The sequence below is a fragment of the Cydia pomonella genome, chromosome 14, assembly GCF_033807575.1.
Source record: "Cydia pomonella isolate Wapato2018A chromosome 14, ilCydPomo1, whole genome shotgun sequence".
NCBI lineage: Eukaryota > Metazoa > Arthropoda > Insecta > Lepidoptera > Tortricidae > Cydia > Cydia pomonella.
In genome coordinates this window covers 15,159,774-15,391,602 of record NC_084716.1, presented here as the reverse complement: position 1 = coordinate 15,391,602, position 231,829 = coordinate 15,159,774, and the positions used below count along the sequence as shown (strand labels likewise).

Genomic DNA, 231,829 nt, shown 5'->3' with positions numbered 1-231,829 from the left:
GATACAGAAGACGTAACGCCGTTTGGCGTCCACTATATTTTTAACTTCCATTATTTTTGTATTTATAACAGAAGATCGAGAAGAAGAGAGTTAATCTCAAAACCTTGTTCTGGTTAAGCCAGAAATCGGTAAGCCGATTATGTTCATGGCTACTTGTACTTTGGAATCCTCATACACACCTATCTGGCCTAGTGGGTAGTGACCCTGCCTATGAAGCAGATGGTCCCGGGTTCAAAGCTAGACGTGTAGGTACTTTTTGTTGCAGGATTTGTCGAATAATTTTCCTGTATCTTAAGAGGGAAGTATACCACGGGAAAACGTCTTTCCACTTTTAAATATTTTCCATTCTCGATGATTTCTTAGTATGTTATTGACACAATGAAAAACTAGGTTTATAGGTTTTACTTTATTAACTTGCAATTAATTAATGCAGGTAATTTGTAAAACAAAAAATAAAAATTAAACGAAACTATATTATGCTGAAGCAATCTACATCAAAATCAAATTTATTTGTTAAGAAATATAAAAAATATGTAGAAATATGTTGTTATGTTGGGTGTGTATGTTGTATATGTTTGTTGTGGATTTTTTTTCTCCCGAAATAGAATTTCTTAGAAAAAAATACCGTGAATTCCCTAGGATCGCAAAGCTATTCTTCCCTCTTAAGGCATTCACTGCCAGGGGGCGTGGCCTAGGAACAAACTTGTATGACGGTGAACGCATATATGCGTCGGTGGCAGTGAATGCGTTAACAAACACAAGAGTATCAACAATGTCTAACAGATACCCTACAAAATGTAGTGCCAATATCACAATTCACTGATATCTTTGTAATTTTTTGTACTTATTTCGTTTATAGCGATTCCAAATCCAAAGATAATTTTAACAGATTTTTTGGTGTAACATAATTTTCTCAATTTTAAAACTACTGTGTGCCTGGAAGCTGTCAAGTTTCCATTTTATCTTGTATTCACACTTATACGTGCCTAATTGCCTATCAAAGATATATTGATTAAGATGCGTTAAATGTAAGACAATTCGTGCTTCGAATTTGACGGGTAAACTAGATGGCGCTGTATAGCTCCATACATTTTGTGGTAACTCTGATAGTTTGACAATTCAGTGACCGCAAAACATGGCGCAGTACAGCGCCATCTGTTTTGGATGTCAAACTACGGGGCACGTTTTTTCTTAGACTTTCCATCTCTATTACAATCAATTCTCTTTGGTGCCTATTTACGCATTGATTAGTGTTAAATGCCAGTTCATACATTTACTACTTAGGTCATTGGGAGAAAGTGGAGCGTTCGGGCACTCGGATCAGTTCGGCTCGACATTGCTTCGAGCAATTATTAGGGTTGGTAAAACTTGACGTCCCTTTACGTGCACAACCACAGATAAGATAATTACTTGAATTTTGAGAACCCTAAAGTGGAACCATACATTAGAAAGGAACAACATGATTCGTCCCTGAGTCGCTGTCAAACTTAGGTTTTGTATGAAGTTTTCTTTCTGTACGGTAGTACTATTCTTTATTTTGTTCTTACGTTTAGTGTCAAATGTATGAACCTGCACTTAACAGTAATGAACGTGTAAACAGGCCTTAAAATCGTATGTTTCGAACGGGATATAGGATCAAATGAAAACGTCGCCTTTTCAGTTGTATTGCTTAATCATTTGTATGTATGTAAATATGACTTTTTATATATCTAGAACCGAGTATAAATTTATTGTAGTGTTTTATATTGCAATTAAACGAGTACAAAATATAAAATGCACCAAAATTATTGTTTTATTTCTATAATGAAACGTTAATCAGTTTCAAAAAAGTTTATTATAAATTGTTAAGAAACTTACTTTATAATAATGAAGGTTCAGGTAGATTAGTGATTTGATATTCAATTGGCCTCACAGGTGTCATCTATACTTATTTAATTAAATTAATTAATATCTAAATTACTGATTACTATGTACCTTAATGTTTAACAGTTTAGTTGTAATAAGAGTATAAAGTGTACATTCAAAATAACTTTCAATATATCAACATAATTCAAAATATTAACACAATAATAGCTATGACCTTCATAATATCAAGTTAACAAACACAATGATGAGCATTAACATCACAAAGATTTTTTTCGTAAAATATGCTTTAATTCGCTACAAATTGATAATGACCGTGTTCTTTAATAGTACATTACGATACAAGTGCGAAAAATAGGAAATTCGAAACGAGTGGCGATAAATTAAAACACGACCGAAGGGAGTGTTTTAAATCGACACGAGTTGTGAATTACCTATTCGCACATGTATCGTACAAAGTTTTACAGTACATATGGCCCTTTAAATGTTCGACATAGTAACGCAATATGCTAATTATCACACTAGTGCGCTAAAGTAGCACCATATGTACTGTAAATTATATTTCTTACTTAGACTAACATTCGGCCACTATAAAAAACTTAAATATTACTTGTATACTAAAAGTAACAAGCATACAGGTATATTTAACTGATTTTAAAACTATTTACCATTGCATTTCATGTTAATTTAAACTATTTATTTTACAATGATTTCAATACTCAAAAAAAACTTAATATGGTTAAGAGACTTACAAACTTTATTCTTACAGATTTTTATATCCTTCAGCGGTTTTGATCGCCCAGCCTGTGCAAGTGTTCAGTAAACGTCATAATTTCATAGAAGTGACGTTTAAAATAACACTTATCTTGTTAAATTTTGTCCCTCTCTAACAAACAGGAATGTCAAAATGACGGATAGGGACAAACGATTATCAACCATTTGTTATATTTGACAGACTTTTATGACGAGACAAAGGGCAAAAGGCAGTGCTTATCTTTTTTCGGCACGTTTCGTCGTATTTTCGAACCCTCGATAGTTTCGGTTTGAATATGTAACTTTAACTAATAAATAAAACAAGAAGACTGACAATGTCAATACAAATTGCATTCCTTCAATTATGGAAGGTAGAGGTAAGGAATGAAATCTATAGGCAGAACTGTAGCAAAAGTATGGAGTGTGGATTAAGAGGAGTGGCATCTCTTATGGTAGAACTATTGCAAAAGTGTCCAGCTGTCAGCTATAAATAATAGTTCCAAATCTCTCCCGAGTAGCTAAGAACCTAGGCGTTATTGACGGAGTGAAGTGCGCTGTCTATGATTTGAGTTTTTTGTTCAAGTACTCTAGGTATTCTAGGGCCACCTATTTAAAGTTTTTTCATGACAGTTTTTGATATATGGAGATTTCGTTCCTTATCTCCACATTCCGTAAGCAAAAGTGTACAGCTATCACATATAAATAATAGTTCCAAAACTCTCCAGAGTAGCAAAGAACGTAGGGGTTATTGACGGAGTGATTTTTTTTTTCAAATATTCTAGGTATTGTAGCGCCTCCTATTTAAGGTTTTTCGACGGACACTTTTTGGTACATGGAGATTTCATTCCTTACCTTTACCTTCCATACCTTCAATATTTAGTTATTGTCAGAATGGCGTCACTAACGCAAAATACCTCTGGTCAAAGTTATAAACTCTCGTTCACGAGATGGCGCTGAACATAGGAGAAACGCAATTTTGTGTAGACATTATCAGCATTATCTTGTATTATTCGTCCATGCTATAGAATCTCCAATAACAATTCAGTCAGGTTTGTGCTGGTCTCGCACGCGTTGTATTTCCGTCTTGATGGCGGATATGAGCGGCAGCGCGGGGTCGGCGGCGGGCAGGCGCGGCCGCGCCAGCACCAGCGCCGGGCTCACTGCGGGCGCCGGCGGAAGGCGGGTTAAGGACTGTAACATGAAATAACCATAAACATGGAAAGAGCGTATTCCCATCTTAAGTGGCTGTCAACACCCAATGTCCTTGAAATTGATGTTACTTAAACAGTTTTTTTAAGAAAGACTATTTGTTTTAGTCAAGTAAGAAAAATATATGTTCATATTAATTATATTTCAAAGACCGTGGTTGTACTCGATACATGATTTAACGAAATCGGCTCGATAGAAAATAATTGCAAAGATTGGTCTTAAAATCACAATTAAACGGTTCTATGTCTTTATTGTTTTGACTTATGGGTCTGCAATTAAAATCACAATTTCAAAACATTTATATCTAAACCGCTGTTGAGTAAAATATTACACTAATAATCCACTTTTTTTATTTAAATATTTTTCTTATAATTCCCTTGCCCAGGCCCAGTAAAATGCGACAGTGCTATCTCATTTACTCCGATACAAATAGACAGTGTGCGCGCTTTAGGTATTGACAGCCTCTTAACACATTCACTGCCGGGAATCCACCTGGTGGGCGCTCGTGAACTTTGGCAACGCATTTACAACCCCTCTGGTGTAGCAGGGCGGCGGTGGTCGCTTACCATCAGGTGATCCATCTGGTCGTTTGCCTCCTCTATCATAAAAAATATATATGGCAGCGATATCTGCCATCTCATAAACAACTGTTTAACATTGCATATGAAAATATTTTAACCCTTGAACGCCACGCCTATTATTATATAACATTATCGGAATGCACGAAAGTTAATATTACACTGTTACCGTACCCGTCTGTGGACGTCTTTGGCGGTCAAAGGGTTGACGGACTATGTTGACAGACGGTTTGGGTTCAACCGGCCCCACGGATGTACAGTAAGTAGGTAGGTACCCCAACTTAACTAACCAACGTCATTAAATGACATTTTCTGTGTCGATAACTAATCATAATCAAAGTAGGTTTTTGTGCAAGAGATCATTAAATATTAAACATTAAAGCCGTTGTGTGATGTTTATTATAATTTTAATAAAACTATCACACACTTGTCATAATGCCATTTGATATATCATATATTACTATATTATAATGTAATTTTCATTATACGTGGCTTTTGTTACCTATATTTTGATTTAATCTAATCTTTTAGCAATTTTTAGGGTTCCGTAGCCAAATGGCAAAAAACGGAACCCTTATAGATTCGTCATGTCCGTCTGTCTGTCCGATTCTGTCACAGCCACTTTTTTCCGAAACTATAAAAGCTATACTGTTCAAACTTGGTAAGTAGATGTATTCTATGAACCGCATTATGATGTTTACACAAAGATAGAAAAAAAAACAATAAATTTTGGGGGTTCCCCATACTTAGAACTGAAACTCAAAAAATCTTTTTTCATCAAACCCATACGTGTGGGGTATCTATGGATAGGTCTTTAAAAATGATATTGAGGTTTCTAATATCATTTTTTTCTAAACTGAATAGTTTGCGCGAGAGACACTTCCAAAGTGGTAAAAAGTGTGTCCCCCCCCCGTAACTTCTAAAATAACAGAATGAAAAATCTAAAAAAAATATATGATATACATTGCCATGCAAACTTCCACCGAAAATTGGTTCGAACGAGATCTAGTAAGTAGTTTTTTTTTAATACGTCATAAAAATTAAAAAAAAAATTTTTTTTTCATCAAACCCATACGTGTGGGATTATTTAAGGATAGGTCTTCAAAAATGATATTTAGGTTTCTAATATCATTTTTTTCTAAACTGAATAGTTTGCGCGAGAGACACTTCCAAAGTGAAAAAAAGTGTGTCCCCCCCTGTAACTTCTAAAATAACGGAATGAAAAATCTAAGAAAATTATATGATATACATTACCATGCAAACTTCCAACGAAAATTGGTTTGAACCAGATCTAGTAAGTAGTTTTTTTAATACGGCATAAATGGTACGGAACCCTTCATGGGCGAGTCCGACTCGCACTTGGCCGCTTTTTTTTTATCTAAATCTAATTTGAACTATCATGATGACACAGTTACTGTACATACTATTTTTTTTATGCGGGGTCGCAGTTTTAACCTAATCTAACCTAACCCACCTCTCTAGAATCCTTTATTTTTATTAAGGCCAAAAATAATGATGTCAAGTCACTAGTTAGAGCAACATGTTTTAGTTAGAGTATGTAATAATCAATGGTAGTGTAAATTACGACGAAATGTAAGTATTTATAACAAAAATAACATTACAGATATCAAGTAATATAGAAGTATGCCTTTTATTACATTATTTTAAATAATATGAAAAGTAATTATAAAAAATGTAGTGCACCCCGTTAAAGCACTAACGGACTGACGTATCGGACCACGACCTGGGCCAGTTCGATCGAGTGGAAGGTGATTTGCCGTACGTACATTAACGCGTCTATGAGTGAAAGCGAGATATAAGCTGACCGGACCAAGGTCGCGGTCCGGTACGGCCGTCTGTTAGACGTTTACATGTGGCGGAGTAGGCCCCCACGCCCGCGCCGGAGCCCTGCGCTCGGCGGCGCGCACCAGCGATGTCCGCGGCCGCGCCTCGTGCGCTTCTATGGTCGCCGCTGTGCTGCCGCGGCTGGAACTCAAACATTTGGCTACAGTTAATATTCAACAAGTTTCCGAAGGAATATAAACAGTAAACACACATCTAAATTAACACCAAAAATCACAATTGCGAGCGAGCAGCAGGTACGAGGCTGTATGGAACTTACCTAGCACCAGCAGAACGGCCCCGCACGGTGTCTAAGGCTGTGTATGGAGAACCAGGTAGGCGAACGTTGTCGTTTCGCGCCTGAGCGATATCTCCTTCTGAAAACCGAAATGCACACTTTTAGTACAATTCAAAGTCTATACTTCGTGCCTTCGTACATTTTGTGCGAACGTAACATATATATTTCTCGCAGAACCGACGGCCACTGACTGAAAGACGTTCGCGAACGGGAGAACCTCTAGCAACATGGACTAATGATCGATTAAAAAACGCAGGGTTCTGTTACATTTTGCCCACCATACGATCAGAGATTGTGTAGATCCTTGGCCTCTTTGAAATTATGTCCGTCAGCGTTAACGCCTTTCAGCTAATACTTTATCTTTCTTCTCGACAATAGGTTTCGAGGGTGTTTGTTTATTAGCTCGTTAGATCTCTGTCGCATTCGAGAATCTGCGTAGCGAGGCGGCCTTGGCTGGACGAAGATCTTACCTTTCTTCTTCTCGACAATATAGGTTTCCTGGGAGTTGGATGAGCCCGCACTGCCGAAGAGTGTGAAGGCATCATCCATAAGCTCATTGAATCTCTGTCGCATGCGAGAATCTTTCCGGGGAGTGGCAGACTTAGCTGGGCTTGGCGGTTTCGATGCTGTGAAAAGTAAAACCTGTCAGATGATTCCTTATAGCTAAAAATAGGCATAATCTTCGATACAGTTGATTGACCACCTATGAAATTAGCTGCTAGTATTTCCATTTAATTTGAAATATTTAGGCAAAGAAGTAGAGATCTATTAGGTCAGACCCAGGTGATTTTTGACGGTTAACAACCACGACCCGAAAGCTCACAAGTAATCGTTATGAAGATGCGTGGGAGATTGTATGGCAGCTGAAATTATTATTTTTTCATACCATCTTTAATCCTCTGGCAGTGAAGGTCCCACACCAAAGGCCCAATAACTCCTGGGTCCTTGTCTATGCTCCCCAGCCGGACCAACTGCGATGCCATCTGGCGGCGAGGCACAGCATCGGCAGCTCTCTTTGGGCTAGTTATTGGTGAGTCGATGTCGAGGTGACGGACTGATACTGGCTCGAGTATACGAGAGAGGGGTTCCACTACGTTTCCTCTGGAAAAGATTTTAGGTTGTTAATATATATTTAAAAAAACAAGAATGCCCCGGTGCCGGATTAAAAGCAAAGTAAGCAGGTGTTTACTTTGCTTTTTTAGCAAACTATCTGTAATCCCAACTCTCTCATGTGGCATCTGTCTGTCTATTAACATCGAATCCGATACTCCTAAAAGCAGTGTGTAATTTTTGTGTATTTTCTTCGTGCATTTCCTATTCATTGCTGCATTTTGGAACGACTTAACTGAAAGTATCGACAAATAGGGCGTCGGCGTCTGTGGAGCTGAAGTTGCGTTTCGCACTATCTGAACTGGGCAAGCCGGCCGCTTCTAGTAAACTGTCCGTAGTTCCATCTCGTTTCTCTTGTGGTATCCTCAAAGCGTGGGGTTTCAGCCTCAGCCTCCAACACCTACAGCCACCAACTAACCTAACCTAACACCGGATTTGATATTCCTAAAACAGGTGAGGAGGCCTGAACAATGCTAGAGGCACTTACCTAGGGAAGGAGTTTACTGAAGGCATCGACAGATAGGACGTCGGTGTCTGTGGAGCTGAGGGTTGCCCACTATCTGAACTGTCCAAGCCGGCCGCTTCTAGCAAACTATCTGTAGTCCCAACTCGTTTCTTCTGCGGCATTCTCAACGCATGAGGCTTCTTTTGTCTACGACGTACGGTTGCTACGTCTTCGGATATTCCGGAAGATGTCGTTGATGAACTGTTGGAAATTAAAATGATTAGCGATTGACCAGTAAATGCGACGTTTCCTTTCAAAAATGTTACAGGAACAAACTCTGACCGTCGATTTTGATCTTATCCAGGATTACCAAATGATCTGGCTTCTGTGCATGAATCAGATAACCTAACATAGAAGTACCTATGAATCAAAGCCAAAGGCAAGTCTATACAAAAAAAAATGTGAAATTTGGTTGGTAGAATATCTAAGTAAATAAACAGAAACTCACCTCGAAGCACTTGCCGCTCTGTAAATGGGTAGCAACGTGCTACTAGGTCTTGTTCTGCTAGGAGAGACTACGCTTATCAACTGAAAAATATAAAAAAGTGATAGATCAAAAAGATTACATAACTACTTTCCTCTCAGAAGTTTGAATTAGCTGACGATAGTGATGCTTACCTTGCCATCTTTTTCTTCATGAATCTGCTTCAACTGATTCCTTTCCGCCTCCCTTAACATCTCATTTCTGTATGCTCGGAGGGAGGCTGCCGATTTTATTGCTTTTCGCCTAAAAAATAAACAATGAATATATATAAATCAAGAAAATACCTATCCAATATGCATTTCTTCTGATACAAATATTCTCAGGTGATACGAACAATAAATATAAATAGTTTTGTCAGGCTTGTATGACATGATGCACCTACCTACTAACAAGTAACATCTACTTAGCTTAACCTACGATAAGGTCACGGTATAGCGAGGTGGACAGAAGTGGTCGAATTATAGGTGTATAAAATAGTACATTACGATACAAGTGCGAAAAATAGGAAATTCGAAACGAGTGGCGATAAATTAAAACACGACCGAAGGGAGTGTTTTAAATCGACACGAGTTGCGAATTACCTATTCGCACATGTATCGTACAACGTTTTACAGTACATATGGCCCTTTAAATGTTCGACACAGTAACATAATATGCTACTTCTCGCACTAGTGCTATAAAGTAGCCCCATATGTACTGTAATAAGTCTTTTGGGTTTGCCACGATAGGTATTTAGTATCTAAATAAACAGGAAATCTCACCTCTGAGCCAAACACAGCAGCACAAACAGCACCAACAATAGCAGAATTGCTATAGTGGCTCCCACGGCCAGTGCCCAAAGCTCCGTCCCGTGGATACCGCTGACTGCTGCTTCGCCTTCCAGACCCTCGGCCGCCTTCAGGTACGCTGCTGAAATGGCTTGAGTTGTAGTTTACGTAAGTTTTACTAAACTACGGAATGCACAGGTATAATACATAGGTGCTGTACATACGTATATTTAGATTAGCCAAAAAATTCAGGACCAAAGTCACCGACGTTTTTGTTCTACCAAGGATCGGCAACATTTTGAAGACAAGAACCAAAGACAGTAGAACTACTACTTTTAGGAAAATCAAAGAGCTATATAAGTTGATTTGGCTGATCAAGGTCCTAAAAGTGTTAATTTGCTTTATGTGTCCAAAGAAATCCATATCTAAAAGGACTTAAAAAAGGTTGGAAATCATGGAAATTACGTTCGAATTCAGTGTGTACTGATTCAAATGACGAGAGAATTAAATTTTTCAGTATTCAAGTTGATAACTAACGAATAAACAGTGTTTTAGTTGATCTATACTCACGCTCAGCTTTAGTAGTGACGACCGCTCCCAGCTCTCTGGCCACCTCTGCATCTCGTACGAGCCTCATGTCTCTAGCAGCTACTGCTGCTGGCACTGCCCTGCCGCCCACAAGCACCACATAAACGATTTGCACGCTGCCGGTTTCTGTGAACTGAAAATTCAAAGATAAGGAGCGGAGATGGAAAATTTATCTCCGTCTAATTGACTACTTTCAGAGATTTTGGGAGAATTTCCATTCTGCCCAAGTAGATCAAGATTTTTTTCTCAAAATTTGCTGTCTATCTTATCATTAATTTCATCAAAATGACAAAAATAATTTTACCTCAGTTATATTCTGGATGTGGACTTGCACGGGTGGTTGCTGTTCCGGTTTTATAATCTCTCTTTTGAACAACATCGTCTCATTGCTATTGTCTTCTTCTAAAGGGATATCTATCAATTCTCCCTTTTCACTTTCTCCTTCTTCTTGGTCTGACACTTCTCTCTTCCTTACTACTACTGTAGGAGGAACGAAGATCCATGATTCAACGTCGGCAAGCCTGGTTACTTTTATATCCTCTTTTAAGTTAAGGTTTTCTTTTTCAATAGGGATGTCTATTTTAGAATAATCTATTATTTTTGTTGGCTGCACAATTTCAGTCATGGAAGGAACTATCATAGAACTATCGAGGTATCTTAGGGGGGTGTTGGAAGCAGCGATTTGATGATTTTCGTCTTTGTTAACTACAAATGAATGCACTTCGTGTTTCTTTCTCGTTTGCGGAGCGTCTAAAGACTTGATGATTCCTAGATGGCGTTCTTGTTGTCTGAAATATTTCAAAGATACATATACTTAGTTTCGTCATTTTATTTACTAAATTACAACCGCGTGGCTACGCAGGCAGGCAGGTTTGATATGTTTTTTTTCGTTTTAACTAACTCCAAATAAAATCCGATAGCCCGGCAGGGTCGTCATGCGTTGTTAGAAAAAAGGGAAATCAAATAAATTTTAAGATGAGGTCTGTTACAACACTTAAAACTCGAGAACGGCTGGACCGATTTTCATGGTTTTCGATTTGTTGGATTTGTCTCCGCCTCTAATAGCAAAATAACTGTTAAACACATAAAGATCGAGGGAAACAAATTATGACTGAAAAATCATTTTGCCATACATGGCCGAGCCGAGCCGAACAGCCGAGCGAGATGAGTTGAGATATTATTCGTGACAGTCACAAACATGTTACGAAGCTACATAAACTAACCAAATTACTAATTCCACGCAGACGGAGTCGCAGGCAAAAGTTAGTATTCAATAGATTGAAAGAGGTACTAATAAATACTACGCTTAAAATACTTCTTCTGAATTATCCAAAGGCACTTCTACATATATTGTATAAGCGTGAATTTCTAAAAATATACGCGAAAAACACGTTAAGGTTGTTTTAATTAAATGAACATTATATTTACCTACCTTAGAAAGGCCTTTTGATATAGCCTAGCCAGCCTCAACTGCAGACTGTCAGGGGTGGATCCTTGTATGACAGTCAACAGCCAATAGCGTCGATCCTCTGGTATCTCTGGCTCCAAACTGCCTGGAGGAACTGGCTCTCCGCAATTAAGAACACATTCTCCTGTTGTTTTGTCGGTTACCGCCTGTATTTTAAATTGTATTTAACCATGCATATTATATGCTCAGAACTAGTTTTTTTTTTGTCTAAAATCCTTGAGGCTCTATCTCCTATGAATTTTAATGTGTAAGAGTGAGTTTTATCCAATGGACATGGGCAATACAGGATGGGCACTAAGAACAGTGGGAAATGCTTTAATAGGGTTGTTTCCAATTTTTTGAAACGCTTGTATTACGTTCTATATTAACTAAAAGTTGCCCTAAAATTCAACTTTTATACTAAAAACGGCTTTAAATATATTAAATTAACAAAATATATTTTGACAGATGCTTTGGCGCCCAAAACGCTCTTTGAAAATTGTGTGACGTCACAGTTTACGGTTTGACACATAACTACATACACACGTAGAAGATACGAACTGTTAACTGACATTTGTCATTTGTTGTTTATCGCCTAACTGTCAACAGTGTCAATCCGAGAGTTGTGACGTCATCAGAATCTTCAATGACGTTTCTAGTTTGGTCACGCGACGTGTGCCAAAAGATATTTTAAATTCAATATTTACAAAAATATGGTCATTACAGGTCCCCTAAAAGTAATTTAACATGTTCATAAAATCCAAAAGAATTTATTGGGTAACAATTCTGCCCTAAGATTTGTAGATGGAAACAACCCTATTGCCTAAAAGTGCATTTGGGAAAGTCTAAATACTTACACATAGTGGACAATATTACCCATATTGCACTCCAATCAGAGCCAAAGAACTAATTGCACTTACATTAATATTTCTCTCATGTTTACTTGAAAACTAGAAGCACTTACTCCTCGGAGGTGTGTGTTCATTACTTAAAAAATTGTGAATCAAAGTGACTTCTGTCGCTAAGTATGTTGTGCAGCTCTAAATCTGGGGGAGGACGGGATGTGGAATAGGAGACGAGAGAAGCGCGCGAGTTCCGAGAAAACCAAACATTTGACCTACAGAAAAAAGAAAATAATCTACTGTTTTTTCTTTGCCCCTCACGCAATCCACTTCCTCAGCTTCCGAATCTATCGAACCTCACGACTGAAAAACTTTAAGTAGGGAGACAAAATACCTGTGGTGGAAACGAATCCAGGTACACAGTGGCAAGAACTGTAGTTGTGTGCACAATTGGTGTGGGCTGTGAAGGCTCCGGTAGGGGAGAGTCCGGAGGAGGCGGCCCATCTCCTGACCCTGTCCAGAAGAAATCTTCGAGGCGCGGCGTGCGCTCGTGCTGATCCGGGGATACCAGGAGATACACTGGTAATAGGAAAAGCGAAAGTAAATATTCTTTATTGCACCAACAATTATACATTTTACATACATGTAAAACTACAAATAAATTTTAAAGGAAAATAGAACCAGGTAACAACAGGCGGTCTTATCGCTGAAAAGCGATCTCTTCCAGACAACCTTTAGGTAGCAGGAAATTTAGAACTCATACAAAGTAGTTAGTAGTAGTTTCATTAATTGATAAGAAAATGTGCAAATACATACCCAGGTATGAGCACTTGAGCAACGCGCTAACGCAGACGCGCGTTTCGGATTTTATCCACGATGGTGTATCTAGACAGGCGGCAGCGTGTCAAGCCAAGTTCAATATGTATACACTCACTCACTCCGTGTGCTCAAGTCGGCGAAGGGCCTAAAGCGTCATGTTTGTGAACTTTTTATAGTGACGATTTAATTAGCCTTGTACACCGCTATCACATATTAGAATTCTGCCCATATACTTACTATGAAACGGTTTGCAGAGCAATCGTGGCCCATTTACAATAATGCAGTATTTTAGCTCGCCTATTGTAAATTGTGAGGGCCACAGAGCGATCAACATAACTCAGTAAAGAACTATTACTATTATTCGTATTATTTTCCCTTACAACAAAATTGTTAATAAATTTTGTTACAGTTCCACACAGTTTAGTACAAGCAGCCAATCCATAAAGTATCAACCAACTTGAATAAGGAAAGTTATGTACGGTCGAGTTCACAAACATCTTAACAAGCCATCGTTCCAAAAATCTAGCCACACAACCTTATTGTCTTTATAGGCTTGTAAACTGAACTGTACCTACTTGGTATTCTGTTCTAGTTTGTAGTCGTGTTCTAGGGCTGGCTAATCGCAGTTAGGTTCTACAGCGATTGGTATAATAACTTAATCCTCATTACTCAATATCATAACAAGCGAACGTCGATGACAGGCTAACCGCATGAATGCATCGCGTGACGTACTGTAGGCTTTATTGACTGAAATAACTTCGGCTGAGCAGGATACTGTGTGGTGCAAGCCGATGGATATAGCGGGTTGTTGATTTAAAATATTCTTGTTGCGTAACTCCTGTGAATAATAGGGATCCTGACCAAATGTTTTTTTTAAAGAACCATCTTTTCTGTTATGCTGTATACCGCACAACTGCACAAAGCCCTCGCCGCCCCTCGGGTGTTGCAGGTGTCCGTGGGCGGCGGTAATCACTTACCATCAGGTCACCCGTTTGCTCGTTTGCCTCCTCATAATTTTTTTTCCGCACCAAAAACCCCGACGTATACTTATTGATCAAATACATATGCAAGGTACCTACGTAGTTTTGTTTATTATCCGATATATTACATAATTAGGTAGATATACTTACGTAAGTACAAGTGTATAAGCTGCCATGTAATCATGTTGCATCTGGGATAGATACAGACGACCGATTGTTTCAGCATTTACAGCTCTAATTTGAGAATTTAAATAGGTGTTGTGAAAAATACTATTCTCTTTTAAGATTAGATTACCTATAAGGGACGGAATACGCGCTCTTTTGTCTGACATAGTTATTGAAAATTGGACGATACTGAAGAGCCCGCGGTTTTTCTATCCCTTGAGCCAAGCTGCCAGGAAAATACTTTTGCACCAGTCCGTGACATCCCCCGCTTTATATAGAAAAGAAACGCATTTCCTCGACGATGCCACGATATTGATACCGAATATAAATTCCATTGCTGTTTTAGCAGGTAAACGTAGAGTTTGGAGGCCATTTTTGGACCAAAGAAAGCCTAAGGAAGGCCTTTTGATGAATCTTACCAAGAAACATAGATAAGCTCTATCTAAGTACTTAAATCCTCAGTAAATACGTATAAGAAAGTATACGAGTATACTATAATAATATACTGGAAACAGAACGCACCCACAACCAGTTTCTAGATTGCTTTCTTGTACCTAAATAGGTACATCTAAATCCGGAGATATTTGAAAGTCTTTACTTAGTTGACACAAGGGTTTAGGATTTTTGAATAGAGCTATTGTCTCTAGGTAACTCTTGTCGTAAGTACCTAGAGTACAAATTATATTACCTATTGTACTAGTAGGTATGTATTGTGAATTGATATGCTTTGGGCTGCATCTAAATACGTACAAGCGGGAAGCAGGGCGAATGGGGGTTACTCTACAAGAGCTGTGGGCTTTTAATATATGATAACGATAATAACGGAGTATATCTACATACCTACATTTAAAATGATATAATAATTTGACAAACTAATATGAGTTTAGCTTTTTAGAATAAATTTAAAAGTGGAAAAATTACTGCCTTGGATGGAGCATCGATCCAGAGGTCTTGAGTTCAGGTCTCACTTAAGGTAGTAATTTTTTCACTTTTAAATTTATTCTAAAAAGCTTAATAGCATCGTTCGCAGGCGTTTCTGCTTGTTAAAAAATAATTTAACGTGAGTTATGTATTTATAGGGAACGTGGCAATGCGCCAGAACATCTTTCCTTCCTGCCCCAAACACATTGGCGTTACTATAAAAAAAAATTACATTTCTGCGAATTGCACCTAGACCCCTCGTACATTTCTCACAATCTATTCTGAACTTTTAGTGTGTAACTTAAGGGTTCCAAAATCAAAAACAAAACAATTGTATCTGGGTCTTAGGAAGCCAGAATACTACGAGCACATGAGAATTCCTTAGTACATTTCTTCGCTCTTCTGCCTTACAACATAATTTTTAGTGAAAATGGGTACAAGTATCGCGCAGCTTAGGTATAAAATAAGGGTAAGGGCATAAGTTTTACGTGGAACTTACACCCTTTCCTTTTACACCTGCGCTGCCCAAGACTTAGGTACTCTTATTCACTAGCACCAGAGAATTAGGTTCTTTTTGCCAGAATGAAGCGTGATCGACAGAAATTGGGATAAAACCAAAATGCGATACTTAACCCTGGTAACTGATAAATTTATTATGCTGAAGACTTATCATTGGACTGGACAATGTAAAGAAAACTATTGAAGACATGCTTATTGGATTTGACTTAGCTATGGATAAAAGAAGAAAAACTTTTTAATTGTTAAGGATTTATGAAATTTTATCTTACCGAAGAAGGCAGTATGGCATATGGTCTTAGCCTGTCCAAAAGGACTAATAAAAACAGAAAGGTTCGGTAAAGATGCGGACAGATATTAGAATTTCGATGTTCGCCGTAACCCCCCCTGTCTAAACTGGGGCAAGATTATGAGCGAAGCGCAGGAGGCATCGTTTTATAGCAGTGGTCACGAATCTGTTGCGGTTCTAATTTTAAAATTAGTATATCGTATTGACTTTCTGGCTTTGTATGAAAGTATTACATGCATTCAATCGCATTTAAATCGGTCTATGGTCGATATCACTGGTATAATTACAAACAGGTACCTACCGGTAATAGACACTGCATGAAATTTATTTAATTTATGTGATAACGATAACGGTAACTCGCTACGCTCGCTCGTGGTACAATTATGGGATCTTTCGCTTGCTCGTGCTTATTCGTGCTCTTATTCGTGCTTATTGGCGCAGTCGGTAAACCTCTAAGGGTCAACAAACATAACCACGATACGACGTCGTCTCACGTTGCGGCGTCGTGCAACGTTACGGCTTCGTATGGCGGAGCCAACACACATACCCACGTTACGACGTCGTATTGTGGGTATGTGTGTTGGCCCTAAGGCAGGTCGCACACGGCGACATTTTTGCAGCGATTCTTTCAATCAATCAATCATTTATTTATTTGCAAAAATACAGTAACATAAGGTGTTAGGACTATTCAGGTACAATGTGTATTTTGCTTGCAAGCAAGCGTGCAAATATAATGTGTCAAATCTAAGCATTGAAAAATAACAAAATTGAAATTAAGACATTAGCATAAATAGTTAGAGAATTAGAAAAATTAGGAAAAAAGTAGGAAAAAAGTCAGTCAGTCGCCATAGAATAATAAAAATAATCATTAAAAATCAAGAGAAAATATATATACATATAATATATATATATATATATATATATATATATATATATATATATGAATTTGAAAATAATTAGAAAAATTTGCATAGTTGAAAACAATTATTATGTCAATATTATTGATACATACTACGGAATTTGTCGTTACTCATTAAATTCTAAATATTTTTTAATGCTATAAAAACATTTGTCAAGCAGCCAGTTTGTTAATTTACGACTAAACTCATTATCTTGCAACAGCTTTAAATGCTCTGGGAAATGGTTAAAATCTTTATGCACATGTTGTATACGTTTCTTTCGTACATGGCCTTATTAGAAACTGGTTTATGCATACGAGACATAGTTTTTTGACGGGTCTGCCTTTGAGTGATCTCGTTTCTCTGTATGAAAAAATATTGGTGGGTTTTCACGAATATGCAAAAAAATTTAATGTACAAACATGGCATTGGGAGTATGTGCAATTTTTTAAATAGCGGAACACAACTATCATCATGTTTACGCTTACAAATGACTGAAATGACCCTCATGCACTTTTTTTGTATCTTAAAGATTCGTTCTATGTCTACAGCATTTCCCCAAATAATTAAACCATACCTTATTACCGATGATACATAGTCATGGTAGGCCGCAAGTGCTGCTTCTACAGAGACTGTATCTCTCAACCTTTTTAAAGCAAATATAAATCTGTTTAGTTTAGTACATATTTGTTCAATATGTTCTTTCCAGTTCAGATGTTTGTCGAGTACTATACCAAGGAACTTAACCGAATCAACCTCTTCAACGTCTTAGTGATGCAATCGCCTTCAACACTTTAGTGATGCAATCGCAAAAAGGCCATGATCACGATACAGTCGTGATGTTGTCGCCGGTTATATACCCTCGCACACGTAAACACGACTAAACATCGCTACTTTCGTGATACAGTCAGATCGACTGTTGTGTATTTTGTGGTTCTCAGTCAGGTTGTATGTAAGTACCATTTCTGGTGTCCGAGGAACGCCAAGACAGCGTGATTTTATGATATTTCTACTTAAAGAACTTTACAGAGGCCGATATTTATTTTGGGTTTCAACTCGTGTTGACCGGAAGTCCTGATAGTTTACTTGTATAAAGCCAGCACAGGCATACAAGTTTTTTTCTGGGATTGCTTTTAGTAAGTGCTGGTTCTCGATTACAGTTAATGACTAATGACCTATACTAATACTTGCACGGGGTAAGTGGTGCTCACGGCTTTACGAACTCCCCTCAAAGGGATCTGTTGAGATCTGGTCTGCAGCTCCATTTCCATGTAGGGTCAAGCCGGGGGGGCTGCATACCGCTCATTATCAGAATAACAGAGACGTACCATACCGACTCAGTTCACCTTACTTCACCCTACCGGCCTACCTCTCCATGGAAATGATAAAATAATTAAATGAGGAAATAAGTCTAAAGTAAAAAAAAAAGTTTTAAATAACATCCTTAAAATACAATCTAAATCTCAGATAGCTTTAGTAGCTTTACTCCGGGGCAAAGACTGCTGCTATATAAATTGCAAGTCAGACCCCATATGGAGTATTGTTGTCACCTTTGGGCAAGAGCACCTGCATGCCTGCTTGGACCCTTCGACTTAGTCCAAAGGCGCGCTGTACGAATCGTTGACGATCCCACACTCACAAGCGGTATTGAACATTTCTAAGGAGAGGTTTTGCTTCCTTGTGTGTGTTCTATCGCTTGTAGAATGGGTTGTGCTCTAAGGAATTGTTTGACATGATGCCAACGGCCACTTTCTATCACCGCACCGCTCGCCGTCGGCAGGGTGTTCATCCTCGCACCTTAGAACCTAAATGGTCGCGTACTGTGCGGTTCAAGAGGAATTTCTTCCCGCGGACGCTCCGGCTGTGCAATGAGCTCCCTTCCGAGGTTTTCCCGAGGGCCTACAGTATGGGTTTCTTCAAAAAAGGAGTGTACTTACAGGTTTTTAAAGTGTCGGCAATGCGCATGTAACACCTCTGGAGTTGCAGGCGTCCATAGGCTGTGCTGACAGCTTACCATCAGGCGGGCCGTATGCTTGTTTGCTACCGTCGTGGTATATAAAAAAAATTGTACTGGTAGGGTCATCGTCTTGAACACTAATGGTTGCGTCGTGGTGTAAGTAGGACCAACCAAACCATTACAGACTTCATAGATGGACAACCAGTAATATAAGAGCACGTATCCTGTCAGTAACCAGGTTTTATAACGCCACACAATCGCATTAAAAAGGCATATAATGGCTGCATAAATGGCAGTGGTTTTACGCGGTCGTCCGCGCGTCCTTTGTGTGGACAGCGGATGTGGACATACTAGAACCAGCCGACCGTATAGAGATGACCCTTGCCTTTGATCGATTAAAAAAATGTTTCCCGCGTAATGAGGACACTAGCGACAGTTGCTTAAACTGTTGACAGACTAAAGAATCGTGATTGAAATAATTTGGTCGGTCAAGTGTAGCCTCGGAATGATTAATTGATCATGTTATAGATGTAGGTATCTATAACATGATTTAATCTACACAAAATTTTGGCATTATGTATACATAATTCATAAAGCATGGCGCTACCTATTTATTTTTTATAGTTGACTTGGTTAATGTAATAAGTAATGATCATGCTTCCATGTGTTCGAACACGGAAATAAAACGATAGTAGTCGATGAAAAATAGGTGTACAAAGCAATAAAAAATGTATGTGCCCAAGGGCTACAAGGGTGCGTTCTAATAATAGAGCCCTCTATGAGGTTATATTTATTACTTATAAGTACGTAAATAATGTTGGCAGATATGCTCTTGACCACTCTAAGTTATTAGATTTTAATCGACACAATTCTATAATTAAGACATTTACATCGGGTACTTACTTCTATCATCATTCTCGTATTCTTCGGCCAAAACATAGAACACAAAACAACTAAATATTGAAACTAACAAGTTAACTACGAACATGTTTTAACTCTCACGACACTGTTATTTGATTTGTCGCGTCCGAAAATAACACATTAGCCACATAATGAGTATCACAGAAAATTAGTATCAAATTGCGGCCGCTGCTGAGTAAAATATAAATAAGTATTATTATACAAATCTAGGCCTAAATATACGTGTGTGATAAATGTTTTGTAAAATTATATCAAAGATCAAATCCGACCAACCACCAAAAAAGCTCGAAAACTACTGTGCGAGTTGGATTGTTATCGCGTTGCCAAGCAACGAGTTTATCAAATTGAATATCGCGCGCGTAGTGCACAGGAACAATTAAATTGTCTATGGTTATGTGAAGGAAGCACCAAATGTTTAGAATACAATAGTGAAACTTTAATTCACAGGTTTTTAAATTATCTTTTTCTTGCTAAAATGTTTGCTTAAAAGATTTGTATTAATATTTTCATTTTTCAAAAACTAAAATGTCACTTTCTCTATATAATGTCTATGGTGTGACAGTTATAAAATGTGGTCACGTAATATTTTTTCTACTATTTCATAAATAATAATATCGTAGTCAAACCTATAACTTATGAAAAGTATTTCACCATGGGTTTATTCAGGTTTTTCATAATCAAAAATATATTTTATGTGCTCTTAAAGGACAAGTTTTTAAGTTAATTAGACTATTTTATAGTTTCTTTAATGCATTTGCTGTAGTTACCACTTATTTTCTGCATAAACTATAAGAAAATTTACTATATATTGAAGTCCTAATGAGAATGTAACGATTTGTGAGGAAAATACAGTTTTTATGACAGTCTGTATTACTGCTGCCGGTTATTTTGGTAGAATTCGTAACTTTATGCTGACAACACTCATAGAGTGCCATCGCACCACCACTCGCAGCTCTATTCGTGTGAGTTCGTCGCTTCCGCTCGGCGGACCTTGCGCGACGTAAGCGGGTGTGTGCGAAAGTATGAAGTGAAATCGTACCCAGTGTGTGAAATGTTTAGTGGTAGTTTTTACTGTGTTAAATTTGTGCGAACAAAATGAGTGCAAACGGATAGTCGACTTTCTTATTTCCCGGATTTATAAACATTGGACGGTAGTGTAACACGTAACATTTTGTAGAAACGGATTCAAAATGGCTGTGTTTTGATGGACCCTTTGTCCGATTCGTGTGTTTCTTTCAGCATGGTAGTGGGATCCTACAGTCAGAAATTTGACTTAAAGAGGTGAGAAAGAGGCTTGTTATATAGTAGTGGTTTCCGGGTATAGAAACTCGAGTGTAAAATACTGGTTCCCGCCGAAGTGAGGTGTCCGTGCGGTGCTTTCTACATGAGCGAGCGATATAAAACGCTTTCTGATGTGTGAGTTTCTCTCAACCTTTTGGTTTTCCGTTTATGTTGCTTATAAAACAGTCTTGTAGTCTTTTACGGCATGAACGTGCTGTCATATAAATAACTTGGGTGTACTTTTGCACATTTAGGAGGCCAACTGTCAACCATGTAAACATATGACTGCTTTTTTTAGATGTTTTTAACTATTCTTATTGGAATTTTCAACGTGGCAAGCTGATAACGCCTTGGTTTGTATTGGGAAATTTCCACTTATAAACAACCGAACAATAGTCATATTATTAGGTATTAATAAGCTGATAATATGAAAAAAACAACTGTAAAATAAAAGTGGCTGACAAAGATGCATGAATTAAATTGGTATCTAGATTCAAGTACTCAAATCGACTTAAGTTGCATTCAATTATTGCAGTAATAATTAATAAATAACTAATGCTCTACTTTTGTCTACCTTTTGGCTTATGGCCAAATGACCATTTGGTTTATTTTGGCTCAGAGCTGACAGGTACTCTTAAATCATAATCATAACTAAAACTCATTCACCCAATTTTAATTGCTATTAAAACTGGCCAGAGACTCGTGTCGGGTAAGAAGGCAGAAAATATTGACCTCTAAGCACCTAGACGCCTATAAAAAGGTCTTCCATTCCATTCTATTTTAAATCTTTATTTTGACTATTCAGAATTGTATTTGTCTTTGAAAGTATTGATGTCAGGGGCAGATAGAGGTAAACTTCTAGCTGCTCAGAGGCCTATAAAAAGGAAGGCTTTTTCCCTCAGGCCACATAAAATTTTAAACTCTCAACAAATGGCCTTCCATTCCACTGTACTATAACCACATGCCACTGACCTTACAAAATTATTGCTACAGAAGATTGAATTTAGTTTTATTTTAAATTACGTTAAATTTCATTTGTTTTAAAATTGTATGCAACAAAAGAAAGTTGAAGTTACATTGTATTCTTTTTTTTATGCCATATTGACAAACCAATATGGTATAAAGAAATATGAATAAAACCTAACCTGAGGGTCGGGGTCTATGCTGAAAAACTACAAGAACTATTGTATAACAGAAAAGTAATAAACAGTGAATAAATCTCCATGTGACGGTAGCGAAACAGCCACACCACATTTGTATTTTGCATATTCATCTTGTGCGGTTACCAGTTACCACCCATTGTGTACTCACAATTTCATTATCTGCCTCTCTATCACTTTTGCATATTTGAGCGATAGACGTGAGAGGATTTAGATGCCATATTGATAGAAAATAAAAAGAGGCAGATAACGAAATTTCGTTTTTTGGGGTGGACCCAAATGTCAGGTTAGGTTCTATTCCTACTAATAGAAAATTCAGACAGTATACAAAATGGTGATGATATAGGAATATGTTCACATAGTGTCAACAAATAACTTTATAATTCTTGAACCATTTTGGGTAGCTTCGTTTGAAAATTAATATCCAACCAAAATGATATTCTTCTAAAATGTTGCCAAGATGAGACCGTAATAGTTATTAGATTTCATGTAGAGTCAAGTTTCTAACTCTACAAGCCATAACTTCACTAACTCTACACCTTAGTTAAATTACGAGGCTTGGCCATTTCGTTACTACAAGAACTATTGTATAACAGAAAAGTAATAAACAGTGAATAAATCTCCATGTGACGGTAGCGAAACAGCCACACCACATTTGTATTTTGCATATTCATCTTGTGCGGTTACCAGTTACCACTCATTGTGTACTCACAATTTCATTATCTTTGCCGCCCTTGTGGATGAAATGCATTTTTGAAGAATAAAGAGAGCTATTACGAGCTGAAAATGCATGTTATAACTACTCTGTTACATTATTGGTATACTTAAAGTCTGTCCGTTAGCCATAGTAAATGTATTTCGAACTTGATCTTAGACATCAGACAAGCTATACAATTTAAAAAATATAGTACTTATGTATCTGAACGCTAAATTAAATTCAAATTGTAAGATTTATATTTGACCATACCTACACATGCAGATAGGTACCAACTCCATATTTTTATGAATGCAGAAAGCAATCAAATTCACAAAGTCAAGGTATAACAAACATTGAAAAAGAAAATGAAGTCGCTGGAAAAAACAGACACATGATATTAAAACTACTTTGGTTCCTAATAATTTTAATTATGTCAGAACTCTGTTAAATATGTATGTGAAGATAAGGTAATGTAAGCATTCTTTAAAAAAATTGTAACATTTGCTTTTGAAAATTGCATATAAGTGTAACAAAAAGAAATAAAAGGCGCTGATTATCAGGGCTACAGGGTTTTATGGGTATAAAACCTATAAGTTGTCAGAAATAACCAATATAGAGAGGATACAGTATCAGCCCAAAGTGTCAATGAGTTTAAGAATAAATTAGATAAGCACAATGCAAATTCTACTTAACACTGAACCCTTTAATGATGACTCTGGATACAGGCATTATCAGTTTTTTCAACTGCCTGCCTGCTTTACAAATAATAATAATTATAAAATAATCCTAAGGAGTTTTTTTTGGAAATAAAAGTAATAGTTGTGTAGAAAATGTTTTGTGTTGAGAATATATAGGCACCTAGCAATAAAGGTCGGTGCGAGAGAGCGCGGCGAACGTGAAATGTCGCCGGGACCGTTACTAATACAGTTAGCAACTAAGTGCGCCTAAACTTTGGCATTGCATGCCGCAAACCTGCCTAGACGATTGTACACCGTATGACAGAGGGTTCTGCACAGAGGAATCGAACGAACTCAGTATTAAAGCAGTCTTATGCAGATTTTAAGTAATTAGTCAGCTTATTTACTGTCGCCGGTTGTAGTCTTATTATCTGATCACGCCATCACACCGTGACTAAAATATATTTAGGATATTTTGGTCACGGTGATAATGACAGGAACGCAACCATCAAATGCCCTATGGGCGCTTAGCCTTAGCTTATTCTAAAATGTTCTTAGGGTTTACTCTAATACTGCTCTGTTGTTTTAACGTAAGTGATACTTTAGTATCACAGTATTAGATTATGCTACGAGCTTTAATATTGAAGACATGGGTAAGATGTTACCTACCTATCTACTTCAGTAAACTTTCTTCTTATAACCTTCAACACGTAATGAGTACCATATCATTTCTCATTATAACATTTACTTTAGAAACTGCTTGGCGTCCGTAGAGTTAAGTTTTAAAAAAAGCAAACGTCTCTTTACATCCACGTTAACTGCACCGGCTGTACACTTTTGTATTTTCTTATTAGCCATCCTTTTCCTCGAATAAATAGGTTTTTTTTGCAAAGTAGACTGTTATCTTCATTTTCCTCATTATTTTCATTCGCGTACCGCATCGTTACTTCCACATGTGGAGTTTTCCCGGGATAACTAACGTACTTATTTCCTCGTGGAATATTGTTCTGGGAAAGGAAAATAAACAAATAAACAGACTTCTGCTTGTTGACAAAGTTTGTCAACAAGCAGAATCTAATTAATACTTTTTGTTTCCAGGTACTTGTAGAAAATGATGATGTGCGTGTGGTAAAACGATACCTAGGCAAAAAATATATATGTATTTCTTTGACTAGGTTCGTAGGTACCTAGTTGTTTACAGAAATGGAAGTTACATAAAAATTCAAGCATGAAATCATTTCTTGTGTAGAAATGTTAGCATCTACGGATTTAAAATAAAATGTAGCTCGCTACTGACATTTTGCGTTCTAACTAACAATTTCCTGTTATTTTCGGGTCCTAAAGCGATCCTCGCTGGGCTCTCGCTACTTTCACCTTGTTACTTCCATCTTTAGGCTTTTACGTCAACCGATTTAATTTATTCTTAAAAGCACTTTATTCGTAAATGTTTCTTTTGTGAATATTTGTCTTAAAAAGTTATGCTGCCCTAAATAGGTTTTGGCTCAGTTACAAAACACTGTAGCGCTTTGTGCAGTAATAAGCAAGATTAATCTTTTGAACGTAAAAGGTACGTTGGCATAATACTTTACTCCTTCGGTACTCCGTCTTGCGATGCCAAAAAAAGAAAGCATTGTTGTATACGATAATAACGTGTGATTAGTCTCTGTCAGACAAATGCTGTTGTCACGTTTTCGACATAACGCGTACGGTTACGACATGTCTTAGGTATAATTATTGAGGCCTACTTTAATTCGCGAGCAGGCAATTTGATGTTCAGACCGATACCTAAGTTGGTTTAAAATTGCCACACGATGTTGTTGTTGATGTTGTTCACCCAAATTTAACTGACCTGACTGTTCGCTCTGGACGGCTGTTTTGTTTGTATAATATCTATTATCCAAACCACAATATCCATATTAGGCTTAAGTTTGATCAAATTCGATCGCTTTCTTATCTTTTAAATTGTTTCCAAGTAGTGAATGCCCAGGCTTCATATCTCGGTTTCTATTTCAATCTTAATTTTGTTAGCTAATTCGTTTTTATAGGATGCAAAATCGTTGTTCAAAATTAGCTGGTAAACAGAAGCAAGGTGGGCAGCACCTACTTTACAAGGACATGCTTAAGCGCCACCTGAAAAATGGGAGGAGTATGCTTCGCAGCAGCCAGAATGGCGTTCTCGTGTTAAGGTGAGCGTAAGGAACTTTGAAGACGCCTGTCTCATTGACCTTGATGCGAAACGTCACATACGTGAATCCCAGCGGAAAGCCTCCTATAATTTTACTTACAATAGTTCTGGTCAACTATTCTGCCCTCCTGCGATAGAATTTTTAAAAGTAAGTTCGGCTTTGCAAGCCATATCAATTCTCACGCTCGTAATTAGTCAGGGTCGCCGTTGCCGATTACGGCATGGATGGCTATATATAATGCAGCAAAACTCCAGCTTCTAGCACACGCCTGTAACGTTTGGAATTATGTATCAGAGGGCCTTCCGCGAAATTTGCCTCACTATCCCACTTACATATTCGCGTGATAGAGAGGCAGATAACGAAATTTAGATTTTATTGTTTCGCGGTAGGCGCTCAGTTCTCACATTGAGTTGTGGGCCCGTGCTACTTCTGGCGTACGGCCTTTACTACCATAGATTACCAAGAGTATATGTGCCATGTAACGCGAGTAAAAGTGTATACCCATTTTATGAATGGAAAACGTTTATAAAGTGGGTGTGCACTTTTGCAGCTGGGTGCACCTTCAACCAAACCAAACCAAATTCAACTGCACGTAGCCGTAATGTCCGGCGTCGCCCACGCTCCGTTTAGAAAGTCGATGGCTGCGATAGTCGAGGCTTTGTTCTCACCACAATAGGATCATAGGATATCATTCCGAGAGTCGCACTGGCTTCCGTCAGTTATGGCGTATCGTTGATAATACATTAATTATATAAACAGCTGAGTGGAGGATAATTTTTCTTGGTCACTTTAACAGCTAGCCTAGATATATAGACTACATTGACAACCTTTATAAGTTTAACATTGTTGAGTAGTTGACGAAGTCCTTCGCGTGTTATTGAAAGCTAGAAAACCCTTTGGAAAGGGCGACCTATCGACTATGTCTTATCAGAGTTATTTTATTCAGTAAATCATCAAAATCATTATGTTTAAGGTAGGTACCAATATAGCCCAGTATCAAAAGTAGCTGATCACTATCAGACTACGCGTCGAAACAAAAGTATCTTCAGTTCTCTAATAACTTATCAAAAAGAGATATTCTCTATATATAGAACAATTTAGACTGTGACAGATACTTTTGAACGTGAACTGTGGAGATTAGAAATATATCCCTATTTGGAAAAGTATTCCAGGGTTGCAGATAGCATTGGCGCGTTATTTCATCCGCTAATATTTATGCTGACTGTACCTGCCTCAAGAAACGAATTAAAATGCAATAAAACCGGCTTCATTACCACCACGTAATAAGGAAAACATAAATGATTGTCATATTACTTATTTCCTTCCCTCGCCTTATTTCTTAGTAAGCCGAAGTAGTTCCTTATTTTGACAATCGATTTAAATCGGTTTCCAATTACGTTTAAATTCACACCTATTCGAACAGGCTGGTGCAGGGCAATGTGCGCGATTTCGAGGAGCAACGTAAAGCTGACCTCGACGCTAAACGCGACGAGCTGAAAACGCGCCAGCCTGCGTCCATTCACTACCACTACCTAGCTGGTGTCCTCACGTGCCCTCAATGTGCGCGGGGGTTCACCTCAAAGATCGGCTATGTCAGCCATCTTCGGGCGCATGAGCGCCGAGCTAACTAGGAGTCGAAGTGGTCGCCATGGTCGAAATCGGCCGGAAAGATCACAATATAATTGAATAGGTATCTTGGTATAGTACTACTACTACTTCACTGGCTCAGTGACCTAAACAGGATCTTGGCCTCTGACACAAGAGAGCGCCACTCTGCCCTATCCTGCGCCACTTCGCGCCAGTTGGGATCTTGGTATAAAACAGACAAACATTTTTATGTATTGATTTAGAACTAAATCGTTGAACTATATTAATAATCTTTGAATTTTACAAGTATTGATCGATTCCACGCGTTTTATTAAGCAAGACTTTCGTAAATATTATATTGAGACATCTCGGTACGGTTTGTTGTATCAAATGTCCAAGGCTTAAAACAGAGCTAAGCGCATGAAACCTTGCAAACGGCTGGTCCGATTTTATTATAATAAGCGGCTTTAACTGTTCCATCGGGGCTACGCAATTCTTTGTCTTGCACTCAAGGAGAATCAAGTTTCATTGTAAATCTAGATTGTTTTGATCCGCTCATATTTCCTTGGACCGTGTCTGTTTAATATTCTGTTAGAGCGGCGGTCGTAACTTTATAACATTCAGTTTGGTGCACTTTGAAGCGGATTTGACCTTACATTAGTGATTGCCTTATTTTTAGGTTTCAGCTGTCATAATTTCTTAAAGATCACACCACAGTGCTCAAAACTCTTCTTTTGGTGCTACAGAAAAATACAGAATAAAATAAAAAATTAAACTTCCTAATTGTTCCTCATCTCCATGTGTTACATGTGTATAACTTTTAATATTTTGCAATTGTATATACTTAATATGTATTCTTATTTCATAAATTTACCTCTTCCCGACTGCCTTTGGTATGCCAATTATTTGCCCGAAAGTCTGTGGTGTACAACAATTTAAAATTTGTCTTTAGGCGCTCGGCAGTTTGCCAAGAATGGCAAGGATCTTTATATTTTTCAATTTCTCATTATAACCTGCCGTTGTTCAGTAAGCCCACTAAGTTACTGCCAGTTTAGAAAGGCAGTATGAACCAGAGTTTCAATTCCGCTTAGGTGGTTATATAATTATGCATCCGTGCTTTTACAGGTTGAAGTCACGTTACAGAGACATGCCTCATTGTGATGGCGGCTCTTAGCAAATGAGAACTCGATTTTACGACGCAATCCGCAATATTACTTCGCCACGAAAGCCGAAAATATTAAAATTGGCCCGTTCGACGGTCATCGGTTCGCAAGATTCGCCATTCTTGTTATGAAAATGTTCGTCCGTTAAAATTATTATAAACAGCCAAATTGCCTTTTACGGACAAGTTGAAATTACCTTTAGTAATTAATGTTTTGAAACTCATTCCTTCGCAATTTTCTGGAATGCTGTTTAAATCTGTAATTCGAGTTTGCAATTCTGAAAATTTTGTACGGAGTATCAAACAGTTATAATAAGACGAGGATGATACAAACATTTTTATGAAACTTTAACTCTTTTCTTAATCTGCGTCATCAACAGTCTTCTCAAAAACATCGCACGTTTGACAAAATCATCACGTGTTAAAATATTACCATTGTCTCAGAATGATGAACTTTTATATGTAAAAAATATCAGACTTGAGTCAATTCACTTGACAAACACAACTGTTGTATACGTGTCGGTTTTCGCACGATATTATAATTTATATACATAGATATCTCAGACCAGAATATCAAAATACTACATGTAAAGTTGTGTATGTAGATTTAAAGTGTTTTACAAACATTAGGATTTTTTCAAGTTTTTTTTCTTTTATTTCCGTCATATTTAGAACAATGGAAAACAAACTAAATAAAAATTTAAAAACAATATACAATACAATTCAAATACCTACTCTTTATTGCACACCTTAACAGAAGAAAATAATATAGAAAATACAGCCACATAGTAGAGGTAAACAACAGGGCGTCTTATCGCTAAAAATGTCTCAATTAGGTACTACGAGTACTTCAACTTTTAATTAGATGTGAAGTTTCGTGTTAATTCTTTACACTGTACTACCTAAGTACCTACTGTGTCCTATTTGATATTCTATTTCAATTTTCAATGTTAACAACATATCGATATACTATCGAACCTTAGTACGAGTACCTACTTAATTTTTAGACGCAGAATAGTGAGTAGATTTTTTATACTCCAACATAACTTCAGATAATTCCAGGAATATATCATAAAGATGGGTTTAGATTCTGCGATTTGATAATGCACTATCGAATTTGTCTTGAAATACACTTTGTATTAGTAACGTATAGTAATCCGATACTGTTGCTACTACAACAGCGATTTTTTTGTTTTATACGTTTCGGCGTCGATGCTAAATCTTGAAAAAACTCCATATCATGAGATCCAAAATCCATTATTTATATTTTCCATAGTCTGTCATTGTCAAGTTCCTAGTACTATTTTTTTTTCAGGGAATGCATGTCATGTACCCGGAGCCGACGCACTATCGCAATCAGCCAGCCAGCCAGCCCTCGTACCAGCCGGCCGTGTCGCCGGCCCGCCACCAGCCTAAGAAGCGCCGCGCGCTGAGCCCCGTCTCGCGACACGCGGGTCCCGATAACACTGGCTACAAGGTGAGTCGGCGTGTGGAATTGCACTAATATCGTAAGACGCCGGGACTGGTTGTAGTAACAGTGTGTAAACTGCCTTAGTATAGAGCACATTATATGTATATCACACACGTAATGCCGTATGACGTGGCAGGTGTGGTTTCAACTCAAATACTGCTTTAATAGACGGAGCGGGCAAAGTGTTAAAAATGATCTCGATCATGGAACTCGATTCCCACTGCCTTGCTATACTCGGGGTCTCAATAACACTCGTTATCAGGTGAGTCGGCATCGGCATGTGGATAGCCCTAATATCGTAAGACGCCGGGACTGGTTGTAATAACAGTGTGTAAACTGCTTTAGTATATGGCACATTATATGTATATCACACGCGTAATGCTGTATGACGTGTCAGGTGTGGTTTCAACTCAAATACTGCTTTGATAGACGGTGCGGGCAAGGTGTTACAAAACGATCTCAGATCATGGAACTCGATTCTCACTGGCTTGCCTCAAATAATTAACTGTAGAAAAAACTAAAATTTCGCTTATTTATGAGTGTAGTAATTAAACGTTCTTCGTGCTTAATGATAGCGAAATTTATGGACCGAACAAGGAGGTTACAATAACATCACATTTGCGATTTCATATCAACTAAAGTATAATAACATTTTTTAACGTCGCTAATATTATTGATAGTTTCAAACACAAGCATTAACTTGCGCATCGTGTTTTACGAAGTTAAGTAAAGCAAGTAAGTACATTTTGTTTTATAGAACTATTTAATCCTGAAGCGATAGAGTTCGAACTAGCACAAAACACTTTTTATGTTATCTAGGAACGAAGCCAGTATCTTTAAAGTAATCAAAGAATTGATAAGACGTTCGTTTAGCATGAACCATTCTGAATATATTAACTTTTATATAGTTTATGGTATCATTTTCTGCAATAAAAAACGCAAACTCGTAACGAAACTGCATTTAAAACTAGTCTCCGTGACGGAATCGGGACGACGAATTCGTAACCTTTCTTTAATGTCACTACACAGCGATTGCTTATATACTGCGATATAATGCACAGTTTATTTCGAAGGGTTAAGAGTTTATTTTGATTGCCATGTACACCATTGCATACTATACTGCAGTATTGTCTCTGTATACGATTAGACGATGAACGCAGCGGCGTCAACAGGGAATCAAGACTTCCCACTGGCTCCTGAAGTCTTGCGTCAGGGTGGGTAGACTCCGTATTGATTCAGGAACATGTTTTGAAGACGCTCTTTCCTCTCATCTTAGCGTTTTGTCCAGGTTGCTTCCTCGTTAAAGTGGAATTCAATAGAATGGCAAATAATGTAAACTATGTTAGATTTTGTTAGCATATAACCTAAAAGTTTTACGATAGTTGTTTTCATTCATATATTAATAATTAACATATATTTTAACTAATAATTGGTATAAATAAAAGATTTAGGTATAAAAAACTGTTGATAAAATCATGGTTGTCCACAAAAAGTGCAAGATTACGAAGAAATTAAGGTTTGTTTACATTACTTGTCATTTCTATTGATCTCCATTAAAGGTACTGCTTTGAACCCAGGCTCCGCTATTCGACTTTTTCTCGTCCATGCGGTGAGCCCGGTGGCAATTGTTGATGCAAATTGCAAGCAAATCAGTTAATCAATCACCTATTTACCATACAAAACTAATAATTTACGATATCGACTAGTAATTACACTGAATGACTTTAAAATGAACGCCTGTCCTAACGAAGCAAGCATATTTCAAACTAATTAAATTGGACGTCGCGCGAGCGTGTGATAGTAGCTATGGTGTTACTCCAATTGCAACTGGCACAGTCGAGTCAATCCAGCGATCGAGTGTAAGCTTTTCGATTACCTATTGTTGTTCCGGACCATGTCATTAGTTACCTAGTTCACTTTACCATTCGACTCACTTACGATTGCTCGGCAATGTAAATACATGAGCTGATGAATATTGAATCTATTTACCACATTACCGCTGGCCTGTCGCCTCCTATAACAGGGCGCGGTTCTGAACTCGACGGAGCGTAAAATTTCCATGGAAAATGTTTAGTCCTTGTACTATTTTCCGTTTTGAGTTGACTGGAGTTCAATCCGGAACAGTCCAGACGTGATATTTTTAGACACAATCCACTGAAATATCTTGAAAATGTTTATCTAAGACAGACGTGTTATTTAACTGATAGAAAAGTCTGCGGGGCGACGTCTATTTGTGGATTTACATTTCGTATTTTCTTATTTATGTGTTGAAATAACGCAGTAATCACAATCGGCCTTATTGTCTAGACTTTCAACTTGTTTTATACTGGATCAAAATAAACGCAATCATTTTATAGAAACACTTAAATGTAACGTGTTATGATGAAATGACGCGTTTCGGTGGCGCAAACTAGTCGTGTGTCCATTTTTAGCGATCAGAGGACAGTCGATTGTAACTAATAACCAGTGTAGTTTTTATTTCGATTCGTAACAACAATGGCTAACGAGAGAGAACATGTATTCAGGTTTCTTCGAGCGTTCGGGTTTCCACTTTCGGAACAACAACTAATGTTTGTTTGTCGATCGAAACTCGATCTATTCGTCGGTTTGTTTTATCGGAGTTTGGTGCCACCTGCGAAAACAGCGAAACCATCTTAATAATAACATCTCAACACGATCTCGTAGTTCCTCTGTTGACGGGAAACGGGGTTTATATTTGAAATCTGTATCTCGCAGTGCATCAAACAAAATATAATAATAAAAGCGCATTATAACAAATGTAATACAGAAGCAGCTGCAGAAAACCAATGGCTGCTGAGTGGAGACCATTACGTTTACTTTCTAATGTTTGTTTTTTATCTTTCTTAAAAAAAAAAAAACTCAGAACAGATACTCATGAAGTCGGGTGTAACAGCGCTCGGGAAAGCTGAAAGAAAATAGGCGCTTCTATCCAACCACAGATCAATCATCATCGCCCTGTCTTACATGATTGATCTATGTTCTATGCTGCAGCGTTGCATACAGATAGCCGTTTTAATTTAAAATCTTCCTTCAATCTATGACTTTAATCATGGTGTAAACTGGTATTTTATATATTTTTTTATGTAGCTTTTCATAACGTACTGTCACAATATGGTTAGAATTATACGAGTATGTACTTAAACTGCATTGTTTATCAGAAGTCATCCGCTGTCGGACCAATAGCCTTCTTGAAGGATTTTTCATTAAGCTGGTCGTGCGCTGCTCTCATTCATCTATTAGTTCCCTACGATCGTGGTAGATTATCAAAAAGATGGACCGATTTTATTTTAAAACTATGTCGGTAGCTAACAAGCATACGGCCCGCCTGATGGTAAGTAGTCACCGTTCCCTATAGATGCCTGCAACTCCAGATGTGTTACATGCGCGTTGCCGACCCTAACACACCGCACCATCGTTGAGCTCTGGCTACATTACACAGCGTCAGGAATACGACACTATGAGTAGGGTCCAGTATTATTTGGCTGCGGTTTTCTGTAAGGTACTTCCCCAGTTGGGCTCTGCTCTGACATGACATTCGCAGTGCCATACCTCTCTTTTGGACGTAGTTAAAGGACCTCGGTCCGATCCATCTCTTTGACAAAGCTATTACAATTGAACCTATCTGACCTCAGTGTATGCCTACAGTATATAAAATTTATAACTGTTTTATCTAGTAATCAAAATGAAACAATCGTATTAGTTAAAGTGGATAGAATTGAATTGCAATTTAAAACACGGCACAGCAAGTTGAAAACTGCGTTGCGCTGTTTGTGAAATAAAAATTGCAGGTTTAATTTTAAAGCGGGTCGCAGATTTATTTTTAAATGGAACGCTTTCGTCGGATACATTATCACCTCTTTGCATGCGACTCATGTAGGAATGTATAGTTGTATGTCGGCATCACTATGATCTCGGATACAATAGAGAAGAGTACGTAAAAATACCGGTCTCTATACAAGTTGCACTCTTAAAAACATTTAGCTGAAAACATTCTGGCACCTCTTCGATAGCAGATCTCAGCAGTGAACAGTACGCCCGCCATTTAAAGAGACACTGTCATCATGCTGTTACGAAGAAAATTTCGGCCCTTATGTTCGTACTATAGATATTTTGTGCAAGTTTTTCATTTTCTGAATAAAAATAAATAAATCATTTATACTTCGTTTGATCCGGTGAGCAGGATTCAGCCACCGAAATACGATACCCTTCGGCCATAAGTCGGCGCACGCGATGGTATCCTGCAGCAATTTAAAACCCTTTCGTTTCAATATTGGTATGGAAATTAACAATCCTCCCGTCTGCAATATGCATTCGTACATCTGTCGCGGATGGTCTCTTTACCGTTAGCCAGCATCTGGGGCAGCGTCGAAAGCAGAGATGGGCATTTCGTAATTGATTCCTGATTTCATGATTACTTGAAATTACTTTTGGAATCTGATTACCGGTTCCCAGATTACTTTGTAATCTGACTAGCTGATTACTAAGTACAATTACATTTGAGGAATCTGGAATCATTTGTTGGAATATTAAAATTACTAGTAATTGGGAACCAGTGTAGATTCCTTATTACATGAATGGATTACTTGATTCCTTTCAGATTACTTCAAAATATATTTTGTTATACATAAAACTATATTTCTGACTACAGACGTAAAGTATATTTCGATTTACTATATAGATGCATCTTATTTGTATCCGGTGTGCAGATTTCGAAAATTATGCCCATTTGAAATCCAAAATGGCCATCATTTTCGAAATCTGTATTCCCTAAAACCTATAAAACGACATCCATGACGATTTTTATGGCATACTGCATGGCCGCCATCTTGGATTCCAAAATGGGCATCATTTTTCGAAATCTCCACTCCCTAAAACCTACAAAACGACTTCCATGTCGACTTTTATGAGATACTGCATGGGCGCCATCTTGGATTACAAAATGGTCATCATTTTCGAAATGTGCACTCCTGAAAACCTATAAAACGACATCCATGACGATTTTTATCACGTAGTGCACGGCCGCCATCTTGGATTCCAAAATAATCATTATTTTACAGTAATTATAGAGTTTCACACATAAAATGTATTTGTCTTCTGGGATAAAAACGAAGGAAATTATTTTGACATTAAGTAATTGTAATTTAGTCTGGATAATATTACGTAATCAGATTACTCGAGTAATTGATTACCGAGGAATCACGATTACACTTGTAGTTAGATATATTCAATTCCGAAGGAATCAATTACGCAAGTAATCGGCGGGATTGACTACAGTAATTTAGATTACCAAAGGAATCGATCACTAAGGAATCATGATTACTGTAATGTAATATGTAATTTAATTCCAAAAGTAATTGATTATGCCCAACTCTGGTCGAAAGTATCCGCCTCGACGCCTTGCTTGCTTTGCGACGACGCGCCGAAATCTTGTTACGGTCCTTTATTGTGTTCGGAGCCTACTTTTACCGGAATATCGGTGTTCCTTTCCAAAATTGCGGTGCTGAATCGTGGCGCTTCTGTGCGTGACTTTTTTTTAATGCAAACGATACGACAGCTATCTCTGTGTAATTTATAACGTTGAAAAGTTAAAATTGTAGAAGAACTTCAAACACGTCTTACAGGGCAATACAGAGGGCCTACCGCGAAATCCGGAATTCGCAAATTGCGGGGATCATTCTCTTTTACCTCAATTAGTTTTTCTTCCGAATTGGTATTTTCAGGCCTCGAGGCCACATTGACCAACGCCAAATAAATAGAAAAAATTTATCGGGAAAGCATACGCTACGAAAAGGCACGTAATTGATCTACTGTTTCCATACATTATTTAAGTTTAGATTGGCATTTCCCATCTACGATTGTCTAAGGCTAGGCCCCCTGTAAGGACGGACGTGATGCTTCATCGTTCCAAAGAGCAAGCCGGTAATAATCGATTTTTATGGATGTCTCGACAGCTTACTACAAATAAATAACCTGCATTACATAAAACATATATTTAAAAATACCCTATAATCTAACTATATATTCATAATTTTTTCCACGCTCTGTAGAGTAAGCAGTTTTTCAGCATACTCGTACGTTGAATACATTATGTTATGACATCGATGCGTATTGGTGTAGTGTACTCGTTTCCTACAGGTATACACGTGCGGGACAGATAAAGTTAAATTATTCCACGATACCTACTTGATGTTTCATATCACGCTTAAAACTTTGCTCTAATTTTATTTTCATGTTTGCCACTTTCTTTCACGTGAACGGCTGGCTGACACGTTACACAAAAAGTAACATCGCAAAACGCCACGGGGACTGTTTATAGACGAAATTTGCGTTACGCCATGCCCGTGTATTGTATTTTGCAAACCACAGGCTAGCAATAACCTCAGTCAAACCAATATAACTGTAGCTTTGTCTATAACGACTCCGAGAGTGAACTGGTATCGGTTTTGCTGAAAATTGACCTCGCGCAGGTTCGAACGATTGGAATACCAAGCTCCAGCCACGTGCCCACAAGGCAAGCCCCGTGACCCGACAACGTGATGCTACCAAATACATTATTCTGTTAAATCCAAGGGACTTTACTGTTTGGTCCTACCTGAGCCTGTATTACCTTTTGGAATACAACCGATATCCAGACGTTGCTGAAGCATTGTTTTGATACATGGAAAGATTTGAGACCGCATTCATGAATGAGATTGACTCTAAATGGTATTATTTCATAACAATTTTTTTTATTGCAATCAATGAGGTTACATGCAAGTACACGATTATTTATGCCGTGCCTTCATTGCTAAATGGACTTGACCCCTTTTAAAAGCTTACAAATGAATATTTATATTTTGTTCCAATGCGATAATGGTTAAGCATTCTAACAAACAGGATACAAAACGAAGTATATTTTAATGGTCTTGCGAATTAATCCCCTACTATAAAGTCCGGTGTTTCGCTAAATTAAATGCCTACAAATTACTCGCAAAGCGAAAATTTCGTGAATAACAATGTAATCAACACGTCGTACATTAGATTTAGTGTTTTATCTCTCGATGTTAAAGTACGTTTTGGTTTGGCGCGCGGTGTGACGCAATAGTTTGTTTACACGAGTGGAGTGGCTGCATGTATGCGGGCCTCTCGACGTTGCCAAGTCGTGCGTTTATTCCTGATATGACCCCAAATTCGCGAATAATTTTCAGGATTCTTGAATAAATGTTATTGTTTGAATAAGTACTTGATGCGATTGTAAAATCTCGTTCAAAAATGCGAATATAGAGTTGCTAGTTTCAGTGAAGTTTCTGGTCTCATTTTGACCACGAACATTCAAAACGAGATGAAAATAATTACAACGGAGCTTGTCAAATTTGCCTTAGAAAAATTGCGTGCGCGACCATGCGGCCGGACCGCTTTTGTCAGTAATGAGCACGCCGAAGTATCACGCAAAAACATCGTATAAACTGGAATAACCAACGTTTATAGGACGTTATGGATCTAATAAGTCTCGACCTTGTTTGCGATGCGATAACCGCCCGTCCGGCTAGTTCCCCAAATTACCTTAACTTGCTTTCCACCTGGATAATATTCGGTATACGGGTACCCGATTACAATTTTAACTTCGAAGGGCCAATCAGATCCCAGACCAACTATTTTCATTAATGTAACGTCACTATTTTACGAAACTTTCATATCAAAACAACATCAGTACATTTACACTAATATACCTAAACCAAAAAAAGAACACCTACTTGTTTTTATCAGTTTTCAAATTATCAAAAACGCATTGCGAATTGTCGACTGCCAGTGCATTTCGGATCGGCTTGACTCCTTGACGCTGCGTAGAGATGTGGCCTCGCTCTGCATTTTCTATCGCATGTACAACGGGGAGTGCTCCGAGGAATTGTTCGGATTAATCCCTGCCGCTTCTTTTCGCCATCGCCCTACGCGACAACATTTCCATCCTCACCACTTAGATGGTTGGCAGTCCTCAACTGTGCGTTTTTCCAGGAACTTTCTGCCTCGCACAGCTAAACTGTGGAATGAACTGTCGCCTGCGGTATTTCCGGACCGATACGACCTTCAAACCTTCAAGAAAAGAGCGTATTCCCATCTTAAAGGCCGGCAACGCACTTACAACCCCTCTGGTGTTGCAGGTGTCCATGGGCGGCGGTGATCGCTTGCCATCAGGTGATCCGTCTGCTCGTTTGCCTCCTCTACCATAAAAAAAAAAAACCTTACATTATCAAATCGCGATTTCAGTACCTTTATCTTCCAAATTTCATTTTAATAGTAGATCTGTTGACTATACCAAATAAAACAAGACCTCTTGAGCAAATATCTTGTTTATACACTTTGATGCAGCCTTATTTACTCCCACTTTAGAGAACTGTTGGTAGAACCTAGCGGCTATTTTTTACCAGCGATTTCGCCCGAACATTTCGCAACGTGATCAATTTTCAAAGTCACGTTTGTTTCATTGTTGCGACGTTGCCACTCGTCCGAAATTTCTTACGCCGTGCTGATTTCGCGGACCGTTGCTCAATCGCGAAAAAAACTCGCTGCGAACCGCTTAAAAACGCTGGAAAAACGCTCCCGGATGTCGCGTCTGACGCTTGTAATTTGCCCGCGACATTTCGTAGTCTTCCTGCTCTGATTAAGTTGGATCCAAGGTGTTTCCTGCGGCCGCCATATTGCTGTTATAATAATTGTATACCCATGTTGCTTTGCGCTTTTTTTTCTTTTTAACAGCCCGCGTCCGGGTTGCGGTTCTTTAACACCGTCAAAGGATGTGGCCTTAGTAACATCTGCTAAATGCTTTCGAAAGGCAATGGGTATTCGCTTAAGCATTTTCTTTAAACGTATCTTGCCGAATACGCAGCTTTATTTTTAGGACTTGAGAACAACCTTCACGTTTTCGCGGTTGCACGTACCATACTGAAACTATCTCGGCAACACGTTTAACAGTCCCATCTCGGTTAGCTTTGCATCGTTTGTTGCAATGATTTCGTGATGTCGTGTGATGGGCGAATTGGCACCGGCGGACCATACAGGTCAGTAACCCGGCGTCCCGCGCCCCTCCGTTACGTAAGCGCTTGCCACATTGAATGCGACATTGCCAAAGCCGACACGCTCGTGCCTGGTATCTCTCCTTATCACCTTACCTATACCGAGGACCTTATCATTGTTCAATGTTACATCATGTCCATTTTAGCATCGAACGATAATGATAGCTAAAAAATGTAGTTACATGCAGTTGGCCTCCAAATTCGATAAATTTGCACCTTGTCGATAAATTAGGACGATACCCTTTACGAAACGTCAAAACTATTTGTTTTGTACTATTAAATATACTATAAAGTTAGTAAACATAAATCATTGAAAGCCCAGTTAGGTAAACTTGCTCTTTATTTTTCCGCATATTTTTATAATTTTGTTTTCGTGATTGCCTGCTACCAATTTAATTTATACATGAAAACTATCTTAGTCTCTCGCGTGTGTGAGTTGAATGTGTGTATTGTTTTTTAAGTAAATACCAAGATATAATAATAATGTATCGTTCATATCACCAGTAAATTAATCATACCGCGATAATGCCACTTTAATTATTATGCACATATTATAAGACATTTCATAAGCCTCGCCTGATAACCACAACCATCTGGCCCGCAATCTATGTCGTGCAACGCACAAACTGACAGACATGACATTTTGGATGCGTGATGAAACCATTGTGATATATCTTCTATTGTTGGATTTTGAGGCTATTGCGATATTTGCGTCTAACATCTCCACAGCAATTTAAGAAAATTGCTGTTATGTGTTATATAAATACTGTATGGGTATTACAGAAATATTTTACCAACTTGACAACTGTCGTCTGACACAGCGTATTGTCAGTGTCAGGTGGCAATTGTCATCATAAACTCGGTAACATACCTGCTTCAAGAAATAAATATCCACCGTGCGCTGCCTTCATCCGCGGTCGCCACCTTAAAGAACGTTATTTTGCCAAAGGCATGCGGTTATAAAAAAATACGTTCAATGTGTTTGGGTTGGCGTTGTTCATGACTATTCCAAATTTTAAATCGATAGCTTAAGTAGTTCTCGATATTTAGCGCTGTGACAGACGGACGGACAGACAAACAGACAAGAGTATAAGGGTTCCTTTTGTACCTTTTTGGTACGGAACCCTAACAAAAGACTGACATGAACTAATGATGTTGCGAGTATCTTTGTGACGTAAGAACCTCTAGTCAATCTGCGGCCTTAATTACTTCCTTAGAATCATTTTAAAAGTGGAAAAAATACTGTCTTGGGTGAGACTTGAACTCACGGCCTCTAGATCGATACTCCAGCGCTCTGCCATCTGAGCCACCAAGACCTCATCCATAGGCAGCAAATTTTTCACCATATGGATCTAGGGGACCCTAGCGACATCTACCGTAACAACGTTACACTTCTTAGACGGCTACCGGAGTTCCAAGTCATATTGGAAATTCACCTCATCACCTTCACTCACATCATTCACCTTCTTGGTGGCTCAGATGGCAGATCGCTGGAGTATCGATCCAGATGCCGTGAGTTCAAGTCTCACCCAAGACAGTAATTTTTCCACTTTTAAATTTATTCTAAGCTTAATGGCATCGTTCGCAGACGTTTCTGATTTTTAAAAATTAATTTTTACTGAGTTGTCAACATTTTCATAGGGCATAGGGCTTCCTGCGCTATCTCTTGTGACAGTAACAGCTGTCGACATTCACAAAATTATGGCTACTGTTTTGAGTGCCTAGGTCCGTTTAATTACCTCTTACCTAAACGAGTTTGAAGTGCTTATTTTATTTTCGTAACATAAGTCTAAACTAAATCAATTACCTGTCTTTTAATTTATTACACATGTCTCTTAAACTGCTTGTCTGCCGAGTAGGACGTAGAATAACTCTTCAGTTTTATAGAGGTGTTTGTGTCACACAAATCGCTCAGAACTCTTGATTCCAATAGGCTACCGATTGCCGGTCAGCATTATGGCGATCCAGTATAATGTGATGGTACGGAATTTAAAGTTACATGGCCTGAGTTTTTTGCAGTTTCTTGGCTAAGATAGGATTACCAAATTGACGATAAAACTGTCAATATAGTTCGTGTCATCCACGATGACGCGCAGATTTATCAAATCTAACCTTTAATAACATGACAATACTAGTCAAGGCACGCGTCGTCGTGAATGACACAATCTATATCATGTCTATTAGGTAAGCTTCAATCAATCTCACTAGAGTACAAACTATTATAGATTATTTTGATGTGTATAAGAAGGTTTCCTTTGTATTTACAAATGTTCTCGAGACTATTATCTTGTCTTGTCAATCGCTTTACCGCCCTGTATTGATGTGATGATCAAACGACCCTAGGCTCCGCATCAGCTGCTAAAATTACAGAGAAAGCCAAAGACAGATATTGGTGCGTCTGAGCCAATCGCTCGCCTGCGCTCGGTGAGTGGCAATACAGGGCGAAACGTGAGTGTTCTCTCTTGGCAACGGCACCGTAAACTTTCCTCGTGTTTAGCCAAAACGTGCAAAAAGCACCGCTCTGACACGGCCGATTAGTCTATGTCACAAACTTTCACCTCTCTAGGCACATCTAAGTGAGCAGAACTGTTCAATTGTCAAACGCTGCGCCACATTATGTTGCATTAGGTCTGGTTAGAATGGAGACCGCGTGACTAGTGTTATGGCGTAATTACATTGGTCTATTAGTCTCCTAATCCGGTTGACTTGTATAATACAATTGATTTTAATCCGTATCAGAGTACTAAGCTCGAGTAGTATAGAATTTACTAGACTGGAGACTCTGTCCTTATCAAGGCAGAGCCGATTTAACGACGACATGTATTCTAGGTATATTCAATGAGTAACTTATTTACTTCCAATTATCATTTTTGAATTAACAGCTGGGATAAGGGTTAACTTATTAAGTAAATGCGTCTGATACGAGTAAAATTAAAGAAGACGTATTTATTAGTCCATTTGTAAACCGTACAATAACTTAAATGTCTTAAACATTCAATGAAATCAAATTTTGACTCAGTTTTTACTTTTTTACTTTAATAGTCTTTATGAGTGGCTGAACAAGTTTATCTCGGGCCTTATTAGCAACATCTAAAGGTTATACAAGCAAGAAGTGCACGTTTCTGTTTCTAGTCCATCAGTATTGAGATTGGTTTCTCAAGGTGCCGCGGCTCCGTTTCCAGTCGGCCGATCCGTTGCAATACAACCGTGTCGCCGGCCCCGTGCCCTAGCTGCCTGTGCATTATGTACACCTGATTGACCCTAACATATGTACGATATCGCAACATACTAACTACTGGTAATTAGCAATAGAATCCCATGGAGTAATTTTTGAAACGTTATTTGCGTTAAATATGCAAGTATCAGCGCCGAGAAGTCCTTAGAATCCGATTGGGTAGCTATAAATTCCGATCTCGATTGCCCGAGTGCTGATTTGGAACCATGAGCCCTGGAAAGGGGGCTTTCTTAAATTATTTCTTAAACATTAACATTGCACGGTCTTCAGTACTCTTAACCATTTTCTGTGGTGTACAATCGGGATAGAATTAGAATTAGCAAGCATGTCCACCCTGGCGACGTCAAATCATCTTTTATACTGTACTTGTACTTGGGTACCTATAGAAGGGGACAAACCCAACAAACATTTATTTCTCACGTAATTTACACGAATACCAAAGACACAAATGCCAATCTAGGCTACCTCACTCCCCTTAAGACCTTGTTTTTTACTTTATCAAAAAGCTAGCGTACGAAATTAGCCCTCATTATAATCTCGTTAGCTTTGTTCCTCATGCGAAAAATCTCAAGGAAAGTTGTTGTAAACACGCTCTTTTATCATTATAATAAAGTTTTATTTTGAATGCAAATACTGTTTACTGCAGGCGACAATACTCCCACGAGAAGCTTGAAAATAAATAGAAAATGAAGTGAAACTATGTCGCAAGTGTTTGAAGGAGTTATCATTACCATTTCCTGCTGTTGGTATAAATATAATAGCCGTCTGTTTCTCGCACATCTTTGTTTTATAAACGCACCTAACGTTATTTATACGATTTCTTTGTTTGAAAAGAAAAATATCTCTTCTTATTTTCAAAAGTTATTCTTGTATTCATAAATCAAATGTTTATTAAGATATTGGTATAATACAGGCATAAAATCCCGGGTTCGAGCTTTGTTTATGCAATCAGTTTCGTTTTGGCGCTGGTTCCAAACAATTCCTCCATAGATCTTATCAACATCCACGAAATAGTGGTACAGCTAAATCTAGCGCCAATCATAGTTAATTTAGGACCCACGGTAGAAGTGGTTGGTATTAATGTCGGGTTTGACATTCTTATTTGACTTTTATAGCGCTATTCCTGCATGAACGTTGAATATAGGTTTTCAATTTCCCATCTGGGCAAGCTCTAGACTCTCTCTATATGAATCTTACTTTATTTCTTTTAATTTAACTGAACAATGAGGCTTAGTTTTCTCACTGGGTTCGAAAATCGCAATGATTCAGTAAAAACTAGGTGCACCAATTCTTAGGAATTTAGGTTTCGAGCGGTGCCTATATAAGTACGAGTATACTTGAGGTGAGCGTGGCAAAACACTGACACACTGCTATGAAGATTACGACTTCTTTTAATATCATGAATGATGTTTATTGTTTACGGTGTTTATGTACCTGTAACATGGAAGCTGCATCATCACCACGTTAATCATTGAGACAAAGTTTTAATTAATCATTCAGTTTCACGCGCTTAAGTTAATTTTCTTTTAGTTATAAGCAAAGTTATATAATCTGACGCTTCAGGACTCTGAGCTAACTTCACGGGGAGAGTTACCAGTTTCACCGCCGTCCCACCCTTATCTTATTTAACTTCGTTATAACGCAAGGGTAGTTGCCTGCTTTTTTTTACAATATGGCATGGTAACATATACCACCTCACCAATCTTTAAAAAGGATAGGAAGAAAAATGAAGTATTTTCGATGCCAAAGAAAGGCAAAGTAATTAATTAATACTAGCCATTACATAACCGATCATGTCAACACTTTTTTCAGTAAATTGCTATTGATGCAACTCACCTTTAATTATTTCACGAACGGAAAATTGGATAAAACAAATAATAAAAACTACCAGCAATTAAAGGAATCGTAATCGGGTCGAATCCGATTGAATTGAAATGTTTTCGATACTAGTACTTTTCCATCGGCCCAAGGTGGCTAAAGTAGGCGATTCGAGAGGTCAATCACGTACCGCGTTATTTACTACCTACTCCACTTCAAGCAACCAGACCAGTGTAAATCGGATCGTCGATTGTACGTTGTTGTGTGGTATCTAGAGACCAGGTTTAGTAAGAGCTAGCTAAGGGTGTTGTGACTAGCCATATGCCTATTTCGTAATATTGGCCTTGGTTTTATATTAAAACACATAGAAAATAATTATAAACTACAGTACTCTTCGTTTGCATCTTTCATTCATGATTTCACTCCGTATTCTAACAATTACAACTTGAAGGACACGTTTCCGTATTTTACCACTTGTGATTTCGATTAAATACATAACACTCAGTAAATTTTCATTTTTTTATTATTTTAAAATGCTGCGAAGAATGATAATAATCAATTGAAGTTAACCTAGAATAAATGCATAATTATTGGTTTAATAAAGAACATTGAGTTACTAACATAATAATAAACGTAAAATATTACAATACAGACGTTATTTTCAGAAAACAAAACTATAATACCTGAAGTTAAATAATAATGTTAGCATATTCATGCTTGATAGGTTTTGAAACGTTTCATTTTATCATTTTTTTGGTCTACTTAAACTGACTACTAAGCGAATACTGTCGTTGTGTGCGTAAAAAACATTATGTCGCCGTTGTGTCGCTACTATGTCGCCGTTATGTCGCCGTTATGTCGCTACTATGTCGCCGTTATGTCGCTACTATGTCGCCGTTGTGTCGCTACTATGTCGCCGTTGTGTCGCTACTATGTCGCCGTTGTGTCGCTACTATGTCGCCGTTATGTCGCTACTATGTCGCCGTTATGTCGCTACTATGTCGCCGTTATGTCGCTACTATGTCGCCGTTATGTCGCTACTATGTCGCCGTTATGTCGCTACTATGTCGCCGTTATGTCGCTACTATGTCGCCGTTATGTCGCTACTATGTCGCCGTTATGTCGCTACTATGTCGCCGTTATGTCGCTATTATGTCGCCGTTATGTCGCCGTTATGTCGCTATTATGTCGCCGTTGTGTCGCTACTATGTCGCCGTTGTGTCGCTACTATGTCGCCGTTATGTCGCTACTATGTCGCCGTTATGTCGCTACTATGTCGCCATTATGTCGCCGTTGTGTCGCTACTATGTCGCTATTATGTCGCCGTTATGTCGCTACTATGTCGCCGTTGTGTCGCTACTATGTCGCCGTTATGTCGCTACTATGTCGCCGTTATGTCGCCATTATGTCGCTACTATGTCGCCATTATGTCGCCATTATGTCGCCGTTGTGTCGCTACTATGTCGCCGTTATGTCGCTATTATGTCGCCGTTATGTCGCTATTATGTCGCCGTTATGTCGCTATTATGTCGCCGTTATGTCGCTATTATGTCGCCAATATGTCGCTATTATGTCGCTAGTCGCCAATATGTCGCTATTATGTCGCTAGTCGCCGTTATGTCGCCGTTATGTCGCTGTTATGTCGCTACTAAAGTATATAAAAGGGCCGGAAAGTACGGAGGGAGGATTATTCATTCTTTAACCATCGGACTGGCGGTATCTCTGGCTTTGGGTAAGTAAAGTTTCTCTACTATTCCTTCTATTTGTTTGTGTTTGCTGGGAATTATCCTGGTAAATTTAAACTTGTAAATTGTGTCTATGTTTGGCATTGCGGAGACAATGTTGTCGTAATGCTAAGCTTAGGCTATGGTGGAGATTCTTTGCTTCCTTATCTGTGTTACTATATTGTGAGTTTTGTTAGTAAAATCTAATTTTGTTATTTTATTACCTTTCTATGAGGTTAGTTTGTTATTTTATAAAGCCAGATCACTGTTTGGACTAACAGTTTGTCCATCTAATCAGCTGCTCCCTAACGGTGTCAAATTGCAGCTGTTTAGAAGTCTTTTGCTCCAAGTTGAGAGGACTTGGCGTCTCTTCTTTACCAACATAAGAGGCGAGCATACTCTCCTTAGTCTCAAGGTCCAGCTGTTAGATGAATGTGAGGGCATCACGTGCGTGCCATTGAGAGTAATCTCAGCTCACTGAAGTCTGCAGTAATTGAGGCTAGGTCTCGTATTAAATATATTTATATATTTCGGTGCTCTGGCTCATGCTAGTGCTGGTCACGGGAGGGCTTCTGTCATGATTGGTAACAAACACAGATAAAGTTTTAGTCATGGCAGGGTATCCCATGTGACTGGTACGGGTGTGTGTGCTAGTGCGCTGATTACCTATAGACATGCTAGGGCGGTCTATTCTCATCCACCGTGCCCGCGTGGCGATGAGGAGGGGGCCAATCACACAGACACTAGGGTTTGCTATACCTCGGTTTTGTCGGCCGAATGCTTACAGCTTAGACTTAGGGATACACTTGTGTATGTTCCAAATCACTAGATCAATGGTAAGTACGATCTGTGTTCTGGACATACTAGATTAGGGTCTAAGGGTAGGAATAGGGTAGAGTCACACACACTGTTATAGGGTCTCTCTCTTAGGTTTGATCTAGAAATTCGATTGGTTGGTGTATATATATATCTTTCAAAAGGTTCTAATGACGTGAAGCTATGTTTTATAACGTGTACTAATGATAATATTAGTGAAATACCGGTAATGGGTTTTAATTACCTAAATCTTCCAGACTGTTACTCTGAGTGGAAAGTTGAGGGTTATCTGTAACATCTTATATCTATTTATTTTCTTTTCTGGGTTTTTGGTGTAGAGACGAAGTACTGAGTATTACGATCAGGTCCTAAGGTATTTATATATTCAATCCTTAAATATCAAGTTGGGTTTAGGAACACAGACTATTCTGGGATTAAAGAATGGTTTGTTTTAGAGACCCTTTGGCAGGCGAGCGCAGTCCATTGGAATCTTTGAGTGGAATAATACTCACCTTGATAGTTCGATCTCATAAAGTACAGTAATGAGTTAAACTTGTACTTCGTTTATACATTTAAAAGGCCTAGGAATTCAGCCTACTTTTAGCTATGGGGACTGGGATAATGGCTTAGTAGCCTTAGCTTTTGGATATAAAAAGATAAGTAAATGGTGTCTGACGAATACTTATCGCTTCTCTTCGTCAGCCCCTAGGTTTGCATAGGGTTGCGAAGCGTTGGTCATAGCCCGTCTGACTAATAAGATAGGATTAGGTGGCCCGATTGATATTGCTGATCGGAGTAAGAGTCTTCAGACCTGCATCTAACATTAGAGGCAGCACGTGTGATCCATTCACACCTCGTTTAGAAGATGATAGGATTGATAAGTAATAATATTTTATCTTATTATAAGTGTGTAAATGGGCTTAACCCAGGAGTGCTGCTTCAATGTTACCCCGAAGACTTAATAGGAGTAGCAGGATTTTAACAAATATATTTTTATATTTATATAATCATATATGCTGCAATACCTAAATATCTTTCTAATGAATTAATAAAAATATATTTTACATTACATCAAAAATCATTAATAATTTCTGTAACTTAAGGCTACTCCCGTCGTCTACGACCTTGCGCGTGTGGGCGGAGCCTATATCCTTTACCACGACACCGCTCATACCTTGTCAATTGTTATATATTTTCATTCTACTTATAAGGTGTCATATTTAATATGGAAAAGGGTTTGGAATAACTTAGTCTTACGGTATTTTGCTGAAGGTTGAATCTTAACATAATATCCTATCGATTGTTTCCTATCATCATAATAAATTATTTAGTATAGTAAATTCCCGAGTCTTAACATCTAGGTAAAACTTAATCAGGTAGAATCAGAGTCCAAGATTTAGTTGTTACTCATTAAAGAATCTAGGGTACCGCGGTTCGCTTCGAGGGGTCCTAACCTGTAACTAGACGATCACTTGGCCAAATTATTGTTAAGGTAAAATTATTGTTGGGGTAAATTTTAGGGGTAATTTTAAAGGTGGGATTGTTAACGATTAGGTTCAGTATTTTATTAGGTCCGGGGTTGAATAGATGGGGTAGATTTGGGGTGTAGGTAGGGGAAGTTACAGTGTGATCGTGATTTGTGAGCAAGGTGTGAGCGCAGACTTACTAATGTACCCGTGAATATAATAATCCGCTGTCAAAGTGTACGTCCTGTTGGAAATTGAAATTTTTGCGACCTCCAGATGTCAGATCAGTCAGAGATTTGGGTTGTAAAATATCAAATACATAAGAAAGCAATATTGAATCACAATGAAGTGTTAGATGTGTACAAAACACTCAAAAGCAATGTTCATTTCAGAATGTAAATATCCGTCTTGCATTGTTTCAACATTTTTCTGATTCAAAATCAGTCTTGTCACAATTAGATTAAAATTAACATATGTGACCGCGGCTGGAACAACGTCCCACTTTGTCGCTTGCCATAAGGACGCCGTGTTAGGTTATTCATATAAAGATACAAGCAAATGTCGTCCTTATGGCAAGCGACAAAGTGGAACGTTTTGCCGGCCGAGGTCACATATTATGCAGCTAATTGTTTTAGTACCTATATCATTCCAGATCTTCCAGATACATCTACCTGTAACAGTGCACCACATATATTTTTCTAACTTACAAACATGAAAATCGTCTTGTAGTACAAATAATAGGATCAAGGTTGGCCACATCTAGTTTTCAGATGGTCGGCCATGTTTTAGGCTGTGTGAATCACGTTGTGGTTTGGTACGTCAATCCTTATCGCCTCAGATATAGCGCTTATTCCGACTCAATAAAAGGATCATAAACACGACCATAAAACACCTTCTAATACATCTTAGAAGTTATGAACAATCGTTTGTTATCTACGCGACGACGAATAGACAAGCATTCGCCTCCTAGGGAGCAACGCACTCGCTCAATGCAGTCGCGATGGCCTCGGCCGCACGCGTCATACGTTCTGTGTCATGTCTACGAGACCTTATTAGAAAACTAATAGGGTTTTGCTGAGAAATAGCTGCTTATGTGCAAAGCGATCTCAAAGACGTATCTTTTCAGGTTTATATTTACGTTAGTTTCATCACGGGCAATCACAATTCGTCCTTGTTTAGCGATGCTTTGACAGCGAATGTAATATTGGGTGCTGAATTTACACTTACAGTACTTACACTTCTAAATATTGGAAGTAGGTAAGTTATACACGGTGTTTAACGAGGAACCCGAAAGATTTTAATTCTGTATTCCTGATCTATTTAAATACTAAATAAACTTTTTTGAATTTTGCCTAGTTTCAGAGTTAATGCAAATGAAAAAAAATAATATTTTTATTGTTACCAAGTGCTAAACCTCTTTTTGATGGCGTGCTGCTAATATGGGGCGTAATCTAAATATCCACATAGATCGATGTAAAGAAACGTACAAATAACACTTTGCAAAAAACTAGGTTTTAACGAAAAAAATTAAACTAGTAACTTAGGATTTTTCTGTACAAATACATAAAAAAAACCTTTTTTAACACCGTAAATAGTAAAAAGAAAAATTTTGGAATTGTGCGTACACTCATGGGCGTCAGCGCAAAGTACTTTTCACTTTATTGCCGTGAAATCATTAAAAATCTATATCTTTATACCATATATGACCTTATCCGTAGGCCTGCTTATTTGTATGAGTAAATATGTAGGAGTATTTGGAAGAAACAATTACTATGTAACGCAGTCTTAGTTATGTTTTGAGTATTATTTTCAAAAAATAATATTAAACGGGGCCTCGATAGTTCAAATTGACAAGTAATCAAACTCTTTGAATGCTAATTTCTGGCGCCGCATCGTAAATTTGTCTACATCAAAACACACCCACGCAACTATCGTCCAATTTACTAAAGCTTTCTCCAAAGTAATAAACGTGACAACCATGCATTTAACTACAGTTACATACGTAAGTAAGTACGTATTAACATTACAGGCCTCAATTCAACACAATAGATATGGCCCGCGTACCCGCAGCATACATCAGCTTGTCTATTGACAAGGCTTTTTGTTGTCAAGTTACCTACTATAACTTGACTTCTAGATTAATGACAACTTCGTGTAATTAAATATCATACTTATACTGGCTGGTTTGCTTACAGTAGTTGCCCTAAGTATCGTGAACACGAGCCCAGGACAAACGGTTCTATGTAATGCTATCTATATGCCAAGAGACGAGCGACACACTTCGATACAATGCTCTGATGGCTGTCAGTGGAAAATATCGCAGAACAAAAGATAACGAGTAGATACCTATGCCAAGGCGGCAGTAAAAACATTCATGTGAAAACAATTTTCACGTCACGCGAGTTTACAGTTTTATGAATGTTATGGAATTAATATTTACTATCAAGCCTGGACTATCGATCGTTAAGAATTTCATATAGCTATCGATGCTTAGATGTGTAGAAATTGAATATGTACTCATATATTGAACACGAACAATAAGCGTCTCAAGCCGAACAGCGTAAAGAACGCAAAATAACAAAATATTAGGTTATCAATTTAGTATCGCTTCGATTTTTATTCAATAGACGGATGTCCTTCATTGGTAATATTTGTATATCTTGCCATGTTCTAAGTTAGCAATACAAAGAATTAAGTTGTATTGCAAGACATACACAATACATTATAGTATCGCTCACAAAGTAGCGACGAATATTTTTTCGGAAATCCTTCAAATAAGTTCTAACAATCATTTGTTGCAGACTTGCGGGTCACACCATCAGGTGACAGGTTTCTTGTAGCAAATGAAATCTAAGTCTTAAAACTACTTATTTACCAAATACGTTAATCGAATCAATACTACAGGGTAGTAACTTCATAATATGGAAGTACAAAATCTAATCTAATCGTTGTTAAAGTAATGTCTAGTTGGCCAGAAACCAATAGCGGTCGGGCAAGTGTCGATGACACTGTCATCGTGTTGCTTGCTTAGAAACATGTACCTCTCACCGGAGTCACCGGTAAGAATGGATGTTTGATGGTTGCGACGGAGAGACAACCTACAAAATAAGTAACTTTTAGGTAGATAGAATAGAACCGAATGTCACCTTTAAAATATTTGCGATTTTTATTATATAAAATAAAAGATACATACCGTTAATCGAAATTGATTTGATTGGTTTGGGATTGGTTTGCCCCTCACTGCCCTCGCTGTATTTATGTTACAAAAATATATCGGGATAACTTCGTCAGAAAAATACCCCGAATGATCCCACACTGTCGCACAACTCATTATTTTTCTTGTACGCCAGCTTCTTACTACATTAGAAGATCTGAGTTGGAATGGAAGGCCACTAAGGAGAGTTATTTTTGGCTATAGATAGTAGTACCTATGTTAAACCAAGAGGTTTTCCATCACAATCCCTGTGGCTTAAAGATGCACTCAAGAAAGCGTTATTACCTAGGAGGATAAGACATGTTGAAATGAATTTCAGATTTTCTTTGGCACTGGAAAAGGTTTCGATGCAAAACTGAATGATACGCTGCACACTTCGCAATATAAGAATCTATATTATGCTGCCCACGTACACTTACATCTTCCAAATTAATTTCCGCACCTTATTCCAAAGAAATAAGGTTGCAAATACATACATGTCTTTGGCGTCGACCCTACAATGGACTTGTTATAGATAGTATCTAGTCGATGGCACGGCGGGATATACACATGTCAGTACACAGCGGGAAACGTTCGACAGAACGTTCGTGACTGATTCATAGCTTGAGACTGAGAACTTTGGTGTAGAAAACATACTAGCAACCTACACGATGATGTGGGAGATAATTAAACACACTTCTTCAGGTCTTCTTATATTTTTTATAACATCATTCGCTACGAACAATATTCGTCGTCTTAATGACTGACTCTTCTGGAATGCCCGTTCCATATGACAGCGAGATACGGTTCTACATTCAAATATGTAACTGTTGCCAGCCACCAATCAAATGGCTGTAAACCTTTACAATACGCAATATTGGGACCGTGCGAAGTGCATGGTGGGGGTAAGTAAAGCGATCCCAGCGCATAAGGTGGTAAAAATTTGAACTAACTGCGGATAGCGTCTTTAACATTTCGTACAATTATATGGCTCGAAATGAAACTTTGATTTACGATTACTCCTGAAATATTCATTTAAATTGTATGGTGTAAGGGACCAATGTAATCTGTATGAAATGCTTAATATAACTAACGTATTTATTTCGATAATTGTTAATAATGTATCCATGTAAATAGCTTTGCAAATGCCACATATTACGTGATCTTTTTCTAGAAGTTACGAATATGTATAGTAAGTTATCCTTAAAAGATAGACATTTAACATCGCGGACTTTTTTGTAGACCTATGAATGAGAAACAACCCCACCATACATTGTGTTGTTATAGCTCAAACGGATTAGGCAGCATTTTCGATTAAAGCTCCTAGCCAGCGTGATTTTTTCCGACAACATCGTTATATTTCAAACAATGTACACAAAACCTTAACAAGTTATATACTTAAGTCTTCCTCAAGAATCACTCTATTGATAGATGAAAGTCGTATGAAAATCCGTTCAGTAGTTTTTAGTTTTGGAGTAGTTTTATAAGATGTAGTGAATTGACGTTTTCCCCTAGACTTGCGGACACTAGGTTGCGTGGCAGTCGTGCACGCTCCCAATACACATAGAAGATATATTAAAAGGGGTTTCATCGCCTTCTCTCAATCCTTCCCACAATCTCACGGAAGAAGAAAACATTCATAAAGCAGAAAGGATTTATCTCGTTGTATTCACAATTTTCAATACGCTGCTAATAACTATTATAATGGAATGTTCAACGAATAATTGCTCAACTCCATACCTGCAATTTTCCAGATTGTCCTAGATTATGCAAGGCTATTTAGGCGTGCTTTTGCGAATCCCATTTTCCCTTTAAAAGAAATATCGCGTGCTGGCCGCATATAGCGCAAACCTATGGGAATTTTCCGCGAACTGCCCATTATTATGCATTGGCTGAACTTTGCTAAGGTAACACGTTCGATCATCGCCTATGTTCGCTTGTCGACTATTCAAACAGTAGCATCTGATTCACGCCTATCATCTAAACTTTTACCGTTACGCTGATAATATGCGACAAATACTTCGAAATTGCAAATAGAAAGTGCTTTGTTATGTTATTTTATACGGAACGATTTAACAAGGCAATTAACAAAGTGTATCTGCGATACTGCTTGCAGACAAAACATATTGGCATTCGAAAGTAATAAGTATGTACGAGAATAGTTGATGGAAAGCGCGACACAAAAACACGAATAATAACAATTGAACCTAAATTTTTCCCATTTAGGCAATGGCTTCTATTATACTATATAGCTACCATCGTTTATTACGTAAGCGTCAACAGATTTTCACTTATACAACATTACAACCTATTGGAATGAACAGATGGGTACATAAGCGACACAGATAAGATCCAAGCTCCAGCTATTTAAGCCTTGAATTCATTTAGAAGGGATACGATACGTCGGACTGTAACTAGATCAGTCCTAACCCCGTTTCGCGTAATTCCTGTAATTTTCTCTCTAATAAAGGACTGCGAATCGCTGAATATTGCATTTACGCTCCGAAAAGTTAAATCTAATAAGCGAAGGTACATTTTCGTTTAACGTTGTATAGAATTCGCAACGTCCCAATGATTATCCCGAAAAGTTTAAATTGAATTAAAATTACGTCCAACGCTAAAGTGAAATGTCTAGAATTTACTAACGTAATTTATTACGTAGTAAGTAGTCGGATAATTTAATTTATTTAAGTTGTTTACTTACCTTAAGTTTTTCCATGGTTTCAGGTAAACAAAGCTGTATGAGGAGCGTGATATGGAAGGGCGTGAAGGTCAGTAAACACCGGTAAACAGCGAACCGAAATTGCTAAATATTTATTGGTTCGTGGAAATTTTGCGTAGTCTATCACACTGAAACTTGGGTCGTTATGGGTGCCGCTTAATACAGAGTGAAATCGGGTAGGTAATCATTGGCAAATTTAATGGCTTGGCAATAAAATTAATATTAGATTGATTTAAACTGGTGCAATGTTCACTAATTATTTAAACAGAAACGGGACTTAATTGCATACACTCAATTTTATTTATTGTCCTGTGACGTTTCGAACGTTTCTTGGTCGCAGGCAGACTGTAGAGAGAAGAATTAATACAGAAATATTTACTATCTGCGCGTGCTTTGTGGACTACCCGCTCTGGGTTATTGAAAAAATATAAAGAGATGTATCAAATAATCATGGTCACTAACTTTTGACACATACTGACTTACATCATGAGAAGTGACATCATAACGTCGCGCTTTGAATGAAATAATTCACAATAGATTTGATTATCAGAGCTATTCTAATTAATGATACAAGCTTCGTTAAACCCTTTCAATTCTTAATCATTCATGCCGTATATTCGTGGGTACACGTGTCGCGTACATACGTTGCGTATAAGTAGATAAGTACACGAGAGTATATTACTAAGGTTTGTTCGTTAATGGGTTCTACCATTTTGCGCCGCCTACGCCCGCCGAGATTCTGAAATTTACCATTAAAATTAACCTTGAGACGTGTTTTGAAATATTCTCCACTAGATAGACAAGGACATTTTATCTCCTATATGCACAGTATGTGTATTATGTAAATTATGTTAAATACAGTCAAGTGTAAAAATATGGGTCTACGCAACTTACTCACCCATTGCTCTAAGAGAAAAGGGGACGGCTGCTTCTCCATACAAACGTAGTCCCCATTTACCTCTCTGGATTAATGTCAATACATTATGGAACATTTTTTTTACATAATTTGATGTATATTAACAATAGCTATGCCTCTACGTTTGACTTTTTTCGATATTTTGAATATTGTAAAAATTAGGAGCGAAAAACGGTTTTCATAAAAAAAATTTAATGCTCCTTACTCTTGTAATAATAAAAAAATCGAATAAAAGCAAACGTAGGGGCATAGCTGTGGTCTCTACGTACAACAAATAATGTCAAAATATTTTCAATAATGTTAACATCCAGAGAGGAAAATGAGGACTACGTTTGTATGAAAAGGCGATTACGCGCGGGTCCTCCACTTTCGTCTTAATTCACCGACATAAGAGCCATGGGGCATATTTTTGAGCAACTTGTGTGCACCCATATTTTTACACTTGACTGTACATGTCTATTAAATATTCTTTTCTGTTTCCGCGATATTAATGAACCAGAGTACATACTTTCTTTGTTTGACAGGCTATGTGAAACTGATAATTTGTTAGTCCGCCATACCTGACGTATCAGCTGGCGTGAAAATTTCGCGTGGTCGGATTGTAAGTCTTATTGAAAAAACTAATTAGTCCTGTTAATAACTCATTTACAATTTTAATAATTGACTCATTTGCACATACTGATGTAATTAAGTAATTATCTAGCATTAAAAAATGTCTTATTTGTCTGTAATTTTGACGTCATTTCCTAACCATAAAAATGTCCAATTAAAAATTATGAATCTGTGTGAACACGAATAGCCGGTATATTAGCAATAAAAATGTATACTCAATAGAATAATTTTTTTATGATATATAGGAGGCAAACGAGCAGACGAAGAAAACGATAAGGACAAAATAAACTTAATTTCAACTATAAACGAATGGCTCCAATAAGCTAAAACAATTTACTATTTTATAATCATGATTATATTTCGTTTTTTGTGAATATTTATGAAATTGTAAATCTTTATTGAGGATATTTTAGTATTTCATTTTCCATACTCCATGCTTAAGTTCGTTGCCATCTGATCTCTCTCTCGTCTTATTCTCAGATGAAAGTCAGCACTAAATCTATTGAAACATTGCTATCATCTCGTTAATTAGCTGAGATACACCTACCAAATTATCCGCTTTATGAATCGGGGAATTATAGACTTTCTGTCTATCCAGTAAGAGCCATCGACATACCCGAGCATAAAAAGGTCTCAACTATTCCGATGACTGCAATTTGACACCGTGCGTTGTCCGATTTCATAGAGTTGAAATTCCTTCGAAAATTACTAGGATTAAAGCTGGTTCACTAAAGTGCACGATATTCTTTATATCAGATATGTTTACTGCGCCTCTATTACCATCGCCTGTACAACGATATTATCTCCAAATGAACCAAACCAGTAAAATAATGACCGTGAGATTCGCAACATGTATGTGTAACCATGGATCACACTTGGACTGGATACCCCTTATTAGGCTAGCTAGGCAAGGAATGAGAATTAGCTGGCCCGTACTCTTGGCATGACGTCGTTTCGCAGCACTCATTGTGAGCCGTGGGACCGAAGCACATGTGCTAGAAATATGCTTGGCTTCTTATTATCCAAAGAAACCATTTTTTAACATCCGTATGAATGCAATTGCGTGCATGTCTAGATTGAAACGTGACTTGTTTTCGATGAAAATCCTACTCGATATCGATTCATTACGAATTAGAACGCTCTTTGCGGTTTTTCTGTGTTCATCTGGAAACGTTATTCCCCGACATGTCCTGAAATTTTTACTTTTTACTGGTTACTTTGACCTGAAACTTGCATGATCACCAAGTGGCCACTCTAGGATTACGAGTAGGTAGGTATTATAGTATTTTAGGTCTCTGATCAAATTACCGTTCTTGCCGCATGCCATAGTCGATACATGTGTGTAGGTGCAAGTCCTCGGAAGTGAACTTGTTTCGATGGCCATTTTCTAACCTAAATCACCAGCGGGTCTGTTACCGTGATATGAAGCAGATTCGTGTTTTGTTGCGACTTTTCTGTATGTAACTGCTGAGAAAGCGTCAGTATATTCAGTTTGATAACGACAAGTCCTGATTGCTCTGTTTTATTTAAGTTTCTTTTGTCTTTATCTCCGTTGTTCTAACAACTCTTACAACTAACTTGTCGTGTGTGCTCTGAAGATTTCTAATGTAGACTCACTTAGAAACTTCTTTCCACAAAAGCATTTGAGGAGAAGCCGTATTCAATAATGCTCTGCGGCTGAAGCAATTTATTTAATTTCGTATTGTGTCTGACGCCCATGCTACCGACGGAATAATGAAACGTTTTTCTGACTAGGTTTGTAAATTTATTTTTGTTTTGGTCGTTTTCTCTAAACTTGCCTTGAAGTTATTGACTTTGAGACGTTCTTTTGCTTATCGTTGTTGATTCTCTAACGGGGACACAATGATTTGCCCCGCCCGCTTCAATGCCAAATATCTCAATGACAATCACCTGCGTAACTAGCCCAATATTTAGCTCTGGAAGGTTTTCACCTCAAATTGACCTCCACAGCAAATTAATTACAACAAATAAAATAACGAAGCCAATTAAAGTTCCAATTCAAATTTCTCGCAGAAACAGCCGTACACATGTTTCGTCTTCGTCGATTTCGCCTTCATTCGCAAGTGCCCCCTTTGGGGTGGCGCGTGACGTTACGCCCGCCCCCGCGGGTCCCCCGGCCCCTAAAAATAGACGGCTGAGCCCGGGAGCGCTCAATGGAGGCTCCGAGTGCCCCCTGCCCCGGGCACCAGACGAATGAGGGCCATTATGTTCCGAGCATGCATTCACAGGCCGACGTATAGCATATCAACCCCGTGTTTTTGTTTTTATAAACAAACGACGTTGCGCTTGTGCAACTACCGCGAAAATCATCTTAAGCTGTTTCGCAATGTTATGATATTTTGCGCTTTGAACCTCATTTGAATATTCAACGCTGCCGAACTCATATGACATTGACTCGAACACGACTCGGTCGGAATTCGATCCATCCGACAATTGAACTTCAGACGTATTAATAAGCAATAAGCCGCGGGATATTTGACGGGGCGGCGATAAAAGTATGATTGCCGAATTCCAGACCGTAAGGGCTTGCAGCTTGCCGGGGTATCAAACGTTTTATGGCGTATGCGGGCATAAAAATAGACCCGCCAGACTTAGTGACTCTGAATGGCGAGCCCCCTCGAAGAGGGTGGACTCGCCCGCATCGTTTAAACAATGTACACATTTCGATTAACGACGCCAACAATACCGACGTATAGTTATCAAGGGCCTTGGTTCCTGAACACACCTGGATGTGTGAGTACGTCAATAAACACATACGTGTATAAGAGTAATAAACAGTATTTTCGTGGAACGTTACACGTGGCGCAAGGTTACCGAGTTACGTCGCAACGTTGAATTATGTACGTAGTCTTTACATATGAGGTACTGTAGTAAGTTTCCGGAGACTAAAAGTATGCCTTTTACGTTTAGAACAAGCAAACGTTTCTATAGCGTTTAGCAGCCTAGAAACACTCAAGTGTCACAAGACTTCCGTACACCTAGTGTAAATAAATTCGATTTTGAAACGTGACGTACGCGTTTGCGTTTAGTCTCATTTTGTATTGGATTTAGAAAGAGCGCGCCAAGCGGGACGTTTTGGAAACTCAAAATCCTATACAAAATGAGACTTAACGTAAACGCGTTCGTCACGTTATGATGTCGATAAAATTTACACTAGGGGTACAGAAGAGCCTCAACAAATATTACTTTCTTTAATGTCATTACGAGAAGTTCTGTATCATTTGACATTCGCCAGCGCCATATTTAACTTAAAACGTTTTATTACATTACAGCCGAACGAAACTTCTTATTAATGTATTAAACTGTGTTTTACTTGACAATACTGTGTCACACATAATTACTGAAAAAAAAAAACACAAAAGAATTGTCTCTTAAACTAACAAAAACGAGTAATCGCACGTGAAACTGTAAACAAACGGCAATAGAGAGTTTAAAGCCTTTGAAAATGAAGGGGACAATGCGGCCTAAAACGTGTTTAAATATGTAACCGGGCATTAGTGTCGCGCTGGCCTCATCTATTAGGCAGGGGTATGCTATCGATTGGGTTCCCATAATCTACTTTACACCGATGCCCTTTAGAGCAGTAGAAAGGTTACATAATGTAATATATATGTATTGTGCGCTTCGCTATGGATTTATTTGTTTTGCGAATATTAACGAAAGTTGCGGCCTATCTATTTATTTATTTAAACTTTATTGCACACATAAAGAAAAATGTACAAATGGCGAACTTAATGCCAAAAGGCATTCTCTACCAGTCAACCGTTGGCAGGTCGGCAAACCGCGGCACGCGAGCCGCATGCGACTGCGGCTTGCGATTGCGGCTCGTCAAGACAATCAAACAATAAATACTTAGTGGACCTAGACCAGTCTTATAGTGCTATTGTGGCTTTAAAATTTGTAAATATGATGATTTCTATTGTAGTTGGCTCATCTCTACAAAAGTTTGCCAACCCCTAGCCTAGAGTGTTAATTTATTATCGCGCTAACCTCAATTACGTGGCAGTAGTATGCTACGGATTCGCTTCCTATAATGAAGAGTACGAATATCCCGTATCATGATATTATATTGTCTTCTGAAATAAAATTGCGATCTCTGCATCTAAAGAGCAAAGTACCGACCAGGCAGAGGTGAAACGCACGGCCTCTAGATGAGTTGGGTAACAATTCGTGCTTCCGTTTCCAATGCGCGGTTACCTTCGGCTTTGAGGACAATGCGCATTGAGACTGGCCGTTTTATTAGCCAGTGGCGCATGCGAAATAGCAAATGGTTGATAAAAAAATATTGATTTAATAGTTATGAAAAGCAACAAACCGAATAAATTAAATAACCAATTTTAATGGAATTTGCGCGCTTGCACGTACTCGTGCGTGTTTTCTTTGATTGAGCAGGTAATATGTGCTTAAGATGCGGTCAAGGAATTTGATTCATGTGCCTCTTCATAGGTACCCTATCACATTGACAATAATATGAGAATCTCTAGCGGTATTAAATTCCTTGACAGTACCGTTGTGCAATTAAATGTTTATATCGCGAAACGTAAAACGTGCTTGAAGGTACCATTTGTCTAATATATACACAATTTCTTCTATGATATACCTACTAAGCTAGAACTGCGTTTCTCTTTTCAACCTTCATTTTCACCTAAGCATATCTGTAACATGTCTGTGTTATTTCAATATGTTATCGTAACAGTAAGTACTTATTTCTATTCTGCTTTTATCTCCGATCACCGTACAGTACACAAACAGTGTTATCTACTTATCTGTGCCGATATGTAGGTATGTATGCATAACGATACCCACCTTGTTCACGAGGGCCTGAACAAACGGTACCAATATAATATTTCACACCCTACATGAATTCATAGAAGGCTTATAGCTAAACTTTTAATTACGTTGCAAGCATGGAAGGAATTGATACGTTTCACCCCCGATGGTACATGATGGTATGGCGGTATGAGACTCGTTTAGGCCGAAAGGCTGTGTTTGTTTTTATGTTACGCACGAAGTAATATTTTTCCATTTATTTCATTATGCATAACTGATTTGGTTGCATTTTTCAGTAAATGGTTACGTGATACATCAGCAATGGTTTTTTAAACTTTTAGTTCTCGGCGGTTCGTCTGAGCACAGTTAAATGTATAACTTATAATATAAGATCACAATATTCACAATTTCCAATATTGAGGTTGAACTTTAAAACAAAGCATAGAACCTCTTCAGAACAGAAAAACAAGGCAGATAATAAATTAACAATAGGTATCTAGACTGAATAGGTATTTTCACTAAGATTTCGACATTTTATTTTATTTTAATACAAGGAGATTTTCGGAACTGTACGAAATATGATTTGATATTTACCAGCTTTTCGGTGAAGGAAAACATCGTGAGGAAACCGGACTAATCCCAACAAGGCCTAGTTTTACCCTCTGGGTTGGAAGGTCAGTCAGATGGCAGTCGCTTTCGTAAAAACTAGTGCCTACGCCAAATCTTGGGATTAGTTGTCAAATGTCAAGCTGACCCCAGGCTCCCATGAGCCGTGGCAATATGCCGCCGGGACAACGCTAGGAAGAAGAAGACAAGGAGATAAAACAGAAGCATACAAGTGAAGAACAAAATCCTTGGGAATACAATGGTATTGGGTCTTGAATGGACGTTAATGTATTATGGGATTACACTTTATATATTATTGTATTTGTAGTTATAACACAAGTCTTGTTATACGACGGAATTTACGACTGTAATTATATTCTGATAATCGATGAAAAATGAGTTCTAATCGGTTTTTAATCATGGCAAAAATTTCCAATATTGATATATTATATTGAATGATAGTGAAGAAAGTTTGATTATTGATTTACTATCACATTCACAGTTTCAGATCTGACACTGACGTCATGACTAAAACTATTTATTATTTAACGATCCCTTTATTCCCTTTACACGAAGAAGAAGAAGACCAATAGAATCACTTCATTTCCTCGCTCAGCGTGCGCTGATTCTATTGGTTCTTAAAAACACCCCTCGCTACGCATCCTCGCACAACTCTGGTGGAAAGGCAGCCTTAGGTCCGTTTTGGAAATATTTTGATTGAAGTTTGAAAGGGGAAGACAATCGCTCGTAATTGTTTAATGGTGCCTTTATACGTCTAAAATAACTATTTAATTTTTTAGGTTGTTTTGGCCCTCGAATTTATAATGAAAATTCTTGTGAAATAAATAATAATTTCTTTAGCAATCTCTTGACACAAACACTGTGTACCTATTTTAAAAGATATGCTTACCTTTTTTATTTTACATTTATTTAGTAAATTTATCAGGTCACAAGGACACTAAACCTCTTTGTCATTTCAATTACTGATCTAGTCGCCCATAACTCTCGATTCTTGCTTCCTTGCGTACTTTGTGACAACTGACAATTGAGAACCTTACCCGAAAAACAAGCCATATAAGCCCCCGATAACCAAACGCGAATGCGTTATATTATATCCCTCCACTGATGATACTGTATACGTATGTATAGAACGCAGTAAACGTGATTCTGATCAGTATTCACGTATAGCCGGCACAAAAGTATAGGCGACTGTGTGCGTGTCTCATTGAGCTGGCTCGTATCGAGCCCGGCCGAGGGGAGGCGACCTTGACCGTGACTCCCGGCCTAGGTTCTAACGCCCCGGGATAGGGCTGCCGTTCACAGAAATTCACAGCTCCATTGTTGTTTCAAACGAAAGTTAGATTAGGTTCCCTGATAGAACGGTGTTTACTTAATGTTTCAATCATCTGATATGCTATCATTAGCAATTTTGTTTACAGATATCTTAATTTTCTAAAGCTCCTTGATATAGAAAAAGGATGCGGATTATTGATGAAATCTTAATTTGTCTTTGACAACCCTATTCAATTTGCGTTGTACGAAAACAAATTTTCTTCACATTAATACGCTTATTATGAGAGGAAATCGGAAATGTATGCACACATTCACGTCGTACCACTTATTTTATTATGCCGCACGTGTAAATAAAGTGATCATTTTTCATCCGTGAGCGCGTTCAATCTATCAACTGCCGAGTGCCTGTCGTGTCTGCTTACGTTAACCGGAATTTTCGTGCGTGTACCCAAATAATTCTAATAAAACTGTATCGAAGGTTCTGGGGTACTGTGGATAACGAAACCGGGTTCCTCTAAACTTGGGAATGGATGTTATTAGGACGGAACGTGCTTCCACTTCCCTAGGATTATGTATGATATTAACATGTAAAGTGTCGTAGCTGCAAGTTGTAGGAGTGGGAGTCACATTATGTACCCAGTTGTTTTAGTTCCGTGTTTAAAAGTTGAAACCTCTTATCAGCTTGCTTGAACGGGTAACGGGTATGTTTGCCGCCTCACCACTGGCAGTTATGAATTGTATTCTATATAATTATAGGAACCGTATATATGAGTAATATATGTTTTCATTAAGTTAAAAGTTGCAGCATTTGTCCGGGGTCCGGGGTTTCCTCTTGTCGTTTTACTATCAAGTGAATGCTATAGGCGTCATAATAAATGTTTTCCGCGAAACAGCGGTTGTTAAGTACATGCGTCATCGTCACACATAACATAGCAATTGATAGGAACAATATTGGATGAATACTAGATTATCAGTAAACAAATGTGTACGCTATAAAAGTAGAACTTATTAAAAATAGTAGAAAAAAAGCCGTTAGCAGTGCTTGTAACTTCTTGGCAAAAATTGATGACTTTTTGACAAAGTACCAGCATGAAAAATTGTCTTTCATATTTATGTACGTTTTGAAACTTAAGCAAATACATGAAATCGCTTTCTGCATATAATCTAGTCCATTTCACTAGGACGGTACTGTTGGACTTTCTACTTCTCGCACAAGACACTATCAAATGCCATCTAAAGACCATACAGCGTGTATAGAAATCTTGGAACTGATGTTATCGTTTCTATTGTGTATTGTATATTCTTGCGTGTATTTATTTCGATACGCATCAACATTCTGACACCACTCTTATAGGGAACGTATGCGCCATTTGGATTATAATTCTAATACAGAATACAGATACATTCCTTTTCGTGTTAGACAGAAAGATGACCGCTTGAGCTAGGCATAAGTCGTAAACAGCTCGACACCTAGCGAGATCATTGCAGTCAATCTTTTATTTAATGCTATATCTATTTTTACACATAGATAAAAATGGTTATTTATTCAAAATTAATCTTGACGTATAATTGTACATTCCTGTTTTGATCCATGCAAATCTCATTTCGTCATATGCAAATGTATTTATATTTTCCGATGAAACGCGCCACGAGAGAGAGAGTAGGTATTTTTTTCATGTGACAGCCGGGGGCTAAATATGAAAATTCCAGCCATTTCGTGTGACATTGCTATACATTTTCAGAAAGCTAAAAGCGTGTGCTTGTAGACAAAGATAGGTTTGCGTTTCTGAATTTTCAATTGGTAATTTGCAAATAAACAACAAATGTATAGTCCAGAATTATACTCTTATGATTGTCTAGAAAATAAGGCGAGGGTGGAAGGAAATAATAGATTACAGTACCTACGGACGTACAGTCAGCATCAACTGTATCGGATGAAACAACCCACCAAAAGTATCTCCCACCCTGGAATACTTTACCAAAGCGAGATAAAACTGTACAGTTCGCGGTCTAAAGTAGTCTATATATCGCAGTTTAATAGTTCTACATACTGGGGCTTATCTTTTTGTTAAGTTATTAGAGAATGGTAGACACTTTGATGCGTATTCGAATCCGTGACTTTGAATGCTGACTGTACGCCCTGGCAATATACGTCTGTTAGTTAACACCCTGGATTTGCCGCTTTCAAGACAACGTACTTTTCAACTGCTACAGATTTCTCCGTTTCCTCGCTATTCCTCTGTTTCATACAAACAAGCGAATGTGTGAATTGTGTATGATTGTAATCATCAATTGTACGTGAACTTATGGTCTCCATCAGATACATCTGAAAAACATACGCGTGGCTTTAATACTGAAATATTGCTTAAATTCGTTTTAAATACGTAGTTGTAGTATAGAAACTAATATTCGTGTCGGTGTTTGATCAATTTTGTTCAGCATTCTATATGTAATTAAACAACATACTTGAATTGTTAATGTCGTAGTAAAATAACACTAGGCGGATTTTAATTGCAATTATAATCAAAAAGCAATATTCCGCATTTTCTTTTACTTTGCTATTTGCGTTAGTTTGCTTGTTCAAAACTGATAGTTAATGAAAAGTTGTTTGTCCTTCCTTCTTCACATTTCACATTTTTTGTGTATTTAACTCTTAAGGGGCTCCCCGCGGTTTTCATCAATTTTTGACTAGTTTTGAGTCGTTAAATAAATATTAAAAAATAAGTGTTCATTTCTTTCAAAATCCGGCAGACCAGAATGGATATAAAAAATTGACGAACCGATAGCTGTTTGTCTTATAATTCTATCTAAAGTGCAAATGAAGGAGATTTGCACTTTAGATAGAATTATAAGACAAACAGCTATCGGTTCGTCAATTTTTTATATCCATTCTGGTCTGCCGGATTTTGAAAGAAATGAACACTTATTTTTTAATATTTTTTTAAACATTGTCTAAAAAACCACGGTTTTCGTTACTAGATTGCTGTGAAGGATTATACATGTACGAAATCTACACATTTGGGTACGTCTTTGACGTCTCTAAAACTGGTCAGAGATTTTTATTTTAAACTACGAGTATAATTAACACAAAAGTTATGGCCATTTAACCAGGTTTTTGGCCTAAAATTGTTCAACTTTGATGCCAAATATCCAGGGACCGGACCCGCTTACCCTAACCCGTTCAAAAACCCGGGTTATTGTAAAGCTGTGTTCCAAAAACCGCTTCATTTCGGTAAGCTTTTGATTAGCTTACCGGTTAAGAAACTAATCCTTTTATTTGAATTAATTCAGGTTAGCGCTTACCGATATTAAAAACCCGGGAAAGGGTTACCGCTTCAAGCGCTGATTAAATACGAACAAGCTGTTTTAACTTTTACGTGAACTGCATATGGTCTATTAACGTAGCGCCCGACGCGAAACACGGCGGTTCCATTCCCTACGTGCACGTGCGAGTGCGCGGCGCGGCGCGGCGGCAGTCGGTATTTGTCAAAGGCTTTGTAATTTGCCGACCTAATAATGCTAATTCAAACAAAAGTGTACGTTAAGTCAAGTAGCGCACAACGTAGATTTCAAAACACATGCTAAAGTTTAAGGCAAATTACCTAATATGGTAAGGCGTTGCATTGATTTTGGTATATTTTTGTTTAGTACCTATTACTACTATTATAGTCACTTTCTTTATCGTTAGCTGTCTGTGCACATCTCCTGTATCAGTGGAACTCATCAATGGCTTCTAATAATTTTATCGAGTTCGGGCTCATTTTAAAGGTCTTGACGAGTTCTTTACGATACACATGGTGGAGAGGGTCTGATGGTGGAATCGGAAGGTGTCGATGGAACTCATCGATAACTACTAATAATGCTATCGAGTTAGGGCTCATTTTAAAGGTCTTGACGAGTTCTTTACGATACACACGGGGGAGAGGGTCTGATGGTGGAATCGGAAGGTGTAGATGGAACTCATCGATAACTACTAGTAATGCTATCGAGTTTGGGCTCATTTTAAATATCTTGACGAGTTCTTTACGATACACATGGTGGCGAGGGTCTGATGGTGGAATCGGAAGGTGTCAGTGGAACTCATCGATAACTACTAGTAATGCTATCGAGTTTGGGCTCATTTTAAAGGTCTTGACGAGTTCTTTACGATACACATGGTGGCGAGGGTCTGATGGTGGAATCGGAAGGTGTTGATGGAACTCATCGATAACTACTAGTAATGCTATCGAGTATGGGCTCATTTTAAATATCTTGACGAGTTCTTTACGATACACATGGTGGCGAGGGTCTGATGGTGGAATCGAAAGGTGTCAGTAGAACTCATCGATAACTACTAGTAATGCTATCGAGTTTGGGCTCATTTTAAAGGTCTTGACGAGTTATTTACGATACACATGGTGGCGAGGGTCTGATGGTGGAATCGGAAGGTGTTGATGGAACTCATCGATAACTACTAGTAATGCTATCGAGTTTGGGCTCATTTTAAATATCTTGACGAGTTCTTTACGATACACATGGTGGCGAGGGTCTGATGGTGGAATCGGAAGGTGTCAGTGGAACTCATCGATAACTACTAGTAATGCTATCGAGTTTGGGCTCATTTTAAAGGTCTTGACGAGTTATTTACGATACACATGGTGGCGAGGGTCTGATGGTGGAATCGGAAGGTGTTGATGGAACTCATCGATAACTACTAGTAATGCTATCGAGTTTGGGCTCATTTTAAATATCTTGACGAGTTCTTTACTATACACATGGTGGCGAGGGTCTGATGGTGGAATCGGAAGGTGTTAATGGAACTCCTCGATAGCTACAAGTAATGCTATCGAGTTTGGGCTCATTTTAAAGATCTTCACGAGTTCTTTACGATACACATGGTGGCGAGGGTCTGATGGTGGAATCGGAAGGTGTTGATGGAACTCATCGATAACTACTAGTAATGCTATTGAGTTTGGGCTCATTTAAAATGTCTTGAAGAGTTCTTTACGATACACATGGTGACGAAGGTCTGATAGTGAAATCGGAAGTTGTCAATGGAACTCATCGATGACTTCCCATAATGCTATCGAGTTTAAGCTAATTTTCAATGACATGACGAGTTCTTTACGATACACATGGTTGAGGTTCATCATTTTTGAAAACCACATTCCCTAAAACCTATAAAACGACATCCATGACAATTTTTATGACAAGTTGCATGGCCGCCATCTTGGATTCCAAAATAGTCATGACTTTCGAAATCCGCACTCCCTAAAACCTATAAAACGACATCCATGACGACTTTTATGACAAATTGCATAGTCGCCATCTTGGATTCCAAAATAGTCATGATTTTCGAAATCCGCACTCCCTAAAACCTATAAAACGACATCCATGACGACTTTTATGACAAATTGCATGGTCGCCATCTTGGATTCCAAAATAGTCATGATTTTCGAAATCCGCACTCCTTAAAACCTATACAACGACATCCATGACTATTTTTTTGACATATTTCATGGTCGGCATCATGATCATCTTTTTCGAAATCCGCACTCTCTAAAACCTATAAAACGACATCCATGATGACTTTTATTAAATAGTACGTGGCCGTCATCTTGGAATTCCAAAATAGTCATCATTTTCAAAACCCGCACTCCCTAAAACCTATAAAACGATATCCATGACGACTATTATGACAAAAAACAAGGCCGCCATCTCGGATTCCAAAATAGTCATGATTTTCGAAATCCGCACTCCCTAAAACCTAAAAAATGACTTCCATGATGACTTTTATGACAAAATGTGTGGCCGCCACCTTTGATTTCAAAATGGTCATTATTTTCGAAATCTGCACTCCCTAAAACCTATATAATGACATCCATGACGATTTTTATGACATTGTACATGGTCACCATCTTGGACTCCAAAATGGTAATCTTTTTCGAAATCTGCACTTCCTAAAACCTATAAAACGACATCCATGACGACTTTTATGACAAATTGCATGGCCGCCATCTTGGATTCCAAAATAGTCATGATTTTCGAAATCCGCATTCCCTTAAACCTATAAAACGACATCCATGACGATTTTTATGACGTAGTACATGGTCACCATCTTGGACTCCATCCATGACGACTTTTATGACAAATTGCATGGCCGCCATCTTGGATTCCAAAATAGTCATGATTTTCGAAATCCGCATTCCCTAAAACCTATAAAACGACATCCATGACAATTTTTATGACAAGTTGCATGGCCGCCATCTTGGATTCCAAAATAGTCATGACTTTCGAAATCCGCACTCCCTAAAACCTATAAAACGACATCCATGACGACTTTTATGACAAATTGCATGGCCGCCATCTTGGATTCCAAAATAGTCATGGTTTTCGAAATCCGCACTCCCTAAAACCTATAAAACGACATCCATGACGATTTTTATGACATAGTACATGGTCACCATCTTGGACTCCATCCATGACGACTTTTATAACAAATTGCATGGCCGCCATCTTGGATTCCAAAATAGTCATGATTTTCGAAATCCGCATTCCCTAAAACCTATAAAACGACATCCATGACAATTTTTATGACAAGTTGCATGGCCGCCATCTTGGATTCCAAAATAGTCATGACTTTCGAAATCCGCACTCCCTAAAACCTATAAAACGACATCCATGACGACTTTTATGACAAATTGCATGGCCGCCATCTTGGATTCCAAAATAGTCATGATTTTCGAAATCCGCACTCCCTAAAACCTATAAAACGACATCCATGACGACTTTTATGACAAATTGCATGGCCGCCATCTTGGATTCCAAAATAGTCATGATTTTCGAAATCCGCACTCCCTAAAACCTATAAAACGACATCCATGACGATTTTTATGACATAGTACATGGTCACATTCTTGGACTCCATCCATGACGACTTTTATGACAAATTGCATGGCCGCCATCTTGGATTCCAAAATAGTCATGATTTTCAAAATCTGCACTCCCTAAAACTTATATAACGACATCCATGACGATTTTTATGACATTGTACATGGTCACCATCTTGGACTCCAAAATGGTCATCGTTTTCGGAATCTACACTCCCTAAAACGTATGAAACGACATCCATGACGACTTTTATGACAAATTGCATGGCCACCATCTTGGATTCTAAAATAGTCATGATTTTCGAAATCCGCACTCCCTAAAACCTATAAAACGACATCCATGACGACTTTTATGACAAATTGCATGGTCGCCATCTTGGATTCCAAAATAGTCATGATTTTCGAAATCCGCACTCCCTAAAACCTATAAAACGACATCCATGACGATTTTTATGACGTAGTACATGGTCACCATCTTGGACTCCATCCATGACGACTTTTATGACAAATTGCATGGCCGCCATCTTGGATTCCAAAATAGTCATGATTTTCAAAATCTGCACTCCCTAAAACGTATGAAACGACATCCATGACGACTTTTATGACAAATTGCATGGCCACCATCTTGGATTCCAAAATAGTCATGATTTTCGAAATCCGCACCCCCTAAAACCTATAAAACGACATCCATGAAGACTTTTATGACAAATTGCATGGCCGCCATCTTGGATTCCAAAATCGTCATCATTTTCGAAATCGCCTCCCTAAAACCTAAAAATGATTTTTATGACAAAGTGTGTGGCCGCCATCTTACTAAAACCGGATACAAATAAGCATCTATATAGTAAGTCAACATTAATGAAAAGTACTTTTACGTCGGTAGTTACAATATAACTATCGAATCAATTACGTAATGCCCATCTCTGCCGCGGTGCCGCAGCGGTGGGGGAAAGGCGCGGGAGAGGGGTAAGGCTTACCCTAAACCGAAAGGTTACCGGTTAGTACACGCAAAACACAAACCGAATCAGCTCCTGTAAGCGGTAACCACTTGTTACGATTGGGTTAATCTGAATAATACGGGTTAATCATTATTGTTGGGTAACCGGTTGAACGGGTTACCCAAACGATTAGCTTATCATATGAAGGGGTTACCCATTCGAACGGGTAAGCCAAATGAACGGGTTTTCCGGTCCCTGCAAATATCTCGAAGACAGTGAACTTTGAAGTAAATATGGTATACTATATTGCTTAAAGCCGTTTCTGGTAAGCAACAAAAAAACATTTGATAAGCAACAAAAAAACATTAGAAAACTAAGGGATTCAGATCGAAGGTCATTGGCGTTCCCCCCTTAAAAAAATACATGGGTTAAGATTAGGTACAGAATGAATAATTAGACAAAGACAGGCAGCATTAATGAACCTTGTACTTTCGTGTCTTGCATTTGCTAAAGTCCAATACATTATTATAATTTTTGAATTTTAATTGCAAATACAACCAAACTTCCAGGCCGCAATTATCCAGCGGTCGTCAACCTAATCCTCATTGAAAAACAAAGCCATTCTAATCTGTTCGTAATAAGTTATGACGTGACGCACGAACACGCGAGCTGTCCAAGCTGAACTAGAGCCGTGTCTTGGTTGGAGGCCGCTGAAAATACTCGCGCCTCTAATTATAGTGCGCCCTCTATGTGCTTTTTAGAATAGGTTATCTAGTAGTGGTGGGATCTTTTTGGCTATTTATAATAGGTTAAATATTGTATTTAACTAAGAATACTTCGTACTCTAAAGAGTTTTACAGATTTGTAATCTTGGCCGATGTTTCAAGTCTTATCTATTAGGGTGTCTTATCTAGTATTGATCATATTTTTTAAAACGTTATGTGTGTTGTATTTTTTTTTATCAATATTGATATTATCCGAGACATGTACCACAATTCGGAATCCATAGTAAGGACCGCCGTTGGCGATACTCACCCATTCCCTATCACAGTTGGCGTTCACCAAGGCTCAGCTCTGAGTCCTTTTCTGTTCAGCGTAGTGCTAGACATTGTTTCGGCAAAAGTCCATGAACCATCTCCGTGGCTGATGATGTACGCTGATGACATTGCACTGACAGATAAGGACAAACAGAAACTGGAGCATAAAATGAACAAATGGAAGGGTGCGCTAGAGAATGGCGGTCTGAAACTAAATGTTGCGAAGACCGAGTACTTGGCATGTGGCGGCACGGACCCCGACCCCATAAAGGTAGGAGACGAATTTGTCGTGAAAACGAATAAATTCAAATACCTTGGTTCCGTGCTGCACGAATCTGGTGAAATCGATCACGACGTCCAAGCCCGAATAAGTGCTGCTTGGGCAAAATGGCGAGAAGTAACCGGTGTCATCTGCGACCCTAGGATACCGGTGAAGCTAAAGGGCCTTGTGTACAAGAGCATCATCCGACCAGTCCTACTATATGGTAGCGAGACCTGGCCTGTCCTCGGAAGACATGTCCAGAAGCTTCACGTCACCGAAATGAAGATGTTGCGATGGATGTGTGGCGTTACGCGATTAGATCGCATACGTAACGAACACATTCGTGGCAGCCTTGGAATTCGTGACGTAGCAGATAAGCTGCAGGAAAGTCGCCTCCGATGGTATGGCCATATAAGCCGCAGACCAGTAGACTACGTCGGAAATAGATGCCTCAACCTCACTGTCCAAGGCCCTAGATCACGCGGCCGCGGTAGGCCTAAGAAGCGCTGGCTGGAGGTCGTGAGAGCGGACATGGTGGAGAGCAATCTCACATCTGAGGATGCCGAAGATCGGGCAAAGTGGAGAAGATTAAGTAGGAGAGCGGACCCTGGCGCTAGGCCGGGAAAACGCTAGGTTGAAGAAGAAGAGCATACAAACTATAAGCAAAAAAACAATTATAATTTCATTCCAATTTTATTAACTGCATTCCAACATGCGTCAGCCCAAGGTGCGGGAAATTAATTGATTATAAAACTGAGAATTTAACAACATTCGACAAATTTACTTACGTATCGTCACATCTCATTTTAACATATATTCCAAAAAGACCTTTATTTCATGCTAATACAGTTTAGATTTCAGCCTGCTCGAATATGTAATGCGATCTGAATGTTAACAATCGATATTAATAACTGTCAGCATACCTGTACGATCATACACGTGCATGCCTTCACGTCAAACATCTCGTTCTATATTAAAAAGGCGTTATGACAGCCTATTAAATTTCGCGTATATGCGGTATTATAGAACGCGAGTCTATATTGAGACCTACGAATGTCGACACCTGACAGGAAATCGAATATTATAAATAGATACGTACAAGGTTTAAGATGTAACCGATGTTATAATTATTACGATAAGTACGAATATGCAATACAGCATGAACGGAACGCAGTAGGATTTACTGGAGCTCTGATAACTTATTTTGCACAAAAAATAATGTCCTACAGTTTGGTTGAATTCATGTTGGAATTCAACGAGGGTAACCTAACGTAACCATTTGCCAAAAATTTTATTGAGGCATTCAAAGTGCATTGATAATTATGGAAGTGAGGGTAACAGTCGTGAGTGGATATTGAATGGGATTTCTACTTAAGTCTTTTGGGTGAGTTTGTTTAAATTATCTGTAGACTAGCGCACGGGTCACACAAAACCTTAACATATTATACACTTAAACCTTCTTCAAGAATCACTCTATTGGCATTTGAAAACCGCATGAAAATCCGTCCAGCATTGAGTTAATCGTGAGCATACAGACAGACAGACGCGCCTGGGGACGTTTTATGAGGTGTAGAGATTTGAAAAGGTAACAAACAACGCGATGATAAATATATATCTGTATGCTTCTGCTTCACTTGTAGGTTCATAATTATTCTTTCTAAACGTTCACAAATCAAACAACAAAAAAGGTTATGTAGTGGCGCTTTTTGTTGTCAAGTATTTGACTTGATATGAATATTCGATGAACAATATCGGGCGATTCAAAGGTTCCGCAGCTCGTGCGCGGACCTCGGTCGTTAACAACTTTGAAACACAACAGTAAAACAAAAGTCCAATCCACTTTAACGACTCACTAGTAATTTACTTAGCTTCGATACAACGTACGAACTTTGAAATTGCTTTCTCTGTGTTTTAAACTTTTTAATTCCTTCAATGTGTCCGTTAAATTTTATCTCAGCCTTGCGCAGCCGGACCGTGGAACCGGTTGGCCGAGGTAGGCGTTTACCGTTGTACTTAGACCCCCACGCCCCCCCTCGTGCTACACTTCTTTAGCCCTGGAGGGGAAATGCGTATGCGTTTCCAGGTCTTGTCTCACTGGTGGTGTTTTGACGTTTCGGGCCGATCTGTGGCCACGCACTTGCGTGAGCGGCGTTCGGTGTTTGAAGATCATGGTGTGTTTCATTTAACTGTGTTACTGTTACGGTTACTCTTTAAACGATTTACTCCTCTACTAATGGAGCGTTGCTTGTTTGCGTGGTTTATTGTTTCGTTTACATGTTGCGGGTACAATCACAGTTCCAACACTCAAATTGTCCATACAATCATATTTTGACGAACGTATCTAAGTACAGATTTCTCTGACGGATTTCTTAACCATAATATTTAGACGGACCGGTTCATTAAATATAGTGACCCAGATAGGATGATTGATATAATCAGGGTTTTAAATATGTGGTGATCTTGACGAATGATCGAATATAGACCACTTATAAATAGCTTATCATAAACTGATGGGTACTATTCGCGAACCTTTGAGCCGGAGCAGCTACCGTCCGCATTGCTCGGCCTTCGTTCTTGACGCCAGCCGGCGGCATGCTGCCAAACTGACGATGACACGTCTTTGATAAAACTGAGATCGCGCTATCAGGGTAAAAACGTGCTGGTTCCAAAGTGCATGCAGATTGCCAACTACTGACCAATATAGTGTAACCTTATGTCCGAAAGATACAAACGCATGATAAAAGCCTTTCAAACCTCGGCTCGTATCAATTAGTTAGGTATGCACCAAATATCATTTGACGTTTACTTCGTTTACCAGTCCCAGCACTATAGAAAAAAAGTGCATGAAATAACCAAATAATTAATTTTCGTGATTTTGGAATTGGTTTTAGTCCCGCTCCATATACGTTTTTTTTTTTACATATTCAACTCTGGTATAAAGGCAGGGTGTTTTTCGAACGTAAACGTAAAATTTAATATATCAGGTCTACGCGTTTTGTCCAAAGAACGCACTGACGTATTTACTACTGAATCACGATTGAAACCGAATGGACCTTTGGCACAGTGTACTGCACAGTCGCCGTCCACATTTAACATACTTACAATCTACATAATGCAATTAAAACGTAAATGCTACATTGTTAGTACTAGGTAACGGATGTAGGACTTACAAATCGAAGAGTAAACACGTTTTTATCGCTAATCGCTAAGAAGTTGTGTGACTTTGTTGTCGATAATCGATATCATCTGCAATGTCAATTGCTAAGGAAAAATTCCATTATAATGTTGCCATTTTCTTAAGCAGACCACATTGAGCTAGCTAGGTAGCTCAAATACTTACGAATACTTATATAAATTATATAAAAAATAGGTAATTCAGGCAAACATTGAGTGTCAGTAAGGTCGACATGTTATATAGAATTGGTAGTATTTCATGTAATCGGACGTAAATAAAGTGAAGTTGAACCTATACAAATCAACGAACATAAAATAGACAAGCCGGTGGGAATAGAGTTCTAGGCCTCGCACTGTACCTACTCAAAAATGTCACGTTTTTTTATGTCGGTTTTTATAAGGTCGGCGATTCGCCGTACATAATAAAAAAATACAGTTTCGATTAATATTTATACACTTATTGTCTTATTGACGGATAAATTTATGACGTATAGTATTATGTTGTCCACGGCAAGTTGAGAACTTGTGGTATGCAAGCATGGGACGATGTCATGCAGCTGTCTATGGAAATGTTTAGTCTAAACATAGCGATCGTTTATAAATGGATTTATTGTTATCTCACTACAGGTTGTACAATGTCGCACTCACTTGCACTTTAGTTAGATTTTTTATGGCAAAAATCAACCACCAACTTCACCTTATAACATCAACTTTTAGTATTTTTTTCTCGTGTAGAATTTTTAGGACATTAAGGAGGCGGATTGATGTATTTTTTTAAATGTTCACCGTTAAAGGGACCTGTTTGTTTTAATCTCATGATTTTCTTATCCTAATTATAGTTCTAAGCAATCACAGTTCAGTAAAAAAATACTAGGAGGGCATAGCAAGATACATACGAACAAACACTCCACAGAGTTCGCAATACATTGTAGCATGTGAATGCCATACCCACAACGAAGGTATCACAGCACGATAGTCTGCATTCTAGTGGCCGGTTTTAGTCGCTTATTTGGCTTCCCGGTCTATTTTCGATAGGTCGTCGTGTCACTCGGCGTTCATAGCGCCGAGTATTCTAATTGGTTGCGAGCGAAGGCGAGTAGGTGTTAACTGACCTTGAGATCCATAACAACTGTCTGTAATGAGAGAGAACTTGCACTGGTTTGTCTGAGCCTCGAACTTGCTAAACGATCGCAATCAATCGTTTTATGGTGCACGAGAAACATGATATTAGTGTTTATTATAAATAAGGCGGCGGTCTATTAAAAACTCTTGTCTATTACCGGAGGGAGACTTTGAAGTCCATTTCTGGCGTTCGTTCTTGTCATGCTTTGAAAATTAACTGTAAATAGCTGCTTGCACCTTATTAGTTACACGTTCTAGTAATAGATGGGGGCTGTTTAGAAGTGATAGAAACAAGGGTTTAAGTTTAACATTAACATTAGTATTTCTGTATTAAGTTAACCTTTCTGTGTCGAAATAATTTTGGGTATGTTTGTAAGGGAACCATTGCGATGTCTATAAGCGAAGTATCGGCTAGAGTTCAACTTTTGTAAGACTTCTTCAGTTTCCGTGTTAATAAATAGCTGCAAAATAAACAACTCCTACCACAAATTGAGGGTTTTATCCCGTATTTGGAGACATAACAAGAACAGAACAGTTATGTGGCTTCAGTTGATTGGCAGGTTTCAATATACTTGTTTCCTTGCCACTACGAGTTATAATTGTTATTTTGAAACTTACTTTAATAAGAAAAAGTTTTAACGAACGTTTGAAAGTTCAAATAACTTTTTTTTTAGGTCTATTATATTTGCCATAGCAGCCGTTGACAGGCAATAGTCGTAAATAAAATTTGAACGACACTGGTTCTTTTTGCGTTGCAAGTTGCAATGTACTACGTAAATAAAATAAAGCTTGTATCAGAGTATCCGTTTAGTAACGAAATTCGAGGTTTTTAACAGCATCTACGATATCCCCATTAATCCACATCAAATTAATGGCTTAGGGATTTTGTTGAATACATATTTTTCATATTGTTATAAATATTTCCAATTTCGTACCTTGTCATAGTCACAATAATAAATGAATGAATAAATAATGATCATTATTGCTCTCTTGTGGAAAGCGGAAGCAGGGGGGCCAATATCTGCGACATAAAGACGTTCTCAAACGCCACCTAGGAGGACATTGCATTGCAAAGATCGGAATGGCGTTCTAGTGTTCACAAGAAAGTAGCTCAATTTGAGCAGCAGCGAAGGAAGGAAGGAAGACATCTAGGTCTGGAAGACCTAGATGCTAAGCGTCATATCCGCAAGACGCAACTCGACTGGACAACTCCATTGTGCATCGTGTGACCGCATCTTCAAAACAAAGTTCGGTTTTGCGAGCCACATAAGGGCATTTCATAATCCGGATAAGAATTGTTGATGGAGTCGCCATTGCCGGATACGGCAAGGAAGGAGTACATAGTGACAATAATATGATATCCCTAGCAGCTTTTATTTTGATTATCACTGTGACAAGGCCCGAAATGAAATAAAAAATCAATTCCTTGACTGGTCATTACATTGATAGTCGGTACTTTTTAAAGCAAGCATTATAATGTAATAATGACAAACTTGCCACTTAATCAATTTTCATTGTTTTGCATTAACAATGAAACAACATAATCATACTCGACCGTGATTATATTGATGGTTATTATTCATAATTCCACGTACTTAAGGTAAAAATAAATAAATTATACTTGCTAGATATCAAAAGTATCAAATACAAGCTCTGCCCGCGACTTCATCAGTGTTGGATGATGATGATGATTGATAAAATCTATCCTATTTACTTCCTCAGGCTTCTTACTACATACTTAGTTTCATTTAAATCGGTTCAGCGGTTTAATCGTCAAGAGATAACAGATAGACCGACAGATAGTTTCTTTCGCATTTATAATATTAGTATGAATAATAAAAAGCAACTTCTCTTCGTCTTACCATGCTTGTAATTGTAACGAATCTAGATGATTAAATGTTATATTTTTCTTGTGACGAATTACTCGAATTAGTCTCTAATTTTGTTTATTTTTGCCAACATTAAATTATTATTAAACAAGCCTGCTCATTATACATTTCCTCCTATCTTCATTGATCGAATTGGATTTTACTTTTGTATTCTCATTCTACAGCACAATGCTAACGATCTTTATTATCAACCTTTTATTTTCCATTTTCCCCGAACTTCTCATTATTCAATCGTCCCGGCTCGAGCCGGGTATGATTTAGTATTATTTGTTGTTCCTTCTGGGTTTCGTGTAATTTTAGCCTCAAACATCGCCCGGACAATTTACGACGTAATTTGCGAGATCACTTTCCCAACCGCGTTTCTATATTCAACGGCATATCAAAAGCAACCTTGCTTTACAGAAATCAGCGTTCATATTTCTAAGACGCTAAGGAGAGATAAGAGATTGCTAAAGTAGTAGCCGTTTGCGACGACTTAAATTTGGTCAAGTCGAAGCAACCTTCGAAGTCCGGGCTCTCAAAGAAATTGCGGCTTTAGGGCGGAGAAATTATGATGAAATATTACATTTACTGCCTTGGATTTGCAATTTCTAGGAGGAAACCGTTTTGATTATACTTTACGATATATTTCTATCGTCGGGTGGGTCATATTTGGTCTATGTATATAAAAATATGCCCTAGTTGTTGTTTTTAGTTTTTCTTCTATTCTCAAAACAAAACAGTAGAAAATTAAATATTTGAGTTATGCAACATTTACTGGCAACTCTTGATACCGCAAACTTCCTTTAGACGTAACAGATTTGATCGATAGTTCCGACAAAGTAAAAAATCTATAAATTCTATACATTCTAATTTTATTATATACTAGTTTACTACGCCCTTGAGCACGGGAATTCTTATTCATAAACATCTTAAACCCCTTGTACTTCTAACTAACCACAGCAAGTATAACTGTGAACTCCGCATGAGTATGGTTGTTACGGATCTTTAGGTCAATTTACACCAGAAACAAGTTATGATTATGACTGAATATGAATGACTGGAGTAATATGATAAGGTCAAGGTCTAGCCTGACAAAGCCCTTGATACCTATGTCCAATACGCCTACGCGTTGTTTATTTTTTATGGGAAACACACAAGTCATGGCCTACGAAAAAAAGGTACAATTGCCACTCTCTTTTCGTATACATTATTATTTATTCATTACAATATTTGGAGTTAAAAGGAGCCTACGCAAGATTGCCGTTTTTATATTTATTTTTTCATGTTTTAATTCAAGGGCAAATCTATGAAAAAATTCACACTGAAACAAGACTATATTTACAAGGGTATACAGACTCCAACTAAAACTTTAAAAGGTTAAAGTTGGTTCGGTAGAAAAAAAAAACTGCACTCTGGGTACAAAATAGCTAAGACATAACCGATGGATCGGACGAGTAAGATTTTAAACTTATAGAAGTATACTTTAATATTTTCCCCCTCTCCTTTTGATTTCCATGACTCCCTACGTAGGGCCTCTTCCGGGCAGTTGTGGAAGGTGTCTAGATCGTAATGCCATCTCCGTTTGTGCCTAATACCGCGTCGGCACCTATATTCTGCCAGAGTAGGCGACTAACTGCGAGTTCTTGTGCGATTTACATATATATTATGTTTTCCAACACAAGGTAACTTGGTTATCAGTTATGAATACACTCGATTTCATAAATATGTATACATTTCTTCACCTTTAATCCTTTGTGATAAGGTGAAAAAAATTATACATATATATATGAACTCGACTGTACCTAAGCCGTTACTGCTATAATGGTGACATACGAAATGGTCCTTATCAGTTGAGAAATCTCCCTCAATATAATTGTCTAGCTAACTAAAAAAAATCTACAGTCGGTTACCTTAGTTTAGAGCGATTTCAGACTAGCGTATAAATCTGCGCGTATACGGTCGTTACGGCGTTACGAGCTTTCACGTGCGTTACATTTCCCTACATTTGTTTTTTACGCGCTTACACACGCGTTACTTTTCCCTACATTTTGTAAATGCTAGTCTGAAACCGTCCTTAAACATCATTTTATATGTAACGAAATATTACGTAAGCCCACGGAATCACCGCCTTGCGTCCTGCGTCACACCGTTCCCGAAATAAACGAAGAAACCTCACTCTAGCGAACCCCTTGTCAACTAAGAAATTACGTAAAGACTTAACCAAAGCTTGCTGTTCATACGCTGATGAGGTATTTTTATAAACTATACGCCGACCGAAGTCAGAATATGTAACCATTCATGTTATTATGTAATCGGTATGCGGTTGTAATGATTTATTATTAGTGCGGCAGAACCCCAGTTAGAATGGCATGCCTTTAGCTGTAGCATCGATTGAAGCATTAAAAAGACGTATGGAATTTATAAATAAAATATATCAGGCTCATTTGTGCCAAATACTGTCAAAATGTTAAATAAAATTGATTAAGAGGTCCTATTGGTGGAAGTCGAGGTCTTCACGTTTTTATATCTTTAGCATATATGAAAATTCGTACATTTGCTGTATGAACTTGTACTAAAGACTAATCAATGTGTAAACAGGCCTTATCTTGCTAAGCACACTTCCATTTATGTCGTGAAACATTGACGTCAAAGTACGATTCATTTCTCAAAGACACTATAAATTATATTAAAGCAGCCTGTTGCAGTCGCAACGATATAGTTTCCTCTGCGAGGCCACCTGGCTAGATGACCGACGTGGTTGTTATTTATGCAGTAGCTCATTTGACTACACTACAGGTCAGTTCCGCAGTACGAGTAATAACATACGTAGAAAATCTAGAAATGCTTTGCTCTCTAAATAATTGTGTTAGTTCTCTGCAACGATGCATGAACGCGAAGGAGGCGTGCAAGGTGAACAAGACTCGCTAAGTAATTTTCGTTCGCGTCTCGTATATTTTTTGTGAATCATGTTAATAAGAATACTATAAAAGTAAATGCTATTTGCTATGTCCCCCTAGTTAAATGAGTCGCTTAGCTCAAATTTGTAATCTACTAGTTACACTAAACAGATTTTTGCAGAGTTTAAACGTTTTATGATGATTGTAATTCTAATTACATGTCAATCAGATGGCCAAACATGTTACGTGAGTTATAAGCTTACATTTCTTAAAGGCGTGTTAAATTACTATTATATTTAAAGTCTAAGTAAAGAGTCAGCACGTTGCTCTGTCTTTTTCCTTTTTGATACCAAACAATGAAGGTTTCCCCAGTTTTTATATCGAGCGTATCCGGAATAATCCGGATGTTCAAAAATGTTTCTACGCCTTCTCTTGTTTTGGTAACAACACAAAATATACGAGTTTTTACAGGACTGTTTCCCGTCCCCTTCCATTTTTGTTAGACTTTTCTAGCCCCTTTTATTACAACTACGATAACGCAAGTTATACATAGTGTATTCCTCATTTGGCACTCCCCCGCGTAGGCGGCGTGCCAACTATACCTATCGCGGTACTTACCTTTTTTGTAACTAAATGTAGTCATCACGAAAGGGGTCATTACCATTCACGTATGTTTTTTTGAGTAATTTGAGTTGCTAAAGTTATGCCGTTTTTTGTGGTGTGCGCTTGTTTCGTGTTTTGTAAGCAGTGAAGTTATTTCGGAGTTCGATGCGTGTGGTTAGTTTCAGGTTATATTCTTATTTTCATTCCAAAACTTAGTATTCCATGTGATCCATGTCCAAATGAACTTTTAAAAAACGATTTTTTATCGGCATTAGCGTTAAATGCAGATATCTTTTTCAAACGTATTTTTACGAGCTTAACCTGCATATATGTACATACATATTACTAAACTTTGTAGACATTTCAGGACTTAGTCTAATTAGATAAAATATTTTTTGATCGCGTTAGACCTAAAACGGGCATCCGAGCATTTTTACTTGAGTGCTCAAAAATGTGATGAGCCTCCCAAGTCCCTATAGTCCTAACTGGCTGTGAAAGATATATTTATATTTCATTCATATTGCCTAACTTTCCCAGAGAATCCTGTTTGTAAATGTTTACACGGTAATTATAATGTGCCCTTTGAGACCTCAGTAATAAGCTCTCGCTGTTGACTTCTTGGCCTTAATGAAATTCTAGTGCGCTATAAGTTATAACGTTAAATTCAATAAACTGTGCATATTCTGCTGCCCTAACGATACGAGTGTCAATACGAATATACAAGTGTTTAGAGCAGAGATTTACATTAAGGTAAATATATTTTCCAATTTTTTTGCCTCAGCCGGTACCACAAACTTGTACCATAATTCTAGCAATGACACCATTAGAAGCAATGCCATCGTTCCACAAACATTTGAAACCCGCTCAAAGAACCCCTGCAACCTCTATACAAACTTTACCGTCGTGTCATATACCTCATATACCGTAAACCAGCCGAGCGAGCTGCCAACATTGTAACATAACACGCCTTACAAAGTCGACGCATGGAGACGCAATCACCTTAAGTAACAGAGAGGATTTTTACTCCGTGTTGGAGTATGTTTAGTAGTAGAGTTGGTCCAGAAAGTTACACGGCTAAAAGTCCATGTATGAAGTAAAGAGTTTTCGGTAAAAATGCAGGCTGTCAGAGTAAATTATTCCGTCAGTCAAAACGCTTCCTAATTAGGTTTTAGAATGCTCACTTCCTGAATTATATTATACATTATTAAATTAATTGACTGCACCATTTAGATTTAAATAGTAAATGAATGAGAAAGTTTCATTTGAAGTGTGTATCCGTTTGAAGTTGGCATGCAAGGCGCATTGGGTCAGAAACTCGGTAGTTCTTCTAATATTGTATGGTACTGAAGTACGTGGTTTAACAACGTTGTCTTACATTATACTCGTACTATATAGAAAATAATTATGTGTAATAACTATTTGTCACATGCTCCGTTACAATAGACATCATAATAGCAACATTGCTTCTGTTAAAGAAGTAAACCTATATGGAATACACTTAATGGATTACTTTACTACTCACCATCTAATGGTCTCATTGTATTGTCACGATGACCTTTTCGAAGTATAAAATAAATAGCATATTGTTCTTCTTGTCAATACTTGACCTGGACGTTGAACAAAAGGACAGGTCGCCTACGGCTGACAAAGAAATGCGTCTAATGCATCCAATATGACTCTTCAATGTATTAAAAATAGAGCGACGTGTCAGCCGTGTGGGAGTCATGTGTTAGATTAGATTAATTTAGTTAGAAAGAAAATCTGAATCATTTTACTTAGATAAGGGATATTACTTGAAATAGATGACCACGTTTACGTAAGTATCGTGGTCCATTTTTTCATAATTATTTCCAATTCTACATAGTACTTAGAGACGAAGAAATTCTAGCAACACAACTATGAAAGTTCGATGTCATAATTATTGTGTCATTCATAAATATGATGGTTCATGAATCATGTTATGGTGAAAAGGTGCAGATCAGAGTCTTACAATGTTTTTGTTGATTTGATTTTGTATAGTAACTATATGTAATAATGCAGCTTTTAGTATTGTTACTACTTTAAATTCTTAATTACATTGTCATCAAATTCACTTTTAGAAAAGTTTTAATCATACTAAAACCTACAATAGAGTATTTGACTACTAGTCAAATCAGTTTCTTTTTTCGAACTGCCAAAATGATTCGCTACTATGGAATTAATATCAAACATTAGCAAATGACGTCAAGTTATCTACTCTTTATAGTTCAATACTAATTATTAAATTTGTAAAAATAGTGTCTAAACATAACCGCTGTTTACGTTTCTTTATTAATGTTGTGGTGCTTTTTTCGTGCATGGTGTGAAAATTTATTTTAAATACAGTCAAATACCCTATAATATAACTGAACTAACTAGTGGCCACAGCTCAAGGGGCCACTAGACCTCACAAGCATAACTTAAAATTAATCTGCAAAAAAAATTAACCTGCTCACAAACGTGTAGAGGAGAAGATCCGGACATACGAAGCATTTTTGTCCAAGGTGAAACGAAGATCGTCGCTAAAACTTAGTCAAAAAGTACTAATAACTAAAACGTGCAATTACGGCTTTTCAAGAATCAACATTCCTAAAACTGACGATTCTATTATGGTTGGCTCTTCACTTTAAATTCTTCAAAAGAGTACTTGCCCCTGCTGCCCTTGCCAAGTTGGTTTAGGACTCAGCTCCGATAGGCCATCGGTCCAGGTGTCAGGCTACCACCATTAATCCGAACCAGATTAAACAGCCTCCGCGATAATTAATTATTGGCGTAATATAACACGACCGGGGATTAATCGAATACTTGGTAATTCGATCATAGCGGTAATTGTGTAGTATATCCAGCCACAGATGTACATACGGACGCACTACATATTATATAACACCTTATGTAAAACATGAGCTCCTCTGGTCTCACCTTACTTCGGATACAAATATAAAAAAAAATAGTTCTACGTAGACCTTTCCACACAGTGATTGTTTTTAATTGTTCTGAGTGTAATACTGTTTACAGCGCTCAATCGCTCATGTTAGAAAACATACTACAACTCTAGACTACTCTACTTAATTATATAATATAATATTCATTACTTTCGACGTAACTCATAAACATTAGAGAGACATTCTATATCAATTTGAACGTGGTAAGTTTTTTAACTGAAGGCGAAAAAATTTATAAATTACTTTTGAAGTGTCATAACATAATAAGTACATATATCATTCATATCTCGTCATATCATAAGCCGTCGCAATGATACAGAAATTAATTTATTTTCGTCATTTGCTAGTAAAAAAGTCAGCTTAATACTTTAGCAGTAAAGTTTAAAATGTTATCAGTTAACGTATTAGCGAGTATATTGTACCTAAGTTCAAAATATATATTTTTTGTTAATTATGTTTAACCTTGTACAGTCAGCATCAAAAGTAGCGGATCTAACAACGCTTCAAAAGTACCTACCATTCTGTAAAAGCAACAGCTTAAACTGACGGATCTTTATGTAGACTAAGTAAGATATACTTTTGAACGCGAATTTTGGAGATTTAATTATCTATATTTGGAAAAGTTATCCGGGATGGTAGATACTTTTGGCGCGTTGTTTCATCCGCTACTATTGATGCTGACTGTACCTATCCATGTTCCGCTTTATTGAACGAAAGGTAATTCAATTAAACTGTATTGTATCAAGAATGTTTGTGTTAATTGTAGCTCCCTACGGGATTAATATATGTTGGAGTTATAAGTTTATTATTCTAATGAAGGAACCAATTAAAATTCTTATCACAAATCAGTACATAATATGTATATACTTATACCTACACGCACATATTCCTATGAAAGGTCCCTATACATACGCCGTGTTTTTTTTTTCAAACTTCGTTAACTTTGGGATATGGCTAAGTACATATATTTAAGGAAACTAAATGGGATAGTTAACCTTCAATTTATTTTCATAAAAAATAGTTAAATACTTCATATATCATTGGTGTAACACAGGTATTATATTTAACTCAACCAAACAATTGAAAATTTGGATTTACCAACATCATTTCGTTTGTAGCAAAAATATTAACTCAAACTAAAAACTAATAAATATGTAAACAGGCCCTAAGGCAAGTGTACACCAAGTGTACACGTTCGAAGTAGTAAAAAAACACAGTGTATATAACCAGCCAAGGGGTCAATACTAACTGATCAGTTAATAGCCTCCAGCCGGCTTGGTTGTTCGGACCTGCGGGCCTACCGCGAACCACGTTCGACGGGTTGCCTCCCCGTCACACTTACGTACGAATTTACAAGTGCGACAGAGAGGCAACACGTCGAACGTGGTTCGCGGTAGGCCCTCTGGCTCTACAAATACATTGCACATACCTTTATTGAAAACACAATACATGCCTCATTAGCAGATGTTTTGTTTTTATTGCACTACACATTGAATAGAATCAGGCTTTTGCATGTTGTTTTTGATTCAATATCCAATCATTTGCCCTTTTGACTACGCAGTGTAGTTTCTAACAAAAGTCCTGTTACCTATTGTCTCTGCTTTTCAATTTATGACTAGATGTAAAAAAAAAAACTAGTTGAATAAATAGAAAAATCCAACAGTTTATATTATAACAAATTATTATAACAATCTAGCTTTCTAACTTTATCGTTTTAGATCTTTATTAAATGTATTTTTATTTTTTCCAGGTATGAAGACTGTTCAGCGCGTAGATTGAAACGATCTCGGATTTTTATGAAAGGTAATATCGTTGGACGACTACTGCTTTTTGCTTGCCCCGTCTCATGGGCACCATCAGCACCTGAACTAACAACTCGCAGAAAAATCGCATTTTAACATCATATGTTCTAAATTGCACTATGTGTACACATGAGTACCTATATCACTTATCTCTAGTATCTAATCTTTTGCTAGAATTTGCTCGGAATTTGAGCTGTCTTTTTTCGAAATGCCTCGGCAGAGAAAAGTCTATCCTCCTGGATCTCAGAAGCGATGTTTTGTTTTTGGATTTGGAACCATGGTCTTGTTTAGTGAAAGTTTGGAATTAGTCCTTCATAGAGGCCTCTGGGACTCGGGAGGCTATAGTTGCCTAGCATAGGGCGGCATAACTATTTTGTTTTGTAGCTACATGATTATTTATTTCTTTAAACTTTATTGCACAGTTAATATTGTACAAAAGACGAACTTAATGCCAGAAGGCAACAGTAACCCACGGGCCAAACAGAGATCAAACAGTGATAGGTGCAAGAAATATTGTATTATTCATATTATCTTTTTGATTATACGTTACAAAAACTCTTACATTCAGTTATAAATTTACCCAAATCAACTTTCCACTTAAATTTTCCCAAGGGAAATGGTGGCTCTCACCAAAATAAACTTTGGAGCGCGACGCTGATGGAATTGGCTGAGCAATACCGGCCGGCAGCTTAGCCCGGATCAGTCCAATGACGGCTTTTCCTTTCATTCTCATCTTGTCCTTTCCCAGAAGTAAGTAAGTCTCCCTTGGGCTGTATAGTTTTTTTTATTAATATTGCCATTTGTAGAGTTTCTTGACTTTCTTGATAGAATTTAATTTATGATATTTTCCGTTATATAGGCTCTAGGTACTTCCGCGGACTATGGGGCTCAGCTAGCATAGTTTTTAGCACTGTATGGAATACCGATATTCCCAAAGAATGAAACTTCATCAGATCCATTTCGCCTGTCGTAGACCTTTATAAGTTTTGTACTTGAAGTTCATCAATCATTATGAGAATGCGGTACACCGTTTTAGTGAAGTAACGCGAAAAAATTGTTCAAAGGAGAAAAGTTTTGGTATCTACATAAAATTTATATTAGTTTAAAATCCATGAATAGTAATTCTTAACTATTTTCTTGTAAAGAATAGCTCAATATAATATTTTCCCGCTTGCTACATGATCCTTTTTGTCGCATATCGCTTTGTCTACTAGACAATCGCAAGGGCCCGGCAAGCCTTGCAAACTTCTCACGGGCATTACTGCTCTAAACGGTTTCCTAACCGACCATTGTAGTTCTTGTACACAAAATGTTTTGAGAAAATGCACGCATGTCGCACTGTTGCGTCAGTTGCGCCAGTCATTGTCTGGTATAAAAAAAATAGTTGTAACCACGACGAACTTAAAAATAAAAGAAAAAAAAAAACAAGGGACAGTAGGTATTAACAGTACATAATTATGGTCCTTTTTTTTACGATTAGTAATTTTATAACCGCAATAGTGGTAACTTTTTTCCTTCACAATTAAATCTGAGTAAATATGCACGAATTAGGGTCGTTTACATATTATTGTACCGGAATATTAGATATCATAGGAATCCTTGACCCACCACCAACCCATTTCGGAAGAAAAAGTTAATAACCACTACTTTAATGTTAGAAAAAATCTAGTCTTAAAAAAAAAGGTATAGTATTACCAATACTTGCCAAGCAACCGAAAACAACATGTATCTAATATATCTCCTTTGCATATTTTATGGAATCATAATCTAGTATTTTTAAAGGAAAAAACATGAGCGCATACCTACAAGTAAGTCTCACACCTTATTGAACAAGTGTTTCATAAACAATAGCACTGTTGCCTTTTTCACATCCTTACGCGCTATTGTATAGCGTTTCGTACCAATTTAGTATATTTAACGCACCAACTATAAAATAAAAGAATACACATTATTAAAAAAAATGCCCAGAAATGCCAGTTAGTATGTACAAAAAAATCTTCATCGTGCTGATACCTACTGGCGTAGAAGAAACGCTCGAACAATTAGGGTATAATAAAATTATGGAGAGTTTAAACTATGATTTAATAGAAATGGCAAATGATGTAAACAAATAGGCCTATGACAGTATTTGTTAGCATTTGACATATAACCAATTTTTTTTTACAAAGTGCTTTCCACTGAAATATTAATAATTAACACACATTCCAAATAGAAATAACTATAAATAAAATATTTAACTGAATAAACTCTTGACATGTTCAAGATTGTTCTTAAAATTTGCAAGATTACCAAGTTATGAAGCTAAGTTGGTTTGTTTCCATTATTTGCATTTTCTAATGAACTCCACATTACACTAATGGGTAATTTGTCGCCTGCAACCATCAGTAGCCGTGCTCTGAGTCCTCGTTAATTACATAATTATGTCTTGAAATACTAATTTGCTGCCTTCGTGGCTTTCGAGGCGTGATAAACACCAAACGTGCGAAATTGCCATTTTTGCATTTTGCAAGTAATAATTAATTTGCTAAAGTGTAACAATTCTAGCTTGTCGCGTTATTTTGAAATGGATTAAATACCCGTTGTTGCGTTTGTCTGCGAATAGGCCTCAGGGAGGCCTTTAACTAATTTTTTTTCTTTACTTCTAATTGCCAGAATATTATTATTTTTTCTGCACGATTGCAAATCTATAACAATAATTCGTTTAAAACATTTAATTGGATTAATCATTCAAGTGCCTCAGCTTCAGAAAACGATTTCCGTTTGCTCATTTGTTACGATACGTTATTGTTTCCCTTCATTAAAGATAAATTATTTAATTCTGCACAATGCACTCTATGTTTAAGAGAATAGGTTTTCGAATCGTCTGCAGGCTCGTACAAAGGTCGATGAAACAATGAAAGCGCTTGATTATTTCAATGTAGATATTATTCATATTTGTATGTGTTGTACTCGGCATTATAGCGAGCCCTTGTGTGCGACGTAAATACTGTATGAATACATGCTAAATCCCTCTAAAGACATAAGATTATTTCACTTTACCATCCTACTTTCTACTTTTAGGTTTAATAAAACAAAATCTAACTCAGACTGGCTCTATTGTACCTTACAAAGGCATAGAAAACACGATAAATATTATCAAAGTTTCATACTTGCAATACTTTCTTATTTATGAGTCCTGAACTCTATACATCGCGCTCTCTTGGATTGCAAGGTAGACTTAACCCTCGTAATATACAGTGTATCTTTATGCTTTGTTTGGGAAAGTTTTCATTGTGTTCTTACACCCCTTTGTCTTATTAATTTTCGGGTAGATTCTGATTATCCTGGCAAAAGTTATAAAACTACCACTACCTTGATTATTTTCGTGGAATAGTTTTTCAAATATTTTAATTTATACCGATGTACAACTTTTGTCAGCAACTTTATACGTGTGTCGTGTGATAAAATAACATATTATTTTGACGCGCTGTTCAAGTTTATTATTTTAATTTATTGAATATGATTGCCTTGCCTGAATTTGAAGTAGAGTTTGAAGGCATAAAAGGTTTTAAACCAACTAAAATTAAATACTGCTAAAATCACAACATAACAGTTTTCTTTACTGTGATTCATAAGTGAGAAGAATTAACTAATGAGCAGTGATCCTCCCTAATTAAGCAATGACCCGAGTATTTACGCCAATTACATTCACAAGAGCTTTCACTGAAGGGACCTGACAAATTGCGACTCACTGGCTGATGATCGAGATGAAATATGAGGGCCATTGAAACCGCGGCGCTATCGGCCACAATCAATAACTCATATAACCTAAATGTACCTACCTTTAAAAGTACACCAAAACCACCAATTTCGTCCTTTCCACAATTAAACTTTGCATATCTTCATTGTATTCGAAACATGATAGTATCGTCGTTATTTTTTAAGTAAGGTTTCAGTACCCCTAGTGTAAATTTTATCGACATCATAACGTGACGAACGCGTTTGCGTTAAGTCTCATTTTGTATAGGATTTTGAGTTTCCAAAACGTCCCGCTTGGCGCGCTCTTTCTAAATCCAATACAAAATGAGACTAAACGCAAACGCGTACGTCACGTTTCAAAATCGAATTTATTTACACTATGGGTACTGATCCTAGTATGTTTGCAATCCATCAAATTGTTCGAGTTGCCTAACTCATCACCTATACGCATGGCAATGCTATTCACAACTGCCTCAACGATGCTTTCCGTGCGTAACGTATGGCAAAGTAGTGTGATCTCCGAAAATGTATAACAATTATGGATATGCAGTTTTAGTTATACGGGTTTGTAGTTCTAGTTAAACAATGGTTTGGGACTTAAGCGGGTGTTGTTAGGTAGGCGTTATTATGGTAACTGAAGTATAGGTACATACTTGGTTCACTCACGCATGTTTAGATAGGTGCGATAAGCGCTTGCGTCAAGGCTAGGTTTCGTGCAAATGTGGTAAAAAAGTAGGTTCACTCACCGTACCGGGTACACCTTCGGCTACGTTTTTAAGCACTTATAAAACTCTCTAAAGTTATACACCTTATAATATTCGAGCGGTCAGTCATTTGTGTTGTTTCTTCGACTGGTTTTATAACAATGGTTATTTTAGATATTTGATGGTTGTTCGTACACATATAATGTTGAGCATCACGTTGGTAATCAATGTACTTAATCATAAATAGGTAGGTGAAATATGTTAATTTAGAATGGTTAACGAATTTTTACAGCACCGCCGTATAAAATGACAATTTTAAAACTAGTTACAGCTAGTTAGATATCGTGTTTGAAAACTACATAGTTTGTCGGATGTGACTATCATTTAGAAGATACGTAATATTCTACTAAACTGAAATATGGTGTGTCTGTGATTTTTTGAGGGTTTCCATGAATTAACAAATATCTATAAACCAATACCAACTTATTTTTTATTTGATTTGCTTTTGCTGTTGTAATTGTTGCAGCGCTCACAATCTCTCTCTGCTTAGCCTTAAGGTTGACTGGTAGAGAATACCTAATGGCATTAAGTCCGCCTTTTGTACTGTAAGGTTTTTTCTTATGTGCAATAAAGGTTATAATAAATAATACAGTAGCAAATATATTGATTTACCTACACAATGTCCGTTTCACCCGATCTCAGTTCATAGACAAGGTCTTATCAGAAAAAACTAGCAACTACTTTTGTACATTATGAAACCAGTTTCCCAACCGTTTGCCCAACTAGTTGAGGTCACCAATTAATCAGAACTACTAATGACATGTACAGAATTGTCTAATCGAATGACACGTAGGCGTAAGTCACCTGGAAAATGCCGGTTGACGTCCTCTGTTAGTTTTAACATGCACGGCTGCGATAAGTTATGACGAAATTGATTTTCTATGAGTAAAGTGGGTGTCCATGCCGTGAAAAAATACATAAATAAATCAATCGGCGGTGGCAGCATGGTTCCATTTTTATGACTTGTCACTATGCCCGTCACTTTCGCGCTTACATACTTGTTAGAACGTGACAGGCATGGTAACAAATGATAAAGAGCCGACCATCTTAGCCCTACAGAAATTAAGTTAGTTCAGACATTCTTACACAAATTAACTAAGTCCCACGATAAGCCAAGAAGGCTTGTGTTGTGGGTACTCAGACAAATACTTAAATACATAGAAAACATGACTGAGGAACAAATCTGTGCTCATCACACAAGTAAATGCCCTTACCGGCATTCGAACCCAGGACCATCGGCTTCATAGGCAGGGTCACTACCCACTAGGCCAGGACCGGTCGTCGGCATTTATAATACTTGTAGGGATAGTAGGGAAAGGGATGTTGTTACATTCGAAAACTCTTATTGGCTTTTTAAAGTCACATACTGATGTTATACGTGGTGGGGCAGATTAGCAATCTAGATAATAAATGGCGTGGCTTTAATTAATTATATTTTTCAAAGGCGACTGTTATAATTAGCAATTTGTCTCTGTAATCTGTGGCTTATCTCAGACCATATCATATTATTTGTTTACTTTATGCAAAGCGTAATCAATTTGTAAGCAAATTCGACCTCTGACTTTGAATCTTAAATAGCAATTGTGAAAGTTATATAAATGTTTGTTTTTATTATCATGCCTTGACGTAAATGCTTTTGATAATGAGACCACCCTAGATCGTTTACGATTATATTGGCTATATTCAGCATACCTTCTACTTTGCGTTGATTGTTATTGTTACATGTATATTTCAAATAAAAAAATATTTTTATATAGTGCAGATTACATTATTTAATTGTCTCTCTTCCTTGTACTTAACGCAATAGACATTCGTAACGACAATAGGTATTCGTATATTAACTTCAACCCGTAGTTTTAGCGGTATCCAATTGATTATTAGTAACATTCACACCTTAAAAGACAAGGCGTGTTTTTACGATAGGAATCTAGCTATTAACTCTTTCACTCGTTCGGTTATACAACATTTATCACACTATCTAGTAGGTTGCTAAGTCATCCTGTCAAGACAAAGTTTAACATTTCTCCCAGGGCCCGCGGTGCAATCGTTTCCTCTAACCCCCCCATGAGGGTTACAATGAAATACCTCTCTTGAAAACGAATTAGACACCAGACCTTAACCTATTGGACAGTCTGCTGTACTGTACTGTAAACATATTAGTTTCCCATAATAACGTCAAATGATACCTCGGCTTTGATCGAAAACAATGGCGGCCAAGTGGAAGAACAAACAAAGTGTATCGAGCCGTATTACTTATCGTAGCCCCGCACGCGGCGCGGGCAACTATGAACCCTTATCACGACCCCTATTCGATATGTGTGGAGCCATGTGACACTGACAGCGATACTGCTTGTAGCTCCTGTTATACTAAAGAAGCAACTACGTGTCGATAAAGCTGTGTGTCTACCTATTGCTAGCCAGAACTTTATTATTGCTTACCAAAGCACCTCGAGATCCGAGTAAACTTTATACGTAATCGGAGAGCCTTTCGAGGAGAGATTTCGTCTGAATGCTTGACTCCCTCTGATCAAGCCAGTCTAATTCCTAGCCAAGGTGACAATCGCACATCGATAAGTTCGATTCGATTGGTGTTTCCTATCAACGATTGACATCTTGGCTAGGCCCCTGTGTTCTTGTTTGGACCGTCTTAGGCAGTACGTAGGAACTGTAGGAAGTTAGGTTGAGGTGCCGCTGGTGAGGTTGTTCCACTTTATCTGATTGATTGACATGTTACTTCAATTTCCATATAAATAAAAGCGTTATTTTTAGATGTTCCACCAGTGCTACCCGGTTTGCCGTCAAACAGTTTCTTCGGAACTTCCAAATAATGATCGATCGTTATTTGGGGCTGATTGATGCGAATTGCGAACGTGTTTCTGGTAAACTAGTTGATTGTTGATATTAATCGTTTGTTAAATTCCTTTAATCTCATTTAGGGTCGGTTACACCAAACCGTCTGCCACCGTTAAAGCGTTCGCAATTTTTATTGTAACGGGAAGTTTCATAGATCTCTGCTGCGTGACGTTGATCAGTCTGTTAACTGTGGTTGATGCAACTAGCACTTAGATTTATTGACCAAGTAAAGTACAATTTAGTAAGTTTAAGTTTTACAACGGCCAAAGTAATAACCTACCTGACTGTTTCTAAGTTACAAATTTTGTTACAAGTTTTGTTGACTTCTGCAAGATTGCTTGATATTCAATATCCAATTTATAGCATTTCACTAATAAATTTTAACGATATATTAAACGCCCACATAAATTTTTTTACTTGTAAATAAATACAGAGTAACTGCCGTTAAAGAAATTAATGGCCAACAATTGTCGAGGGTGGATCAGCTGTCGAACATCTGCGTAAAGTATCCCTTTACGAGTGCTACCAATAACACTTGAGTACATTCGAGGGGTTGTTTAGCCTTCAGTTAATATTGAATGTGTTCTTGAAGTCATGGGATTCGATACAATACTAAAGACAAAAAGAGTCAGAACAGTGGTTTCTGAGGTTTTCAATTATTGTTATCTTTGTAACCTATTAGGAACGGAGGTTCCTAAGGTTTTCAATTAATGTTATCTTTGTAACCTATTAGGAACGGAGGTTCCTAAGGTTTTCAATTATTGTTATCTTTGTAACCTATTAGGAACCGAGGTTCCTAAGGTTTTCAATTATTGTTATCTTTGTAACCTATTAGGAACGCGTATCTGACAATATGCCATAATACAAAAATAACGGTGTACGTACTTGATCTGTTATCCCTTTGGGAACCTAGACAATTTATAGCATTTTCTTCAGAATTAGTTGATTAAATGTGATCTTACCCCATTATATACTAGCGGTGCCATATAGTACCATATTTTGTATGAAAAAATTATAAAGCTTTAAATAATCTAAATAAAACAATATAATAGAAAAATTTCGAATCCTGAGGGCTACAAAAAATCAGTCTATGGGTTAATATTCTGATTATCCTTAATCTACATTTTGCAACCCCATTGGTGTTTCGTTTAATATCGATTGGGGCTTCGTTTTGTTTCATTTGTGCTGTCTGTATTGCTTTGGGCGGACCCCTAATTAAGTGGAGGTCAAAGCTAAATAGATGCACCCCTTTGCAATTTATTTTTAATTGTTATTAGCGTACGCAGTACCAATAATAAAAGGCGTAACAGCCCTAGGATTTCTGTTATTTTCCTTCCTAGTACATATACTGTTTTGACATACTGTTCCACCAGTTTCCTTACATTGCTCTGTATTTTATTTATGACTGTACTCAGAAGTTTTACGCTCCGTAAGTTTTAAGTGGTAGTTCAAGAGACAGGTGTATTGAAATATGGGTCTTTTATAACTAACTGAAACCTTCCCTTTACGATAGCATATTAGCATATATCATTCAACAGGTTAATGTATTTTAAAACATTACATGTTACAGTAAAACTTAAAGGAAAGGTGTCTCACTGGAGCTTAATTTTTAGTTTAAATTAGAGCTTTATAATTTAGTTTAGAGCTTAAACGAATTGGTGAATGAATTCATTCATTATGTGTCCATGCAATTTTGCAGCTCGCTGTGCGTGGCCTGAACCGCCTCGATGTAGTTTTGCGCTGTACTATATAGAGGGGCTGTCTTTCACAAATTTACTGAATTTACGGAACTGAAAATTACTGATATATTACAAACAGCATATGACGTAATACGTAGGAAATAATACGATATTATCAATATTCAAATGATTACAAAGAAATACAATTATGATATAAAATAATTATTAGAATTAATAATAAAAACTATAAAATGAAAATTTAAATTAGAAACTTAATTGATATAGATTGTTAAATAACATTTGGACATGTATATATGATCCATGTATTGTTTTATATTGGGTATCATAGACAAAAACAAATTCTCAGCAATCGCCAACCATTGATATTAGGCTTAAACATCTTTGCTTAGTTGTCTGTATGAGCTAGATATTGCTCGGAGATTTGTTTCTGTAACGGTCCCCTGTTGGCGTAAACTAGAAAACAATAAACGAATAAACGGTATCTCTGCCTGTACTTAAGCTAGCGGGTTTCGTCAAATCCTCTTCGTAGACAAACAATGGATGTTTCGAGCACGCATGTGCGAATTAAGACCTGCTCGAAATTATGGCTGGTGGAGAGGCGAAGTCTTAATTAAGGCTTTTTCCACATTGAATGCGAATTCGCACGTTCGCTCCGGAGTGCGATATCCTATATTCTCTGTCACGCTCATACACGGAGCGCTGCGCTGTGAGAATTCGCATCAGTGCTATAGGCTGGTATTAAACAAAAAGATTTGCTGTAAGTTTTAACATGATTGTCCAGAACTTTTTTCATGTAACTCGAGGAAAGAGTAGTTGGTACTTGTTTCTCGTGTCTGAAGAGAAAATTCTGTAAAAAGTTCATTACCCCTTAGAAGAAGTTAAGTTTTAACCTGTATGCAATATTCTTACCTACCTACATAGCGTTAGGCATGCAATCAAGTTGCTATAATTAAGCAATTATGATTCATTTGCATGCATAGTTATTAGACGCATTTTATGTCAGCAAGCAGCATTGTATGTTTGTTGAACAGTAACTATCGTTTACTTAAATGGCTGACAATTCCTAAACCTTAATGTAACGATTTAAGGTCTACATTTACGTATATTATTGTTAGAACATTTCAAAAGCTGTCACGCGGAACGAGACGTTTCAACCCGCCAATTTTTTCTTCTAACAATGGATTTATTATTCATCGGAATTTTTGAGACCAGCGGCCTCTGTCGTGAAATTGAAATATGCTAATTACGAGTATTTAACTGTTAATTAATATCCATGCTGAAAGAAATATATATTTACAAAAATCATACCACTTTGTAGAAATTTTTATCGTTCACATGCTCTTAATTTTGACAAGCGATTTTACTCAGGACTCCGTGATTCTGTGCTGTTTTCTATCCACCTGAGTCCCTAAAACTAGTGGCATAACGTTTCGTGTAGTTCAGTGGTGGGCAAACTTTCCTCATGGGGGGCCAGAAAATTTTAAAAAATCCGAGGAGGGCCTGAACTGCAGAATAAGTGCATTTTGATTTGAAAAAGATATGTCTCGAGCCATATACTAATTATTTCGAAGGACGGGCGGCGGGCCAGATGAAACCGTTGCGCGGGCCGTACTTTGCCCACCTCTGGTTTAGTTAGATAATCAATAAGGTTAAGATAAGGTTAGGATAAGGTTGTCTGGAAGAGATCGCTCTGTAGCGATAAGGCCGCCTGTTGTTTACCTCTATCTTCATGTATTATATGTTATATGTGTTCCCGTGTACATTTATTCTGAGGTTGTGCAATAAAGAGGATTTGGACAGTTGCCATCAGATATATTGGGGCTGCCAAGGTGCTCAAAAATATCTGAACAAGCACTTTAACGCCTTGACAATAGAGGCGTGCTCAGATATTTGTGAGGGCCTTGGCTGCTCCGATATATCTGATGGCGACTGTATTTGTATAATAAAGTTATACCTATTATGGTAGTGTTATTTACTAATAGATACACCATACGTCACTTTCTAACACTGCGCGTTAGTAAAAGACGAACACAACCTATTATCGTGGGCGCTCATATGACATATCAATACTTTTATTTAGTACCAGTGTTGGTTTCATCATTCACACGTGCCCCGTTTGAGCGAATCGCAATCCACGCCCGGAGTGCTTGCACGTTCTCCTATTCACAGAAGGTTCATCCCCACGCGTAGGTTGAGCAGTACAGTACAACAATATATCTATGCCACTAACGCGTTTCAAATGTCTTGAACTTAGAAATGTAGAAAGAAGATTGATGTAGCAGTGCAGAATCGAGTCGAGTGGAAGAGAAATTATATTCAAGAACTCTGATAAGGGATCATAGGAAATGTCACTGTCATCTCTCTTTATTGACACTTCAAATCATGTCAAAAAAATAGTTTGAGTCTGTAATAGGTAGTTGTGTAAGCAGTTGATCTTGGGTAATTGATTTTCGAGTTTAACAAATTGGCTAAGTTTATTCAGACAATCATTGTATAAATTCGTTGTATTACAATGATACATTTCATATAACATTTAATATTCCCAAACGAAATGAATACGAATGGTGTTATTAATTCATAAACTCGCTAAAAGCCTCAATTAGCTATCAATCGTTTGTTTTACTCTGTCATTTTGACTTGTGTATTTGTAAGAAAGGGATATGAATAAAGGGGTAAGTAGGTTACTTTATCTTTTATAGGGGCATAGGTGGATGTAAAGAGGTGGTTATTTTCTTTATGCTGTGATAGTACCTCATCGGCTCCAAGTCCAAACGTTTATATTTTTCTCCCAAAGGTCGTAGCAATAAAGGTCGCGATACGTTATCGACCGGCGTCATGTTTTTAACGTTCTCATTGTCTCTCTACAGCCGTTACACGTTCATTTTTAGTCGGAACTATGGAGACCTTGGCTTTCTTAATTTGGTGCCGTGGCCTAAGTTACCTGACTTGGCATTTGATAACCTGATGCAACACCGGAATCATAGTTTATTCTGCGAAGATCATTATAAATATACGATAAGACTTTATTCAGTCCGATTCGATCCCACCAAAATGTGTCTGCGCGTTTACCGGTAAAAAAACCCTTTCACCGTGGTCCCACAGTTACAAATAGCAAGGCCATAATCGGACTGTACTTTATTAGGATCCACCACGTCTACAATGTCTAAATTTTCAACGACTTTTAAAGTTATCCAGAAAACATGGAGAAGGTCGTGTAATCTTAAAATCTTGGGTATGGTAAGATATACGATCTGTGACAAACTGGTTGTTGATCAATAGATATTGTCTTTATTCATCACGTCACTCAAATAAAATACAATCATTGCGGTCGTACTTACACAAAATTTAGAAATGTATTTCCAAGACCACACATATGACACATACTATTGCTTATAATGCGTTCTAATTCAAAGTCCAGCATGATTCCGCCTGTATGTATAATCTACCAATCATGTGGCACTGGTCACGCGCACTCACTTAATGTATCGTTCCAATATAACAGGACCACACCGACTAAGCGACAAATATTATTGTTTAGTAACAGACACAGACAGACTATGATTAAGGAGACCGCAAGTCTGCGTATTCATTACAATTCGGAGGAGATTTCATTACAATGAAGATATAGTCTATTGGGTTAAATGCAACAGGCAGCTGGGACTCTTTTACGACGTACGAGGGTCATGCCAAAAGAAATTAGATACTCAAAAGTTACCGACTTTATTCTTTATTACAGCTATCTATTTTTTCGAAGTAGTCACCGTGAACACGTATACACTTTTCCATCCGTCTAAACCACTTAGAAAATACCGATGACCACTCTTCTTTAGATACCTCAGAAATTTCATAATTATACGCAGCCAGGGCATCTTCTTTGTTCTCAAATCGCCTTCCTTTTAATTTTTCTTTAATTTTGGGAAATAAGTAAAAATCGCAAGGGGCTAGGTCGGGGGAATATGGCGGGTGGGGCAAGATAGTCACGTTTTTTGAGCTGAAATAGTCAAGTGTTCTAGCAGAAGTGTGAGGGGCAGCGTTGTCATGGTGCCAGAGCAGGTGCTGAGTTCCCGATTTCGGCCGCTTGTCACACCAAGCTGACAGTACTCTGGGGGCACAAACTGTCACATACCATTCAGAGTTGACTGTCCTTTGATCTTCTAGCACTATCGTAGCAATATGTCCCGTCTTGCAGAAAAATGAGGCAATCATTTGTTTTTGTGTACTTCGGGTTCGGCGACATTTTGTTGGCGTCGGCTCATCTTCAAAACACCATACTGTGGACTGCCGCTTTGTTTCGGGGTCGTAGTTATATAGCCATGTTTCGTCACCTGTAAGTATATCATATACATTTTTTTTCTCGCCAGCGTCGAATTTATCTATCATAAATTTGCACCAATCTACGCGGCGGTCTTTTTGCAAATCGGTGAGTTTGTGCGGCACCCATCTTGAACAACGCTTATGAAGGGCCAGATGATAATGAATTATAGTTTGCAATGCTGCTGATCCAATACCCAGCTCACGCTCGAGCTCTGCATATGTAATTCGTCGGTTCGCACGAACATTTTTTTTCCACAGCCTGTACGTTTTCTTGAGTGACTGCGGTTGGCGGCCGTCCGGTCTTCGCCTCATCTTCAAAGGTCTCTCGTCCCCTTTTAAATTCAGCAAACCAATTAAAAACAGTTGCACGTGAACAAGCAGACTCGCCAAAAGTTGAAACTAAAAGTTCAAAACACTCTTGAGGTTTTAAACCTTTTTTAAAATCATAATAAATCATAACACGAAAATCACGTCGAGTGAGCTCCATTGTTGCGAAAATTTCCCTCCAAAATTACCCAGAAAAAAAATAATTAAAAAAGGAATCCTAACATTTTCCGAGTGTTCCATATTTGAATTTATTAGCAAATAACCTACCTTTACAATGGTGTATAACTGGCCAGTATCGATCAAATGACCATAGAGTATCTAACTTCTTTTGGCATGACCCTCGTATGTTTCTTACTATGTAACGAAGTAATCCTTTAAGTTACCTTTATCTCGATTTTAACATACGAATACCTGTAGATTCCAGTAATATTTTTAGCAACATAAACTCCAGAAGTAGAATGGATACGCTCGTAAACCGTTTCCGTTCGGATTCAGAACGTTTATATTATATTTTGTAGGCTTGAGTGAATTTAATCGCGTTGTAATTGAGTATTCATTCGTTTTAGTAAATTCATGGAAAATAGTTTTCGAGATGGGTCCCGAGTCCCAATTTACATGCGCATTATTTTAACTTCATTTCACGACCTTTTAAAACCTTGAAGATACTACTACTAAAGTTGTTACTGAAATTGGTTAATACACGATTGTAATTACCATATTTAGAACTCGTTTCGTATATTTCGATTTAAATGTAGAGCATTTAATCAACTTCCTCTAAGCATGTTTAATAGGTAAGCGACGCCGGAATAAGTACGCCTTATTATGTTAAACGTCCATCTTAGTTTTGTTATTAACCCTAGCCCTGCCCCGGCTTCGCACGAGTTACACAAAACCTTAACAAATTATACACCTAAACCTTTCTCAAGAAACACTGTATTGATAGGTGAAAACAGCATGAAAATTCATTCAGAAGTTTTTTAATCGATTGCGATCATACAGACGGTCACCCGTCGGGGTAGTTTTTTTATCGACGATGCTAAATATTCTTATCTACTTAATTATGGTAAGAACATAAAGAAACCGCACCGTATCAAACCCGCGAGAATAATTCTCGTCAACTTTTCATTGCCCCGAAAACGCGTAAAAGTCATTTTAAAATTTTAGTGTAAAGCAATTTCGTTGGCTCATTTTTGCCGGCGGCCCCAGGTTTGTTTTGATATTTAAATGCTCGGAAGCTGGAGCCTCCCATTTAAAAACAAGCTTTATTTTGGACAAACATACCTTTGAAAGCCTTTGAACCTCTTGTAAACGGAAAATTAATGACAGTCTCCAGTTATACGCGTGGTGAAATAAAAAGGCAAGCCACTTTGAAAAGGGAACGAAACATAATAAAGATTGTTAATTCTGATTTACTGATGACGTTGTGTAAATGTCGTTTCGGCGAAAAGCTTGTGCGTATGGTATGGATAGAGTAATTCGTGGAATTACTCGCCTAATGGTATTTCACAAGTGTATCGTACTTTATATCGTCGCTACTTTGAAAAAAATAAACTCGGATGTTGGTCTGTTAATTAAGAGAAAAATGTAGTAATTATGTATGGGATGCATACAGATTTACTGCGTTTAACTTTGGGTACCAGTGTGAGATACGAGATTTTTTTCAAAATAGTGACGATATGTTACTTTGTTCAGTGTAGGGTCGGAACCCTCGGAACTAAGCATTCAAAGTCATCTGCACATGTTGGAAACCTCGTTTGCTTACCTACTATTGCTGATTATATTATACTTGATATGTTATTGATTAATAATGCATAATGATGCATTATGCCGTTTACTTAATGTTTATAACATTATATACAATAAATACTCTAAATACATTTATCATGAGCATCATAACTCATCAAAATTCAGTTACTGAAATTAACTAGAGATGGCAAATGCATCCAATTCTCATATAAGAGCCATTTAATCACTTTCGATCAGTTGCACTAATGACCAGAGGCGTGTGCGATAGAGCGAGCTATATGCGTCTCCTCTCATGCATAATAAGGAGGGGCAGAGGAGCGTTAAACTTGGAATGAGGTATAACAACCCCCTAGAATCACGGTTCGGGTCACCTAGCGTAGCCATTATCCTGGAGGAGGAGCGGGTTTACACTTGAATGAATGCCCTGTACGGATAGGATGGTTGCAGTTATCGTCTATCGTGTCATGCGTTACTCTCGCACTTAGGTACTTCGATTGATAGTGTCTTGATAACAGACAATAAAAGCGTGACTTGGAGTTGTTGCCGTGACATTTAAATTCAATTTAAAGGTAAGGTAGGGTAAGGCGACGTAAGCCCAGGCCGATTTGATTTTCTATCAAGCGGAGTTTGTGTAAGTATCCAATTGTTATTGTCACTAGTTGTGGTTTGAATGGCTTGATCGATTTACATTAGTTTTCGTTTCATACATGAAGCAGTTTAGCAATTATTTTAAACGGGTTATTCACGTATTATTAAGTCGAATTAACGATCGACATTTTTAGATACTGAGGATCTTTCCCAGGGGCACCGACCGAGCGTGCGTGAGCTTTATACATAGTTGAAGTTTAGTTGTGTGTTATTCAGTAAACTAACTATAAGCCAAAGTAATATGAAACTGCTACACAGTACACGTAAGTGCATACCTACCTATTTTCGCTTGCTGTATAATGTACAACCACCACCTGACATATTTTTACCTCAATCGACTTTACTCGACCTCACTAACAAATGTGTATGTCAATTGACAGTACTGTACACGTAGTTTTTGCACACGTATACATAAACACATGTTTGTGTGCTTCCGTTACTCAAATACAACTTTATCTATACACAGCTCCCTGTTATCGAGATGATCCAAAGGTTGATCTTCTCAGATAGTTTGTGTACGCAAATCGCGTTGTTTAGTAAACTTAACAAATATATCTACAAGCCAACGTCCAAAAATATATGTACACGCATCTAAGACACAGAAAATAAGGTCGTTGAAATATATATATACTTTTCGAACTTTGGTTTGTAAAGATGTTTATGAACTCAACTGTTCCATTAATGTCTGATATATTTGCAACTTTGTACCTTAAATTTTTGCAAGAAGGCGAAAAATGGATACACTTATTTAACGTCGAATTCCACTTGATTGAGAAATGTAATCTAGAATTGTTATTCATTAATGCATTCAAGTCCTTTGTAGTATAAGTTAATGTAAAGTTGATAGGAAATCAAGAATAAATATCAACTTGTAGCAATAGTAACTGGATTACGTTAGTAAATATTGTTTATTGACTGACTAGTGACCGCATTGTGTTATTTACTCGAGATTAGTCCATTCAAATTTTATCGTAATTAATATTTCAAGGAGCCAGCGTGACTCTTTTGGTTCTCCATACCGTCTATCGTCTATGTTTATAATTAACGATTTAAAAGTATTTAAAAGTGGTTGGCATGAGCGAGATGTGAGTGGCAGAAGGTAGTGCTCAACGGCGTAAAATGAGAGAAGTCCATGTCAACGAATGGACTATAAAATGGAATGATGGTGACGTCCACCGTACTTCATTAAACAAAACAAGATCTGCAGCTTACACTAGCAGTTTGAATGCCGTACTCCGAACTCACGGTAGCCAAACCGGAACAGGGTAGTAACAGCTCAATACAGGGCTGCATATTACGTGCGCGCAGCAGAATCCATCAGCATCGCTGGTTCCGGCGCGGCGGCGGCGGCAGCTAACTCGATTGGCAGGCAATCTCGCGGCGCCGTCCGGCGGATTACCGGCCGTGCGTACGGTAAAAATGACGGATGGAATAGGAAATGAGGGGCAAATACGGTAGGAACGTCGTTGATTGTATCTAATAATTGGATTGAAAATAAAAAATCACTCTGAAGTTGTCAACCTCTGGTCCTGTTCGTCGGTTGAAGGCGGTTCGGATGTTACTAGCGTACTAGGTTTTTTGTCTATCATAATATGAAGAAATTAAAAGATCAAAATTACCGTAAATAAACTAGACCAGAAGCGGCTGCAGTATTTATTTGGGAATCGTAGGTACAAGTTTGAGGTCGAAGTAAAATCTAACTACTAAATTACTTTTCAAGTCTGCAATATTGCTCCGGCTATCGAATTGAAACAACAGTGTCAGGAGTTTTGCTCGGCACAGATAGAATCTCCAAGATATTGCCGATTCGTCGTTTCGAAATGGTGCCGCATCGTTTTGCCCCTATCAGCATAGACTGTGAATCTCCATCTAAATGTAGCATTTCGCTTGCTCCGCTTACAACTTCCACGATTGAAATCGTACCGAATACCGTTCAAATTACACGCTTCGTGTGGCGTGTACCGAGTATCAATCTGGTTCGTCGCCACGCAAACCACGTTAAGATTCAATTTCAACGCGTTAATGCGATGTTGGTCTCTTTGCTCTGACGTCACTGCTCGCAAAAACTCCATCGTGATTCGGCATTTCATAAGCAACAGACGGAGTTAAGCGAACAACGCAAGTGTCTCGGGTCATTTGAAAGTGTTATTTATTGTAAAACGACAAACAAGACGGCTTACAGTGAGCTCTGAATACATTTTGCATAAGGTAGAACTCTAGGCGTTTATTTTTAATACAAATTACGAATAATTTCGATATATTTTTAAAACGTTTGGAATTTCACAGCTCAACATTAGCGTCTTTAACAGAATACATAGTTACGTTGGGTTAAGTTTAGCCTGTGTTGCCCAATGCTGAATGTTTAATAGGAAAAAACCGACTTGACAAAACAGTTTGAAATGCCATTAAATTTTTTTAGGACCTATAATTCACCTCATTACAATTACAATTAGCCTCAACACGTAAAATACCTACTTGTAGTGAAAGAGTTAATAAAAAAGCTTAAGTATGATGATCGCTTAAGTGTGTTGTTTTATTTCCGCTACTCAAAGGTTATCTGGAAGAGATCGCTCTTCAGCGATAAGACTGTTGTCTACCTCTATCTTTAATCAATTGTTTTCGGTAAGCTGTATCTTTTACTGAGGTGTGCCAATAAAGAGTATTCTATCTTTATCTATCTATGCTTATAAAATTTGAGGAGTTCTCTCAATTCCTCAAAAAGAATTGTATATACCTAGATGTATTCAAGTCTAATCTCGTCAGTGTCCTAAAATCGGCATAAATATAGATAAATTCATACGACATGGCAACACAGATTTCAGTCCACTCGTAGATATGTGGGCCATTTCGAAAGTGCGCACGCGCTGCCAAACTTTGATGCGCTCTGCCAACATTGTTTCGATCGCGACCGCGAGACTTTCACAACACTAAACACTATGCAAACACCCGTCTCCAAGAATCGCAGTTCACTTCAAGTCGTTATTCGTTTAATGAGTGTGTTTATGCAATTTAAATGCAATTGACGCTGCGTTGAGAGGTTCGAGTGCGAGATTCGCAGACTGTAAAATGTGTGTTGCTTGACAGTTATGGTAATTGGAACGATAGCGAGAATATAACGACAACGTGGCTTGTAAACGATTCCCTTTTGCTGTTAATGCGAAAAGAGTTTATTCCAAGTACATAAAACTTGTAGAATATATTCTTAGTATTAGTTGTAATAGTTTTGTTGAATCGTTTACCTTTTATGGTATATCAAAAAACCTTCTTTGCGATAATATTTTCACTGTTAACTGAAAACATATATCTAGGAAGACCTATTTCGACAAAATCACCATGTCTGACATCGAACAAGTGACACTTTCTTGTAGAATATGGACTTCCGGCGTTCCCGCACGATCGATGACCGTTTTATCCCCAGGACATCGTGATCCGCGCTTGACCCTGCTTCCTTGATCTAATGGCGGCGTCAGTCTGCGGTCCGACACCGCGGTCACGACTCGCTTCACGCCAATCAAGAACCCTCGGAGCCAAACTATGCCACATACCGCTGGACAGCGCTGTTACCGATCACAAGCGAGTGATCACTTGTGAACCATTTATAACAGACCTAGATATATGTTACATTTGTACGCAATCTAAGACGAACGTTTGCTGGCGATCGATAGACGATGGAAAGACAGACCCAGGATGCGTAGCCAAGTTTATAATCGTTCGTTACTCTCTCTTTCACTCTTCCATATTAGTGCGGCAGAGACAGGCATTTCGTTCGCTACGGAGCTTAAGCGATTGGCATCTTGGTTAAGCATCCAGGAGTCACATCGCCAACGAGTTGGAATACAACGCGAGGGGACAGGTCATACTTGCTCGAATACGATTTGAAACTTGATTCAACCTGAGTACACCTTTATAAGACGAGTTATCCTCAACAGCAAAAATAAACTGACGGTTGCGTTTCTCGCAATGACGTTTACCTTGTTCCAGTTACCAAATCGCAGGCCTTCGGACATTAAAAGAAAAAACAATTATATTTAGCTTCTGCTACTTTCACCATAACAAGAGCTGAAAGTTTTCAACTTCAACAGAAAATTGTACCCTACGAATGGTACATAAATCTGATGAATAATTATAGAACCAGGGTGCAAAAGAAAAACAGACGCGAGATCTAAGGCGTCATAGAATAGAACATAATAGTTTATTGCATAACACATTACAAGCATGGATGGAATGGAACATATAGGTATAATGTGACACCCTGTAAGGGCACAGCAATATAAGAGGGCTACAAGTAGGTAATTAAATTACAATTATTTCGCACATTTCATTATTACACATACATTCACGCATGATCATTTGATTGTATTATTACATTATTTCCTTACATAAACAAAGCACGGTAATATTTTCATTTACTGACTATCAAAATCTTCATTAAAATTTTAATTTCGAAAAAGGCACTTTGTTATAAAACTTTTAGTTGATTAACGTTACAATTATTTCTTTTGATTTGAGTTGTATCATTGAATGCATATAGGTTTAAATGTTTCATGTTTACTAGAATTCTGATGCATTTTTTTGCAGAATACATATTTTTTCAATATCGCAGCTATTTCCCCAAAGGACCAGGCCATATGATATTCGCGAATACGCATATGCGTAATATGCCGCAAAGGATGTCTGTAGGTCTGTAGCTCGCTTTAGATGCTGAAGGGCGTATATAAAAGACGATAATTTTTTTGACAATTTTAGAATATGGTCTTTCCAGCTCATATTTGAGTCTAATTATATTCCCAATAGTGTGGCAGAGCTCACTTTATCTAATTTTGAATTATTATATTCAAAGTCTATTGACAATGATGATGTGGTTTAAATTTGATATTTTTTGTTTTATTTATGTTGAGCTGTAGGTTGTGGGTTTGCAACCAATCAGTAACTAATTTTATTTAAGGTTGATTGTAATTTATTCTGAGCTTCTACAGTAGTAGCGCATGGCAATAGTATAGAAATGTCAGCTGCAAAAAGCGTGCTATGCTCAAGTATACAGGTATGTCGGGAAGATCAGTTATGTAAATAATAAATAGAACACAGCCTAAGACGCTACCTTGAGGTATAGAGCCCTTTACGGGGACTCTATCAGATCTAATGTGCTGTATTATTGCTCTATCAAAGTCTCTATGCTCTATTTCTACATATTGGGAGATCACTCAAATAAGACTTAAACCACTCCAGCGCGTATTGCTCTAACACCTATTTTATATAGTTTGTCTAAAAGGATTTCGTAACGGACTCTATCGTAGGCCTTACTCATGTCGAGTAATAGACCCACAGCATATTTTTTGTTGTTAATAATATTGAATATCTCTAGGGCATAGTTATAGATTGCTAAGGTAGTTGAATGATTTTTTCCATTTTGATTTACACAAAAAATATTGAATTTTTCACAGAAACTATAAAGACGCTTTACCATCGCGGTTAAAAAAATTTTAGATGACGTGGGTAATAGAGAGATTGGTCGGTAGTTATTTATCTCTGAGGTATCTCCCTTTTTGTGAATGGGTTTTATTAATGAGATTTTCAATGCACCGGGAAAGATGCTTTGTGAAAAAGATTGGTTTATTAGTAGGGTGTAGGGGCCGCATAGAGATTCTGCGCAAGATTTTAATAGAGCTGGGGGAATTTCATTTATGCCAAAAGACGATTTATTTCTAAATTTTTTTAGAATTTCAAATAAATCTTTACGTTGCGTAGGCCAAAGGAAAAATGAGTTTTTATTGAATTTTTTAATCTCTAATCTAATCTTTTTAATCACTTTCGTGCAATGTAGAAACGCTTTAGCCTCCTGCGACCCAGAAGCAATTGTTTTGTTTTTGAATTTGGAACCCATAGTTACATAATAAAAGTTCAAAATAGACTGGAATATGTACAAAAATTTGTACTCAGGGTCTTAGGAGGATAAATCTAGAACTTTATGTTGTTCAAACTTTTTTTTTAAACGATACCTACGTGTATTGGTAATGGTCGGTGTTCCCACGTAAAAAGTGGACGGTGTCAAAGCCTCGGTCGAATACATATTGGAAACGAGCCTATGGCCTTCTTCACGGTAGTGAATCCTGTTTTTTCTGCAGTTTATTGGGCACGGATCTTGGCGAGCGGCCTTCGTTGATTATACTACATAGTAAGAAAAGTAAGACTTGTCTTGCGACATCAATGTATCCCTATAAAAAACCGCACATGTTGGCTCCGTTGCTTTTATATATATTTGATTGAAATAAGAGTTGTGCATTTTCACAAATGCAATGCACTATGTCTTTCCAGTTGAATTTTATGCTTTGTTTTCTCGGTGACCCTAGAAACGTTGTCGCTGTACATTGTCATCACCAATTTGGTTAACGTGTTGTCATACAACGTGTACGCCGTTCTAAACAAATGCACAATGCCCGCAAAACTAAGGCTTCGCTGCTCGCTTCTGCAGTCTTTGCAAACAGTCATGCAATTCCGCAGCAGCATTTCCTTGTGCAATTGCTATTAAATTAGAGAATTTGTAAGCAACCGCACTGTTCGTTGTTTACCTTTGTCGCGTTGGCGTTCGCGACTATGTAACGATTGCAAATTGAAGACAAAGGAAGATGCTTTTATTGTTGCGAAACGTTTATTAGCGAACTGTAGGCAATTTGCAAAGGAATTGATGGTACGAGCCGAGAAACTCGAGAGTTAGTCGAAAGACTAAGGATGTTGCTGTAGGTGTACATAATAAAGTGGGAAGAAAATTGGTGCTCGAGAATCTAATTTATATAAAGTGACTAAGTAAAATACAGTCGGGGCGCGTAGGTAGCGAACATTTCCAATTTTATTTGATTCTATACCTGCATTACGTACCTGGTGTTGATAGGTCATAGTCATATTACAATGGAAATGTTATTATTGCACAGTATTTCTTTATTTAATTGACACGAAAAGCCACTTATCATATCCATACAGGGCTTTGGCGTATCTTGTAGTACACAGTAACAAGTAGGTATAAGGTGAAAACAAGCTTTCACTCAAGATATAAAGTCGCTACTGAGTACTGTTCGTTTGACATTACTGATCTTTTGCATGGGAAAAGGCGGATAACGACTTGTCACGAACTTAGCTCTTCTGCACAGAGAAAACAAATGATACGTATACCTTACTTGAGGCAGTATCAGCCATCTTGACCAAAAATAACTATGAGCTAATTCTACCACTGCACAATTACATGTGAAGGTAAGGCTAGGGTAACAAGTACACGGTTTATATGTATAGTTATTTAAAACAATTATAGCTTAAATAATATGTTTGATTAGTGACGATTAGAACGAAATGTTCTTGAAATTAGATTCTTTGCTCTATTAGTCATTTCATTTCGTTTATTTCTTGCAACCGTGGTGTCCATGGTGTTTATAGGTGTGAGTGGTGTAGTCTCAAATTAAACCTGAGCACAACCTGAGATATAAAGTCGGTTGTTGTCCTTCTAAGTTATATGAGTATGTTTTTAAAATGTACAATTTTAGCAACTGTATATTTTATTATCCTGCACTGCTACAGGAACCAAATAATTATTGTTCCAATTTCCATACAAAAACAATCGGCATTGATTGCGTTGCACCAATATACGCCCTATTGTTTTGTTTACAATAAACATACGTACTGTATCTCTACGAACAAACAGCAACAGTAAAAGTAATATAATTTTAATGCACCTTCTAGACAAGTTATTAAGGTTGAAATTGGGATAAACTCGTCAAAGTTTGCTCCCTATAAAGTCCGCATACACGGGCGACATTATCAGCGAGAGCAGTAACAGGACTACTTAAAGCCATTCCCGGCGGCCCGAACTCGGCTCGCACTTAGCGATATTGGTCCGATCTGGTCACCCGCACCACTCAACTAAACAATTGATTCCAAGGCTGTACTGGTTTATATACAGATTTACACACCCATTTAAGTATTTACACTGGCTTAGGGGACGTATAGCGTCTAAAGAACAGGTCACAGCTAATTTATATTTTCTTTTGCAAGAAGTATTAAAAAAAAATTGCTGCCACCATTATGCCTCTATGCCCATGGGAAAAAAGAGGAAATTCCTGCGGTTTCGGGAAAAATATATATATGTACTTGAAGAACTCAACGAATCTAATGAATCTTAAGAAACAAATTTAATAACGGATCTAGTTATCAACGTGTGTCAACATATTTCACTAAGCGTTTTAAAAAGCTACACGTCATTTGACAAAGGAGAACACGTAAATAGTTTTATGCCTCGAATAAAAGTGATAAATCAGTTTACACGGGTGAAAGGAACATACACAAAACTTATATCACTTTTTGTACTCACAAAAACTTAACTACGTATCCCAGTTCAGCTCGCACGTATCAAATTTATTGCATCCGTCCCCCAACTTTTAACTAACTGGCTAATCCAATAACGGAGTTAACAACAAAACAAGCGAGTAAAGCTAATAGCCGAAAAAACAAGTCAGAGCTACCAACTCAATTTGGTGTTGTGCACGTCTGCATTATTATTATTATTTTTTTATTTATTTATTTAGGCAACAAACAGTCTTGTACAAAAAATAATGTAAACATAAGTAATGTGTTAATAGACCTTGAGTGCCCTACCTTAATAATAATAAGTAGCTAGTCTAGGAGCAGTAAGCGGAAAACAAAGTTATCAGTTAGTAACAATAAAGTTAGCAGTAACTTGAGTGAATCTGTATTCATTCATCCATGTATATGTATGCACGGGCAGGTTCGTTGATACTCGTACATACATCCACACGGGGTACACAAGAATATTATATACATAAGTTAATACCTACAATGTTACAATGTTATAAGTACTAATATGCAGAGGTTATTACAAAGGTGTAAGTATAACTACTTTTATTAATGTTACCTACTTAAAGAAACAGTTTGTTAATGTTTATAATTTCGATCTTAAGTGAGTAATAATTTGTTTTTTAAAACTTTCACAGGTTTTATACGAAAAAAGATCAATGTGGGATACATTTATATTGTAATAATTGAGACAACGGTTGAAGTAAGAATTTGAGCAATATTTTGTACGAGCGAAAGGGATAGCAAATAATTTCTTGTGGCGTGCAGTGCGTTGAGGTATTTTAAATAATAAGCTACCAAGAAGTGAGGGGGAGTCAATAAAGTTGTTAATGATTTTGTAAAGAAACATTATATCAAACTGTGCTCGGCGATCTTCAAGTGTCAGCAATCCATAGTGAGAAAGACTATTTTTATATGAATTTCGACTCCGTCCCATACGCAGCCATAGCTAAAAACCCATAACTTTATACGAGCTTTATACTCACATACGACCTTTTTTACATTATATTAGGCCTGGATCGTTGACTTGAGGAAGATTTTTGAGTGAGAGAATTTTTATTTGCAATTTTGGGATAAAAGTAGAGGTTTGAAATATTCTAATCAAAGTTAAAACCAAAGCAATTTTTCTGATACTAAATAAGGAATAAGATACTTTAATAATTTAGAAACGAATGCGGCAATTATCCGATCTGCTTCCAATGTGAAAGAAGACCGCCTAAAATTATGTATAATGTCGAGCTATTTCCCCCAAGACATGTTCACATTATTTTTATCCTAGTTGTAAACTGAACGACAACATCATCAGGATAGTTAAGATCCAATTCGTTCCAGTTACCAGAACGTTCAACTCACATGAGCACGGATAGCATACACAACGCATCAACCAAGAACATCACTTGCCATGCAATGATAGCCCCCATTTCAATGCAGTAAGGTCTTCCGCGTGCAGTTGTTTGTGGTTCTGGTGTAACGGCTATATTTGAGCACGCGATATGACGTCGGACCGCCGGGAATGCTGCCGGGTATTGCCGCGCCGGTGTGCTGGACATCTTCCTCACTGACATTTCATGTGTTTCTTAAGTCTCCAATACATACATTTCTGTAGAACCCCATTCCTTCGCAACTTATATATTACAAATTTATTTTTCTTTAAAGTTATTTAAAGAAACTGGTTTGAATACATTCTAGAGAGATTTTCCCTTCGAATTGATGGAATTTCAAGAACTTTAGTAATTTTAGACAAAGATGATATTGTAAGTACTGGTGCTTTTGAAGCGACCGTAATTATTTAAGGGCATTAAAAAAGGAACAATAATTTTCGTAGGCTACTGCTATCGCCATACTTTACAAAACTAGTTACTCTCGGTATCAAGATATTTTGACGTTGTAATTTCGATTGATATTAATTTTTGCAGCAGACTGTACAATCGGTACCATTTAGTAGATAAACTGCTAGTGGCATTAGTATATAATAATAATATATCTTAGAGAATATTGACAGAACTCTCGACGTGGGTGAAAATCCTTGAAGCATTAAATGAGCGCCTCTTGTTGCTTACTGTGTTCATATGGCTTATACTCTTCAATTTCCTGTCTGGTATCGGCTTTCATGTTTCATCTCGATACTATCTATACATAATACGAAGAATAATTGAGAGTGCCTTCTTCTATCACGTCTTGATAACTATATAACAGTGCCTAGTGCATTCATTACCATTAGTTTATTTGTCATTTAGAGACTTGAGATCTTAAGACTGTAACTCCGAAAATCAACAAAATTACGAGTCGAGGTTGAGTCATATACCATACAAATGTGTGGTTTTACTCACAACTTGACAACTATTTAACACGTCTTTATTTCAAACAAGCCCACTACGAGCTACGATTAGATAACATGACAAAACAATCCTCTTCAATCCGCGTGCCAGTTATTTTTATCTTGCACAAATAAAAAAACCAAAAATACTTTATGTAACTCGATTCCACAAATCCCGCTATATGTCGATTGTAGAGATAACGATTTAAATCGCATTGAACTAAAAAAATCGATACTATCAATCGACAATTTTAATCTTTGTTGCGTAAATTTAATTTGCTTACGTAAGTCGTTAGCTTACTGTGTATACCCATTTGTTACTGAAATCTAGCGAGTCGCGGCGCTAAGCACAACCAATGTACTCATAACTATCACATTGGAATGTGTAACAATTGAACCGCCCTTTTAAACTGGTCTCCTTGAGCGTTCGACTAGGTGAGACATTGGAACACCTCAGAAGTTGCCTAATGGTGACGTCATTAAGCCGGGCTTTCCTCGGGCTGATTCATCGGAGCTTATGCTACAGGATGACTCATACCCCAGTCCTTAACACATACCAATAAGAGGTAAATTCGGTTGAAACAATACAATTTTTTATGCGGTACAATGCTAGGGATGTACCGGTCTCCTGATTTGACGTAGGGTGAAAATTTCAGTACCAAAGCCATGTAACAATTTGATGGATCGTGAGTTCATATCGATGAGTGATGCAGCGTTTAAGTTCTTGAGATAGGACTGATGGTTATTTGATCGAGATTAACGTATCTTTTCATTAATTTATACCTACCTGTATAAATAAAATCGTTTAAGTTCTCTACAGACTACTAAGAATACTATAGAATATAGATTAAATATGAATTAGTTTGTCTTAAATGTAATGCCCTTTTGTTAATTTTAATCGTATGTGGTTTAAGTACTGAAAAGCTGTAACGCAATCATAACTTCTACTTTTACAACATCTAACGAAAAAGTGAGGGCAATGATTGTAAATAAATATATATTGAATTGCCATTTGTTTGTGCTATATTGATGTTTTTTCTTTTATTTGTTACAGGTAATTTATTCGTTTCGCTCGCTGCATTTCTGTAAAAAGTAAGTTTGACTTTGATGTGTGAAGATTATTGCTGTAACTGGTGTAGTGTTAAATAGAGCCAACCTGATATTAGTATATTTTATATCCGTCATATTAATATATTTTTATGTAAATATAAAGCTGTCCTTAAATTAACCAATTCCATCCTAATTATATCAAGTACATATACGTTTTAACGGCCCAAACGCCTTTTATATCCAAACCAAATGAGTCAAATTTAGATAGTGAAGCAGAGCACCGAACAGCCACTGTTTAAATATAACCGCCAGTTTGGACGGCTGCCCTTAAACGTCGACACTTATAGTGACTCACACACATCAGCCGCTCTCAAGTCTGATTGTAGTTCTATTTGTGTAAAAACGTCTGTGCTGTCAGATTTCCCTTACGTCACAAATATTTTCCAAAGACACAAGTATCGCTTTTGTTTGCATTAGGACGAGTCTAGAACGTTGGGAGTTGGGACGTGGACAAATTTGGCTTGCTTTGTTATCTATATGAATATCAAATGTCAAACTCGGTCGCTACGATGAAAATTCTAATACTTTACTCTTGATTTTTATTTCTTGTTTATTCATTATTTATGAAATTATGTCGCGTTAGACTCGTTTGTATCACTAAATACGATGAAAATAGGTACTAGCTTTATATTACAAAATCTTCACAATTGACCTGAGGAGTATTGATTTGAAATAGCTGTTTAAATACTAGTTTTAGTGAGCAATCGTTGTCGTTGTTTATTACGTTACGCATCTAGGTCACCGATAAATAATCGATCAAGTCATTCAATGCAGGTTAAACACAGTTATAGACATGATATTCAATTAGAAATATCTAATATTTCAGATCACCTTAGCGTGGAACCAAAGAAAAATGTGTACTTGCATTATAGTTCAATATCACTGTCTCAACATTAGTTGTGTGTTCTCAGTAATTTAGAATGAAATGTAATCAGGTGACATGGCCGCTATGACAATTGGCATATGTCAAACTAATTTTACAATGTGACGACGAAGAATGTTGCGATATTCCGAGAATGTAGGGAGAAATATTTTGGTTGATAATTGAGTTTCTAATTGATATTTGTAAAAATTTACTCAATTTAAACTTGACAGAGATCTCTAAAACTGTCACCTATTATGTGTCTACCCTTAATTTTTTACACGACCGCGGTAAAGCCAAAACAGGAGGTATTAAGAGTCCCTGTTAATGTAGGTATCTTGTTTTCATCATTGACATATATATCTAAGGACGGGCCTTACGGACAATAAGAATGGGGCCAGTACAGCGGTGTCACGCACACGAGCCTATAGTGCAGTCTAACGCCGCAACGCGATTGGTTGATGAGTTCGCATCACGCGTGCGATTGGTCGCAACTAGTTCCGTTAGACTGCACGATTGGCTCGAATTCGAGAGTGACACCACTGAACTAGCGCCATTCTTAGTGCCCGTAAGGCCCGTCCTTAGATATATATGTCAATGGTTTTCATAGTTTTTTCTGCTATAGGCTAGTGCATTATACTTCGTAAGTTTGTAATCTTCAGAACCACAGCATTCAAGCTCTAACATTAAGGTTGTCAAAAAAAGTTCCATGACATTTGCGACATGCTAATGATCGGCAATTTGTGAGTTTCGTGTTCTGATGTAACACGCGTTCGTAAATAACACTGATTAAATAAATAATGGCTGAATCATCCAATCCGTTTGAAGGTTAATCGTACCACGTGAAATTATATGTATTTTTGTTAATGGATACTTACTTGCGACCTTTTGTTAAGCTTTTAAAAATGTCGTTGTTAATTAAAGCGAATTCGAAGAAAAAACGGGACGGTGTAGAAACCAAGTTGTCACCGCCAATATCTTCGTTGAGTTTAGCCATAGGTTGCGCATGTACTTACTTGTTCTTGTGAAACAATTCCCTTCGAATTTTTCCTCTACGCGATACGATGAAATAGAACCAAGGGCAAAATTTAAGAGCTCTCTGACTGCTCGGATAAAAGTTAATTACAGACAAGGAATAAAGAAAAAACGAGTGGAACTTTTGATAAAATTTTACTTGACCTCAGGAGTATTTTTTGTTCTTATAAAAGGAGCGTTTACAAAGAAGACATAGCCCCTCAGTATTTAAAATGCCCGAATTCTCAACGATTAACGTCTCCATGAAGACAAATTTTGCTCTTTATTTCATGTCTAGCTTAGCAGCAACAAAGAGACGGATTTTTTTCGATACATTAGTTAGTTCCTTTGACTCTGAACACATGCATCGGCTGTAAAGACTACCCTGATCATGCGCCCATGCTGCGGACAGGTGTCCCCGGAGGCTGTCGCTGACAGGATAATGAGGCTTTGTCTCACTTACCTGCCATGACAGTGTTACTATTTTTACACAAGGGCTTGTTTGATAGAGTTAGTATTATGTTAGAAATACTACTCATTATCCGTTTCTAGTATCTGTAGATAAATGCAAGGGTCTCCCATACTATATACATTAGTTCCTTTGCCTTTGACAACACGATCCGCTTGTAAAGATAACCCCGATCATGCGGCGGCCGTGCCGCGGATAACTCCCCAGAGGCTGCCGTTGACAGGATAATGAGGCTTTGTCTCACTTACCTGCCATGACAATGTAGCTAATTTTACACATGGGCTTGTTTGACAGATATATGTTACGAATCGGTAATTTTATTATTTGTCTGGCTTGAGATGGACATTGTCGTTCGTGGTGATAATGTTAACAAGCCAATTACAGTTATATTTATTGGGAACTACGATACCAATCTAGCGGCCCTTAACTAGCACAAATGTCCCAGCTCCCAGTCCAGTCTTAATTTATTCCTATTCACCATTAATTTTTTGCTTCATGCAATGAATATGAATAATACAGTGAGTTGTTTATTTTCCAAGCGTACAATACGTATTAGTTAGTCCGAACGGTAGCACAACAAGGCTCAGCAAAGGGACACATTGTCTACTCCAATTAGACCACCGCCAACAACTCCCAATAATTGGTTGTTTCCTGAACTACATCTGAGCCGGCTTTTATTGCTCTCAATTTGTACAGCGAAGAAAATAGCACAAGGCAAACAACCTGTTGTGACCTTTTGGTATATTTTATAACACAATAATGTATTGTGAATTACTTTCGTCTACTGGGGCGACGAAATAGGATAGGTACTTAACAAAGCCGTAGAAATCAATATGTAATATGACATTTAGTGTAACTGCGACGTATTCATTTTTGTAAGAGTATTATACCCACCATCTACCATCCCCAATATCTAACTGACATCTTAAGCTTTAAGTAGACGAAGATGTTGCGTGTTGTTTATTGTTAACCGGACATTAATAGTAATAATATATTCACATCACACTATACTAGTAAATTAATTTCGTCATTTCAGCGTAAATTTAGCTATTGTTAAATCGGGATTTAATATGCGCTAACAATGACTTGTGGCATTTATCTAAATGAAATTTATAGACAGGGTTTATAAGGTCGATTTAACATATGAAATAGAATTGTGCAATTTTAATATCGAAAGAATACTGTATTTGTTTTACATATTTGGATTTTTTTAACAGTGTACTGACCGTCCGTTTGGTTTTAGATTTGAAATGTCAAATCTATTCGAATAACCAAAATCAGAAGTAATGGAATCTCAGCGCTAGTGTTTATAACTTTTGCAATTTTAATAAACATGCTGAAGTATGACTCAGACTGTGTCAACTGCAGTTATTGCAACACTTCCTCTCGTGAACACACTTGTATGATTAAGATTATAACGTTTCTTGAAATTCATTATTTCTTTAACCAAATGGAAAGTTGGCAAGCACTAGTCTAAAACAGCATTCGTTAACTCTCCACGTATCTCCGGTACGCGTCAAAAGCTCGCTCGGTCAGGAGGACTCCTTTAAAGTCGAGTCGAGGTGGATGGCTCTAGCGATCCTTGACATGGTTACTACGCGGCCGGGCCGTGTATTCCAAGTTTGAACGCAACCCAAGCGATCCGATTTCTCGGGTCAACCAATGCATAGAGAACTCAAAAGTAGTGGTAGCTTTACGTGAATGTGTAAGGTTTTTATACTGGTTTGACTCGCCCTGTCTCTGTAAGTAATTGGAATGTCAGATCAGGGGTTGCCAACTTGTCTTGTTAACCCAGGGCCAGAAGAGTAAACTCAAGTTTTGAGACTTAAAGATAGCCCAAACTGCGCGGGCTAGTTTTGCAGTTTCATTTGGAATTCTTTCAGTAAAAGTAGCATAGCTTGCAGCCTTAATTTCAACCCTCGTTCGCTGCGTACGCTTCTTTGCTAAGCCGTCTTTGAAAGGCAGCTTACTGTAAATGGGCTGGGTTCCGTCAGAATTCGGTCAACGCCCCATACTGTACTGGCGTGTAACTCGTACATGACATGGCACTTGTTCTGTCATATGTCTAATGTATGTCAATTTTGAAATATTGTTGTCATTTGGTGCATGTGATAATTTTAATGTTGCTGTATTTATAGGAGTACTTAAATTAATCTCTCTCGTCTTGGGTGGCTCCATGGTATTTTCTCTAAGTCTCAGTTTCCGTTTGATTATTTCTCATTTTGAAATTTTCAATGTTGGATTGCACTAAAGCATTAACATAAATAACTACTGTATCTTCGTGATTTCGTAAGTTTGATGTGCAGTTTAAAAGCACAATCGATCAAGACTTAGGGGAATTAATTTGTAATGTTCGTTATACAGGATTGCTTAAGCTCTCCTTGCCCTGTGAACTTTTTTACCTATATAAACCGTAAACCTTGGTCAGTTTTATCACCGAGCTTAACGTTGGCCTCGGTACGCTCTCGTTAAGACACTTTACGGCGCAGGACAAAGCTTTTTAATGCACACGCCTGTACAAGATAACTTAAACCAATTTCCTCTCGCACACTTCCACGGGCCTCATTCTGAATTTTCGTATCAAAATGATATCAAAAATGTATTGTCTGCGTGTGCTCGCTCGCTAGAAACCGCTACAACAATATGTGTGAACGCGAGACACTGATATTCAAATAGAATTGGAATCTCAGACTATCTCAGATTTATATGGAAACTAATATATTTCTGAATGAGTTCGGGACAGGATATTAACTGTCGGAATATATTTTCTTCTTATTTTTCACGTTTCCCGGTACAAAGAAGGCACTCTTGAGATGTCACTGTGAGTCAATGTTTTTACAATTTGATTTCTACTGAAGAACTGTCGGTTTCAAAGATGTATTTTGAAATGTCAGTGAATTTAATGAATAAATTTAGTGTGATAGGTTTTAATTATTAGAAGAAATACGTTTTCTTTACTTTATTCTGTGTCACTTTATAAATAGTATCAGATACTAGCCCTCTCAATTCTCTATTCGGTAACCATCTAAATTATCATACTTCAAACACATTTTTGCATAGCGCATTGATATTAGGATCAGCAACACAATTAAACTTTGGTAATGGTACTTTGCATTTCAAATAGAAAAAATACAGTTCGCCGATACATAACAACTTTTACAAAAGTGCCCCAGTGATGGCCTAGTGTCATAAAAAACGAGTCAAATTTGCCTCCATCAAGATAGACGTCAGTAACAAGAACTTTCAAAGTTGACTGACCCAAACAGCTTATTCAAGCGGAGCACATAGCTGCGTTCTACCAAAACTATCCGGGCCTTTTATTTTATTGCCTTTCTTCGTTTGCGCGAGCGCTTCCTATCCAGTATAACCTGACATTGAGACCAATAACACTAAAGAACGCAACTAAACTGGTCCATCAGTCTCTGACTAGGTAAGAGATCAGAATGACACTACGTGGGCCCGTGACGCCCGCCATGGCCGCTGACTGTCGTGGGTCGTGACTGCTCCGACTGCTGCGCACGCGCCACACAGTACTAGAACAGCTTATGTACGTTGTAATAAGGAAAGATGAAGACCTTTTAATAAGAGGTGTATCTTAAGACCGGGCGGATGCAACCCACGTTAGGTTTTGGTTTAGATCACGCTCGGCTTTCGAATAAATATACATTTGGTAATTACGGTTTAAGGCACGTGAATTGTCCCGGAATAAACTTCAGTCTGATTGGGCTGATATGACATTCATCTATTTGTTCAAACATGTTTAAAAGGTCTGGACTGGGACTGTCAAAATAAAAAAATAAATTCTACATGCCAAAATAAGAATTTTGGTTTGCAAAGTTAACTATACTTAATGTATTTAAATTTATCCTGTCGAAATGGTGTATATGTATATTTAATTTGAAACATCAAACTAGGTTTACGAGATTTAATACTGCATTCATATGGTATTTACACACGTGATCTTAGATTAAAATTAGTCAAAGTCAAAAGATTTGCACTATTTTATACTAATGATATCAAAAGATATCTAAATCGTATACTCCAAGTAAAAGTATATTTGGCGCCCTTTCATTCGGCCGTCCGTGTTAGCACATTCTTTCCCATTTTATTTGCCAAGCCATTTGTCGACAGGCAGTCTTGCGAAACGGGTTTTTTTCCCTTTCGCCCAACTTCCGACCGCCTTTACAACAGTTGCACAAATTTCTTTCCCAACTCGCTATTTTCGAATTTTGCAGCTTGTTACAAATTGTATCCTAGTTACTTGGGAAATAATAGTTCGCTGCCATAATATGACCGTATGCGGCCTTTACCACGAGTAATTGCGGATTATTACAATAGCAGCATAAATAAATTAGCGGATCTTAGACATTTCTGTCTGTATTATTCTGTCGCTGGCTCTGTCACATCCCACTAAGTAAAATACTAGCAATCACTTGTCTCACAAATATTAGTTAGGCATGTGTGTGATACATTTTTATAGTGTTTGCTTATGAGTGTTAGTAGACTGGTCAAGCAATCAATAATGTTTATTATGTCACGTATACAATTTTGCGAAGGTATAGCCTACGCACAAAATAATTTTATCCATTGAAAATTTCGAAAAGTGGAATATTGTCCAATCAGAGTTAAATTAGAGAAGAAAAAATTCTATTAACTATACTATTTAATCGATCATTTCCACTTTGTTTTGCCAACATCAAATCAACTTTTTTCAGTGACAAACGATTAAACATTCTGGTTTCCGACCTAAGTTCCGTAGTCTAGTTCCATGCGTCAAACTAGCTGTCCATAGCGCCTTTCGCAATGGGCAGATTCCTCCGACGCCAAACTAAAACTGAGAAGTAATAACATCGCATAGTTCTACTATGTGTTTATTGTTTTCAGGACATATGCATGGTTTTTATACATAGGTGTGTGTGTGTGTAGTTTGTCTGTTATTAGTAGACAAATAGTGTATGTTGAATATTACTTAAGAATTTTATTTTTTGTGTGGTTTGATGCATGGAACTGAGTTTGCTGTAGTATAGATGTTTTATTGCCTTAACAGTAGTATACAAGTAGATTATTTAGTTGAGCACATAACATATAATATTAGCACTTCCTCGGTCAATACAGGGTGTATCCGAGGGGTTAAAATCAATGGAGGCAATTATTTCTTACGATCCGTTTTTCAAACCGTCCACGACTAAGTTTTTGTCTGCACCAAAATTGTTTTGTTTCACCAATGTCGCCAACTTTCGGAAAAAGACAAGACAAAGACAAATTAGAACATCCTTAGAAACTGTCATCACTAATCTTGTTTTGTATATTATACATATATGACATGATTGATGGTTATATTTTCAGTGAAATTTTACTTTTTGCCGCTTCATTTTGAAAGTAATTTTAAATGCATTACTTTATGAAATATCCAAATGAGGGGCGTTACTGCAAATTTGTAAAACGCATACAATAACAGTAGTTTCCGATGGACATTATTATTGTTTTCCCGGTACGAGGAAAATGTTTATCGACATTAATTACGGCTCAAGGGCTAATTATTCGTTTCGTGTTGTTATTAATCATTTATTTATTTTGTATGCACGTTCTTAATAGCTATTGTAACAGAATATTTCCTTTGAAGGCAAATAAAAATGCACGCTTGCAAAGTTCGTTCGACAGAAAATGAGCCTACATTAAATGACAGGACTTTTTTAATACAATTTTATAGCTAACGATAAAATAGAGAACAATTGTATTCCAAAACGATAAATTCTCCTGCATAGGTACTTAAGTTTCAACGTTTGAGATCTGTAAATAGAAATACCATTGTGTAATTAAGGAAGAAACCCTAATATCTGTTGTTGTGAATTAGCATAAGCATTGCAAGTATGTAAAAGCTAGAACTTATTCTAAACTCGTGTCTCATTAATTAAAGATCAATGCTAATGACTCCAATGAGCCATTTTCTCTTAAATTGTTTATAAATATCAAATTTATAAAGTATAATGATACATTAAGCTCGTAAATAAAAAGTTTACTTTACATTGGACATTTCATACCGATAGTATTGGCAACCAAATTAGCTTGAACCTTCGATGGATCAATAAAATAAAGTCTGTGTCTGCTAGCGAACTTAGAATTATATAATTGAAAAAAAAAAAAAAATCACCGCATCGAGCAAGATTCGATTTTCCAGACACTGGCAATATATTTAAAAATCAGCGGAAATTTAATAATTACAGAGTTAGCTTAGACGTAATAATTACTTACTAACCTACTCTATACGACGGAAGGGACTTTGTGATTGTGGCTTCCGCCTCGTTTTCGACGCGTGTGCGCCGGTCACCGATGACCGCGGCAGCGACTTATCGACCGTAAATACCTCGATCGATTGTCGCTTCCCTATTAACCTGTGTTGGTCTAAGATTCCTCCATTTGTTTAACTACTCTTCTACTGAATACTAAATATGTTAAAGATTTATTTATTTTTGATGTCACTTTTTCTGTAGATGTCGATTAATTAGAATGATATGGCGTTGTTGGGTTCGTCATTCTTCTACTTATCTCGAGAACGAGTGATATTCGAATTTTATGATCCATCACCACTCTGTTTACTGAGAATTCGTCGCTAATTGCAAATACATTATAAAACATCGATAGTCAGTAAAGTTTTGCTGGAATATTGAATATGTTATATAGTACGGTCGCCAAATCTCAAAAGCCCTCTAGAAACACGATTTAATTGACTCGGCTCGGCCTTACCCACAACCGGTATCAATGTGTTCGGACAGTTCTCCTGATCACCGTACATGCGGTAGTAAAGCGGAAAAATGGTGGAGGGGATAGTAATGACGTCACAAAGATGGCGGCCGGACCTATTCTTTTTGGCGGTGTATCTCGAAAACCACTTAACCGATTTTAATCATCGAGGTGTCAAATAATAGCTTATATTATGGAGATTATTTCCTTTTCTACAAACATTTACGTGAAACCTATAGGAAAAATAATAATCACAAAAAACAGTTTTTTTTATAAAATTATTTTTTTTTATTTTGTAAAAATCTCCGTAAATATTAGCATTTCGCAAATTTTGTTTAATATAAAACATATTGCTTCATTATCAAGGAATATAATGAGCCTTAAAACATACAGATCGAGTAATAAACAATGAAGCTACACTCATTTATTTGCGCATGGGTAACGATAACTGGCTTTTACCGGTCGAAACTGTGGTGACTGTTACGATACGTATTGAATGGAATTTATAGAGTATCGGTTTTAATTACTGAAATTATAATGACAATTATAAAAACCAGACACAATAATGTTACCTTACTTCGACGTTTAGTCTCTTTTTTCGTCTTAATCATAGGTAGGTACATATTTCTTTTTACTTAAAAATTTTATACAGGGTGAACTTTTAACCACCAGTCATACTCTGCGCAGCGACTTTATAGGTCATACTGAACAACTTTTACTATTAGTAGTCCCCAAGCCGCTCCGAGGCCAGATTTAATTGACTCAGCTCGGCCTTACCCACAACCGGTATCAATGTGTTCGGGCGTTTCTCCTGATCACCGTACATGCGGTAGTAAAGCGGAAAAATGGTGGGAGGGGATAGTAATGACGTCACAAAGATGGCGTCCGGACCTATTCTTTTTGGCGGTGTATCTTAAAACCACTTAACCGATTGTATTCATCGAGGTGTCAACTAATAGCTTATATTATGGAGATTATTTCCTTTTTACAAACATTTACGTGAAACCTATAGGAAAATAATAATCACAAAAAACATTTTCTTTTATACATTTGGTTGGTAGGTTTGTCTTATGTTTTAAAGCAGTAAAATCTTTCAAGTCGAAACACAGTATAAATATACATTTTGTTGTCTAATCTAAAAGTATGATGTTCATTGTTTAAGACTGATTAGTGATTACTGAATTAAACAACATGCTATTTGTTATTTTTGTTTTATTTTTTAAATCAGGTATTAATTTATTCACTATGTATCACTATACAGGCAAAATGTGTATCATAGTTGGTCTGTAAGTACTTACTACTTGTGTCGAATATAGGTATAAGATGAAATTTTAACCACCAGCCATACTCTGCGCAGTGACTTTACAGGTCATACTGAACAACTTTTATTATGGGACCAATGCCGAATCACGCAAGAAAATTTGGATCTGGAATGACACCCACTGGCTGTGCCCTACCACACAAAGCGAGATGACATTCACAATGCCCATACCTCTCTTTTGGACGTAGTTTAAGGACGTACCCGGGTCCATGACGCATGCTCGCCACACCGCTGCTTATAATAAGCTGACGCACCGTAAATTGAACTGCGTAAAAATCGCAAAAAATATTACACGGAGATCTTATGGCAGACACCGTACCGGTGACGTAAAAGACGCAACTGTTTTGCGAACAAAAAAGATTCGCGTGAAGCACGTCACTGCGATTCCGTACCGTCACCGTTTTTTAAACAGCGGTGTGGGGAGCATGCGTCAAAAACGGTACGCATACGACGCGTCACTGCGATTCCGTATCGTGACCGTTTTTTAAGCTGCGGTCTGGTCGCACCTTGTATTGTATTGTATTGTATTGTATTCGGGCGATTTTTCCGCAACTCGACGACTTGCGCCTATTTTGCGTGATATGTTGGGGGTGGGCTAGTCCTGCCAGCCCAGCTCCTCGAGGAATCCTATCAAACCTTTGATGTTGAGTAGGACCTCGGGGAGGTCTCTCGGAGATCCGAGATGTTTAGCCCTGTATGGAGTCACTCCGCTGCATTCCAGCACCACGTGAGAGGCTGTTTCTTCTGTCTCCATGCAACCTCGGCACAGGGGACTGTCTGTGACACCTGTTGTGAAAAGATGTTTGTTAAATAGTCCATGACCTGTTATGACACTGGTTACCATACTCAGTCGGACCTTCCCTAGTTGCAGGAGCGCCCTTGTGAGTTTTCCGTTGATGCCAGGCATGGCTTCTTTTGCCTGTCTGCATCCAGTCTGGTTCAGCCAGTGTTCTGTGTGTAGTTTCCCTGTACGTGCCAGCAGCATTGAGCGTACCTTGCTAAATGGTATCGGAAGAATCGGTTCCGGACCAATCGCCCCCGCATTCGATCCTTGCCTGGCAAGCTCGTCCGCAGCATCGTTACCTCGGGATCCACTGTGTCCCTTGATCCATTGTAGGGTGATCTTGTTATTATGACATACCTCCATTAGTCGTTCGTGGCATTCGTGTATAAGTTTGGATGTAACTATATGGCTATTTAGAGCCATTAAGACTGCTCTACTGTCGGAGAGTATGCGGATGGAGGATCCTACTACCTTCCTTGCAGTGATGGTAGCCGCCGCGTTTATGATGCCCATGCACTCAGCTTGGAATACCGAGTTATGGGCTCCTAGCGGAGTGGTGATCGACATGTTCAGGTCTTCTGAGAAGGTTCCAGAGCCCGATCCGCTGTCTGTTTTGGACCCATCAGTGAAGATTCTCAGCTCCCAGGGATTGAGTCCTTCATGATTGTCGTCCTCATATAACTGTATTTTGTACCTTTTATCGAAGATAGCTTGTTTGTGAATCCGGTCCGTGCCTGACCTAAGCACTGGAAATTCGTCATACACCTTTTCCAGGCATTTTGTGTGAAGAGCTCCTGTGATGTTAGACCATATCTTGAGGGTTCGCAACCTTACCGCTGAGAGACTGGCCTCTTGCTGTATGTGTAGGTGCAGCGGTGGAAGGTTTAGCATGACCTCCATGGCTGCAGTCGGGGTAGACCTCGTGCAGCCAGTGGTGGCCGCGCATGCGAGCCTTTGAAGTCTTTGTAGTTTGTCTCGTACGTTGCCTAGGTTTGTTCTTGGCCACCAAACCAGAGCACCGTAACAGAGTAAGGGGCGGATTATCGTCTTATAGAGCCAGAGGGTAATTTTCGGGTTGAGTCCCCACCTCTTACCAATCATCCTTCTGCACTGCCAGAAGACAACTCCCGCCTTGTCTATCCGTTTGTTGATGTGGTTGTTCCAATTGAGTTTATTGTCGAGAGTTAGTCCTAAGTACTTAACTTCATCGGACAGCTGTAGCTCAGTTTGGAAAAGTTTTGGTCTGGTAAAGTTGGTCGCACCTTTATATGGGACAGTCAAATTTTTTTTCGCGATTTCGGAATTGGTCCCATAGTAAAAGTTGTTAAGTATGACCTATAAAGTCGCTGCGCAGAGTATGACTGGTGGTTAAAAGTTCACCCTGTATAAAATTTTTAAGTAAAAAGAAATATGTACCTACCTATGATTAAGACGAAAAAAGAGACTAAACGTCGAAGTAAGGTAACATTATTGTGTCTGGTTTTTATAATTTTAATTATAATTTCAGTAATTAAAACCGATACTCTATAAATTCCATTCAATACGTATCGTAACAGTCACCACAGTTTCGACCGGTAAAAGCCAGTTATCGTTACCCATGCGCAAATAAATGAGTGTAGCTTCATTGTTTATTACTCGATCTGTATGTTTTAAGGCTCATTATATTCCTTGATAATGAAGCAATATGTTTTATATTAAACAAAATTTGCGAAATGCTAATATTTACGGAGATTTTTACAAAATAAAAAATAATAATTTTATAAAAAAACTGTTTTTTGTGATTATTTTTTTCCCTATAGGTTTCACGTAAATGTTTGTAGAAAAGGAAATAATCTCCATAATATAAGCTATTATTTGACATCTTGATGATTAAAATCGGTTAAGTGGTTTTCGAGATACACCGCCAAAAAGAATAGGTCCGGCCGCCATCTTTGTGACGTCATTACTATCCCCTCCACCATTTTTCCGCTTTACTACCGCATGTACGGTGATCAGGAGAACTGTCCGAACACATTGATACCGGTTGTGGGTAAGGCCGAGCTGAGTCAATTAAATCTGGCCTCGGAGCGGCTTGGCGACCGTACTAATAGATATTTTTAATTACTGCTATACGAGTACACTATCCATAAATTGCTTCAAGTTAGGGATGTAGAGTAGTGGTTCCCTCTTGCCAGTCCTGCCTCCCATTCCGCAGTTTAGGAACCAAGGGCTACACGCCTTCTAATCTTTAGTCGTAGGCCCTACCAGGTCACACATCTTTGGCCCCCGCCAGTACCTACTGATGTCGATGCCACTGCTGTCTGACATCAGGGGAATGCTTATTGACTCGCCATGTCGCACAAACGGTTGACAGCTTTTGTCTTTGTTAAAAAAGGCAATGGAGATTGCTTCACCGACAAGGGCGCAGTTCTTAAATTTATGATGATGATGATGATGATATATAATGTATATATTATGTTTTTTAAAGTCAGCATGACGTCTTTTCCTTAGACAAGGCAATGTCTCCATTAATCAATCTGCCGTGCATTTCGACGACCTTTCTTCTAAGCGATAGTTTGCAGGTACGAGGTATTACGGGTTCTTCGCTTTAAGACAATTTATTTGTCTTTTACGTGCCGTTGTGACAAAACTAGGCCAATCTGTGCTTAACTCTTACATAACGACGTGTTCTCTTTGTAAAAATCGGTCTCGAATTCCCTCTGGAGCCGTTCTAGATATGAGTACGTTGCGGATCGATTAATAGATTACCCTCGTAATTTATCCTAGAAATAGTAAACATTGTATACCAGATCAGTTAAAGTGTCGTCAACTTATAAGTTTACTCTATTCAATATATATGCTCTGAAAACACACCATCATTCCTTTTTCTCACTGAAGTAATCGGCAGACAGCATTATGCTCCTAATCGTACGTTAAAACCAAAATTGATTCCTAATTTCCTACATAGAACAGTTTTTATCTAAATGTCGCTCGTGACTTTGATCTTCAGACTCCGACTCCGACAGACAAGATAAGAATACCTAAACTCGAGATGGCTCAAACGTCCCGCCATTGCCTACTTTCTATGAAAGGATCGTTTGCCTCAGGCCCTAAGTAGTCAGAGTAATGTATTCCATGTCCTTGTTTTTTGTTTATTTATTCTTTTAGTATAGTATTTGAATGAGCATAACGAAAAAGTTGTTTAGCAGGACTATAACATCTATTATACATCGTGTTTTTTTAAAAACTCCGTTGTGTATATTTAAAAAAAAATGTATTCACATACATAAACATACATAATGTAGTGTTGTTGTGTGGTTTTACATAATTCTAGAAGTTGCCTGAGAGCCTGGAACTGACTTTTATATCTTCGTTACGGGCAAACTTAGTTACATTTCGCGTTGGTGCATTTATAGGTACTTCAATTAGCCATACAAACATCACAATGTATTTTTTTATAGGACATTCTTGTCGCCCAGCTGACGGAATCAGTCAGCTGCAAATGTATACGGGATACTTTAAATGGTCTACAGACTACACTATCATCAAATAAATAAGGCGATTTCCGTTTCTAATGAGCTACTGGTAACTATTTATGCTCCTAAGGAGGTGTTACGTACATCGAATCGTTTCCACACAATGTTTAACGAGTATTTTACATATACTTAGGAGTATAGATTAGTAACTCCTTGGGCTGGGCCTCTGTCAAATAGAGATTTCCTTACCACTTAAAAAGTTCGTGACACTATGCTTTTATTTCTTAACCTCAATATGTGTATTTTCTATAAATACAACAGTTATTTTAGCTTTGTCATGCCATCGCTCACCGGTCTGTATTCGTATAAGAAAACAAACTAATAGAAGTGTTATTGACATCCAAAAGCGCTCAAGGTTGTTGTAATAGCAGGGGCAGTTAATATTTCTGTTAGACAGAAATAGAGTTTATCAAGTTTGTTGTATACGTGATCAATATAAGTAGTCGACATAATATATTTTGAAATATTCTCTTTAAGGTTAGGCGGGGTAAGAAGAACTCTTTCATAGGAAAAATAAACAGAGATACCGTAAAATGGGGTGAGTTGGGATTACGAGGGCAGTTGGGTTATGAATGGGGTGAGTTGGTTTTTACAGGCTACTGTTACGTAAATTATATATTCTAATAACAAATCAAGCTATTATAATGTTCACAATCCCAAAGTGTCCAACAATTTTCTCAACTCACCTCAGTAGGAAATCCCTCCTCACCCCTACTACGGGGTGGGCTGGGATTTCCTACTATTTTATCTTTAAAGTTAAGCAATGGAACTACACAAAATCATAAAAAAAACTAAAATTCAAACTACCGGAACATTTATTCATAAAACATAAAAATCAGTTTGCCAAATGTAAAAATAAAGTTTTATCGAAGTTTGAATATCAGTTTTGTCCTCACCCCATTTTACGGTACTTAAAGATATTAAAAACTAAATTAAACGATAATATTAAAAAAAAAACAAATGCATAAATAAAAGTAACTAAAAAATATTTATGTAGAAGAAGGACTTTCTCTTGCCCTGAGCAAAATAAACTGTTTCTCTTACCCCAGTTGACCTTATATGTTGTTCGAGAGATCTGTGCGAAACATATTTCTTCAAAAGAAAGGCAGTACCCTGTTTTAGTTTTACGATGTGAGATGCAATATCTATCGTAACATACTGTTGTTAGACGGGTTTAGAACCGGTCGTCTATCGCGCTACATGTGAGGTTCACTAGATACCGATACAAACACACCGACATACATTGTACAATCTGTACTATCGAGTACATAGGTTATTGTTCGACCCGGCATACAATCGCGTCCAACGGCTCTCGAAGACTGTTAGGTGTCACGAAAGGCTAGATATTGTCAGTGTTTGTCTTAGGTCGGTTACACACAGCGAAAATAGTTTTAGTCGCGGTACAATAAAAAGGTATGTCCACACCTCCGCCATGCCCATGCGCTTATCATCTTTGCGTCTTCAACTTTCAATTCGTCTTGTGTCAATAAGTGCAAAAGTGCGTGCCAGTTGATTGTGTTGTATGTAAATTTAGGACTGGCGCTATTATATTCCTTTTTAAGTACATACAGGTAGTTTTGGATAGATTCAAACACCCATCAATCGCTAGCGTCGCCATACAGACGGTCCTTACACTTTATACTTATAGGCACACTTGTTTCTTTGGACATTTTCATGTGACCTTCTATTTTTGGCCTTCATCATTACAAGAAGAAGAAATGTTGCAAAAAGACGCCGTATGCACCCCGCCTTATGCTTTTGCGTTTCCCATGTATTAACGCATATCTTTCATTAGTCTAACCATAGACGCATTGTTAATAAGTCGCACGTCTGTTTACTTATCATTCTTGTTAACGTTCAATGGAAGTACTGTTATGTGGTTATTAAACCGCTTTTAACGTCACAATGGCCTTGTCAATTAACTGTTTTGAGATTATATTGCGTAATTATACTGGGTAATTAGCCCTTTATTTATATCAAGCCTGATTAACAGTTAATTATTGTTAGAACAGAATTTTCTATTGAACAGAATCTTCCTAGAATTTTCATCATTTCAGTCGGAAGAATTAATACTCAATGTTCTAATTAGATTAAAACAGAGTACATTGTGCCTTAGGAGGTTAAAGTTACTAAAAATGTATTATTTTTAATGCTCTCAATTCAATTGTGGCTGTATTTTATTGGTTCCTACCTTTTTCCAGTTTACACAGTGGGAATTTCTTACTTTCTTACTTCCCGCTGTTACCAGTACGAGTATAGTATGATTGCAGTGTACAACTGGTTCTCCTAAGTTATAGTGTTACCGCGGCAGTTATTTTTGAACGTGTAATTTTTTTTCAGAGCAAGTGTTGGTCAGGCGTAGGGCCGGTCTGCTGCGCCGCGCCCGCCGCGCCGAGTCGCGCGTGCGATGCTGAGCGGTCCCCTCCGCCCGCGCTGCCGCCTGCTCCGCCCGTGCTCTGCGCACGACCGTGCTGTCGCGACGCGCCGTGAGTACACTCATTTTGCTGGTAATGTTGCTACACCCCCAAGTTTCGGTCGGTCATAAATTATCGAGATATTCTGTATGATTTTCTCCTTCACTCTGACAGCAGGAAAGCGGCCTGTCACATCGCGTTATACAATAAGCACGACATATTCAGATGCTCGATCCGAACTTAGTCCGCGCACAGCCTAATTATTTACTTACAACGCTTCAGACATAGATACTGTGAAGGTTTGGAACCTTCGAAGTCTTTTTGTAGATAACTGGCCTCAGTTATAGATTTGAATTCAGAATTATCGCCCTGCTAAATGAATAAAGATTTGGAGACGGCCATTCGGGGAGTGGCAGGCATTACGGGTAGTTGATTTATAATCTTTTAAAAAGAAGATAAAATATATATTATATCAGAAATCTACGTCTGCGTTTCCATTCCCCACCGCAGATATACCTACCGTATCCCTCGTTACAATACCTACCTAAGCAAAGACACATTTTTTCCCAAGAAGATTATTTGTCAATCCATTTTTGGTCGTTTGGGAAGAATTCATCGTGATACGGGTAACAGATTACGAACGAAAAAATTTCTGAGTAAAATCGAGCCGTCAGATGAGATTTTAATGACTTCTTTTAATGAACTGATTCTGCAATGAATCACCTTCCGGGAATATAATTGTCACTATTCATTTCGCCAAAGATCCCGGTTAGATATTATTCTTATTATAGCCAAAACTGCAATTAGCAAAAATTGGGGTAAGCGTGGCCACCCAATTGCGGTTAGTGGCAAATGTTTGAACTCGCCATAAACCATAATCAGTGTGTAAACAGGACCAATGTGAACGACAGCCAGACTTATCCCGTAAGAGGTACTTATCCGTATTGACCTTAATATGTATGTTTTCGGGTTAGTCTCTTATGAAAAAACTGCATGTTACACAGTGAACAGTGGTGTTCTTCGATCGGATACATTTGTACGTTTTACGCCTTTTTGTACACATAGCAGGCATTATTGTTAGTACCTGGGCGACCGAGCTTTGCTCGGTTATAACTATTTATTGTAATATGGTGGTGATAATCTTAACTACATTTTTTTACTAAATTAAACTTGTCTAAAACAATAAAAATTAAAAAATTATATATAAACTTGAACATATTAAAAAAAAAAACAAAATTAGTCACCGGGCGAGATTCGAACTCGGAACACTCGTTTAGCAGTCCGCGTCTTAACCCGCTGGACCAGACGGACAGTGGCCGGCAATACGAAATTAGCGAACATATTCTGCGTCGAAAGAAAAACGCATGAAAACTCGAAAACACGCGTTTTCCCAAACATAAGACTAATCTAGATAGATTGTATACCCCCAAAAACCCCCATATACCAAATTTCAGCGAAATCGTTAGAGACGTTTCCGAGATCACAGAAATATATATACATACATATATATATATATATATATATATATATATATATATATATATATATATATATATATACAAGAATTGCTCGTTTAAAGGTATAAGATACTAAGTACTTCTAGCTCATGACACACGGCAATGAATCGTGTCTGTTGAAACTAGGCCTTTAGGCCGCTCTATTAGATTCTATATAGCATTTTTGCAACATTGATCGTTGTCTATTAGTAAATAATCAACAGCGGTCAAATTCCAATTAACAAAAACAAGCAAACAACTCCACAACGACCTCTCTCATTGACTATAGTGGTTGTATTTCACAAACGTACATTGGTTTATTAAAGTTTTTTTTTAAACGTGTACCAAAATTACATTGAACTAGTAAAGACTAAAGTAAAAGTTGAATGGCGTGCACCAAAACTGCAATTGCGCGCATAACAGTTCCCCAAAACATTCCCTCGCACATAATAAAAAATATTCGCCTTCATGGAATTCGGGGTACTGCGACCCCAGCTACCTGGCGTCCCCTCCACGCCAGTCTGTTCCACCCCAACCCTCCGGGCTGCGCGTACGCAAGTACGCAGCGCGTCGGCCGAATGTTTTAACACAGAAAACGCTTGTGATATTCTAAGTTTGTGATGTTTCGTTTTAAATATTCCTTAAAAAGGTTGTGAATAGTGTATAAGTGTGGTGAAAATGGATTTGTCTCTACATAAGATCAAATATGAAACTTATGAATTTGATGATGAATTCGACTTGTTTGAACCGTAAGTGCTCTCTCTCGTTACGAATACGGGTTCATGTAACATTTATAGCTGTAAGATGTAAATAAAGTATGAATCTACGTTAGAAATACATAACCAAAAATACTCATTAAAGAATGATAAAACGTGATAATTTAAACACATTAGAATCTAAATGCCCATATTAACATTTACTGCTGATTATGATAATTGTTATGTAAAATGTATGTTCTGCTTTACCCAATAACGTTGTATTATTATTTATTAATCGTAGTAAACTCGTGGCAGGTGTGCACACGCGCACAAACCGTACACAAACCAACGCAAAAAATGCCGCAAGTGTAGGACATTGACAAGTGTATAATTTTTAGTTCAGAATACAATCAGAAGTTCTGTAGGGCTTCCTCGCAAATAAATACCATGCCTTGATACTGGTGATTGCTGATTACCTACTTTATAAAAGATTTAAAAATAAATTGCGGTGTCTGCTATCATTCATTGTTTACGGAATGCCAAGTTTTGGTTTATCTGAAGTTTTCTAAGTATTAGCGTACCGAGATCGACATTATCGATAGACGATACGTGGTCCCCATTAAAGTTTTTATCTATATAGATTGGCCATCGTTTTGATGATGATGTAACACTGCCCCTCATTAGGGACATAGGGCTCGCAGAAGCATTTTCCATTTTGCGCGAACCCATAGCGGCTACTTCCACGACCATCGTTTTACGAACATTAAATCAGTCAGTTGCCTTACATACATTTCATAGGGAGGTAGTGATCAATTGTGACAGCCTTTTGAAGTTCATTACTAATGCCCGTGGAATCCAGGAAATTCCAGATTATTTGGGCCGTAATGTTCTGTACCTCATATGGTTGCAATACGTGCCGCCCTAAGTGGGTACTTCTTTTTGACATTAGTGGTCCACAGGAACAGTCTCCTCTGACTCCTTGCAGAACCTGCATATCGCATCTTGTTTCTTTCCGATTTGAAACATGTGTTTGTTCAACATCGTCGATTACTAATGTAGGTATGTTATCTCGATTCCAGTGTCGGCGACACCAGCGACCAGCGTCGCGCCCCGCCGGCCGCCGGCGCGGCCGCTCGCCACAAGACGGCACCACAGGCAACGACGACGGCCCACAGCAAGACAGCGGCGGGCGGGGCCAACCACCCGCCCCAGCCGCAAGGTAACAAACGTAATGTCATTGTTACCTCCTTATTTAGTTTATTGCACGACACGACGGCTTTTAGAGGATACTTCCTTAAACTGAGACCCAGCCGATCTCATCCGTACAATTTTCCTTGGGTAGTGTTAACTTTTCGCCTGCTCGTGGTTATTGCTGTTTGGTATATTTCGGTATCAATTAGAAGTAAAGCTCAGTTGAAGAAGTAACGCTAAGAGTCAGAGTGATCCTAATTTTCAATTATGAGGTATAAAATGCGCCACTTTTATGTAGTGACCATTTTCTGTACACTCTTTTGTTGATTTGTTGGATTTTAAGGTAGTAGTCAAAATATGTGCATTTTTTACTTTTTAATTTATTTTTATACATATACACTTATGATATAAGATAAGGTACATGTCGAATATTTGCAAAACGAAGAAAAACAGATTGTCTTGCTTGGTTTTGAAAAGAAATCTCGCATTGAATCACATTGTTACCTTATTCAATTAAGTTACTTGTCAGGCTTAATTCTGTGGCCCTAGTGAAAAAGGGTACAAGTCTCTGGCAGTTTAGGTGTATAAGGGCATAAGTGTTACGTGGAACTTACACCCCTTTACACCTGCGCTGCCAGAGACTTGTACCCTTTTTCACTAGGGCCACAGAATTATACCTTGCGATATCGGGAAAACTCGTGTCGGGTCAACTTAGTCTGTTAACTAACAATTATCCAATCATGTTGCTAATACAACACTGGCAAGAAATCTGCCCTGAAAAAATATATGTCAATAACAAATTTTAGTACCTACACAATAACAAAACCGCCAAACTGATTGTGATAACTGACATTCTATCAATAACACAGGCTTTGATAGACCACAGTTTCGTGGTTGAGCTGTATACGGCGCACATATATGGACAATTTCTAAACACACGTATTAAATTTCAACCAATCTAACAGGAGGTAACAATCCTGGGCTACAGTTCACCAACAACCATCCAAACATGTTTGATTAAGTACCAACCTTTTCAAAACGTTTGGTCAAACCAGTACATTGGTGAACTTTGGCCCAGCGTGGGTGTCGGAACCTGTAGTTTGTTTGATCTTTCATGCACTATCCCTTAAGCGCACTGGTTATGGTATTATCAACCTTATTTCCAACTGCACTTTGCTTATTTTTAATCGTAGGATTTTTGTGTAGTTTCCCGTAGTACGATAGAAGTCATTACGCCTGTATCGTCCGTCATAATAAGTTAGTTTCACCCGCATTGCCTCGCTACATTGCAAGTAAGGGCACAGTAAATAGATCAGGCGATGCCAATAAGTTATTCATTTTAATGTAGTGTCCTTTCTCTCTAAAGGACGCGCATTAAATGAATTCAATCAGTCAGGCATATACAAAGTGAAAAAAACAGTCCACTTTGTGTTGATAAGCTCCGAAGCAAAGAGATATATAACTCCGTATAAGATAAATAAAGTCTATGAAAAACACGTGCCTCGAAAAATCAAGAAAAATTAATGCTCGAATAGATGGCGATATACCTTTACTAGACCTGTACTCGAGTAGAGGGCGACACCGTTTGATATTTAACACATATCAGTGAAAGAACATGGGTCAAATAGACAATGTCATTCCAAGAGTTTTCGTGCTGTGTCGAAAGATGACAGTAAATTTAGTTGACTACACAATTTACTTTGATAATACGCCTCTATACTCAATTCGCTTTGTCTGAACTCGAGAGTTTCAGGACATACGAAATAGAATCTCTAGTGAAGGATTTTGGCTATACATACAGAGATTCCACAGACGTTAATGATTGGCTAGTCTTAAAGTTTCTTTCATGCAGTGAACGCTGAAATTTGCTGCTTCTATAGTGGCTGGTACAGTAAAAAAATAAAAATAAAACATTTTTATGTCTCAATTTATTACACATAAATTACAAATTATTTAAGACTCAAGATTTTTTCTGACCAACTTAGCTTTGTCTTTGTACCAGTACCATTATAGGATGGTAAAATATAGATTACACTCATTGTCAGTAAAACCTTGAGTATGCTACTCTCGGTACTGATCCATTTATATTGCCCGATCTTCCAACGCCCTTATTTCATTCACATTGTTCGTCTCACATGATTTTCCCATTGCTATCTTATCTCTCACGTGTCGCTGCCGCAGCCACCCATAGATAGTGGTTATGGGGCCTTATCGTATTTCAACATTAATTGTCTGCTCACGTTCATATTGACCATTGCTGTTAATTGAAATGAAAATATTACTAGATAACTACATTTATAGATTGAACCAAGGCATCTATCATAATATATGTTCAGGGGAATGACATATATCTGGTATTTTTTGAACTTTGAAAGGCAGCTTTTGCTTAAGTGATTTATTTCTATAGGTATTAATAAGTATCCAAATCGTCTGGACAGCTATTCCAGTCAGATAAAAGATTACTTATACTATTTCTTGAGTTCGACAGTATTAGCCTGTTAGTCTCACTCAACCCAGCAACCCTCCAAGCGGTATGGGTGTCTGAATGTCGATAAGAATATCGACATTCAGACACCCATACCGCTTGGAGGGCGTTTCACCTAATTTCTTTAGACAATTTTTTGTCGAAGTGTGTCCTACGTTTTAATGATATTTCTGGTGTGGTTGTAGTAGTCATCTATCAGATAAGCAAAGGTGTCATAAAAATGACAAAAAACTCCGTCATAAATATTTACAAATAATTAAGGGGGACAAAAACGATTTGATGTGACGCCTGAACGGTCCCATCTCCGTTATAAATAGTCTGGCGCTGATTATTTTTGAATTAAAGATGTTGATTAAATATCGAACCGCATAACTAACATGTAATTCGTTTTTGTCCACATGCCGGCCGCTGCGCGCCCCGCCGTTGCACCCGACGTTACGTTTGGATACAATAGGCTCTGGCTGTGGCGGCGATGGCGACTACCAGCTGGTGCAGCATGAGGTGCTCTACTCCTCGTCCAATAGGTGAGTCAATCGAGTTACTGATCGGCTGATAATAGCCGGTAATTTGAATAACACTAATCTCTATGTTGGCTCGTTTTCGGACAATGAAATGAAGCAATATTGTAGCTGGGAAATATTTGAAACTATTGTGATAAGTATTTTTTTACATGTTTTATCAACTTGTACACTTGTAAAGTTTTGTAGGACGACCCTTGGGGCCCTGGACGTGTTCGACACTTACTATTGTCACATTGATCTTTTTAGCCAGGGTTGATTCCTAAGTTATCGACAGACACTGCTATCTCTTTGAACCATTGAGAAACTTGATCATAATGGGTTGAGGATTGGATCTAAGCTTGACAAATCAAGTCGGGGCATTTCAATTTTCTCTAGGTATCTAAGCTACAGTCAAATTCTGCTTAACGACATCTTTTATAATCATACACAGGCACCGATATCATAGTAAGGAATTGCTATTTTACCCAAAAGGATTACTTATGATCGGATCTACGTTTTTATCGAGTTGTCACTCCTATTACTTACGTGGCTTCAGGTACGAGGTGTTGGAGTTCCTCGGGCGAGGCACGTTCGGGCAGGTGGTGAAGTGCTGGAAGAAGGGCACCAACGAGATAGTCGCCATCAAGATCCTCAAGAACCACCCCAGCTATGCTCGCCAAGGACAGATTGAGGTCAGCATCTACTCATTTTATAGGTATACCAGGAAGTTCACGAACCACGCATTAATTGGCACCAGGACCATTTCTGGGTAGCTATTGTTTTATAGTATTAACTGACGCTTAAGCTATTCTTAACAATGTCTTTAAAGTATTTTTATCGTGGCATAAACGAAATACCCAAACAGAAAACACAAAGGTCTTTGCAAATTGTTAGTCAAATGAGCTTAATTACATCAATAAACTCATTAAACTCATTTAAAGGTTAGGTCATAATCCCTCGCAAATATCATTAGTGTAGGAACTATGTCCTACATATTAGGAACACAGGCCCGCTTTACGTTGCATAGTAAACAATAAGCTTGGCACAAACAACTCCGTTCCCATTAAAAATAACCTCGTTAATTACCTCTGATTAACTATCAACCTAACAATACCTACTCATAGAATTTTCCGTAGCTCCATTATGGAGTTTGGCAGCGCTCCAAAGCGCTCTGTTTGAACACCAGAGTGTCTGACCATTTCTCCTGCCTCAAAATATTTACTCTCACACTGCTATTCCAAGGAAAAAGATCATATGTCACTAGATGCATTTGTAAATACGGCCTTTTGCCATTCGACGTTGACGTGCCCCTTAGATCATGAGCCACTTTTAATAACCTTATTTTTACACATGCGTCCCCGATATAATTAAACCAGTGCCTTTAATCACAGCGGTTGCTTATTTTGATGCCCTATTTCATACGCGCGTCACGTACTTTATGAATCTTGTCTAAACATAAACACGACCTAAAAGTGTTTGACGTCAATTTCACTAAGAAATATCGTCCTTTAAGACTCTCCTTAATTTTAGGAGATTGACCCGCCGCCCACTGATACTTATTTACAAATGTAATGGGATTTAAAGGGGAACTTAGTTTGTCAGGACATGTTTAGTCCATACGGGTGCGCGTTCTGAATTCGCGATGAGGCGAGTTAAACGACCGGTGTGATACTTTGACCTGACTAAATACCTTAGCTTTTGATGCTATCTGAGGATACATATGCGGGTATGCACTAAATAGGCTATCGATTTTGATAAGACATATATAAGGGTGACTGCTATGGTAATCTATTGAACCATTTTTTTAGCAGTGTCACATCGTTTACCGTGCGATATCGCTACTGATAAAGGTGATGATCGAAGGGCGGCCGATGGATGCAATGTGGTGACGAAAGCATAAGATGGATAAGACTTAATAAGTTTTGAGTTATATTTATGTATAAAAATATATACATTTTTTGTTATTATATCAGTAAGTTCCAAATAATGATGAAGTATCACTTTACGAATACGCACCTCTTACATCTGTAGATGTAGAGAGGTCATTTCCCCTGTATAAGTGTATAGTGAACTATAAAAGGAATGGACTGAAAATATCGAATAAAGAAAAATTATGATTAAGTAATTATTTCAAGAATAAAACACTATAACTTCTTTGAAATTATGTTGTCTTTATTTAAACACAGTTTGCGACAGTGTACAGGCGGATCTGTGCCAACTCAAAGCCGATAACTGGCAGGAAGTGGCACAGGATCGGGACAGGTGGCGTTCTCTCGTTTTGGAGGCCAAGACCCTCTTTGGATCACTGCGCCATAATAGTTAGTTATTTAAATCGATTGTAGTCGTATTCATATTACGTATATCGTTTAACATTATTTTGACGTAATTTGTATCCGTCAGCCGCCCATTAGGGTCGATATCGTAAAATATGACCAGTGTACTTACTTATATTAATAAATAATACTTAAATTTATGGCATATTCAGTGGAATTACCAATATATATTGAAGAAATCCTACAGGCCAAGGATTATCATGTTACAAAGGGATTTTCTGTGTGACAAAGCTTGTAGAAAGATCTTACATGTCGCGATGCAGACTTTCCATTGACTTTAGGACGATGGGACGGACTGCGCTCTCTTTCCCTATTTTTACCAGCTGTTCGTTTCCCAGGTGTCGATCCTCTCCCGGCTCTCTCAAGAGTCCGCGGACGAGTTCAACTTCGTCCGCGCGTACGAGTGCTTCCAGCACCGCTCGCACACCTGCCTCGTGTTCGAGATGCTGGAGCAGAACCTGTACGACTTCCTCAAGCAGAACAAGTTCAGCCCGCTGCCGCTCAAGTACATTCGGCCCATCCTGCAGCAGGTGCTCACCGCGCTGCTCAAACTGAAGGTAAGCTCGCTGACGTTGGCTAAGCAACCTTAGGCGCAAGAAAACCCATGTCTTCTCTACTGGTTAATACATTGTAACGTATACATATTATTATATCGCCAACCGTTCAGAAAAACTCAATATAACAACTTTTGAATACTATTTATTATCTGTTTAATTTTGGGTAGGCATCACACAAGCGGCCTAAGGGGCCTATAGGGAAAGCACCAATCACATCCATTCTTCAGAATTTGATGCTTCCCTAGACATGGTGTCCCAAGGAACTGCTTTCTTTGCTTATTCATTAATTCGGCACAAACTTTCAAGCGCCAATTGTACCGAGTACGAGAATTGTCAGGTCAGAGTATTTTAATCTTCAAATTTTCTCGTTTTCCTTGCAGCAACTAGGGTTGATCCACGCAGACCTGAAGCCCGAGAACATCATGCTGGTGGAGCCGGCGCGGCAGCCCTACAGGGTCAAGGTCATCGACTTTGGCAGCGCCTCGCACGTCAGCAAGGCCGTCTGTAACACCTATCTGCAGAGTCGATACTACAGGTACTTAAATATTTTGATTGCTGACAAAATTTCCTTTGGACTGATTGTATCTACAGCAGTGACTATCAACAAGAGATGCCCGAGTTGTCCTAGTATTGAAGTGAAAAGAATGATGTGCTGGACTGGACAAATGTTGCCCTGCACTGAGATACATGTAAGAGAGATAGGCCTTTCTCTTCCATACATTTATGAAGTATTTGTCCTGTAAATGGAAACCTGTTCTATGTTGCCATTTAGTCTTCAATAGTCTTATTAGTCATCATTGGTCAACAATACTCACAAACTAAAAATGTACTTATTTACTCCGCTATCGCGTGTATCGTTATTTAGGTATCGCTGGAGCGACATGGTGGAGGCGGATCTGCGCGAACTTCGAATCAACAATTGCCGAGAAGTCGAACAGGACCGCGAAAAGTGGCGCTGTCTTGTGTCGGAGGCCAGGTCTCATTTTGGGTCGCTGAACTAACGGAGTGAGTAGTAGAGTAATGAGTAAGTTTACTCCGCTGGCTTAGCGACCAGAAGGGTCTTGGGCTCCGATAATAGTTGGTGCTGCGGTTTCCTCCCAGTTTCTGTCATAATTTCAATTGTTGTTTCTAATTTTCAGAGCTCCCGAGATCATCCTGGGCCTAGCGTTCTGCGAGGCGATCGACATGTGGTCCCTCGGCTGCGTGGTGGCGGAGCTGTTCCTCGGCTGGCCGCTGTACCCCGGCTCCTCGGAGTACGACCAGATCCGCTACATCTCTCAGACGCAGGGCCTGCCCACCGAGCACATGCTCAACAGGTCAGCTCACGTATAATAAAATACAAGGTGCCCGTGAGCATTGCGAGAGATTTTAACGGTGCATTCCTGATGGCAACAGAAGCAAAAAATATGATTATTTGTGAAATTCGACAAAAAAAAAATTTTTTTTTGTTTTTTGTTCCTTTTTTTTTGAACACTGAGTACATAAAACGTAATTTTTATTGATAAATACATAACCTAAAATTAACTAAAAAGTTTTTTTTAATTTTATTTGGGGGTAGCCTCTCGAATACATTTTTTTAATTTTTTGATGTCAATCAATAGGTATGTCCAGACTAGACCTCAAAGTGGCAATACCGCAGTCAAACATGTGTTTTGTACCGATTTTGGCGAAATAATGATTTCGAAAAACATTTAATTATCTCTGAAACTAGGCCTAATCCAGGAAATTTTATATGACATTTTAGTTTCTAAATATTACCAGGAATGCTTAGTTAAAATGTCTCGCAATGCTCACGGGCACGTTGTATACATTTATCCAATAAATAAAAAAATAATTTGACGAAACAATAAGTTCTAAAACATTTACGATTGTAGACTTTACAGAGAAGCACTTTAACCAAAAATAGGAGGATTTGTTATAAAAATTGGAATACTCAGAAATCATGAGGATATCTATCTGGGCTTAGTAATTCATATCACCAAAGTTATTAATATATAAAAATACCAGGATCACAAAATAACCTGAGTCCTCAAGATTGTACAAATAGAAGATAACAATCCGAAAATGATACTTCTAAAATAAACATGGTAATAATTTGGCGTAGTTGAGATTGGTTGTGCACCGCTACATTAACTTTTTATGATTTAATTTTTCAATGACATTTAAATAACATTGCGTAGAACAATCGGTCCATGATTGCATTAAAATTTAAATCAATCTTCGTATTTAAAAATTAACTGTCTGCACAAGGAAAAGTAATGTTTGTGTGTACAATATAATTCACCTCAGTGTGACCGAATCACAGCTATTTATAAGGTAATATATAAGGAAATGTATTTTGAGGAAAAATAGCAAAAGTAACTCTACAACCAGCAATTATAATGACTTTAAAGCTTGTCTTGTACAGTATGTGAATATTTGTGCACTTATACTTGTTGTTTATCTTCGGTTGCTAACCAAAATTTAGTAAGTAATTAACTAGTACCTTATTAAAACAAGACTCGTAACTCTGTATTTTCAGTTTTGGTAAATTTAGTAGTAAAGTTTTGTTACCAATTGAAAATATAATTACTTGTAATGTGTTTTTAACAACCTGTGTAGAATAAAGGTAACACTTATCCTTATACTCAGTGAACACTCAATCAAAGGTCATAACGTCTTTTTCATCAAAATACAATCCGCGTAGTGAAAGTGTGGAACAGTTTGCCCGAATCCGTAATCAGTGCACCCTCAGTGAATTGTTTTGAAAACAGACTCGACAAACATTTTATAAATGGACAAAACACAAGTGCAGGGCATTGATGTACACGTATCGGCTATAAGCTGCCTGTGCATTCATAAATAATAAATAATAATTTACGCTACCATATAAGTCTTCTGCGCCGCATTATATTGGAGGTTAAAGTATGTAACTTTACTTTTGAGTGACATTAACGTGAGACACTTCATTCGGTTCTTGTCTGTTTTAATTTTTTTGTCTTTTAATTATTTATATAAGAATTCAAGCCTTGGCGACCATCTACATCTCTAAGGATAATTTAATATATATTTTTATATTTTATCTCTGACACTTAGAGACTTATACATCTCTAAAGAATTTTAGTATTTTATGGTTTTATTTTTTTATCATAGTTTTTTTTTGTGTAATTTGACATTTAGAGACAGTATACATCTCTAATAAAGTATTCATTATTTCATAGATTCGATATTTGTAATTGTTTTTTTTTAATTTATTGTTTGTAAAAATGGACATGTAAAAGTGCCCCTGTGGCCTATTTGCTGAATAAATGTTTGATATTTGATATTTGATCATACCGACTGATATGGTGCACTGGTGGCGCTTCAAAAGTCTCCAACGGGGTGCAACTCGGTGCAGCTTAGAAGTACTGCAAGATTCTTGAATAAAACATATTTGTGAATTTTGAATTGCAGTGCGTCAAAAACGGCCAAGTTCTTCTACCGCGACGTGGACAGCACGTACCCGTTCTGGCGGCTGAAGACGCCCGAGGAGCACGAGCTGGAGACCGGCATCAAGAGCAAGGAGGCCAGGAAGTACATCTTCAACTGCCTTGACGACATCGGACAGGTGCGTACCAAAAATGGTCACTTCGGTAGCAGACGAGTACCTAACAAGTGCTTACCGTAGCAACCCATGGACGTCTGTAACTCCAGAGTTGCAAATGCACGTTGCCGGCCCTTCCAAAACTTATACTTTAGTAATACTTTAATGAGGACTCCAATGCCGTTCTTTCGAGAAAATCTGAGCAGGGAATTCATTATACAGCCAGAGCATTATGCAGTGTGAGCGGAATGGATGCCGTCAATCATCTAGTTACCTCTTAATTTTAGCGTGATTTGCCGTACAGTAGCAAAATATACGCGCTATTCCTATATAATTTAACTTTACCTAAAAAAAATGGACGGTTCCTGATGTTAGTGCTAGTTTTCGTCGTGTCCTCGTCTAGCGAGTATGCTCGGACACGTGGGTTCATTTGTTACTAAGTTAATGTATTCATATGTAATTGCAGGTTAATGTACCAACAGATCTAGAAGGCGGCCAACTCTTGGCCGAGAAGGCGGACAGAAGGGAATTCATCGATTTACTGAAGAGAATGCTCACTATGGATCAGGTTAGTAAACAGAAGTAGAAAACAAAATCCTAAATTGGAAGACGGGAAGAGTTTTTAACTAACGGTTCGACCGCATTGGTTATTGAAATGTGACTTCGTGAATTATTATTTAAACACTTGTACAGATGTTTTATGTTTTCTCACATTACAACTATTTACATTGTACTGATTAAATAAGCTTTATACGTTGAATTATCACTTATACCTTAGACGATACCGACGCAATTGGTTCAAATCCGGTGTTTTTTAAAATAATAATGGTATATAATAAATGTCAGGAACGAAGGATAACCCCGGGCGAGGCGCTGAACCACGCTTTCGTGACACTCGCACACCTCGTGGACTACGCGCATTGCAACAACGTCAAGGCATCCGTGCAAATGATGGAGGTACGTGAATATATTTACTATTATTTATTTTTTATTGTCGTTTTTGTGGCAGAAATATCTTATTCAAAGTATTCTATCAAAGTATTTTATTTTAGGACATTAAAATATTTCCTGTTGTTCGAGGAGAAAATAAGATTTCATTGAAACATTCAGGAATTTCACAACAAACATTCAGAACTGCCAATAATACCTCTAAACTTTATTTAAAATGGAGTAGGTTAGACCTTTCGAGTATAACTACTTTTCCGTAGGGCACGTTACTGTCAATTTCTAAAATCCTACTAGCTTGACATTAGGAGTAGGTACGAGTGTGTATATTGTATTTTGTTTTCCATCATAATCGGGTATGTATAATGTCAGGTTTGCCGACGGTCGGGCAGCGGCGTGGGCGGCGAGTACGTGGGCGGCGTGGTGGCGCCCGCCGCCGCGCCCTCCGCGCACCACCTGGCGCTCACCATCAACCAGCAGCGCCTGCCGCCCGCGCCCTACGACAACCTGGTATGTATAATGTCAGGTTTGCCGACGGTCGGGCAGCGGCGTGGGCGGCGAGTACGTGGGCGGCGTGGTGGCGCCCGCCGCCGCGCCCTCCGCGCACCACCTGGCGCTCACCATCAACCAGCAGCGCCTGCCGCCCGCGCCCTACGACAACCTGGTATGTATAATGTCAGGTTTGCCGACGGTCGGGCAGCGGCGTGGGCGGCGAGTACGTGGGCGGCGTGGTGGCGCCCGCCGCCGCGCCCTCCGCGCACCACCTGGCGCTCACCATCAACCAGCAGCGCCTGCCGCCCGCGCCCTACGACAACCTGGTATGTATAATGTCAGGTTTGCCGACGGTCGGGCAGCGGCGTGGGCGGCGAGTACGTGGGCGGCGTGGTGGCGCCCGCCGCCGCGCCCTCCGCGCACCACCTGGCGCTCACCATCAACCAGCAGCGCCTGCCGCCCGCGCCCTACGACAACCTGGTATGTATAATGTCAGGTTTGCCGACGGTCGGGCAGCGGCGTGGGCGGCGAGTACGTGGGCGGCGTGGTGGCGCCCGCCGCCGCGCCCTCCGCGCACCACCTGGCGCTCACCATCAACCAGCAGCGCCTGCCGCCCGCGCCCTACGACAACCTGGTATGTATAATGTCAGGTTTGCCGACGGTCGGGCAGCGGCGTGGGCGGCGAGTACGTGGGCGGCGTGGTGGCGCCCGCCGCCGCGCCCTCCGCGCACCACCTGGCGCTCACCATCAACCAGCAGCGCCTGCCGCCCGCGCCCTACGACAACCTGGTATGTATAATGTCAGGTTTGCCGACGGTCGGGCAGCGGCGTGGGCGGCGAGTACGTGGGCGGCGTGGTGGCGCCCGCCGCCGCGCCCTCCGCGCACCACCTGGCGCTCACCATCAACCAGCAGCGCCTGCCGCCCGCGCCCTACGACAACCTGGTATGTATAATGTCAGGTTTGCCGACGGTCGGGCAGCGGCGTGGGCGGCGAGTACGTGGGCGGCGTGGTGGCGCCCGCCGCCGCGCCCTCCGCGCACCACCTGGCGCTCACCATCAACCAGCAGCGCCTGCCGCCCGCGCCCTACGACAACCTGGTACGTGGCTACGACTACTTCTCATTTTCATTTGTTATTATTACGCGTATAACTGTCACTTCGTCAACTAAAGTGAGCTCAATGAAACGAGATAAAGAGGTAATGACAGTAGATATTCGTAAACACAAACCAGATAACTTACATAATATAACAAAAACTTAGAAAGTATAAAGTGACGAAATGGCCTCATCCCAGCATGTTGCTGGTGGCTTCCAGCGCCGATCCGATCCGATGAGACCGTCAAGTGAGAAGAATCACGGAAGGCATCAGATAAGAAGAAAAAAGACATTAAATAACATAAATTTAACAAATGGTTAAGTAGGAAAAAGTGATACAGCAAGAAGATACAACATAACAACTAAATTAAATAAGGATTATCACTGTATCAGTCCGGTGATATTTAAATAATTGTTTTACATAACGACGTTTCAAATCACTTAAAAATTGGTTTACATAATTTATCTCATTCCGTTGACCTTATTTTAGTCGTAGTGTGGCAATCTTTTAACTTCGCATTAAAACTAAAACATCGACATTATTTTTAAATATGTCTTTTCCTTGTTATATTCCCGGAGAACATTTGTCGGCAGTTTACTAGAAAATAATAATAAATAAACGCCACAAACACCTGGCAAACTAGCTGCTTTGAAAAATGAAATATAATGTGTGTATGTTTTCCAGTACCAGCTATATCAGGGCGGTCGCGTGGCGGTGGGAGGAGCGCGACAATATGCGACGAGGGCTGCGGAACCTTTCCCGCACCAGTTTGTTTCCTCCATCCTGTGCCCGCCAGCCTATCAGGTTAGTAACGCACTTATTATTCATTTAATACGTTTGCTAGTGTCTCTAGAGCCACGAAACCCCGACCGAAAACCGAAACCGAATAACAAAATTCCAAATTGGGTGGCAAACATGTACAGTCAGCGTCAAATACTTTGTAGCAACCAAAGTAGCCAAATAGTTCGGTACACCCTATATTTAGTATGGTGTACCGAACTATTTGGTCACTTTGACTGCCACAAAGTATTTGACGCTGACTGTACATATATATAAAATATAGCCGGTGAGTAGTACTTTGTTTACCGCAATAAAACAAAATTTGTAAGATACGGTCCGAATGGCGGATACTACTATTTGTCAACTATAGTAGAGATCGTTAAAAGTAGTTAAGTAGAATTATTTACTGCGTAACAATTGCGTAAATTTGTATAAGTTCACTGTTTCGATTGTATAATAAAATACGTAACATATGGTGTTTTGATTAAATGTTGAACTTTTATTTCATTAATTAATTATTACGAATGAAGACTCGTAGGTTGTTTTGGAACGATGCGGTCTGACTTATTTCGGGGGTCTATTATAAACCGTCAATATACCGTTGAATTAAGTATGTACTTTTTTGTCTCTTTCTTTTTGCTAATGACGTGAAAGGGACAAAGACAATAGAATCCAAATACTTCGAACTTGTATTAGGCCCCGCACATTGAAATGACATTCGAATATAAAAGTCACTTGAATGTTATTTTGTCTCACTCAGTGAGCAAAATGCGATTTTGGTCACTGTTTTTAAGCAGCAAATTACCCTTGTTCGAGCTGCTGACGTGAAATAGTACATTACGATACAAGTGCGAAAAATAGGAAATTCGAAACGAGTGGCGATAAATTAAAACACGACCGAAGGGAGTGTTTTAAATCGACACGAGTTGCGAATTACCTATTCGCACATGTATCGTACAACGTTTTACAGTACATATGGCCCTTTAAATGTTCGACACAGTAACGTAATATGCTACTTCTCGCACTAGTGCTATAAAGTAGCCCCATATGTACTGTAAAGTATATAATTTATTGTTAATGCTCCGACTTACATTCGCACTCGACAAAATCCACACGATAGGTATTATATTCCTACAAAAATGGTAATTGATTAGCCTCAGATTACTTTGTACTGAGACAGATTCCCTTAAGCAAGTATACAGAATACATGTTTGCAGTTCCAAGCTGATTCCAACGTATTCCCCCCAGGTGCAGCAACTAGCAGCGGCGGCGGCGGCAGCGGCCGCGGCGCACCACCAGCATGGCGTGGGCGGCGTGGGCGTGGGCGTGGGTGGCGTGGGGGTGGGTGTGGGCGACGTGGGCGTGGGCGAGTGGCGCGCGCCGCTCATCGTGGAGCCCGCGCCGCTGCCCGAGCCCGACGTCTGGGACTTCCATCCGCACCATCTGCACCACCATCCGCACAAGAGGTTAGCGAACATAACATCTTCACCATTCTCTTCTATATCTGAGCTTTCGATTTCATCGGAGAGGGAATATTCGCTCGACAACAGTTGCGTCGTCTACCGTACGATTGAAGGAAACAAATGTATCCGATCGGCGTATGGAATATTATGCCGTGAACTCGTAAAATAATGATTTCATTCATAAATGATTAAATTGAATGTATTTGACGCTGGCAGCATTAGCATCGGGCGAACAAAGCTCGAAACGTTTTTTCGTGGCGTTTTTTACATGTCGCGAACTAAAGCCAGTTGTTTACGTATATTTCGGCACATAAATGGAACGAAAAACCCTTTAAGGAATTCGTGCGCCTCAGTGGGGCCTCTACCCACATGCAAATTATTTTGTCGTGGGAATAATAGATGTCGCATTTAGTATTTTAATTAAGAACACGAGCTGGACCTAACGGTGAAATCATCAACGCATCATCATCCGACGCACTACGACTTTATTCCTATCAGACGTAAAAAAAAATACAATACTTGCACTTCAATTATGCTCTCGTGGTAAAAGTTTCATACCCATTAAAAAGGCAGAAATACAGGTATTATTCTCATTACATTGAAGAATGAGAAAACAGCCCTTAAAAATATATCCAAATATTATTTTTATAATTCCTGGATTTCTATAACATACATTAACATCCCTAAACATACTAGTAACCTAATTAAAAAACTAGTATGTTCCTACCGTATGTATTAGGAATCCTACTTACCTATAAACGTACCTACGATGTTCTACATCGTCAGGGTTGTCAACAGATCGACAAAGCAGCAGACGAGCGCGGTGGCCCACTACCAGCCGCATCACCAAACACACCAATACAGGTGCCGACCCTAATTTAGCTAGATTTTCAGTTTTCACCCACCATCATGTCTCCCTATCCCTTGAGTATTCTGTGTTCGTGATGTTGCGACATTATTAAATAAGAACATATTTCAGTTCTTATTTAATAATGTCGCAACATCACGCAAAATGACTGATATCGGATTCATATCAGTCATTTTGCGTAAAATTCCAAACGGAAAGAGTCACGTTTGGTCCGAATAATGTAACTCTAAACTCCATGTGCATTTGATGGTTTTCTCTCACAGGTTAATGAAAAAGCAGTAACCGTTTATGCGGATTAGAGTTGAATCAGAAAATTAGGGTTTCCTTTCTTTAACTTCACCGGAGAGATGTGAACATAGTTGATGTGTGACTTAATTGTCCATTATGTGTTTCTACGGTATTAAATAACTATGATTCAACTGTGCATACGCATTTGTGTTGGTCACAAATTGGTTTGTGCTAGGTTACCATTGAAAACCGTCGCCATTATTGATCGTGACATTATGCTGGTTGGGGATCTTGGCTTTTGTATCGGTATTTTGTTTATTGACGTAAAAAAATGTCAAACAGACGCGTACAGAAAAAACACAGACAATTCTAACCTATTTTGTCATTTCACTTTCATTTGTCCTCTTAACAGCTTTATAAATATAATATTTAGTTGTATTTTACTTTATCAGCTTACGTTAAGTATTTTTCCCATGTAGCTAACTTAATTTAGAAACTAGATTATAGTCAGAGTGTATTTTTGAGAAATTAGTTTGTAGATATTATTTTGTAATAATAAGCGAAAAGCTGTAACTTAACTGAGTTATTCCACTTTCTCACCATACGCGTATTCGCTATAGTAATATATGTTTCGTATTTATGTGTCCGTAGTTGAAAACGGGAGTCTGCCGAAATGTATATAGCATATAACTTATATATGCATTTTTATGGCAATAGAGAATGACACTATGATTCAGCAAAGGAATGGTATTTTTGAGAAGACAATTTTTAAATTTATATTCGTCATAATTAACCGTCTTTGAAATACATTCTACGACTATTTTCAATAAATTGACAGTACTTATTTGGGTCATCACATGCAACACAGTGATGTGTAATACATTTCAATTTTATATTTTATCATGTGTAAGCATATCTCTCTTATGTTCTGTTTCATAAAAAAAAAGTTTTGTCGCATGACAAAAACGAAGTGCAATTGGTAGTCCTCCTTCACGAGTTTCTTTTTTGACTACTTACACTACTGACTTTTAATTTAAGTTTTTAGAGCTGAAATTTGAAACCCAACTTTTATTAAATTACTATTTCTAAATATTGTGTTTTAGCACAATCGGAAAGAAAAGATTTTATAACTGATTTCACCTATCAAATACTGACAGAAAACTTAAAATGATTTTGCGACCAGTACAATTAGATAGACATATGGATTGTATACTAATGTGTTATTATGGTACAGTATGGCGAGCAGTGGGGGCAAGAAGGAGCCGACTCAGCTGTCACCCGTGAAGAAGCGAGTGAAGGAAGGCACGCCGCCGTCGCGGCACAACAGGCATACGCACGAACAGAACACGTAAGTAGAATGCACTCGTACGACGGAAAACAATAATGTTTTGCGTAATCGGATAGGTATGCAAGTAATAGTTAAAATAGCTGATACATGGATAAAAAATATTAATTGATGATTGTACTTTTTGGAGACGACTGCATATTTAACTTCGTAGTTAATTTTCGTGTTACACAGCACAGAAGAAGTGGTGTAAAGTCTAAGAAACTGTGTCCTAGAAATTGACAGCTGAAACGAATGGTGCTATACGGCGGATGGCGTATGAATTTTGGGTTATTCAATGTTGAAGCACGAAAAGGAGATTTAATCGCGAACATTTTGTTTGGAGTTGAATGTTTTGTAATAATGCGTATTTCGTGACAGAAGCAACATTGGCGGCGGGCGCGCGTCGTGGGGCTCGGGCGGCGCGACGGCGGGAGCGGGAGCGGTGGCGGGGGCGGGAGCGGGAGCGGCGGCGGCGGCGGCGGCGGCGGGCGCGGCGCACACCATCACCATCCGCGACACGCCCTCGCCCGCCGTCTCCGTCATCACCATCTCCGACTCCGACGACGACGAGCCGCGCGCCATGCCCCACAACAGAGGTCTGTCTCATCACGTTATTTATACATCTCTCAAATCTGCCAAACCGTTGATAATCGTTTGTCCCAATCGGTCATTTTAACATTTCCGTTTGTTAGAAATAAACCAATTTTAACAGGTTTGTAAGTGTCAGTTTCATGAATAAGGGGGTAACTATCTCGCGTTTCCTAATTAAGGCCACTGTAAAAAATAAACACGGTGAACTTTCGCAATGCGAGTCTACCGTTTTGCTAAATTTGTATGTATGTATGACATTACCAAAATCAGCTTCGAGCGAATTTGCTTGAAATATTTATTATCTCTTTACTTTCAATCAATCGATATTTCTAATAAAAAAACTTAAGATGTTATATAATATACAAATCCTCAGAAGGGGATACATTACACGCACTCGCCATGCAAGCGATTTACCGTCTTCGCCGATTCGTACATTACAACGAGTCCGCACGCTTGCACACCTGCGTTTAATGGTTGAAATAAAGCAGGCTATATCCCGTATTCCGTGTGTCGAAGTACTTCAGTAAACAATTTAATAGAAATGTAGTAGCTAAATGTAGGGTGAAAAGTTAGTAATTATTTGTTTATTATAGCGGGCGGTAGCGGGGCATGTCCCCCGGCGGCGGCGGCGCCCGGCGTCATCTGCAGCGCGCGCTCGCCACGAGACGATCCTCATGTCAAGCCCGAGCCGCAGCCCTGCCACCACCATCACACGGTACGTCATAACCATACTAACTTAACGTGGACGAAAACACCACATCTAATCAAATAGTATTTTATACAATCGTGATATAATGAGAGCTTTATAGGCGAGTACCGTGTTTAGGCAACGCAGCTTGCTGAGTTGCCAAAATAAGGTACGAGATTAAAATGATAAAATATACCCATAATATATTAGTTACCATATGTTTTTGGCGCACAGCAACCGTCAGCCCCGGCGGCGGCCCCGGCGCCGGCGGCGCGCGCGCAGGCCACGCCGCAGAGCCAGAAGAAGCGGCTGTTGGCGCTCGCGCAGCAGGAGGCGCACAAGCACGACCCGCCGCCGCCCGACCACCACCACTACCAGCAGGTTGGTCACTGATCCTGCTCTTAGCGCTGCGGGCACCTCACCAGGATGTACGACGAACGTGGTGACTGGTGACCCTGCTTATGAAGCCGATGATCCGGGATGCGAATCGATATTAGCCAGGCTTATATGCCATGATGAGCGGCTGTTGCATTGTAGAACGACGCCATACTTGGGGTCGAACATAAGAATTATCTGTTTTTCGATGATAACTTGTTACTCTGTATTGAAATGATCGTAAAATTTAGGAGGGACAGTCTCGAACTGATTCTCAAGATCCTTACTAAATTTCATAGATTTTGTTAGGATTTTGTAATAAAAAGTTATCGTCGAAAACAGAAAAACCGCAAATATGGCGTCGTTCCACTGTATGTTGTCGGTTCAAACTTATAAAATTACTAGACGAATTATTGAATAGACGATTGATGGCCCTTTTCTGTTATGTAGAATCCATGTTTTGACAATATTGCATTTCATTTAGAATAGGACCAGTGTAATCTCTGCCCTGATAAAAAAATACCAGAACCTTGAATATTTAATTTTCATGAGATAAAAGTTGTAGTTCCGTGTTCCCTCACAGCTATGACATTCCATTTACGTTTTAGACGGGTGCCGCCGTCCGGCCGACCAACGAGTACCAATGCAACCAGTACGTGCCGACGCAGCACAACAAGAGGGATAGTGTGAGTAAAATATCACTCACACCACTTTACATTTACATTACAATTATCACAGACTTGAAAAATATATACTGACACACAGACACAATATGTAATCCCCAAAAGAGGAGCATTAGTGATGAACTGATGAATGTTTTAAGACTTTGAACGCCATGCCTATCGTGTACGGTGTAATAAAGCTTAGTTCATATAGAATTGGGACATAATTAGCAATAATTCCATGGCGGGAAACAGTTTTAGAGTTACAGTTCAATCACCAACCTTCAAAGTATTCATGGTGAAAATATTATTTACAGTACATATGGTGCTATTTTTCCGCACTAGTGCGTAAATTAGCACATTATGTAACTATGTTGAAAATTTAAAGGGTCATATGTACTGTAAAACGTTGTACGATACATGTGCGAATAGGTTATTCGCAACTCGTGTCGATTTAAAACACCCTTCGGTCGTGTTTTAATTTATCGCTACTCGTTTCGAATTTCCTATTTCTCGCACTTGTATCGTAATGTACTATTTTCTAGCTTTATGCATTTTAAAGTTTTCGACCATGAAAATTGAGAAAAGGAGATTGATCGTGCAAAATTCTTATCGATCCCGGACGAAGACAGCTAAGTCGCTTAAGATGCTAAAAGATAGTATTTGTAGGGTCATAAAACGTTACAAGGAGACTCTATCAGCCGACAGGAAAATAAAAACTTAATCGGAGGTCTAGGACAAATAATAAGATCTTCTTGGGATAAATCGTAATTAGATGAGGTCTAATTACGATTTATCCCAAAAATTCAAAGAAACTTCTAGAAAGATAAAGATGATTCGCCTCAGAGGTGGCTATCGAGCAATAAAACAGCTAAATCGGACTGTTAAACAGATCCGTCAAGCTAAAACACTAGCTCGACTATTGTACGACCCAGTATTGACAAAATTCGAAGGTTGCTTGTTGTTGGACGACAAGACGTATTGTAAAACTCGATTTTAATCAACTACACGGTTCGAAGTTTTATATGCCAATAATAGAGGTACTGTACCCAAAAAATATAAGTTCGTGAAACTTGACAAGTTCGCAAAAAAACATATGTTATGGCAAGGAATTTATAATTGCGGCTGTAAGACGAAAAGTTTTATAACATAGTCAACAATGAAGTCGGACCTTTATATTAAAGAGTGCTTAGAGAAATGAGTATTGCTATTTATTATAACCCATAACGATCCTGTGAAATGTTGGCCAGATTTAGCAGCAGCAAAAAAGTTTTGGCATGGTATGCTAATAATCAGGCTACTTACATACCCCGCGAGATGAATCCTCCGAATTGTACCCAATTTCAATCTATCAAAAACTACTGGGCAATCATGAAAAAAAAAAACAAGACTTGTCAGATTGTCCAGGGTCATTCATTGCGCTCTACAAGAAATCAAAACGCCAAAAATGTCGACAAAAGTGTTGTGCAGAAGATGAGGGGGCTCCATTATGAAAACAGAGATTTTTTTAGATTTATACATATTTAAAATTCATCATTTATAACTTTCTTATTTTATTTACTTAAAAAAATAACAATCTTCTAGTGCGTACCAATTTTATATGAACTATGCTTTATCGTGAACCTTGTCGGAATGCACGAAGAGATTGAGGCTTGTAGTGTATAGACGTCTTCAGCGCTTACGTCATGGTGATGTCACGGTCAGTCGAAGTTAGACCGGCGAGCAGAGCGGTCGTACCGCGTGATGTTTGTATTGGCGAACCGTTGGAATTAAGATCATCGTATGATTAAAGTACTGTAAATACAGTACTTTACAGGGCTGTAGCCGTGCGCGTCGGTTGACGTCTTTGGCGGTCACAGGGTTAAAATCGGTTTAGTAGATTATACATATATTCAATTGTAGTAGTTTACGGTCGTAAATTGTGAAGTGGATTAAAATATTTTCGTAATGCTAACCAATTTTAATACAAGAAATTAACCATGAAATGCCAATTAAACGAATCAGATTTAACTAATCCACAATTAATTAAGAATGAGCACGAATATTACGGATAAAACTACGTACATAATTTTATTAACAGGAAATTTATTTTCAATAATTGATGATATTATAGGTTGTCTACTGCTGCCAAATAAACGGATGTATGTATTTACAAATAAGGTTGTACACAATACAAGCCTCCTAGTTTGGCTGGGTCTCTTGGCAACGTCATCGGTCGGCGTTTACACGGTGCCTGTCCACTGCGGCAAATTGTAACCGTCATATAAAAATGCAATTATTATTCCAGACGGGCGGCTGCCGCGAGTACACGAGTGGATCGGCGGCGACGGCGGGTGCGGCCGTCGGCGCGCCGCCCGCGCACAAGCAGCACGCGCACGCGCCGCACGCCGCGCACCATGCCGCGCACGCCTGGCACCACCACCCGCACAACCACTACAAGTCAGTGTACACCACTATACCCCGCCAGTACACTAGCGGGCACGCCTGGCACCACCACCCGCATAACCACTAGAAGTCAGTGTACACCACTATACCCCCGCCAGTACACTAGCGGGCACGCCTGGCACCACCACCCGCACAACCACTACAAGTCAGTGTACACCACTATACCCCGCCAGTACACTAGCGGGCACGCCTGGCACCACCACCCGCATAACCACTACAAGTCAGTGTACACCACTATACCCCGCCAGTACACTAGCGGGCACGCCTGGCACCACCACCCGCATAACCACTACAAGTCAGTGTACACCACTATACCCCCGCCAGTACACTAGCGGGCACGCCTGGCACCACCACCCGCACAACCACTACAAGTCAGTGTACACCACTATACCCCGCCAGTACATTAGCGGGCACGCCTGGCACCACCACCCGCATAACCACTACAAGTCAGTGTACACCACTATACCCCGCCAGTACACTAGCGGGCACGCCTGGCACCACCACCCGCATAACCACTACAAGTCAGTGTACACCACTATACCCCCGCCAGTACACTAGCGGGCACGCCTGGCACCACCACCCGCACAACCACTACAAGTCAGTGTACACCACTATACCCCGCCAGTACACTAGCGGGCACGCCTGGCACCACCACCCGCATAACCACTACAAGTCAGTGTACACCACTATACCCCCGCCAGTACACTAGCGGGCACGCCTGGCACCACCACCCGCACAACCACTACAAGTCAGTGTACACAACTATACCCCCGCCAGTACACTAGCGGGCACGCCTGGCACCACCACCCGCACAACCACTACAAGTCAGTGTACACAACTATACCCCCGCCAGTACACTAGCGGGCACGCCTGGCACCACCACCCGCAAAACCACTACAAGTCAGTGTACACAACTATACCCCCGCCAGTACACTAGCGGGCACGCCTGGCATCACCACCCGCACAACCACTACAAGTCAGTGTACACAACTATACCCCCGCCAGTACACTAGCGGGCACGCCTGGCACCACCACCCGCACAACCACTACAAGTCAGTGTACACAAACCCCGCCCATCCCCTCGGCCATCAAAATCCCGGAATCCACCCTGTACTGCAGCTGAGAGCCTGAGCAGCTTTACTATCGGTATCGTTTCGAGCGACGGCGCCATAACCTTTGGCCTATGCTCTATCAGATAGCGCCATTGTTTGATGTTTAACAAATTTAACTGCTGCACAGATATGTATCTGTGAAAGAATAAGGATCAACGTCTAATGGCGTTCAAAAGTTTCTTATCATGTGTCAAAAGATGGCAGTAAATTTACTATGGCTACAAAGTTTACTTCGACAATCCACCTCTATTTAAAATATTTTCTTTTTTCAATTAAAATGGAAGAGTTTACAGTTCTCATATATATTAAATCAATGTGTGAATATTTTCAGAACTGGTAGCGGAGGCGTCCTGTCGCCGGCTGGAGGGGTGTCTCCCGGTTACTTACCACCGCCTCTCTACGTGCCCACTTATCATTATCACACGTGAGTATTCCCTTATTGTTGCATTATAAGATGATATGATTTTGATTAAACAACTACTAGATAAGAAATTGTTCCGTAGTTTCCGATTAGTAGTTACGATTGTGTTCTGATTTTTGTACGAGGGTGAATGAAAAAAATATTAGAATTGCAAATTTACGACACCTCTTTACGCTTCCTTTTATTTTTATTATTAGGTATTATTATGTCGTCAATTATTTTTGAAGTAATTGGATATAATATAAAATATTTTTTTGGATATTTAGGAGTAAGTTGGCATTGATGCTTTAGTCTATTCCACGGCTGCTTACTGAATTGCTAGTTTAAAAGAGCTGCTAGCTGTAAAGATGACCCCCGCTTCGGCCGGCCCTCCACCTCAATTAACGAACAAAACATTGAAAATTTTAAACAATGGTTTTAGAAGACAGTTGAATCAGTTTTAAATATGGTAACAAATACTTGCGTTTGGGGATTTCAAAGAGAATCCCATCCTTATCTATCTGTGCACTTTTCATCGGCTATCCGTACTAGCCAGACTTAGTTCTAACTAATTTCCATTTTTTTCCAAAATTATCGGAGGCGATACGTGGAACTAATTGTGATGACGATAACGCGGTGATGCCTGTGGTGGAGCCGTTTTTCGAGATTTATACGAACAAAAAAAAATTAGATGGAGTAATAAAATTATAAGCAAAAAAACCGGATAAGTGCTAGTCGGATTTGCTCACCGAGGGTTCCGAACTTTTTAGTATTTATTGTTTTAGTGGCAACAGAAATCTGTGAATATTTTAAATGTCTAGTTATCACGGTGCATGAAATATAGCCTGGTGACAGACGGATGGACGTTTTACCCTTTGGGTAAGGAACTCAAAAAAGGAAATTTTGTAGAATAGTTTAAAATATTGTTTACAGTACATATGGGGCTACTTTATAGCACTAGTGCGAGAAGTAGCATATTACGTTACTGTGTCGAACATTTAAAGGGCCATATGTACTGTAAAACGTTGTACGATACATGTGCGAATAGGTAATTCGCAACTCGTGTCGATTTAAAACACTCCCTTCGGTCGTGTTTTAATTTATCGCCACTCGTTTCGAATTTCCTATTTTTCGCACTTGTATCGTAATGTACTATTATGACCCTATTTCTAAGAACTTTTAAATTCCCCTCGTAGCTTTGATTGCAGCGGAATATATTTGATCAAAATCAAACCGTTTTATACAGTTTGTGTCTAGCAGACTGTAGTTATTTCATTAAAAAAAAATTTATTTCCTTAAAATCTCAGTGTGCCGTTCGACTCACCAGTAGAAATCGATACGACATCAGTACCGCTACTGAATTTGCTCGGAAGCAGGGATGCGCTCCACTTCCACGCCGTCGCGCCAATCAGCTAGAATCTAGATAATTAGACTTACACGCCAGACCCCATACTGCGTCGATGCTCTCACTCAACAAGTTCGGCCCTTACTGCATGTAATAAAAAATATTTGTTGAAACTTGAACTTTAACAGCTGTTAATAGAGTTGAATATCATATCGGGCATATATGGCTTCGTATACAGTAAAGGATTAGGGAAGGGCCTCAATATCTATGCATGAGTTGGGTACATCGATAATAATGTAGAGATGTGATTCCAGCGGTGGCGTCGGCGGCGTGGGCGCGGTGGGCGCGGTGGGCGGCGTGGGCGGCGTGGGCGGCGGCGTGCCCCCGCCCGCGCACCACGCCAGCGCGCGCCTGCCCGCCTACCTGCAGCCCTACTCGCCCACCTACCTCGTGCCGCAGCACCCGCCGCAGCACCTGTGGTACACCGACTGAGCGGCCAGCGTGCTGGCCGAGGCGTGCCGACCTCCCGCCGGCCTGTGGGCCCGCGCCGACAGTACTGCACCGCCCTTTGTCGCAGCGACGGACCCGACGTTGGCCCGCGTCGTACCCGATAAAAATGCGGAGCCGAGGAGAAACTATATGTATATTCCTAGAGCTTTACGTGTTGGCTGTACTTTCTTAAAATTGAATATTGAAGTCGATTTTTAAGCTCGCCGTTGACGAATCAGATATTAAGTTTTTATTTTCAAAAACAGATTATGCCGAGTTATTTAATTTGTTTATAAATCATCATATAATTGAAATTATAAACAGAGTTCCACCCGTGGGGGAAGGGACGACCTTCTTATTATCGTGAGCTGTGACGATAATCCCTTCGACTCTGCATTGACTTTGCCGATTTATAAAATTCGCGACTATTGTTCGCTTGTAGTATGTTCGATGTTTGTGACCGGGTGTATTCGACTTGGTTTGAGTAGAAGTATATTATTTAGTGGCGGAGACCTGTTTGACGTAGATGTATTGTTGTATTGATTTATTTTGTAACGATTATGTTTACTTGTGTACGCGCTAGGCGGTAGTGATATACCTAGACTCGTTTGTTTATCGCTGTATAATATGGATTGTACATTTTGCGTTATTTTTTTTTTACTAAGATTTTGCCGGTAAAGCGGAGAGTAGGTTGCATTTACTAATATTTTTACTGTAGACGTTTAGTTGTTTGTACCAAATCATTATAATGGAAGATGTATTCGTGATTTAGGGCCCTGCCCCTTGGATCCGCTTCGGAGGAAGCGGTTCTCGACTCGACTGTATTTTTAATTTTACGTGACGGTGGTTTGTCAATTATGGTTTGATTTAAAATTAAAGCAGTAGCGATTGGTGTTTCGTTACGTTTCATATCACGTAGTCGCGAGACATTTACGCTGTTTACTACCTGTATTCATATTAATGGGATTTTATAATTATTATGTAGATATTTACGTGTGGGCGCGGTGATGGACTACTTGTATAGCTTTAGAATCATAAATTAAACGAAATTAAAATTATCTAAGAATTTTATATAAAAAAAAAACTTTAGTACGCACTAATAGGTAAACTATAAGTGTTATATGCATGTATAAATCACCTTAGATAGAAGAAAAATTAACTATTCTTTAATTATAAAAAAAAACTAATGCAATTATTTTACGACTGCAATCTTAGTTTATTCGGATAGTTTAGTGATGCTTATTCGATTTGCTATCAAAAGACTGGGTGTTTCAGTTTTGCACATATTACAATGTACACTGCGTCTGGTCGGGTCCCATTATGTTTATCACTAGTTTTAATTCCCGTGTTCCTTTTCCGTATTGAGGTTCGCTCGTTTTAGACCCAAATGGTTGATGGAACTGAGATGAGCGTTGTGCTAGCCTCGGCCGGGCCGCAATCATATTAGTCATATCGTACAAGTTTCGTATTAGCGTTCGAATCGGCCCGGCCGCATGGCATTTTATCGCTTATTAGTCGTATATTTTTTAGATTGTAGCCTAAGTTTTATTTACATTAATAATCAATTCTAATCGCGGTTTCTTATTTTACTGTATTTTAATTTCGGTCACTGTGTTATCTAACAGATTTATTTCGTGACGAAACTACAATGTCTATATTGTATTTAGAGTTTAAGTTGCTGCCCGACAATAATGATTATGTTTAGTTTTATATCCTTACGGTTGTAGTTGCTATGGTAAACGCGTTAATTTTTATTTTAATCATTAATGACATTTGCAAACGGCGTGCGTTGCACCTCATCGTCCACGAATTTAACTTTTAAAACTATCAGAGTCTGAAATTGTTACCTCAACGTTTTCTAGACTCTGCTTCGAACTACACTTATTTTAGATTTGATACTCATCATCATCCTTCTACGGATGTTATTGAGTGTCATATTGAATCACATTATGTTTATTTTTACTACAATATTTCAATATAATTTCTCACCTATTCAGCATATAATTCTGTATCTTAAACGTTGTTTGTCAAAAAAAAAAAAAAAATAATAACAAGCCAATTTTTTTATCTCGTTTCCTTGAAAACTCTTTTTTTTTTTAAAGAGGCAGTTTAAATATCTACAGATTTCGAGTCGTCATAACTTGTCTTGCGATCTGTTGTGCTAGACCCTCGATAGCCTATGGTAGTTACGTTCTTCGCTTGTTAAAAACAAGATAGTATTCATATTTCTCTGATGCTCTTGTATATGAAGTGAAAGACGTAAGTACGTTATGCAGTGGACGTGGATTGCCTCGCACGCCGAGTGCCGCTGCTGTAGCAGGCGAGATTGTCCCGCGGAGGCGTAGTCAATGATCTCTGTTCGTGCACTCGCGTGCCACGTGCACATTATAATAATTATATTCAATACATAATTATGATATGTTATTTACCCGCGACTCGCGTTCTACGCACGCTCATTTGCCTCACATTCTTCTGATTTCTACTACTAAGTCTTTTTATCGGAGTTTTGGGGTTTATTTTATAAGTATTTTAACTGATGGAATGTTAACATAAAGTTTGTAATTAGATCATACAAATTGGATGTAGCCGTATTAACTTGACTTACTTAGTTCGTATATGGGGCGCATCTGACGCGGCATAGCAACAGCGTTTACTGTCCATTGTGGTTCTGTGATTTAACTCATTATTATATTAGTTCGTTGCAAACTGATTATTGTAAATTTTGGGTTGTTGCAATAAAAAAATTGTGTATAAAATTCCATATTTGCTAAGCATCTGGATGAGGTCATGCCCCGTGTATATGTATATTTAGTAGTAGTATGGTTTCATCATAACGCCTGCAACTTAGTGCATGGATTATGCTCCGTTTGGTATAATTATTTTGACAATAATTTATTATCCTATTCGACTTATTGCAATGTACAAACACACTAGTGTGGGTTGATGACGGTCTTATGTTTGATTATATAATAAGTAAGTTTTGGTTGCACTGCGGCGGCGGGCCGCGCGGCCGCCGCGGCACTTCCTCTGTGATCGCCTCGAGTAGCGTTAGCGGTGAAACTGTATCCTAGGATTACGTTTGATTTTAATAATTTCATGTAACAATTAACTGTGAGTACCTCAGGGTACGAGCCGAGAGCTAACTCTGTACAATTATGGGTATTTTTACGTTTTAATTTAGCGTTAGGGGCTTGTTCAACACGAGTTGAAATGTTTTAACATGTTTTGAATTCGATAATGGGAAATCAGGGATCAGTACTGATGTTGCTTAATTTTATCTTCAATAATCACATAGTTATTATAGAGCAAATGTAAATAAACATCCAGATATCCCTTTTTATTTTATTTTTATTTTGTCCCGCTCCCGGTCCTTTCCGTTGCGTCCTTGTCCGGGACGGTCCGCCGGCCCGTGTGCGCATTCGCAACTAGTTTATTCGTATTAGCTCGTGCTGTGACGTCACACACCACTACCCACTTGTCACCGGCCGCCTGTTTCACAAACACGATTGTGACAATGTTCCACGTTGCCCATAAAACACAGTATATCCCCGGGCTGCATTTATTTCATACACGTTTCTCACCAGTATGTGAAATGGATGGCTGAGTGAACAAGCAGCACTGCCTTGTATTGTATAGGTTACGACGGAAGCCTTCAGCCTTGTAGCTAGTGGCGTGTCACAGCATGGCTTACTATAGTCAATAGAATGGCGGGCGACGCCAGAGAGCTGCTGTCTCGACAATAACCCAGTGTCAGACAATAATCATTCTTATTATTTGCCGGTTAGATGACTTTTTAGTTCGCCCCTTATTAGTGTCCATATTATATCAATGTTTATAGGTCCTTTAATATCTAGGGTTCATAGTTGCCTAGTGTTCCGCTAAGATTTCAAAATAAATGGCTAGATATAGTGCCTGTTTTGAAACCGTAGAATGGTTTAACTAAGTTTCCTTTTGTCGAATAGTTTGGTTTAAGGATTGTGTAATTGTTTCTTAGTTTTAAACCATAATACCTTTCTTATTATGAGTAACATAAACGTGAATGTCGGCAATTCTTCATATTATACTTGAGTCAATATGTCGGCAAAGTCCACCCTTGTATTTTTTGTATCTTTAATAAAATAATATTTATATTAATCTGAAATATAATTAGTATCGTAGGATTCATATCATTTGAGGATAAAGTATTACCTCAAATTAATTACATTTTAAAAGCATTTATTTTGCGTTTTACAAGTTAGTACCACAACGAAAGGTTTAAATTGAAAGATAGATGTATATTTTAATGTGGTAGACAACCCCTAGCGTAGTGGAAGTATTATATTCTGTGGTAAACGTAATGAGTGGGCGTGAGAGGTAGCGTACTCGTAGCTGCGACTTCGTGTAGTTCGTTAACTTTAAACGTTCGTCTCCACCGACTGATGCCCTCATTACTTGATGACATGCTATTACATAATACCGCAACTTTCTATGCGAACGTTAATACGCACGTTTTAAATAAATTACTATTTATTACTTAAATAAACGGAATGCTTAAAGATCTATAAAATGCGGTGTTCGTATAAGGTTTTTTGCAATTTTAAATCGTCTTAATGTCTCAATGTGCGCACTTTTGACGATCTTTCATATAATGGTTAGGATAGTTGAATTTGTACGTAACGTTGTTAGTCCACGGCGCCTGAACGCGCGAGCAGGCAACTCCTCTCAAAGGGTGGTGGGAACAACTCTATACTGGAACTTACTATAAGGTCTCCCTGGTAATACTGAAGTCTGAGTCGCACGTTATACTCTAGCTAGTGCTCTAGTGCTGCTACTAGGCTCTATTTTAGCATTTGTACATTGATTCGATATCTACCTAATGTGTGTGATAATAATAATAAGCTTTTCAACTAGTTGAAGTACAATGAATTCTATGATTAACTTATAGGCCAATGTTTATAAACATTATTTTTACACTATCTAAAGTAAATGTGATTTTGTCTGTAGGTTAGTTTGTAAAGTTTTAGATGGCTGCAGTCCAGTGCGTCGTTTTCCTTTCGCAGCACAATAAACTCGGCCGTCCGGCTGGTTTCAGTTTTAACAAACTTATCAAAGTGATTTAAAGGTGTCAGCGCGAACAATGACGTCAATTGTATATGGAAGATGTACCAATGTAATGTACCATACCATGAATATCGCCCAGCTTTAAACTGTCGTATAACTTAGACGATGTTAATATATTTGTACGTAGTCTGTGGAACGCTCTCGCTAATGTTTTGCCGTCCATTCTTATACGCGGCGAACGCTGGACTGCTTTTAATGTTCGACGTAACGTAATATTCGTTCTATAATCGCATACTTCGACACCAAACCGACTTATTAAAATATAGATGTCTAAAATAATTTTATAATTATCTAGAGCTTATAGAGTGGGTAGGGCCGTCTGTAGTCTTACAGTTCGGTCTCGTTTCTGCTGCGAACTGTCGCCATACAAAAGAATTCCTGGGAGTTATCAGCAGTGAGGAGGCTTTTGAAAAGGGATAACTAGTGGTAGCCAGCTTCTTAGGGTCTTTATTCGAGATTTGTATAAGCTATGGGCGTAGTGTTCCGCGTAGGATACGTTCTCGCGAACGTGCGGGCGACTATAGGCGACATGCACACGCTTCGAATATAGGTACCTTTGTAATTTAATAGGCCAAATTCGATAGGTTTAATTGAAATTACAAACATTTTCCAAAGTGAGGCTAACTAGTTAATAAATCTTTTGTAACAAGAAATTGATTCAACGTCTCAAAATATTAAAGAATGTGTCTGGCTAGTCGCTCGCGCGATCGTGCCTCCAACAAACAAATTTAGATGGCACCAATTTCTAGATTTCTTAAATAGATAATAAATTTATTTTACATACAATGTGATTTCGATGTCCAAAGTTAATCGAGATTTGCTGTCTTTATTACTCTACTACTTTAACGGCCGGGGGTCCATTATGAACTTCTAAAACTTTAGTATAAAATCTAACTTTAAGTATATCATTTGTATACCCTTGATACAGGTATCTTCATATTGAGCTGCAGTGTGGGGGTTCAGGATGGACCCCCGCGATACTTGTAGTAATCAGTGTTTCGGTGTAGCCGATGTCGGCCGTACGACATACCTACCTATTTATGCTAGACTATAGTCCCAAATAACGTAGAATTATGACCAAGTTAGCAAGTGATTTAAATATATCTTCAAACACAAATATTATAATGTTATGATACGGTTTAGTATAGCACCGGTTACCGGGGGACATGAAAGTACAAATTTAACGCGCCCCCCGCGGTCACGCTTGTTGCCGACTTCTGGCACGGTTTCAACACTGAAATGAACCACTGCTGGTGATTCAAGTCGGTGGTGTACCCTTGTGCCAGAGGTTATCTTCGGAAAAGGGACTCCGAGCTAAATGTATGGACTCTTTCCGAAAAAACACCTGCCTTCTAATTTCAATAAGTGCTCCACTAATCCCTTATCGTGCTTGTATACGATTTTGTAGTGCAAATTTTAGAGCAATATTTAAATTTTTAGGCAAGGTTGATAATTAAATCAGCCCTGCTGCGGCCCGCCGGGCTTTTTTAGGTGGCCCGCCAGGTGATGCTGGTTTAGATACATAACCTTGCCATATAACCAATTTTTTTTTCTATCTTTGTGGCCCCCATAAACAACGTGTATTTATTATGTATACTAAAAGGTTAGTCACTTCACTTGGTCGGAGCAATGCATAAATTTCGGAGTCCCTTTTTCGATTCGGACACTTCTCGGACTCAGAGAATGATGATTCAATACAAATCGTTTCTAAGTACATATTTCAAACGTTAATAAATGTTGTAATATAAAGTAGCGGTTACAAGTTGTTTTACGATTTTCACTTTTTTTTGAGCATTGAAAGACTACCTAACCTTAAAGTGCGTTCATATTACTTGTCTTATTTATTAAGCATGGCAACATCAAGTAAATTTAGCTGGTAAGTTTTAAACTTGGTTGCGCAGTTGTAATTTCTTTTTGGAAACTTTAAAACATTTTTTATTTATTTTGTTCTTATGGAATAAGACAGGTAAGTGTGAGCGCAATATGTATTGAGATAATCACTTATTATATTAGATTCGTGGTAGCATAGCTAAATATCGGTGACAGGATCACGTTTTCGAATTAAATCGTAATTTTATAACAATTGATGTGCCTAAGTGTAATATTCTATAAATGTAAATAATTAAATACTTAGTTACTGTATGAGTGCATATTATTAACTACTAGAGGCAGAGGCGTTCCGATATCAATGTATTTGTGGCTCTGGCCCTCTACCCAACTTGTAATGTTTTGAGACAATAACTCCTCTTTTCGATTATACTTAACTGTTGCTTTAATGTAAATCGTATAAAAACGGCCACCGATGTAGCATTGAGGAAAATATACCTAAATAGATAACTGTGCTTTCAAATTATCGGCGTTTTCATATAAAACTAAATAATGCTACTTCGAGGTCGTATAGTAAAGTTTTAATCAAAATTATTCATATTTTTAAAATTGGCTACGATATGATATCGATCCTCGTTTTAACCTTACTGCTACTCTTTTTCACTAATGTTGTACTGACTAGCATGTATTTTGTTAATCAATTAAGTATATCTATAATATTATTTCCAAAAGTAATGGCTGGAGTTATTAAAAAAGACTAGAACTGATTTTCAATTGGGTCTGTGCGGAAACAGAAGTTCTTTTTCAACTTGACTCTAGGTAGGTACCTATTTTTACCACTCACAACGACACCAGTAGCTGGCAACACTGATGGCGAAATCTGATGTGCTGCCAAATTTATCTTTGTATTCACTTCGTATTATCATTTCATTGTTGATTTTATAATGATTATTGATTACCTAAGTACCTATAAATTGAAGTTTTTTAACGTTTGATTGAATCCTGTAGAAGTTCTCGAAGTTCAAAATACTCCTCCAGCACTTTTAGGAACAATATTTAAACTATGTTTCTAATGTTTCTACCTGAACTTAACTTTTTCCACGTATTGGACACGTAGCTCCGTCTAACACTAGTTTAGATATTTTTAAATTGTTACAGCACACAGAAGGACCTTTCCATTTAAATTATAGTCACCGTTTCATTGGGATATTTATGTACCAATAGATTTATAAGAATCGGTACCTTGTAGTTTATAGCGCCAGTGTCGCGCTTGGGTGTACTATCGCCGTGGTAAAGAGGTACAATTCATCAAAATATGAAAAAGGTAAAATTGTTACTATCTAACAAATTGGCAACACTTGACACCAAACTTTTGGGGATTGTCAATGTTGCCAATGTAAGATTTTTCTCCTCAAATTGCCGTGCAAGATCATCTTAACGAGTTATTTTTATTCATTTTGGTTGATTTGTGCCGTTTACCAACTGCGGTATATTTATAGATATCGTGTATCTCTGTATTGTATCACCCATAACCGCAGTGTACACGATCGATGGGTAATGGGTAGTTGTGTAGACTTGATTGTGATATCAGTAAACATTTTCATACGAGCATCCAACTAACTCTTTCATTTCTAAAGAAAAGATCCTGGTCCTCCTTCAATTTTGGCTATTAACCCCAGCTTTCACATTTTTGAGTTCTATGTTTTAACGTTACGTTCGTTAACCCTTTACCAGGCCAAGGGATATATTTCACCCACATCTTATATCGGTTACCGTAGTCAGGTTTTAACTCCAAACCACCTACAAAATATTTTGTCAATCCCTGAAAATATTATTTTATGATCTTCATTCACAACACGCTTCTAAATTGCGTAATATATCTTTGGCAGCCGTTTAAATTCACTTGAATGCTAATTTCAGTAAACTACGGATAAATTCGAACACTTTTCATAATTTCTATGAAACAGAAGTACATAGGTCGAACAATTTTTTGATATTTTGTAGATTTTGAGTGTTGAAAGCTAATGTAATCGGAAACATTGCTAAATATTCATGCATTATTGTGTATGACCAGAATTAGGATGTGGGTTGACATTATCCCATGGCCTTATTAGAGTTTAACTGTGTGGGAGCTATATTTCCCATGGCCCGGTAAATTGTCTTGTCATGTCATAAAAACTCACGTAAGTAAGTGATTTTTTTTCAGTGATTGATATAATGTTTCGTAGGAGATTTGGAGTTAAACCTTGACTATTATAACCGATATAAGATGTGGGTGGAATATATCCCTTGGCCTGATCAAGAATATAATAAGACAAAATCTAGTATGACAGTTCATTACTTAGACAGGCGATGGGATAACCTTAACCCACATTTTTATTTCTGGTTTAAAGGAAGATCTCCGACGTTCATAAATACATTTTTTACAAGGCGTTCAATACGGTTGCAACAGCATATAAAGTACGTATTAAGACACGCTGGTTCTTCGGGGCCTGGTAAAGGGTTAATATCCCTTTGTCCAAGGAATTTGATAGTTCTCTTTGGCAGAGCCATATATCATATTTAATGCTAAACGCACAGTTAATGTTATTATTGCAACTCGCCCATGTGATACCAATTCACTTCGTGGTTTGTTATTGGATAGGAGTGGCGTCGGTTTTATTAGAATAGAAATGCTCAGTCTGATAAAATAATGGGACGATAAGAGGAATAAAACAACAAATTTGCTGAATCAAATAAGCTTTCTTTTAACTAAATTTAAGTATTATACATTAGACAATAATAAAATGGAGCTCATACATAAACTATTACACATTATTTATATAGTGTTGACCGAATGTTTACAACATATATTGCTCGGCTCGTGATAGTAAAGACCATTTTCGTAAATTACATTGTTCCCGGAGTATTAAACTCTGGTTTACACAATGAGCTATATTTGGCACGGACTAACACTTATTGCCTCTGCAGCTTCATGATACAGTATTATGTATTATACATAAAATTATTTTTTTGTGTATCCCCTACAAAACACACAGCCCGCGTCAATAAATACAAGTGAGTGCACATATGTACAGTGCGCGGGTCGGTCTCTTCCCTCCTTACACTTACGTTAACATCAGTCGATATTTACATTATCGTACAGACTGACGGACGGGCTACTGACTTCTACCTACAGATATCGGATAGAGGCGTCGCCATATTATTAGCAGAACTGAGGTTCATTCACAGGATTCCACTACATTTTGGGTATTTCTGTTGTTGCTTGTTTTTTTTTTAACTGGTTGAACAATGGCGACGCCGCTAGCGATATCCGCTCTTCTCAGTAACCCCTCCAGTTCCAACATTCTAATAAAAACATTTTGATGTATTAAATTGTTTCTCAAGTTCTTTCAAGGCTCGCCAGGGATACGTTTTATGCAGTTACCATCGGATTTATATCCACTGCAGTAACTTACATTATTTTAAACAAAAAATATTAAATATGACAATTGCATAAAGTAAAATTATGTTCTGAGATCATATTTAATACATCACAGGTGTTAAAGAGAAAATTAAATTAAAATTATGACATCGAGGGGTAGGACTCGATTAATTCGATAGCGAATAGATCGGCACCGCGAGGGCGAGGGATCGTTCGGAGGCCGCTATGTCCGGCGCTTCTTGGCACATAACAACATCCAAATAGACATCCAACAACAAAACTATAAGTAGCAAACATTTCAGCGTAATCCTGTGGACGGAGGCTCTCTAACTCCAACCCATGCGTACGAGCAGCTCTAGTCCCGAGATAAATCCGACACACCCAACATCGACCGTTCATACGCATGGCTGTTGGCAGAAACGTCTGGGCGCAGGACCACGCGTAGACAATTCATAAATTTTAGAACAAAATCGAAATAGTCTATAAACAAAGTCATAAAGTTAACGAACACCTAATTTTCGAAGTCTTCTTAAAAACATGCTTGCGAGCAGCATTCTAAAAATAATTTAAGGAGTGTTCTCAACTTTGTCAATAATTCAAAAAGTTCATTATAAATTTCATTTCAATGTTAGTCAGACTGTGTCGAAAAACAGCTTTGGCTAAAATGCAGTGAAGAAGGCACGGCTGCTGCCGTCATGCCGCCAAAACTATTCCCTAATACATTATGTATAACCTTTAGAGATGTTCCCGAATCTTAAGTATTTATGTAAAATTTCGAATAAGACACGAAATAAAATGGCAATCGTCTGTCTGTCTTTTGTATAGTTTAGAGAAAGCCGCGGCTCCTCGACCTAAAATTAACGAGAAATAATTTGTACTTTGATAAAGAGCCGCGGCCTGGTGCGGTCAGTGGGCTATGGACGCGCCGGCCGGCGTGAAACGGAACTAAACCTTTATATCCAATATCATAAAAAACAAACATCAATATCTATAATTATAAAAGATATAATCCATTAAAATACAACAACAAAACAAATATACCGCTAAGGATGCAAAATAGGAGTACAATGCGTTCCAACAAACACAAATACTCAAACAGTGCTGAACGCAGTAAATAATAATTAAAATTGGCAATATAAGTCTTATTCTGTTACAGTAAGGTAACAAAATCATTTCACATTGAGTATTTGTATTTCGACTATATCAACTATTGCTTAGTTACTGTGCTGGCTGCTATGAGACACTTTAATGTAAAAGAGGACATTTCCTACGTGTTTTCCACAATTTCAGAGGCGGAGGAAAAGACACAGTAAACGTTATCTTTTAGAAATGTAAATGCATCGAATATGCTCGGAGGCTAATGGATGGAAATTTTATTTCTTCCGAAGCTTCTTAGCATTTTCAAGGCATTAATCTACGTTGTTGTGACCTACAGGGATCGATAAGACACGTGACACGACAAAACGACAAGACCTTAACGTTATCCGGAAAACCTTATCGTAGCCTACCGCTAAATCTAATATAACTTAATTTACTTGTCAAAGAGATCATAATAAACTTACAATTAAATTGTCACATAATAAACATTGCCCATGACATGTAACATTATTAGTAACGAGCTCATCGCTGATCGTCGCTCCGTGACAGGCATGCATTGAGCAAAATATTATTTGTGATGCAAAATGACAGTGTCTAGGGACAGCATAGTATATATTAATGTGTTGCCTACGTTAAATCATATACATAATGTCTGAAACTATCTTACAAATTACTTAACATTATTATATTGTTCTCCACAATGCGAATCGACATCAATAAATAAAAATAAAAATTAGACTTGGACTGCCGCGCAGAATTGAACTTCAAAGACATGATTGGAATAGAAAAGCTGCCTGGTTTGAGGTGCAGCCTGGGGTTGTGGTTGTGTGTGTCGAAGCCTAGCTGGGGCGCTTGTGGGTCTGGCTGAGGCGGGCCACCTTGGGCGGGCGGATGTGCGCGCCGTGCCCGCACTCCTTGTGCGCGTGCGGCGACTTCTTGCTGGCCGCTGATAATCGCTTGCGCGGCTTCAGGAAGTCTGGAAACAAGAGAAAATTAACGTTTAATATTGCATATAGACAACCGATGCCGTTTGGAATTTGAATATTGGAAATATATTTACAAAATGTAATCCTGCTTGCAATTGGTTGCGCATGATCGCCTCTCGAATAATTCCGCAAGCAAGGTGGACCAGCAAATGTCGTTCGCATAAAGCACAAGTTTTATGACGCTTGTTAACATTCGTCGTGGACTTACTTCTTGCATGAAATTAGTCGTTAAACTGCTGACGGGACTTTATGGGGCCGAAAAAGAAAGACTCGTAAAACCTGCGGACCTTACAACTTACAAACATTTGACATTTTTACGACTCTATCCATAAGGGGCAGTAAAAACTAGCATTATGCACCGGAATCTATTCTCCGATAATCCTTTAGCGGCGACACCCTTTGTGACTATTTCTAATTTTGGAAAAATATGGCCTATAGCCATAAAAGTTTATGGCCTTTTTACTACTGTTTAATCTGTATTTATAATGGAAGTCTGTGAGTTACTGGTGTGAGAAGGAAATGCGTCTTAGTTTCTAAAGGGTTATCCGAATTAGGAATTCCCTTTATCGCAGTGACTTAGAAAACAAAACCAATCGTAAAATGTTAATAGAAACGGTTAATAATAATAGTATTTAAAATTGAATTTTGAAATGGTCGTTATTTTTTACGATATCAACCCGCAACATAAACTTCGAAACATAAACGGCTCTCGAATATCCCGAATCGTTGCCGATGAGACAGACGCGAGGCATGGTGGAGTTTTAACTAAGTGGCCAAACAAAAAACAACTTAGCAACAAAACGCGTCCAATGAGAAGCAAGGTCGTGTGTATTGCCAATACGCGCTGCAAGACGCTCAGACTAACGTATCTTATGACAATCTAACAAGGAGAAGATAAGAATCTTAGTGCTTGCATAGGCTCAAGTTTTTAAGCAAGCAGAGATACCTGTAAATATTAATCATTTATGATTTTGATAGCCAAAAGTGTATACATATGAAACTTTATTTTGCAGTTTTGGTCAGGAAATAAACACGAAAATTGGAAACTGAAGTGCTATTAACAGCGGGAAACAGGCACGTGTAAGCGTAAAGAACGAAAGTATAAAACATGCGTGTATTTAGAAAACCTTGAAATCCTTGAACAGTTAGAACAATGTGACGCACCAAGTAACCTCTGATAACGCCATGTCAACTATGTGAAAAACCGAGCCTTTCGTTTTCGCACATGTCAACTCGATGAAGGCTTTTTGGCGGGAAGCGATCTGCTAAATAATTGGCACACGTTTTAAGCGGAGCGTTAGTAATAAGAATACTATATAAAAAGTGGACGCGTCGGTTGGTGCAGTCGGGAGCCACTGACGTCATGCCAAGGCCGACAGGTCCGCCGAGGACTTCCCGCCAAATCAACATAACAACACACCACGTGGCTCTACCAGGCCATAGCTGAAATACTAACCTACATTTGGCATTCACTAAACCTAAGTGAAATACCGCCACCCTTGTTGTGGAAAAGTGTTGGTTACTTTCCTGATCATGATTTTTTTGGAAAATATAAAAACAAGTAATTTATTTTCTTTCTAATTTTAGTAACATATTTACTGTATGATATTGAGCCTCGTGCTAGAAATATAAATACTATGCTCAGGAGTTGCGCTCGGAGAAAATACTTTCACGACGTTGCGCAATGAGTTTCCCGCCAAATGCTCAATGGAGCGTTTCGCGCCATCTTCTCGCAAATAAGCTGACCGGTTTCCGGAGTATTTTAGCACAGTGTTACGTATTTGGTCCATCAGTAAACGCTATTTAGTCGGTTAGCCGACGCGAGGGTGTAGGACGTTAGCGTAAACAAATTGGCCTTGAAGTCGCGCGTGGTCTTCGAGCAAACAACTCACACATTGATAACCCTATGACGAGTGACAAGTGCTTCTGCTGCTCGTATTATTATTAGATAGGATATTTGGACGAGGAATGTATAACTTCGGCTCGTCAACTGATATAGAACGCGAGTTCGAACGTTTAACGTTTGAATTAGGGAGTCAGTAATCGTGTCGTCAACAACGTGTACCAATAACGGCGAAATAATATGTTGTTTGAAGGTTGCGAGCGCATTAGTTACGCTGTTTGATTCGTGTTTCATCATTGCCGGTTTATCACGAGTTATCAGGCGAGCGGATAATGCGCACAAGTTTCCATTTCGATAACATTTTCAAACGTAAAGTTGTACACAACGTAGATTTGTTTTTGATACCGAAATTTAAAATTATGCGTTATCTTATCACTAAATTTAATAGGTTACCTAGTGAGACAGGAGTCGAATTTGTGTGTTTAACTCTAACCTAATGGCTCTACAGTCGATTGTTTCCACAGACAGAACATGTTATTTGAATACGGCGACGCGAGTTAGTTGCGTAGAGGCGCGGTTATTTCTGTCGACCTAAATATCTGCGCGAGCGCGCCCCGGACACCTAAGAGCTTCGTATTCACAGTATTGGTTCTTGAATCTTGTTTATACTCAGAAATACTTTAAGGCTGGCGGCTTTGACGCCAGGGTATAGAATTTAAACATCGTAAGAATAAGAAGTACAATAGGACTATGAATTTTAAACGATGCACTAAATGCAGACCACGTCCGAAGGCCGCCTGATGCTCGCTGCATCCGTCATCTGACACCAGCTGAATGCTTGATGCTTTGAGAAGACTACAATGTACATTATTTATCACTATCTCTGGACAAAATAACTCAAGTATTTTAATAGACGCTGCCTTTAGTAGGTTCTGCGTGCGCAACGTTTTGCCTTTCTCTTTAACCGCTCGCCACTCTCATCTTGCATTCATGCGCTTCAACGTTGTTGCGATTACCTCCCTATTGTATTTTATAACAAGTTAGATTTCTCATCCGAGATTTCAATTTGCAATTAAATAAAGTAAAAACTTGTTAGATGTCAACACTTAAAAATTAATGCCAGAGGGTGATTTTGAAAAGATTTCGTCGAAACGTCAGAAGTGTGTTGAAGGCTTGGGCTTTGATCCGCCGCTGCGTCTAGTGCAGGAAACAACGCCACGTGAATAGATAATCTCGTGTTGGGCGGACAATAAACGCATTGTTTACGCTTTCCAAGTGTCGTCAAATGTAAATTGTTGACACTGGAAAGTAACCCATTGTAGCTTTGTGCGCATGCCGCCGTTTTTATTGAAGTAAAATTACGAAAACACAGAAGAAGCTAAGGTGAAATGCCTGGAATGTTTTCAAAAGGTAAACTGTTGCGTTTACGGAAATTGGAGAGCGTGCCACAAAAGATATCGTGCGGTATATTACCAAAGTTGCCCCGGGTTCGTGGGAACGGCCTCAGGGCACGATACTCCCGGGAAAGCGGTTGCCGGCTCCATATCAACCGGCCCAGGGCTGAGGTGTGTGCACCTGACTTAAGGTTCAGACCTAGCTATTAAGACTACGCATCAAATCAGAACCGCTTGTTCCAAGCTTGTATTAAGCTAGACGACGATGCATAACGAACGCAAGATCCTATTGGTTATGCATAGGTGTTTCAGCTTGCGCCGGGTGCAAAAAGAAAGCATAGCCAATACACGTGTGAGTACTTACATGAGAACGCGAGCGTTTATAATAATGATAATGTTTTTTATCGTGATTACTACTCGCTACAACCGCGGCTGTATACGTTTGATAAAGCGGATTGAATGAGTGCGTAAACGCACGGTTTGATATCATAGCACGTGATTCCGCCGGAACGATAGACGTGCCCACTGCCTACGCTAGACGCATTAGTATTTTGGAATTCATTGCAGCATAATAAGTGTTCTATTAAATCTGCAATTAAAATATTATACGAGACTAGTGAATTCCTGCCTGAACGCATCATGAATCATAATCTGTTTTAAAGTTTACAATTGTTATATGAGCGTTATATGCAAATCAATGGCAATTGCAGGTTTGGACTTTGGAGTGTTGTTGAGAAAAATAGCGATTTCGCCCGTTTAAATATCTTGAAACGTTCTAAACAAGTCTAAACAAGATAGGACGCGTCGCCGCATCATCTAACTGGTACCTATAGTTAGTGAATACATTCGTCGAGGACGGGACGGGCGCGGATTTGTCAGGCGCCCACGCCGGCCAAACAGGTTGCCTCGGCCCTAGCGCTCACCTTTTTTATTTTATCCACGATAGGGCTGCCACAGGCCAATGCAGCTGCATTTCTTTAAACGGGAAATGGGCAGTAATAACGCAACAGCGAGGCGCATTGTAATTGCGAACCAGTTCCCAAATATCTAGGTCGAGTGAAAGGCGAGTCCGTGTCCACGGCGCGTTAGCGGATATACATTGTGATTGGTGCCTGCGACTCTAGTACAGGCGCAACCCTAGGGTCCTAGCACAGCTCGAAAATAAAAAGAGCAACAAAAACTGATCCCGCGCACGGCGTATAGCCCGTACAGCGCATGTGTATAGTTGTTTGGGCTCTCGGCTACTGGTTTTGAGACTTGACAACCTAAACAAATAAGTGACACGCACCCAGGTAGCGGCCATTGTATCCCGCTCTTAACATTTGTTAAATATTATCTGATATCGTTTAAATTGCGGTCGATGTCGGATTATTTATGGCTCGAGGACTCTTCAAGTTTCTTCGGCGACAGTTTTGTTTAGATGTGTAAAGAGTTGGATTGTTTTGTTTTCACTGACGGCGTCACGGTCGAGGCAGGAAATGGCGTCAGTTACTTACTGGTGAGTCACTCGGCGCTTCCAGGATTTAATTGAAGCACGTCGATATAATACAACATTATTAATACATAGTTGCTTTTCCACGGTCCCTTCAATTCATTCCGTTTCTATCCCAAATTCGGGCACCTATTAGCTGAAATCTGTTACTGGACTCACGAAATTACTGGTTCCAAACTCAAATTACAGCTCAGCTCTAAACCTACCAATTGAGTGGTCTAGACTAAATTGTTCGCGTGTACATCGCTATTACAGTGATCTAATCTTCTAAACAGGATGTCCAAATTGAACGTTATACAGCGTTGAGAGTATTGAATTAGGACCGAGTTTTTGTACTTTTTTGTAACATGGCGACTTCAGTGTGATTTTGGGTTAAATGTTATTTACCGTAATGATTAGTGCTTTAAGAGTTTTGGGATCTATTTTACCTAGGTATTTAAGTTTGTAATTAGTGTTCGTAAGCAAAAAGTGGCAGTTTGAGGTGGGAGCTGTGTGAAAACGGCCCGAGTCAACAGTAGAGCGTGGATGTCAATAGTGTGGACGTGTAAATACTTATATTTATATTTACACATGACACAACGTGACAAACGTTTCACGCTGGAAATAAGAAATATGTGCAGTTTGTAGAATAACTGTAATATATTTTCCAATACGATTTAATTTAAACTAAAAATTGAGAATAAAAATGTAAGAATATTACTTTTGATTTGGGCTGGTACATATACACACAACCAGTCAAGACCAAGGTTACGTTTTAATAGGATTGGCATACTATCGTCTTTTGATTGATCAAAAGATTCGACCGCAACAAAAACCTATCGTAATTAAACTGTGTTATCGTGATCAAAAAACCGTTGCGTAAAATGCCGGGTCGTGTATGGAGACTAAGTACTGTGAAAGTAACCATTGTTGCATGTCGATTGACATACTCGCGCAACTCATGGTATCCATAGCTTGACAATGTACTCGTAAGTCGTAAAAGGAATTTTTCTGTACGGTTTTTACAGCATAGCATTAAGCATTCACATATGTTTCCCCTTGGTTTTCTAATAGGAAATCGTGCTCCTATATGGATTACTTGCCACTGCTTGCAGCCAACAAAATAATGGTCTCTTTTTTTCGTGTTCCACGTAGTAACTGATGAACTTCATTTTTTTTTCAAAACTCATGAAAGTCATTTACGATCATTAAGACAAAGTAAAGAGAGATAAAAATAAGATTTAGAATCTCGATGCGCCGGAGTGCACGGAGGGCAACGAACCGCGTCCATCTTGAAATTATTCACGTGACCTCAATGCATTATACTTTATAACTCTTTATTTTTATGGAAGTAGAAATGCTAAATTTATCGTGAATTTAACATTTAAATTTTGATAACGAATTTATTACCTGAAACTGTAGGTTAAAATGTAGGTTGATGACTGCAAATTAAATACAGCCGCTAAAATTTAGGTCAATTTTAAGCTAGTTAAACCAAATTGTTAACAAAGAAAACAAGGCTATCAGATTTCGAATAACTAACAAAAAGTTTCACTTGCTGTACACGACTATTAATACTAATTTGTATCGTGGTGCACTAAAGTTTTTTACTTGTAGATACCTACAATGGTTGATTTGATTGCATCAGATCTTTGTCTAAGAGAGTTTTTTGAAGTTGAAATTGGATAACAGAATTAAAGTATTTTTAGTTTACTAGAGTAGTAATTAAATTAAAAATTAAAATGCTATTTCAACCGTTTATTTACTATCCTCCAAATATAAAAAAAGTGATATGTTCTTAATTGCATCTTATTCCGTACCTAAGAATAAATGCAGTAAGTGCGTTTCAACGCATAGAAACTTACTCCGTATATGCATGGACGCTAGACGTGTCCTCCGGGGCGGTTCGTTCACCCTGCGTCGGCGCAGGTGCTTAGGTAACGTTACGACACAAACCAGAATCGAGGCAATTGCATGGGAGCGGCCAATTATCATAGACCAGCGAATTAGCTTGCAACTATGTACTACAGGACCCGGTGACATAGCAAGGGTGGTTTTGTACTAGAACATTACGTACGCACATAAAATCGGCATGTTTTAGCTTTCCACATAAAACCCTGCTGTTTTAAACACTTTGTGGTTGGTCAGCATGAAATTGCTGAAGAAAAAAAACTGCAAAAAATATGTATCAGTTGTGAAAGAAATATATACATGTGATTTTGCATTGAATTTATAATTATTTATTTGGAATTTGTTTTCTGACAAAAGGCAAAAATTTTTGCAACCAGTATAATAAAGATGTAATTAGAAATAGTACTTCATCGCCTTTGTACGTGTAGCTTGAGAACTTCGTGTGTATAAAGTAGGTATACCTACTCAATATTCTAGTCAATGCTGTCAATCACGTGTGCCTTTTACGCAAGGCTGCTACTGGACAATCTTCACGCGTTCTGATCCAGTTTGCTATTGTTTTATAAACATGGGAACGACGTATCAATGGAAAGGTATAATTATCGATGTGTAGAAATCACATTGTTGTGTAGTGCGTTAATGTATGTCTTTAAAAAACTCGCGCAATGAATGATGCATGATGTTAACATTAAAGACCCACTGCTGAGATATTAAAGATGATTGGAGAATGACTATTAAATAAATCGAATGTTAATAAAAGTCATGTTTTTTACCAAGCCCCATGATTTGTCCTGCCCATTTTTTATAATTCGGCCATAGCAAACAAATCACGATCGAAAAAGGTCCAATAATGTATATTGATCTCGACTACTGTGCTGTGTTACATTACAATATATTAAGGGTCTTAAGAGGCCACAAGTGCCAAAGTTGTTAGTATTCAGGCGTCTAGATCTCAATATTAAAAACACCTACATGCCTGATATTCATATACATTAAACTTCAACATATTTCCTTCAAACTGGTAAACTTGAAAACACGATTAGTAAAAAAAGCCTCGATACTTTTATTTTTCAAACATTGCCCCTTTTTTACATGTTTTTGGTCGGGAAGTCGAAACCCTTGAGTGTTTAAAAATGATTCTTAGATTAATAGTTGAGTAATTACTAGTTCTTTAATCTGGTAAAAGCTTTCTCTTATAAATTTTGTAGTTTAGTTGTATACAGCAATTATCTGATTCGGCGCTTACGCCATGTAGTTTGAGGCACCCGCCTACAGTCGCCTTCTCATGTTTTGCGTGTTCCGGCAATTAGATCTATCTCGCTTTCTATTTTTAGAACAGACTGCGCCGAACTCATTGCGCGACGGATGTGTGTCAAATTTTCGCTGGTCATTAATTATTGCGTTTGTAAATACGTACACAAATTGTTAAGCTAGTTGTAAAATATTTTCGTTATTTGTGTTTTGTGTGAATATTTCTATTGTTGGTGTATGTAATATATAGTTTGTGTGTCTGAATTTACAATGGGTAAAACCCGTAAAACAGGGAAAAAACAACATTTAAAATATTTACGGGAAAAAGCCCAGAAGATGAGAGAAAAAAAAAAAGTAAGTACATACTTATTTGTGGCTTTCCATCATAGAAGTATCCTTATTATTCATGTGGAATAAGGACCTTTCTAACAGAATTTCTGTTGAAATTTCAGATAAAAAGGACCTTATTGCCCTTAAAGCATAAGGACCCTTCTGTATGGAAAGTCACATTTATCTAACACGTAACGCATCGAACGGAATGGAGTCGCTGTTATTTATGCAAAATAGTAATCATGGGTAATGTTAATTATTACGTTACATGTTTATTAACGTTTTTAAAAACGTAAAATAAGAGTGAATACTAGTTTACACATTTTATTTTATATTGTTTTATCTTGCAGAAAAACTTCCAATACTTCATCTAACGAGTGGCGGGCAGAGACGCCGCCATTATTTTGGAATTTAGATGACGGGTATGTATTTTTTTTTTATGGTAGAGGAGGCAAACGAGCAGACGGATCACCTGATGGTAAGCGATTACCGCCGCCCATGGACACCTGCAACACCAGAGGGGTTGTAAGTGCGTTGCTGGCCTTTAAGATGGGAGTACGCTCTTTTCTTGAAGGTTTGAAGGTCGTATCGGTCCGGAAATACCGCAGGCGACAGTTCATTCCACAGTTTAGCTGTGCGAGGCAGAAAGTTCCTGGAAAAACGCACAGTTGAGGACTGCCAACCATCTAAGTGGTATTTGGCTTAAAACACCTTATAAATTATTTCACCTTAACTATTCACTATTTTTTTATAAATACTAAGGTGCGTAATGTTAAAACTGAAATTTTTTTTAGGACCGTAAATTTTCTGACAAACCATCCAGAAGGCTTACAAAACGAGGAAAAAGAAGTTACAGATTTACAGTATGGACACAAAGGGTAATAATCTCCACATAAATATGTATATATATATATTTATATTTTTATCAATTCATGCATATTTTAAAACTGAAGATAATGATTCTATGTTTTTAGGACGGAAAAATGTTTGTCGGAACATTCTGAAATCATTGAAACAACTGACAATGAAGAGCTTGCCGATATACAATACGAGTTCCGAAGGTAATGTTAATTGTGATTATCCTATAATACGGATTATTTAGTCACTTACCAGTGTTCGTAACTTAGACATGTAATGCAAATTACGTACTAGCCAACATATCAGGTGACATCGATTATTCCTTACACAGCTAAATTACGAACATTTGCAAGTGGCCGAACAATCCCTATATGTGACTGTACTTTACAATAAAAACAATAGCTTTGTGTGTCCATTGACTGTTGTTATTAAAAGAAAATTGGGTACTTTATTTTCAATCCTTTTTTCTTTTTAGGTTTTCTCATGATGATGATAACGAAAACATAACCGGGGGCCCTGATGAAAGAAGAATCGTAGATTTAAAACATTTTTTAACTGAGTTGAAAAGCATTTCCTCCCATTCAAGTGCCTTTGGATGTGGCATTACCAATTTACAATTAATTGGAGAACACAGATTGGGACTTTGTTCAAAATTAAAATTCAAATGCGATATGTGCAACGTGGAACTTTTTATAAATACTTCTGAGAATGCTCCAATAGCAAATCTCAATTTGAATACTGCCGTTGTTACAAGTGCCGCTACTACTGGTGTGGGATATACCCAATTACAAGAAATATTTGCATCAATGAACATCCCGTTTATGACAGAGCCGTTTTACAGGAAAATAAACGACCGAGTTAGCGAAGAATGGGAAAAGCTAGCCACAGTTGAGATGGAAGCAGCAGTTGCTCGCGAAAGGCAATATGCTTTAGACGAAGGCAGGGTTAACAGCGACGGAATACCTGTTATAGACGTTATAGCCGACGGCTGTTGGGCGAAACGAAGTTACAAGAAAAATTATTCTTCGCTGTCGGGCGCTGCTGCTATTATAGGTAGAAAGACCGGTGAAGTTCTGTTTCTTGGTGTAAAAAATAAATATTGCTGCATTTGTGCTCGTGCAGAAAATAAAAAAGTAACACCAAAAGAACACAAATGTTTTAAAAATTACTCAGGTTCTTCAACCAATATGGAAAGCGAAATATTGGTTGAGGGATTTAAGCAGTCTTTAGATATGTATGGAGTAATTTATGGAAGAATGATTGCTGATGGTGATGCTTCGACGTATTTAAAGATTTTAGAAGCCCGACCTTATCCACATCATACTGTGGAAAAAATTGAGTGTCGAAATCATCTGCTTCGTAACCTGTGTAATAAGCTCGAAGCCTTAACAAAGGATACCAGATATAAAATCCAAGAAAGAAAACTGATAAATTTGCATAGGATAATGGCAGTACGGAAGGCTATTTGCGCATCTATAAAACATTTGAAGAAAAACAATGACACAAAAACAAAACAAATAAATGACTTGTATTTTGCCATTACTAACTCCTATAACCATGCTTTTAGTAATCATGCAAATTGCCAGGATTTCTACTGCCAAAGTGACAAAAAGAGCGAAGACGTCACTACGAAACTCCGTAACACGCCTCTAGAAATTCAGATCAAAAATATAATTGGTTCCACTGCAGCCAACGCACGCAGTCTTATTGAAGACGTTGACAGCAATCGATGTGAGCAATTTAATGCAATAGTAGCCAAATGTATCGGTGGCAAACGGATTAACTATTGCCTTCGTCGATCGTACCAGACAAGATGTGCAGCTGCAGTGGTGTCTTTTAATTCTAGAAGGCCGCTATATAAATTGCAGAAATCTATGCTTGGCGTGAGTCAAAAGTCGAACTCAAAACGACTCGAGATGCAGAAGTACAGGGCAAGTAATTGCAGACGTAAAATTAAGCCGCGAAGAAAAGTTATCTTTGAAAAATATCCAAATAAAGATAAGAATTACGGCGAAAATTGCTTAAAGCCCGATTTACCGCAAGAAGATTTAGAAAAACTAAAAGAATCTTTTCTAGAAAATTTGGATAAAACAGATGAGGAACGAGAAAAAATTGAAAAAGAAACAATCCTGCAAAGCAACTGTAGCAAGTGGCTAGAAATGCGACGGAACTTATTGACGGCATCAAACTTTGGAAAGATCATTAACAAAAGGAGTAGTACGTCCGCTAGTATCGTGAAGGCTTTATTGTATAAACAGGATCTTTCCGCAGTGCCTTCCATCCAACACGGCAAAGCCAATGAACCAATTGCTCGAATACAGCTAGAGAAGCAAGAAAGTATCAAAATTATGCCTTGTGGATTATTCATTGATAAAAATAATCAGTTCCTAGGTGCATCTCCTGACGGAATCGTGGACGAAAACCGTATTGTAGAAATAAAATGCCCTTTGTCCGGTTACAGAGACACACTTGAAGAAGCCATAAAAACTAAAAAAATTACATTTTGGAAACATTTAAAAGGCCAGTTGGTAATCAACAAAAGGCATGAATGGTACTTGCAAATACAAGGACAGTTAAATATTACAGGAAGGATGGAATGTATATTTGCAGTGTGGACGGGATCAGATCGGCCGATTAAAGTGGAGTTCATACAACGTGACCATAAGTTGTGGAACGAAGTCATGATACCTAAACTCCGATTGTTTTACTTAGAATCTATACTACCAGAGTTGTTAGATCCCAGATACACACGGAATATGTCTTTAAGAGGTTGCAAATCTACTGAAAGCAAGAAACAAAAAATAAATAAATGAATGAATTATTTAGATTGTCTTTTAATTATTTCATTTTACCATTTTATTGGCATGATTTATATGTTTACCCATGTCAATCCATTTTCTAGAAAAAAATAAATAAATAAATAAATATCGGGGGACACTCTTACACAATATTTCAATTAAAACTTTCGCGTTTTTAACGCATATTAAATATTACAAAACATATATTTTAAAACAAAAAACTACAAAACACATAGTTGCGATATAACGATTATACCATAGTTAGATTCTACGGGTTTCATTGTTCTAAAACCAAAGCGAGCGGGCGCGTTTTCTCGGAATATGGTCTACGGCCCGGCCGCGCGGTCGAGTTGAGCCTCGCGGTGTATTGTAGAGGGGAGCGGGGCGTGGGGTGCGAAATCGCTCTAGCCGGCTTGCAATTGTGGACTCTTAATGAACGCTTAATAAGTCGGCGGATCAAAGCGCGTACGCATCAAACGTGCCGGTATAGGACAACAAAGTACTTAATGTAATTGGATCAGCCAATAATAGCCCATATTCCCTACCCTTAAGATCGACAACAAGCGACTTATGATTGCGGTTTAGTAACCACTTGTACTATAGCTACTAACATACGCCATTTTGGAATAAAAAACAAGTGCCATCTTGGTTAAACTCTAAAAAAACAAGTGAAGTGGTAGTGCAATTGATAGCCTCAAGGAAGATGGTGGAAACATGTGCGTGCTAAGATTGAAAATTTCTGAAGCGTCTTAAGATAATAGTTTTTATGGGTATGGGTGTATGTAATTTACTCGTATTTCAGGTGCCTATTACTCTGTTAATAGTAACATGGCTCTTTTTATCATGCAACTTCAAAACTTGGTAAAAAAATACAAAACTAAAAATAAATTAGTTTTGCAATGCGGTTGTGCTTATTGCATATTGTATGTACATGCAACCAGTTGTCATGGCGTAAATCAGAGTGGCTGCTACCGGGCCACGCAATTAAACGCGCTGCCGCGGGCAAGGGCGGGTTTATTATTTTTAGCCCACGTATCGACACGACTGCGAAAATATTTATGGAATAGCCCCTTTCTTATACATCTATAATATTTCATCATGATTTAAAAAGGCGACACACTCACAGTAGTCAAGAAAACAGAAGCAACTTTTTTATCCAAATCAGATCAAAATAAAATTCGGCCGATGCCATCACGAGCGCTCGGACACGCAAGGTGCGTTCCCATGATCGTTAATATTCAAATTTAAGATGAAACGGCTTTATAAAATCCAGAACAAAATCGATACCCGCAATAAAATAATATAATAAAGACACGTAACGGCTTAAACGGTACCTAAACAACGTCAAAGAACAATGATGCCATTGTAAGAGATGCATAAAGGAGACAAAGGTGGAAACTTGTCGAGATGATATTGGACAGCTTCTGAAGCTTAAACATCGGTTTTTTCTGTAGTAAACACAATCGGGCGCTTTGTGCGTTCGACCTCAGGTCACTCCCAAGACCTCAGGACCAAATTTACCGCTATCTCAGCGTAAGGAACAATGGGCAAGAAAGGACGGGATTACCGCGAGGGGTGATGCTGCTAAGTATTACACCAACAATAGATACAAAGCCTGGTGTGTGTTTACCCATGAATATGTGGAATAATGCACAATGGCCGGTGCTATGCTAATAGGAGTAACAGGTTCACGCTCTCAAGATAAGTCTTCGTGTGCAACGAATTCGCGTTTGAAGTTAAATCGTGCATCTGAAAAATTGCCCTACGTTGTAATCCCGTTTATAAATGGTGTATTTAGACGTTTCTGCTAACTGTGCTAGTGGGTATTGTTAGGCAAATTAATGAATTAATTATGCTCGCGCGGCGTGCGAGCGCATGAGTACAGCGACAAAGGCATAGCTTGAAGACAATAAACAATAGCCTATTGATTGATTGCAATCATAGATGTCGTGTTTCGCAATCTAGGTAGTGTCTGTACATTTCGAGGAATGTTGGGTGGGTTAAAGTCTATGTCCTAAAAGTGTAGCCCACCCTACTCATAGTGTTGTGTTCCTGTCGATAAGGCTGCCAGAACTCAACGAGGGTGTGGAGTGTTAGGGCCGGCAATGCCCATGTATCTCCTTCGGAGTTGCAGGCGTACATAGGCTACGGAGACTGCTTACCAACAGACGGGCCGTATGCTTGTTTGCCACCGACGTAGTATAAAAAAAAAAAACGAACAGTTGCTAGTACACTTGAAAATAGTAGCAGAAGGGATGCTATACCCCCTGAACAGATGGTAAAGAGTCATGGCGACATTTGGCAGGCTATTCGAGCAATTATCCGTGTAGTGACTTAGAAATCCTGCGTCATCTGTCCACTCCGGCGCAGCCCATCTGTGCTGGATTAGCGCACGTATTGGGTTGCGCGACTTGAGCGCTTGCGTTTCACACGATAGCTTCCTTATAAGACTAGTTTCTAACTATATTCCAGAGCAATAGAGCGCAGAAGGTAACTATTTGTGTTATGGATACATCTATATTCAGAGTCCCGTCCCTTTTGATCTAGCGAAGGGACGAGGAAGTTTACGACCACTTGACATTACTATTAAAAGGCATAAAGTGCTAAAGATTGCGTTATCGTAAGTGCAAAGCGAGCTAAGTGGCAATTATGCGGTTTCAGAGCTAGCGTTACGTAAAGCGTTACCGCAACTCCAGACGAAAGCTGCCATTATGAGGTTACCTCAACTGTGTAAAAACGGTATCGGACAGGTATACATTTCAACAACAATTTATTTTAGTATTAGTACATTATTTATGTAATTTAATCGGCTAGTAAACTGTGAATCTTTTTCAGAGCATAAAACAGCTCTTATACTTGATTTTGTTTTACTTTTTTATACTGATGAATCGCTAAAATTGTCTGGTCATTCAGTTCTTCAATGACCGGTTGAAGGCACACGATCTGGTATGATCACCACGGTCACGCGGGTCTCAGACCACACACCGACAAATCCCGACCCAAAAAACCTAAGATTCCGGTCACGCTTCACTAATTAACCTTACGTGCTGTAAACTTTATTATTCCTTTAAAATTATAATAAATCAACTATTTTTAACAGCTCATAAAAACGACAATGGGGAATTTACTTCAGTTTTTTAGCATTATAATTTTTACGACCTTAAGCTGGTCTTGTTCAGTTCTAACAAGATTTTACGACAAGGCCTTTCGATTTAAATGTGTAAAAGTGCTGGGAATAAATACAATTGGTCAAGCATCGGATCAATGATACAATTAACGTAACAGCTTACGACTGTTTTACGATATTATTATGCAGGTAATATTCACTATTTTACGATCGAGTTGACCGGTAGATATCTGTATGTACCGGTCACTTGTGTGTGAAAGTCAGATAGATCATAAAAGCAATTGGTCAAGCGTTGACCGTTCAATTATTTTACGACTGCGTCTCGATTTCAGTTGGCATTTTGAAACGTGTGAAAAGGTAGGGTGCATGGTAACTAAAACAGTATAATACGGGGACATAATGTAAGGAAATTAAGTTTTATATGTTGGTGTCAATGATTTTGTAGGTGTGATGGTAGATTCAATAATTAAATAAGTACCTAATAGCTAGTCAAGCATTGAAGGTTCGTGTAGAACCGTAATTTCTCCGTCCATAAGGAAATGTGTCGATAGTTACGAATGTGGGTACTTTATTTGTTACTTTTGTTCGTTAAGCAGTTAGCGTACGCCGAACGTGTGACGAATGGGAATGTTGTTAGCGGTCCTTGCAAGTAGGACATGCATGATTTATATAAATAAACATTATGTACTTGAATGCTAATAGACACTAATTAGTTTAGTACTTAGATCTAACATACATTGCTAACTATTGATAAGCAAAATATCACAACAAACTTCATGACATTTCAATATAATTCGCGTGCATAATATAACGGAATTTAGGAATCGTATTAAATTTAAATAATATTGTATATTGGTTGTCTGGAAGAGATCGCTTTTTAGCGATAAGACCGCCTGTTGTTTACCTCTTTATGTGTTGTATTATTTGTACTGTTTCTGTATTGAGGTGTGCAATAAAGAGTATATTTGTATTGTATTGTATTGTATACACGATAAATTGCAAAATACGCCAAATAGTTACCTACACATATTGCAATGGTAAAAAACATCTTATCGATACGCGAAGAAAACCGATAAAAATGCAGCTATAAATAAATTCACACCGGACCTTTTACGTGTGTAATGTATGATTGTTTTGCCTAGTTTAATGAATTCAGTTTAATATGCAGTGGTCATGCAGATATTAATCAAACGATAGTGCCGTGGGAATGGCGCGGACCGAACGGACCAGTTTCTCGCGAATGCAAATCTGCAGGCCTCTATACGCAGCTTGGGGGTTCAAATATAGAAAATATAAGTCTATGACAAATGATTAAATTATTCTACAATCACCTACAACAATTGTTAAAGTGCATTCAAAGTATTATTTTTTGTAATATAATCATAATATCGTGGAGTAAGAAATAATATGTAATACCTACTTATAAACATGTATTGAATAATACGTATACGTATGAGATACATGGAAGTCGGAAATAATCAATTAATACAAATCCAGGATATTACATTCCACAGGAAAATGCATTATATTTATCTACTCACATTACAACAATAATATTAATATAAAAACGTCATTACGTCAGCACACAATACACTACTGTTAAAACAGTTTAAGACTGTAAACAATGAACATTCACATAATATTCACGATCTGTAAGCTGTGTTTTAAATAGTTTAGCATATATTAACAAAGTAACAATTACACTCTAAAGCTTCTCGCATCGATGAAACTTAACTTTAGTACTATTGTCTTTATTCACTATTTGCATAAGAAAAGTTACTTACACTGTAGGCAACCCTTTGTCAATTAAAAAATAACTGAAAATAATAATTGAATGCATCAAGTTTATCAAGAACTTTTTGTCGACCAAATAACCATAACCGTTTTTAGTCGCACTAATAAGACTTATTGGAATTTTCAATAATACCTATATTTTATTGAGAGAGATAGTAAAGGTAGGAAATTAAGTGTCTTGTTGTTTTAATAATAGAGGGCAAATGGGAAAAGCAACGTAGCGTATCCTGTACAGTGGTTCCCACAAATTAAATCTCCAAAAAATCCTTTACACTAGGGGAGGGCAACCCTCTATTAATTAGAGAACCAAATAACGCACAAATTATATGGGAACTGATTTCACTTGCACCATAAAAACGTTTGTTTATTAATTTAAATATTAAGTGAAGCGATTAAATTAAGTTCCATAAAATGTTTTGACAATGGCAGCTAAAATAGGCGTTCGGTTCTTGAACAACTGACATTTGACGATGACATTATGATTCAGAATCTCAAATAGCACTCGTGAGTTTAGGTAAAGCATATCATGAATGCTAGATTCGCTTGTATAAGTTGCACATGTTTTATAATAGCTGTCAATATGTATATAGCTGTACGTCTGCTGCACATACGCCCTGTCGCTCTTGGCGCATGGCAACCGATGCACGGTGCATGAACAATGCACTCTGTTCGCAACCTACGCTTGATAGCTGATAACGTACGTGAAATCGCTTTTTGCAACAGCATAAAACGCCACTCTATTTTATACGCGATAAAGTCAGATTTAGAATGTTGCCCTAAAATTTCAGAACATCTGTGTCAATAGTGTCAGATTATTCTATGATAAGACTATCATGGAATAATAAAGCGTCTAGTTAAATATTGTTATCTTTTACAAGCTTAGCTGAGATGTGAGGTAAGACTTGCGAAACGTGTTTACTATGTTTTTTACTAAGATCGTCATAACATTTGATAAAGTCAGCAGTGTCACTGACGTTATTTTGTATTCTCCACAGGCCATTTTTGAATACACACCTACCCTGTAGGGTAATCTATCAAGGCTTCTTATACAACCTGTCTTCAAACAGATCCCTCTGAATTGGGACAAAAACGCAACATTCAATCCGATCTCCCCATCGTCAATACGCCGCGGGTAACTCGGCATTGTAAGTCATTGTTCAATTATAAGGGCGACAATCCTGGTCTTTGACCCTTGCCCCGATTCTAACGGCGTTTGCAAAAGATACGATATCAGACAAGAAACTTTTAAATGAATGGAGTACCTACCTACGTCCAGACGGCATGTCTGTTACGTCATGGTATCGTTCGACAATGTTTGTGTGAATCATTGTGATTTTTGTAAAGAACAATGTAATACCTATTTACTGTCGATAAAGGTCTAGAAGCTAAATATTCCAGTTTATTAAGCGACGACGATGCTCATTGACTCTGGTTGATAATAATCAAATTAAATTCATTTCTTCAACGCTTATTTGCAGTCGCTTTGTTTGAGGGTAAAATGGTACAAAATATTGTAACAATTAATTCTTCTGTACTTACACGGAAAAAAACTACAAAGACATATCGATAGATAAACATTTAGCAGATGTAGCAGAGCTATTAATGCCGGGGTGTAAAAACAGTGGCTTTGTCGGCGCGGGCGCACGCGCTTACGTCTTGTTCTCTGTGCGACCTACCGCACTGCCGATGACGTACTGCTACAGAAAAAGCACACTGTTAAACGGATTTTTGATAGCAAGAGCTTTGAGATTAATCTAGAGGTTAGCTATTTCTGAATGGAATGTCTGTTATATTTTGGAATAGCAATTCTAGTGCATAATAGGCGCTAAATGGTAGAATCCAGCTGATGTTTTCTGTACAATAATAAATACCACATATAAGTTTAGAATAACGTTCATCGAGATTTTACCACTTTGCAGATATTGGTTGAAGTAATCCACCTTGAAGTCGTGTTAGAAATCAAAGCTAAAGACGTGATCTAATAGCCTATTAATAGACTTAGAGCTGAGTCACTGCAATTGTCGAGCCCATGCGACCCTCGAATCCATCATCCTGACCATTATAACCTCAATTAAATCCAATTTGCATAAAAGCAGCCACTAGCCCTATTCTTTCTTAGAGACGTCACCACCTTTGTCCCTACGTAACCTACTCCTATTGAAACTGGACAACTTAGGGCAACAATAGGGACAGTTTGACCCACAATGACCATGGGACAGTCGTTATTTGTGTATTTTGAGCAATAAACACTGCTTTTTATGCGATTGTGAGCGCAGTTTTTGTATAAAATTTGAATCTCAATGGCTGAATGCACATTGTCCGTTGGCGAGCTCGTGGATGCAATCTGCAGGTCAGTTTATGCATAATCATTAGATATTACCGAGGCGAGAGTAACGCGGTGGGAAACGCAGTGCGTTTGGACTTTGGAGGGAAAGTGATGCTGACTGACAGGTGACAGCTTAACTTTTTAATTGCGAATAGACCAGCAATGTTACGCGTTCTGCCATTGCACTACAAGTGGTACTCCACTTACGTTTATGTAACGTTTTACAGGTTACACATTTAAAATAGAATTTGATGTCATTCGGTATAAAAGATTCGGTTAGTTTCAGATCGTGCCGACTCGCTGGGAAAGAGTATAAGCGTCAAAGTCTTAATCCTACATCAATGCATTAATCGCTCGCGTTCTAAAGCCTCTTTGTAAGAGCGCTTAGCGGCCAACGTTTAGTCCTTTGAAACATGCGTATCCATAAAAACATGAACGCTAAAGAATGAAAATCTGTGCTTCGATTTAATATTCTTCATGCACCGTCGCTCGTCGAAGGCGTGTTAGAAATTGGAGGCGTCTAAACAATAACAAACGCAGGATTAGACGCACACAATCACGCTTAAGGACATCACGCACACATCGGGGGTAAACAATAATACAATAATTTTCATTCCTTCGTGCGTACGCGCATCGGACGTCCCGCTCGCGCGCGTTGCGCACTCTCGCTCGCACGGTCGTTGACCGCGCATCTCCGACCAGATTGCATCTAGTGACCAAGCAGCTTCCCCTCAGATAGATACACCACCATCTCACCAATTAAAATTTCATTTTTGAATCAGTGCCCTTTCAATCTGAACGCGTTGAAATGTGAGTATTGTTAGGTATAAAACATGCATTGTACCTTTACCCAGCTTTATATGTGCCCAAGACCTGACGCGTGTTAGTGCTTAAACACATAAAACGTGTTCTGAAGTGCCCTTGCACAATATATTGGATTAGAGTGTCCCAGTTAAGTGTTAGCGCAGATAAGAAAAAAAAACAACGCAATGAGCAAAACCACATCGCTGTAACGTGATCCGAGACGAGCGTAAACCAAACAAATGACCGTTGGACCAACAGATTTGAATTTCACCCCCACAAAAAACGTCGTAGTAGTTTATTTATGACATAGTACGATCTCAAATAAGAAATGCTTTTTTTCTACCTCGACTCGGTCACGACTTGAAAAAACCAAAACAACTTTTTGTGCTCGAAAATCATTTTACGACCCCTTCAAATAGTAAAGGCTGGCTGGATGGACGTTCTTTTTTACATTTGCACTTGAAACGTTCGTTCGAAATTTAAATTTATGGCTTGTTTTTGAATAATCGAGTCTCGAAAGATTGTGCACTAGACGTAGAAGAAACAAAAAAAAACTGCTAAAACTTCAGTTGTTTTAGCTATCGATGCAAAATTGAAACAATCTACTGCAAAATAAGTATCTGACTCAGTGGCATTAAAGACACACGAGACACTACGTTTAGGCGTTGAAAGTAATAAAAACTGTTAAAACAAGAGCAGTTAGCAAGCACGTGTGTGATTGTGTCGCAAGCGGAGCCGTCATACTACACGCTAATGGCGCTTTGTGAGGGTTCTGAGAAGGTGCGTCGCCTGCCTAATAAGACACTGATAATTCAAAGAAGCTATTATACCTTGGCTGGAAAATTGGAAAGCAATATTAAACACAGAGGGATAACATGGAATAAAAGTCATTGAATAAAAATAAAAACTTGAGCTTTAAATAGTCTTCAGAGATTTTTGTAAATATGTGCACGTGGGTTACAGTGACTTCAGGTATAACATAAACCCCTATTTTTTTATCCCCCTCAAACACGTGCGTGTATAATTTGAAACCCGAGTTAGTACCAAAAAAGTAAATCAAGAAAACCCGAATTTCACGTCACGCCTCCTTTTTTTACCGAGTCGAATTAGGAGATATCAATGTAGGATAGGAGTTACTGAATATAAACATTGCGTTATCAGTTTCTAAATGCGGTTACTGGGACAAAAAATATCACTACCAATAGTGACCCACTTGTCTGGGAATGTAGATAGCCCTTGAACAGTTTATCTTTGTCTTGAACCCTTCTGGAATACTTTAATGCGCGTCTCATATGTCGAAGACAACCGAGATAAACTTTGGCAGTTTTAAAAGACTTTATTGGTCGGGATGCTAAATCATTAGGTTAGGTTATTTGTGCATTTTATGCACTTAACTTTTTTTAGCTACTTGTTAGCTGCTCTCAAATACATTGCTTGCTTGCTTGCTTGCTTATAATAGGTTTTGCCTTTAAACCCGGTTAGGAGGTCTTCTGGTTTGTGGACTTAATGTTTTAGTTTTTCCCATGCACTTGACCCAAAAATCTCACGTCATAATAGGATGCTCACGACTTGCTTTCACACACTTTGTTTACACAGCCGAAAGAACAAGGACCCTCTAACTAGGTCCGAGACAAAAGTCATAATGCGTATATTAAACAAGTTACACCATGAATGGCTTGTGCAAACCGGGATGCTTAGTAGCTATTCAGTAAATGAAAGGATTGTGTGCATAGGATACCCAAAAGTTAAGGCCCGAGAGTGAAATTGAGGTCGAATAAAGATTCCAAGATACTCTAAAATTTGGTACCATTACTTTAATAGCCGAGTTTACAATATCTGAAATGCTGATTATACACACAGGGAAAAAGATTATAGTAATAAAAAATCCTTTGTTGAAGATTTATTCAAATTGCTCCAATTACAGTTTTCTACGCGGTCGTTCAGAGCTATGTCAATTGGGACGATTATCCTTTGGAATGTTTGAAAAGCATTAAAACATCCTTAGAGTACTTACGGAACGAAGATTTAACCAAATTGCCTTGTCGACAAACGATGCTTACCTGCAAGAGAAAAAAACTATTAGTGGATGAAGCGTAAATTATGCAACTAAGAACAAGAATTTTTAATTGAGCATGTTTCAGCGCACTGTTTACGTAGCATCTAGTATTAAACGAGGACGTTCCAGGTAAATATCAGCTCCCACACAACTTCGACATGTCTTTATAATTATGTGGAGACAAAATGACCGCTATTATAATAATCGTTGGCTGGCTAGATTTCTAACGAAACCGGTCCGCGTGGGCGTGCCGCAAAAGCACCTAACTCGAGTATAACTGGTACGATGCTGCCTTCTAAGACACCTTGGTACGGTTACTGGGCTTGTATTAGAAATTATTCGTTGCTGTGATGATGTCAACTCACATTGGGAATACACTTGGCTAGACTATAGACTCGTAAAACTCAACATCGTGATACTTTAATAAGTTTTACAGATTTTCAGTCTGGTATTTTATTATGAACGCTTTCAAATTCGGTTGTTTTAAAAATATTTTCAATTCTGTAAGTTTTATTGTAAGAAAAACTCATTAGGCATCATAAATTAAAATATCCAACGCTATTCGCAAACTTGCAGCTCTAGCATAATTTACTTCGACGTTTATCTTCCTCTATATTTACGGCAAAATCGTAAAGATACATGAGAATGCAGCCGTGGATGTTAACAGTTCGTTAAGTATGCGTTCTTCATAACAGTGAGCATGATGGAGTATAGACTAAGATCGAAACGACACTTTCACTACGTCGAGCTATTGTTGCTACTTTTGTTGGAAACTGATCTACGATTCTATTGTGTTTATAACGTGCTTGTGCGTTTATTTTGCGATTCATTATTAAGTAGCACTTCTATAGACTATCTGGGATTAATACGGGAGCCACTGTCATCCATAAAACTAATAAATATCACGCTTGTGTTGAAACATTGAACAGTTAACTCGCTTGCAATTTTATTTATCCACTATATACAAAGTGAGCAAATAAAGAATGTTTTATTTATCTTTTTCTAAAATCTGTTGTGTCAGTAATTGCAGTGTGCAATTAGGACCACATTCCCGATAGGCCTCATAATTGCACAAGTCCTGCTCCACAGTGTCGCGACTAGGGTTGCTATACGTCAGGAGGTTCCCTGGCTTGTCAGGATTTTTAGTCCTTTGTCATGGTTGCGGGGGGACATGGCAAGTGTCAGGGTTTTTTAGAAACCTCAACTAACCACAAAAGTTTGGAGTTTGGCAAAGAAGGTTTTTGCTGGGAGAGTACCATGAAAGTTTTGGAATAAGAGTTAATGGTCAAGTTGTTTGCAGAAATGTCCGTCCAGGAAACGTTAGGATTTTTAGGGTGAAATCGAGACGTTTGTCCGTATTTTTTTTTTTTTTTTTTAATGGTAGAGGAGGCAAACGAGCAGACGGATCACCTGATGGTAAGCGATTACCGCCGCCCATGGACACCTGCAACACCAGAGGGGTTGTAAGTGCGTTGCCGGCCTTTAAGATGGGAGTACGCTCTTTTCTTGAAGGTTTGAAGGTCGTATCGGTCCGGAAATACCGCAGGCGACAGTTCATTCCACAGTTTAGCTGTGCGAGGCAGAAAGTTCCTGGAAAAACGCACAGTTGAGGACTGCCAACCATCTAAGTGGTGAGGATGGAAATGTTTATATTCTTTTTTTTTCACAAGTCAACCCTAGTAGCGACAGGCCGTACATAACTTTATGCTAAACTATTCCTTGCCAAGATCACTATCTGTACTCGTAGATAATTTACTAGGGCTGCCTTTATGCTAATGTGAAATTATTGCACGTTTACGGAATTGTTTATAGACTTTAAAGTTGGAACTTTATCAAGCCATAATTTCCTACTACATGACAGTACCGGTAGAATGCTTCTTGTTTAAAAACATGATTAAATTTCTACGATCTTAACTGGATTCCCTTTGGGGCTAATAATTCATTAAGTTTATTTGTACTCTTTTTTGTAAGTTAAAATAAATAAACATAGAAGAATTGAGTTCTTTACTGCTTGACTAAACCAAGGGAACATCATTTACTAGTCCTACACAAAATATATTCAAATTATTGTTAAAGGGATTTCGATAAATATCTATGAAAACTTAGATAATTAAATGTAAAGTGCTTGTTTTCCGAGCATTGCGAAAAGGTTCAGTAACCTTAAAAAGCTGCGCGAGAGCGTTGAACCTCGCTATTGTGGGCGCCTAGTTGGAAAATTCGCAAAACACTGCAATTGATCGTTTTTTGACCTGTCCACTATTATGTTTATTTCATCATCATCATTTAAGAGCATGGCTCTTGTCGGTGGAGTATGTTTATTTATGAATCCTGAATAGTATTACGACAACGGCATAATATTAGATAAAATAGAGTAATTTAGAAGCATTGTGTCAGTAATAATAATAATATATGTATTTAGTTCTAAATTACGCAATAGTAACGCAATAATAGGGTGACTGGTAATTCGACGAATACCTTAATAGAGGATAAGTTTTGAACAGTTTCATAATATGGGAAAAATACTAAACATTCAGAGTTTTTATGCGTATAAAAAATATCACCTCTATAGTTTACCTGACATTAAAAATCATTTCGATGTATTCTAAAGAATAACTGTCAAAGATGGCAATTGGCATGTCAACTTTGCTCCACCCCGTCTTCGTTTATCGCCAGCAATAGCCAGCACTTTAAACTCTCACGTCGACGGCACCGATTTCTGTTGTTATCGTACAAATACACGTGTACAATGTTTATTTAGCTGCGTTTAAGGAAAATGGTGGATCTGCGTACAACTAAATTATTTAAAATTAAACCCTATTACTAATTTATTCCTGATTGTATGATATAGGTATAAAATGCAATGGCTAAAATCTACCTATGTTTGTTTTTCTTTTCAAGTAAACAACAACACGTTAATATGCAAGAACACGTAAATAATTAAGTATGCGAGAAGCATGGTACAAGACACCTTCAAAGTCCAAAAGTCACCTAGTTAATAAAAGTCCACGTGTAGAATAAACAATAACAGTTGGAAACCGTTTGGTGTTCATGTTGTGGCGTTTAATGGAGGCACGGAGGTGTTTGTGTTGAACTGGAGTTAAGTTCAAGAACCTCGTTGTTTTGGAGATACGCCGCCATAGGTTTCCGGTGGATTAAGGCGTGCTAGATAGCTTGTTTTGCGAACTAATAGGGTATTTTATTTTTCATCGTAGCTTTAAATTATTACGTTCCAATTTTAGTAGTATTTTCTTGTCTAACCAGTAAAATTTTAATCCAATTTTGTGTTATATTTTATCTTAAGTAGAATTAGATTTCAATGCCGTTTTTTAAACTACGCAACATTTGACAACATATGTGTACATATGTATTGGCAAGGAGGTTATTTTGCGGTTACCGACTGACTCACACAGTTTACTAACAAATTGGTAGGTACCTAAAACATTGTTCATGAATTTCATGACAAACAGTTCTACAGATAATGCTATACGTGTATTCTATAAGGTATTATTACTTTACTAATTTGCATCGACACAACAAAACAATGAGATCGGAACTAAGCGAACCTTATCTTTCTAGCTAGGCTCCGATAACGTAGCATCGTACGAGACAGTACATATCCTTATCTAAGTTACTATTGTTATTCAATTGTACATCGTTAGAACAAAGAACCATAACAACAAGCTGATTATGTAATGAATTGACATTGTAAAATGATCTATTTAACAAAAAAACGTAGTCTTTAATTTTGTAAAAAAAAGAACCTCTCTAACGCACTTTAAATTAACAAAACGTAAGAATGATAGTTAACCCGAAACGACTTCTTTTTTCTGGAACGTTGCACAAAAATAATGGTTTTGTTCTAGTCGCGTTTGTTGGAGTGTGAATGAGATTTGGTGAAAGGCGTTGGAGGCCGCCGTACCGTTAATTCGACTACTGATGCGGTCGTACACTTTTAGGCTGCCGAAATACTATTTAATACGGTGCTCCATTTTTTTGTAGTTTTGGCACGTATGTGATTCATTAAGTCATAATCAGAAAGTAATGGCATTCTTTCAAAACTACAACTATAAGTACAATTCAATCAGGCGACATTATTTTCAAAGCAACGAGTTTCCAATTCGAATCGTAAATTCCAATTCAGGGAGCGCCAACGCCAACCGAATTGGCAATAAAAAACACAATTGCTCCGATCGTCACTGCACTGTTGTCGATCGATAGTCAAATCGTAAACCAATTCGGGGAGCGCCAAACGAACTGGCAATAAAAAAACAATTGAGTGCAATGTTGTCGATAGTACGCGGTGTCTGTGCTGCGACAAGCGTTGTTGTGCGTTCACCGCGGTTCGACGACCCGGTGCTAGAGCAGATGCGGAAATAGTGACGATTTGCGAAACATTTGCGACCAAATTGGTGTAATTCGCCATTGTTTTGTAGAAAATTCAGTAACAGTGTTGATGATAACTTTGGGCTTTTGGCTTGGTTGTTCCTTTGAGCAAATTATTAATGGAATAAATCCCGAAGTGGTCAAGTTTTCATATATACATGTTGACAAATTGTAATTTACAATAAATGGTGGTCGTTCGATGAATTATGAAATAAATGAAGTTTAAAAAAATTTGTTGCAGGAATACAAACTAGTTTTCAATGCTCTATAACACAGCATAAAAACAAACTCGTGCAAAGTCAAATACCATTAGTTAAAAATGAATGGTTGTCGTGGTCTGGGCGATACCGTTACGAGGTCGCAACAGCCACCCTGTAGGGCCTCAAGTAACGGAATTGCAAGTGCGTAGTACACGCACTCTTGCGCAGCTTTTTGCGCTCATTTGGTTGAATGCCGCAATTGTACTCGTAATTTTGCTACTTTGACTCTTCATGAGAAGATTCACTCGTTGTTTATGGATTTCAGTCCGAAATTATACCACCTGTGTGCGGTTCACTTTTATTTATATTGAACTGAGGTCTTTTAAATGAAAGCTTTCAAATTTTACAAAATTCTGAGTGTATAACGTAAATCCGTTGGTCTCTGTGAATCATACTCTTGACCCTCGATTCAGTTCAATGGTAACCGTATAAATAAGATAAATATTCATATTTCTGTTCCGTATAAATAGTTCGTTCACACACAATTAGCTCCATTATATAACTCCTTGCACCAGACGCATCAAAATACAAACAAATTTAAAATTCAGATGGTAACTCAATATCATAATTCTTATCTATATAAGAATAGCATGAAATATTAATTTTATCTCGACAATGCGTATTTTCATTGTCGTGGCTTCTATTCTTTCGAAGATCTTTTGTGAGTTTCTGAGTGGGAGATGCATCTCTTCAGTCACGTTTGGGTTCTTTGTAACTGTGGTACCTTTTGATCAATCATTGACTGAGAAATGATGTCACAGCGCGACAGGTCAAAGGGTTTGTTAGCTGAGCCATTTAGAATGCTCATTATGTCGGATGTTTGTCAAGAATTTCTTAAAACGAGCCCGAATATGGACTGCTTAGTTATTCATTGTCTGTGTAAACTATTTACGTTCAAGGAAGCATTACCATAGCACACACGGCGTGTTTGTAGATAACTGCGTTTACGTTTGTGGTTTAAAGTTAAAGCAATTAAGATAAATTCAACGATGCAATTTGCTGATTACAAGTGTTGTATTAATACACGCCGATGCAACATTGTATTAAAATCCGTAGAAAAATACTGAGAATGAGCAATGACTGTTTATTCAGTTGGGCTCAACAGTCGTCATAATTATGGGGAATTAACATTTCAATCTGATATTAACATAAATTTACCATTCATCGAAAGGTATCCATCACCTCGGATGATGTACGGGACATTTGTGTCAGTCGAGTCGTCAAGAAGAATGGAATGTCGCCGAGAGGTCCATTATCGACCGTATCGGAGCTAAAGTTCACACGTGACACAGGGGCTTCTGACCCCTTTTTTACCACGGCGACACAACCGTACGGGCCGTCTGATGATACAACTCGTATCAGATAGGTAGTATACTGTTAAAAGCTTTTAAAAACTTAAAGAGACATGCAACTCGCCGTCAGCATCGTGAGCATACCCCAGGGTTTTGGGTGTAAGAATGTACACTAGCCAAAAAATAGGTAAAAACTGTAAAAACAGAAAATATTTTAACATTTCTAAGCACATTTGGAGCTTACTATTTTTAATTCAAGCTTTGGTCACTTTTTTACAATAAACAAAGTAGTAAACACATGAAATCATTTTCTCCTACCCAAAACCCCGAGGATCTTTAGTGCGCATCAGACTTCCAGTAGTTAAATGTAATTATGAGAGTGGTTTTCTGTAAGATGGAGGTACTTATATAGTTGCGTTGTTTTAAAAATTATGTAACCAACAAAATACATTACTCCTTCACTCAGACTTCTGCAACCTCCAGAACGTGTTTCGGGCCCACGCACTCGTCGCCTACTTGACTTTCTCTCTGGTTCTTGGTCAAACAGGCTTGACAAACATTTTGAAATTCAAGGGCCTGTCGATGGAGGGCCTGTTTGCTGTGTACTTAGAATTAGGTTTACTTGACAAAGACATGATAGTTCAATGGCGTTTGCTTTAGTTTTGAATTTCCTGAGTTTGGTTTTGTTTTCATTTTATCACTTAGAGCACGTTCACATTACACTGTGGCCTATATACTGCAGTCTAGCACTAGAAATATTGGATCTTAGCCTGACTTAGACCTTTCTATTTGACTCTCCGTGAACAGTCATTGTCACAGTAATATCTAACGCCTCTAATAATACGCCTTTCATCCTCAGTTGCGTAACGCGTCGGTCATCCACAATAGAATATTAAGTGTGTCAGCCATATGTCAGCACAACAATAAAGGATTCATTGAAATGTAAGTCGAATCGAACCGTCTAATCCGACCACCTCTCGAGTGGCCTTTTCTCATTGAAATACGAAATCACTAATATTCTCAAGTTTATAAATCGACTGAATAATCTAGTAATACATCACGCATTTCCACGCCCTTCTTTTGTTGGACAACAAATTGTATGGAGCCTAAGAATTAACATAATTATGTGCTGTTTTCACTTTCTCTCCTATTTAAAAATGAACGCTTGAAGGCAGAGTGCAGTTAATTAAATCGTTCTCACGTAAGGCCAACTGGCTTGGGCCAAGGTCTTAGACTCGGTAGGTTTTAAGGATACAATCTTTCAGTGTTTCGAAATTTAAGGGAGTCATTAAGTCGTTAAGGTTGGTGGGAATGTTCCAAATCTGTCGTCGAATCAAACGCAAAGGGAAGCTCACGCAAGCCAAGAGGCACTTGGAAGGGACATTGCGACACGTATAATTATGTGAGGCGTCGTTCCCACGCAGAAGTCGTTAATAGACTTCCGTACAATTTGGGACAAGTTTCAGTACACAAATGTCGTCAATACAAACAAAGGACAATGATATTTCCTAATGCAAAGGGTTTAACATTTATTAATTGACAGATTTTGCTTTGAAAAACTTCATCGCGACCTTTTCAGTTAACATACGCGCAGAGAATGAACGAGTTTAATATACCTAATATCTATAAATAGAAATGTGGTGTCTAACGAATATAAAAACAATAGAACGTTTTGACCGTTGGTTTTAAAAAACTGCAGCAACCCCACAGCTGTTCGGCGCGGGCGCAGAGGGCGGAACATTACCGTTTTTATTTAAATTTCAGCTTCTGAAATCGGCCATATTGCTCAAGTTGACTGACCTTCAAAATTTTCAATTGCAAATGTCTTGCCCGCCGTCTGTCGTAAATCTGGCACGCGTTTAAATTGAAATTGACGAGTTCCATTTAAAACAATCAGCAGGCGTTTATTGAATCAGATTGAGGGGCTTTGTCAAAATATGGGGATTTTTGTTTTGTGTTGTTGACGTTAAATAAATAGAATTGGATTGATTTGGAGTTTGTTTTTGATCAATAAAAACTGGCAACGATCACGCGATCACCTCGTATCAGGCATTTTTATTAAGGTCAAGTTCGCACGGGGTTGAAAGTTGTAATTATTTATTGATCCACAGTAAAACGTTGAAAAAAATCCCCCTTCGCATTGCTAAATATGGGCATGCGGAAAATGGCGAGGTCTAGCGTTTGAAGTAATATGACCCGGAGCTTCGAGCACTCTCAATTCATTGAATTAAAACTGTCTTTATCTTAATAGACCGTAAATTTCTTTTTTTCAGTCGTGAACTCTAATGGGTCTGGTCGTGGTTTTCAAATTGTCATAGGTAGACGTCCACAGGGCCGCATCGCATGCATCGGATCATGGATACACTTGTGTGAATTTCTATATAAAAAATACTATACGTTGCGTGCGATGCGTCCGGTGCGTGCGGATCAGTGGACGTACTTGTGTGACTAGTTTCTATACAAAGAATACTAAAATTTGTTGCGTGGATGCGGCCCTGTGGATGTCTACCTATGAAGGTGGTTTCGTTGCTTTTCCCGATGGAGACACCCATAGTTTGCAATAATTTGTAGCGTAAAAACTACAACGGATCTCTGCGTTACTGGCATTCGTTATTAGTTAAATTAACATTTTCCAGAGCGGTCAACCGTTTATGTACTTCAGTTCCCATTTACCACGTGCATCTATCGTGGGAAACCGTTTAACAAGGGTGATATATTGCTGATAGCAATTAAAGGGTCCACTGATCGGTACAAACCTTATTGGGAAATTACAGTTATCGATACACCCTAAACAAACTAGCATGGGAATTTGGGGCTACTATCAGTCGGCGATGCTACCGAAAGCATTTGCTTTCGATTACAAATTGAACAGCGTAGTCTCACCTAAAAGGAATAAGAACCCACTGGTTATCATTTATGCTTGAAGAGACCCTAGTATTTGTCAGGAAAGTAGTGAGTTATTTTTATGAGCAGTTAGCTAACAACTGTTTCGTGAAAATAAAAGCTTTGAGTATGTCATGTTAGGTAAGGTACTTAATCTTACTACTTAATCATCAAAAGTATACTTAACGTAGGTAGAAATCAAAAGTTCCAACCGTCACTTTCCCTGTTTGAAATCAGAATGATTTTACGGTCTGCGGTGACCGCCGTTCCCATCAAACCTTCAGAACGCCTCGACCGTGACATTCTTATCAGTTTTTACGACAGACGCGTACGTTAAATACCTAATTAATGCTCAAGGGGACGAAGAAAGTTATAAAAGAAGATATAACAAACATGATTAAAACTTGCACTCTTGTAACTGAGCGAATATCATTGCATTCTCGTATTCTTACTTTCCAGCTAAATGTTAATGTTAAGACAGAAATCGGAGTCTCGTAATAATATTTCTGGCCGGTTCTGCTAGACTAAGATCAGATAATGCTGGAATTTGAAACCATCGACGTGTGGAAATACCGCGCTCGAAAACGATCTCTTAAGAGCTTTAGCATGCCCTGTTTCTTCTACATGTCTGAAATTAACTTGATGCATCTGTTTCTAGTTGATGTTATAAAAATCCATAGTTTTCAATCTTTAAGGCAGAAATAATAATAAAATATAAAATCCGCTAACTGACTTCAAACTGACGTACTGTTTTCTAGTTATAAGACCTATTAGTAAGCAAAGAAAAGAAATCCATAAATGAATTATGAATTATTATGAAACTTTACTTAGTAGAATCTTCCTTTAAAATGCGAATTGCATCATCTTTCAGCACAATCGGAGACGAGTAACTGGCACAATAGATAAAGTACATAATTGCCTCTTGCGCCATCGGTGTCTTTCGCCCTTGATCCAATTCTAGTACGGTCTCGCTTAAACGATACCGTTTGTTTCAATACCGTTAATAAATTTTTGCATCTTTATTTGGGTCATTTTAATGTCTTCTTCATTCTCATATGTAAATGATTTGACTAGGTACGTCTAGACATGTAATAATTTTACTTGACAATTTTTGATTCAATTGATATTGAACGCGCATGATTTATTCAATTTTAAAATAAGGTATAAGATACATTTTTATAGTTAAGCATTAATTAAAATAATGTAATGAATGCATAACAACTTGTTTGTTTAAATGTTTCTTTTAATACAGGCATGTCTTAGCTCTAGTTACACTGGATTCTGTTTTTTGCCGTCAGGATGCATATCCCACTGCCATTAACTTGAACAAGAAACGAAGATTTTTTATCGCCAGGAGTCGTTAGAGGCATTGAACCATATCTTCCTTCCTGAGGGTAGGCAACGTGAGAACTATAACGTACTTCCATTAGTTTCGTGTCGGTGCCTGTTACAATTTACCATTTAACAAGTGCAAGTAATGAGAATTGTTCAATTGTCTGGCTTGTAGAGATAAGCCAATGGTTTGTTTGCTTTCCAGACCCAGAGAAGCAAAGTTGGTGTTCTAAATCTTAACGATTCCTTGGGGATGACTTATTAGAACACTCATCGACTATACAGTTAAATTTTAGTGGAGATTATTTTGTGTGATGTATGTGTTTGCATTTATACGTTCTCCGACTCATAAATTGTCCAACAGCGCGCAAACATGACAAATTTTCCGTATAATGCAGTGAGGTTTATTCCTTGGACAATTGGCCACTAAAAAGTGAACGACCGTTTCGTGAGAGGTCATCAGCGTTGCAGTTGCGTGTTGAAATCGATCTCGTAGTCAACAGATGACGATTTAGGATAGTTGGGGGATAGGGAATTTCTCCCCCGGACAGTTTTGAAAGAGCTTAAGGGCCATTGCGGCCCCTATACTGTTCCTCCTTTTTAATTTATTTTTGTAGTGTTGGGGTGGCGTAAACGCAGATGCGTGGCGATCGATACAGCCGTTACGAGATCTGTTAATATGTTCAAATTCGGAACACGTGTGAACACCTTTTTTGTTTCGCCCGCATCGCGCTTTGTCGAAATTTTTTGACGGTTTATCAGAGTGTAATGCTGCTTTCTTTTCTGCTTTTTGCGGTTGTAACGTTTGAATTTACCAGTGATCGTCGAATGAAGTATTTTAAACTAAATAACGTTCACGTAGTATAATATAAATTTTCCAACCTAAATGCGACTATTTAAGGATATTTCCCTTAAATGCTGGCAGTATTAGCTGATTCATCAATTTCATCAAAGATGTGGAGGAAAAACCATGTGGGTTTTACAATCATTAGAATTTTCATATGTGTAATTAAATTTTTAGAAGCTAACACATCAGAAACTATCGATAATCGAAACAACATAAGTCTTATTATAGTTATTATGTTCAACTTAAGGGAAGACGCCATATGTAAGGAAGAAGAAAGGAGTACTATTTGCATGCATTACGGTCACGAAAGTACCTTGTATATGTAGCTGAAATGACACAACGTCAACCAAAACGTAGGAGGGTCAACTTGAGAGGGTTAGTAAACCAAAACAACCATAGGTATTGTCGGTGAAAGTGACAGTTAGAAAATCAATACGACCGTTAGTGTCCGCGAGGGCGCGCACGCGCCTGTGTGTTATTTGTCAAAAGGACGTATGAGAGTATAACGTTTGAGGGCGCAAACGACGTTTGTAGGGATAGTGCACGGTATTGTTGCGCGCAGTTGATTTATGTACTCAGTACGTCAGGCGATTTATTGGGGCAGCTCCCTTAGTGAAATTATAAATATGGGGATATGTAGTTTAGGTATTTAATTTTATTAATAGAATTTGTCCTATCAAAATAGGATGAATAAAAAAAACTTGCACTAAGTAAAATGTCTATACCCAAAGTAAGATTTGAGGTCACAAAAGCCTAAAATAAGCTGGCATATGCTATTTATAACTGCAAGGTATAATTGTTTCCTGAAGATGAAATTCAATCCTCACGAATTCAAACCCTTTCGGGCATTATAAAGTTTCAAGTAAAGCAATTACTTGACCACCAACTGACGTAAAAACCCTTCGCGAATTGCAACAATTTCTAATTCTACCCATTAGAATAACCCCCGCTGTTTCGTCCACTTACGTTCACAGAAACCCAAAACATTTGGGTTCAACGACTTCTAGAGGGCCAAATGTGTAATTATGTCATAGAAAAGGGATAGAAATAGGTGACCCGGTTATTTTAGGAACCCCTGCGTTGTTCTTACAGTTGGTCAGTTTCAGACAATAGAATTTGTGACCCTTGAGAGCTCCTTGTAAAATCTTAGGAAGTCATTGCATCTGCTAGGCCCAATGCAGCCGATTTTAATATCAAAATAGGCAAGAGTTTTGGCGAGTGACGTGATTTAAATGTCACTTAGTACGCCCGAGTCGAGATACGATTGAAAAAATACAATGAGACGTAAACGTAGTAACGGCCCACTAGTAAAGCAACAAAAAATGCTAAGTTTAAAAAATTGTCATTGTCACAATTGGTCCGATGCCCGCTTTAACAATACTAATGACCATCTTAAAGATTTAAATTTAGACAAAAAGTGTTGAACTCAATTTAGGTACTAAATGTTGTGCGTTTTTTACAAGTTGTGTAATGTTGTAGCATCCTGAGTCGTTACGACCTACCTCAAGCGGTTTGGCGACCGTTGCGTACGGAACATACGTGCATTCTTGTGTATGTACTACCTACAGTCAATTTGCCAGACAAGTGGGCATGATGCAGAATGATTTCAATTTGATTGAGTACCTACCGGTACCTGTAATATGTACGTGTAAACCTAGGTAGGCCCTATTGTATTTTTTAATTTTTATGTCATTGTCACTATTCCTACTTATAAATATTTCGCTTCAATCACAATGATAGGTGGGAGAATCAACTTTTTAGCGTCACTCGTTGCCATGGTTACGATTAGTTGTCCAGGGGACAAAAGTTCATTGAAATACTGATTTTATGGTACTTAAATTAATTAAATTTGCGTTTTTGTGGTCGTTATAACCAATGTCCATAATGGGCCCCCTACTAAGCATGTTAATAGAACGGCATACAACGTCTCTTCAAACAAACTGTGCCACTGTTGTCCCTTGGACAACGGGACAGGATAACAAAACAAAAAAAGTTGATTCACCCAGGTATTAACTCCTTTAACTCCAGATAGGTTAAGGCGTTCCAAAATTGATTCACTTGCCTTGCAAGTACAAGTTGCGAAAGACCTTATGTTAAACGAGTATAACAAGGATGAATGAATGGTACGCGAAAATTAATCAACAAAAACAGATTCATTCATAGGAATCATAGGTAAATCAATATATAAGTATTTTTTGTGCTACATAAGTATGAGTATAACCTAACTTTCTTTTCTACAATTACCAATGTTATAATTACCTACGTAAGTACGTTCAACGTCCTAAGCCTCACCATGACGCAAAAAAACCGTGGCCATGTTGCGAAGAGCGCATCACTAGCACGCATGCGCGCTGACGCGGCGTCGGCGTCGACGCGACCCGATCCATTTTAAAAGGCCGTAAGCGTCAAGAGTTTACAAGCCTTTACGACGTTTGGAAACTAGATTGACCTATCGTAAATACAAGTGCGATTTAAAAAGGCGTATCCGTCATACGAGTTCCTTTGTTTTAATGGCTATCTTCGCAGCCAAATCGCGTGAATTGGGTGAGCGAGTACCTTATAGATAATTTACTAAACAAATAAACGTGCGTGAATGGTTATAGTAAATTACAGTTGTATAAGTGTACGTATAGATTAGCTTACTACTTGTATATAGCTATATACGATAAAGTGTTTTAGGTTGGAGTAAGATAAAAATAATAGGCCTACCTATTTATTTTTATAAGAATGACGGTGTTAACTAGGCACGGCTTGGTTTGGGTTTAGTGTTTACTGTAAGTTTTTCAACCAAATGAAAAAAGTATTTTATTTATATGAATAATAGTTTTCTAAAATTAGTTACAACTTACAATTTTATTTGTTTTGTGTAAGAAGTTATTAAGTTTAATTGACCAAAGCGTTAGCGAAGTTCTTAGTTTTACTCGGGCAAACTGCTTTCGTATGTTCTCCTACAGGTCGCAATTCTGAACCGATTCTCGTGAAATTTTGTGAGGAGGTTCAGTAGTTAGATATAATTTTTTGGCGTTTCGTTTTTTGGAAAAAGTTCAATATGGTGGAAATTGGCATAAATAATTCAAGTGCCATTAGAGTCTATGGCACTTAAGAGCTTTGCGTTACGCTGTGATTATGACTCGACGAAGTAATATTTTTTGTTTTTAAATTTTTTTAGCTTATGAATTTTATCGCGAGATCTACAGCTCACAGAGCCACTTGAGTAATAATTAGAAAAAAAGTATTAATTTTATAAGCCTCCTTTAAAAGTTAAAACTAAAGATATTTTTTTTCGGTTAAGTTTTTAGCAATTTCTCGTAATATTCTTAATAATTAGTATTTATTTCAATTAGTGTCAATTAGCACATAGTATTCCCGGTAGTTAGTGTAATAGTAAACACGTAGTCCGCGACATATGCGTTTGCGCACCGCGTTGTTTTCAACTTTTCACGCACACATGTGCAGTCTAAAATGGGACAAATGTGGGAGGCGAACGTACCTATCTGGATGTCAAAACAATATAACTAGGTCAAATATATTACAAACCCAGGCATATGGTCACATTGTAATCAATTTGTTTTGTTTAACAATGAACAAATGTGTAACGTCTTTGAAATTTTAGAACAGATATTTTATATAATAAGCAGTTAAATACATTTTTTACCTCAAAATGTCCCCTTTAGTTAAGAAGTTACGAAAAAACTCCATTAGAAATTAACTAAGAAAAGATTTGCGCTTAATCTTAATTATTAATTGCAAGGTAAGTAATGAAAGAATAATGGACTTCCTTGCTCCCTAAATGAATTCATTGACACCTTGATGGTCAAAAAAAAGTCATTTGACTCATTAAAGGGGCGACTGAGATCAAGTTTCAAGGGTTGAATGAACCAAATCACAGATTAGCTAAAAAAGTTCCCCTCTTAAACGTCTAACTTCAATTAATAACACATTTTACGAACCACTTAAGCCGGAAGACTTTTATGTCTAATCAGAATTCTGCATCAAGTAAAAATCGTCGCGAAAATAAGAACATACTTTAACAGTCCTATTTCAACAGTGCAGTTATACTAACGAGGTACTGAACAATGAACAGACTAATAAGTGTCCTTCTCAAGTACCTAGTCATCATTAACTAGCAAGACTAACGACGCCAACGCAGGCGCATCGTGGCGGCAACAGCATTCGACTTCACATTAAATAAATATTAATAATATTAGCAACCTTGGATATCGTAGCTCTGATTCATTATCGCGGTAAACCAACTTTAATGCACCTTTAAATAAGTTTTTCTCCCAAGCCCGCAATAAACTGCATAGTGATAAGAGATAAAAAAAAAACAAGATGCAATTTTAAGATAAACTGACCTGTTATTCTCTTCTGCGTCTTGCCGCTCTCGGGGCTCGATAGTTTCGTAGGCGATTCTTGCGATGGTGCGCTGGGCTTAGGCGGCGCCATGGCCATGGGTGCTCTTCTGAGGGCCGCCGGGACCGCCGACGCTGGCACTAGCGACCACGCGAACCTCTGAGGGCCCGGCAGAGGTTGCTCGTTTGCGAAATCGAAACCCCATCTCTGGCTGTCCAGCTCCAACTGTCTCGCCAACTCCCGTTCGACAAACTTTCTATTTTCTTCTCTATCGGTGCAACCGAATAGGTTTCTCCTCACTCCCTCGAGCGTGGTGACACCTCGCACCCGTAACGACCTCGTGTCCAGCACGGAGGTCGTCTGCAGGCCGGGCGCTCTCACACTTAACGCTGACATCTCTTCTAGCCGACTGAGTCCACCACCAAACACAGCGCGAACACACTTCTCTGATAGCATCCGCGACGCTCTCCTCACCTAGCGTAAACAAGGTCAAAAATCAGTTTTTGAACGCAACACGACGTAATAATCTAGGCACGCAGCTAAATGTTTGGTCCATCACGCACTAATAAGAACACGAGTTGAGTTTCTAATTCAGGTTTGTGCAAGTGAGCGTAAACAATTCGTAAAAACACGCAACGTCACAAAACAGCAACGTGCGCCCGCACGACCGAGGTACGTCCGGAGACTGACGATGACGAAAAATGAGCAATGCTAGGCGTCGCCAGCGTTGCGCGTGCGTGGCGTGGCGCTAGCAGCGTCGGTCGAAATAGTTCCACTTCCCGACACCGTGTGGCGCCACCGACCTCAAAAGTCGCATGCGCTCGTGCTTTGTGATAACGGAGAGGCCATCGAGTGTTGCCTTATCGCGTAGGTTTGAGCCATGATATTCGTTTTTAGGGTTCCGTAGCCAAATGGCATAAAACGGAACCCTTATAGTTTCGCCATGTCCGTCTGTCTGTCTGTCTGTCTGTCTGTCTGTCTGTCTGTCTGTCTGTCTGTCTGTCCGAGGCTTTGCTCCGTGGTCGTTAGTGCTAGAAAGCTGAAATTTGGCATGGATATATAAATCAATAAAGCCGACAAAGTCGTACAATAAAATCTAAAAATTTAATTTTTTTTAGGGTACCTCCCCTACACGTAAAGTGGGGGTGAATTTTTTTTTTCGCTTCAACCCTAGAGTGTGGGGTATCGTTGGAAAGGTCTTTCAAAACAAATAGGGGTTTTCAAGAAACATTTTTTGATAAAGTGAATATATTCGGAGATAATCGCTCAGAAAGAAAAAAAAATTGTGTCCCCCCCCCTCTAACTTTTGAACCATAGGTCCAAAAAATATGAAAAAAATCGTGGAAGTAGAGCTTAAGAAAGACATTAAATGAAAACTATAGCGGACATGATCAGTTTAGCTGTTTTTGAGTTATCGCAAAAAGTTTTCCTTTCATAGTAAAAAGACTTACTTTAATTAGGTACTGATTATGCAAATTTGCCTATTTGTTTAACTCGGGTGAAAGGTACCGTTTCATCCCTTGGTTAACAATTTACTATACTTTAAGCTCCAGTTTAGCTTATTGTGACGTAAGAGTAACTACGGAACCCTACACTGAGCGTGGCCCGACATGCTCTTGGCCGGTTATTTATTTTAACTCGACGAATCGTCCACTGCTTTAGTTTTTTGGTATATTGTTGGTATTGTTAATTTTAACACTAATAGCTAAAATACCTTTATAAATCGAACAAAATTGTCTTTAGGATAAATAAAGTTACAAATAGTTTTAATTATTCAACAAGGTAGGCACTGATTTAAACTATCACGATTTTTACACATTATTTACTTATAAAAACGGGACTTAATCGCATATTATGTTTAAATTTACCTCCGACGTTTCGAGGATGGTGTTGTTACCACCACCATTTAAGCTAGTCTTCTCCGAGACCAACGCCGTCCTCGAAAAGTCGGAGGTAAATTTAAACTTAATACGCGATTAAGTCCCCTTTTCTATAAGTTAATAATGTAGGCATTTAGTTTAATGTTTCTTGAATTATGAACTAATTAATAAAACACCCAAATTACATTTTAATAATTTACAATATCAAACGATATTTACCACTTACTACTAGTTTTTCGGTGAGAAAAACATCTTGAAAAAACCTGCACATCCGCGAAGAATTTCAAAGGTGTATGTGGAGGCCCAACCCGCATTGGGCGAGCAACGTGAGGACTATAGTACAGTCAAGTGTAAACATATGGGTGTACACATCTTGCTCAAAAATATGTCCCATAGCATCTTATTCCAGTGTAATAAGAGCGTAGTACCATATTTATGAGACGATTCTTTCGATACATATTTTTGCACTTGACTGTACAAGCCCTCTCAGTGGGAGGAATTTACATAAGGTCAATATGGGTAAGTGTAACATACTTTTGTAAAAGTTAACTTTAAACAGATAAATCAAGATCATAAAGTTGGATTTCGAACACTGCCCTAAGGTACTCTACTCGTACAATACGGTACGGTTCAACTTTAGCTGGAAACAATGTGTTTTATGTTATTTTGATGATTACTAGATGGTATTTAATGTCTTAAATGAAAGTAGCGTTAGAGTCACACTTCTCCAGCAAAATGAGGTAAGTGTAACTGCATTGTTAGTTAGTTAAGTTTTTAATTTTAAAACGTAATAACCATGATACTAAACGATGATAATTCATTAATTTGTATCTATATTATGTACATAGTTAATTATTATCATTTATGATAAAATAAAATCCGGGATAACTGTGGCATATGTGTTCCTAGCTGAGGTGGAAAACCTTTTTTTAATATATTTTTTTTTTCATTTAATTAATTTATGTGTAAATATTTTAATTATTTGTTGTTTGTAATATGGATATCTGGTCCGAAATAAAAGCTTTTTTAAATGCATTTTTAAGAAAGTTCTATTTTTTGAATACCACATCGGTGGCAAACAAGTATACGGCCCGCCTGATGGTAAGCAGTCACCGAATCCTATGAACGCCTGCTACTCCAGAGGTGTTACATGCACGTTGCCGACCCTTTAAAAACCTGTACACTCCTTTTTTGAAGAATCCCATATTGTATGTAACCTCTGTTTTCCCGAGGGTATACAATATGGGGTTCAATATGGGGTAAAAGAGCTCTCTTTTATTAAAGCTTTTATTATTGAAGAAAAACTAACGATTTTATCAAGATTTTATTGTTTTACATTATATCATTAATAATACATATAACAAATAATTGATTACGATCCCTGATACGGGGCAAGTGTATCATACAGTCACACTTGCCTCAAGTGAAATAGACACACTTTTCCAATCACTCACTATTTAGGATACATTTTTAAATAATAAGAATAACTTGAAAACTAAAAAGCATATTTGATACTTACCTATTCAGAATTAACGGAGTTGACGAATTTTCTTAGATTTTTATAGATCGAAGTGCATCGTGTGAATTGCAACTTGTATTAAAAATTTCACTGATTTCAAAATGACGATACTCGTAGTTTCACAATTTGCATCACAACGTCACATGTAGGACTTAATTTGAATAGATCATTTATTTGCTCATGACAACTGATCATACCAGTATCAAAATTTCAAATAGTCTACGCAACATGAAGGCCAGTTACACTTATCCCGTAGCTACACTTACCCGTATTGATCTTAGTATATTTCATTATACGAATGCGCGAAACTCAAAATATATTTAACTGATTTACAGGGGACAAAAGAGCCGACAGCTTCCTCGCTCAACGAATAAGCGTTGCGATTCAGCGAGGAAATGCTGCCAGTATCTTTGGCACTATGCCCCAGATCAGACCTCATGATCTTTTGATATAGATTTTTAGTTTTTAATTAGTTTAAGTTTGTATTGTACCTTTATTTACATTTTACTGTAATTCTTATTAATTGTTAACTGTTTTATAAATAAATAAATAACTGATTCACTGATCAACTTTTCTCATTTTTTTATATTTACGTAAATGAATAGCCAGAAATGGTTTACGAATCTTACCATATTATATATATATTTTAACGATAATTTGTTAAAATAAATGTTTGATGAGCAATTCGATTCTTTTTTATCTTCTGTAATATAAGTATGCACTCTAAATTTGTTCTGGAAAATAAATTCAAAGCAAGCAACATTAGGAAAAAACCCCACATCTCAGATAATTTGTTATAATGGCAACACTATATCAGACTTGTTTACGAAATAAAGAAGACGTGTCTAGTTACGTGTGCAAGCAGTCAGGCGCTTGCGGTGGATGTGTTTCTGAGTAAAATACAGTCGTCTTGCTCTATTATACGGTCAAAACGGATTGTGCGCAGTAGATAGAAGATATATTAATAGCTTGTAGGATCGCCGCCATCTTGCCGAAACAAGGCTAACTAGATTTGAGTTAGTAGATTTATCGCAAGGATTTTTATTATTTTACGTGTTATTCTTAACTTTATATTTAAAACAATCGTACCATTATTTTCATTATTTTTTTCGAAACGTATGTAACTTTTTCGATCGTAAACTACATCGTTATCGAATCTTTAGATATTAAATCGTGTGATATTGCCGTCTTAGTAAACAATAAAAATTATGTGACGTATTCTAAAGTTAATATATAGTCAAAAATAGATAAAATGTTGTTGCAAACTCACCATTCGAATATTTTGAAAAGTCGAACGCGGAAAATCGTCAATTTGCCGTCGGAGTTCGCCGCTGTACTAATTTTCAAGATATGACAATGACGCGCAGCGCAAGCGCGGGCTCGTTCCTGATTGGTCGAAAAAGGCGGCTACCGGTTTCATTGGCCGGTGTATTTTAGGCGGCAATTTTCGGTTGGTTGAGGGACCGGATGGCGGGAAATAAAGGACACTTTCCGGCGCGCGAGACTTTGGGCTTGGAAAATTCTTTGGCGCGCTTTGAATACTTTTTGTTTGTAGAGTAAATAGAAGTTGATGAGTTTTCTTTGTTGAGAAACATGTGCAAAGATTAATTAGGTACTACGTAGTCTACGTACGAACATACATTTGGTACGATGAATTGGTTGTTTGTTTTGTTTCGTCCGCGAAATTTGAATCGATTGACCTAATTAATTTGTTTTATTTTAGTACCTACCTGTTTTATTGTTGTATTTGCGTAAGTTGTGTTCTTTTTGTACCAAATTCTTTTAAATATTTTTTGTTTAGTGACTTTTGTGTCGTGTTTAATAAGGAATTGTAAAATATTTGGAATTAAACTTACAATACGTTATTTATATGTATGTATTCATGTTTAAACTATTCCTGTCATATTTATATTTATTAAAATTTATCTTATAATGATGAGGTTGTTTTTATCACTATTTCTACATATTAGTGAAAGTATAGGTACTTTTCTAAAATGTAAGCAATTAAGTTTTAAGTTTTTTTTACCAAGCGGAGATTTGTCGCGTAAACCTAAAAAAAATGGTTTCAAACAAGATTTTGTTTTCAATGTTCTGGTAGATGCAGCGGTGACATATTGACCTATTTAGGTATAACGGAAATCGGCGCGCGCGCAAAAACTATATCCGCTCCGAACAGATCAACAGATGTTGCTACACATTTGCTCGAATAAATTAAGAAAACATGACTTAATTGTGGCGGTGGGAATTTAAATTAAACATACATATATTCAATATGTAGGCAGGTATATACTTACCATTTTGGAGGTTGAATAATTTTTACCGATTTGAGAATTAGACTTGAATTAAAGAAGTATGGAAAAAGGTATATTTCTTTTGAATTGTGGGTATTATTATTCTTCCCCAATGAGGAAGAGGTATTTTTTTTTAATACTTTTCTTTTAAGTATTTCAAAAATATACTATTTCTATTTAGGTAGCAATAGGTAGGTTGAACTCGAAATTGTAGACATATTATTTTCAACCATCAGGAGTGCCGTGAAATTGTTACTGTTGTGGTTGTGTAGAAAATTATTATTTTCCTTGTATTTATATCCGACTACTTTTTTAATTCTGCTTCTACCCGGTATGATTAGGCACGGGCCTGGGGAACGAAAGATTAAAAAAAATTTGTATATTCAAAAATACGGAGGTTATATATATTATACTACTCTTTGGGTTATATAGAGAAAAATCGGACATCCATCCGTCAGAGACCAAACTATTATAGGCTGAGCCTCTGTATCTTGACTATCTTGGCCATCTGCGAGTTCGGTTAACTAAATATGTACAAATTGTAAGTCAAGTGGGTAGTTTGATAGATAATAAAACAGCAGCAAGTAGTTAATCTTGTGTTGATTGGACCATCATGTTCGTTCCTTAAACATTAAAAACAAAACGTTATAAAATAGTGATCGATCGAGAAAAAACGCACTTGACGCGTTTTATTTTTCCATACCTACCCACAAATTAGTGCACGCGTAACTTACGCAACCGAAAACATTATGTTTAGCGGTTAAACCGGCAATCTGGAGTATGGTTTATGATTGATTGAAACCACATTTGCCTTCACAAAAACCGCTTGCCACCTGGCTACCAGGGAAACATAATTTACAAAACATTTTGTATGGAAAGTTCATCCCTTGTATAATATTATCCCGACTATCCCGAGTTCCACGGTAAAATACAGTGTTGCAAAGTAATCGTCAGCAAGAAAATAAATAGAATTACTTATACTCATTTTGGGGTTATACCTAAGGTATACTAGCATAAGAATTTTGTTACAATCTTTTGTCATTTACTTTATTTTCCAGTTTAAGGATTTCTATTGCTGATACCATTTTTACCAAATCAAGAGTTCACACCTAGGAGGAATCACTGACTCCCGAGTCACAGGCTTTGACCTAGGTTGGATGGCAGAGGGTCAATCCCACTACCTAAATGTGTTACAAACCTAATACACCGGTTTCTTACTCATAAATTTTATAATATGAAATGTAACGTAAGGTTTAAAGCAATAAAGATTTTATTTATTTATTTAAGATAAATACAGTATAAGCAATTCTCTCTGCCTAGCTCCTCTGATAAGCGAATCAGCAAACATCAAGGATCACTATTTAACTGGTTGGTTTACTGACACGCGTGGCAGGGCGTTATGCATGTTTGGCATACGTTTCCGATTTCGGCCGGGTTTTTCTTTATGTTCTAATTATAGTTCGGTTCCAAAAGTATTGAGTTCGATTGGTAAATGCACTGGATGCGGTTTGGGTTATTTATTGGGATGGAACTGTTTGTTGTAACTGTTTCCGTGAAAAGGATCTCTTTGAATCTGGAAGGGGCACTTTTGTAGGTGCATAAGCCTTGGTACAAAAAACTTAATATAAGATTGTTTTTGAAGATTGGAAAGAATTCCGCATAAGTAAGAGTAAAGTTCTAAATCACGAAGGTGATTTTGAAGTAAAATAAGTAAAAGTTCCGTGGAGTGGCCATTTTGAAGCTAATCTGCGGTTAAACAAGCTGAGGGTTAATTTCTATTCTGAATTCTAAGCATCACGCTTTCGTGTCGATTCCTTCGGGATCCTCTATTAGGCGCGGTCACGCCAAATGGCCATGTAATTATCTCGCATCTTAGAATGTACAGGCGAGACTGAAAGTGGATACGAAAATCCTTTTATTGACGTTTTTGATATTAATATTTTAAGTTCTTAGTTGTACAATTTAACTGTAGACTGTAGTGTTAAATATACAATTTAAGTACATAATTCAATTGGTTTTCCTTTTTCTGTAGCTTTCTCACTGCTAAGTAAAGTCGCTATTTAATGCGACACAAAACCAGGAGTAGCCAAACTTCGGTTGTCCATTTGCCATATATCTTTTAACTTGAGTTTTATGTTGTGGCTTAACTCTTTCTCTCTTTATTCATTCCCTTATGGTCGGGGATCGTGTTCATCACTGGGTGAACTCCATTCCCCATGTACGATACCTTTACATCGGCTTCTGTCCATGGTATTTTATATAACTTACAACAAAGCACAATTTTGAGTCCATTCATTGATTTGTCCCGGGCCCGATAGGACACTTGGCTTGACGGTTGACGGTTGTGGCTAACTACTCAATTACATTTGTAACTTCTTATTTGAATGTTATAGGTGCCAGATATATTTTCATATGTTCACAAGTTTTTCAATAGATAACGTTATTGTATCAGATCGGTCCGCCCGCAGTGAAATATATTCACGAAAAAGCTTATTTACAATTTATTCGCACATATTATAGCACAGTAAAACACATACATAAAATTATAATTTACACAGAAAACTAAAATATTTAACTAAAATCGTAACAGTTCGTTCCGTATCAATTATGACAGAGCAAATTTTTTCACCACTTTTTTAAATATAAAACGCCCGCTTTTCGGCCAGTTTGCGTACCAATTCAATGAGGTTGGTGTTGAGCACATCGCTTACAGAAGTTACAGTTATGAAATACCAATGCGGAAATAAGAGTCGTTTTATCCAGCCTGACCACTCGTTGGTCAAAGTCAAGGACAAATATTAATAGACTAAAGATATCAAGGACATTTAAAATGATATTGGCTCTTTGTGACCGGCTTAAAGCGTAGTAAGTTATCTCTCGCGCCTTCACGGCCCGGAAGTGTAGTATCGCAAATAAAGTAGGTTAATTTATCAGTTCCGCGTTAATTAATTCTGAAACAGTCGGTTTTCAATACACAAGTTTTGAATACAAACAGTTGGTAACTTGACAAAACTGAAGCTGTCGCAGAAAACTAAACTATCGATAGTTTAAAGAAATCGAGAAGATTATGGGTTTATGGGCGTGAAACTTGAAATATTTTAGAAATCGGTTCTCGAAAACGGTTTCAATGTAATCTACTACTTAGGGTATAACGACGAGGTGAAATCGATTTTACTAGGTTTAATTACGGGGAAAATCTGTTTTCGTTACTTTTCTTGGTGTGGCAGAAAGCGACAAATCGCCCATAATTTTTATCATTTCTTTGAGAGTAACGGTAACGGCGGTTACTCAGAAATTAACAATAAAATCTAAAGAGGAAAAAAGGGGAAAAGTGAAAGTATTCAATAGCACTTGTTCTCACAACTGTACAAGGGCTAGCACAGATTGATCAATTTGCCGGCGTGGGCAGAAAGGCGGCATTACAGCCCCCAGGCCCGAGAACCGAAATTACCGAAAACCTCTAAAAAACCGGTAAAGGGTTTAGCCACGCATGCTGGGGAACAAATTCATCATGGATTTTTGGATGGGTATTGCTTGAGATTTAGTTTTATGTAGGTAATCGATAATTCTCATAGTCATGTTTAACACTTTTAGATTACATATTTTGTTTTTAAGAAATTCAGGAGCGCCATTTTACATTGTTCTAATAGTTACAGTTTGTAGTTCGTACAAAAAAATAGAATGAGCAGGTATTGGTAAAATTTTGTCAGCACAAGACAATTAACAACATTTCATTTTTATAAAACCTGAAATTTTACATATCATTTGGAAGCGTAAGTAGGCAATTTTATTTGTACAGTCATATATAAACAAAGATACAAAATGAAAATCTTAAAATCTACTTACAAAAATCTTAACCTAAATTAAAAACTAACGAACACAAAAACTGTTACCGAAATTCGCCGCCGCGTTGCCACGTTGAACCGCGATGGACAAACTTTGCATAAAGAACGACCCGGAGTTAGCATAAAGAACGACCCGGAGAACATGGACGGATTTGGAAGTATTTTGCTTCCTGAACACTGCAATATATTAATATAAATTAAATATGGCTTATTACAAAAAATACAAAAGAATTTTAAAAATGTTGTGATTTTACCAATTCTACGGCACAATAGATGAAATGCCATTGCCATTCATCACGAAAAAAAATTAGCTGTCATAATATTGGATTTGGCATTGTCAATTAAATACGACGTATTGATTGAATTTCAAAACTAAGATAAATTTATTTACATAATTAAGTTCCTATCTACTAATCGTTTTTAAAATGGACAAAGCCGTATGGATCGATGAGGTATATACTCCTCCAAAGTATACCAAATACTGTTGTCCCTTACCTACTGCAAAAATAGCAAACATGATTCGTCGAAGATATCGGTACAAACATTTAATTACATTACATTCGTTAGTGTTTATCCGTCAATCCGTCGTATCAATATGAAAGCCTGGTATCGTATTCATGTATCAGTATCAATATCCGAATCGTCGTAGAAATCTGATATTTTATCAAAATTGTTTTAAAACAACAACGGACAAGTTTAAAACATTGACAATGACAAACAACGTCAGATTGGTTAAGTCATGTTTTTTTTTCTATCGAGGTAAGACCTAGCTTCTATCGTAGAACTGGAGTTATGCCATTTTACAATAAGTACTCATTTAAAAAAAAATAATAAATTAAACTATTAGCATATTCCTCGTTTCAATTAAAACGTAGAGAACCAATAAAATTATAGGGTTAAAAATTTTTAATGTTGTCAATTCGGTGTGTCAAAAACACAAAGAGGTATATCACACACTTAATCACACACACACACACATTGACACATTTAATCAAACTGGTTCTATTTTTATTTATTGTAGACGTATAGTTTTATTTATAATTTTTGAACACCTCAAGGCTGTCTTACATTTATGTACTTATACCTACAATTGTTTTTAAATTAATTTGCCAATTTCAAACGAGATACCACTGTATATTAAAACAGCCGTTAAAATGTATCTTAGTTTAACCTAAGGTTACGCCATAAATTCACGATTCTAAAAATCAATTTGTTTGACGGTGGCCGCCATATGCCAAGCCATGATACAATTGATACACATGATGGTACACATTCTGACGCCCCGTCACTTTCGTCAAGTTCTAAATAGATACAGGCCAAGTTAAGCACGATTCCTTGTAGATCACTTGATGGCCTTCTGTCGTTTTTTGTTCACTTTCTTTTGGTATTACTATGTTATGCGCGATGGCGAAGGATCTATACCTACCCTGTGCCTAATGATATTGGGAATACCTAATGCATTGCTACTTTCTTGAGAATAGGATAAAGTAATGTTGAGCATAAAAAAAGAAAGATGCTTGAACCTGCTACGACTAGACAAACAATATAGGATAACAATTAACTAGTGTCCAACCGTAACCGGATTTATTGCCGAACCCTAAAGTTTGGTGTTGCTCTAGTTTCGGCCGTGATTTTATACCGAAACCGAAACTTCCTTTGGATACTACCGAAAATACAGAATCGGTGTGGCAGAAATGTTCGGTAGTTTTTTGGTCGAAACCGGACCTTCGCCCGAAACATGATTTTTAAGCCTAAACCTGACGAAACCGAAACCGATACTAATGTCAATATCAAGAACATTATAAGATGTAAAGAAAGGTGAAGAAGGAAAGTCAAGAACAGCAATGAAAATATAGAAAATGTTTGTACAAATAAAACGTTACACATCGCGAATGAACGGTTCATTTGTTCTTATGATCAGAAACGAAGCCGTTAAGAATCCTTCTGCTGAGAGTGCTGGCCAACAAGCTTCTTGTCAAGGAACCGTATGGATTGTAGCTTTGTAAAAAGTCCAATGAGAGTTTGCTAGGAGTTGTATTTATTACAATTCACATTCGGAACTCCGTTAGAGCAATGTATGGAACGATGCAATTAGCTCACTAACGCCATCTGTTAGATCTTGTGGCACGATCTTGACAGTTACAGAGGAGACGCCACAGCTTCAACAAAATATGTAATATCCAAGGTAGACGATTTGAACACCTACTGAGATTTAGTTTGTGGCTCGCTTTTGATATTCAAATAACCAAACGCGCAAAAGTGCTACGAAGGTACTTAATCCTGTGATGATGTGCAATAAACTTGTACTGAATGGTCGTAATTGGCATGTAATGAATGTCTTTTATACAACAATTCCTCCAAGATCTATAAACCCAGAAGCAATTCCCGTCCAAAGCTAATAGAGGCCAATGATCCTCATTACCTCCGATTACTCTACACATGGTAACAAAGGTAGCCATCTGTCCCGTTCCAAAAGGTCTTATTCGCTGGATGTTAAGGCTAAGCGTGGCGTACCAAAAGGGAGTACGTGCTTGCAACTGAAGCTGCGTTTGCGACGTTTTGGAGGGGGCTGTAAAATATGGATCGTGGTCACGCAGCGTGGCGGAGGTTGACAGGTGCCAATCTTGTACGTGCGCCTGCGTTTGACGGGGGCTGGGGATACACCGGGGCTGGTAAAATTGTCGATACCTAAATGAGATATAAGGGAAGAAATCTCGATTCACCAATGTGGAAAACACAGACGAATGGAGGCTGGAGCTTTGGAGCCTGATCTGAGTCGACAAAACCCCAATTAGAACCATATATGGCTATTAACATTTCGTTATTCTTGTGATTTAAGTAATAGTGCATGAACGACAGGCCACTCATTGAATTTTAGAGTTCTTGCTTCTAACTAAAATTATGATAAACGAATGCAGTTTGGAACTAAAGCTTGGTTTTCGTGAGGTGCTAGCTTAAATTAATACTCTCTAAGGAGATTAGTGTAGGTATTTATTTGTACGAAACTCTGTACTCCAGCCTTAGACGGTCTTTTGGCCAATGTAAACAAAGTTATTTAGTGCTTAAATTTACTTGGCTGCAATTAAAGACCTCTCTCCCCAGTGGCGGATTTACAAATTCTCAAGGTATAGGCTGAATAGTTTTTGCCGCCCTTGCCTCAACAATTGTCATATCATACATTATTTTTACAATGCAACAATTTCGTTGAAATTGCACGTAAAATAATTTTTCGTTTTCAATGTTGTAATGTTAAAAGCATAGGAAAATTCAAAATGATTAGAATTTGACGAAATTTGGTGAGTTCGTGAGCATACTCTGCATACTCTTTAGTATTAAATATTAATATACAATTTTTTGAAAGATTTTTCTTCTACATAGTTTTCGAGTAATTCACCACTAGAGTTTACATGCATAAGCATAGGTGATAGGATTCAGATATATATAGGCATATCTTTTGCATATTGTAAACTCAAATTATTCGACAACTATGTAGACGAAAAATTTAAAAAAAATCTGTCATCGTATTTGATGCTAAAGAATATTATCACGATCACCAAATTTTATTAAATTTTTATCGTATGTAGCCAACCTCCTTAACGTAAAAACGTAATTTTTTTCTATGCTATCACGAAAAAATCAGACCTTTGCACAGTTTCCGATGAATTGTTTATTCTTAATTATTATTTCTATTTTTTAATGTTTGCTTAATTGAAAAAGACAAAATCACAATATAGCCATGAGCAATCTTTTAAAATACTATTTACAGTACATATGGGGCTACTTTATAGCACTAGTGCGAGAAGTAGCATATTACGTTACTGTGTCGAACATTTAAAGGTCCATATGTACTGTAAAACGTTGTACGATACATGTGCGAATAGGTAATTCGCAACTCGTGTCGATTTAAAACACTCCCTTCGGTCGTGTTTTACTTTATCGCCACTCGTTTCGAATTTCCTATTTTTCGCACTTGTATCGTAATGTACTATTATAGTTAATATGAAAATGTTCAAAAATTTAACGTGACCATGTTCCAAGTTTCGGAATGAAAAATATTTTTGCAGGGCTCTTTCAATAAATTGATTCGTTACAAATGATTTATTATAATTTATTATGATTATAAAAAGTTTTTACTTACCGGTGCTGTGAAAATATTCATAAAATTCAGGAAACACTTCGAAAAATAACAGCACACACCCAAATAAGTCGCTTGAATCACGAGACAGTATTTTTTGTAAGGGTAAAACTCGTGGTTCCGTAGTTTCGTGCTTTATTTTCCTTTGATCCGATTTTGTTTTCGTTTTTCGCCTCGATTTGTTCGGGTAGCCGGGGTAACCCACACGGTTATTGGAATAGAGAATGAAGCTCGCCACGTGCACGTGCAACATTGACGTCATTGATAACATTGTAGCATTAAAAAAATACCGCGTTCGGGGAAAAAATATTTTTTTGACTTAAGACTATCTCGCTATTACTGTTCAAGATTTTTTTTGAATTCCAATCGAATTTTCTGAAGCTACTAGTGCATGTGAAACACATAATAGTCGATACATAAGATTGAAATCGGTAAAATTATTCACTAAATTATTCATTATATTCGAATAAAAATCGAAAAATTATACCCAAACCATCCAGTTCGTAGCCTCCAACCAGTAGTAAGACTGGCATGTATGGGTTGTTAGTGGGAAGAGAGGCATATTTTTTACAATTGCGCTCTTTTCACTCATAAGAAGTGTGGGCAAAGGGCGCAGAGGCGAGAGGCCGATTACTGCTTGAGGGGCGGCGAACTAGCTGTTTTACTCTAGAATATGGAAGTTTGGTACTCTCGGAATGTGCAATGACAAGTGAGAGAGAAAAGTCATCGACAAAATTTGTTGCAGACTTCTATCTGTAAGACATCAGAAAACCGTCATAGAAAAATCTTTTTGATTTCTATGAGGTAAAAAAAAATCGTTCCCCAAATTTGCCGCATCTCTAAAAAAAAACCTATTTGCATAACAGTAGGTAACACAATACAAATATTTTGTTACTACTTGCGAACTGCGATCTATGTGTTACACCGGGTAACAGGTCAGTTTGTAATAAAAAAGTCGGTTTAGGATATTAAATTATCAAAAATTCAGTGTAAGTGCACCACCAGCCCAACAAATGAGTTCACGCGTCGCGAACCTGCAGTGATTGCGGGATGCGGCCTATTATGGCCCCCACGCATCCTTTCCCTCCATACCGACCACGCTTTCCATCGTCCCTTCGACAGGCAACATACTATGGCTAACCAAGATGAACCAGCGATGAATGCGAAGTGTGGCGTTTTAGGGGCCCTTAAAACGATACCATTTTCATCGCTACTGCTTGAGAGGAAATAATAGCTTTTCGAATCTAACGAAATAACGGTAATTTTTCTATGAAATTCCATTTCGGGAGAAAACGGTTTCCACTAACTAAATCTTAACAAATCACTTTGATTTTGATGTCGATCGTTTCAGCATAATTTATTCTAGGTTTATAGGTTTCGCCTTTAAAAAAGGGTAAAGTTATTTATTAACCTAGTTTTCCGATGTCAGTAACATACTAAGAATACATGCGAGAATGGGAAATATCTAGAAGTGGTAAAACGTTTTCTCTTTTTGTATGGGCGATTAAGTGGTATAAGATACTTCCCTCTTAAATTGTTTCTTGGACAAACAAAATGACGAATATAATTGAAAAAAAAATGAGATGCATTCTCTCGCTCTATATAAGGTAAAAATATCTCAATGCATGACATCCAAATTCCAATACCTATATGTTATCTTGTTAAGCTTATCGCGTCGGTTGGTATGAATTTAAATTAGTAGGTAAATAAGGTACCGACTTAATTATGGGTCACTATCAAGGACAGGTACACACTTTAATGAAAACGTGTAGAGGTATCGTGATCGTACTAAAATATCGTAATATTTAATTTATTCTGTTTTTAGGGTTCCGTTCCTCAAAAGGAAAAAAACGGAACCCTTATAGGATCAATCGTGCGTCTGTCTGTCTATCCGTCTGTCACAGCCTATTTAGTATTTGTTGCTATAGCGGCAACACAAATACATCATCTGTGAAAATTTCAACAGTCTATCACGGTTCATGAGATACAGCCTGGTGATAGACGGCCAAACGGACGGATTGACGTACAGCGGAGTCTTAGTAATAGAATCCCGTTTTACCCTTTGGGTACGGAACCCTAAAAATGATTTTAGTAGTAGTAGGTACTTAATAATTACCCAATTATCAATTAGCTTGCATAATATAATCTATTGTATTTTGACTATTGTTCAATTGCACCGAACCTGATCACAATTGGTGCAATCAATACCAAACAAAACATTTTTCATCTTTATTTAGTAGCGCCCTAAGTCCATAATTGGATGGCAAGTGTCCACGCATCAATAAACCATCAAACGTGTTTACCGACATTGTAATTAGGAAGTACTGTTTGTGTGCACTCGGTTTGGAATAGTCAAATTAGCTGAAGCATTATTTATTTCATATATTTCCCGTTTGATTTGATCGACTCACGGTTGTATTATTAAATATTATTATAAGTATATTTCAAATTGGATGGGTACGCTGATAGATGACAATTCAATACAATTTTGCTACAGTTGGCATCTTTAGCTTATAAATTGTATTGAATTGACATCTATCAGCGTACGTAGCCTTCCGCCTTCCAGTATGAAAAATACCTACTATAGGGTATTTGCCTGCTAATCAGTTTCTTGTTTAGAACCTTCAAAACGATTAGCCATGAAAACAATTAAGCGATGTCACGATCAAGTCGCCTTTTTTTAGTAAATAGCCGGGTCCACACAGAGCGAGCATACGTGCGAGGCAATTTCCTCACGCACAAACCGGCCAGTGTAGACGTGCCTCGGCCGAGAAAGAACTCGCTCGCTCGCTCGCTCTGTGTGATAAAGATAAAGATAGTTTATTATTCAAGTAGGCATATTACAATGCGCTTATGAACGTCAAATAAAGCTACACCGGCTCTAACCCTACACCTCTGACCCGAGAAGATTTAAATCCCCTCCCTCAATTGGAGGAGGGTATCCCAATATGGACCGGCAAGAAACTCGGCGGGACACATCTTTTCAAAACATTACATCTTATTATTAATATGCGTTAAATAAGAAAAAAAAATACAATTTAGATTATTATAGAAATCATGCAATTACATACAGTAGCTTTTTTTTTAATGTTAGCATAGTCAGCAAACGAGTATATGTCATATCAAACCATACAAATACGTAGGCTCTTTCAGAAAACATACCGAATTGTTACAAAAGGAAATGAAAAATAAAATTACTAAAGAAATGAGAATATACATAATATAAATCTGACAGATTGCTATAAGTACCTACAAAAAATACTTGATGTGATTTCTTGCCTGAGCTGTGTCACCTATAGGTACAATGAATTTACATATACACATAATACAATGATTTTAATGCTACTTGTTTTTACAGTTTCTGGTTTGGACCATGCATCTTTGTTTGTCAAGTAGTCCTCGACTCTGTAATAAGCCTTCAATATCAATGACTTTTTTAAGTAATTCTTAAGAGCTGGCAAGGGTAATCTCAGGTAACTTGTTATAAAAATGAATGCCTTGTCCAACGAATGACTTTTGTTTTTGCGGACACGAAACTTTCTGATAGAAAGCTTATTTTTATTTCTAGTGTTATAGTTATGGACATCTGAATTCTTAGTGAAGGAGTCTAGATTCTTAACAACATAAATAATACTATCATAGATGTATTGGGAAGCTACAGTTAAAATATTTATTTATTTATTAAGCTCTCTTAACGTGCTCTTTAGTTATATATAGAACGAATGGCTCTCTTTTGTAAGGCAAATATAGTCTGTATGTCAGCTGCTTTGCCCCAAACCAGAATACCATATGACATTACACTATGAAAATAACTATAATAGACAAGGCGAGCTCTCTCAACATTGGTCAACTGCCTGATTCTCCTATCAGCGAAACAGCGTAAGCGGCCGAACTTAATTTGTTTGCTAGCGTTCTTATATGAGGAATCCATTGTAGATTTTTGTCCAATGTTAAACCAAGCCAACCTAACCAAACCAATGTGGACCCGCCTAATAAACAGAAATTGTGTCAAAAAAGAACTGCTGTCTATGTTTTTATAATATATTTTTTATGCGTTGTGCACTATGTGAAGTTATTTATTTTAAACACAGTCAACATTAATACTGGAGGTTTATGTATAATATATGCACATCAGACTGTCATGGTTCCAGCTGAGTTACAAATATGAGGAAGGTTTTAATTGAGTACTTTTTATAAATTTCATATCGCGCGATAATACCTAGAATAAAAGTTAGGTCATCGTATCGAAATGCGATTAAGTTGGTATAACTACGTATTCAAAGCCTCCATAGGTACCTACATAAACGATTCAAAGTTGTATTAGACATCTCAATAGCAATAAATGTAAGATTGGATGCTTGACGAGAACCAAAATATAAATTGTACATCCAGATGTCGATCAAAATGAAAAAAAAAAACACAATAAAAAGAAATAAAAATATTAACATGTAACCAAAACATACCTAAGAATCCTAAGCTAAGATTTTAAAAAACAGTCAAGTACAGTCAGTACAGTTTATCACTCGTACAGTACAGTCTATAAGTAAGTATATAGTATAGACATTTCGCACAAAACAAAACAGTTTTCATTGCTCTTCATTGAACTTGTTACTAGTTCAACAGTTTTAATTTTAATATTTGTAGGTTACATATCCGAATACCTAAATCATCAAATAATTTCATAATTTTAGGTATTCTGATACGTAACCTATTTGTGTAAGTACTAATCTTTGCACAATCCTTTTGTCAAAAACGTTCACAATTAAGTTGTTTCACGAATTTTCGAAGCATAATAAATTAACCTGTCAGCGGACTCGTACATAATTCGGCCATTTTTGACTACAATGGTAAATGGAAAACTCAATTACACAGGAAATAGCGGCAGCATTTGACTCCATGACAGTACTATGATATTCATGTGATATGATAATCAGGAGCCGATTCGACTTGTTTAGGGGCATTTCAGAAAAGGTACATGACGATTTTTTTTTAACACATCTGATAAGGAAAGAAGTCGATATTTGGCGTGATGACGTTTGCTATAAATCCTCCGGGATTATATATAATACAGATTTCTGCAGGTTATTAAGGTACCATACGCATCACGTCCCCGACAGAGAAGACCTTTTTGTGGCCCCTTTACAGTGTTATGACCATAGTCATTTTCAAGTGGAAAAGACAAATAATATCAACAAATATGACAGATTTTGTATATAACCAAACTTTTAGGTTGGTTCATACGTCAAATGCAAAAGATGGACGTCAGACGATGGTTCCGTACAAATAGCCGTACATTTGTCGTTGTCCTCTGCAAAAATTACAGACAAGGCGTGTCCAGTTGTTGTTAAATCCTCTAAGCTATCCAGATTACGAAGAAATGAAGGTAAATAGGTTTGTTTACACTACTTGTTTTTTTATATTGATGTCCACTTTGGGGGCGTCCATTAATCGCGTCATATTGTATAGGGGGGGGGGAGGGGGTCAGCAAAAAATCACCAATGATCACCACAGGGGACGGGGGGGTATGGACACGTATCACGTGTATTTTTTTTTTCATCTGTGCTATACTGTATTATATTCAATAAAATAAAAATATTAGTTTTCCGCCCTTCAATTAACCAAACTGTCAAAACACGTGTACTTAGGTTCATTTGTTAGAAAACTGTTCTTTAGTTATCGAAAAAATACACGTCATATTGGATGGGGGGGGGGGGGGGGGGGGGTCCTGAAAATATCACCAAAGATCACCATGGGGGAGGGGGGGGGGGGGTCTAAAACAAGCCAAAAACGTATGACGCGATTAATGGACGCCCCCTTTAGTAATGTGACGGCTACATATGCTAGCCGTCAGATTCGAAACAATAGTACAACATTACTATTACTACAGAGGCCCGGACGAAAGGGGTTGCCGGCCGAAGACATATAGACATATTGTGTTTTTTTTTATTACTTTGGGGTTTCCTAAAGAGGAACCAAAATTTGATTATTTTTGCGCTACGACGCACGGTTTAGGTTAGGCCCTATAAAGTTTTTTTTTTTCAGTCATGCAGAAATCTTTATAGAGCTGTATCTCCTAAACCGTGCGTCGTAGCGCAAAAATAATCAAATTTTCGTTCCCCTTTAGGAGCCCCTGAAATAATAATAATAAAACACAAAAAAGAAAAAAAGAGGACTTTGCCGGCCTAGGCCAGCAAGATTTGTATGAAATTCATTAACGACCTCTTGTCCTAGCCGCACCTGAAACGTCATACTTCGCAGCCTATTATAAGGAATATAACATAAATATTTCATTGCATGTTTCAGAAAACATTATTAATGTTCCAATGCGTTGGAGTATTGAAAGGGTCCTGACTACTCCTGACATCATATTAGTGATGTCACGAGATGTCAAAGCACAATGTGGAAATGTGTTTCAATGAGTCATTAGGACATCGTATTGTTATATGAAAATGTCTCGGATAACTATAGTTAATGATGAATGTACCCAAATTTGATCTAATGTGTTATACATGCACATGCTTTATTGTATTTGGGAGCTAGACAATAGATAGTTTTTTTGAATAGACGGTAGCACATACCATATACTCGGCGCCTAAATTGTTATCTGTTCATATTAGGTAAAGAGTTTTATAGACGTTAATTTGAATGTATAATGTCTAAGTATGTCAATAGTACATTGTGCAACGTGGGGGGTAAGTGAAAACTTGGATACGAGGGTGGTAATTAAAGACCCGAGTTTACAATATTCTTACCCCCAGAGTTACACACAATGTTTTTCATCACACTTGCGAAGAAACAACTAAATTTTTAGCGAAATAATTCTTAAATACGGTGACATATCAAACATTCGTCCGCCATTTTGTAATTTCTTGACAGATTAGGTATCGAAGGCACAGACCTGTTCGGCATTCAGCCACAATTGAAAATTATGTAAAAATATTTTAACGGCTGTTAAATAAATCAAATTAAATAATTTTAAACATAAACAAAAATATTAAATTAAAAACTTGAGTATTTTAAAAGAAAAATTCATATATGCTACATGGTTTGTATGAATAATTGACATAATAAAGAAAAAGATATAACTCCCTAGGGAGTTATATCTTTTTCTTTATTAAGTATGTCATTTTCTTTATTACAATCCATAACTACAGCGGGAACAATATAGGCCTTTGTCATTCAGTAAACCTGCATGAAATAAGGTCTTTTTCGAGCAAGTGTGATGAAAAAATGCAAAAAGATACCTACTTTGCTTTATGAAAACATTGAAAACAGTGACTGATGAAATTACAAAGCTCAAAGATTCAAATAGAAACCCGACAATAAATGAATATTTATGGAGTGCTTTACACAAATCGATCTACCTTACCTCCAAACAACTCATAGCTTTGTACGACCTAATATATGAATGTTAGGCGACAATATACGTCCTTAAAGAGGTATATACACACTTATAATAAACACACAATGAAATGCCGTTATCATCAAATTCGGGACCTCCCGGTTCGTAAGCAGGGTTACTACCCTGCCAACTTGGCCAAAAATTGAATAATAGACTAGAAATAAAATAGCATGGGCATTGTTAAACTATTCTTTACAACTAACGTTTGCAAAATGTTAGAATAATACTTAAAAGTAGAGAATTTGAGTTCGTAGTTTTGGGTCTTACAAACTTACTAAAAAGTTACATGCAATCTATTCTTAGTAGCTATTTCTGTTTAAAATCCTTTTAACCCGCATATCTTATCTATCTACTGATTTGGTTTAGTGATGGGAGGGCAGACCGACGGACTTACTCGTAGTATAGAACGGGACTTAATCGCGCATTGAGCTCTAAATTTACATCCGATGTTAAGAAGACGCGGAGAAGACCCCACGACCAGCACCACCATATATTTTGAAACATCATCTTATTTATTGTGTGGCGATAAATGCTTTCGTATTCTTAACGATGCTATGAATAACTTTGTTCATAGCTCGACGTGTGTTCCATGTTTTTGTTGACATTTCGCGACACCTGTATTTTAACAGATGCGCGTGTCATTTCGTTTTTGTTTGATAGTCATTCCGATTGTTCGGAGCTACGTGTTCATCTTTTAGTCATTGATTGTTTCATGATTTCATTGAGTTTTGATGTCATTCAAGTCACATCACATCCATAAAATTTAATTTATTCGTAATGAAATATTTACTTACAGAATTTTATACTTATACTTAAGAGGCTGTCAATACCTAAAGCGCGCATACTGTCTATTTGTATCGGAGTAAATGAGATAGCACTGTCGCATGTTACTGGGCCTGGGCAAGGGAATAATAAGAAAATATTTAAATAAAAAAAAGTGGATTATTAGTGTAATATTTTACTCAACCACGGTTTAGATATAAATGTTTTGAAATTGTGATTTTAATTGCAGACCCAGAAGTCAAAACAATAAAGACATAAAACCGTCTAATTGTGATTTTAAGACCAATCTTTGCAATTATTTTCTATCGAGCCGATTTCGTTCAATCGTGTATCGAGTACAACCACGGTCTTTGAAATATAATTAATATGAACATATATTTTTCTTACTTGACTAAAACAAATAGTCTTTCTTAAAAAACTGTTTAGTGAAGATAAAGTCGACATGCCTTTTGCAGCTGATGGTACATGCACGGATATAACAAATACATAGTAACAACAATAACTAAATAGCCTTTACAATTTCCTCTTTTCGAGTCTTACAATACTTCTAGTGAATGGGATCCAGTAATGTCACAGTTGAATGAGGCAGCCAAAGAGGGTCTTTTGTGAACAAGTGCAGTAAGGAAGGGATGGTGTGACTTAGATTTGAACAGGGACAAGAATGGAGTTTCTATACGTCACAAACTAACATTAGTTAAATGTTGAAAAGACATTTGGATGGTAACTGCAGCTGCATTACTGTTGCGACATTACTACTGCCTTGACACAATTTGCTACAATTTCCTTCACAGCCTCCGTTGTTGTAGCCAATGTTTGTAGCCACATTACCTACTGCCGCCATTAGACCATTGAATCCATCAACTCATTCCGTTGACTCATTCAAGGAAATTGACTTGACAGTGACAGCGCCCGCGTCAAGGCTGTAGTAATGTCGCGACAGTAATGCAGCTGCCGTTGTCATCCGAATGTCACCTTAACGTTGAAAGCAGTGACAAGTGGAAGCGCATTTATCCTCAGTAGCCATGTCATCATAAAGCCACGACCTATGTCACGAGTGAACGACTAAGAAGAAGAGAGGGGCGTTCATGTTCACGTAAGGAAAATACCTAAATAACATTTATGTTTTCTATATAACCATAGTAAAAATTATCTTACTTAAGTAATCGCAGGGTACTTTTTTGATTTCAAGATAATAATTAAACTAAAAAACAAAAGCTTTTGTTTTTTAGTTTCTTTATTAATTATTGAAATCCCTATGATTACATTTCTAGTTTGAAATATTTATTTTGTCATTAGAATACAATCCTGTTGTGTTTTAAGATAATATTTAACGTTGT

General features: G+C 37.9%; 3 protein-coding genes across 6 annotated transcripts; 1 reads left to right on the top strand and 2 right to left on the bottom strand.

The window, feature by feature from the left end:
* Positions 1–3,504: 3,504 nt before the first annotated feature.
* On the bottom strand, positions 3,505–20,148 carry LOC133525038 (uncharacterized). Of its 4 annotated transcripts, none has more exons than XM_061861243.1 (14): positions 19,736–20,148; positions 12,681–12,865; positions 11,430–11,611; positions 10,302–10,785; positions 9,980–10,130; positions 9,404–9,551; positions 8,777–8,885; positions 8,607–8,686; positions 8,141–8,359; positions 7,430–7,644; positions 7,014–7,169; positions 6,526–6,622; positions 6,275–6,395; positions 3,505–3,807 (listed from the first exon to the last, which is right to left on the bottom strand). In XM_061861243.1, exons 1-14 carry the CDS (start codon positions 19,818–19,820, stop codon positions 3,658–3,660), a joined length of 2,382 nt encoding a protein of 793 aa, XP_061717227.1. In that variant the 5' UTR covers positions 19,821–20,148; the 3' UTR covers positions 3,505–3,657. The 4 variants fall into 4 exon arrangements, with proteins under 4 accessions (XP_061717227.1, XP_061717228.1, XP_061717229.1 ...); XM_061861244.1 differs by having other exon boundaries at positions 9,404–9,548; XM_061861245.1 differs by having other exon boundaries at positions 6,275–6,389; positions 19,736–20,146.
* A 548-nt stretch (positions 20,149–20,696) lies between these two features.
* LOC133525043 (homeodomain-interacting protein kinase 2-like) lies at positions 20,697–159,025 on the top strand. Its single transcript, XM_061861259.1, has 25 exons — positions 20,697–21,034; positions 29,819–29,980; positions 130,691–130,836; positions 134,038–134,186; positions 137,089–137,158; positions 137,691–137,826; positions 139,806–140,024; positions 140,405–140,559; positions 141,164–141,340; positions 143,457–143,610; positions 144,053–144,154; positions 144,433–144,543; positions 144,904–144,971; positions 145,078–145,195; positions 146,801–146,920; positions 148,145–148,362; positions 149,158–149,223; positions 150,690–150,803; positions 151,161–151,378; positions 151,967–152,088; positions 152,296–152,442; positions 153,045–153,122; positions 155,386–155,537; positions 156,987–157,079; positions 158,715–159,025. The coding sequence occupies exons 2-25, from the start codon at positions 29,822–29,824 to the stop codon at positions 158,890–158,892; spliced, it is 3,270 nt and encodes a 1,089-aa protein (XP_061717243.1). The 5' UTR covers positions 20,697–21,034; positions 29,819–29,821; the 3' UTR covers positions 158,893–159,025.
* A 9,513-nt stretch (positions 159,026–168,538) lies between these two features.
* Positions 168,539–213,390, bottom strand: LOC133525041 (uncharacterized). Its single transcript, XM_061861254.1, has 3 exons — positions 213,307–213,390; positions 208,640–209,111; positions 168,539–171,314 (listed from the first exon to the last, which is right to left on the bottom strand). Exons 1-3 carry the CDS (start codon positions 213,307–213,309, stop codon positions 171,178–171,180), a joined length of 612 nt encoding a protein of 203 aa, XP_061717238.1. The 5' UTR covers positions 213,310–213,390; the 3' UTR covers positions 168,539–171,177.
* Between the last annotated feature and the right edge of the window lie 18,439 nt (positions 213,391–231,829).

Excerpts from the sequence above, each read along its gene's own strand:
- LOC133525038 (XM_061861243.1), bottom strand. The coding sequence starts at position 19,820 with ATGTTCGTAGTTAACTTGTTAGTTTCAATATTTAGTTGTTTTGTGTTC. Across the intron at positions 10,786-11,429 it reads TATCAAAAGGCCTTTCTAAG|ACAACAAGAACGCCATCTAG; the intron begins GTAGGTAAATAT and ends GAAATATTTCAG. Across the intron at positions 3,808-6,274 it reads GGGGGCCTACTCCGCCACAT|TCCTTAACCCGCCTTCCGCC; the intron begins GTAAACGTCTAA and ends TTCATGTTACAG.
- LOC133525043 (XM_061861259.1), top strand. The coding sequence starts at position 29,822 with ATGCATGTCATGTACCCGGAGCCGACGCACTATCGCAATCAGCCAGCC. Across the intron at positions 140,025-140,404 it reads CCGCGCTGCTCAAACTGAAG|CAACTAGGGTTGATCCACGC; the intron begins GTAAGCTCGCTG and ends TTTTCCTTGCAG. Across the intron at positions 152,089-152,295 it reads CCTGCCACCACCATCACACG|CAACCGTCAGCCCCGGCGGC; the intron begins GTACGTCATAAC and ends TTTGGCGCACAG.
- LOC133525041 (XM_061861254.1), bottom strand. Across the intron at positions 171,315-208,639 it reads GACGCAGAAGAGAATAACAG|ACTTCCTGAAGCCGCGCAAG; the intron begins GTCAGTTTATCT and ends TCTTGTTTCCAG.